The sequence below is a fragment of the Nelumbo lutea genome, chromosome 5, assembly GCF_056320005.1.
Source record: "Nelumbo lutea isolate HS-2025 chromosome 5, American lotus-T2T, whole genome shotgun sequence".
NCBI lineage: Eukaryota > Viridiplantae > Streptophyta > Magnoliopsida > Proteales > Nelumbonaceae > Nelumbo > Nelumbo lutea.
This window is the reverse complement of record NC_142688.1, coordinates 39142554-39430911: the sequence shown is the minus strand read 5'-3', so window position 1 is coordinate 39430911 and position 288358 is coordinate 39142554. Positions and strand designations below refer to the sequence as shown.

The 288358-nt window shown below is 37.7% G+C and overlaps 7 protein-coding genes, 1 long non-coding RNA gene and 1 pseudogene across 16 annotated transcripts; 6 read left to right on the top strand and 3 right to left on the bottom strand.

The window, feature by feature from the left end:
• The first annotated feature begins 14502 nt into the window (after nucleotides 1–14502).
• On the top strand, nucleotides 14503–31456 carry LOC148851856 (vacuolar protein sorting-associated protein 20 homolog 1-like). Of its 2 annotated transcripts, XM_088944573.1 has the most exons (7): nucleotides 14503–14853; nucleotides 14943–15071; nucleotides 24306–24458; nucleotides 24888–25040; nucleotides 25945–26028; nucleotides 30793–31003; nucleotides 31124–31456. In XM_088944573.1, exons 2-7 carry the CDS (start codon nucleotides 14970–14972, stop codon nucleotides 31147–31149), a joined length of 729 nt encoding a protein of 242 aa, XP_088800699.1. In that variant the 5' UTR covers nucleotides 14503–14853; nucleotides 14943–14969; the 3' UTR covers nucleotides 31150–31456. The 2 variants fall into 2 exon arrangements, with proteins under 2 accessions (XP_088800699.1, XP_088800700.1); XM_088944574.1 differs by having other exon boundaries at nucleotides 14664–15071.
• Nucleotides 31457–33145: 1689 nt separating this feature from the next.
• On the bottom strand, nucleotides 33146–38019 carry FCLY (farnesylcysteine lyase). Its single transcript, XM_088942473.1, has 5 exons — nucleotides 37244–38019; nucleotides 37000–37173; nucleotides 34739–35098; nucleotides 34489–34664; nucleotides 33146–33889 (listed from the first exon to the last, which is right to left on the bottom strand). Exons 1-5 carry the CDS (start codon nucleotides 37766–37768, stop codon nucleotides 33607–33609), a joined length of 1518 nt encoding a protein of 505 aa, XP_088798599.1. The 5' UTR covers nucleotides 37769–38019; the 3' UTR covers nucleotides 33146–33606.
• An 11318-nt stretch (nucleotides 38020–49337) lies between these two features.
• LOC148851854 (protein transport protein SEC23 E-like) lies at nucleotides 49338–74747 on the top strand. The gene is made up of 12 exons (XM_088944348.1): nucleotides 49338–50468; nucleotides 50646–50819; nucleotides 56614–56775; nucleotides 63518–63660; nucleotides 69689–69764; nucleotides 69918–70090; nucleotides 70191–70272; nucleotides 71255–71332; nucleotides 71517–71678; nucleotides 71757–72020; nucleotides 72937–73041; nucleotides 74044–74747. The coding sequence occupies exons 1-12, from the start codon at nucleotides 49725–49727 to the stop codon at nucleotides 74188–74190; spliced, it is 2310 nt and encodes a 769-aa protein (XP_088800474.1). The 5' UTR covers nucleotides 49338–49724; the 3' UTR covers nucleotides 74191–74747.
• Nucleotides 74748–84231: 9484 nt separating this feature from the next.
• On the bottom strand, nucleotides 84232–84717 carry LOC148851853 (basic form of pathogenesis-related protein 1-like). Its single transcript, XM_088945714.1, has one exon. The coding sequence runs from the start codon at nucleotides 84715–84717 to the stop codon at nucleotides 84232–84234; it is 486 nt and encodes a 161-aa protein (XP_088801840.1).
• A 1691-nt stretch (nucleotides 84718–86408) lies between these two features.
• On the top strand, nucleotides 86409–87831 carry LOC148851852 (uncharacterized). Its single transcript, XR_016099055.1, has 3 exons — nucleotides 86409–86502; nucleotides 86783–86849; nucleotides 87603–87831. It is a non-coding gene; the product is annotated as an uncharacterized LOC148851852 (long non-coding RNA).
• Nucleotides 87832–96014: 8183 nt separating this feature from the next.
• Nucleotides 96015–157195, top strand: LOC148851851 (uncharacterized). Of its 6 annotated transcripts, none has more exons than XM_088942399.1 (19): nucleotides 96015–96242; nucleotides 96345–96419; nucleotides 97171–99433; nucleotides 99525–99741; nucleotides 105931–106097; nucleotides 106367–106446; nucleotides 112831–112962; nucleotides 113119–113235; nucleotides 117026–117118; nucleotides 120811–120888; nucleotides 127535–127591; nucleotides 131512–132316; nucleotides 132397–132452; nucleotides 133285–133364; nucleotides 133509–133591; nucleotides 133705–133784; nucleotides 134247–134326; nucleotides 143837–143882; nucleotides 155413–157195. In XM_088942399.1, exons 2-19 carry the CDS (start codon nucleotides 96399–96401, stop codon nucleotides 156688–156690), a joined length of 5733 nt encoding a protein of 1910 aa, XP_088798525.1. In that variant the 5' UTR covers nucleotides 96015–96242; nucleotides 96345–96398; the 3' UTR covers nucleotides 156691–157195. The 6 variants fall into 6 exon arrangements, with proteins under 6 accessions (XP_088798525.1, XP_088798527.1, XP_088798528.1 ...); XM_088942401.1 differs by having other exon boundaries at nucleotides 96040–96242; nucleotides 97223–99433; nucleotides 155413–157023; XM_088942402.1 differs by having other exon boundaries at nucleotides 96060–96242; nucleotides 96329–96419; nucleotides 97223–99433; nucleotides 155413–157023.
• Nucleotides 157196–163974: 6779 nt separating this feature from the next.
• On the top strand, nucleotides 163975–249863 carry TOP3A (topoisomerase 3alpha). 2 transcript variants are annotated; one of them, XM_088945146.1, is made up of 25 exons: nucleotides 164090–164497; nucleotides 165673–165851; nucleotides 166015–166087; nucleotides 166282–166404; nucleotides 166532–166653; nucleotides 166747–166819; nucleotides 166924–167040; nucleotides 194091–194174; nucleotides 197142–197321; nucleotides 197486–197614; nucleotides 199980–200054; nucleotides 203179–203268; nucleotides 203413–203517; nucleotides 203710–203744; nucleotides 211462–211591; nucleotides 212264–212316; nucleotides 212400–212499; nucleotides 220718–220807; nucleotides 228873–228911; nucleotides 245569–245647; nucleotides 245815–245886; nucleotides 247303–247386; nucleotides 247938–248102; nucleotides 248419–248533; nucleotides 249432–249863. In XM_088945146.1, exons 1-25 carry the CDS (start codon nucleotides 164204–164206, stop codon nucleotides 249679–249681), a joined length of 2856 nt encoding a protein of 951 aa, XP_088801272.1. In that variant the 5' UTR covers nucleotides 164090–164203; the 3' UTR covers nucleotides 249682–249863. The 2 variants fall into 2 exon arrangements, with proteins under 2 accessions (XP_088801273.1, XP_088801272.1); XM_088945147.1 differs by lacking the exon at nucleotides 220718–220807 and having other exon boundaries at nucleotides 163975–164497.
• A 2421-nt stretch (nucleotides 249864–252284) lies between these two features.
• LOC148851849 (glutathione S-transferase TCHQD-like) lies at nucleotides 252285–257206 on the bottom strand. Its single transcript, XM_088942869.1, has 4 exons — nucleotides 256966–257206; nucleotides 253640–253972; nucleotides 252679–253567; nucleotides 252285–252575 (listed from the first exon to the last, which is right to left on the bottom strand). Exons 2-3 carry the CDS (start codon nucleotides 253846–253848, stop codon nucleotides 252973–252975), a joined length of 804 nt encoding a protein of 267 aa, XP_088798995.1. The 5' UTR covers nucleotides 253849–253972; nucleotides 256966–257206; the 3' UTR covers nucleotides 252285–252575; nucleotides 252679–252972.
• Nucleotides 257207–280305: 23099 nt separating this feature from the next.
• Nucleotides 280306–283931, top strand: LOC148851848 (protein kinase STUNTED-like; annotated as a pseudogene). The gene is made up of 10 exons (XR_016099323.1): nucleotides 280306–280745; nucleotides 280858–280955; nucleotides 281068–281305; nucleotides 281414–282151; nucleotides 282244–282492; nucleotides 282590–282753; nucleotides 282849–282928; nucleotides 283002–283149; nucleotides 283244–283393; nucleotides 283481–283931. The product of XR_016099323.1 is annotated as a protein kinase STUNTED-like (transcript).
• The last annotated feature ends 4427 nt before the right edge of the window (nucleotides 283932–288358 follow it).

The following is a 288358-nucleotide window of genomic DNA, read 5'->3' as shown; positions in this document are numbered from 1 at the left end:
ACCGCAGGGTCTAATCGCGGTATCTGCAAGCATGCTTCGTTAAACCGCTTGATGTAGCTCCGGATGGATTCTCCTTCCCTCTGGATTACCCTGAAGATACTTTCCTCGGTTATGGGGCACCGCTTGCTGGTAACAAAGTGTGCGGTGAATATCTGCACGAACTGGGCCCAACTTCTTATTGACCCGGGCGCTAAGTTCCGGTACCAGGTGCTGGCCACCCCCCTGAAGGTGGTGGTGAAGGCCACGAACATGCATGACTCACTGGCCCTAACGAGGTGCATTTGTGACTGGAATGCGTCGACGTGGTCGTTGGGGTCAAAGGACCCATCATACTTGTCCAGAGATGGAAGTTTGAATTCTCTGGGCATATGGACTGCCAGAAGTTCGGTTGAAAGGGGGGAAAGAACTGAGAGAATTGGGACAGTTATTACCTCATTCAAGCTCATCTCTTCCTTGCCTCTAAGCTCGGGTAGGACATGGGTAGCAGTTCGGCAACTTTTCTAGCGCCTTCTTTGAGCGGGCTTGGTGTTGGCGCTACTGGCCTCCGTGTTGCCGAGCTCGATGGGCCCGGAATGTTGGTCTGCTGCTAGGGCACTGAACCGGTTCTCCGTGAGTGGGAACTCGGGCTTGGAGCGTCGATGTGACTTTGTGGGCGAGGTTCCCGACCCACCTGCGAGCTGTGAGGCGGGGGTAATTTTTCCTTGCTTTTGGCCTAGGGATGAGGCCTGGCTATTAGGGGGTTCTGGAGTTGGGAAGCTTCTCCTCGGTGAGGGTGTCCACCTTGAGGGGAGGCCTTAATCGGCTTCGAAATAGGGTGCTGAGGGGGAGCAATGACTGGTTTAGGGGTAGCTGAGGGTACTACTGCTGATAATGGTGTTGGGAGGGTGGTGTAGTACCTGGTGTTGCTAGAGTTGGTGTTGCTGGAAGTGTTGCATTTGGGTTTGCATTACCCGCATGCATTGCATTAGGTCGTCCAGCTGGTTTTGGCGGGTCGCCGGTGGGACAGCAGTTGGTTCAACGAAGTTTGTTTCAGTAGGGAGTGGAAGAGGGGTGTTCAACGAAGGAAGGTTCAGGGGCGCCACTACTTGTGGCACATTCAAACTGGGGAACCCATCCACTGAAAGAGGGATGGTGAACTGCCCAATGCACACCACGGGAACTTGGAGTTGCTCTCCGGTGGTGGTTGTTTCTGTGCCACGTCCGGCATTGTTGGAGGAAGCCATGGGTGTTGAAGTTTTTTGGAAAAGTAGGTAAGAGAGATTTAGAGGGAGGCTTTTAGAAGCGTTCCCACAGACAGTGCCAATTGATGGAGCGCAATCCGGCCGGTCTTAGCTATCAATGATTTTGCCTCTGACTAGAGCAACGGGGAGCCTGAAACGGAGAAGATGTGGGAATTTCGGGGGGAATCCGGTGAGATAACTCCGAAGCTCAAGTTAGTATTCTCTCAAAGGCAAAGTAAATACTAGATGGCGCAAAGTTCACATACCTTGTTATTGGGGGTAGGGGGCCTTTTATAACCACTTCGTGCACTCACTCCGAGGCCTCTGTCAGGTCGAGTATGATTATCTCTGTTTTTGCCAGTTCGGGTGTCATCCTTTCTGCTGGGACAGAACCGCCACTGCTCCTTGTCGGAGCTGTCTCTGTAACTGGAGATGATGGTGTCAGGTGGCACTGGCAGGTGGCCATTTGAAGTGCGGTCGTCAAGCGTCAAATCCCAAGTCAGTCAGGTGCGCCGCCCTTGGCTACGAACTTCCTAGATGTCAGGCATGGTACGGTTTGTTCAGTTTGGCGTCTTTTAGGCGAAGTGTTGGAGTGGTGAGCAAGGAGTTCAGAGGTATGTTCGGTGAGGTGAGTCCCGAACTGCTATAAGGCAGGCCAGTTCGGTGGTGTCCCTACTATTACAAGGCAGGCCAGGTCAATGAGGTGTGTCCCGAACTGCTATAGGGCAGGCCAATTCGGTGGTGTGTCCCGAACTGCTATAAGGCAGGCCAGTTTGGTGATGTGTGTCCCGAACTGCTATAAGGCATGCCAGTTCGGTGATGTGTGTCCCGAACTGCGATAAGGCAGGCCAGTTCGGGTTACTGTCCTTTGAGTGGCTTGGGGCCTAAGGGAGAGTTCGGGCTCCTAGTAGAGAGTTCGGACTGCTGGTAGGGAGTTCGGACCGCTGGTTCCTCCCCTTGATGCTCGCGCCTTAGGCATGCTTTTGTGCCGAGCTGTTGCCTTTGCCACGTGTTGCATAACTACGAGGTCGGGCCAAATCTTCCTTCATCAATTATAATTCTAAGTTCAAAGCTTTGCTCTAAAGTTTAACAAATGATGGTTAAACAATAGCACATTTCATAAACTTCTTTAAAACCAATTAAGCAGATTAGCCCTATTCTAACCCCACACAAACTGTATTAGGTGTAGCTTTGGTTGTCCCTACTTTGGTAAAATTAGGCTCAATGTCAAGTTGGATCAGGCATGAGCCTAAAGTTTACACCTTTTGATCTGATTTGGTCGCCCTAAATCCAATTCAATCCATCCAAGTTGCAACCCTAGTCAGGCGTAGGGGTGTTCATTGGTTGGTTTTGGTTTGATTGCAAGTTGTTTGATCAATCAAACCAACATGATCAAGTTGGGGAATTAACTACTCAAAACTGATCAACTACTAGTGAAAAGCATCAACTTAGGTTGTATCAGTTTGGATCGATTTATCAATCTGATTATTTTATAAAGAACACACCCCCAAAACTAATTTGTTAAACCAACATGCTTTGATTGGATACAAATTTTAAAACAATAAAGTTAATTAATATTAATACAAATGATTTTAAAATTTTAATTATTTAAGGCTATGAATTATGGGATTTTCCCACTTTTCTATATTAAAAAATGAAATTTAAAACATAAAATATTAATACATATAGTTAGATTGAATCGATTTGGTCGATTTATACAAACCAAACCAAAACCAATCCAACATCTTACATTAGCATAATGCATGAACTGAAGCTGACCGGGGAAAAAATGAAAATCAACCAATTTGGGTTGAATTGGGTTAGGTTGGTCAGTTTAATTGGTCTCATGAACAATCATAGTCAAGCCAATCCAAACCTAACCTACTACATCGGTCTGGGTTTTGGACTTTTTTTGGCTGGGGGGTAGTCCAACAATTTTACTTAATTTTACCATACTTGAACTTATTCCATACAGGCTCAAGATCATCAATCAAATTTTACTAAGGAGATATTTGATAATGGGTGAGATGGTTAAACTAACCAGTTTATTAATTTGTCATTTGTTTAGATAAATTGAGTAAATAATGCAATGCGTAGGAGCCTGAATTTGCTATCCAAAACTCTTCACACATCATATTTGGTCGCCACCTATGTATTCACCAACACGAGAGTGCATGCCACATGTTCAAAACTAAGAGGACTAAATTATAGAAGGTACATTGTACTTTGGGGGTAGTGACGCTTATGATCTAAACTTTCAATTGGGACATTTTAGTACCCTGAATCTTTAGAAATATACATTTGAGTCCAGCTATGTTAAAACTAACATTACAATGAAGGTAAAACTACAAAAATGTCCATATCTTAGTTTTTTTTTCATTGTTTCTCATTGTTCTATCGAAATGGGTTTATTCTTTGTTGAAAAAAAAGTATATGGATGTTTCAAATGAAATAAAGTGATTAGAAAGGATGGTAAAATGAATAAGAATATTTAAGTTTTACTTTCAAATTCAACATATATGTTTCAAATTAGATATAGACCATTTGAAGGTGAAATTTTGAAAGCATACTTAAACATCAGTTTAGGGTGTGTAGCCTCACAAAAAAGGGTAAATTTTTGTAATTCAACATATATGTTTTACTTGAAAGTTCATGCCCTTTAGTGTCACTACCCTAAAGTACAGAGTTACTTATTTGTAATTTATCCTTTTTTGTGAGGTTACAAACCCCATAGCCGGCCCATTTCCAAACTCATCAAGTTAGCTCTAACCTCAAAACCCAAAACCTCGTTCACCTCTTATTTCCTTTTTTTTTTTTCTCATTTAAATTTATAAGAGGTGCAACATCGGGTCAGGTTGAAGGTCCCAGGCCCAACCCCAAAGGTGCAAACATTGGGCTCAGGCCTAGCCCAATCCAAGGTTAACTTCAAGTTTATCAACCCAGGACCAATCTGAGTTTAACCCAATACAATTTGGGTCGGGTTGGGTTAAATTAATTGGGCTTATGTGGGGCTGGTTGGGTTTGAGAAATTTTATGTATATATTTCTATATAACCAGTTTTTGGTTGGGTTTAATGGTCCAATTTAATAGTGGAATTGATTAAAAATATTACAAATACGCAAATATATATTTTGTACATATACACATGTATATATAATTAGAAAAAAATACATTCTTATGTAAGTATGCTACATGCATGCATGTATTTGTTTCGGTGACATTGGGCTGGGTTAGGCCAGGCTCGGGTCAAACTTGCACTATACCAGACCCAACCTACACGAATTCTCCGGTTGGTCCCCCCAAGTTGCACCCCTACTAGTTACCCATGTTGTTTACCATAAACATTTCCTACCTTCTATTCGGTTAATATATATGATATTATTCCTAACTATTTCATTTATCCATCTATTGTGTTCATTGCTAGCAATGATTAGTTTGATGTTTTTTTATAAGATCGAAACTAGTGAATGACCCCGTATTAAGTATGGGGAAGTTAATTATATATGTATATATATAATAAATATTAATAATTTTTATTATTGTTTATAAACTGCCATTTTTTAAGACACTTGTAAAGTCTACGGAGCTTGACTCTTATATGTCAAACACGTTAAATTATACGGGTCACTAAATTCAATTTGAACCATTTATTACTTTAATTCAACCATTATTATTATTACTACTACTATTACTAATTTATTTTAGTATTTAATTTAATTTTTTTGTTATACAATAATAATATTAACTAAATTTGTAAATATTTAAATATTTACTTAAAATATTTTTTCAACCGACTATAATTATTATATAATAGATTTGTTAATCCATATTTTGCATTTAAGAATAAACATTTATGATTTGGCTTAACAATTTTAATGACTATTAATAAATATTGATTCTTATTTGAGATTTAATTACTGTACTTGGTAATTATTATGGGGCATGCTTTGAATAAACATTAATGATAATTGGTGATTGTTATTTCATTTTTATTATTTACTTAATTAAGTACTTGATTATTATTATTATTATTATTAATTATTTCTATAGATAATTGATTGTTATTATTGTTTAATTCAATAATTTTTAATTATTTGATTTAATTTGAATTATTTAATTATTTATAATAGATATTTAAGATAGTCTATTTATTTGATTTAAGACACCATGTTTTATCTAAACAATGACCCCATACTAAGTAAGGGGTAACAATAAAAATCAATGTCTTGTTGAGCAACCCACCCCCAAAAAAGTATCAATAACTTTGAAATCATTAATCTATTTATAAAATAGAAAAAATAGATGGATATTTATAGCAATATCACCAATACTACTTAATATTTATGGACATATGAATGGATAAAACACATTTCAATGATATCCATTCAAATAAGCAAATAAGGAAGAAAATAATTCAAAGTGCTACTAAGAAAAACAATTGATGCCAAACAATATTTGTAGACGCATCCATCCTCTGAAGTAAGAGAATAAAACTATATCATGTATGGTTACAATCAATTGATAATTTAATTATGACTCCAAAGCCAAGGAAACATGAAAAGAAAAGGAGAATAATGGAATCATCCTAAGTATGGAAGTCACCTCCAAGTTAGGTGGCAACACTTCTTTTGGTTGATTATGGTTACGAATTTTAAGTCTAAGCTCCCCACAATGCACCTAGATTGGCTATATTTATCTATAGGAAAAAGGTAGGGAAACATGCACATAACATAATGGTATATTGGATTATGGGAATTGGGAAATAGAAATAGGAAATGAATGTTGAAATTATAATTTTGGGCATATGATGATGTGTGAAATTCAAGTCAATTAGAATACTAATAGATTTGTAGTTCATTCATTTAGTAGAATTTTGAATATTTTTTTATTCCATGTCTTTATTGAGTAATATAGATTAATAATATATAAATAATTATGAAATCAGTAATATTAAATAATAATAATAATAATTATTATTATTATTAAATAATTCATTTGTTATAATTATGATTTTTAGTTAATTCTATAAATAATAATTTATTTTATATTTCTTTTAGTTTAACAATAATGGATAATTGAAAGTCTATAATTTAACTCTAACCAAATAAAATATTTATTGGAGAATAATAATAGCATTATTGTAAATAATAATAATAATAACAATAATGTAAATAAGTAAAACTGATTATATATTTATAAAATAATTAATATGAATTGATATAAATATAAAATGATTTCACACCGATTAATAATTATCATTGTTATAAATAAGGAATTAATTATAATTAGTAATTAAATTTTATCAGAAATCATTGCTATTAGTAATAATTAATTATAACTATCGATAGTAATAATATAAATATATAATTATATTTATCAAATAATAATTAATTATAATTACTGATAATAATAATATAATTAATTATTCCATATAAATGTATGAATTGTAACTTCTGATAATAATTCTGATGTAAATAATTAACATTAAATATTTATTTTCAAATAATTAATATGAGTTAATATAAGTATAAAATGATTATTTCCGAATTATTAATTACCATTATGAAAATCATTATTAATTATCACTCGAATTAATAATGAGAAATATTATTAGTAATTATTTAATATCAGTAATTAAGAATTATAAATAATTATTATAAGAAATTATTACCAATGAGTTATTATTATTAGTAATTAATAAGTGAAATTAATTAATTAGAAGTCATTAATTATTATTAGTACTCCTCTCTTTCAAAAAGTTGACTCATCATCAATGACAACAACTTCATAAATACATAATTTGATAAAAATAGATAAATATCATTAATTTATTTTTTATCTTTTGAAAAACTGAATAAGAGAAAAAGTAAAATGGTTAGCATTGGAAATGAAAAATTGTCTCAATTTTTGTAAAACAACTTATTGAACATAAAAAACCAGTTAATCAAAAATAAGGTAGTTAATCAAAGAGTATATAAAATTATTTAGTAAATAATAATTTTAAGAAATTAATTTTGCTATTAATATTTTTTAACAATAATCAGTATTATTAATAGAATAATAATTATGAATTCAGTAATAATAATACGCATATTATTATTATTATTAACTAATAATATATTCTTGTTATGTGTGTATTGATTTTGAAATCAGTAATGTTAAAGTATTACTATTATTATTATTTTATTTTCTTTTATTAAGTAATCAATTTGTTATAAATACAAGTTTTAGTTAATACATAAAATAATGTTTGTTGTTATAATTATATTCTTTAAGTTTAACAATATTGAATAATAGAAAGTTTTATAATTTAACTTTCACTAAATGAAGTATTTATTGCAGGATAATAATGGAATTAATTATAATAATAGTATTAATTATAATTACTTGTAATAATAATGTAAATAAGTAACACTAATTATATATTTATAAAATAATTAATATGAATTAATATTAATATAAAATGATTATAGCCTAATTAATAATTAACATTATTAAATACATATTAATTAATTAACATACTGAAGTAAGAATTATCATCATTAGTATTAGTAATAATTAATTGTAATTATTGATAATAATAATAATATATAATTATATTAACTAATATAGTATTAATAATTATAGTTACTTATAATAATATAATTAATTATTTCATATAAATGAATGAATTATAATTTTTTATAACAATTATAATATAAATTATTAACATTAAATATTTATTTTCAAAGTAATTAATATGAGTTAATGTAAATATAAAATGATTATTTCCAAATTATTAGTTACCATTATGAAAATATTTATTAATTATCACTAATTAATCATCATTTCGAATTAACAATGAGCAATATCGTGAGTAATCAATTTTCAGTAATTAAGTATTAGTTGTAATTATTATAAGAATTAATTCTCAGTAATTAATTATTATTAGTGAATAATTGTTATTAGTAATTCATAACTGGAATTAATTAATTAGTAATTAACAACAATTATTATTAGTAATTAATTAATTAGAAGTAGTTAACAATAATTATTTATAATAATCAATAGCTGGAATTAACTAATTAGTTTAGTAGTTAAAATTAATTAATAACACAATTTCCTTTTTTAAGAAAATGGTTAAAAGTGGGAGTTTCCCACTTCTCACAACTTGCATGGTGGTAGGCTCCACTCTCCATGTTAGTGGGCTCTTTTCTTGAACTAGCATTAATTAGAAACTGACACGTGTCCATTTTGTTTAAATATTTAGAATGACATGATGAACTACATGTATGGTTGTAGGGGTCTTTGGCCTTAAATTATATATATAATCTACATGTCTGAAATTATTACTATATATATATTAGATGTGTTGCTCAAGACGGGGGTAGCACAACCCCACAAGTCACCCTTATAAAGACACTTGTAGATTACAAATATCAACCTTAAAAAAATCAATGCTATAATGAACTTGATTTACAATCCAGACAGCCGCTTGATTCATCTCTCTAAACACGTGTCTATAGCTCACTTCCCCATCTAGCAGGTCCTTGGATCTTGAGCAATCCTATAAGATAGTATTGAGATTCCATTGGGAGATACTTGTGTTGTTGAGGCACTAGATGACTAGCTTAAAATATCCTTCAATGATAACCTTCATTCCTCTAAAATTTGCCACCAGTCTGTGAGCCTCCCGAGTTGCCCAAGCTTTTGCATCGTTGATAGAGGAGATGCCCAAAGAATATCATTAGAAGTCTAAAACTTAACCAATATTATTCCTCGCCACAACCGCGATTTTACGCATACCATTGCTCAGTCGGGATGCATCAAAATTAATATTAATTCACCCTTCCTCGGGTGGAGTCCAACAAAATTTTTGCCATGTTTTAATCTTAGGATTTGATTTTGAATCATCAAACATGTCCTGAATTCTGAGACGTCTCTTGAGGCTTTATCTATACTTAATTGGGGTTCCGAGGTATTAGAGAAGTTCTTGTTATTATATTCTTCCATATGTTCCAAAGCAAATAGGCACATCTCTCTTTCATTTTTAAGTGAACTTTACAATCTTTTTCATGGACTTTAACCCACCACTCTTTCAAATTATTTGAGAACTAGTGGGGCTTACTTTAGTACTACCCACCTTTGCCCATATTTGTCTCATGAGCACACAACTTGAGAAAAATATGATCAATATCCTTTCCTTGACTAATAGTTTGAAGAAACTATGAAGAACATGAGTTTGTAAACTTGACTAGTGGATGAGAGAGGAGCTTCTTGCATTCCAATAAATAGCAAAAGGTGGAGAGTGGATATGAGTCAATGCCTTAGAGATTTGGATGTCATTCGAAATCCTACACATGTGGTGATGTGGGAAAGCCACATCATGTTAGAGTATACGTGTTTTGCTCTCATAATGTAGGGAGAGTTGTGGGTAGCATCTTGTGAGTAGCAGGTCTGGACTTTGTAGAAAGTATACCAATCAATGTAGCTTCAGCTTCAACCACTATAAACCAATGCAATGAATCAATTCAATTCAGCCACTCTACTTGTTGTCATATGGCCCTAATGCACTTGTGCTACTGAATTATCTAACGGATTCGAAAGATTTCATGAAGCAACATTATATGCAAAGCTAAGGCTGCGTTTGGTTGGACTGCAAATTTGCACCGTTGCAAATTTGCATCCTGGTTCATATTTGCTTTTATTTGGTTAGGATTAAAAACTTAATTGATTTTCGAAGCAAAAATGTTTATAGACCAAGGTTTGCATCGAAAATTATATGAAATTTTGTTTCCAAAAAAACAAAGTGAAATTTGCAATCCTGATCGATCGAACTAAACTGATAAATCTATTGCATTGATGTAGACTATTTTCTCTAAGCCATATTTGATAATTCGAGAGAGAATAGACCGTTCTGATCCCTCTTTGATAGTTAAGAGTTCAAAAGATAAGAGACTAGTTTTGAGCCCTCTTCAAGAGTTCCAGGGAAAATATACTGGTTCTGAGCCCTCTTCGAAAGTTTGAGAGTTTGATAGAGGCCTGCCTTTGATTTTAATTTTGATTTTTTTTTCATTTCTAGGTTGCTTCCCTCGTCCGAATAGATATTGTTCTTATTCTTATTTCGATCTCAACCTTTTTCATCACAAACAAACTCAAATATGAGCCTATAACTTCACTATCATGGCTCCATTATCAATGATAAGTTTGTTAGATTTGATTCATTATTTTTTGTTGATGGTTCATTATTTTTCATGTAAACAACGATGACAATCATCCAGCAAAACTGATTTTGCATGAGAATTTATTCAGCAATAATTTAGGGAGTTAAGGCGTTAGGTTTAGGTTACAACATAATAAATCCAACCACTCCATGAGATCTATTATGGGTTTTGGAAGTCCAGGCACTTATTTATGTTGTGAACTATCATTTTCTATTTTACTTTAGTTTTTTTTTTTTGTTCTATTTGTTTCTTTAGAAATGAATATAAGGGATTGATTAGGTTTGCTGATCTCCACAAATTTGTTCCCATTTTGATGTTTTCTTTCTCATTTCTTTTTTTTTTGTTTGTTTCCAAGTCATCTACCTCACTAAAAGATAGATCTTCTTCAAATCCATTATTTGCCTTCGTTTTTTGAGAGGTAATCTGATCTACGTTAATTTCTTGGTTGCATATTTGGATTGATATCTGGATGTCTTGGCGAGAATGTGCTTGTTCATATTATATGTTTTGATATATATATTAATGTGTGTGTGTGTTGGACCAGAGGTTTATAACTGTCTTTGTCGCTCATAGAGATCGCTATAGGTTTATACTTCCCATAGAAATTAGGTTTAGTGAATTTTGGTTGTAAACAGGCTTTTAATAAATATATTTTAATTTTCTTCTCTTCCTATTTCATTAGTTTGTTGTCTAGTTAATACATCAATTGCTCATTTACTTATTGAGTTGTTGAAGGCAATTGCTCATCGATTTGTCCTATCGATTGATCATTTACTTAGCCACAAATCCAATCCGGTCCCTAGTTTTGTGTCATCACAATTAAATATGGTCTGGATTTAGAAATAGGATAATATGATTCAATGAATGCTAATGGGAATCAATATTTTAAAATACAAGACTCAATGAGAGGGATTTGAATGAAGAAAACAATGTGATTGATCAACTTATATTTCTATCATTACAATTAGACATGAATCAGATTCAATAATTAGGGCATTTTTCCATACTCTCATTTACACCTTTAAGACTTATAAAATAATAACAATGTGAGGGAATTGAACAAGGAAAAAATGTGTTGGTTCAAATTATATTTTGTACCATCACAATTAAAGAGATACCAAATTCAAAAATATATATTTTAACAAGACTTAATGGATGTTAATGGGAACTAATACCTTGAACACAATATATAATTATGAAAGTTTGAAATAGGAGAAAAGTGGTTGTTTGATTTATGTTTCTATCTTTACAATGAAAAAGAAACTAATTTAAAAATCTCGAATATATTAGTCAAACAAAAGTTTCACACCTTTAATAGTAGTATGCTTATAGATTGTAATATATAATAGGTTTCGGTGACAAACCAGGGAATCCAATAAACAACCCCAATACCTAAACCTTAATGAGCCTCTTCCTTCTCTGTTCTCTCAAAAGTCTTGTTGCCATTAAGGTTGAAAGTTGAAACCATTTCAATCTTCAACTTTTGCGGCCATAAAATAATTTCAATCTTCACTCAATGGACCACCATTTAACTATAACTACACCTTACTACTCCAACACTTTGTTGTGAACGTATTGTTATGTTGTTGACTCATGGCTCCTAATACATTGTTTGATTGCGTTCATACTTTCAATATATATTTAAAACACAAAGAAAAATAACAAAATCAAGAAGATGATGTCTATCACATGTTGGTGGATGAGAAAAGGGTCAAAAGTATCCACTACAACCAAAGATTTAAATATTGACATGATACAAGCCAATGGGAAATGGGAAACACAACAACTATGTCCCATGCCCCTAGAGTCGTGTGTATCGGGGTGATATGCACTCATATTGACCCGCATCGTATTGTATTGGCTGATATGAACCAATACAAATCGATACTAACCACATTTTCACTATTGCCTATATGTTTAAAAAATGCAATTGTGATTCAAACCCAAATCATCCATGTACAAACATTAAAAATGACTTTAAACCACTAGGCAAACCTTAATTTTATGATAATTAATGAAAAAAAAAACTTATTTATCAATTATAATGTCTACATGTATTTCAAACAAATTATATAAATCTATGTTCAACAATTCCAACTAAAGATGAAAACTAATATTTAAAATTATTATTTTCTAAACTAATGGAATAAATAATTTTTCAAATCCACATTTATATCAAAAAGTGGTTTTTAATGTTAATAATTTTATACAAATAGACATATTAATAATAGAATAATTATTTTAGTACATAATGTTTATAAATTTAAACATGATATGTATCTTATTTTTTTATATATTATTAATTAATATTTTAATTTTAAATTAAATGATAACTATTTAAAAAATAAAAATATTGTTTACAAAATACCTGGTAATGCAATATAAATTGAATTTTTCAAATCAATAATTATGCTTTCATAAAAATGAAATTTTTATCTCATAAATTTTATATAAATAAAAATATTGATAGTGGAATAATTATTTTTAGTAATTAAAAACTATGAATTTTCATATGATATATATCTTAGAAATCTTAATATATTTGGTATATTTTAAGTTAAGATTATATACTTTTATAAAGTATTAATTAATATTTTTGTTACATTTTACAATAAGATGCCTATTGTTTACAAAAATAAAAATATTGCTTACCAAATAATTGAAAATTAATTATACTCGAATATTTTGTTCATGTTAAAAATTAAAAAGAAGTAAATTAAGAAATAATTGACATAATAATTCACATATAATAGTTGCTTATATCTAGTGCCTTGAACATCATCAATAGAAAATAATATAATAGTAGCTTTACGCATGTATTATTTTTTAAAATATAAATAATATGTTATAGCACTCTTTATTGCTACGTATCAATAAAATTGTATGATTTCTATGTATTTCATTGTATCAATTGTAACATATTTTCTTTGTATATATATACCATTAGAAAACACATTTCCCATGTATCTATACTCTATTTATGGATATTTTGACCTTAAATGTAATGTTATATTTATGGAATCTATATGCATTTCCCTATGTATGAAAGCGTTTTTATATTTTTTAGTTTGGATTAATGCGTTTCTAAAATGTTTCTTTATCTGAGTTGTCCAAAATACTATACTTGATATTGATACTTTAATCATTGAATACAATCATTTATTCTTCATACTTTAGGTCTTTCTTTCTCTCTCTCTCTCTCTTTCTCTCTCTTTTGGTTTATGTTCATTGTCTTCAATTTCTACCATCCACATCTCTTGCTTAAGGCCAAGTTTGGGAGTTTATTCAAAAAGCCCAATAAGCATTTATTAGTGCTTAAGAAATAAGCCCGAAATAAGTGTTTATTCAAGAAACCAAAAATTCTGGCTTATATTTAAGTGCTAATACAATAAGCACTTATTTGAAATTTTCTTTTCCAAATGCTCCCTGGTTATATTTCAAAATGCCAATAATGCCCTTTGCTAAAAAACCATAGGGTTTTCTATATTCCATGAAACTTTGTTCTCTACTTGTCTTGGCACGGACTGCATAGCAGTGGCAGCACTAAAGCTCAAACCAGAAGGTCATGCATCTAGGTTGGTGAACTTTTTTTCCCCAATTTCCTCATTTCAACCGAACAATCACTACAACCGTCAAGCTCTGTTATTATTGTTATTATTTTTTTTCAGGAGAATGAGTGATCAATCCAGGCCAAAATTTTTTAGCTCCACCTAGAGGGCATTGTTTTCAAAATCGGACCAGACTGAAAAAATCGGGAATTGGTTGGGTGACCGGTTCCATTTCCCCCAAAACCAAATTTTCTAAAAAAAAAACGTTGATTTTGGTCAGCATATCATTGAACCGAGCGGTAACCGTTGAAACCATTTGAATAATTTTAACCATTTTTTATTTTTTAAATTTTTGTCAGGCCAACCGTTGGGATCGAAAGTGATTATTAGAGAAAAAATCACCAAATGCCTAATATAAAATAAATACTTATTTTTTAGAATAAACGATTGAAAGAACTGGTGCCAAACATAGATAATTGCTGGTTACAATAATCACTTATTTTTAATCAAATAAGCATTCTCAAACTTGGCGGTAAAATCCGAAATCCGATGCATCCTATCAAATTCGAATTCGAATTGACCTCCTAGAGTCGTAGGCACCCGATTGAACTTCGGATCGGATTCGGAGCAGTTATTTCGCTATCGAGTCGAACACGGATTTATATGCATCCCATGGGTGGCCTAATATTTACAGGTTCATAGCCTATATATATTGGATAGTTTTGATCGCTGCTAGCTGAACCGGGGCGTTTGTTTCGGAATCTTGCCGGTGGACGGTCAAAAAAACTATGAAAATGCACCAACTCAGCAGCCAGAGAGAGAATCAAATCGAATTGAGTCGTAAGCATCCACTACCGAGTAACTACTTGCGGAACTGGGAAGGTCGTGAATGAATTTTCGTATTTTAGGGTTTACTGAACTGCAGATTCCAGGTCCTAAATTTGTAGTCACCTAGCCCCTGTTTGTCTCAGATAAGAGAAAGCGGGCGGTTTTGAGAGATGGGTAACTTGTTAGTCAAGAAACCAAAGGTCACGGAGGTTGACCGAGCAATTCTCTCGCTCAAAACACAACGCCGGAAGCTTGCGCTGTACCAACAACAGGTTTGATAGATCGTCCGTTTTCTTATTTGTAGTTGTCTTGAATTTTATCCTTATTGCTCCGTTTAAAAAATTAGTAGCTGTGATTAATCCTTTTCATCATGATTTGAATGGGGAATGGTATTTTTTTCATGTCTCTGTTAATGGCTAAATGAGAGAGTACATGGAATTTGAGTATACTATCGAAATCAAAATCTTATTTTTTTTTATACCATCCTTTTGGCTGTAATCGGATTTGATTGGCGCTGATTTTGAACTCCTTTTTGGATTGCGAGGTTGTAAATATAAATGCCACTCATTTTCGGAAGTGTTGGAATCAATTTGGACATATATATAACTCATAAAAAATTATTACTTATTGACTGGCAAGTAACAACTGACTTTGCCAAAAAGGAAAGAACCGAGATACATTGCTTGAGATAAGAGTTGTTAAGTTCATCATTATTGATTAATATGAAGTCTGCACCTATTAGAATAAACCCGAACCTGCTATAGTTAGGTATACTGGAAGCCTTGAATAGCAAAGTTTTATGATTGTTACCTGAGGATCCGCCTAAATTGAGGTAGGCTTTTATTTAATGGTGAATATGTTTTGCACTTGGAACTTCTAGTTCTGGAAAGGGTAGTTTTAATTTTTCAATCATTTATGGTAACCACTATGGAGGAAGAGATCTGCAAGAATTCAACCAAAAACCAGCAGAAAAAAAGATTGTGTTAACATAGCAATCTGATTTGCATAACTAGTCTGCAATAGTTAGCAGTATTGAAGGCAATGGACAGTTGATCACTTTTAACTGCTATGATGGATTGGCTCTTTATATATATACATACATACTGAGGAATAGGTAAGGGGCAACTCAAATTTAATTATGTTTGACCTTGGTGGTTGTGAGTGGTAGGCAGTCCCAGCCACGTGAACTGGAGGGGGAACGTTGATCCAGATCCGAAGATCCGATCGGATCCCACAAGCATCATTTTGAACCCAAATCCGTTAAGGATGCTGGATATCTGAATCTGATATGATCCGATTTAATTTCTAACAAAATTAATAAATTATTAAAAGAAAAACATAGTAGTTTATAATTATATAAAGGGAAACAAAAAATACAACTATATTCTCAACTATTTTCACCATATATGTGCCTTTTTTATAAAAATAAATAATTATAAACTTTCAAAAAATGCAAAATAAAATATTTATAAATAAATAACATATATATATATTGGATCAGATAGGGGTGATATGAATTCTATCCATTTTTAATCAGATTCTATTATCCAATCCAATCTGGTTTGGAAGTCTGATAGGGGATATCCAAATTGGACAAAATAGGATTGGATCAGATCATGAACTGATCCATTTGTGCAGTGGGTACTGATGGGCTTATGAACCAAATGGCAATGGGTTGAGGGTGCAGTTTTGGGCTGAACAAGATGGAGTTGGGGAAAGATGGGAGAAGCCATGGGTGGTTGGTGGAGATTTCAACACCATCAGGTCTGCATATGAGAATAAAGGGGGTGGCAGGGTGACAAAAGGCTTGAGAGGGTTTGCAGATTTATGAGAAAATGGGATCTTGTGGGTATCCCATTGTTGGCAGCAAAATATACTTGGACTAATAACCAAGAGGAGGCAACCTTGGTGAAACTAGACAGATTTGTGGTGTTAATTAAATGGGAGGAGAGATTGGCCCCTATTGGGTCACTCTCCAATATACTTTGAAGGTGGGGGAAATTCTCCTAAATCCTCCCCTTTCAGGTTTGAAAACCTATGGCTCAAAGAGGAAGGATTTGTGGGGTTGCTAGAGGGGCGATTGTCTTAGATGCACTTTGAAGGGTTGGCAAGCCATGTCCTTAGTAAAAAGTTGAAGGGTATGGAAGAAACAATCAAAGTGTGGTGCAAAGAAGCCTTTAGAAGGGTGGAGGCAATGAAGAAAGAATGTCTTGATATTATTGCTGAAGTGTGGTCTCTTTGGTGCCGTGTAGAGGAGAACATAACCTATCATTCAATTTCAACTTCCATAGATCCCTCACTGATTCTGAATGCCAGGATGTTTCTTCCCTCTTGACTTCTCTTAATGATGTTTTTCTCCGAAGTTTGTGAAAACCCAAAAATCTAAATAATGGGCAACTAGTTCATGTCACTAAAGTTTTTCATTGTTTGGAGGAAGGTCTTGCTGAGGGTGGGCTGTGCAATAAATTCAGGAGAACATATAACAGAAGGGGGCTGAAAGCCAGGAACAAAAGAAAGGCTTCAGAGGGAAGAAGCAACTCTCTAGCTGAGTCAAAGCCTGAGATTGGAAAAAAAGGATGTGGGATCTTTTCCTGAGATTCAGTCAGAAGATTCTATGCAAACAGAAGAGGAGAGTTTGGAGCAGGAGGAGGATTTAGGGGAGGAGAAGTTGGAAAAAGATAAAGAAGATAAGGGAAAGGAGGAGCTATTAGAGGAAGACAGTTCTGAAGAAGAGCATGAAGTAGAAGGAGATGAAGGAGATTTGTTGGGTGGGGTTGGGGAGGTAGAAAAGAAAGTAGATTTGAAAAAGCTAGTGGAAACCGGAGTCCAAGTAAGCAAGGTTCTAGGGATTTTGGTGTTAGGAGGGGAAGTAATTACGAGGAAACTGTTCTTGAAATTGGAGAAAAGATACTCATTAAATGAAGAAAAGTCTAAAAAGGAAGACTGATAGGTGTCTGTGTACTAGGGTGGTAAGGTGCTTTTTTTTACAGGGTTGCTGGGTATTGTTGTGGTCTTGAATATGGGAGTTGCACTTTGTTGTTTTTTATCTGTATTTTGCTAGATTGAATTCAGTATTTAAAAGGGGTGAATAACTGAATGGCTATATTTGTATGGATCTTGGTGCTAAATTAGGGGGTGATATCTTTTCGCCCTTTCTGACCAATATATCTTATCACCTGTCTGTACTCTCTTTTTTCTATTAATAATTTTTTATTTATTACCAAAAAATGATGTTTTTCTCTCCCAACCTCCCAACAAATGCATTTGGTCCCTCACATTCCATCCTTCTTTCTCCACTAAATCTTATTTCCCTGTGTACAGCTTGTTGGAAAGCTTGTAAGTGCCCTGTGTACAGCCTCTGGTTGTACATATTTTTTTTTTGGTTTTTAGAAAAATTGACTTTCATTAAAGAACAAAAAAAGAAGGGAGGAGGGGAGAGTACAGTGGGGGATGACAAACTCAAAAAAAAATCCATAAAAAATAAGCCATCCAGAATTTACATTGGCGAAGTATTCCTGCTAATAAATATAATCCCTTCCCATCCTAGATTTAGCTAAGCAATCGGCTATACAATTAAGCTATCTAGGAATCCATCTTATAGAATACGAGGTCTATCTGGTTTCATAAAGGAAAATGCTGAATCTCCATGGCCTTCTCTCTAAAAAAGCAACTCAAATTTAATTAAGAACCCATAAGAGTGATATATTTTCCACGAGGGAATGATTTTTCTTGATGGTCAATGTATATTCTTCAAGATTCATATTAGTGAATGGATGGTCCTTCATCCAAGTTTTGGGTGTGATCTGAGAAGAGAAAGAAAGCTAGCAACGAAGGTTTAATGAAAAATCCATCACAAAAAAAAAAAAACAGAAAGGTTTAATGAAAGTGGTGCAGGATATATGAAGGGTAGTCCTCCTACTAGAAGCTGGAGATTGGACCTGTAAATTTCTTAAAAAACCAGTAACAGTTATTGCAAATAGTTCTAATCAAAGTATCGGAATTATGAAAGAAACAATAACCAGATCTATTTATGGGCCTATGGGGTATGACCTTATTTAATTCTTGAAGGATAGAAGTTTCTTCAGTAACATTCTGAAGTCTGAACTGCGTTTGGAGGAACTAGTACTAAATGCAGGTTCTTCTTCTTGGAATTGACATTATGTAAGATGGAATGATCGTAAGAGGAAAGCCCCAAATGGTTGAATGCAGGAATAGGAGTTCAAAATGTATTTCAGTGGCTTCCCCAAGAACTAGTACTAAGTTCACCATCTTTGGGAGTGGACCAGTGGGATAGGGTGAATGCAGGATTTGATTCACAGAATTTACCAGCTGAGCTAGTTGGCACCTTCAAATTTCCTATGGGGTCGGCTACATGAATCTTGCTTCGCCAATCCATTCTATTTAAAGCCATATCAACCATTAAATTTATTAGGTGCTTGAATCACTTCTTACTACTTCTACCCAAGTCCGTTTTGGTCTACCCTGAGGTCTTCTAGCCCTTTCAATGTGTAATAAATCACTTTTTCTAACTGGCGCAGTTGAGCCAGATCCTTAGGAGTTGGAAGGGCAAAAAATCTGTTTGCAGTGAAGGAAGTCTGGGGGGATTGTGGAGTTCTTTGAACAAATACAGTTGGTCAATCCAGATTATGGGATTACTTCAGATTCTGATACCCTTGCAAATAGACAAGGAAGGAACTAGCTAGTTTCTCCTCCTAAGACTCTTCACAACCCTCAGCCCTCTTCAAGGATTTCCCCCTCTCCTTCTGTTTTTGTCAATTCTCAGGTTTCTACTTCCTCTCCTGTCTCTCACTACAACCTTTCTTCCTTTTTCTTTTCACGTTTGAATGGAGTATCTTCCCAACCAAAGCAAAGTGGCAAACAGTACCCAAAAGTCCAGACTAGAGTGAAGGCAGTTGCACAAAATTGCATTGGTAGGGAGGAGCCTTTGGATGAAGGAACTTTAGAGTTTAGAGATAGCTAGATTTTTGGGGATTGAATGAAGAGAGCAAAGTGGCAAAAAAATAGGAATCAAATAAGAAAGGAATTATCAAAAATGGGAAAAATCAGGAGAGAAGTGAAAAAAGGCCCTAAAAGGGAATTAAAAAGGCTTCAATGGGATATGTTGAATTGCAGATCAGTTGGCAATAGTATGAACAAGGGAAATTTTGTGAGTGAGGCTCGGTGAAGGTTTTTAGTTGGAACATCATGGGTTTGGGAGATCAGCTCAAAAGGAGTCTAGTGACTGGGACTCTTAAAAGAGAAAACCCTGATATCATCATTTTACAAGAATTAAAAAAAGTAGTAGATAGAAAGCTTATAAAAGCAATCTAGGGAGTAAAGGGAAAAATGAGCTACTGTTCCTGCGGTTGGCTTTATGGGTGGAATTGTTCTAGCTTGGAATGAAGATGAGATTTCTGGCTTGGAGGTTGATAAGGGAGATTTTTCACTGTCTGCCTTATTTACCAATAAAAAAGATGGGTTTAGTTGGATTTTGACTGGGGTCTATGGCCCTAACTTACCCTCAGAAAGAGAAAGGTTATGGGATGAACTTGACTCTTTGCATGAGTCTGAAGACCTTCATTGATGCATAGGAGGGGACTTCAATGTCATAGGATTCGGCCAAGAGCACTCTAATGGCAGAGCTTTGACCAGAAGCACGAGGATTTTTTTAGATTCATGGTTAGACACAATTTGTGCAATTTCCCCCTTAACAATGGTTTGTTTGCTTGGTCCAATATGCAAGAAAATGCTACCCGATCTGATCCAAGAATCCGTCCTCGTTTAGCCTCTTTAGAAAACATCTTAAATACAAAAAGGCTATTCAACTACTTTGAATTGGTAATTGGATTGGGAGTCAACTTCTTCAAAAGTAGTATTGTATCCATAAATTTAGTTGAGGAGTATCTTCCAAAAAACTTTAAAACTATTTTGGAATGTAAAGTGGAGACTTCTTATTTTCTATCTAGGGATGTTTCTTGGTGGGAATCCAAAAACCTTAAGCTTTTGGGGGCCAGTGGTGGAGAAATGCGAGAAGTTAGCAACTTGGAAAAGGTGCTACCTTTCTAGAGGAAGGATCACTCTTTTAAAGGCCTCCTTGGCAAACCTGTCGGTTTTTTTTCCCGGTCTTTTAGGTACCAACCAAAGTCAGAAATTTGATTGAGAAACTTCAAAGAAACTTTCTTTGGGAAGGTGGCGGGGAGAAAAGAAGCCACTTAGTAAGTTGGGAACAAGTATGCAAGCCTAAGGATGAAGGTTGGTTGGGAATTGGACATCTAAAAGAGAAGAATATCTCTCTCTTGGGAAAAAGGCTTTGGAGATTTCCCATTGGGTCCAATGCTCTCTGGGTCAGTTGTCATCACCAGCAAGTATGGTTCCAGCACAAATGGTTGGGATAGCAATCTCCATTTGAATAGGATAAAGTCAACAAATCCTTGGATAGGTATTGTCTCTACCCACAACAACTTCTTTCATTTTATTAGGTACAAAGTGGATAATAGGATCAGGATTAAATTTGGAAGGACCTTTGGTGGGGTAATTCTACTCTAGGTGCCTCCTTCCCTAGAGTAGACTTTTTAACCCCTAGACCAAGAAGCAACTGTTTCTTCTTCCTACCTAATCTCCCTTCTGAAAACACTTTGAATTTAAGCCTTAGAAGACCCTTAAGGGACCTAGAGATAAATGATTTAGTTGCTCTTCTCCAAACCCTTAAAGAAGTTTACATCTCCCCTCATTCTCCTAACACTAGAGTTTGGACTCTCCACCCAAATGGCGAGTTTTCTTTCAAGTCATTGTTCAAGGCTTTGATTGCAGGTGAGCAGATTTCCTTATTCCCTTTAGAAGATTTGGTGCGATCATATCCCCTCAAGATTTTGCTTCTTTGTCTGGGAAGCCTGTTTACAAAGAATAAACACTTGTGACCTCCTTCAAATGAAGAGCTTGGCTAGACTCTTCATCTCTCCCTACACTTGCATTTTGTGCCTTAGTGAAGGTGAATCAGCTGATCACTTACTTCTCCACTGTCAACTAACACAAAACATTTGGCACCACTTCCTGAGTTTGGCTGGTTATAGTCGGGTTGTTCCAGAGCATATTCTGGACTTCATACAAATAGTGGAAAGGAAGAGGCTTAATTAGAAGAGGCAAGGTTTACTGGGAAACTGTTTTTCATGCAGTGATACGGAGAGTTTGGGAGGAAAGAAATAAGCACCCTTTTGACTACAAGACCAATTCCCTTGAAGGCCTCTTCATTTTCCATGAAGCGGGGGTGGTTAAGGTAGTGGGTCCCACAGAAAAAAAATAAACCCATGCTCGTATTTTGGTATTAGTGGGTCCCATGGAAAAGAACGGTTCTGAGCGGCTCATTTACTTGGGCAAGTAATACCCTCCTGAGACTTGGGTAAATCACTTATCCGTCCGTGCCAAAATTTCTAATACATGTTGTGACAACATTGTCCCTTCAATAATGTCACTTTTTTGGATAAAATGGTCATTGTACAACTTTACTTGGGGAATAAAATAACATTGGTAAATGCAATTATCTGGGTAAATGACTTACCGAGATGCAAACGAGGTCGAATATTGAACTTCTTATATTACTTACCTTTGCAATCTGCGGACTGTTATTTCTGATTTGTTGAAAGGTTTCTCGGTTTATGACCTTAACAGAAGTGTTCATACTTTTCTGTTCCTTCCATGCTGTTCTCAAACTGTCTCGAGAGAGCCGGTATTTAGTTGGAAGGAGTGGCGGCTTTAAACTTTGATGGAAGCGATTCAGGCAATCCTGGTTTAGCTGGCATTGAAGGTATTATATGGATAAAAGGGGTGATGTCTGCTGGGTTTACAGTGGTCCAATAGGTTTTACTGACTCTACTAAGGCCGAAGTGTTGGCTTCTCTCACAGGAATTAGAATAGTGAGAAACTTGGGTTTTCAGAGCTTAACTATAGCAGGCAATTCAGCAAATACCATAAAATTGCTAAGGGACAAGGAGGGTGGACCTTGGAGATTGAGTCATTTTTTTGGCAGAAGCTAGGGACCATCTGGAATGTTCAAATGCAAGCCTGATCTGGATTCCGAGGGAGCATCTGGAATGTTTAAAGAAGTAACTGTATTTACCTTAAACTTGTAGTCTAGGATCAGCAAGTGTTTCTGATGAACCATCAATCATGTTTCCCAAATACCAATACTTGGGTGCTGTGTCATGTCAAGTGCTTAAATTATTATTCAAGTTCTGTATTTGGCACCCTATCAATCTGTGCTTTTGTGAAGTAGAAGAGATTATAAATTATATATTATGGGGTTTTGCTTATGAATCATAGAAAGTTGATATTATTGGTATTTCTGTGTGCACTTTTATGTATTTATTTAATTTGTTTTTTTGTTCCATAAATGCATACCTTGCCTTCTTATATTTTAACCTAGTTTTTTTATATGCCAAGCGATATATATCCACAACCTGCAGAATCCCTGCTCATGCATAGGTGATAGTGGATATTTAAACATTTTCAACCTTCACATCACTATTGTACTGTATAGTGGATCTGTTTTCATTGTTGTTGTTGTTTTGAGAAAAAGGTAACTTGCAGACAAGGGGAAAGGGGAATGTACATGAGAGGATGTACAGCCGAAAAACAAATATCCTCTATTACATCAAGAATTACAAAAGGGAAAGAATTTGCATTATATAAAAATCACTGTCCACCTCATATTTAGCAAGACATCAGCCATTGAATTTATTTCCCTTGCAAGAGTTCTAGCCGAGATAGACTTGGCAATGCTCAAACCAACCAGCAGGGCTCTAACTTCAGCTTCAGAAGCATCAAAGACCCCAATAGGCCTGCTAAAAATCCTGACCAGGATGCCATCATAATTGATAATAAGACCACCAATTCCACTAATAATGTTATTATTATTATTGTTATTAATATATACTTTCATTCAGTTAGGGATTTTACGAAACTAACTTAATGTGATTTGTGATGAAAGGACCCCATATGGCCTTTCCAGTTCTATCCACACTGCAATGGCTTTGAATACCTTGCACCAGCATGATTCCTGACTGTGAGGTCTCTAAACAGGTGAAAAATGATTGTATAAGAATCTTCTTTTGCAAATCATCCAACTGTAGAGAAACACAGTGTCACCAATGTATAGATATCAACAGTTAATATCTGTGCTTGTTGTTTATAGGATTGCAGGCACTGCTACACTGATAAATTTACTTGCAGTTTACTTCTTGTTATGCCTTAATTACTAGGTTGAATAATGAAATACTTTATGTTTTGGGTTAAGGAGTAATGAAGTCTTGAAGAATGCATTTTGCACACACAAGTGTTAAGGATCTAATTCGGTGAAGAACATTCAACAGACATATAATTGCATTATATCGAAAATTTATTGTATTGTTACTGTCATGAGAAACTGAGGAAGTCTGCTAGAGAACACTGATTTAGGAGGCTTAATTGTGTTATATTTTTAATAATTATTATTCACTATGTGAACTTTTCAGCTTGACACTGTGATTGAAGCAGAGAAGCAAGCTGCAAGAGATTTGATTCGTGAGAAAAAGAAAGATAGAGCCTTGCTTGCACTGAAAAAGAAGAAGGCCCAGGAAGAATTACTGAAGCAAGTTGATGCATGGATCATTAATGTAGAGCAACAAGTAAGTTGTTCCTGACGTATACCTTTTATGTGAGTTATACAGTTAAGCTCTGAACTCTCTGTAAAGAGACTGGGCCAAATGGGCCCTAGTATATTCTCTTGTAATATCATTTCTTTTATTGTTGGCTAATGGGCCTCTCTTAATGGGCCTGTTATTTCTTTTTTGTTTAATCTCTTTATGTTACTGCCTAGTTGGCCGCCCACTTAAGGGCATACTTGTCATTACTTTAACTTTAATTCTTAATAAAAAAAAGGTTAGAGGAGAAAGGAGAGATGATTCGATTTCTTCTTCTTCTTCTTTCTCTTTTCGCCATCTTCTTCTCTTGCATTGTTGCTCTTACTTCTCTTCTTCCTTTCCTTCTAATATTCAAATTTACACCTAATTTTTGAGGACTGATTTGCATCTCTCTCCTATCTATTATTTTTTCAGTTAGCAGATATTGAACTAGCAAGCAAGCAGAAGGCTGTTTTTGAAAGTATGAAGGCTAGTACTAGTGCTATTAAGTCTTTGCAAAGTGAGATTAATTTGGATGATGTTCAAAAATTGATGGATGACACAGCCGAAGCAAAGGCTTATCAAGATGTAAGTTTCAATACTTATGTTGATATTGCTCCTTTCTTTTTATTGTCTGTTTTTTCCCCCTAACATTATTGCAGGAGTTGATAACTCTTCTTGATTGTTTATGGTCCAAGCCTCAAAAGTTTATTTGTTTAAGAAGGACATGCTCAGGAGAAACCCCTGTTCTCTACATTTTCCCTTTTTTTGTGCTGGATTCTGTTGCATGTTGGTTTCATATTCTTCTGCCACTAACATGCTTGCACCATTCTGCAAGTTTTTATTGCTGTTGTCAGTAATACTCTTCTTCCTTGCTTCAGTTTTCAGTAGATTCAATTCAGTGCTGAATTAGTTGCCTCAGGATGAGGCCCACCATCTGAAAATGTGCATTTCCACTTTCTCATCTTTATTGTTTTTTTTGAGAGAAGTTTAACCAGACAAGAACATATTTCCACAGTTCTCCCTGTTTATCATGTTGGGATCTTGATGGTTTTTAATTAACATCAAGCTCATACACTTCTCTAGTTTTTCCAACTGAGAGAGAGAATACCTCCTTATGGTGATCATCATACCTTTTGCAACTTATAAATATATTTGCTAGCTTGTCAACTTACTGAATATCTGCCTATTATGAAGGGTTTTAACCAGTGGTCCAAAATATGCTCCATTCAGTTTCTAAGTAAATCCTTCTTAGGCATGCATATCTATTTGACTTAAACTTGCTTGATCCAAGAAGTCAATTGTTAAAATTCATGATTATCATATCTCAGTTTCTTGTTTTTGATTATTCTTGGTGGTGTTGATCTTTTAATGACTATATTACAACTTTTTGATCTACATCATCTGTTTTGTTGCCTTCTAATAGTCTCAATTTGCTAGTAGGCCCATTTCTAATTTCTGAACTTAGACTGACATTTATTTTGTGATGAAGGAAATCAATGCAATACTGGGGGAGAAACTATCAGCAGAAGATGAAGAAGAAGTTTTAGCTGAATTTGAGAACTTGGAAACTGAGGTATGTTGGCTAATAAATAAATTAAGCGAACCTACATATAGTCATGTTTTTCTTCTCTTTTATTTATTTTTCCTTTGGAACGAATGTCCTGGTTTAGCCTCATCACCTGTAGCTGATTTAAAGCAATGTTATGTGAACCAAACTGGAAAGGCATAGTATTGCAATATCTAAGCAACAATCCTCCTCAAGTTCAAAACGAAGACTGGATGTGCCTTTTGGTTGTTATTGGAGAAGAAGAATAAAAATTCAAGTGGATTTTCTTCACTGTTGAAGGGATAGGAAACCATCATATGGACGCCCAAGATTGCGGAATAAAGGGGGGCAAATTTAAAAAATTTTTCTTTCCCTTCAACTGGGAATCGAATTCCCTATTTAGAAAATCATATTTTCAATGATCATTCTTGAACCATAAACTGAACCAGATCTGAACCAAAAGGAGGAGAGAGAGATAATGCCTGATACAGAGAAATAATCTCTCAACGAAGGTGTTCACGCTCAAGGTAGAAACCAAAATCTGCTTCCACTGAAGATGGCGCAATGTAGGGTGGAGCAGAATCAGCAGTGTCCTTCCTAAGAACTTGATTCTTCCCAAGAATCACTTGGGCGGTTAGTGAATACAACTCCTATCAATTTTTTCTCCAAAAGATTGGAATCAAGATCTGATCTTGATTTCTCCCAAGCAATGGAGATCGAACTGCTATAAGCGGCGGCTGCAGGAAGGAGGCGGCTAGAGAGAGTTTGCAGGGTGCAGATTTCTCTCCTCTGTGATCTCAACTCTAAAGACAAGACTGTTGCTGGTGATTGTGTCTAAAGGCTGTCGCCCCTTTTTTCTTTTATAGACTTAAAGAGATCAGCTCCTAATCTCATTAGGAGTTGCTAACCCAAATCATATCTGGATTAGAAATCCCTTTAAGATAAGGGATAAACCTTATCTTATCTGCAGATTAAATCAACCAGTTCCTAATCTAATTAGGAAGTTTCTAAATCTAAATCTCATTTAGATCTTGGACTCTCTGAGTGGATAGGGTGTGAGCCCAATCCTATCAGCTGATCTTATCTCAGAATTCGCCCCTTAAAGACTAATCAAATTAGCCTAGTTCGAAATGGGCTTAAGGCCCATTTAGGGTTATGTATTCATTAAACCTTCCAAACTGCTGCCCAGTTGGGCTTCCTTGTATGGTGTGGGACCCAAACATTGATCTACACATCAACCACATGGGTTCAGCTCAGTCTTTGTTACAAGGCCCGGTGGAATACACTGTTATGGACAGTGCACCCCCTGAAACCCATCAGATGGGCTCTATAGGCCTAACACTTACCATAAGTGGTCCCTGGGCCAAGCCACCTTGTAACACCCAGGGACTGTGGGTAGATGCAAGATTAGCCCATCAGGTATTATCCTCAATGGCCTTACACTTAACCTCTCAGTTCATAATGATCATACACTGCCCGATAAGAGATGATCTCTCCCTCGGCTGCAAGGAACAGTGTTGCACTCTCTCAAGTATGGATCCCGGGAATTAAAACATTTTGCAAACATTTCGAAACCATAATATATATACTTTTATATCTTATATAAAATATATTTTGCAAAACAAATCTCAACGATTGAAATCGGCTGCCGGCAGTTTTGGTTTCCATCAGGGAGAGTGCATCCCCGATTATTACCTTTGTCCGACAAAGGGGGTGATCCTGTCACTATGATCACCTACTTAGATGAATTCTTAGACTGTCCCAACATACCCAGGTTTTGACCCCCGCTAAGGATCTCACTGATTGGTATATCAAAGACAACCCAATCCGACACCTAGTGCAGTATCATAATCGAGTCTAGGGGTCGGGTGTAACTTTTCAGTTTTGCCCATCAATCTCCATGGTCCAGGGCAATACTGGAAATCTGGTGCAGTTCAAAGATTCAATTAATCCCACACTGTATATGCCTAGGGTCTCACCTTGGTAGCTGAGTTAAGCCACCCCAACCGACTTGGTGGCACCACAGTGTCAGCCTTGTCAGACAAGCCACTCAAAAAGGGTACAAGTGTTACAATCCCATTACTCGAAAGTGCTATATCTATCATGATGTCTCCTTTTTTGAGTCTATCCCCTTCTCGGGACTTGGAATCATCGGTGTCTCCACCTTTTCTTCCTCTTCCTCTTCTAGTTAATGATCCCATTCCGAGTGTTCCAGTTGGGGTTGACCCTTCACTTCATAGTGTAGATCCCTACTGAACGACCACTGATCCGACACGTGTATACTCATCGACAGACACCGGCTCCTCCTCCAGCTTCTACCTCGTCTGCGGATCCTATTGTTGCTTCTGCCCCAAAACCTTCAGGACTTGATATTCCCATTGCTTTACGGAAAGGTGAACGTAGTTGTACCCTCATCCCATTTCCAATTTTGTTTCAATCTCTCGCCTTTCCGCTTCACATCGTCAGTTTGTTTCACTGTTGTCATCTATTTCTATGCCTAAGAATGTCCAAGAGGCTCTTAGCTCACCTGGATGGAGGAGGAACTCTCTGTCCTTCAGCATACTCAAACGTGGGAGCTCACTACTCTTCCTCCTGGTAAACATGTTGTGGGTTGTAAATGGGTGTATACTGTTAAATACTTGCCGGATGGTAGTGTGAAGCGTCTGAATGCCATATTTGTTGCTAAAGGTTATTCACAGTTGTATGGGGTGGATTATATGGAGACCTTTTCTCCAGTGGCTAAGATTGGCTATTTTTGTGTCTTAATTTCCTTGGCAGTTATGTATGATTTGCCATTGTTTCAACTTGAGTTTAAAAATGCCTTCCTTCATGGTGACCTTATGGAGGAGGTATATATGGAGCAACCACCTGGGTTTGTTGCTCAGGGAGAGGATGGTAAGGTGTGTAGATTAAAAAGGCAATTTATGGGTTGAAACAATCGCTTCGTGCTTGGTTTTGGAAGTTTAGTGAAGTGGTTAAGAATTTTGGAATGAAATAATGCCAGGTTGACCACTTGGTGTTCAGCTATGATTCAGAAGCTGGAAAGATTTTATTAGTGGTCTATGTGGATGATATTGGCATAACTGGTAGTGGCAAATTGGGGATCAATAAACTAAAAGTCTTTCTGCAAAATCATTTTCAAACAAAAGACCTTGGGACATTGAAGTATTTCCTGGGTATAGAAGTTGCTAGGTCAAGACAATGTGTAAACTTGTGCCAAAAAAAATATGTTCTTGATCTGCTGGATGAAACAAGGCTGTTAGGTGCAAAACTGGCTGAAACTCCCATGGAGCCAAATGCTAAGTTGAACAGTGATACAGGGGAAATATTTGATGATCATGGAAAGTATAGATGATTAGTGGGGAAGTTGAACTATTTGACTATCACGAGACCATACATCTCCTTTGCAGTCAGTGTGGTGAGCCAATTTATGCAGAACCCTCAGATACCTCTCTGGGAAGCAGTTCTTAGAGTTGTAAGGTACCTGAAGGGAGATCCAGACTGTGGATTACTGTACAAACCAGGAGGAAGACTTGAAGTAATTGGGATACAGATGCAGATTGGACAGGCTCTGTGTCTGATAGAAGATTTACTACAGGTTACTGCACATTTCTTGGAGGAAATCTTGTGAGTAAGAAGCAGACGGTTGTGGCAAGGAGCAGTGCTGAAGCCGAATACAGAGCCATGGCACACACTGCATGTGAATTACTATGACTGAGGAATCTCCTACAAGAAATCGGGTTTTCCATGGATAGACATATGAAACTGTACTGTGACAATCAAGCTGCACTCCACATCTCATCTAACTCTGTTTTTCATGAGAGAACAAAGCACATAGAGATTGATTGCCACTTTGTGAGGGAGAAGGTCCTTACTGGAGAGATAAGCACAGAATATGTGGGCTCAGGTGATCAATGGCCAGATTTGTTTACAAAAGGCTTAAGCTTAGGGAGAGTGAACTATATATGTAACAAACTGGGATTATATGACATATATTCTCCAGCTTGAAGGGGAGTGTTAGAGCTAGCCGAATATGAGTAGATTAGTCATTTTATTTCTGTTAAGTTATGTGCTTATGTGGCAGTTTTAATAGAGACTTCCTGTCCCATACTTAAGTGGGGGCAGTTTAGTCTTTGTACTACTAATTAGAGGCTAATCCATATTAGGGTCGACTGATAGGGTTTAGGCTATCAGATTCGACTATTCTTCTTCTTCTTCTCTTGGTTCGAACTATTGTAGCTACAGAATACCAGATCGTTTTATGGATGGCAACCTTTTTTAAATTACTTTCTGATTGAAAAGACATTCGAGTAATCTTTCACTTCTTTCTTCTCCACTTCATTTTATATATTTTTACCTCTACCTCAACATAGAGCTGTTTTTTTTTCTCTTTTTTCAATTGCATCATGCAATATCAATTGCATTTATTATATGCGAGCATATGATTGCATTGGCAAGACTTTCTAATGCATTTGGAACAAACCACTATAATCAAGAGTATAAATGAATAAATGCATATTTGTCTTCAGTGGACTTGATAGCATGCTTATTTTTCCTTTTAGTTGCAATATTTGATATTTCTAGAAGCTGACATTAGCTTGTTGTAGAAAATGTTCTCACCCTGCTTAACCCAAATTTTGTTATTCTTATGTAGTAGCTAAAGGGGTATATGCTTCTTTTTAACACTCGCAGTTTCTAGATTAAAATGTTGATGCATTTTTGTAGCTCACAATACCTATATGTGTTGCTTATTTGAAGATGCAATTTCTTTGTTTTTCCCCAATTGTCCAGCTCACTGTTCAGGATCTTCCAAAAGTTCCTGCTTCTGAAGAAACAATTCAGGCAAAGAAACCAGAAATAGCTAAACCTAAGACAGTTGAGGACAATGACATTGATGAGGAATTGGTGCTTCCAGATGTGCCAACAAAGGCCCCTATTGTTCCTGAGGTGGCTGAGGATGGTAGTGAGAGTGCTTCAGTAGGGATATCCACAAGAAGAAAAGGTTTTCTCTCTCTCTCTGTGTGTGTGTGTGTGTGTATATATATATATATATATATATATATATATATATATATACTTTTGCAGAGCTTAATTAAATTGACTTCGATTCTTTTGCCTACAGTCTTGGATGAACCTTTACCTGCTTGATGGACGAACAAATTTAGAATTGGTTATTGCTGCATGTTGACTGAAAGATTTGCCCTCCGGCGCAGTTTGATCATGGATGTACCATACTATTGCAAAACTTTTAGTTGTATTGATTCATATCCCTTCCTTACTCAGGAATCAATTCTTAGTCTGTATATTTTGTTTTATAATTTATAAAGTCCTCGCTTCATTTATGCAGTATGTCATGTGCCTTCCGTTTGGTCTGGTTTTGGTTCAGTTTCACTCCCATTTCACATTTGTAAAAGCATATTTTTTTCACCATTAATGGTCATAATGCTTCATCCAATCAAATGAGCAAAAGCAATTGGTTCCATATTATGTTTTTCTTAATAATTTTTAGATGGTTGTCAAGCTTCAAGGTCCTGTGCTGTTACCTTATACATGTCTGGTTAGGATCTCAACTAAAATGGAATCATTTCACTTAAATTTGTCTGAAAATTGAATCCACATACTTTCATTTGAAATCTAGTCATTTCTGGTTGACAAAAATTGCGGGGTTTGTTCATTTGCGAGAAAATCTTTTATGATGCCACTCTTTTATCATCGACTGGAATGGCTGCATTTTAGACGATGAACTAGTGCTCTAAAGTATTTATTGGATTGGACTTGATCGCTATAATGGATTTATGTTAGATTGGGTTGAATTGAACCAATGTTTGGTTCATTAACATAAGATAAAGAGTACGGATGTTGATGGAACAGGTTTGGATTGGACCCAATTTAAACTAAAGCCAATTTGAATAGTTTGGACAGTCATTGAATTGGGCCAATCCAGAATGGTCCAGAGTATTCATCACTCATATTGGACCAGATCGAATTGGACCATTAGCCAGTCCATTGACAACTATAGGGGTGCGTTGACTATCATTTTTCCCCAAAAGGATTTATGGAAAATGAATGCATCCGTTGCAGGAGTCTCCCATGGTCCAACGTAGCCATGAGGAATGACCATGGGAGATTGAACTGTTGGCCTGAGAGTTGAAGTCAAATATTCCATCTGTTGAAATGTTGCAAAGTTAACAAGTTTTCGATGATGTATTGATGTAATTGGGTCCCAATTTTATATGGTCTATTCAGGGAATGGGATTTAATATGAGCAGTTATTATCTATCATATGTCAATGAATTTGGTAGCTGTTATGGTGCTAATCATATGTAGGGATGGCAATGGGAAGGGTATGGAGAGGATTTTGTAAATTTTAGACCCTACCTGCCTCCCTAAACTTTCCAACATGTACCCACCCCAAAACCTGTAGTAGGTTGAATCTCGAGAATCCAAACCTAGGTTTTAAAAATCGATTCAGAAATAGAACTGATTTGACCATCAGTTTTTGGATTAGCGGTTCAACTGTCTAGGTTGAACAGATACCCTTTTTATGAGAAAAGAGAGAAGTAGGTGGCTGTTGGTTGGGAAAAGAAAGAAAGGAAAGGAGAACAATGAGGACGAGAAGGTGGTTTACTGGTGATGATGACAGTGGTGGTAACAAAGAACAGCGGCAACTGCAGATCTCGTCTCACATCTCACAGATCTCCTCTCTCTCTCTCTCTCTCTCTCTCCCTCTCTATTAACACTCCCTTAAAAAATTAAATAATTTTTTATTAAATGGTAAAGCACTGCCTGAATTGAACAGTTTAGCAGTTCAACCACCTGGATCAGTGGTTTTCTAACTAATTCAATGTATTTTTTTCCAAAAAAAGTGGTCCACTTGAAAATTGAACCCAGAGATATGACCATTTTTCGGGTCAAATGGTCCACTCATCTGGTCCAGTCCGGTTTACAAAACAATGATCCCAACCCTCTTTGCATATGAAAATGCAAAACCCTCCCTAACCCTATCCTCCCCACATTCAAGGGTAGGTGGGATAGGTTTAGAATCCACATCTAATTTCCTATTATTTGTTGTTATATATAAGCATTAAGCAAGTAAAATAACACAAACAACAAAATTTCCAATTATTTGATTAATGCAAGTAAATAACACTAACTATCAATGGTCCTTCTTTCCTTCACATAAAATTCAAAATATTATTAAATTCAACACCTATACATAAAGCTTATATGCTTTCCAACAATATGTGGGTCGGATTTAGCCTAATACCATACCGTATGTGTTGTAGAATCCAAAAACCCCTCCCCACCACAAAACCTGTCCTTTAAGCAAAAAATAAAAAATAAAAAGGAAATAAACCACCCTGTCGGGGGTGGGTTCCCACTGGGTACCGTGGAAATTGGCATTCCTAGTCGTCTCTCCCACCTAAGTGTGACCCAATAGCTGCCCCTCCCTAATTTGGTGGCTTTAAGCTTTTTATCTAGTTGATCTGGAGTCCGGATCAGCTGACCTACCCTACTGCCACTCGAAGAGATGATGTAGCTAATCTGTAACTATTTATACAGGAAAAGTTTCTGTACCTAACACACAATTAAGTAAACAGAGGTTCACAATTCAAAATGTCTACCCTCTTCATCAGAGGCAGAAGCCACAGAAGTAGAACCCTTGAGATCTGATGAACTTGATGGTGGCTGCCCAGAAAACTTTGACAAGATAAGTCGAGCAATGTTTTCAGCTGCAACAGCACTGGTCTCCATGGTGCTAGCTGCATTCTCGAAGGCATTAATGTAGTACAGATGAAACCCATCCAAGACAAATGGTGCGAAAACCTCTGGAGATGTATAATGAGGGTATGCACCCCAATCTATCCGGAGAGTTTCTTTCCTCACACTGCAATGGGATCATAAACAATAGTCAGCATCTAACCATGGTTTGAATTCTAACTTCCAAGGGACCGTTTGGTTATTCTGATTCCAACTGTTTGGTTAGACGGAATTGGAATTCCATTTCCATTCCTGGCGGAATGGCATTCTCCCATTTGAGGGAATGGCCATTCCCTCCCCCTCCCATTCCGATTCCTGTCCGAACCAAACAGACTATGGGAATAGACCATTCTGATTCCAATTCCAAGAGATTTTGATTCCGTTTCTGGTTTCGATTCTTTCTATAAACTAAATGGACCCTAAGTTGTAAAGATCAGTTTGTATGTAGATGGCACTCTAGTGCATGTGTTGCATGGCTATTCCAATATAGAATGCTTTTCCTAGATTAAAAAGAAAAAAAAAATCTGCAGGCATTCTAACCATCTCTGGGGTACGTGCAATGCTCCTCTAAATTGTTAATAAAAGAAAAGTTTGGTAAGGATCAGACATGCCATTTATAAACTACCTTAAGATACACAAAAGATAAATAGTATCTTGAGCATATGACAACCCACCCATTTCTCTGCTTTTTAAAACATAGCATTGGATAACAGTAGGAAATATTACCTAAACAGAAGATCAAGTAATTCATCTGTCATTGGCTCACGAGAGAATAACTTGTAAGCCATATCCACTTCAGTATATTTCTTCAGAACAGCAATGCAAGAGAATGGAAGGTTGGGAGTCTCAGTCGTTCCCACTAGTTCAGGAATCTCTGATGCAGACTGTAGGCCGAAATATGCCTTCACAAAAGAACACAAAGAAATGAGTTAAGAAAAAAAATATATTGAAGTAAGAAACGAGACAGAATACTCACAGGATTTAAGAGTCCCCTCACAAAAGTTGTATATGTATGCTGTAATTTCCTCTCAGGAATTGAAACCGGAGGATAAAACCAAATATTTAACTCATCAAGTGGTGTAGCAACTACAGTAACTTGACAAGTATAACTGTTTCCTTTAGTAGAGTTGAGCTTATAATAATCTCCTAAATAGGATATGGAGTCTATCTCTTCGTCAAGATGCAATGTGACATCTGAATGATTTATTAGTCCAGCTGGAATTTGCCAGTTGCCTCCTTCGACTGACCATAATCCTCCACCAGATCCTGCCAAAGCTACTGCCCCAGCAAGTCCACTCATGCTAACGCTTTGGCCGTAGTTGATTCTTGTAATTACCTGCAAATAGAAGTCCACAAGAAAAGTAGGACATTATTAGCATGAATATGTAATGACTACTAAAAAATCTTGTCAAAAACATACGAGAGATCCATTTTGGGTTTTGTCCATCTATCTTGTTCTTTATATAGCTTTGTTCAACCTTTCTATTAGGACTAACTCCTGTTTCTTCCTTTTTTCTAACAAATTCTTTATAATCAATAGAAATAACTCAGATTTTTGGATACTCCTAGAGGGAAAATCATGAGGTGGGGGTTACAGGATACTCATATCTGGTCTTGTCTCTCATGTATAAAGGTTTGTTACCTATCACCACATGGGTCTCATCTATGAGATTACCCTGGCCAAAGCTCTTAAAATCAGATGAGAGCCATTTAAAATGATGCCTTAACAATGAGTAAAGAAAAATAATTATTACAACTCCAAATATAATGCCAAGTCAGGTATCAATGAAAAACAATAATGTGTGGGGTGGTTAAAAGCTGATTCTTTTTATCAGTATGAGGATACTGTTTTCTGGTGCATGAAATATCATAGATGGGAATCAATCAGTAGCTGGTCCCAATCCTCTAGCCACAAGACATTTTGAGATATGTCCACCCTAGGTGGTTCTACAAACTCCTAATTCCTGATGTGTTCAAATTCAGAATTGAATTCTACTCAATAATACAGTATGCACATTAATTGGCTTCTCCTGAATTCACAAACATATACAAACTTTGATCAACTCAGTTTCCTAATAACACAGTGATAGGCTTGCCACTTAGTTCCTGCACAAAGTTGGGCTCTACTCAATACAAATCTAGGGCTGCTTAATTCTCAAATAAACATTAGTGCACTTTCAGTAAGTTCATCCAACATGTTAACCATGGTAATCAAATCAATGATGCATGGAGGATTAAATCCTAAATGATAGCAGTAGCCATCTGGTAAACCCACTTCTTGTTTGGTTAATTAACCTAGGAAAATCACCCTAGATCATCAAAGTAATTGTTTACAACTGTATCAAATGCCAGGAATATTCAAATGAGCATGACAGAATATGCAACCTAAGACAGTGCCACAGGCCCAAGGTAAACTAAAGCTTGAAGGAAGCACCAAAGTCTACCATCGCCTATGTTCTGAGTTAACCATTGGAGCAACAACAATGCACCTTCAGCTGCCTGCTGCTCCAATTTTTGAACCGTGTTTTAAGCCTTTAACTGATTCAAGCACTCTTTTATATATATTCACATTGTCTCAACATGTTTATGCAATTCTGTCAAGTAATCAATGCGTCTTCCAAAATTTATGAATAGACTGAATAGTCCCCAAATTCTTGAAATTGTCAATGTGAAGTACTTAATTGGTTCAGATAGCTGGATTGAAATCAGCATGATTCTTGTCTCAGAATTTTGTATGAGCAAGCCTGACTATTTGAAACCTGCACATTTCAGTTAAGGGATTTCCAGCACTTTTAAGTTGTAACTACATGCACTATGAACATACACAAGATAATAATCAATTAACATTCCCATCTTCAATGGATCATTATCAACCAGCATTCGTATCTTCAATGGAATAACTCAAACTTTCATTTGCAGAAAATCGTTGGAGAGACAGCCATTAGATTTTCAATATCAGTGGCTCAACTGTCTTTTATGAAAACAGCAAGCTACATAACTGAACATGACGCGTTGTAGGAGGGTAAAGTATTTACTCATACGTAGCCCAGGCCCCAGGATGATAAAGAAGGCCAAAGCTCCCATGAAGTTCGATATGCTTGATTTCTTAAACTACTAGTATGATGACTAGCACAAAATTTCCTCTTCCAAAAGCTAAGACTAGTCATGTATACGAGTTGAGACACCTTAGAGCAATAAACTAATCCTGAAAACAATAATTACAGTTCGAGAATTTACAGTGACAAGTTCCGATATTAGCAAGGGCGATAGTCCGGCATCAACCAATTCCTCTTGCAAAGTTCGACAAGTGAGCTCGTACAAACCCGCCCATTTAAGCATCTTCTCCACAGACTCGAAAACCGGTCGAGAGCCAAAATCCGAGTAATACTTTAAGAAATTATCTACTGTACTCTGCATTAAATAAGAATGCTTTATATAAATAAGAGAGAGAGAGAGAGAGAGAGAGAGAGAGAGAGAGGACCTTGACGAAATTATCCATCTTGAAAAGCGAAAAGCCATATCGGTAGATAATGCGGAAAGAATTGACAAGTGACACAAGCTTCTGGAAGAGAGGAAACTCTGAACTGGTATCAAGGGTTTTAAAGTTGAACCGCGTACCATCCCAAATGCCCAGAGAGAGCGAGGAGGAGGACGGTTCATTGATGCGCAGGTTAAGGAGTTTAGTGAAGTTTAAGGTGTGAAAGTTCTTGGGATGCAGAATGGAGGCTCCGGCCTCGAAGCTATCTCCGGCGATGGAGACCATCGCCATTCTCCCTCCGACGACTCTATTCCGTTCAAACATTCGGATGTCTCCGACAGTTGGAGACGAAGGATCAGCGGAATATTGACGGAGGAAGTAGGCGAGGGATGAACCTCCGATTCCGCTCCCGATTATACAGACGCTCTTGACATCATTTGCGTTGGCAGTCTGAAGAACCTCGGTAGCTAAAGTAGATGTAGCCGAGATTATGAAGAGTAGGAGTGAGACAAAAGGAGCTGATAACATCTCTTCTTCTTCTTCTCTTTCTTGCACTACTGACGGCGAATTGGGGACAGAGGGGAGAAACCGAAGAAGCAAGCTTTAACTTGTTGACTTTTTGCACTGTTACTGTCACAGAGTTGAGGCCGGATTTGCTGCAGCTGCACTATTTTTTTACTTCAACCTCCATTCAGCCTGCGACAGATGTCGCATCACGTTTGTGGTTTAATTCGCAACTTTATATGATACCGGAAAAACTAACCACAAGTCAGAAAACCACGAAAATTTGATTGAATGCTTATCCTTATTTAGGTACGATTTACGACTCGGATGGGAGGAGAAAAATATCGCAAATATTGTTTCGTTTTGCATGTAACAACAGAAACCCACCAATTTGGTGTGCGACATCGGGAGATATTACCAATACAAGGCGGAGATGTGCTGTAGTACGTTGTGGGGGCTGATTTGATCTAGAAGTAAAAAAAGTAAAAAAAGAGAGGGAATTTGTATAATAGAAAAAATACTTTTATGAGTTAACATTTGACTCATGGCTTATTGATAAATTATTAATTACATAATAACATATTAGTAAAATAATTCAATTCAAATTGTCTAATAAATAAATTAAAATAAATGGTTGCACATTAATTTATTAATTAATTCATAAGTATTAATAAAATAAAACTGATAGTAAAATATAAACTAACACAAATTGAAATATTGACTAATGTTTATAATTAATTAAGAATGAATAAGTAAAGAAATATTTTATTACCAGTTTACTTAATAACTAAATAAAAATACTAATTAATTAAAAATAGTTAATAATGCAAAATAAAATTATTAATTAATTCATAATAGCTATTATGTGTTTGTTTTGTGAGACAATTTATGTAAGAAAATCCATAAACCATATTGTAACATGCCACTTCTTTTTGGAGAATAACATGCCAATGGGAAATTTCATTTAGTTCAAACCACCTTTTTTTTTTTGTTTTTGAGAATACTATTGGCAACATACCAAAGGAGTAGATGACCAAGTGTACACATTGGAAATAGATAGAGCATGCTTAGCATTAAGATGTGCAACCTTATTCCCCAATCTAAATGTCCATTGAATTGAGCGGTGAGGGAATTGATGGATGATATCTTTGCAATTGACAATCAAAGTTATGAGTTGCCAAGGAGGGTCTGTATTGTCCTCCAACAGATAGAGGTCTCAATTGGACTCGATTTGGTCCAATCCAATCCAACCCGGTGTGAGCCCATTACAAATGGACCAGGTCTAATCCAATCTAATGAATATTTTGGACGATTTTGGGCCAATCCAATTCAATGTTTGGACCATCCAATATGTTCAAATTCATTTTAATTTAAATTGGTTTCAACACAAACTTGGTCTATTGACACCCATATTCTTGTCTTATATCAAAGGACCAGGTTTTAGCTTAATCTAACCAAATCCAATATAAATTTATTATGGATGGACTAGGTCCAGTCCATCTAATAAATATTTTGGACCAGATTGGTCTAATCCAATATGTTTTGTTGCTCCATTCAATCCGTCCAAATTGATTTTGGACTGGATAGGGTCCAATCCAAAACCGGTCTATTGACACACCCTTACCAACAGACAATTGATGACAATAAGTGAATCTCCCTCAAAGATAAGAGAAGTTGCACCAACAGCTTTGGCTAATCGTAGACTTTCAAGTGATGCTTTAGCCTCTATATCTGAGCGCATGGCTACCAACTAGAACCTTCAAAGCACAACCATAACAAAAATAGCCATTATGATATCAAATTACAATGCCCACGTGTAGAGGACAAAGATAAGACACCATGAAAATTGACTTAACCAACAGAGGTGGAGGTTTAGACCATGATCTGATGTTGACATTATGCACCTCAGTAATGAGAGGGATATATGCAGTTCAGTTTTGGCCATTTGAGCTTGAGCAATAGAGGCCATAAAAGGGGTTGAAAAGGCCTCTTCTCAATGAAGGCTTTACATCTTGTCTTCAAAGGTGCCATAAAATAGAGCAACCAACAAAAATGATAAGGAAAACAAATAAAGAGCATTACCGGATCTAGTAGGCACAACAAAGTAAGCATGCTGAATAAGCACCTGATAAATATTTTGACAACTGTCAAAAGTGGGTATTAATCTTTTTCAAGGGTAGGCTGGGGGTATTTTAAGGGACAGTTGTCAAAAAACTTTCTAAGTGCTCGTTTAAGCTGTCTTGCTTGAAACAACTTTCCAACCGATTAGACAAGGTCTATTGTAAACGATAGTCAACTCTCATAGTCAAGGATGAGGCAACTTTCAATGCCCGACCACTAAAACCACAATTTAGTGGTCGGGCATTGAAAGAACAAGTGGTGGACTTTCAAGGGCAGTACTACTTTATGCATACTTGTATTTTCTATCATATTATATTGGGTCATTTATTAAAACCCCCCTATAGATTTGCTTAAAACTACCTTGTGGTTTTCATTTTACTAAAACATTCCCTAAAGTTTGCAACCTATTTACTTAACAGACCTTTCACTAAGAAGTGTTTTATTTTTTTCATTTATCACCTAAACTTAGTGGAAAATATTCAAGGGAATAGTTCCATTATCATTTTTTTTCTAAAATTAGACTACCCCTAACACACATTTGTATAGGGAATAAAATTGACCAAATAGAGCCAAATAGAGTGTTTGCTCCCGTCTTACTAAGGGTAAAAATTATATTTTTATTTTATTTATTTTGATTAAAATTATTCAAATAGAAATTAGGGTCAAAATTGTTATTTTCTACTATCATCTAATGAAAGATTGATTAAGTAAATTAATTGCAAACTATAGGGGGTGTTTTAGTAAAACACAAACTATAGAGTAGATTCTAATAAATCCAGGAATTATAAGAGGGCATTTCACTAAAGACCGGTTATATTCATGTTTTACTTTTTATATTCAAATATAAATGATGTAACTTGAACTTATACAAGTACAAAGTTAAAATAGAACATCCATCAATCTATTATTTTATATGTAATTATATTATATAACATAATATAATATAATAAATTTAAACTATTACTATAAAAATAAAGACCACCCCCACCCCTAGAAAAAAAACATGATGTTATGGGTAGTCAACTTAGACTCCTTAAATGGTAACTAAACTGGTTTTTTCTAGTCCAATTTGGTAAGATACGATATGCCAATCCAACATCTTGGGGACTTCACATAGGATTAGTGGTGCAAGACAAGTTGCTTTATTTGAAGGAAGGGTTTAACTTGGTTGTAGGAGTGCTTAATCGAACCATGGGCATATTTTTTAAATCAAATTTGTCCCACTTGATTTTTGCAATACATTGAACCAAATCAATCAGTTTGTTTTTTTTTCACATTTATAATTTATACTACAAATAAGTATATAAATATATTATAAATATGTATATTATATCATTCATTACATAACACATATTAAAAATATGTATAGTATACATAATATATGTAAGGTTTGGAATTGGAATTGGAATGATCTATTTCAATTCCAACTAGAATGGAACTTCATTCCCGGGGGGGGGATGACCATTCCCTCAAATGGGGGCCATTCCACTAGGAATGGGAATGGGGTTCGCATTCCGCCCAACCAAACAATTGAAATCATAATGGCCCAATCCAATTTTGAGTCCAGACCGCTATTCTGGTGAACCAAATGGACCCATGTATATTCGGTTCAATTTTTTGGCTTTTTAGTTTTTTATTAGGCTATGTTTGGTGATATAAGTGGTTTGAGAAATAAGCACTTGTTGTACAAGTGTTTATTTTAAGTACGTATTTAAACAACCACTTAATGTTGTTTGGTGATTTATTTGTCAAACCATTTATTATGTATTTTAAGTACTTATTAGGGTGGGATATTTGGTGAACTACTTTTCCCACAAATGCTAATTTTTGCCCTTGTTTCACACACACATTTTTAACCACATGGGCCCACACATTAAGTGGACAATATTCTCTCTAGAGATACAGACAACGACATTATTGTTTATTTCTTCTACCGCTTTTGCAAAGTGGAGCCTTTCACTCCAATTGCAAAGAACAAGCCCCTTAGTCTCAACGATTTCCACAGTCGCATTCTCGAGAGATGTTAAGAGAATATGATTCTATTAAAGAAAGTTTGAATATTCTGGAAAGATAGGCTCACAACCCAAAGGCATTCACCGCGTGATCATTTTTAAGAGTTCATTGCAATTGTATTGACCTCATCGCGTATGTATTTATAGGCGTCATCATTCGATGAGTAAAAGTATGAATGAGACCGAGTTTTTCTTCAGAAAGTTTGTTTCTTCAATGCAAGTTGTGCTCTATTTTTTGTGAGTTTTGTATAATTTTATATGGTATCAGAGCCATTATGGGTTTCTATATTTCATCTAACTTTCTTGTGATGGAATTGGATCACGATTCACCCGCTTGCATACCTCAGATACTCCAAGGACTCTATTGGTATCTTGTCCACTCAATGGAGATAACTACTTGACCTGGCAATATATGATGATAAATGCCTTAAAGAGCCAAAAACAAGTATTGCTTTGTTGATGGCTCATTGCTAAGGCCCGATGTAGGATCACCGCAATAATCACTTTGGATCAAATGCAATTCAGTGTTGATTTCTTGGATTTTTTATTGGTGTGTGAAATCCATGGCAGTGTTGTCTACACAGACACGACAAGTAAAATCTAGAAATATCTTGAAGAGGTTCTCGTAGAAGATTGTGCCAAGAACCTACTAGCTCAAGAAAAACCTTACAACATTACAACAAGGAAATCTTTTGGTAGCAGCATAGTTCACCAAATTGAAGGCCCTATGGGACGAGCTATAAGCATTGGTTCTTGTGCTTGAGTGCACTTGCAAAGCAGCTAAACAATTTGTGACCATGCGAGAAGATTGGAAGTTGCATCGGTTTCTCATAGGACTCAGTGATATCTTCAACAATGTTAGAAAAACACCTTGTTGTTGTCAATACACCGTTCAATACAGATCTTGATGCCAAAACAACACTCTTTGCAAATTTTTCCAAGAATCATTGGATGTCTAATACCTAGACCAAGCCTAAGGTGAAATGTGAGCATTGCAAGAAACCTGGGTATACACGAGATCGTTGCTTTGAACTTGTTGGATACCCACCACATTGGGACAAAGGAAAAACACAATGACAAGGCAAGGGAACAAAAGCCACATTTGCTTTAGTCAACACACAGAATAATGAAGCACTCTCATACAAGGATCAAACCTGGAACAATACAATCAACTTATGGCTCTCATAATGCCAGATAATGTCACAGCCAATGCCTTTGGTAAGGCTCTTGTTACCTTTCCCAACCAACCTTCTTGGATCTTGGATAGCAGAGCTTCAGATCATATGGTTTCTGATATGAAATTCCTTATTATTCACATAGTATTGCCCCAACCTCAACCAATTCATTTGCCCAATGTAGTTGTTTTGCAAGCTACACATCAAGGGTCGAATATGCTAACCGGATTTTATTTTTCATGAGGTTATCCCTATACTTGGTTTCCATTGCTATTTGTTCTCAATCAACAAATTAACTGATCAATTTTGATGCATTGCCATTTTTTTGCCAACTACTTGTGTGATTCAGGACCTAGTGTCGAGGAAAGCTATTGGAATGGGTGAGGCACTGAACAAAATCTACCACTTCACTGTTGACACTCCATGTTCCTCTACTTTGACTGTTCACAATGAAGTTACTACTGATACATGGTACAAGCGCTAGGGTCATACTTCTCAACATTCTCTTTCATTAGTTCATGGCGTTTCCACTCTCTTGCAAGATTACCATGTGACACTTGTCATCATGCAAAGCAATTGTGTATGCCATTTCCCATAAGCAGCTCTCGAGCAACGGAACTATTTCATTTAGTTCATGTTGACATTTGGATGGTTATTATAATCATTATCACTGTGATAATGTATCATCAACATTATTGCATTGGCACACCACAACAAATGGCATGGTCGAACACAAATACGGACACTTGCTTGAGAAAGCTCGAGCACTTTGCTTCCAGGCAGGGTTTCTTCTTTTCTTTTGGGGAGAGTGTGTGTGCACAATGGTATATTTGATCAATTATCTCCCAACTCAAGTACTCGGCAGCAAGCCACTTTTCAAATTGTTGTTTAATTGACCACCTACATACAATCATGTTCGCGTATTCGACTACTTGGTCTATGTTAGAAACCACAATTGTACTCGCAACAAGTTTACTGTTGTACAATTAGAGGAGTGTTTGTTGGATATCCATTTGGACAAAAGGCTTACAAAATCTTTGATATGGATACCTGGCAAATGTTCACCTCGTGCAATGTTGTCTTCTATGAAAATCATTTTATTATTCATGTTAAATAAATTAACACATTTTACCAATTCAGGCTGGTTATACTATTACCCACTTCTGACAACATTTATTGCCCTCTACCTGATGAGCAAACGCCCAGCCCAATCTGGTTTATCCTAACCATGGCATAGCTAACATAACTCACCCTCATTGACAACAAAAAACTCTGGCATGCTTGAGGGATTATGAATGCCAATTCTCTGGGTACTCAACCAGCTTCCTTCATCATGTTGACACTCCAATTGAGCCATACACATATAATCAAGCAGTTCATGATCCATGTTGCAGCAAGATATGGAATATTAACTTCCAGCATTGAATCAAACTAACACATGGACTTTTGTTGAACTTTCATTAAGAAAATGAACCATCGGTGCATGATGGGTGTACAAAATCAAGTATCAAGTTGAATGAACAATTGAATGTTATAAGGCAAGACTTGTGGCTAAGGGGTACACTCAGGTCGAGGGTCAAGACTTCCATGACACATACACACCAGTGGCCAAACTAGTCAAAGTACGGTGCCTTTTGTCAATTGCTACCAGTGAGGGATGGACCCTTCACCAACATGAAGTTAGTAATCCTTTTTTTTAATGGTGATCTACTTGATGAAGTCTCTGATAGGACTTTCTAATTTAGGAGACAAGCGAGTGTGTAAACTAAAAAAATCCCTTTATGGTTTATGGTAAGCTTCCCGACAGTGGTTTGAAAATTTTGTAGATGCCCTCAAGCAGAATGTGCTCACTTACTCATTAAATGACTACTCACTCTTCTTCTCCTATAATTCAGGTTCATACATTGTTGTCCTTGTTTACGTCGATGATTTGATCATCACTAGCATTAATTTTGTTTCTGTCTTAAATATTTGGGACCACTCAATTATTTCTTGGGGATTTAGGTTCAATGCTCTTCATTTGGAATTTTTTTAAATCAACAAAAGTACCTACTTTACATATTACAATAAGTAGACATGATTGGTTGTCACCCAACATCATTTCCAATGAACGACAACTACAGTTTGATGAGAAGAGTCCCTTAGTTTCAGACACTAGTCATTTCCGTTGTCTCATTGGCTGATTAATATATTTAACCATCACACAATTAGAACTGTGCTACTCTGTTCATGCCCTTAGTCAACATATGCAACACCCAATTGAAGCTCACATGACTGCAGCCTTATGCATCATCATGTATCTTCATGCCTCTCTAGACAAAGGCCTTTTCTTACCTTCATCAAATGGCTTTGTTTTTCAAGCTTATTGTGATGTTGACTGGGGCAATTGTCCAATATCCTGATGATCCACAAACGGGTATGTGATCTTTGTTGGTAATTCTCCTGTATCTTGGAAGACAAAGAAACATAACATTATAGCCCACTCATCAGCCAAAGTGAAATATCGTGCAATGGCTTCCACCACTACAGAGTTGCTTTGGCTCAAACGCCTCCTTGTTGATCTCAACATTTCCGTCACTCAGCATTTATTGTTTCGTTGTGACAATCAAGCAGCTCTTCATATAGTAGATATTCCAATTTTTTCATGAACGAACGAAGCATATAGAAATTGGTTGTCACTTCCTGCGTGAACATATTCAAACCAAGACCATCAAAACCTCTCACCTTTCAATAGATGAACAACCAACTGACTTGTTCACCAAAGCCTTAGGGGCAAATATATTCCATTATCTACTTGGCAATTTAAGCATTCGTTCCCTTCATACCCAACTCGATCGGGGGGTGTTAACAAAACATGATTTTGTTAAAGAAAGTTCCAATATTCCGGAAAGCCAAGTGGACAACCCAAAGGCATTCACCGTGTGATATTTTCTAAGAGCTCATCACAATTGTATTGGCCTCATCACATATGTATTTATATATATTGTCATTCGACAAGTAAAAGTATGAGTGAGACATACTTTTTCTTCAGCATGTTTGTTTCTTCTGTGCAAACTGTGCTCTGTTTTTTTGTGAGTTTTGTATCATTTTACGAATGATGATGATGAAGCTGTGTTTGATGCACCTAGTTTCATAGGAATCACATATTTTGATTCCCTGCCTGCAAAGAACATCACCGAGAGTGTTCCCCAACCACACACGTGTGGTTACGAATTCAGGGATGTCGATTCTCCATTCGATAAAAACCGTTTCCAATGACGTTGCTAGTAGTTGAAACAATGTTAGAGATATACTCAACGAGAGCTTACAAAGGTGATGATTACAACATGGGTACCATTGCATTCGCATTAGATTTCAAAATTGAACTCGTTTTTTTTTTTCTAGAAGATAGGGAGATTTCGATGAATTGAGTTGTAGAGGCGATGGATACAACAAGGCTACCATTGCGTTCACATTAGATTTCAAATTCGAAATCTCTTTTTTTTTTTTAACGATGGAGATTTCAATGAGTTGAGTTGCATAGGCGATGGATACGACAAGGGCACCATTGGGTTCACACTAGATTTCAAATTCGAAATCTTTTTTTTTTTTTTGAAAGAGAGGAATGTTTTGATGAGTTGAGTTGCAAAGGTGATGGATACATCAAGGGTACCATTGCATTCACATTCGATTTCAAATTTGAAATTGATTTTTTTTTGAAAGAGAGGGAGGTTCTAATGAGTTTAGTTGCAGAGGCGATGGTTATGATAAGGGTATCATTGATGAAGGTATTCCCTCTTTGGTTCGCATAACCATGGTTTCAAAACTAGACCGAACCAGAAAACTAGGAACCCGCCAGGTGATTGGTTCCGTTTTACCCTAGAACAGTTGTTTCGCCATAAACTGTTGACTTGGTCAGCAAACCGCTGATCCAGGCAGTCGAATCATTCAAACCTTTCAACGGTTTGGTCGCTCTTTTTTTTTTTTTTAATTTGTCTGTTATAATGGATCATCCATTTGGTTTGAACGGTTGCATCGTTTGACCCAGGAAGACCCTTGACTGGTTCGTTGTCCGTTCAATTTTAAAAACCTTGTGCATAGCTAACGAGAGGAAAAAAAACAACAAAAAAGGCATTTGAAATGGCCTTGCGCCTATTGAGAGGGTTTCAGTGGTTGCCTTAAAGTCGTTACTGGTCACTCCTCTTGTCTCTTGCCACCGCTACCCTATCTAGACTGTGCGAATGGAGAAGACAAGGGTTTCTCCATTAGTGGGGTAGTTTGGGTATTACCAAAATATTTTAGGGACTAGATCATCCCAAAATTTTTGAATAAGCACATGTTGAATAAATGCTGAAAAAATGTCACCTTGAACCTACTTTTTTTTAAGTGATTCTTTTTTAAATAAGCACTTATTCTTGATTTATTTGCCAAATAAGCATAAGTGCTTTATTTTCCACTTTAATATGTGGTCCAAATACTTATTTTAAGTGCTTATTCCAAAAAGCACTTAAAATAAATAAAACCAAACAGAGCTTAATCAAGGTTTAAAATATCGCAACGTATTGGGCCGTATCGGCCAATATGTACCGTTCTGGTAAGAAACCGATACACGAGACATATATAAATCATTTGTTCCATTTCTTTTCGTATGTATTGGCCCTATATTAGGTCGTTTCAGATATGTATCGATCAATATGAGCCCAAAAACAAGTCGATACAAACTAAATTGTTTCGCTTCTCCTTCTTCCATTAATTTGGTTAATTTATATTTAATATCGATTCTCTCTCATTAATGTTGTATGTCAATCCTACATTTATGTATGACTTCTCCTTGATTAATTTGTTAATTAGTCCTATATTTAAGGCAAATTAAAATTCAAATTTGAAATTTAGCGCCTAATTCCAATTCTCTCATTAATTAATGATCATCTCTCTCATTAATTTCACTTTGTTTGTATAAAAACTACAAATGTTAATCAAGACTTGAACCTTGGTCATTAGATTTTAATGCAAATAACTTCATAACTAAGCCACTCCAATTGTTTGTTATAATTATATACATCTTTAGTTTTATGTAAATTTTATATTTTCTTAGCGGTGCTTATTAATAAATGCTGAAATTAATTATTAAAATTTATATACTAATAAATATTAAAATAAATTATATTGGTTATTTGAAAATTGATGTATATATGTTCACATTTTAATTTTTTTTGCTTTTTTCACATTTTAGTTTTTCAACAGTTACTAATTATATCTTAATATGTCACATTTTATATAAACATTAAATTATGGTTTTTTACATTTAAACGACTTATTTACAATCAGATAAAACTTGTAAGTATTGTTACTAATATATTTTTTATGATTTATTTGAATTTTGTATCATATTTATATGTATCTTAAATTTTCGTCCGTATCCATGCATATTTAAAATGTATTTCGATTCATTTCTTAAAATTGTCTTTATGATACACCTTGATACACCTTGCATTTCCAATACTTTGAGCCTTAGCCTTAATACCTCTACTTGAGCAGGTTGGGTCTGATTGAGTGTCAGCTAAGCAAAGCCCAATCCAAGCAAACTTAGCTTACTGTACTAGTCCACCTACGGGCCTCTAGTGGATAATGGGCTTGGGCCTTGTTAACTATTAAGCTGCTCGTGTTAATAAATGTTGCCAAATTCCAACCTAACCACTAGGCTCTATGCTCAGAAAAATAACTGCGTGCCCAGTAGTAAAGGTTACGTTGCGCAACCGGTCCAACAGAGGTCCTAAAACCATAGGTCCATGAGAACATGGGAAAATCAATGCTGCCGGTAGCTGAAGGGTTTCGAGTCTTTTGACCAATCAAAACCCTATAAATTTTCAAAAATAATTAAATTAAATACCACCTAATTTTTCCAGTGATCTGCCTGGCTACCACCACCTGATTGGTTACCTTCACACTTATGATACCGGTTCATTGGTTAAATGTTTGGTATCGTATCTTTTCGGTATCATAGTCGAACAGAGCAACCGAGCAATGCTCCTCGTATGCATCTGAGCCAATGTGATTGCCTCTTGTCTGTAGGGCGAAGCTTCGAAGAGTTGCATGAGGACGTTCTACTCTAATGGTAGCGGAGAACACGCATGCCGAACCAACTACACCCACATCAAATCCCAGATGTTAATGTAAATCAAACACCATTTTATCTTTCAATAAGAACCGTAGATTATCGTGACGAACCCAAGGTCAAAGCTGTGGTTTAAACCGTTAAAAAATAAACAAGAAATTAAAGATGGAAACTGCTACTCTCGTCTCTCCTGAAAACAGAAAACAGAAGATTAATTATTAATTATTAACCGAGAAAAAGAAAAGAAGCACGGAGCCATACAATGATCCAATGCAATCGATGCCGATACGTACAGGAGACAATCATATATAGCCAAAGCATGCAAAAATCTCCATTTCATTCTCTCTTACCTCCTTGATTTTCCTAGGCTTAACCGGTGGTGGTGACCCCTTCCCCGTCTCCGTCAAGGGGTCGCCCCTCGCTCCCCCGTCTCTGTCTGAAACCCGGGAAAAAACCGAAAAAGAGAAAGAAATTAAGAAAATCAAAAAAAAAAAAAAACGAAAAGGAAAACCCTAAATCCCCAATTTGTTCTGATTACAACGTTTGGGAAAAGCAGAGAAGAAGGGAAGAAGAGAGAGATGTCGGAGATGGCAGCGTCAGACCCGGAGGGAATCGATGGAGTACGGATGACATGGAACGCGTGGCCGAGAACGAAGGTGGAAGCCAGCAAGTGCGTGATCCCGCTCGCCGCTGCGATCTCTCCGATCCGACCCCACCCCGACATCCCCACCCTCCCGTACCTCCCCCTCCGATGCAAGACCTGCGCTTGCGTCCTCAACCCGTACTGCCGCGTCGATTTTACCGCCAAAATATGGATCTGCCCCTTCTGCTTCCAGCGCAACCATTTCCCGCCCCATTACTCCATGATCTCTGAGACCAATGTCCCCGCCGAGCTGTATCCGCAGTACACCACCGTCGAGTACGTTGTCCCTGAGAACCCTGCTGTCCCGGCTCCGCCGCCTCTCTCTCATGTATTCCTCTTCGTTCTCGACACCTGTGTCATTGAGGAGGAGCTAGGGTTTGTCAAATCCGCGCTCAAGCAGGCAATTGGATTGTTGCCCGAGAACGCTCTCGTTGGGTTCATTTCGTTTGGAACGCAGGTTCAGGTTCACGAGCTTGGGTTCTCGGATCTCACCAAGGTTTACGTCTTTCGTGGTAGCAAGGAGATCTCTAAAGAGCAGGTATTGGATCAATTGGGCCTTAGTGCTGCGCCGCAGAGGGCCGCCCCTGGGTATCCGAAGGCCGTCCAAAATGTAATGCCCAATTCCGGAGTTAATCGATTTCTGCTTCCCGCTTCAGAATGCGAATATACTCTTGATACGGTTAGTTTTGTTGTCACTTAGTTTTCTTTTGTTTCTTATTGATCTACTCGTTGTTCTAGATCTATTATTTTATTTTTGAGATCTGGGGGACTGAGAATTTCTTCAGGGAAAGTTGATCCATCTATTGAAAAATATGAAAATTGACATTTCTTTTTCTAATCTCTCATGAAACTTCAGCTACTAGATGAGTTGCAAACGGATCAATGGTCGGTTCAACCTGGTAATAGGGCGTTACGCTGCACAGGTGTAGCTCTAAGCGTTGCTGCAGGCCTACTGGCGGCTTGCTCGCCTGGCACTGGTGCTCGTATTGTAGCTATGGTGGGTGGTCCATGCACGGAAGGCCCAGGAACGGTAAGATTGCTTACCCATCTTTTTACTAATAAATTCTTTTGACGGATTAAGTGATGTTCCCCATGGATCTGAAAATGCCTCGCTGTTGGGTTTCGCTCATTATGTTGGTACCCACCTTTAGCGACAGTAAGCTTGTGTTCGAACAGGGATCAAATGAAAGATAACAACGTTTTTGTTCTCTTTTTATTCTCAGCTAAGAATTTGTATCCATGAATTTGCATTTTAATGCAATCTTCCAATGTTTGTGTACAATGCTAACTCCGGTTTGGGGACTTCCTTTGTAAGTTTGATGCCTTAATTTGTAAGTTTGGTGCCATATGCCCCCGCCTCCATATTTGGGGCCTTCCTTTGATGTTAGTCACAGGTCTGAGGCTATATGGGACCTGGTAGTTGAGTGCTTTGGGAGAAAGCTGGCAATTTTGAGGAAGGCTTACCTTTCTAATGACGACAAGTTGATATTAATAAAATCTTTCTGATCTAATCTTCCACTTTTTGCCTTTATTTTCCTTCCCAGCCTCCATGGGTAAGATGTTGGAGAAGAGGGAATGGGCTTTCTTGTAGGATGGGATTGAAGAGAAAAAGCAATACCATCTGGTGAATTGGGAGCATATATGCATGGTAAAGGAGAAAGGGGGGCTTGGGATATAATCCTTTTGGTTAGTGACCAAGGAACTTCTTGCTAAATTGCAAATTTGCGATTTGAGGGTTCTAGCCCTTTATGCTATTGTAGCTTTAAGCAAGTATGGATGTGATCAGCTTCGGTATCACTATTGGCAGTCCTTTCAAGCATCTGATCCATCTGATATTGCATTCTTTGGCTAGGCATAATTGCTCATTGGATTTCTCCAAGGATGTGTCATTTGATGTTTGGGGAAATCAGGTGTGATTTTGGGAAGATAGATGGTGTGTGTGTGTGGTGGTTGTGGGGTTGCATCTAATCAGACAATGGAGAAGAATGTTACCATTGCTAATTGGTATGAGTTGGTTGCTAAGATGGTAGTGTTGTGTTATGTGCTCAGCCAATACACCAAAAGCATTAAGACTGATGGAACGCTTCATGCCAAGCACTTCAAACATTTAGGACCGTAACACACTACCGCGCTTCTCACTCTAGCGGAAGGTAAGCCCTTTTCATGACGGCTCTCACTTTGGCGGTAGGTAGCCCTTTCTACGACGGCTTACACTCTGGTGGTAGTAGGGGTGCAACTCGGGCAGGTTGGATTGCAACCCTAAAGGTGCAAACCTTGGCTTGGGCCTGGCTCTGGCCCAGCCTCAGGTTAACCCCAAGTTTAACAACCCACACCCAACTTGAGCTTAACTCCACACAAATCGGGTTGGGCTGGGCCAGGTCAGGTTAGTTGGGTTTGAAAGAATTTGTATATATATATATTTATGTAGTCATCTTTTATTTGACTTTATGGCCCAATTTAAGAGTTTAATTAATTTAAAATATGTGCAAATTTCATTTACAAATGTACATATACATACTTTATACAATATACATATACACATATGTGCATAATTAGAAAAAAAGATACTTTTATATGAATACTACACATATGTATGTATTTTTTCAGGCGAGCTTGGGTTGGGTTGGGCTACCCGAGGCTTCAACCCAAGTGTAACCCAAGTTTAGGTTGGGTTTGAGTTTACTGGTTCAGGCCCAGTTCACAGCTCAAAAATTCAGGCCCAACCAGTGCAAAATTTCAGGTCTGGTCGGGCTCGGGTTGGACCCACCCAAGTTGCACCCCTAGGTAGCAGGTAGCCCTTTCCCTTTGGTGGCTTTCACTCTTTTTTCCAGGTAGTCCTTTCTGTGATGGCTTTCACTCTACTCCAGGTAGCCCTTTTTGCTTGTTACATGCTTGAGCAATATGCCAAAAAGCCTTAAGACTGATGGAACATGTCAAGCCAAACACTTTATCATTTAGGGTTATAAAATGTTGGTACCTCAATTGTGTACGGAAATTAATGGTTGGGAGGCTGATATGCTTGTAGAACTATCTGCCCAAATCCAAGGGATTTTTGTCAAGTCAGATTGTGAAGACAAATGTGGGTTCTTGTGCTTGTAGAACTATTAGTCCAAATGCAAGGGATTTATTTTATTTTATTTTTTATTTTTTCAGGCTAGTATATGAGAGAAGAAGAATTTGAGATCTTGACCTGAATGGTTTGTTATCCATTGAATCCTTTTTCCTCTCGTTAATGGACCATACCCTCCATTCCCTTGGCTCTAGTTGTGGGAATCCTAATACCCCCCAAGGGTCAGTTTCTTTATGGGATTTGGGGTTGCATGTTTAGGTAAAATCCTGGCCATGGTTTAGTTGATATTTCAGAAGTTGGTATCTTCACAATTTCTGTACTCCATGTGGCATGTTTGATGAATCCGTTGATCACCTTCTTATTAGTTGCCCCTTCTTCCACGATATATGTTATTGGTATTTCCTTATTAAATTATTTGGCTGGTGGTGGGTAGGTCTTATCATTTGCCAATGCATGGCCTGTTGGAGTTTCAGAAAGAAAGGAAACATCTTGTGGAACCTCACACCCTTTCCCAAAAGTTGATTTAAAAGGAAAGAAACAACTGGAATTTTGAGCAGAAGCAATAAATGGTTAATGTTGTTATGGGCAAGATTTAATGCTGCATTTACTTTTGGAAGCTGACATGTAAATTATATATATGTTATTAAAAATAAAAAGAGAGTACATTCTGATTGGGTGTCAAGGTGACACACCAGATCACTTAATCCAAATGAAAACGATTCACATTACAGGCTTGAATCTCAAGAATATCCGAAAAATTTTCCACCAAACCTGAACTGTTGATGTGCTCAAATTCTGAAAGAGTCAGGACCCAGCTTGTGACGAGCTTTCCAACCAAAGCCACTACCATTTCAATGCCCTTTTCCTTACCTCAAAGCGGATTCTATTCCTTTCGCACCATAATGTCCAACAAGCTACAAATGGGATGCAGCTCCAGATGACTTTGGCTTTCTTACTTCCTCTGAACCTTGGCCAGGAAAAGAGGATCTCTGCTATTGAGGAACGCTGGAAGACAGGAACCCCAAAGAGGAAAGAGTAAAACTTCTAGATGAAGTTTACCACTTTGCATGAGAAGAACAAGTGATGAGCAGTTTCCTCATTTGTCTTGTATATAAGTAACAGTAGTTAGATGCTGAAACTGAAATCTCTGCACTTCAAATGATCTGTTGTGAGAATACTGTCCAACGCAACTAGCCAAGCAAATGCTTCAACTCTTGGTGGAACCAGATTCCCCAAACTCTGATCAGATCAGAGCCTGGTAGAAGGGCTTCACCGAGAATTTTTTTTTTGATAATTGGCTTCACCGAGAATTTTCCATCTCTACACTCCACCACAAACCATTGCCGGATGATGTAGAAATTCTTGTCTGCTCTAATTTGTCAAGCAGTAAGATACACTCCACCTCTCAATCAAGCAGAGGCCTTCTGAATTTGGGACTCCATACCACCTGATCACCTCTAACTTCATAGCAGTGGGCAATTGACACCTGCTGTTCAGCCAACCTATACAGTCTTAGGCATAGGTCACACAGCTTCCCAACCCCACTCCAATTGTCTTTCTAAATTCTCACTCTAGCCCCATCTCCCACATAGCTCAGTTTATTTTGTATAACAGGCTTTCTCAGCCCCACTTTTTTAAACATAACAGATAAACTTTTGTTGAGTTCAATTTGTTATGTTCACAGCATAACAATAGTATCTTTAACTATGGGGGGATGTTCACAGCATCCTCTTCTATTTGTTATGTTGTAATGTTGTAATGTTATTTCATTACGGCAGCTAGTTGGAAGAAGCGGGCCAGAAAGTAAGCTATCAAAAGTGAAGTGATTCATGCATTATTCACGTTGACCAGAAAAGACTGGTATTTCATGTACATGTTTACTGAATATATTGCTTAATTAAAAAAAAACTGAAAAAGTAAAGGAAAATAAAACAAATAGTTCCTTTGTTCACTTGCCTATCTCAATATGGTAAGCTGAGATTACTTTGGTAAACTTAGATTTGGTGTCTTTATTGGAAGGTTAAGAAATGTATGGTAACCTCAAATTTTTGAAATATATTGAAGAGCTTTGCTATCATGAGAATACCCAACATGAAAGCTACTTGGAGTAGTGGTTTAAAAGGTGTGCCTAGGCACTCAGGCGAGGCACATTTTAAGGTACCTCAGGCGTAGCACTTTTAAAAGGCGAGTGCTTGGTGTGCCTTGTGCTTCAGCCCAAGCGTGAACCTTTTTTTTTTTTAAATTTTGCACTTTTGTTCTTCTTTGAACCTAACAGCTGGGTCAGGGGCTCTGTTCCCGGACCCCCGACCAAGCCCCTTGAAGCAAGCCCAAAGAAATCCTTCCACCACAAGTCCCTTGAGGCAAGCCCAAAGAAATCCTTCCACCACAAGCCCAAGTAAAATTATAAAATCATCATTTTTTTTGTGTAAGGATTAAGAATTTAAGACTGTAATATAGATTTCTTTGGGCTTGCCTTGAGGGGCTTGGTACAAAGGTGGCTCGCAGAAATTAGAATTAGGAATTCAAGATATTTTACATCACAATAGCTATTTGAAGTAATGCAATTGGGGGTGGTGACTGGAAAGTATTTGCTCGAGACGCTGTAGGGTGAAGGCAACCTAGTTGTGGACTTGTTAGCTAACTATTCACACTCAAACGATATATCTGGTTAGGGTGAGCATTATTCGGTTAAACTGAAATACTGAACCGAAAATTTCGGTTTTTGGGTAATTCGGTTTTTAGGAATTTTGGTTTTCAGTTTTCAGATTTAGAAATTCGGTTAACCGAAAAAACCGAATTAACCAAAGTTTATTATATAATATGTAATATATAATATACAATATATAACATTTAATATATAATATGCTATATACTTATATATTAATATATTATATATAATGTATTATAATGGATTTCATTTTCATAATATATATTATAGGTTATAATATATAATATTATATATATTAATTAAATTCGGTTTTTAACCGAAAACCGACCCGGAAATTTTGGTTTTATTGTAATTCGGTTTCAGTTTTCATTTTTTTATTTCGATTTATGTGGTTCAGTTTGCAATCGATTAAACCAAATGCTCACCTCTATATCTGGTTCTTTCATTCCTAGAACTTCAAGTGTTATCAGTTGTAGTAATGCAATTGAAGAAAAAGAGATTGTTGATTTTACATGCTTGAAAATGTTTTATATGTTTGCAATTGGAGTTTATTTTTAAATTTTAATTCGAATATGCTTTACATGTTATGTGTATGCATTTTTATTTTAGATAATAGGTTTTTGGAATTTTAACTTTATATTTTTTATTAAATTTTTTGATTATTTTGGCATTGTTTTGAGAAATTTGCCTTTTTTTTTGTATTTTTGTCCCATGTTTCGAAAAGGTGCGTGCCTTGGGTGCAAATTGCCCCTTGCGCTTTTAAAAATACTAACTTGGTGCATTCCATCCACTGCATATATATAGAATCAAGAGCCAGTGTCAAGTAAGTCCCATCTAACAGCTTGCCTAGCTAAAGAAATCAATAAGATTAGATAGCATTTAATTATCAAGTTATTGAATTATTTTGTATCATCATAGATTCTTTCTATTGTCGAATAAACTTGATTTTTAATATAACATGCAGTTGTACGCATCATGTTGTTGAATTACTTCATCACTAAGGTTCTTTGCTGCTGTATTTTCTGGAGACTTTTTTTTTTTGTACTTATGGAAAGTATTTAGGTATCAATAATGTGTTATTTGCAGATTGTGTCAAAAGATCTGTCGGAACCAGTACGTTCTCATAAAGATCTTGATAAGGATGCAGCAGCTCATTTCCATAAAGCTGTAAAATTTTATGATGGTCTTGCCAAGCAGCTTGTTAGCCAGGGCCATGTTTTAGATCTTTTTGCTTCTGCACTTGATCAGGTTTGGGCTTAGTCCTTTTCCTCTCCAGGGTGACTTCCTACAATGTTTTTGCTTAAGCTTCCATATAGACATAGACATGAATATGAGTTATCTCTATCTCTTTTGATATTTAGTTGTAATTAATCTGCTATACTCCTCTCCAAGACTTGCACCAACATTCATGATCAAGGCCATATCTAACTTTAACAATTCCTCAAGACTCTTTGAATTAATAGACATATATAGTAGCCTAAAGCATCTTAGGTTCAAAATGACATTATCAGGTTAGATTTGTCAACTTAAAATTTCCATCCAAATTCCTGTCACCCCTAGGTTCTTAAAATTTCATTTAAAAGTTTTTTTTTTTTTTTTTGAGAAGGTAACTTTTATTCAAAAAGGAAGGGATGGGGAGATGTCCATGAGAAAACAGGGCTAACAAAAAAACCAAGGCCCTCTCAAGAAATAGGAAACATATTTCCACTATACTTCAAATTCTTTCCCAGCCCACTTTTAGCTACAGCATCAGCCACAACATTGAAGTTCCTAGGGATCCATCTGAAACTGCAATGGAGGTAAACAGAGAAATAAAAAATTTCTTGCAAGAAATGGGCGATCCTCCAAGGGCCTTCACTTTTCCTTATGGCTCACCCAATGGTGATTCTAGAATCTCCTTCCATCAGTAAAGACTCCGCCTGTAGAGCTTTAGCTGACCGTAGAACCAACAAAAGAGCTTGAATCTCAGCCTCAGAAGCATCTTGGGCTGAAACAGGGCCACTGAACATCCAATAAATAACCCCCTCTGGCTTGTAAATAAGTCCCCCAATTCCTGCCATCAGAGGAGATTCAGAGGCTCTTCTTAATCTGCCATTGAATCTCAGAGTGTAAGTGCAGTCAGGCCTTGGGGAAATGGGAAGCTGAGGGCCAAAAGGAGAAGACTGTGGGATCTCTAACGAATTCCTGATTAAGTCTCCATATCAAGATAAACTCACCAACTGTATTAGGAGGGGCCCAAGAGAGGTTGCCTTCATTAATCAAGTCCCAAAGAAATTCCCATACACCACAGGAAATTTACCAAGAGGTGTCTAATAGTTAATTTATTTTTGAAGCACATAATGCAGATATAAGGAGAGGTGCACCACTGCCTAGTCTTTTCTTCTGCAAGATATCACAAGTATTTATCCTGCCACAAGCTGCCTCTCACAAGGAAAAAAGGTTGTTCTCAAAGGAACTGAAGAAATCCAGATCCTACATGATGGGAAAGAGGAAGGAGGGGCTCATTTAAAAGATTTTTAATGCTTAAAACTGATAGAACATCAATCTTACTAGAAAACTTAATGGAAATTAAAACTTAACATTAGAAAAACGGTTATATTATCATTTCTTCTCAATTCATGTGACACTTGGTAAGTTATCCAAATCTCCAACCTCATTGTATTCTAGTGCGAAATGTTTCTAGAGGCTATCAAGGTAAAATTTTGACAAGATTTTCACTTTAGATGCTAAACATATTTTTTTCTTTCACTTATATGATTGCAAAATCACATAGTGTTTTAAAAGGTATGCCTAGGCTCAAAGACGAGGCTCATTTTTTTTTTTTGTGTGTGTGTATGCGTGCGCACCTTACCTTGCTTGCTCCTATAGTGAATTAACCTTGAATTTGATGTTGAATGGGGAATTTATTATATTGCAGGTTTTATACATGAGGTTTAGAGTTTTAAAGAGTTTAGCCTGTTGGACATGAACATGTATGACTACAACCTTAGTTTAATAACATAATGCTCTAACCAATTGAGCTAATAAGGTTTTTAAAAACACCTCAGCTTCGGTTGATTCCACATTGCATATTTGACCTCTAAATGCCCGAGAAAATCTCAGCACTGTTTGAGAATACCCCTATAATCCTATATGTCTTGGGCTTCCTGTTGGATCTACCATTAAATTGAATGTTTTAAGGAGGGCAGTGTTGGAATTAGCGAGAATCAATGCTATGCCAGAAGGATTTTATGAAGGACTACTACTGCAGTAAGATGTTTCAAAAACGGGAAGTTTCATCAAACTGTTAGGTCTTGAAATTGTTTGCTAGACAGAAAGGGGGTTTATTTGGGGTCAGTCCTGTCAGGAAGTTAGAAAGTAAAGAAAACTAACAGGAGAAGCAAAGGTGATCGTCTTTAACCTGTTGACAGTGTGAGGTAAGCTAGGGTCATCTTTGAGTGGTGATCTGTTGGAGTCTTGTGTTTTTGCTCTGTTTGTTTTGATTGTTTGCTGGGGGCTGGATGTCTGTTTGTCTTTGGGTTTTTTGGTTGTTGGTTTGTAGTTGTTGAGGATTGGTATTGGGTTGATTCTTGGGTTAGGGCTTCTTTTTGCTCTTTCGGGTGACAATTGGTTCCCTTTCTTGTATATTCTTTTTTTTTTCCTTTATAAGTTTTATTTTATTTCCAAAAAATTAAATGAAACTTAACCTTCCCAAACAAATTATTCAAAGTGAACGATTGGTTATTAATGGGAGGACAGGGGATGGCCAGCGAATCTGCACTACATTCTTCTTTTTGTCATTATCAATGATGCTAGTATCCATGAACTCGGGGTGAATAAAGTGATGATTTTCAGTTGTCAAGGATGTCCCTGTTCCTTCCCTCTCTTGATCCCCATATGGTTATATGGATAATAGCTTTCTAGTATAGGAGGCACCTTGCACTAAGCCCACAAAACTTTCATTGCAAAATCTTGTAAAATAATTCCTCGAGGAGTGAAAACTTCAAGCCTTTTAATCCTGAAGATGGCTCCTTAGTCTATTATGGAACATAAATTCGGTTTTTGGTTTTATGAAAACCAAAAATAGACAAAATAGAGAACTAATTCTTAATTGAATTATTTTTTTATAATAAATAAAAAAGAAATTTTATTAAAAACAAAATGGCAACAGAAATCGCCAAGTGATGACAACTCACCCAAAACCTCCTAAAGGAATATCGCCCCCAAAAAATCCCCAATTGACCCTTAAACCATCTAAAACCTTTTTATCTCTCATCATCCCCTTTTCAGTGCCTGCTATAGCTAAAATTTTTTTCGTTTTCGTTTTTTTTTTGAGAAGAGGTAAATATAATATTCACTGATAAAAAATCCAATCTTTTCCGTTCACCTCTTTTTCTTGTTTCTATCTCAACTAACCTTATTATTTTATTGAAGGATGAAGGGAATTTCATTAAAACAGAAAAAGAAATACAGCTGGCAGGTGATAAGATATCACCCGAGAGAAAAACACAATCATAAGAATAAGACCCAACAGACAGACCTCAAAAGCCCCATAACAGAATCAGGCACCCCACAACTTACAGACAAAAGGCACATCAAAAGCTCAAACGATGACCAAAGGCATAAAAAGCCAAACAAAAGTTCAATCACTGTTTTTAGAGAACTGAAGCCTCAGTCTTCATCCACAATCTCATCCTCCTGGTTTGAAACATCCTCGTCTCAAGCCTCACCTCCCACCCCATGAACTTTTTTATTCAACTTCTCTTCCTGTCTTCTTCTTTCAAACTCCTCAAATGCTTTTATAGCAAATTCATCTCCCCAAAAAATAAACCCAGACTTTTACCAATCGTGACTTCTCTATCCTGGATGGACACACATCCTGAAACACTGAACTTATTATCGTTACTTTGCTTCAACATGCTCGGACTAGAATCAAGACCATTGGCACTTACTTAGTTACTTTGTTGTCTCGTTGCTTCTTTCCCAATGGATGAGCCTGCAGCATTCCCCCCACCCCCGCCCTTTCTCCTATAAACCCATTTATAGTTTTTTGTAGGTCCTGCTCCAGCCAGACCAAGCTTCAGTTTAGAAAAATCTTCGTCACATGCACAATTTTAGGGTTTTTTTAGCAACACGATTTCTTACTAGTTGCTCCAATATCTAACTCCCCCTCTTCAGCCTTGCTCCTACCCAAGTCGACTCCCAATCTTCCAGCCTTCACCTCTCAAAAACAAAAATGATCATCTTCATGTCTCTCGTCTTGATCACCATTGTTGCCGCCAACAACTAAGGCCCCTTTCCCTCTAGTCTCAGCTTCTCCCTTAATCTTAGCATCGGCATCAACAAACTCTTCTCCAACTTTCTTCTCCCCCTCTACCAGCCTCTCAATCTCAGCAGAGAGGACTGCCTCAGAAGCCAGTGGAGCTGCTAATCCAGAGTCACCATTGATTTCTTGAGAAACCGCAGTGTCCACCTCAGGCACAGAAGATATGCAAACCACCACAAATTCTTTAACCACTTGAGAGCAAGAGCTTGTATCACTATCCACTGAAGAACACTGATGATCACCAAGTTTCATCACTGTTCCTCCCAATGATCCCTTTTCTTATCCTATCAAACTCGACTATCACCCAAACCCAACTTTCCCCTCTTCTTTTTCTAACTCCATGCTTGGCTCTCCTATCCAACGTTCCACACCTTTTAAAGTTTGATCTCTTAAAGCCTAAAACCTTTCTCTTATCCTCTTTATCCTTCCTAAGTTGAGTAAACTTCCAGCTATCATTAAAGACAGTAATCAAACAGGGCCTACTCAATTCTCCATTGGACCTAAAACAAGTTTATGTGGCTCTTCAAAATCTGCTGAAATTTTGTTCTTAAGGCCGTCCATGTGCCCCGTTTCCCCATTCTTCTCTCCAGGTCCACCAGCCATTAAGATAATTGAGCCCTCCCTTTGATTTAAATTGACCGACTTCAGCTGGACGCACCCTCCTCCAATCTCTTCGAGATCTGACTGCCTCCGCCTTCATTATGATCCCTCAAGCTAACTTCCTTAAAAATTCCTAAATTACCAGAAATACCCTCTTCATCTACCTCTGCCTTTCTATTTCCTGTCTGTTTGTCTACTCAGTCAATTCACCAGGCGACTAAAAATTCTTCTGACTAGGCTTCTTTCGCTCTTCGAGATTGTTCATCCATCTTAGAGTGTAAGAACCTGCAACTACAAGTCTTAGCTCATATCTCTGCCTAGAGAAATAAAGTGATAACACTGTTGGCACCAGCTGAATCTCTGCAAATTTGACCAGAATTTGTGCAGCGCACTAATTTCGCCATGAGTTCGTTTTTGCATCAGCAAATCTGACTCTACCACACACATCCCCTACCGCCTTGAAAGTAGGCAGACTCCAGAAATGTAGTGGAATTCTGAAAACAACGATCTAGACCAAACTTGACGGACCCACGCCTCTTGTAGTACCAACCAAGGGAGACCACCTCCTGATTCTAAGACCCGGAGATCGCAACTCATTTTGTTCTCTCTCCAGCGTGAGATTTGCCTCCTCCACGCTATCAAATGTAAATGGGAAGAAGCTGGCATTTAGTTTCCCTAACTCCAGTTCCTTTTTTGGGTGCCAAACAGTTGCTGCCCAATCTCTAACGTCTTCCACATCTGGATCAGAATTAACAAAACGACCAACTAGACTCCTCACCAAGTCCCTGAGATTAACATGAACTTCAGAAGTAATTTTCACAAATACGTACTTCATCTTCGCATGTATTAGATAAATCGATTATTTTCATGTCAAACTACTGGCTTCTATTTGATTCTAGTGCTTATATGACAATGTGAGTATGCTAACCTTCTTATCCTTGTCCTTCTCCAACTCCAGAATAATTTTCCTTGCAAATTCTGATCTCATTTGGTCAAGGCTCTGATCATCATTACTCTCTTGTGCCTCTAATCTTTCTTCCTCCTTATCTGAAGCTTACTTTCATGATCTATAACTGATTTCTCTAACGATCTCACTCATTCAAGGTTTTGATCACCCTCATGCTCTTGCAACATCCATCCTCCTTGTTCCTGTATAGGACCCTTTCCCTACAGGCATGGTTTCAAATACTGGTACAGGCCAATATGCCGGTAGGGGCGTATCGGCCTGTATCAGAGCTCGCTCTCCTTTTTTTTTCCTTTGAAATTGGTTCAGAGGGGTCAGTTTAAGGCTGGTCTACCCCCTGAACCAGGTCAGACCCTGATACGACCCCTGTAGGGTTGTATCGTTAAGCCACCGATATGATACAGTACGCCCGATACAGGTTCTGTGTTTGATTCCTCTGTGAAATGTATCAGACAATGATTAAAATTTTGATACAATACACCTTGTATCGGGCATATTGTATCTCATATTTGCATGTCTTTGAAAGACCAAATAAGGGATCCCTTGAAGCAAGTTTGAAAAAAACTAAAAAAAAGTTATTGAGTGTTGAAACACCTGATATGCTGTTTGTGTGTATCGGTGTATCAATACTTTGAACCATGGTATCAGAGACAGAATCTATCACCATATCCCTCCTCTTCCTTGATCAAATTGTAGGATTAAAAAATTGTAAGGTTTTTGTAGAAAGGGATTTCAGACATAAGATTTAAAGCCAAACCCTTGGGATCCATGATTCAAATCATGGTTGCATTTGTATCATAAATTGTACCGTAAATTGCAAGATTTTGACAACGTTGTCATGTGTATGACAAGGACATTTTTATCTATGTAAGGGAGCCCATGGAACACTGCTGGGAAGTGCTGTTAAGTTTTGTAGTTTTAGGAGCCTATAAGAAGCATTAAGCTGCATATGGTTTTCGTTTTAACTATTTTCTAAATGTTTAATTTTACTTTATGCGTTTAGTAGTAAAAAAATTCCTTCAGTGGAGTGAGATTGCTAATTTTATTTAATAAATATAAATATTACTTTATGAATGTGGTATGGAATCACATTTTTCCTTTATAATACAATGAGATTTCAGGTTGGGGTTGCAGAGATGAAAGTTGTCATTGAAAGGACAGGTGGGCTTGTTGTTCTAGCTGAAAGTTTTGGGCACCCTGTATTTAAAGACTCGTTCAAACGCATTTTTGACAATGGTGAAGAGGCCCTTGGTCTTTCATTCAAGTAAGTTTCTGCACATACTTCAGTGCTGTTTTTTTATCTCAATTATACTTGAACCCTTGAATTTCTGTAATGAGCTTGGTTACAAAGTCTTATTCATATTAGAGACAAGGTTTCAATGAGTTACTATTTTGATGTTGTTGCACTGATAAACTATAGTACTATACATTTAAGATATTGATGAAATGATAAAGGAATTTCTTGTGAAGGAATTGGTAAATATTAAATCAAGTACAGGTATCCTTTCCATTTTTAGTAGACCTCCTTACATAATTTCATTGCCTGACCATTTATGCTTGCTTTTTTTTTCATATTTTACTGCTTCTGTTATATTTTGTCCGAGTACAAATCTTTTTTCATTTAATTGGTAAATAAGAAGAAGACTTGTAGATAAAGAATAGTAGATTATTTAATGGACTTTTCACTTGCTCCTCGTTTTTCAAATCCTTAACTTTGCCTGTTTCACAAGGGGTGGACTTCCAAGTGAAAGAAGTGTGGCCTAAGCCTATCCCACCTAAGGTTCAAGCTTTCTGCTCTGAATCTTTCCTTGGAAAGGTTCACACTTGTGACATGCTGCAGAAAAGAAGGCTTTTTTGTTGCCTCTCTCCCATATTTGCTTGTTGTCTAGGAAAAGTGGAGAAACCCTACCCCACTTATTTATTTCCTGTCCCTTTATCTCTCTTATCTGGGAGTTTTTCTGTGATCTTTTCAGCTGCAAGTGGATCCCTCCCCAGGAGGTGGCGGACATTTTCAGGCCTTACTTCCTAAGGCAATCAAGGAAAAGAGGAAGACTGATTTATCAAAAAAAAAAAAAAAGAGGAAGATTGATGTGGAGAGTTACTAAGACTGCAACTGTGTGGGTGGTCTGGGTCTCTGGGAGGAAAGGAACAACAGAATTTTCAATGGAAAAAGTAGATCTGTGGAGGAGGTTATCGAGACAATAAAAGTGAAGGTTGCATTCTGGATTAAAATATAAAATGCTTTCAACATTTCACAGTGATTGATATTCTAAGAGCTTGTAAGGAGATAGCACAATCCTCTAGAAATAATGACAGCATAATAATGGATTTGATACCCCCACAAGGTAGTAAAGTTAAACTGAATTTTGATGGAATCTCATTGGGCAATTCTGGTATCGCAGGAATTGGTTGGGTAATTAGAAATTTGGGGGGCAGATTGCTGGCCTTTTACTCTGGTCAATTGGTGTGGCTAACTGTGTTAAAGCTGAATTATTGGATTTACTACATTGTCTCAGGATAGCTAAGCAATTGGGCCTCGGACAAGTGGAGGTGGAAGGGGATTCCAAAATTATCATCAGTTGGGCAAGAAATAACAGACATATTCCATGGACTCTCAAGAATGCTTTCAAGAAATAGAAAGGGCTGCAAGAGAGCTGAATGCTGAATTTAAGTGGGTTAGAAGAAGTGCAAGTGGGCTAGCTGACTCCCTTGCTAAACAAGGGGTAGATAGGCGGCAATTGTTTTGGGCATCTTTGTATTATAATGCTGGTTGTTGGGCTGATGTTATGGTCATTAAATTAAACTTGTAATGGTTTTTCACTTATTTTAAATTTTAATTTAATACAATATAAGTTTCATCGGTAAAAAAAAAATATTAGATTGAAGATATACAAAGTGAATGAGGACCATGGACCTCCCTAAAGTAACAGAAAAGTGATCTAGGCCGACTGCTACTCTCCCCCAAATACAAACTTATTCCAAAAAGCCAAATACATATACACTACTAGCTCTAGGAGTTAGGTCCCGAATATAAAATCAGGAGAGTTTGGGAAATTGCTTATCTGACAGTCCAACTCTGAGGCATTCAAGCTGCCGGTCATATGGTTCTATTTAATAAACTTCATCTGTCAGGAAAAAAACTCGATATCAAGAGCTTTATGTTTGATAACAGGCCGAAAAAAACTTGGGTGGATGTAATAAGAAATGATTTTTTTATATAAATGAGAGTAATTTTATTGAAATAAATATCAGAATTACAAGCAGCCTAGGAAGAGGCACGAGATGTTACCTCCCCCAAGGACTGAATCATAAACACTAAACATGCCCAAACCTTAGATACAAATTACAAAGTAGCCCAAAACAGATCACCCCTTGATTCCCCTTGCTTGGCCAGAGAATTGGCCATTACATTTGCTGATCTGCTAACCCACTTGAACCTAACAGTCGTATTTCTTGTCATCCATTTAACTTTCTTTAACAGATCCCTGTAGCCCCAACAAACTGTGTCTGGGCTATTCAACCAGCCCCACTACTACCTTGGAATCTCCTTCTACTAACAAATTGTTCACTCCTATTTGACTAGCCATTGTATACCTTGTACCGCTGCTAGTAGCTCTGCCCTTACAGAATTACCTTTACCCACTGGTCCTGAGAAAAGAGACAGCATATTGCTGTCTTGATCTCTCAGAATTCCTCCAATTCTGGATGGCCCTGGGTTACCTTGGCAGTTGCCATCAAAGTTCAATTTTACCACTCCATCCGGTGGGGTTTTCCATTCAACTTGTAATTTGTTCTTAGTGGAGACTGTAGAAGCCACTGTTTCCCAATTTCTCCTTAAATCATCAAAGGAGAAATCTGCCAACAATTGTGAAGATTTCAGCAATGAGATTGTCTTTGTTATACATTCGCTGACTTCAGCAAGACTTCTTTCATTTTTAAACCATTCTGGCATTTCTCTCCTCCCATAAAATCCACAAGATGGTGGCTCTGATACATTTCCACATTATCTTCCCCCTTTTTGTCGATCTCCCAAGAGCATCTGGAGTGAACAGCAGCTTTACTTCAGAGGGCAAGTTCCACCTGCACCCAAATAAAGAAACAACCCAGTTCCAAATAAAGAAACAACCCAGCTTTTCTTCTTTTGCAAGTTTTCCACAGTATTGATCTTACCATAACAGGCTTCCCAACAGAACACTGCTACTTTGGGGGGTATTGGCCTTGACCAAACCTCTTTAACAGGGAAGATCTGAGGGGAAGGGTTAGAGCAAAGGGCTTTAAAGAAAGATGTGCAAGTGAAAGAGCCAACTGGGTTTAGAGCCCAGACTCTTTTGTCCAGGTTAGTGGTGTCCTGGCACACCGAATCTAGAAGTAACAACAGCTCTGAGACACAATGAAAATTTTCATCCCTTAACCCTTTCCAAAACCCAAAATCCCAATTTAAAGCCAAAGGGCAAACCGGAGGGGGGGGGGAGGAACCAAGAAATGGGTTTCTTTTAAAGAGGGAGATGGAATAGAGAGAAGGGAAACAGTCTTTTAGGGGTTGAGTGCTCACCCAAGTATCTTCCCAAAAAAGAATAGAGTTTCCAGAACAATCATCGTACCTTACAAACCTGAGGAATTTTGGGAGAATGCCAGAGATAGCCTTCCAAGGTGTTGTGAGCAAAGCCCTTTGGGATACCCCCGCATCCCAATAAGAAATGAATTTTGGCGGGAGCTCCTTTGGAAATCCAGGCATCTCTAGAATAGGAGGAGTATTAAGAAATTCTGAAAGGAGGATATTGGGTATGTTCTCAGGACCGATTGGCACCAGAAACTCACTCAAGGCTGAACTATTGGCATTACTACAAGGGTTAAAGCTAGCCAAACAGCTAGGATATAGACATGTTGAAATGGAAGGGGATTCAAAAGTAGTAATTTCATGGGCAGCAAACAGCAGCCATACCCCATGGACGTTTAAACATGTGATTAGGGAAGCAGAGAAGATTGCAAAGGAGGGTGAGGCTGAATTTAAATGGGTCCGAAGAAGTGCAAATGGGCTAGCTGACGGTTTAGCAAAACAGGGGCACTGAGACAGCAATTATTTTGGGCTGCACTTGAATGAGGGATAGAATAGAGTGATTAAGGGGGATCAATAGTCCCATCACCAAGTTGTATAAACTGTTTACAATCTAAATTTTAATAAAATACATGTTTACTGATAAAAACAATTGACATTGGATATGGCAGAATGGTGAAACAGGATTCATGTAGCCAACCCCATACAGTTTAGATAATCCTTAGATAATGATGATGATGAACTTTGTGTTTGGTAAGTGAAGTTCAAGATTTTGCTTCTTTTCGATGTAAAATGAGCATAAGGTTTACAGGGTGAACATTTCTGGTTTTGGATAGGAAGTAGAGATTCAAAATGGTGTGGTAAAATAATTTGATGTGGTCCATTATTTTACTCCCAACGATGGTAATAAAATATATCCAAATTCAGATATCAGTGGATCAATTTTTGTCCTTCCTCAAGTCCCTTTTACTGTAATTATATACTGATCTCTCTCAATACCTAAAGGAGATGTCTGTATCCTAGAAGGCCAGTAAAAATGATGAGGACCCTTGTGGATGTCAAATAATTTGTCTCTGTGCTCATTGCTGCATTCTTGGTTGTTATATACGTGTGGATTCATGGAATTGGCTTTTAGTGGTCTATTATTATGGGTTTGATGGACTATTTAGATGCTGATTTTATTTTAATCATTTCCCTTTTCTTTTCTCCAAACATGCCTTTTTTGTATAATTCTCCTAACATTTCCTGTTTATTGACAGATAATCTGGTGCAGATGAGGGTGAAGAAATGTACTTTAGATTGGGGAAATCCGGGACTGGGAATGAATTGATACTAGAACCACAGAGGGTTTTTTTTTTTTTTTGTATATATTACCCAGTGTTTTAAAAGGTGTGGGAGGCGTGTGCCTGGAGGCACACCTCTAGGTGAGGTGCTCCCAAAACGCCCCGAGGTCTATGCCAGAGGCACTGACACCTTTGAGGTGTATGCCTCATGCGCTTTTTTCAGAGGCGTGCTAGAGGTGTACGCCCCATGCACACCTCACATAAAAAGACTGAAAAAAAAAGAAAAAAGAAAAAATGGAAAGGAAAGGAAAGGGAAAAAAAGGGAAGGGAAAGAAAGGGAAGGGAAAGAAAAAGAAAGAAAGAGAAGAAAAGTTGAGATCCCCCTTTCCTCTTCTTCTTCCTGACCCCCTACTCTTAAGGAGGGTTATGCCTCCTTGTGTTCGGGAGGCTTACACCTCTTATGTTCTGAACTATGCCTCATGCCTCTAGGTAGTTTAAGGCCTTGAGTCACACCTCTGCGTTTTAAAACATCAGTACTAACTTTGTCAGCTTACATTGCTTCTACCATGTTCATCTTTACCTTTCTGATATTCTTAGAGGGTAGAGTTTTACTAAAAAAGTTCACCTCAATATCAATAAAGTTACATCTATTAACAATTAAAAAAATCTTGTTTATTGGTCTTCTAAAGTGATTCTGATAGGGTTACCATTAGACAGTATCTTGAACTGCTTCTTGAAGATGGCCCAAATTAGCTTAGATGAAACAAACATCAGAGACTTTCCATGTGGAAGAGTGTGCCAGTACATTTTACCCCTGCATAATTATAATGATGGAGCCTAAGCTGCAAGGAAAATATTACAATGATATGGTGCAACTACAAGTTGCTTTTATATATGAGAGAAGATATAGTTGGTGATATTTGTTATCAGATCCAATTATGGAACTTAATTTGGATATGGCATTATATGGAATCACCACAAACCAGTCACTTATGCCAGTCCAAAAATGTTCCATTGTTGTTTACCTGGTCTGCCCCAACCTTAGGTTGGTTCTTTTTTGTTTATCTTTTATTCCCTTTCCACCTATATACATCCCTTTTCTTCATCCAAAAGGATGTTCTAGCATCAGTAGTAATGTGTGCCATATTTTGCTAAAGTTTTCCACTAACCTGCTATTAATGCTCCCAAACACTTCCAAGGTATTGTGATTTGTGCCAATATCTTAGTAAGCTTACACATTCATTGTGCATGATATGAAAGAGCTAAAACAAGATTTTTTGCTTTTTTAGTTGCTTACCATCTAATATCCGGCTGACTATATATGGTTCATATGAGCCTTTTTTAATTGACTGTGTTCTTTTAATATCCATGCTAATAGGATGGAAAATATTTGGCTTTAATATGGTTGTTCATCTGTATGTACTCATTTAATGCCTGTTAATATTACTTTGCAGTGGGAGTCTTGAGATCAACTGTTCAAAAGATATTAAGATACAGGGAATTATTGGGCCATGCACATCTTTGGAGAAGGTTGTCTCATAAACTTTACCAAATGATCTTCTGTTATTTATAAACAACAAATGTGGCATGGCGTTTAACCACTTTTTTTCTCCTATAAACTGTATTTGTTACCTTTTCTTTGGGCATTTTTATACTAATTTTTTTGCAAGTCAAGTCTTGCAGAAAGGACCTTCTTGTGCCGACACTGTCATTGGTCAGGGGAATACAACATCCTGGAAAATGTGTGGCCTTGATAAGAGGACTTGCTTGACTGTCTTCTTTGACATTTCACCAAGTGAGCGCACAAACCCTCCAGGGGTTTCAAATCCACAGTTATATTTACAGTTTCTAACAAAGTAAGTAGCTAGATTCCATCAAGGGGTTTCTCTCCTTATAATTTTCTCTAATTAATTTTGTTTTCAGTTTATTGACTTGATTGTAATTGTTTCTTTGCAGTTACCAAAACCCTGAAGGACAAGCACGGTTCCGAGTTACAACTGTTACAAGGAGATGGGTGGAAAGTGCTGCTAATGCAGAGGTTCGGTCCAAGACAATCCTTAATTTTTTTTTTCTGGATTAATGTACCACCTTGATATTCACACAAATTGATTTTATTGAGTCATTGCCTTGTTTAATGCACTCCAAACTTGGAATCTTTATGGCATTACATTTGTGTTGGCTCACTGCTGCTATGTTCCGTATCAAGTTAGCAAAGCAGCAAGTTTAAATACTATGTTTATGTGCAATTACATGTATTAAGTATAAGTAAGTTTAAAACTAGGTTTTTTAGCTAATATGCTCCTTGAAATTCACTTTTCTTGATCTGGTTTGTTCTTTCCCTTGTGGAGTTTATGAAAAATCTTGGCATCCTTATTACATTATATTTCTGTTTGCTTATTGCTGCAATTATCTATTATTTATTTTTAGGTTAGCAGAGGAGTAATTAATAATTGTTGACAAAGTAAAATACTTACATTGAACTCTGATGATGAGAACTCTTTTATATGGCTGTTTGATAACAGCCGTTAGTGGCTGAACTGAACCATTTATTGCTTTGTATTTTGGTGAATAAGTTATTAAGGACGTTTGTGGCTCCTTAATGGTTGAAGTTTAAATTGGATTACTAACCATATCCTTTATTATTTTATTATTTAATTAATTTATCCACTAAAAGACAAAGTAACAAGTTATTCAGTTCATCTACTAAAGCCTTCATCAAATGGACCATAAGTTCTGAGTGCATTGAAAAGCTCCTGATTTAGACTACAAAGCCATTTCACTAAATTTTATGTGTTTAACTATTTATAACAATTTTCTGGTTAATTGGCTTCTTTCTACTCTTAAAACATTTAACTTGCCTGTGGGGAAGTCTTAATTTCAATCTCTTGGTCTATTGGCAACTGGTATTCAGATCTTGTTTGCTCCTCAACTCCATCATTGGCTCTCGTTTTCATAATTGAGTTTTACTGGAGACACATTGCAAACCTAATGCCTGACGTGTAATTTAATCACTTGTGTAGGAATTAGTTGATGGATTTGATCAAGAGACTGCTGCAGTTGTAATAGCTAGATTGACATCTTTGAAAATGGAGATGGAGGTACTTCCCAATTTTCACAGATTTTGTTATTGGAATTTGGAAGTGGGGTTTTGTAATCTGTTGTCATAAATACCCCTATTTGATTTCTGCAATAGTGGCATGGTTTATCTGATTATGTAAATTATTTTGTTGTGTCCGATGATTTATTTTGGTCCTTTGTTTCTTATACTGTTTTATTCCTCAGGAAGAGTTTGATGCAACACGATGGTTGGATCGTTCCCTCATCCGTCTATGTTCAAGATTTGGTGATTATCGGAAGGATGATCCTGCTTCATTCACATTGAACCCTAGTTTCTCACTGTTTCCACAGTTTATGTTTAATCTGCGGCGGTCACAATTTGTACAGGTAATCAATTATGATATTCAGGACTAGAAGCTTAATTTTTCCTTCTTTTATTTATTGATTTAGCTTACTACATTGCAGGTTTTTAACAATAGTCCAGATGAGACTGCTTATTTCCGTATGCTGTTAAATCGGGAGAATATCCTGAACTCTGTGGTCATGATTCAACCATCATTGATTGCGTATTCATTTCATTCACTTCCTAAGCCTGCATTGTTGGATGTATCTTCTATATCATCCGAACAAATACTATTACTGGATGCTTATTTCAGTATAGTCATTTTCCATGGAATGACAATAGCTCAGTGGCGAAATGCAGGCTACCAGAATCAGCCAGAACACCAGGTTTGCTTTTTTCGTTGTCATAGAGCTCTTTATTTGGGCCTCATCTGCAAACCTCATACGTGAAAGACATTATGTCTAAGCAAAATCACCTAGCATGCAACATGTGAATTGGTTGGTTGGTTTGTATGAATTTGATTAAAAAACTCTTTCATACCTCAATGACTGGAAAGAGAATATCAAATTGAAATATAGCTTTATTTGATATGTGACATTTCAAAGGAAGAAAAGAAATACAAAATAAAAAAGCACTAAAAAATCTAAGAAACAAAATACCTAAAAGGTAGGGAGAAGATGTCTGTCCTTGAATTTCTCATATAATCTTGATCCAAGCAATTAAATAAGAACCGAATATAATTGTAGAAAATGAAAAAACTACCCATTTTGTGCAAGACATCTGCTTGCATGCATTTCATTACTATGTAATGTCAAATTAGATCTCTTACAAAAAAAAAAAAGTCATATCCCATAATTTCCCTACTCTACCATTTGTTGCACCCCACAAAATATTGAACTTCAGATGAGAGAAATCAAAATACTAGTTCATAGCTATTCCGCCTATGTATTAACTATGAATTACAAAGTGCAAATTTGAGTTCAAACGAAGTGAATCTGTAACCAGTTAAGAATCAAATGGCTAAGAATCATTGGTTATCCTGGCTGTAAGTACATTACCAGCGCATGGGTAAAAAAAGCTCACCCATTTTTTATGATATACCCTTCTAACACCAAGCTTGAATTGTTTGGTGGGTAGGTGTGGAAACTGGTGTAAGAATATGGCCACTTTGAACTTTGCTTTCTCTTGACACGTCTATAGAGAGATACCTTCCTTTGCATCCCAGATGGAACTTTCTTTTTTGCATATTTTTTCCCATTTTGAGTCGATAGTTTCTTAAATTTGTTTCTTTCTTTTCTTCAGGCCTTTGCCCAGCTATTGCAGGCTCCTCATGACGATGCCCAAATGATAATCCGGGACCGGTTCCCTGTCCCAAGATTGGTGGTTTGTGATCAGCATGGCTCCCAGGTGAGTTTTATATTGAAGGCATCCTTCAAGACAAGTGCTCTCCCTGCCAGGAATTTAGGGTTGCGACTGCAAATTGGGTACCTGATTTAAAGAATTTGCGCTCCAGGCCTTTGTTCCAGGCCTCTTCAAGATTAACAAATGCTTAACTCAGGTTCACCCAAGTTGCACCTTTAACAGTAATTAATCAAAATCTGGACTAGAACCTTTTTCCAGACATAAAAGAAAACCTGTGATAGAATCCTTTTCCATTGTCTTTTTTGTCCCTGAGATTCGTGAGACAGCTTTTTTGATCTGAGGTGCTTAAGGCAAGTTGCCAAGGTAAATTTTTATTGGGACTGAAGAACATCGGCTAGGTAGGATAACTCACTGGCTTGGTGCAAAATAATCATTAGATTTCAATTACGCCTCCATTGTTCCAGTAGGGGGGGTTGGTCAATGGGAAAGTGGTTCCTGTTGACCAACAATTCCATGTTTGCTTTTTGGTAAACTGTGGGTCCCATAGTTAATTGCTTTTCTCGGATGGGTAACTTGCCTCCTTGGGAAAGTTGCCAAAACATTATAGGACTAAATTGCCTTGGAAACACTTTTGATCAAAAGATCACGGGTAAATGCGGGTAAATGCACTAACCCAAGTAAGCGCATTTACCCAGGTAAATGGCTTCCTGAAAAATGAGCGGGGCCTTAGAAAAAAGTGCGGTTCTTATGTGGGGCATGGTTTAACCACAATCCTTTAATTTATGATATTGTCTGCTACTTGGTATAGACCAGTAGCAATTGAGATGGTTCTGTGTATGGTTGCATGTGCATGTACCTGCATTAAATTCTTTATTATTTTTTCTCCTGGTATTAAACTGTTCTACACTATTTTTTTTCTATCTTAATTGTAGAGAGGGAATAATCATTTTCATTGGTGCATAGTAGTTACATACCACTGACCATGATTTTGGCTGGTTTTAACGAAATGTATTCCTTGTTATTGCTATCCATGCATCTTTGTTGCAGGCGAGATTTTTACTTGCCAAGTTGAACCCCTCGGCAACATACAACTCTGCACACGATGTAGCCCCTGGATCAGATGTGATCTTCACAGATGATGTGAGCCTGCAAGTGTTCATTGAGCATCTTCAAAGGCTAGCAGTGCAGTCTTGAGAGTACAAAGAATTTTAACAAGTTGTTACTTGGTTTCAAGATGTGGTTGCATTCTCAGGGTGTGAGTTCTTTATCATTTTCATAAACAGTCCCCCCTTCTTTTCATTTTTCCTTTCTTATCTTGTTCTTCAGATCAGAGGCCAACCTAAATTATTTGAGAATAAGGATTCTGCATATCATTCTTTTTGTGTTGAGAGGTCTTGGCTTCCTTGCAAGAATAAGACCAACAGAAAGCAAGCTGATCTTAGGAAAGGAAGGAGAATCTGGTTTTAAGGCTGAAGGGGTTTGCTGTCTCAGAGTCAGGGCCAATCAGATAGGTGCATATAAAATTGGTTTTCTTTTTTGTCTTTTTGTAATACAGCAAAAGTAAAATGTGTTTTGGTGTATCTGAATTAAGCTCTTGTATATGGGGCTTTTAAGCTCTTAGGTCGACAAGTCCAAAATCCTCTGTTTTTTTGCCACCCCCCCTCCCCCGGTCCCATTTCCAATACAGCTAATTTTGTCACTGTTTGTGCTTCAATTAACCTATTCAATTAGGCATGCTTACATTTGATTCCTTTCCTGCTTCTTTTTGAGAATATTTGAGAACATTTTTCCATTCCAAAAATACTTTGGGGTGTTCTTTTTTTGGATTTTGAGAGGGGGGAAAGTTGGTCAATGGGATTTTGATTCCCATTGACTAAGAATCTCATGTTCTTTTTTCAGATTTATGTGGATAGGAAAAGTTTATTTTCCTGGGCAAGTGATACCTATTTCCTGGGCGAATAAACTTCTCACAGGGAAAAATTGTCAACACTTGAATGGGACAAAAATGCCACTTTTAATAATGGGTTTTTATGGTTAAAATGGCCATTGTCTTATTTACATGGGAAATAAAAGAACATGGATAAATGCATTTACTTGGGTAAGTCTTTCGTGGGAGACATTTGCCCGGATAAGTACATTTACCAAAAAGCGAACGGGGTCTTTGTGGTATTTTACTTTGTCTTTGACTTGCAGAACAAATCATCTTTTGTGATTATTTGTGGTTCAGTTCAATTGAGGTTTCTTTGTCATGAAACGTTTTTTAGAATTCAAACTCGAAATGTCTGTCTGGTTCTCTTGTGGATCAGCTAAACTCAATCTGCGACAAGGTGCCCCATTACATTAGTGGTCTCATAAAAAAATTGAGGGGGACGTAATACCTTACCTATCTCATACAAGGGTCACAAGACAAAGGCTGATATTATTAAAGAAAAAACAATCATTTACAACGTAGTTAGGGAATTCCGGTTCTATCCTTGTTGATCAATTGGAGAACGGATCTGCTTCTCAATCCTCACACAGGGCGGCTCACACTGATCTCACATGCGCATCCTACCATGCATTGGGAACATCTCCCATATTTACAAGTTATTATTCACGGGAGATGTTTCCAATACACGGTGGATATGCCTGAGGCGTTCATATGTGAGGAGCAGATCCCATTCTGATCAGTTGGGGGATCAGATAGATAGTGGCCGACTGGCCGTGGTAGTTATCTCATAGTGGAAAGGAAGCCCATGGCTCTATTACCCTCTCTAAAAGCGTAGGTAAATTTCTACTTTAAGGTTCTGTTCGTTTTTCAGTAAGTTATTTATCTAGGTGAATACACTTATTGGGCAAGTGTGTCCTAGGAAATGTGTACTAGTTTAGTATACTTATCTATGTTCTTTTATTTTTCAAGTAAATAAGACAATTACTATTTTAGTCATAGAAATCCATTATTAGAAGGGACATTTTTGTCCCATCTAAGTGTTGGTAATTTTCTCCCAAGTGTTACTCACCTGGGAGATGGGTATCACTTTCCCCAGGTGGGTATGGAAAGTGTATGGAAAGTGATACCCGGGAAACTAAAATTTTCCTGGTCTCCACATAAATATGAAAAAAAGAACATGGGTATCTTGGTCAATGGGAACCAAAATCCCATTGGCCAACTTACCCCCTTCTGAAAATCTAGAAAACAAATACACCCTAAGGCCCTATTCATTTTTCGGATGGTGGGTAAGTGCAGTTACCTGGGTAAATTTTTCCTATGAAACTCTTACCTAAGTAAGTACATTTACCCATGTTCTTTAATTTCTCAAGTAGATAAGGTAATAGCCATTTTATCCATAAAAATCCATTATTAAAAGGGGCATTTTTGTCCCATTCAAGTATTGGCAATTCTCCCCTATGTGGGAAAGTTATTTATCCACTTAGGAGATGGGTATCACTTACTTGGGAAATAAACTTTCTTTGTTCCCCACATAAATCTGAAAAAAAGAACATAGAATTCTTGGTCAATGGAAACCAAAATCCTCCAATTGACCAACTTTCCACCCTCTCAAAGTCCAAAAAAAAAAGAACATCCCCTAAAAGTTAATATTGCATCCTCAAAACTCAGGGCCCATTTGGTTCACAAGAATAGGGGTCTGGAATCAGAATTGGAATTGGCCATTCTGATTCCAACTGTTCTGTTGAACAGAATTGAAATCCCATTTTCATTCTTGGTGGAATGACATTATCCCATTTGAGGGAATAGTCATTCCTTCCCCCTCCATTAGAAATGAAATCTCATTTCAGTTAATTCCAATTCCTGTTTCAATCGAACAGATTATAGAATTCTAATTCCAATTCTGGTTTCAATTTCAATTCTGACTGAGAACCAAACGGACCCTCAATATTCAAGGTTCAATACCATAGCACAGGAGCGGCAGATTTATTTGAATATACAATTAAATATGTATGCTCTTCTCATATGTATACACGTATGATGAGATAACAAGTCAGCTGTCACAAACTGAACGGAAGTCCAGAGTCCAGAGGGAGGATCCCTGCTCATTGGGAGTAGGATTTCAGGCATTTTGGAGTCGTACAATCTCCAACTCCAATGAATTGAGACTTCTTTAGAGCTGAGTCATTTCAAACAATTTCAACCATCAAAATAGGGGATAGTTCTTAACAAGAGAAGTTTTTACTTTTTAGCATGCTGGGCCCTCTCAGGGCAGCAGGCCCACAGAACTGTAATTCCTATTGACAACTTAAGAGAGTACCTGATCTACCTTACTGCAATGAAACTTAATTTTGTTCCCAATGCGACAAGTCCAGGACTTTCAATTACTAGACCCTTTCAGAACAGAAACAGATATGGGAAACATTTGGACCAGTTTTGGGCGGACCAATAAGATTATTGAATTGGACCAGTCAAGACTTAATGGTTCAAATTATTTATTAAATTGGATTAGACCTGGTCTATTTGTAATGGACTTATATTGGACTGGGTCAGATTGAACCAATATCCGGTCCATTGACATAAGATAAAGAGTACGGGTGTCAATGGACCAGGTTTAAATTGGACCTAATCAGATAAAAACCAACTTTATGATGGTCCATTTCAACCAAACAGTCGGACCGTTTGACCGGAAAACAATCCCATAATGGTTCTCTGTCGGTTCCGGTTTTAAAAACCGTGGTTTAGACAGATGCGCTGAATCAGTGACAATAATGGGCCAATTTGTCTGTCTGTCATATGCAATGTTCAAAATTTGAATACATCGGAGAGCCTCTATGACGAGAAAAAAAAGGTTTTGGGGTTTGAGTTTTTTTTTTTTTCAGATGTAAGCAGTACGAATGGCAAATTGGCAATGGGACGGGTTTGGGGCAAGGACCCTTCATCCCCATTTCCGACCTTAATCCCTGTTAGGGTTAAAAGTGATTTCCATCCCGATTCCCAATAGAAACGGGTTCCCATTGGGGATCCGAAACCCCATTGGGTTCAGGAAGTTCAGATACTGGTGGTGTTGGGAAACACTGTCAACCCTATTACAAAAGTTGTAGCCTATCAGAACAACTCGCACATGCAAAGTGAATAAAAAAACGGTTTAAATGTTTATTTTAAGCTCATCAGTTAGGCAAAAGAAATATGGCATTTTGTGTCAAGTACATTTTCCCCACTGATAACATGGTTTGTTTATTTTTTTGGTCGGTACAAAAATTTGTGCTAATTAAAAAAAAAAAAAGATTAAAGCCACTATTTTTATAATATCGTCTATCAAGAGACAGGTTTCGATCCTGGGACATGTGAGTTATGGGTAGGCCTGTCAATTATATCCAAAAATCCAAGGCTCAATCCAACATGAGAATTGATTATCTTAAATTCGGATTATGTATATATTTATGTAATTGGATCGGATTCAGATGTTACATTCTATAATTGGATCGGGTTCTGATTTGACCCCATTCGATCCAATTAAAATCTAAATCCGATTATATTATAATATTTATTAATTTTATACAATTATATTTAAATTATAAAAATATATTCTATATGTTGTATTTATATATAATAAATTTAATATGTATATTTATATTAATTTATTATATATAAGAGTTGAAAAATAAATAATTTTTAAATTTTACTGATATTTTAGAAAATTTATAGTGGAGTCAGATTAAATCTAAATCCGATCTAAGTCTGTTTGGATCTAAGATTTGAATCTGAATCTGAATCTTTAAATCCGATCAGAGTTTGGATCGTATTTAGATTTAAATTTAAATCCAATCAGAATTTGGATCGGATTTGGATGTATTGTTCTCAGTAATCGGATTGGATGTGGCTTTTGCTCCATCTGATCTGAGTTCGATCCCATTACCACGCTTCCAATGCACCACTCTGATTTGATAAATAATATGTTTCTCAAAATAAGATAATTTTAATATCATGGGATCTTTTATTCCGTTAGAGCACTACCCATCAACCGATCCTTTTGCTATCTTTTACGATTTAAAATATTTTGGACACAAAAATAGGGAGAATGACTGATAAGTCCAGCTCAATTTTTTAGCCCCACTGTATAGGGGGATGAATCCTAACCGTGGGTAGATGCCAAATTCACGGGCAGGATGTGATTTATAGAGGGGTGTAATTCTTAATTCTGCATTGGGCTACAGTGTACTTAACCCCAAAAAAATATTGGCTTGCAAAAAAAAAAGATTCTTAAAATGTTATAAAAATAACCATGAACCACATGAAATCAGTTTCAATCCTCACAAAACCATAAGAATGGCAATGGGGGTTAGAAATCCTAACCCCATTAGGCCATTCCCCTCCCCAAACTTAAATGGCCACTCCAACCCCAGCAAGGCTAGAAATCCTAACCCCATCCCAATTCCCACATGAAATGGGGATCCCTGAATTTGCCCCGTCCTTGTCATTCCTACTTGTATACTTACAATTTTTTATATATTTTTGAAACCTACCTACAACTATTTTACATTATGTAATCTAATATTATATAATATAATAATAATAACATTATTATAAGGGAAATTGTTTAAAACTCACCATGAGTTTTCAGCATTTCTCTTAAACAACTTTTCAAAACGTCTAAAACTCACTGTGTCAGTAAGTTTTTATTTTCCAAAACTCACATTTAGTAAGTCCACCATTAATGTTTCTTAACAGAGGTGTCCACATCAGCATAAATAACATTTTTTATGACCAAATCACCCTTGAATGGAGAGTTAGAGGAAAAGGGTCTTTTTCATTTTTTTTTATTTTCTTTTTTTTAACATTTTAGTGTTTTGTTATAGTTTCTGTTTTTTTTACATTTTTCTATTTTTTGAAATCTATAAAATTTCCTGTATCTTTTTGTTATTTATTTGCAATTTCTGTGTTTTTCTATAATTTTTGGTGTTTGCTCTACAATTTTTATTTTCTGATTTTGTTTTTCAATTTCTGTAGTTTATATAATTTGAAAATAATTTTTTATTTTGTGTGCAATTTCTATAATTTTTTATATTTTTTGTAATTTCTTTTTTATGTATTTTATATTTGAAAATATTTTTTGAAGTTTTTCCTTTTTCCATATCTAAATATTAAAACGTATGTATATATTTTATAATTTTCTATGAAGGTTGAAATAGTAATATTTTAATAGTCATTAGTCTCTTTAACGTCAAGTTAGTGACATGGTGAGTTATAGACATTTTGAAAAGTTGTGGTGAGTTTAAAATAAATGTTGAAAACTCATGGCGAGTTTTTTGCAATTTTCCTTATTATAATATAGTATACCATCCCAATCCCCAGAATTTCGGGTTTTCCCAAATCTGCTATGACTGGGAGGCCCCATGAGGAGGGGTCAAATTGCCATCTCTACAAAACCATCTTCATAACATGCTCACAGCCACTTGTAGCTGTGCATTGGAAATATCTCCCCACGAAGAAAACTATATAAATATGAAGATGTTCCATACATAGCTACAAAACGATGTAAATATCATGGTTTTCAAAACTGGGCCGGATCGGGCGGTCAGATCAGAAAAACCAAAAACCAATCACCTAACAGATTCCGTTTTTCCCCAAAACCATTGATTTTGGTCAGCAAACTGCTGAACCGACCGTTTAACCGTACTAACCACTCAAACGGTTCAAACGATTTTGACTGTTTTTCAATTTTTTTTTATTTTTTAGTTAAAATAGGCCAATCATTTGGGTTGAATGGACCATTCAACCCGGTAACCTGACCCCTGACCGATTTGATTATCGAATGAGTTTTAAAAACCATGGTGAATACAATGTGAGGATGATTTTGTGAGTGCTGAAACCATACTCGAACCACACACCCTTCTCATAATTGACAAACTTTCCACTTTATGATCTCAACTCCCATCAAGTGTGTCAGTGGAGAGGCAGAGCTTTTCCTTTATATTATTACATTTTTACACCTTAGTAGAATATAAAAACATTTTAATATTTTTGCATTTTATTTAAAAAAAAAAAATCTTAGATAGTACATAGAAAGATACCACTGCCACACTAATAGCTCCCTATCCAAATGAAGAGATCAGGTTCTTACTATGTGACAAATTTCCTTTTAATGTTCTGGCATTTTGTGGCTCGTCACCTTATCCTCAAACAGAAGCACAGTGCATGTTTTGAAGGAACCTTTATTCTATACTATTATTATAAGTGGGAATGAGGTTTAGATTTTAAAAATTTTCTTGATTAAAATACCTCAATGTTGAATTTGGTCTTTATTATGAAGGTAAAAATGTAAATTGAGCTATTATTTACATTAAATTTATTCCATTACCTCTTGTTTTCTGAGATATTAATTCTCAATTATTCTCATTAAATCTTATATTTACTATATATTAAATAAATGAGCTTTGTAGATCTTTTCTTGACCAAAACACCCCTATTATTGAATTTGGTCCTCTAATTGTGGGGGTAAAATATGTAATTTAAATTATTACTTTCACTTCATTCAATTTCTTCTCATTAAGGTGTTAATTTTTGTCCTTAGGCTGGGCCTGGACTGGGCCCAAAAGTTTGTGTTTTTTTCTAATTTCTGAGTTATGTCTAAGTCTAGTCTTAGGTAGTTTGAGCCTGGCCTGAATATATACATACATACATATACATATAAAACACATATGTGCATACATTTATACATATACACATACATTTATATCAAATTTTAGCATGGGAATGACTGACCAATCCAAACCCAAGCCCAAGCCTAACTCCAAATGCATCAAATTTCAATGTTGATTGGACCCAAGTTAGATGGATCTAGATTAACCTTGGGCTCGTGTCTTAGGCCCATTGCATAAGGTTGGGCCTAGGTTGAGCACAAATTTAGCCCAATTTACAGAACTCGTATCCTAATGACCCTATCTTTTGGGTAAAATGGTTTGACCTGTGTTGCACGTATACATTTACTAGTAATAAAATCAGTCATTATCATTCGCTATTCAGTGCCGAAGAAATGCTGTTCAACTGTCAGAATCACTAACAATCTCAAACATTAGACCTCGTAGAAGGAGGGTTTTCCACAGTACCCCGAGGGTCATGCTTTTGTGGGATCAGTTCGGAAAAAATTAAGACTTTAGGGTCAGTTGGTTCCTGGAAACAGGGATCCGGAATCGAATTTGGAATGGGTCATTTCAAATCCAATTCTTTGGTTGGGCTGAATTGGAATTTCATTTCTATTCCTGGTGGAATGACATTCCCCCAGTTGAGGGAACGGCCATTCTTTCCCCTTCCAACTGATTTCAATTTTCATTTTGATTCATGTTTGAGCCAAACATATTATTGGAATACACCATTTCGATTTCGATTCCAAAGAATTTCGGTTCTAACCCGACACTGATTCTGACTGTGAATCAGGATTCTTTTTTTTATAAGAGAGGGAACGAAGGAGAAGCAAGCTTGTTTGGGTAAAGAGAGAAAGGAGAAGCCATCAGACATGGCCATCTTTGTTTAATATATACTTATAAATATACAAGATATCTACTATATCTATACAATTTCTGGGATAGGCATGCTGGCCAAGCCTAGGTCTTGCTTGGCCTGGATCCTGTGCAAGCTTGATGTGGGGTTGGGTTAGGTCAGGTCAAGCTGGGCTAGAGTGAAGGCCCAGAAACTTGTGTATGAAAGGACAGATGTGGTCATAAATAATCATCCCCAGTTCTAATAATGCACCCAAAGTCCAAGTAAGTGTTGAACGCCAACAAGGAATCAACACGGCTCCACGTGACATCCTTTTGCCCAGTGGGAAAATCCCAAACATCAAATCCCTAGGGTTTGGCATTGTATGAACAAATTCACATTCTAAGGGCCCTTCAATCCAACTTTTACATGAACCCTCTAATTAATTTGTGCCACACCACTTGGTTCTATTTATTCAAAATAACCGTTAATGGATTACTCATTCTATATTAAAAGATTTAGGTTGCATTTGACATTCTTTATTTTAAGGATTTATCTTTTTTTTTTTTTTGCAGTTAAAGATTTAGTGCTTATTGAGGCATTTTAACTGTAAAAAAAAAAAGGATAAATCCTTAAAATAAGAAATGCTAAATGCTGCCTCAAGCTATCTCATGGTTAACAGATTCTTCGTTCTAGGTACATATTTAAAAGATACAAACATTTTTATAACCAAAAATAAAATACGGTCCACCAAATGCCAAAGCTCTTAAGAAACACCCTCTAAATCACGGTTTTTGACTCGTCATTGATCTAGATGATCGGACCATTCGGCCTGGGAACCATTTAGGCAACCGGTTCCATTTTACACCAAATTCGGTCTTTGACAAAAAATCATTGAAAAAGTCAATAACTCGTTGACTGGGTGGTTGAATCGTCGATCCATTCAATAGTTTTTGACATTTATTTTATTTTTTATCAGAACGGGCCATCCATTCAAATTGGGCGGTCAGACCATCGACCCATAAACAGGTGGCCAGAACAGTTCCATCCGAGTCGTTTTTTAAACGTTGCTCTAAACCAAGATAACTTTTAACTCCATCTTCAGTGTAGAATGATTCACCTGGCATCTCCTAGAAGCAAAAGAAACCAACATTAAAAGACAAACAAAAGCATAAGAACCTAAAGAGTTCCCACTCATCCCACCATCACAAAAAAGACATGGCCTATATGTAAAGGAAAATCCACATTCTAGAATTTGGTTTTGCAATTAACCATTAATTATTGTTCACTTTGAATTAAAACCCATTTAAGGCATTAAGCTTCCTTTCTTTCTTTATGTTGATAGTTTGAAGCTAATCATAGTTGGAAAATTTTCTCCAATGGGATTTTTGTACGTTTTAAAAAAAAAAAAAAAAATTGGATAACCCAAAGCCAATCATAAAAATTGTTTGGCAAAAAAGAACTGCTCAAATTGGTTTATTGCACAAGAAAAATAGCTGTTTGGTCAAGCACAAAAAAATAATAAAAAACAATTTTAGCTTAGACAATTATGTATAGAACAAATACAAGGTCTAGAAATAAAATATACAAGGGTCTTGCACCATAAACACAAGTATTAGAAATACAATATGTGAACCCATTTAAAAAAAATGGCTTTTTCATATGCCTATTTAGAACAAAAAGCACCCCCAAACATGGCTTGGAAATTACTAACAACATAATTCAAAGCAATGAGATGGATGACCACAAAAAATGAATAGAATCTTTTTTTTTGTGGTAAGTAGTTTAACAATGGAAAATTCTCATATGAAAAGTAGAGAAGTCTCTCTCTAGTATGGACATTGGGTAATGACGTTTCCTGGGGGATCATAAAGGCAAATTGCAAAGGATCCTCCAGCCTTACAATTCGATATAGCACACCCCAAATGAACAGAATCTCGCCAAACCACCTGAGTGTAGTGCAGGCAATCTCCGCCTTTGCAGGTGTTGGATGCATGGTCGTAGAACGGTCTCTCATCAATCCACATGTCCACAGCTTCTTTCGCAGACATGGACCAACTGGCTGTGGCTATATTCTCACCATAGTCCATAGTTGAATGTAGAAGCTCACAGTCTTTGATTCTCTTGTTAGCATAGTCCTGAGCATGGGAGGCCAACTTGTTGTCCCATGACAAAGGAGGAATCCCTAACTTCGCACGAGCTTCGTTGTGGGCCTTGAGGTAGTCCTTTGGAGAGTTTTGGGCAAGGGAGACAAGGAACAGGGCAAAAACTAGGGAAGCCAAAAGAGTAAGCTTAAGCTTATACAAGCCCACCATCCTCTTTTTGTTTATTTCCTACAATAATGTATTTGAGGAAGAGAATGGTTTGTTGAAGAATGAAAGAGATGGGATTAGGTATTTATAAGGGTCTTTCATCCCCCCAAAAAAAGTTAACAAAACATTCATCTTCTTTCATGGATGGAGAAAAAGTCTTCCCTCAATTTGGCCCACTAATCTCTATTGCCAAATTCCTTTCTATACCAGGGTTGTCAATGGTTGGGAAATGGCCTTTATTTAATTTTGTAGTCATGTTGTACTAGTCTTTGGTGAAGGTGTTGCTTAGAGGTAATGAAAAAAAAAATGCTACTTTAAACTTCCTATAGATTAGGGATATAAGTTAGGCATGCTGGGGTGGGTTTGGTCCAATCCTGAGATTTGAGATAGTCAGAATTGTCCAGTTGAAGTCTAGTCCATAGTGAAATTTGATTCATCCAATAGGGGTGCTCATGGTTTGGTTAGCTAAACCGTGGGGCTTTTTTTTTTGAACCGTACTAGTACTACAATTTTTTGGAAAACCAGTAACCGAAATCGAACCGAAGCCAATTGGTTAACCGGTTCATTGATTCAGTTCGTCAATTTTTTGGTTTTTTAATTTTTACAATATATATTATAAAAATTATAAACATTTATATATAATATTATATTTTAAGTAATAAATAAGATATCATATATTATAAATATATATTTATATATAATGCATATTTATTAATTTATAATATATAAAATCTATATAATATACATAAATATATATAAAATATATAGAAATATGTATACCAGTCAGTTCGATTAACCGTTGGTTTTCTATATTGGTTAACCGAATCGATCGGTTCAGTTTCAGTCAATTCAGTTTTTCGGTTTTTTGCTCACCCCTAGCATCCAGGTTGGACTCAAGCCTAGGCTAATGTCAATTGGTCAATCACCCCAAACTAAAATTTAATATATAATTAAGTGGTTTGGCTTGGTTCTATTTAAAGCTCTTAAACCAAACTAGTAAAATAAATTAATATGCTTTATGGTTTGGTCTGATTTCTAAAATTTTAAAAACCAAATCAAACCATTTTTAGGCCAAATCAGACCAAATCTCCAATTTCAATTTGGTTTGGTGCAATTTGGAGGTCTAGACCATATAATGAGCAACATTATAAAAGTCTACAATATTTTATTGAAAATTATGCATATATACATGTATGCATGTAAATATGTATTTATATATGGACACATGTACTCACATACTGGAGTTGATCTATTCTTGAATTGGTAGGAGAGTTGCTAATTGCTTCCAATTTGGATGGTGTTTGTTATTCATTTGAATGTGATTAGGCCTGAGTATAAATAAAAGTAAAATAGGTGAATTGCTATCTATTCTATCAGAAATTTTAGTTTATAAATAGAAAATCAAACCAGAAAATGGTCATGTATTAGGAACAGAAATTCAAGAATAGATCATTCTTTAATTTACCTTTTCATCTTGATCCAATTATTCAGGGTAATCCTTGATCTGATTTGATGGCTAAGATCTTGATCCAACTGCTAGTTTTAAACTTCCATGGCCGAAACCCTAGATAAGACTTGCACGAACTCTGATGCTTGTTGCATGACACATGTCCTATACAACATGGAAAAGACCATTTTACGTAGCAAAACTCCGCCCAAGGTCAGATCCATGTAATCAATTGATTTGATTAACTAAAAAATGATAAATCAATTGCTTTACAGTAGAGGGACCAAAGGTTAAGGAGATGGGGTGTAGATTCAAGCCAAAGCCAGTTTAGTGAAAACCAAGTAAGTTGGCTTTGTCAGGAGTGTGTACTGAGCATGTTTGACTGTTGAGAGGAGAAATGGGATAATGAAGAAAGCTAGGGAGGCAAATGTTCTCTGTGATGCAGAAGTCTCACTTATTATGTTCTCTAGTATTGGCAAGATGCATGAATATTGTAGCCCTAACACCAATCTTTTCTTAATTTTCTTGTTATTTTACTTCTTACCAATCTTTTCACTTTACTTCATTAATTTTTCATTTTACTTCATTAATGGTGGTCTCTCTCTTCCTTTACTGGTGAAGGTTAATAAAGATTTTGGATAGATGCTAGAAGTGCTCAAGCAAGAGATTATGGGATGCAAGGCATGAGGTAATAAATCTCTATCTTAATTTCTTTTTTTTTTCTCAAGATACTTTGAGTTATCCTTGCTTCCTTAAATATTGAAAAAAAAAGGGATGGGTATAATTGAAATACCTAGTTTTGTTTCAAGATCCAAGTGAAAAAGAGAGAGACTCATGTGGTCAATTGCTTGACAAACAGACCTAGAATTAAATATGAAATCTATTTTGATGAGCAGACCTGTCATCTCTCTGGTTTTCTTTCTACTCTATAACTAACTAAAAAAGTTTGTCTCTAAATGACTTTTGTAGTTACTCAACAATGAAATAGACAGAATCAAGAAAGAGAACAACACCATGTAGGTCGAGTTCAAGCAAAGTGACTTTGTACCTTGATTGTTTTTTGTTTAACTCTTGTTCAGGCACAAAGACCTTATTCCTATTGAGAAATCCCTCGAAAATGGTATGGTCTAGCTAATGCTTGCACCAAATAGACAATTCTTCTTTTGTTGATGAAATAGAAGATTATCTTATTAGGGTAAGCCAAAGATTATATTTGATATACTTTCTCTCGTTAAAGATTAAACAAATCCCTCCATAGTCTTTGTTGATTGATTTATGATATGAATTTCTCTTTAAGGTTACTACACCTATTCTTTACATGTTGGGTTTTTGCTTCTGTTTATGGTTATTAGAATGAAAACCCACTTGATGATGATTTTCCCATATAAAGAAGAAATCTTTGCATTTGCCTAACTTTGTGTCTTTTGGTCAAACACTACAGGAGAGCATGCTAGAAAAGGATAATGAGTGCTTTAATTCCACCTTGGCATGCATATCATCTAGAAAAGGAAGCGTCATCATAACTCTACCTAGGGACATTTCTTTTTTAAAGCATATAAATTGTGGATTTCTTTCTCCCTATTTCAACTATGAAAGAATTACTTTCAGTTGATTTTTGCCACCAATACAATGTTTTATAAATATTTTTAAACATAAAGGGGTAAAATTTGTCCTCAGAAAATTCTAGAATATTCTTAAGATTATTCGTACTCTCTCTAAAGTAGTATAAATATAAATATTTTGTAAATATAAAAACCAAACCAATGGTTTTAGTTAATGAAAATTTTAAAAACCAATATAGCACTAGTTCGGTTTCAAAAAAGATCCTATGGTTCCATTAATCAAATCGTGAGCACCCCTAGCATTAAGGGGGGTAGGTGGGTGGGTGAATGGGTGAGTGGGAATTGGATCATTATCCATACTTATAACCATTCCCCTCGGGTTAACTTTGCCTATTGGGGGCCAATAACCTTTCTTGTTGAGAGAGTTTCTAGGTTGAGCATGTTTACAGCAGTTCACCAATTTATGGGCATGTTTTTATTTGTATTCAAAATAAATCAATGGACAATGACTAATTTGCCCACTCTCATGGTAACGTGCCCAACCCATAAACTCTCTCAACATGAAAGGTTGTCGGCCCCCAATAGCCAAAATTTTTCCTTTCCCCCCACCCCCCATCCCGAGTGAAAGTGGGAGTTGATTCCAACTTTCTGCTACAATCAACTAAAGATCTTATCAAAGAAGGATAAAACAACTATTCCACTTGGAGTAGCGCTGGGGACACATCAATACATTGAGGACCATGGTTCACAGTTTTAGCCAATGGCATTCCATCGGGAGTAGCTGATTTTTTGAGCTTCACCCAACTAAATTACTTAGCCACCTTCCATACAGAGGTTGCAATAATGTAACCCCCAAAGGCATAGGGTGGCTTGTAACAAATAAATCATTATTGGCAATCTTGAGTTATCTGATGCATTTAGATTACCTTATTGTGGTCTTTCTTTTCTTTTCTTTTCTTTTCTTTTTTTTTTTTTTAGGCTAAGGCCAATCCTTATCGGAACATCTTTCAGCTATTTCTTCTTTATACCTCAAAAGGTCAAAATGCTCAAATGATGTATTATTGAATTTAAATCAGGGGGGCAAAGGGCATACCTTCACGCTACAACCCACTAATTTGATAATAGATGAATTGGTCTAATGGAATTGCCAGATTTTAGGCTCAGATTGGAAAGAATACAAATACAAATATGTATGGTGTAAATACAAGGTTTGGAAATATAATTTATAAGGTTTCTCATTTGTATCCTTTCCAAATTTAGGCTCATCTTGGGAAGAGTACAAATAAAAACCAGTGCAAATACAAGGTTTTGAAATATAGTATTAAAGACTTTGCACTTTACATATTTGTATGTGTTCTCTTCATTCCCATAATAAGCCTTAGGGGAAAAAATCTATGATACTAAAAAGGCTTTAACCAATCAAAACCCACTGTGAATTTTGATGAAAAATCCACTGGATTAGTTACCACTTTTATGATGTTGGTTGGTTGGTTATATGTTTTTGCAATATTTTGCAAGGTTTTTAAAATTGGATGAGACAAGGAACCATTCTTGGTCCGGTTCCTACGTTGAATGATCCGACTTTTCGGACCAAATGGACATCCCATTCTAACAAGAAAAACAAAAAAACAAAAAATAGCAAAAAGTCATTGTCCAGGTCAACGGTTCAATCGCCCGAGTCAGTGGTTTGCTTACCAAATCAACAGTTTTTGGCCAAAAAGAGATTCTAGGGTGAAACGAAATCAATCAGGTAACTGGTTTCCAATTTTTCTAGTCCGGTCTAATTTTGAACACTGATATTTTGTATGTCTTTCCGACATCATGGTTGAATCCTTATTTGGGTCATGTTTGGTTTGGTTTGGTTTGGTAGAAAATAAGAGGAAAACAGCAAATTGAGAGAAAATTGTTAACGAATTTTGTGAAATTCCTTAATAACTTTTCCCCAACTTTCTTATTGTATATTTTTTTAATCAAATTTGATACAACCTTTAATAATAATAACAACAACGGTTCAATTAATTTAACTATTATTTAGCACTTAAATTATACTTTAATTTAACTATTATTCACTAAAACAGTTCAATTAATTTGACTATTATTTAGCACTTAAATTATACTTTTTTATCTTTTCTTTCAAACACCAACATAAGAAACATCCCATTCAACATTAGGGAAGGCTGCGACCCACTTCACTCTTTTGGATCTTACTCTTTTGCAAAAAGGAATCTGAATGTTCTGGCACATAAATTTGCGATTAATATATGTAGGATGTATTTGGTTGCATATAATTTTATTTGCATTAATACAAATGAAAAGAATGCAAATTATGATTTAATTTTCTTTTAGGTTTTACTTTATTTTACTTCATTTGTATTACAATCAAATAAAATAAGATAAATTTTGAAATAAAAAATAAAACACTTGTGCCGAAATCATTTATACTACCTGGTTTTACATCAGTGCAATTAAATCGGAATATCAAATACAAGTTCTAGTATAGACGTACAGCTATTTACTTGCACTATATATCAATGGACTTTGATTTTCTTGAGTAAAAAAATAATAATTATAAAAAGAAAAATTAACAAAGGCTGACATGAGGCCCATACCGGCCCACTTGAAATGAAAAAAAAAACAACAAAGAAAAAAAACACACCCAGGCCCCCAAAAGCACCAACTTGGTGGAGTCCCTGCAGACCAGCAATAAAAAACACAAATTTGCGACTCCAATGCAATGATAGGTTAGACTTAGTCATGCTCATTACTAAAGTGTCTTTGTCTCTCTAACCCCATTCAATTTTGCGAAGAATAATACATGCTCAAATTTACAACCTTGACTTCTATGCTTACAATTGGGTTAGGCTTGGGCTATGTTTGACAGTATTTGAAGAATAAGCGTTTATTCTAATACATGTTTATTTTAAATAAGGACAGTATAGATATTTTCAAAACAGTGCAGCATGTCAAAATAAATCAGAAATGAAATAAGCACTTGTTAAATAAATACAAAAAAAAAAAATCATATTCTTAATTTTTTCAAATAAGTGTTTATTCCCAAAGTACCAACCAGCTGATTGATAAGGTCTCCTATTGGTCGTAGGGGAGACTTGGGATGGAATCCTCCCTGCACTTGGGATGAGGGATAGGCTACTCCCAATTTCTTGAATAAGTGTTTATTCTCAAAGTGCTAATCAGTTGGTTGGTAAAGTCTTCTACTGATTGTAGGGAGACTTGAGATGGAATCTTGCCTGTACTTGGGTTGGGAGATGTACTATCCCTCTCATCCGTTGTATAGCCTTCCGAAGTTATTCAAAAAATAAATAAGTACTTATTCTCAAAATAAGTACTTAATTTTGGATTTATTTCAAAAACTCCAATAGATGTGGTTTCACTCGAAATAAGTTATTATTTGAATAACTAATTTTTTAAGCATTTCTAAATTTGAGCTTGGATCAGTTCAAACCCCCAAAAGGAGTGGCTTGGACCAGTCAAAATTAGTGTGAACGCGTGCCAAAAATCAGAATACCGGTGGCGATCGTGGTGGTTTTTGAGGCACGGCAATGAACCAAATGTCAGCTTCTCATCTGCTTACGCCAGTGATGGGAATGGATTTGTTGAGACCAAGTCCAATGGATTATGTATCAAATTCTCGCAGGTCAATGATTCATTCACTGACTTTGAAAACAAGTTTGTGCGGCTAGAATATGGATTTGGCCATATCCAATCCCACTTGTTCAGAGGGGCTGTTTCACTAGGGATGGAATTGAGATCTGCACATCACATAGCGTGTCTCATACTAATTTAAGGACAGGAGATGTTCTCGATGATATGCTGTGAGATCGGTTTGAAATGCACAATGTGAGGAGCAGATCTTAACTCCAAAGGATGATCATTTATGACCTGATCTGACCTGCTTGACTCGCAAATTTTTGGACCCACGTCAAGTAAATCTTGGGCCTGGACAGCTGGCCCAGAAAATGTCATATAGTCTAATAGAAATTGGATTTAGTGCTTACAAAATTGTATTCACACCTTTCTTAGAGTACTTTTCTCTACATCATGAGAAAATGTTCTCAATGCACAACTGAAAAGGGCTGTGAGAATGGAATGAACACAATTTTGTGAGGACTGAATCCACCCTCGTTGTAATGTGGATTTTTATCATATCTATTGATACCGCAGTTTGGAGATCAAACCCATCTTAACAAGCTAATTTGAACCTGAGGGGTGGTCAAACTCTTATAGGTCAACTCAAGTCTTTTGTATGTATGTGTGTTAGGTTACATAATAGGCATGACAGGGGATCAAGGATTCAAAGGGTAGGGACATAGCACTGTAGGGTGCACATGAGTTTTTCATACCTTACCATGGAGAGTTTTGAGTTAAACGGGTTTGATCGTGTATCCATACTCAGGGTCGAGTGACCATCTTAGCCATTGAGTCATTAGCACCCAATCTTTTTTTTTTTTTTTGGCATTTTAGTGATAAACCCGATTCCCTCATAGGGGCCATTTGAATAGCACATCACACACTAATACCCCCTCCCTAAAATCGGTGGTTGTGGGAATCGAATCTGTGACTCGGTTGGGAACAAACCAGTTAATGTACTAATAACTGAGCCACCCCTCAGTTTTAGCAAATTCAAGTCTGAAACAAACTATCAAAATGGATATTTACCTTAGGTCCCATGTAAGTCATAAAATCAAAATCTAAATATCATATACGGTTAATATATAATTACCAAGGGTCTATTTGGTTTGTAGTTGGGATCTTAATTGTAATGGTCTATTTTTATAGTTTAGTTCATTCTCTCGTATGGGGAATGCCATTCTATAAAAATGGGAATAGGATTCTGATTCCTTCCAATTAAATGATTGGACCATTCTAATTCTGATTTTAGACCCCTATTCCTGCAAATCAAACAGGTCCTAATAATAGACTTATTTATGCGCTGACTGGGACTGAACTTTTGCCAAATTTTGCCAAATTTTCCTAGACTGAAGATCAAGACCGAAAACAATATAAAATGAGCCTAGCCCAAAGCCCCACCCATGAACAGATCTAACACCCTATCTAAGAATAGGATGTTCTGATAAGCCACCACCTAAAGTTCATGTTGAATATTAGTTGCGGCTACAATTAATAGTGTAAATAACTATAATGATTAACCCCTACCTTTCCCTTCCTTTTCATATCTTCTCATTCAAACTAAATATAGCCTAAGTAAAATTTGTAATTTATCAATAATAGTTATAAGGACCAATTAACAGTTCAATTATTCATAAAACCTTTAATAATAAATATTATTGATTATGCATAATCAGTTCTTGTCATACCCATAATAAGGTCAAACGGGTCAGACGCCCCATGTGTATTTAAGGTGTGCATACACATACATACATACATATATATAGTGGGGCAAGGTGTCTATGGCTCATTGGGGTGCATAAATCTCAAGAAGGCACCGGAAATAAAATAAAAAAAAGCAAAATCGAACATCGGATTGCAAAGTTATGGCCTCTGAAAGTTTACATGCATTGGGTGTGCAAACCGCAACCCAATGACTAGGTCGAATGAGTCAACTACTAAATCGGCTGGGTCGAACGGTTTTTGACCATCTGACAGGTCTTGACTAAATCGGACCTGGAATCTTGGTTAAGTGACAATTTTGATAGTTCGACAGACCAGGTCAACAATGGGTTGGAAACCCTAACCAATATGATGGTCGCAATATTGCTCCCCACATGATTTATAGCTGCACATAGCTTGTTTGGTTCACAATCATAATCAAAATTGAAATCCTTTGGAATCATAATTGGAATGGTTCATTCCCATAGTCTATTTGGTTCAAAAGGAATGGGAATGGAAATGGGAGACAGGATGAATGGGATTTCGTTTTGGAGAGGGGGATGGCCATTTCCCTCAAATGGGGGAATGCCATTCTAGTAGGAATGAGAATGAGATTATGATTCTGCCCAACCAAACAATTAGAATAAAAATAGTCCATTTCGATTATAGACTCCTATTCCCACGAATTAGTCGTAGCTCGCATACTTTATGTTTTCATTCATGGGAAGATGTTCCTACGAATGCAAGTATTATGAGGCAGGTGAAATGACTATTGACTAGTTTTTGTGAGGAGGAAATTCAGATTTGCTCGTCCTTGAAAATTTAACAAATTCCTAGCCCAGCCCAAGTTCCCCGTAAATAGTAATTCATATATTCATGGCTATTTCTAATTTTCTAGATCATCATCATTTCTTGAAAAATTGGATTTTTTAAATATTTTTGGTAGTTAATATTCCTTATTTTTCATTACTTAATTGAAATGCTTATCTTATACTAGTAAACTATTTAAAAATGATTGAAATACGTCTAATATTAGTTACAATTATAATTATTAGAACAAAAATAATTATAATGCCATTCTCCTATTCATTATAATTGTTATCTATCTTATATATTTTTTCATATTTTATGAACAATTTGAAATAACATTAATTATTTATTATTTCTTTTTTTTCGTTCTCTCATAACCCAAAAGTGCATACCTATTGTAGGTGGGACAACAAACATGGTATAGAATTAAGCATACAAGTCAGGCAAGTTGGGTTGGATTGAAGGTCAACTCAATCCCAACCATAGAGGTGCAAATCTAGGGCTCGAGCCTGGCCCAACTCGAGATCAACTGAAGTTTATCGACTCAGGCCTAACCCAAGTTTAACCCAATACAAAACTGGTTGGATGGTGCATAATTTAGTTGGGTTTGAAAGAATTTATAAAATATATTTTTTTATATTGTTATTTTTTATTAGGGTTCATGGATAAGTATAGGATATGAATAATTGGAAATATGTACAAATTTCATTTACAAATGCATATATACATGTATGCATTATTAGAAAAAAAAGAAAGTTTTATATAAATACAATGCATGTACGCATGTATTTATTCAAATAGGTTTATGGTGGGTTGGGTTTGAGTCGCATTGGGTTTGGCTAAGGTTGGACTCAAGCTACTTGAGGCCTCAACCCAAACCCAAAGTTTAGGTTAGGCTCGAGTTATTATTATTATTTTGCCTAGGCTCAACCCATAGCCCAAAAAATACAAGAAAAACTCAACATGGGTTGGGTCAGATTGGGGTTAGGCCCACCCAAATTGCACTCCTATATAAAATAAAAGGTAAATTTATAAAACCCTTCCTAAAGTTTTTGGTTGTTGCTAAAACCTCCCTTGAAGTTTGTTTATTACAACCATATTGTTTGAACTTTCAGACACATGTAAAAGTAGGTCCCACTTGTTAGAAATCCTCTAATAAGAGGCACGAAAAATGTCCAAAATACCTATGCAAATACTATTGAAGCTTGTTTCTACGTAAAACAATATAGACTTTATAAACCAAAAAAAAAAAAGACAAAAGAATTCAAAGTTTCAACTTTACCTCTTGAGTAGTTGATATGAAGGAAAAAATTGTAAAACAAATCAATTACAGAAAAAGAGAGGAAGGGTTTGAGCTAGTGGTTCATATGTAGAAAAATTTTGGAAAATAAATATTCTTATCATATTTTAGACATTTTCATTCCTCTTAATAGAGGATTCTACCGAAGGGGACTTACTTGCAAGTTGCAACTATATCAAAAAATAAGTTTCAAAGTATCAATATATATCAGTTGATACGTATTGTGCCGATAACTTCCTGATATATCTATCTAGGCGTTATATCGGGTCAATCATTGATTCAGAGAGTAAATGGGCCTTAAACCAGCTCTTCTAAACCGGTTAAAAAAAAAAAAAGGTAAAACCTAAAAAAAGCATATTGGCATATCGATATTTTAAACCTTGAAACGAAGTTTAGGAGATTCCAATTATTAAACTTCAGAGGAGGTTTCGACAATCCCTGGTTCGGGATTCGATTCCAAGTTGCCCTTAGAACCCGCCAAATACCTTACAAACCGAGCCAGCATGTACTTACCAAAAAGTGCACACCTGCCACCACCGGATAAAACCCTTATTTACTGCAACCCCCTTGCTTCCTTTCACAACGTGTATGGGGTAACGATGTAGTACTTCGTGCTGGTAGGTTACTATCATAACGCGTTTCATTTATAGCGGTGGATAAAGTAAAAGCGACAACAAAGAATAAAAAGCAATTTGCTTTTCAAATCTAAGGGACGAACTTAATGCACTGTTGTGGTAAACTTATAACGGGGCCTACATCATCATGTGCTGATGCGACGGGACGACACATGGAAGGGGCTCCAACAGTGAGGCTTGGTCGTTCGTTGCAAGTTGAATAGAGTCCTGTTTTGGTCCGGAGAGACCTTCACACCCTCTTCGTCCCTCAAACCGTCAAATACAAGGTAGAGAGAGACTAGAGAGGTTTTTGTTGTCTACGAACACAAGCGACTCTCTCTCTCTCTGAAATAGAAACAGAGAACCAGAGGCTCTTTGATGATTAAAATAGGAAGTAAAAGGAATCGTCTATCCACGGATTCGTTTCCTCTATCTGCGTTTTTCAGGTACCTTGCTCCGTCGTTTCTATGGATTCTATGTTTTTCGTTTCCTTTTTTATCTGCATTCTTTGAAATCAGGTTTCTTATGTTAGGGCTTCGGTTTTGCAGAGGTAGAGGAGGTAGAGAGGGGTGATTTTAGGGTTCTGTAGGCTGGTTTGGTTCATGGGGGAAGCTTATACAGTGGTATGGTTCTCTGTTTCTTCTTTTTGTTTTTGTTTTGTTTTTTTTTGTTTTTTCCATTTATTTCAAGGATAAGCTGATAAAAAGGCAAATACGCTTCCTTTTTTTTTTTTTTTTTTTTTCTGGGGATGACTAGAGGACGCATTGTCTTGGTATGTGGTGTTGAGTGCCATATTGATTCGGTTCCATTTTTTTTTTTTGTTTTGTTTTAATAATTGAGAATGGTTTAGATTATATGGAATAGAAGATGGGTTCTTACGAACCTCAGATCCTGGTTGACGAACCTTTGTGCGGGTTGCCGCCAGGTTCTGGTTGCTTGCTACCGTTAGGAATAGAGGGGAAGGAATTTGGAGATTCTTTGGGTGACATTGGTAGTGTTAGTATGGGGTTGGTTGATCAATGTAGAAATTGTGAGGGGTATGACAATGTCGTATTTGATGAGCATTCTCGCCTGGAAATGGCGTGTCAGTTGGTTAGTTGTAATGGGAATGAAACAGGTTCATCTGTTATTGAAGGAAACTCATGTTCAGAAATAGCTTGCCCCATATCTAATTGTAATGGAGACACCATGAGTCCAGTGGATGGGATTTATGCTTCTTCTCCACAAACTTACAGTGTTAATATTGTGAATTTAAGTATTGACCAAGAAGCATCTATTATTAGAAAAGGTGGGTTAGAGGATGCGCACAAGGATTTTTCAGTATCAGAGAAAGCACCATGGGATGAACTAAATGTTGATGAGCTCTCTATGCAGATTGGTAAAGATTGTCAATCATCCAGCTTGGGGACTGAAAAATGTTTTGCAGGGGAAGAATCCAAATGTGATGATGCCCCAGGAAACATGGCAGAAAACGAAGAAATTTCATTGGCTTCATCATCCTGGACTGTTTTGTTAAATAAACACGCCCAACATGGGGAAGACAAGGACACAGTGGATGTCAATGGCTCTATAGACGAAGAGGTTACTGATGCACAGAAGGTTGTGGAGGACAACTGTGATGTTTTACCCAGGGCATTGGGTGGCCTGAACACTCATGTATCAGTGGTAGAAGTGAATACATGCAATTTGAAGGAGGGGTCACTTGACATGGTTTCTGATTGTCCTGTAAAACATTTAGCTTCTCTGCATTCATGTAAACCAGCCATAGATAATGTTTCTTCTCAAGGCTTGACATTGCCAGATCTTCAGGGAAGTGATGCTATTAACAGAGCTCTAACATGTAGTAGTGTAACAGATTGTACTAAGCATGTGGACAATGGAGGAGAGCAGAATAATAAACCTGATTCTATTGTTTCTAGTCCCCAAAAGGGGGACGCACTTAGCAGTTCTCTAGCACATTTTAGCATGACTGGTTATAATGTCCATGAAGATAATGCTAGACCTGATTCTGTTTCTGTATCCAACTGTTCTGATACTAAGGGCCCGGTTCTTCGGAGGAGCACCCGTGTAAGCAAACTGAATAAGATTTATGAGACAAGAAAGGCTGCACAACAATGCAGGAATACAGTCAATGGCATATCCCGTTCATGTGGAACCATAGGGATTTTCTTGAAGATAGCAAGAGGGAAAAGAAGCTGTCCCTGTAAACCAGCACGTTCTTCTGTTTGGGGTGCATTGGGAAATATTATACAAGTTTTCAAGCAGAATGATTTGACTTTGAAGCATGATTTTGATTTAATTCAACTTCCAAATCATGGTTCACAAAAAACAAGAGGTTGGCAAAGGAGTAAGAGGCAGAAGAAGGCTAGGGCAGGTAGAAATTCATGTGTTTCCAGAGGAAAATGCCGTACTTCAACTAGCCATGTTCATTTAAAGGTTAAAATGGGGGAAGAGGTTGGCCAAAGAAATCTACAGGCTATGCTACCCGAGATGGTAGTTCCTCCAGCATCAGTTCAAATTATTGTCTCTGAATGTCTGCCAGATTTTGACCCAAGAGTTGATCTAGATGGATCCAAAGCTGCTAATATGGTCCAAATGGAACATAAACTGAGGCAAAATGTGCCTAGTCTTAGACAGTTCCAATGTCCCAGTGAAAGCCTGGAAAAGTCAATTGGTCCTGTTGATATTTGTGTACTGGATGCTCACTTTGCAGATAAGGATCTGGAGAGCACTGTAACACAAGATATATCTGTTGGGAATAATGTTGGCACTGGTCATGGGGTTTCTTCTCAAATGGTGGGTGAAACAATTAAGAATGGGTACTTGGATGTGGGGACATCTCCTGATTCAGAAGTGACCGACCGGATTCATGATGCCCATGTTAGCTCAGGAGTTCAAGAAGACGTACATGCTGTAGTTTCAACTTCTTCCCAAGATGTTGCCGTCCCAACAGATGTTACCGTTTCCAATATTCTTGTCATAAACACAAAAAGAGGCAAAAAAAATATAAAGATTAAAGGAGACTTACATTCACAATCAGGATATTGTGCAGAGGAAGGGACATTGCTTGGCCGAGCAAAAAAGAACAAGAACAGAAAACCATTAAAACGTCAACCCAGGCAGACAATGGGACAGAACCTTGACTCTGGTGGGATCTCTGCCTTGGAAACTGGAGAAAATGCTTCCAGTAACAGTTCAAGCATTGGGGAGTGTGCTACAGAATCATTGCTTTTGGTGGGAGGGGTTGAACCAGGGATTTACCAAGAAACTTTCTCAGTGGAAACTGGTATAGAGATTTGTCCATCTTCAGGGCAAGATGTTGGTAATAAACCATCTGAATCATTGACTTCTGAGGGATCTCTATCTGCTGCTAAAACTAAAGGGCGTAAGCTTTCTAAAATGTTCAAGCCCAATGTTGGAGCGAGCAAAAGTAGGTCACATGTCCCTGCTTCATCAAGGCGTAGGAAAGTAAATAATCATGAACAGAAAGGTGCACCCAAATGTAGCAAGCGCAAGGCAAAGGAAAATGGTTCTTTGGTTGACAAAAGTGAAATTCAGCGACAATCTGGTACAGTCATGGACCTTTCTTCAGCAACGAGAAAAGATTCAGCATGTAGTGGAGCAGCTGACTTAAGCAGTTAGTTCTTTTCTGGCACAACTATTTAATCTAATGCCTGTTTTAGTGCGTTTCTATTGTGAAAGAAACCAAGGGTTGTCTGATTTTGCAGAAATTAATGAAGGAAATGACAGAAGTGATTTAGGAAGAATCAAAATAGACAACTATATGGCACCAGAGGACATATCTAGTTCTTCCATGGTGTCCATTGGGCTCGAGGAGCAGAAAGTACCACCACGGAGTGCATGGGTGCGATGTGATGATTGCTACAAATGGCGGTGTATACCAGCTGCACTTGCAGATGAAATAGAACAAACAAATTGTAGATGGTAAATATTATATTCTTGTAAATTGCCTAACATGTGTGATGGATCACTAATTAGACAATCCTAACTTACATGACTATATTGTTAGCGCTATAATTATTATTTATTGTTGTCATCAGCATATATAAGGTTAACATATTATTATTTCCAATAAAAAATATATTGTTGTTCTTGTTGTTGTTACTACTACTGAAGTTGTCAATTTTCTTGCTTGGATATAAGATGCAGCCATTTTCTGTATCTTCTGATTATGGTTATTGTTGTTGTTGTTAATATTTTTTGAGGAGCTGATATAATTGGTGTATAATCTACTATATTCAAGTAAGGCCCATGCACAACGAGTTTTATAATATGGGAAACTTGTAGAGCCAATGAAAAATGGTACAGTTTGCATGTTAAGCATAGAAGGATCTCTATTCCAAAAAAAGGAGTCCTTGAACTCCTTTGAGGGTTCAATACAGCATTTAGCAATGTCTATGTTGTTAAACCCTAACAAATAGGAAAATAATATAAGAAATTAGCATATAAACACAAAATGAATATTTTAGTTTAATAATGCTATTTTGTAATTATAATCTAAAAAAAATCAAGAATAAAAGTATTTTCTAACACAATGTACAAAACTGCTTGGCAATTAGGCAAGGCAAGCCTCCAAGGACGCCTTGTCGCCTAGGTACCTCCTTGACAACTATGCTTGAAAGGTAAGGAAGTGCTGCTGCAAGAATTAGAAGCAATTGAATGGTTTAAGGACTTTATGACTGAAGTAAGTCTTAAAGGTAAGGAAGTAAACTGTCAGGAGTATGGTTCTGATGAAAGTAGGAGGTATTTGGTTGAGTGCAAGAAGAATGCCAAGAGGTCCTATGTTGCATTACATTAACTTTTTGTTAGGGGAAGGAAGCAGCTTGTCTGCTTCCCAGAAGGAGGAATGGGCCAAGGCTGGAGTGAAGTTCTTGAGGTGCTAAAGGAGTTCCTGCTCTGTAGGGTAAAAACAGAAACGGAAAAATCAACAGGGCAGGAAAAGAATGCTCAGAGTAGCAGCAAAGATCCATTGCAGGAGGAGGAGCAAGAGCTTGTGTTTGCAGTGAAAAACAATGGATACTGCAAGTTGGTAGGCTATTCAAGGAGGAAAGAATGGGAGAGCAAATACATAATCCAAGCAGGTTAGCGATTGGAGGGAGGTAGCAGACCTGCTGATACTGAAGCTGAAGCTAAGAGGATTGCTCATTGTTACCCCCTTTGGTAGTTGCAAAGCATTACTCTATTTTGGTGATAATAAAGTAGACATCTCAGCCGTTAGTGTTCACTCGGATCTTGGAATTTTTACAGTCTCCAAATGGAGCCCGTTATCCAATACTAAAGATTTTCCAGTGAATTGTCACACAAAAGGAAGGATGAGGTAGTGGAATTAGTGGAGCAATTGATAGGTAGATTCTCTGTATCCATCAATTAGGAAGGTGGAGGATGGTTTCATCTGGGTCTTAACCAATGTTTATGGCCCGAATTACTATAAGGAAAGGAATGAATTCTAGGAGGTTGTATGCAATTCAAGGGTTGTGGGATGGCCCTTGGTGCCTAGGAGGGGAATTCAATGTGATAAGGTTTTCCGAGGAAACTAGTAACCAACACCAGTCTATTACGACTAGCTTGGGGAAGTTCAATGGATTTATAGAGATAAAGGAAATCCGATTCCTTCAAGCTAGCTTTACCTGGTCTAATCTTCAAGAAAATCCTCTGTGTTCGAAACTGGACAAATTTCTTTCAACCTACTAGCCTAGGAGAATCACTGTGGAGATTTGGTTTCTAGGGCTTTGCCTAGGGTCACATCCAATCACTGTCCTATTAAAATAGGATTGGGGTTGTTTTCTAATTGCTAGTGGACCTAGACCCTTTAGGTTTGGAAAATGTGACTTGGTCATCCGGATTTTGTGAGTAAAGTGAAGGTTTGGTGGAATAAAGAATGGGGGGGGGGGGTAAAATGGAAGGGGGTAAGATTTCATAAGAAACTATAGAGGCTAAGGTCCCAAAATAAAGGTATAGAACAAGGAGCATTTGGGAGAATTGAGGGGCAAAAAATGAGGTTGATAGCTTGGATTGAGGAGATGGATAAGAGGGAACCCCAAAGAATTATTAATGTGGATGATAGATAACTGAGGAGGCAGTTGAAGAAGGATCTAGAAGATGTTTTATTTTGAAAGGAGATTTGTTGGAGGTATAGATAAAGGCATAAATGGATTAAGGAGGGTTGGGAATACATGATTTTTCCACGAGTTGGCAAATGGAAGAAGAAAACAACATTGTGACCAATATAGAAGTAGAAGGGGAGGTTGTTAATACTTAGGATGGAATAGCTAGAAAGTTCGTGGAACAATTTAAGTCCATCTTTAGAAGGCCTTTGAATGAGAGATTAGTGGTGGAAGGGGTGGACTGCCCAAGGCTGGATGGTTCTATTTCTAAGGTTAACTGGTTGGAAAGGGACTTTGAAGAAGAGGAGATTAAATGGGCAGTCTTTTCAATGGACAAATACAAGGCTCAAAGATTGGATGGCTTTACAATGGCCTTCTATCAAGATTGTTGGGAAGTGCTAAAAGATGATCTATGTGATGTCTTTAAAGAATTTGTAGATCACATAGTAAAGCCTGGTATAGATGCTACTTTCTAGGCTGATTAACTTGGTGACGAGTATTTACAAAATATTGGCAAAGGTTATTTCTTTGAGGATTAAGGAAGTTCTCCCCTCCATCATTAGCTAAACCCAAAGGGCTTTCATATAGGGGAGACAAAGTACTGATTAGATTTTGATTGCCAATGAGTGTGTGGAGGAAATGAGGAGGTCAAGACAAAAAGGATTTGTGTGTAAATTGTATTTGGAAAAGGCCTATGACCTGGTAGATTGTCACTTTTTATTAGAGGTAATGAGAAACTACGGTTTTGGGGACAAGTGGTGCAGTTGGGTGTTTGATTGTATTAGTTCTTGTCATTACGTTATATTGGTTAATGGAGTGGTGAAGGACTTATTTTTAACTGGTAGGGGTGTCAAGCAAGGGGACCCCCTATCACCTTTCTTGTTCACTCTAATAGTTGATGTATTCGATCACCTCATCTCTAAGGCTTATATGGAAAACGTTCTAGCAGATTGGAGAATAGGTAGAAACCAAATTCCTGTTTCTCGTCTTCAGTTTGCAGATGATTTGATATATATATTTTTTTGTGATGAGGGTGACATTGGGTAGGTAGAAAATCTAAAGGACTCGATTAGAAGCTTTGAAAGAATTTCAAAATTGGGATTTAACCTTGAAAAGAGCTGCACAATTGTCCTTAATATGGAGGGGGAGGTTGAGGCAGTTGCAGAGTGCTTAGAGTGTTCCATTTCCTCTTGGCTGTTGTCTTATCTAGGCCTTCCGTTAGTGGCAAACCCAGGGAGAGTAGATTTTGGAACCCAGTCATAGAAAAATTTGAGAAGAGGCTAGCCTCATGGAAGAAGAATTACATTTTTTTGGGTGGTAGGATAACTTTGATTAGAGCTACTCTAGCTAATTTGCCTACTTATTTCTTGTCTGTCTTTAGGATTCCTCCTAGGGAAGCAAAGAAGCTGGAGAAGTTAATGAGGGGTTCTCTGAGGGAACCGGGGAAAGCAAGAAGAATCACTTTATTAAATGGGAGATTGTGTGTAGGAGTAAATAGGAAGGGGGAGGGGCTTGCTGTTAGGTATGTCCAGAAGAATTCAACATGTTTGGGGAAATGTCTGTGGCGTTGGCCTCTGGAGAGTGAGACTGTGGCACGAAGTAGTGGGAAGTATTTATGGTTGTTTTGAGAATGGATGGGATGCTGGTGTCTCATGGTGGGCTACTTTGGTGACACTATGGAAGGCAATTCTCAATAACCTTCTTCAGTTCCTCAGGTTTGCTAGGTATAAAGTTTTCTTGGAAACTCTGGTAGGTTTTGGGAGGATCTTTGGGTTGGAGATACCCCCTAAAGGACCTTTTTCTGTCCTTATTGTCTCTCTTTGTAAAAATGAGGTTGTTTCAAAATTTCTTACTCCTATGACATCCCTTGAGGCACCAAATTGGGACTTTGGATTCTGTAGAGGCGTAGGGGATGAGGAAATTGCTTGTTTACCTAACTTGTTTTGCATTGTAAGTTGAGTTTTTTTGGACTTGTCAGAGCCAGATAAACGGGTTTGGATTTCTTGGCATAAAGGGACTTTCTCTTGTGCTTCTTTCTTTAAGTCCCTTTATCATTCTTCTCATTTCTAGTTCCTCCCTTTTAAGGAAGTTTGGTGCAAGCCTGTTTCTCTTAGGATTATGGTGTGTTGTTGGGAAGTGTTTTGTGGGAAAATAAACACCTTGGATACCCTATAGAAGTAAAGACCCTTCCTTTGCATCTCACCTAACTAGTGTATCCTTTGCAGGTCTCATGGTGGGGATTGCTATCACTTGCTAATCTCCTGCTCCTTTACCTTAGAGTTATGGGTTTGTCTCTTCTCGTTGTTTGGGTTCAGGTGGAATATGCCAGCAGAAGTAAGCATGCTCTTTAACCTTTTTTTTCTTCTATTTGCTTAAAAAAAGAGGAAGGGTTATGTGGGGATTGCCATGGCAACTTTGATTTGGCCAGTCTGGGAAAAAGGAATGCTAGAATCTTCAGAGTAAAGGAGAGAAGCAGTCAAGAGTTAAAGGAGTGTGTGCTGAGTAGGGTAATACACTGGTTAAAGACATGGGAGTTGTTTCACAATTTCTCTGTTAATGATATTTGGAGGAATTGGCTAGCTGTAGCTAGATGTTCATTTATTTATTTATTTTTGATAGGAAACTGTTCTAGAAGTTAATTTATAAAGAATAGGTTATTGGTAAGTTGGGTACCCCCTCCTGGAGGGTCTCTGAAGCTGAATTTTGATGGAGCAGTCATGGCAACGGTCTCTCTGGAATGGAAGGTGCCTTGAGAAATGAATGGGGAGAGGTCATATTCTTTTACTCGGGTCCTTTAGGGATTGGGGACTCTACCAGGGGAGAAATATTAGCTGCCTTACAAGGGGTGTAATTTGCAAATCAGTTAGGACTGGAGCAACTTTGGATTGAAGGGGACAACAAGGTGGTGGTAGGGTGGTTTGAAGACAGCAAGCCGTGTGGTGGTATAAGAATGAAATCAAGAAATTTAAATGACTGACACAAAATATGCAAGTGAGAATATAGTGGGTGGGGAGATCAACAAATACTCCAGCTGGTTGATTAGCCAAGCAAGGGGTAAGAAGGGAACAATTGTTTTGGGCTCAGCTGTAACTTGTTAGTTACTTTGTTTGTAATGTAATCCATTTGGGGGAGGCTGCAGCTCATGCCTCTCCAAGGGATGCCTGTATCAGTTTTGAAACTCTAATTTAATAAAATTCTTCATTACTTATCAAAAATATTTATACATCTAGGCCTGCCAAGCGTTAGAGTGCTGGTTTGATTCTGAGAGTGGCCACTGTGTGCAAAAAAATGCCAAAGATTTGGTTTATATCTAGTCTTCCCGTCTCAAGACCTCCAATGGCTAGGACCAACATTGGGTGATGGCCTTTTAAATATTTTTTTACATACAAATATGAAGCTAGGTCTGGTTTGGGTTGGCCCAAGGATGAAAATATCAGTATGCACTGATACCCAAAATTGGGTATCAATGCATATCAATAGACTGATACTCTTTATTTTTGGTTTATTTTATCAGTCTCAGAGGAATGCCGTCTGTCATCTCAAACTTTCAAAACCCCTAAATCTGTTGTATATCAGTGTATCAATGACCTTGGATACGTATATGTTATGGCCAATACTTTGATCTTTGGGCGTATTGTATTGGTATTTTGATTCTTGGGTTGGTCAAGGCCTCAACCCTAAGCCAACCTGAAATTGATTCGGGTTCACACTTTTCAACCCTAACCTGAACTTCAATCTGACCCGATCCAACCTTTTTGGTTTGGTTCAGGCAATGGGCTAACCCGGCCCAAGTTGCAGCCCTACCATGCATGGGAGATTGCTCTTTATTTTGGTTTCATGTATATATATATATATATATATATATATATATATATATATATATATATATATATATATATACATTTTTCTCTCTGTTTGCCCATTGTGAGATGAAGGATTCGTATCAGTGTTTTCATTTACCTGTTGCTTATTATTTGAATTTTTAATCATGATTTATTTGACTGCATAGGACTTGCAAAGACAATGCAGACAAGTCATTTGCAGATTGCTCAGTTCCTCAAGAAAAGTCAAATGCGGAGATTAATGCAGAGCTGGAAATATCAGATGCCTCCTGTGAGGAAGATGCTTATGATGCACACTCAAATCCCAAGGGTTTTGAATGCAGGCAATTAATAGGTATGTGTTTTTGTTCATGGAAGCTCAGGATATTTAGTTGAGAATTGAGAGCTTCAAACAATCAAACCTAGACTTGGCTTACTCTGCAAAAAAGGCCAAAGGTTAGGAGTTATGTCTGAATCTAATCTACCCCTCCCAAGACCCCAGATAGCTGGGACCAATATTGGGTAATGGCCTTTTTTAAACATAAACTGGCTTCCTAATAATTTATTGATGTTTTCTTTTTTTTCACTTGTTTTTTCCTCATTTTTTCTTTGGTACTGTTGCAGCTCCTCAACAGGCATCGTGGGCGCTTATCAAGTCAAATTTGTTTCTGCACCGCAGCCGTAAATCCCAGACCATTGATGAGGTCTAGACCAGTTGCATCTATTACTCTGACTTAGAAATAATTTATACCTTAATGTTTTTTTGGTAGATGTAGGTGGCACTGGTATATTCATTTCAATTGAAAATGCTGTACTGATATTAAGTTGTTTAACTTCCATTTCATCCAAATGAACGCAAATCCTTGAAAAATTTGCTTCCATAGCCTAATATATGGTTTCAAGTTTTGTTCAAACATCCATTTTTTGGATATAGTTCTATTTCATGGGTACTCAGAATAAAAAGTAAAAGCATGCAAATTTTGACTAAATCTAATTGGATTCATCCAATTAAAATGGTTTTCATAAGCTTAGTAGTTTTAAGAGGAAGCCCACAATTAATTATCCACATTAGAAAATATTGAGATAATTGTTAGATTGAGGGCAAATATGAGAGAAAGTATGTGGTAGAAATACTGATCAGAGAAGAAAGATATGTAAAAGCTATGTAACTTGGATACATACATAGCTGGACAAGGTGTCAGATATTGAATTTACACTAAAATTGATTATCTGAAATGATATGGTTTCCTTGTACAAGTATCCAGGTATCATAGTGTAGAATTGGATATGAATTACATTTCACAAGGGGATCCCCAAAGGGGATTGGAACCAAGGAAGAGAGAGAACTGACCTGGTGAAAAACTTGAAAATGGAATAGATGGGAAAGATTATTTGTTAGCTGGATAAACTACTGAAGTTTGGTGGCATTTTTTTTGGTTAACCTTGAAGCTTGGTGGCATTTCTCGAGTAATTATCAAATTCATAATTGAAGGAAACCTTTTAGCTGTTTTATAACATCTCCTTGCTCGTCTCTTTATGGATTCACTTGATAAACCCATTAATATTTCTTCTCCTTCTGTTATACCTAAATACAAGAGCTTGGGTGTAATACAGCTGGCGACACACTGATGGATCCCTATACAACCTAATAGGGGGGCTTCGGAAAGAGAAGAAACAAAGCAGGAAACATCCAATGCAAACAAAATGGGTGAACTGACTGATCTGATGGACCCTTTTTGAGTAGAGAAATGATGGAACACTGCCTTCTTTTTTCAGAAGCTTGGGATGTTCTTATCTAGTCAGGCCAGAGTGATGAGATCTCTTGGAAAGAGGGTCCAAAATGGAAGTTCTTTGTAAGATGTTCTGAAAGGCCTTCGATGGAGTCCTGACGGTTGTTTGAGTCAGGATTTATTTGGGTAAATGTTTTCCTCCCAGGGTGGAAGCATTTAGCGTAGCTGGCATACCTTGATAAGGTGCTAACAGTTGACCACCTTAACAGAAGGCGGATGCAAAACTGTGAAATGTGCGAAGCAGCTTATGAGTTTGTTAAATCTTTTCCTCTTCTATCCAGGCGCTTGTTCCTAGAGTTCTTTCATTCTCTGGCTTGCCCTTTTTCTGATAACGATTTCTTGCTCTTGCCCTTCTACAAGGGATGTGATTTGGTTCTGGCCAACTATCCCGGTTGTTAATTTGGGGCTATTCTTTGATCCATGGTTCCATATGTGATTTACTTGGCTCCAGTACAACAGATGGTATCATTCTTTTGGTAAACAACAGAAAGTTATATTGCTTTAAAAAATTTGGACCTACTCCATACATCTCAAGTAAAACTAGAAATGCAGGAGATCATAGCAACCAGCAACATGCTGATTACATCCTTAAGGATCCAGAAGAACAATTCTAAATACAAAAACCTTGACAAAGAACACCAGAAACTAAGGGTTTTCCTTAGTGACTCAGTTGCTGGCTAAAGCATTTTCATAACTTTTTGCAGCTCTAGGGGTCCACCTGAATGAGCATTCTGAATAAGCAAAGCATCTCTCCTGCAGTCCTTCCTTGATAATATGTGGCTGAGACATCCTTCTTTGAAGGCAATGTGGAGTCTTGGTGGAATGATTGGATGACACGTGATGAAAGGGATTTAAATTCTGGAAGAAATTGAGTAATTTCAAAAGGAAATTGAAGAGTGGAATAAAGAGATATTTGGACCTATCAATTGAGGAAAGAAACATTTGGGTGAAAAAGAGGCATCAGGATGTGTGATGGAGGAAAGGAGTCAAAGATGGGAGTTAAAAAGGAATTTGAGTTGTTGGCGAAAAAGGAGGAAAATAGTTGGAGGCAAAAGTCAACATGTAAGTGGAAAGGATTTTATGCCTTTTAACCCCTGGAGCAATCTGTTGGTCTTTATAGCGGGGGTGAAACAGCAGGATCTTTGAAGGGAAGAAATTGTAGTTTAATGCATTAACTGGGAAGGTGGAAAGGCTTGTTATTATGTGGGCTTGTATCAACAAAGAGTTTTTTGGAGTTTCATTTCAGGTGTGAAGTGATTATTGGAATAGCATTCTGTGGGATAATGAATTTGTAGTATAATACTTTTTTGTAAACATCATACACATATAAAGGGAGTTCATCATGTAATTATTTCGGGGAAAACTCTCCGTCTTTTAATATAATACAAAATATTACCTTTCAAAAAACAAAACAATCAAGATGTAAGTGGACCAAAGAAGGAGTTGGGAACATAAAATACTTTCACTCATTGGCCAATGGTAGGAATAAGAAGAATTTTGTATTAAGGTTGATGGTGGATGAGGTGGATATTACTCAACAAGTGGAGGTTGCTATGGCATATGCTTTTGTTTTTTGAGTGTTAATTACTAGTTCATTTGTTGTGCACTTTAAAGCATTATATGGAAGCCTTCCCTTGCAATGTATTGAAGTGAATGGTCTTGAATGACCTAGATTGAATAGTAAAATGATTGAGAATTTAGAGAAGCCCTTAGAGTTGGAAGAAATAAAAATTGCAATTTTCTCAATGCCAAGGGTTAAAGCTCTTGGTCCAGATGTTTTTTCAATGGCAATCTACTAGGATTGTTAGATTGGGGGGCTATAGCTGTTGCAATCTATCTTCTAGAAGATGAGGCAGCTATCGCCCCCCAAGCTCGAAAAAATCATCAATCTTAAAACGGCTGAGAACAATATGAAGGTCTTAATTTTTTTTTTTTGTTGAATAACAGAGAATTTTCATTAGAGATGACAGAGAGTAGTACGAAATAGAAGGGGGGAGGTAAGCCATCTTAACCCTCCCATAGGGAAAAGGACAAACAAATTAGAATATTGCCCAAAATATTTGATCCCTTCCCTCCCCTTGCTTAGCAAGAGTATCTGCATATGAGTTGTCTCTCTTTACCCACTTTATCTGAATTTCCAAATCTTGTGCTAACTGATTAAACAGTCTTTTTTCATTAGCAAACTTCCATAGACCACTATCTTCTTTTTGCAGCCAGCCAATAACTAGCTTTGAATCCCCTTCAACAATAAGTTTGCGACAGTTCAATTCCTTAGCCTTCTTCATACCTTCCATCACAGCCAAGATCTCAGCCTGGAGTGAGTCACCAATACCAATAGGACCAGAATATAGAGCAATGACTTTTCCTTCTGCATCTCTAAAGGCTCCACCTATGCCCGCTGGCCCCAGATTACCTTCACTACTACCATCAACGTTCAGTTTGACAAACCCAGGGGCTGGTGGAGACAAAAGGGGAGTAATCTTGGTCTTTGCAGGGGCTGAATCTGCCACCTCGTTCCAATTTCTTCTGATCATATTGGTGGAGATACCTTCAAACGATTCTAGAGACTGCGCCCACTGTGCCATTCTAGTAGTGACTGCCTCAATGGCTTCCTTAATCCTTTCCTTATCAGAGAATGTTCTTGAGTTCCTTTCTTCCCAAACAGTCCAGCAAATAGCATCCTAACACACTTCCGTAGAGTCTTTGTAAACTCGGGGGGGGGGGTTCCACCTGCAATCAAGCAAAGAGAGAAACCAAGTCCAAATATCTGGAACAAAAGGGCAGGATATTAATAAGTGATAGCAGTTTTCACCATTAGCCTTACAAACCAGTTAGGAGACAAGCACCAATTGGGTCTTTTTCTTTGGAGCAAGTCACAAGTGTTACACCTTCCCAAGGCTTCCCAGCAAAAAGCCCAATCCTAGGAGGAATCAGTTTACCCCATACTTCGAGGACTGGAAAATTATTCCCCAGGCTAAGGCTGCACTAAGGCTTCGAAAAATGAGGCACAAGAGAACATGCCAGAGGAAGTTAGAGTCCAAATCTTGCTATCCCCTCGCCCTGGTTCCAAAACCACCCCACCCAAGATCTGAATTAGAGTCAAAACAGAAAGGACTTCAGAATCCCTGAAGCCCTTTCTAAAATCCATGTCCCAATCAAAGCCAGAATCTGATTCTGAGGGAGCCAGAAAAGGGGACATCGACTCATCTTTAAAGGAAGAAAGGAAGTACAAAGAGGGGAATTGCTCCTTCAAGCATACATCCCCACCCATTCGTGTTCCCAAAATTTCACTCAATTGCCAGAATAAAGGTCATACCTGATATAAGCCAAAAAGGAAGGAAGAATAGCATGGATAGACCTCCAAGGAGAAGCTCGTGTAGCCCTAGCCAGGATTCCAGCATCAATCAGTTTAATGATTTCCTTTTCTTGAGCTACTGATAAAAAAAATCTACTAGGATTGTTTGGAGGTCATAAAGGATGTTATGATGGAGGTCTTTATAGTTTTTTCTTGTTCTTTTTTTTGGTATTATTCGTCATTTGTGTGGGTGCAAATGTGGCTTTTGTGGCATTGACACTAGAGAATAGCAAAGCAGTGCACCCTAAAGAATTTAGACCCATTAGCTTGGTAGGCAGCATTATAAAATAATATCTAAAGTCTTCTCACTTAGGCTTGGAGATGTCTTGCCATCCATCATTTCTCAGTTTTAAGGGACTTTTGTTGAAGGCAAATTATGGAAGAAATTGTGATAGACAATTGGTGTGTAGAGGACTTCATGAGGAGGGAGAAAAAGGATAGTTATGCAAATTAGACTTAGAAAAGGCCTACAGTATGGTGGATTGTCCATTTTTAGAGATGGTTATGAAGATGATTGGGTTTTAAGACAAGATGGAGAAAATGGGTCATGCAATGTTTGAAGTCTTGTCATCATTCGATTCTAATTAATGGAGTAGCAGGAGATTTCTTTCTTAACAAGAGAAGAATTAGATAAGGTGTCCCATTATCACTAAAGTGGACAGTGTGGACCTTTTAAGGGGTTGGAGGGTTCGGAGGGGAAATGTTTGTGCCATTATTATCATTTTCTATTTAAATAGTTGGGTTGGAGGAGTAGAAAAGTTACAATCTTTTCTATTTTTTTTTGAGTAAAAGGTAAAGGTATTATATCCATTTCTTCAAACATTAAAGGATGTACAAGTATAGGCATGTACAGTGGGCCACTATGCATAAATAAAAGTGATGCAGGTTTCCTGCTAACTATTACAAAAACAAAATAGCAGGAAGAAAATAGTTCTGATGGGGAACATCTCTAAAGAGATCTGTTGCAGCCAACCAAGAATGAATGGTACCAAGGATCTTTTTAAGGAGTTCTTCTATTGAACCACATTGTGCCTTGAATATTTCTTATTTTTTCCTTACTATCTTTAGTAAATTTTTTTTGAAAGGCTCACAAATTTGAAGGTCAACTGAGGAGAGTAGCTTTTAGGTGAAGTGTTTGCTTGATAAAGGTGAGGAGGAGGGGGATAATATTTCAAGAAATTGGTTCATCATCATCATCATCATCTAAGGCTTGTTCCAACTATATGGGGTTGGCTACATGAATCCTGTTTTGCCAATTTAGGGGTGGATCTGGGTTGTTGACTAAAGAACATGGTAAACTTAATATGAAAGAACTCTAATGTAAGTGTTGTGTGAGAATGGTGCAATTGCCAAAATGGGTATGTGAATTAATGCATAGAAAACCCAAATACTGAGTCATTTCTTGGATGCTTTCTCTTGACTTGGGGGTGGCTTGCCTGGGGATGCCCCTTGCAAGAAGTTTCAGAAAGGTGAACAAAAGGAAAGCATAGAAAGACTTTTGTCGACAGGTGAAATTGCTTGAGAAAATGATTAGTAACTATGACAGTTCTTCAGTTGCGTCCCCTTCTCTAGGTAACATTAAGAGGGAATGTTTGGATTTGAGGAGTTAACTCCTACTGTTAGCCTGGAAGTGAAACCTCAGGAGCCATCATCTGACAATGCCCTATCATCTTCTATGCTCTTCTTTTTTCTTCTGAATGCTTTTTTTAATCTACTATTCAAAAAGGTAGAAAAGAGTGGTCAGCCCGAGTTGATCTCATCCTGTCTTTTTTTTTTTTTTTTAAATTTCCTTTTGGACCTTGCTGCTTTTTTTCCTCTCTATGTGTGTACTTTCTATTTTGATCTAGTTACCTTTAAGCAAAAGCTACATCATACCCATTAATCATATATTATTAATTTTCACCTTACATTCTAATATCTTAGCTTTATTTATTTTCAATTAGATAATGGTTTGCCACTGCAAGCCACCTCCAGATGGTAATTTGGGTTGTGGAGATGAATGTTTGAACCGGATGCTCAACATTGAATGTGTTCAAGGGACCTGCCCATGTGGAGACCAGTGTTCAAATCAACAGGTCCTTTAGCTGTTATTACTCCATTATCAGTGATGTTATTACTATTACTATTGTTTATATCATCATCATCATCATCATCATCATTACTATTACTTTTTCTTTCTTAATTCCTTATTTTTTTGCCTAAATGGTTAACGTTACATTTGATGTTTGCAGTTCCAGAAACAAAAGTATGCGAAATTTAAGTGGTTTCGCTGTGGCAAAAAAGGATATGGGCTTCAGTTGCTGGAAAATGTTTATCAGGGGCAATTTCTTATAGAATATGTAGGAGAGGTAATTGCACAGTTGTTAAGGTGCTCACTTTTATCTTTAGTGTTTATGTAATACTTAAAACCAGAAAGCTAAAAAAAAGAATGCTAAAACGGGAAGAACAGAGCAAATGGTAGTGTAAGAACTTTAAGACAACTGAGTTAGTGAACTCTAATACAGTTGAATTAGTTATTTTATGTTGATTTGTGTAAGATTTATGTTATTTGTGTTTAAACTATCCTCTTAAGTAAGTCAGTTAAACCAAGCCGTTATGGAGATTCTTTCTTCATCCTTTAGTTTCTGGTTTATAATTGCTATTAAACAATGAACTGGAAAAAGGAAACTCTTTGCTGAATGAAGTCTTCTCTATGGAATACATGAAAATCAATTTATATTGCTAGCTCTTACCCGTCTGGGACTTGCAAGGCTTATTGGTATTGGTCCATTACTATTGATGACTGAGACCTCACAATATTTTAAATTTGTCTATGTGCATTAGTTGTTGTTTTCGGGACCAATTGGAGAGGGAGATTCATTGAGAGCGGAGGTGATGGGTTACTTCAAGGTGTAGGATACGCCAAACAGTTGGGGTTGCATCAAATTAAGATTAAAGGGGACTCTAGTTGCTAATTGGTTTGATGTAGTCAGGTTGCTTGGGATCATGGAAACACCGACAGTGTAACGAAGGGGATTGGTATCTGTTTCAAGTGGACAAGGTCAACTAACGGGCTAGCGGTTACTTTAGCAAAACAAGGGCTGTAAGGGAGAACATATTTTGGGAAGTGTTATAATTAGCATGGTTTTGAAAACTGGACCAGACCAGATGGTCGGACCATCTGGTCCAGTTGACCTGGGAACTAGTCAGGAAACTGGTTCCATTTCTCCCCAAAACCGCTCTTGGGCCAAAAACTGTTGATTTGGCCAACAACCCACTTAATGCTGGAGCTGAAGAATCAAATTTGGAATTTTCAGAAATTTTCTGTATTTCTATATATTTAGACAGTATGGGTGTTATTGTCATTTTAACTAGTCCTCTGTAGGCCTGGGCTATAACATCTTGTTCCTCTAGTTTAGTAGGGATTGTCTTTCAATTTTCAATTTATTTGCATTAGTAGATAAAACGCTATTGTGTACCACAAGACAAGGAGTGGCATTTTGGTGAACAGTATTCCGGGCCACACAAGTCACTCTATAAGTAGATGCATTCTCTTCCTTTTGAAACTAATGAATGAATGAATGAAGATTTCTTTAGAGCTCTTTTTCTGTATGGGGTGATTCCTACAAACCCTAGAGTGATTCTTGGACCCCTTGGAGTTGGAGTGATTCCTTGGGATTTCTCTCTCTTTTCTCTTTCTCTACCCTTTCTACTCTCTCTCTTTCTCTCTCTCTCTCTCTCTCTCTCTCATTTGTCTTCTGATATTTTGTTCCAGCCCTACTTCATTACCGCTGACCCGGCAGTCAAACTGTCGACTCAGATGATGGTTTTGTCCATATTTTGTTTTTAATTTTTAAATCAGAACGGGCCGCCTGTTCGAACTGGATGGCCAGACCGTTTGGCCCAGGAATCGGTCCCCAAAATGGTTGTGTCCGGTCTTAAACCTTGATAATTAGTATAACTTGGGTCAACACCTTATTCTTGGGGTGGACAGTTGTACTTTGAAATATATTTAATGAAGTTACTGTTTCCAATAAAAAAGATGTTTTAACTAGCACTGATATATCTTAAGGGAAATCGAATCATTAGCAAAGAAACTGAATGTTTCTCTGCTAGTATGGCTGATGGCTTAGCATGAAAGGGGTAAATTGAATTGAAATATTTAGGGTGAGGTTCCAACTTCCAAGGGGAACCTGATGTAGGAAATTTGGGGTAGACTGTATCTACCGGTCTACATTCTTTCCTCTGTTCACATACTAATAAATTTTAAAAAAGTTATAACTATGTCTGTAGTCGTGTAAGATTTGGCTAAATATAATTATAGAAGGTTAGTCCAAGGTTGTAACTGGGTTAAACCAATCAATTGGTTGTTAAGGAACATGAATTATAAGCTACATGTGTTTAATGTTCTGCAAATGGGGTGGCTGATAACTTAGCAAAGCAAGTGGCTTTTAGAATTCAACTATATTGAGCTTGCTCATAATTTGTATATCTACTTAGAGACAGGGTAATAATCACTACAACACCCTAGGGTGTTTGTATTGTACTATAATATTTTCTGATATCTCCTAATAAAAAATTCAGTTATTTATCCAAAAAGGGTCAGATTTGGACCGATTGGATTTAGGGGTTTTGGATTCTATCAGCTTTTGGATTTAATCCGAGTCCTTGTCACCTTTTTTGAAATAAAGAATGGTGGAAAATGCAGATAAAGTAATCAGTCTTCAACTTACACATATAGAATAAATTTATATAAATATGAAATAACTAATTCATCAATTGTAAACGTTAAATGATTATATTGTTTATGCATGTGTTTATATATTTTAATTAGAGTATGATCTTAATCGGATGAAATGAGGTTGGGTCCACATCTTATCTGGCTATTAAACAGATGCAAATTTCAAAATTTGAATCTAATCCATTAATTATCAAAAAAAAAAAAAGAATCCAATCCATTTATGTAAGTAGGTTTTCCAAATCTAAAATAATTGGTTTGAATCTCAGGTCAGGTATCAGACTTTTTTTTTAATAACAAAAGGAAATTCAATGAGAAAAAAGAAGAAAAAAATACAAGGCGATAATAAATCACCTAGAGTAAAAAATAAAACAAAAAACAAAGACAATCGGAGACCCCCACTTAGCCCTCGTTTGGGAGTGCTTATTATTGAAATAAGTTCTTAATGCACGAGTCCTTATTCCCAATAAGCACTTGTAAATGTTTGGTTAGGTGCTCTTTCAAGTGCTTATTTTGTCAATAAGCACTTTTTTAATATTGTGCATTTGGTGAGCTTCTTTTCCCATAGGTGTTATTCATTAAAAATGAAGAGTTTAACCCTCATTTGAGAGTGACACACTTGAAAAAAAAAGAGGAAGAACGGAGAAATTAACATGGATCAAGCTTCTTGTTAGTTTTGGATTGGAAGGTTGTTCCTCTACTGCCACTGTGCTTCAGGAGATGGTGAAGTGAGGAGAGAAATCATGGAATGAAGAGAAAAATCTATTCTTTTCGCCCAGGGATACTGTGGGTATATTGAAAAACCCTTTTATTTTCTGGAATAATCACTTATTTGGCTTTTTTTACCAAACACACATTAGTGCTTATTGGTGTGGTTCCGGTCTAAAATAAGTGCTGCTAAAAGCCATCCACCTAACCCCCTTCATCTCCAACAACAATTAAATGAGCACCCACTCACTTCAACAACTTGCCTTAGCAGACCACAATACTGTTGCTCCAACGATCAAATGGACCATGAAAATCCATAGCTAACATCCATTCACTCCTCTTCATACTCTACTCCCTCTTCAATTTCTTTGAAAGCATCTTCCTCCTTTCTAGGCTCCAGCTCTGAGAAAGCTTTTCTTGCAAACTCCTCCCTACCTAGTAAAAAAAAAAATCCCAGCACTTGCTTACTTTGGACCTCCACATCAATCACTTTCTCCAAATTAACGATTTTCTCAAACGGTCTTATTGATCAAATATAATTTCTATTTTGTCCTCTTGCTCCATTGAACCTTCTAAACTAATATCCTCTGGTATCAGACTTTCAAATTCCATTGACAGCCCTAGTTATAATCATATTTTTCTTCTTATCAGTTTAGGTATCCATTTCTAATATAAAATTTATCCTAATATTTTCTAATTTGTTGTCCAACTAGGTGCTTGATTTGCATGCTTTTGAAGCAAGACAGAGAGAGTATGCTTCTATGGGTCAAAAACATTTTTACTTCATGACATTGAATGGCAGTGAGGTTTGGCCTTCTCTACTTTTATTTAGTTTGAGTTTTCTCTTCTTGCATTTTTGGATTAATCTTTTTTGTTTGCTACTCTAATTTAGTTTATTCCCTTGCAAAAAGAAATTTGAATGCTTATGTATCCTTTTTGATTGATATGCTTGTGGTTATCTTTAAGATAAAGGTGGTTAAGCTGAAATATTTTGATTTTTAGAGCAAAATAAAATTCAGTGGATATTGATAAAAAATGCAGTGAAGATAAGAAAGGGAGTAGAGAAGATGCAGCATTGTCATAGTCAAATTGGATTGGACAGTTAAACCAGTAAATTGGTGACCCAGTGAGCCTTCTGTGTCCCGGTTTTAGCAATTAAAATGCTGATTGAACCAGTAAACTAGTGCTTTGGTGAGTTTGGACTGGGTTCAAGAATGGTTTAGAAGTATATCAGTCCAGAATCTAGGCAGGACCAAACATAGAGAAAGGATCAGCTAGGCAAAGAAACTACCCTGTTAAGCCAATCCAGGAAGCACCCAGGTTTAGCAGACCATTATCCTGCCTGATACTCCATTCGCCGAACTACAGCATAAATAAAAAACAACCCTACAATGCCTTAGCAGCAAGCAACACCATAAAACCCTCTGCCACTAGATCCTCCCTGCTTATCATTCTTTAGGACCCTTCCCTCGGAGGGATTAGGGTCCATCATTTCCCAGTCAAGAAGCTGCTGTATTTCCTTGGATACTCATGCAGAAGTACCTCAGTTAGATTTTGTTTTCTCACAGTTTGACTCTGCCACATATGTGCCCTATAACTAAGTTCTCTGTCTTCTAAGTCCCTAATGCAGAAATTATAAATTCATCACCTTTGAGAAATAAAAACACCCTTTTGCTGTCTTTTGGGATATGGAAGGAAGAAATAGAAGAATTTTCAAACCCAAGTCAAAACTGCTTCCCAGAAAATGTAGGGGATATTTGTTCTCTCATCATGAACTAGACCTGGATGTCAAGAGTTTAGGGACATGCATACCATCTACCTTCGAGAGTTATTAATGTCTTGTGTAAAATACCAAATAGATGTGCACAGAATATGATGTGAAATTAACCGCATTTTTACTGATAAAAAAGTTTAGGGACATGCATAAGATGGATATAATGGTTCAATCTTCAATGGCACATGATGGTAAGATTTTTTTTGATAAATGATTAAACATTTTATTAACCCAGTAAATAAGAGTTACAGGCAACCCAAGGAGAGGCACGAAATGCGACCTTTTCTTTAAGATTGATCACAGCATTACAAAATCAGAAGAACATAATTACAAGGTAGCCCAAAGTAAAGAATCCCGAGAGACCCCCTGTTTAGCAAGTGAGTCGGCCATCAAGTTTGCTGATCTGCGTACCCACTGGACTCTAACTGTCATATTTCTTGTTAGCCATTTGATTTTGTTGAGGAGATCTCTATAGCCCCAAATCACAGAGTCCGGATTCAGAGGTCAATGTTTTTGATATTTTTCGATGATTAGGATCACATTTACTTTTGCATGTATCCTTTATTGGATTGACATTTCATTAGGTGGATTTCTTCTGATCCTTATTTTGCAACTTCTTATTTTACACAAATGAGATTTATATTATCTACCAAAAATGATGAAATTCTTGTAAGGGGTGTATTCTTTACTATCTTGAAAAGTTGAGATTAGTTTTACCTGTTGGAAATGAAAAGAGAGAAATGGGACCATCCAGCCCTGAGTCACGAGACAGTTCCTTATCATCATGAACTGGCTCCTCAGGAGTCTCTTGGCAAACCATTCCCACCAATCATATCAATTTATGATCAAATTGATTTTTGACCATACTATAGAAGTTTTTAATAATACTTGGAACTTCATTTTTGGTTCTGATCATAAAATGAAATAATAATAGCCACCAATAGAACAAATAAAATCTGGTCCCTGAACATCAGTGTGAACAATATGAAAAGAAAAGAGAGTAGTCTTATTTTATTATTTTTTGAAAGATGAAGATATATTTCATTAGAGATAAGAAAAAGGGGAAGCAGTAATGGGAGAGGTTCCCTCCATCAACCAGATTACATCCAAAACCCAAGCTTTGATAGAAAAGAAGAAAACAAATTACATTGGAGATGTTCTTAGGTGGATGACTGGTTGTCCCCATTCCCAGTAATGCTCTTAGGGAGCATTGGAATCCAAATGTTAATGATGCATGTTTTAGGGAAAGACAGTCTTCTATTTAAATTAAAATTTTATGAATGTAAGGGGCCATTTGATAATGACTGAAGTGGCTGAACTGTACGACTCGGTGTTGTGTTTTTGGTGAGCAAGCCATTAAGTAGGTCATGTGTTCCTTATTGGCTTAATAGCATGCTAATTGATTGCTATTACCACTAAATATTTTATTGCATTATTATTTTATCCACTAAAAGACAAAGCAATAAGTCATTAAATTCAGATACTTCAGTTGTTATTAAATGGCCATTAAATAAGATGAATTGGCCTTGGAAGAAAGAGCAGTTCTTACCTCTATCTTGGTAGAAGTTTTCTGGCAATCATTCCCTAAATAGCTGCCTTGAAACATCTGAAACCTATATTTTTATAGAGACATGTCCATCTGTACCAGAGATATTTTCCATCATCAGTTTCACATTCACTGGATTTCACAGCATCTTCAAACTTTTAGGTTCCTTCTGTTTAGTTAGAATTCATTTCCATCCTAAGTATATCAGTCTCTGCAAATATCTGAAGAGAGTATGAAGCACATTGACTGGGACAAATAATGTTGGGAGTTGGGACTCATTTACGTTTTCTTTTTTCATTGTTTTTATTTTTAATTATTTTGACAAAGATAATTAAATAATGGATAATTTCTGTCTAACAGGACAAGCATTTGGATGAAAGGCACATTAACTGGGACATGTGTCACACAGCTATTATGTGCTCACTCATTGTGCTTACCTAATGTGCCTACTACATCCTGACCCTTTTCCCGATTGGGGTTCACATATTAAATTTGCCTACTCTATTGAACGAGATCACTTGTGATCCATATTTTAAAACTTGTTGCATTAAGATGGGATGCAAAAATAGCAGATGTTGCTGTCTCTTTTTTGGAAGATGTGCTGTTCAATATGTGGCCTATCCTACTTTTATTCTCATTTTGTTTTGTTTATTTTTTTTGTAAGATTTTTTTTTCAATGTTTTGGTGTAAGAACTAAGATTTTTTTTTTTGTTCAAACCTTGAACATGTTTCCCTTCATTTTCTTTCAAACCAAACATAGCCTAAAGGATTAAAAAGTGAATTACAAATTATACAAATTGAAATTGAAGATAAAACAACTTATCTTCAATACTAAAATGCTTTTGCTTTACATCTGAGCCCAAAACATTTGATTCCTCCCAACCCCCTGTTTTTTCGAAGAGTCAGCCTTGCTGTTGGACATTCTTTGCACCCATTAAATTGTAATATCCATGCCCCTGGTTATTCATTTAAACCTCTTCAGTTCATTTTTGTACATCCACAAATCATTCCCTTACAATGGAAAATACCCCAAAATGCAAATCTTGTCCATTATGATGGTACAATCTGATTGTTTCCTTGTTTTGTTGTTACTATTTTTGTTATTGTTGTTATTATTTTGCTAATTATGATCAAAGATGTTTTCTAAACCTTCATTTTTTTATTTCTATTACGTTCAGGTCATAGATGCATGTGCTAAGGGAAATTTGGGGCGTTTCATCAACCACAGTTGTGATCCTAACTGCCGCACAGAAAAGGTTATATATATTTATTCTTTTTTGTTTACTTTTTATTCTGGTTTTTTATCTGTAATGAATAAATTTGCATTTGTACTAGGAAATGAGTCTGTGAATAAGAATAAGTAAATAACCCTGGAACTCAATACAGAAATGGATTCCACTGAGTTACAAAGGCCGGAATTGGAACCCTGTCAGCAGAAAAAGCTCACTCCTTACTGTTCTTTTTCTGTTAAGAGTTATCAGCAAACCTGTTTATTTCTATATATATTCAGATAACTTCGTCTATTCCTTCTTCTTTTTAAACTTAGAAACCTATTTGTTTTTGTTTACATAAGCCTATGTTTTCATCTCCCTTTCTCTTTTTGTGAATGTGTGTTTGCATGTTTGAGAGAGATTGAGAGTGACAAGGCATTTATTTTAAAAAATAAATAATAATGGGATGACATGTTTATTTGCTCTAAGAACATAAATTTCAATTTAAATATGATTTGTAGCAAGTGGTAAATCTGCAGCTGATTCTAAAGATACTGCTTTTAATATTGAAAATGTAAAATATCTTTCTTATTTTCGATAAAGGGAACATCTAATCAGAGATCTCTTCTTTCCATTTCTTCTTCCTCGAACCCCCTTATTCTTCCCTGGTCTTCTTGAAATGGTGGTTAATTATTTATTGAAGTGACAATAAATTAGTTGAAGAGGTAGCATCTCTATGTCTTTCTTTTCCTTCCTAAATCCTTACAATATATATTGCTGGAGGTGAATGGACATCACTGATGACTCCAATTTCAATCGACTAGTCTTCATCCAGTTACTGCACCTCGGCATTCCAAAGCTTGCCCACAACTGTTGATCATCTTGTGCAAAACAAAATAAAAAAATTTTCAATTCCATCAGCCTGTGCAGGTAATACAAGATTAGGGTAATGATACTGAGTTAGTTATGGATACCCATGAATGATTTCAGAGCAAACTTGACACCGGTCCCTGAAAAGACATAACAAAAAAAAAAAAGAAAGAAGGAAAACTACATTACAATGCACCATAATCTTTTTCTTAGATTAGAGGAGAAAAGATGGATAGGTAATTAGATACCAAAATAATCACGTTTCCTTTTCTGTTCTCTTATTCCCTTGATGATATTTGTCTTCTTATTATTACCTTTTTAATTAGAAAAGCACTCAAGTAATAGGTATGTCTACGTAGAAAAGTTTTGCCTTGTCACATGGTACCGTGCTTTGTCAGTAGAGGAGGGAAAACCTCCCTGTCACCCTATCACTGCTCTTAAAAAATAAAGTAGAGAAGGGAAAGCATGTTTTCTTACAAGTGATCATCTATATTGAAATGATTTTTGCAAGGTCTTTCATTGCCAAAACTGGGATTTTTTTGTTGTGATGCAGTTTAGGTTGTACACAACCTGACCCAATTCAAAATTGGGTTAGGTTTAGGATTAGGGTTGGAAAAGCCAACAGGTTACCTGAGGGTAACCTGATGCAATCCAATCTGATTTGTTATTCTTATTTATTTTTTCTGTTTATGATTGCGGCTATATTATTTTGATATGTATATGTTTGTGTATGGTGAAAAGATGTGCATGTAATATTTGCTTATACAACATATGCATTTGCATGTTTCTAGGTGTGCACAAAAAATAAAAAGGGTAAATCGCTAAAGTCTTCCCTGAAGTTTCTAGTTGTTGTTGAAACCCCCCTTGAACTTTCTGACATAGTTCCATGTATACCCCTTTTGTTAGAATCCTCTAAAAAGAGGCATGAAAATGTCCAAAATATCCATGGGGTTACTTTTGATCAAAATGTTTATTTTCCAAATTTTCTCTTGATATAAATCACTAGCCCAAACCCTTCCAATCTCTTTTCTGAAATTGATTTGTTTTTCAAAATTTCCCTTTATATTAATCAGTCAAAGGTAAAGCTGCAACTTTAAGTTCTCTCTTTTTCTGTTCTTTATAAAATTTGTATTATTTTTTCTGTAGAAACCAGCCTTAATAGTTGGGAGGTGATTACAATTACTAAAACTTCAGGGGAGGTTTCAGCAACAGTCAAAAACTAAAAGGGAGGTTTCAGAAATTTACCCAAATAAAAATAACGTTTCTATATGTGTGTGTGTGTGTGTGTGTTTAGAATTTGGAACCTTAGGTTGATGTGTTAGTTGGGTTAGGATTAATGCTGAAAGTTGTCTAAAGGACAAGATCTTACTAGGTAATCAGATTATTCCGCCCAAGGTTCTATTGATATGTTTTGGTGCTCTTTTAGTCTTAGGTATGAGACTAGATTATCAATCCTGACATATTGATGATGTCCGACCATATCACTAATATATTGCTTTTTATCACCTTCTTTAAGCCAATACAAGGCAATAAAGTCAAAATATTTATATGATGCAAACCATATCAACAACTCTAAATAAGAAGAGAAGGGGGTGGGGAAGAATAAGGGAAGAAAGGGTAGAAAGATACCTAATTTGGTTGTGCATTGTCGCAGTAGGCTTTTGCTTTCTTCCTTCTTCATGGTTCCTTTATGAAAAATGTTGAGCCTTAACTGTTTTGGATTTTGGGCTTCCTAAAAGTTGATAATCATTATAAGAAGCATACTTGGTGTAGCGTAACAGTACGTATTTGTGGTTCTGCAAACGTATGGCTTGCTATCTATTACATGTTGATACCATTTTTAAATACTATTATTATGGGTCCAACTTGAATGCCTATTTGGTCAAAACTTCAGCATGATGAGACAAGTTTAAGCCATCGTCAACTTATTGTTTCTAAAATTTATTTTTTGATCAATCATTTCCTAAATTTATATCCAACTAAAAATATGTGTTCTGATGATGTATAAAATTGATTTTGGCATGTTATCAAATGTTAGACAACCACATGACCAATAGTGTGACCACACCACAATCATGTCTTAAGTACAAAGGCTACTGGTAAGGATGCAGATAATGATAAACAAAGAAATTTAATATTGTTATTTGGCAACTACTAATGTATTAATTGACAACGATAATAGGTACTTATAGGAAAATAATTATATTCCCATCAAGGTTACATTTATGCTCTGTACAGAAATTCTTGGGAAGTGCCTATCGCTCGCTACACAGCACGCTGGAAGGTCATGCTTTTATCTGTTCTATCCTTTAGGCATATATTTTGGACATTTTTGGAGTATGGTGAATCTTCTCATCCTTTATTTTATTAGTTTTTTCTCACTCGTAGATCAGGGGTTTTAGCAAGAGAGGAAGGCACCTTGGGGAGAATTTCCTTTTGCTGTTATGCGATTGATTTGAGAAAAAAAAACTGAATGTATTGGCTTTGAGAACTAAAGCTATACCCAGAAACACCTCTTAGGAAAGCAGTAGGAACATCTTGATCATGGCTAGCTGTATGCAAAGGATTCAGGGAAATCGCTTACTCTGATTTCTTTAATTTAAAAAAGTTGAACAATATAGATAGCTCTGACATAATGCTTTTTGGTCCGTTTTTGAGTTCCCAGTTTGAGCTCCTTGTTTTATGTGGGCTAATGTACACAGCCTTACACTTTTCAATGAAATACATTATACTTCTTCAAGATAAATTATAAGAAAACAAATTAATCTGTCTTATATCTATAAAAAATCAAATTACTCATAAAAGCATTGTAACTCCTTTGACTTGAAAAAATAGAATATTTTTCTATATTTGTTATACCTTATTTATCATCAGCGTCATCATCATTCAAGCCTTATCTGAATTGTATGGGGTTGGCTGCATAAATCCTGCTTTGCCATTTCATTCCGTTTAATGTCATATCCTTTGTTAAATTAGGAAGTGCATAAATCATTTATTTCTACTTCGATCCATGACCTTTCTGGTCTACGCCTTGCCCTTCTAGCCCCTTCAACTTGCAACAAATCACTTCTTATGGGTGTGGCCAATGGTGTTCTATGCATATGACAAAACCATCTTAGTCTACTCTCATTTTATCACCTATTGGAGCTACTCCTAGGTTCCTTCAGATGTCTTCGCTTATAGCCCTATCATTTCTTGTTTTTCCAGTTATCCATCTGAACATATGCATTTCTCCCACACTTTGTTTTTTGGAATGTTGTTTCTTCACTGCCCAACACTCTTCTCCATACAGCATAGCTGGCCTGGCCTTACAACTGTTTGTGTTATTTGCCTATCACATAAGACTCCGATGCAGCCCTCCGTTTAGCCCATTCTGCTCTAATTCTATCGGCAACATCCTTATCAATCTATCCCTTGTTGTGATACTTTTCTCATATTGTAAAAAGAAAACTTTATAATTAGATTATGTGCTTATAACATTTACAACTATTTCCTAATTTTGTTCATGTGTTTCAATTTTTTCTCGTTCCCAACTGTATCCCATATGCATCCTGATATGCCTCTTAAATTTGGCTTTCCTATAGATTTTTTTTTTTAATATGCTGATTTGCATTTGGATACCAATATTTTGAACCTTCATTGCACCCATGACCTGGTCTCTTTTATGGGTATGGGAGCCCCTAGATATGTAAAATTCCAAAAAAATCCAGTATAACTTTCATAACCCAGATGGCCATTTTAACAGCCAGGTAAGTTTATAAAATCCTGACAGGTTTTTTATCAAACAGATTGTTACCTAATTAAATTGTTTCTTACCAAGTAAACTGTTGCTTGACTAAGCTCTCTTTTTGTTACATTATTACCCAAAAAGTGTATTTAACAGAACAGAATGGTGGAAAAGGTTTCATGTATCCAGCCCCATATAGATGGGACAAGGGTTAGATGATGATGATAGATCTTGTCTTTCCTTGAGCCTGGAAATAATCTTTAAGTTTGAATTGTGGCTGTATATGGGAATTTAATATATAGACCTGCTTGTTTTAAATCTGCCGTAAATATTATTAGGTGTGAAACCTGCCTAATTTTTTCATACATGTCTATATTGCAGCATATCGGGATCCGTTACTTTTGGCTGCATATCTTGTTTAAACTATGTCTACTTTCATTTTATTATTTTTATTTTGCAATGAAAATAGGAAAAGAAAAGATGTGAACCCACAACAGATTTGTTCCTGCAAAGGCCATGTCTATGTGCAGCATAACAGGATCCATAACTTTTGGCTGCATGTCTTGTTTAATCCTTGTCTACTTTTGTTTTTTTATTTTTTATTTTATTTTTTTATTTTGCAATGAAAATAGAGAAAAGTTGTGAACCCATAACAGATTTGTCCCTGCAAAGGCCATGTCTATGTGCAGCATATAAGGACCCATAACTTTTGGCTGCTTGTCTTGTTGAATCCTTGCCTACTTTATTTTATTTTTTGATTTTTCTATGAATATAGAAGAAAAAATATGTGAGCTCATAACAAATTTATTCCTGCCGAGGTTTGGTGAGATAACCAGTTCACTGATTATCAGATTACTTAATCTCTATTTTGATTTTGAAATGTTTTATTTATTTGTTTATTTTTTGCAGCTGTTTTATGAATGACAAAAACTGTAAATTCATATCCGTTTAGCTTTTCCTTGCATGCCTTTTCTTTTGTTCAGTAATAAGGCCAATAAAATTTAAAATAATTGGCTACACAGAAAGTACACAAGATATAAAATATGCAAACAGGGCAGAACTTCCAAGACTGTTTAAGAAATTGCTCCTTCATACACCCTTAAGCAGTTCTGCGAGGAGGTAGCATGCGAGTTGGAAGCTGGAATCCAATGCTTGTCCAAGAATCTGATTTAATTAAAAAATTGGACTTGAGGATATGTTTACAGACAAGTACATACTATATTAAGATGTTTTTTTATTTTTTTATTTTTTATTTTATTTTGATGTTGTTTACTTATAAAAGAGGAAATGTTAATAGAAGCTTGGAGGAAAAAGGAAAATTTTACATGGTGCCTCAATAGTGCATGGTGTCAGAATCTGAAGCATGTCTGATATGGCATTTCCTCTATGTAGAAGAGAAGAGTGCTATAAGAAGCTAAGCAAAGCTTAGCTTTAAAATAGTATCACTCCCCTTGTTAATTATTCAGTTAAGTCATTAGCTGATCTCTCAAACCAATAGAATGAATCTGATAGAAATGTGAAAAGGTATTTTTTGTCTTTATCCTTGTTCTTGAAACCTTTTTATTATAACAGGAAAATGCTTACTGTTTTTCACCATAGTTTTACTTGTACATTTTATTTATTTAGTAGATCTGTTTGGTAGGGGCCATTACTTGGTGTAATGGCAAAATCTCAGTCTGGAAAGTGTGAGAATGTGGGTTTGAGTCTGAGGGGGCGGCCACTTTGTGTGGACAAAAATGCAAAAGTTTAGGACCATGCCCAGTCTACCCTTCCCAAGACCCCAGATAGTTAGGAACAGCATTGGTAATGCCCTTTTATGCATTTGGGACATTTTAGTCTGCCTTGATATTGTTAACACATGTTATAGTTTTTTTTATGCAATTCTTTGTTGCATATGTTTTATCTATGTTTGAATTTGTGTTATTTTGACACTTTTTGTTTTCTTTGTAAGACATTTCTTCTATCAATTAAATTTTACTTTTTTATATCATAGAAAATCTAAAATTGAAGCACTTCCTGTTACATGTTTTATTCACTTATTCAATGGTGGCTATTTTACATCAGTTATTTAACTCGGAGTTCTTGTATAAGCAGTGGATGGTGAATGGAGAAGTTTGTATTGGACTCTTCGCATTGAGGGATATTAAGAAGGTAATGTTTCAACTTCACATTGTTATCTCTATATCTTTTATTCAAATTGGTATCTGCTTGACTACGTTTATTTTTTATGTAGTTAGATTTTCTATGATTTTAAATTGCTTGAAGTGGAAGGCCTGCAATAGCTGATAAATTGTCTTTTAAGCATTATCCTGTGTGAGCATGATCACCAAAAGGTATTGCATCTCTAGTGTTTACCTCAATTCAGGGATGGGGGAATTCTCTTGAAAATGATTCTATTGACCCGCAATTAGATTTGATCAAATCTGGCATATATACTAGGGCACTTTCAGTGCAACTTGGGCTGGGTGGGGTTGGTTGGTTGGGGCTGTTGGGCTAAGGTCATCCTTCTCCCAAGTGAAAGGCGGAGGTCGTTACTCCTAAATCAAGGTAAAACTGAAGAACCAGTCTTAACCCAAGTCAATTTACAAATATGTAACCTTAGTTTGGACCAACCAACTTGATTCAAAATAAGAGTTTGGCAAAATTTTTAATGCTGGCTGTCAACCTGACCTGACACAACCTCCTTTATCCGAGCTAATATCTGGTGGTGTAAGACAAGATCACATTGGTGGAGTTAACTTGATTTAACTTAATAAACATGTGAAATTGGTTTCTTGGTTTTTTGAATTTGTTTACCGAAGAACCTAGGTTATTGAGGTTCATGTTCTTTGGGCTGAAGAAAGATGCAGAGGAGATGGCTTTTTAAAGTGAAATGGGCAATCTAAGAGCACTGTGGGGAGGGGTGCAGGCTGAAGAGGAAAAGCTAAAGCATGATGTGTTGTTTTCGAGCAGAGGAAAATCTCTCTAGTTGTCTTCCAACTGTGTTTAGTGGTGTCTGGGGCTTTTGTTTTATGATCTTCAAGTTCTTTTGTCCAGCAGTGGCAGTATAGTTTTGGGCGGCAGGGTTGGTTTCTTTTTGGTTGCCATTTCCTGCCTCTTTGTATGTTCTTTATTTATTTAGTAACTTATGTTTTTTCCTTTTTTGAGAAAGATAAGGTATTGGTATTATATTGAAAAACTATAAAGATCAAAACAACATCAGCCCATGTAAAAAGAGGACCCGTACAACGGGAATAAACAGAACCAAGAAATCAACCAAAAGAAGGTCCAGCATGCAAAAAAAGAAATGGGCTGGACACCCTGAAATATATTTCGTACACCCAGCCAAGAACAAAGTAAACCTATAAGAAAATTTCTGACTTCCTCCAAAAACTTATGCTTTACCATCCAAAAAGCCTAGGAAAAAGAAAATCTCCCATTTTCATTCAAGTCAAAATCTAATTCATCACTGTTTATAGCAATCTACAGATCCTAATGATAACATGCTGTCCTACCTAAAAAATGAGTTTGGATCTTCCACTACATCACGAATGTTCTCCTGAGACACAGCCACATGAGTGGATACAGTGCTTCTGTGATTTCATCCAATATTAACGTATACTTGCAAATGATAGAGGAATTGGATGTGGTCAGTCTTTTGGAGATATAACCAGACCTGTTGCACTTCAGGCAGCAATTAAGAGTTTATACACTCTTTCATCTTCCTTCCCCATCCAAGTCAAACTTATTTGGTCCCTTATGTGTCACATATTGGTTATAGACTTTTCATGTCAAGGAAGAGGAACTTCATTAGTTGGAGCAATGAGGTCCCAAATCTGAATCTGTGCTTGGTGAAGTTCTTCATAGGAGAAGACCATTTTGGTTTTTGTCTCCTCATTTTTTTATGTAAAGCAAGGTTGAACACTTTTTTCTCTGACAAAAAAGCGAGGGAAGATCATCTGTAGGTGTACTAGAGTGGTAGTTTTGTGGACAGTTTCTAAAGAAAGAAATGCTAGAATATTCAAGGAAGAATCCCTTACCAAAGAAGCTTTGGTTGAGAATATCTTGGTAAAGGTGGTTCATAAGTTCATTTGGTAAAATCCTTAAGCCTCTTAAGCTCTTTCTCAATGAATGATATCCTTGTGTGGAAATGGATAACATCTTCTTCATTGTCAAGAAGTACTGTGCCAATTAACTGGTTTCCTCCAACACAAAACTACGTGAAATTAAATTTTGATGGTTGTAGTATGGGTAATCCAGGTAGCTGATGTATTGGAGTATTTACAAATAATCATGGAGTTACCTTGGCTAGTTTCTTTGGACCTATTGGCCAAGGTGTCTCAAAAGTTGTCAAATAGTATAGCTGATGCATTGGCAAAGTTAGGGGTAAATAGGAATTAACGCTTTTGGGTTGAAATGTAATGGTTTATTAAAAGAGGGATAGGTGGAGTAATTCCAACCTATATTCAGGGATTCATAACACTTTGTACACTCTTGATTCTTAACAAAAAGTAATAAAAAGTTCAGTTACCTATCAAAAAGTTACAGAAACATTTTGGTAGTAGGGTCCCTTGGGTAATAATTAGATGGCTCAAGAACAATAAGTTAATACCTTGGGAGCATAACTGCAGTCTAGGTAATCCATAGTTGTCAGGTGTTGGAGGAGTGCTAAGGAGCAGTGATGTGAACATAATTGCTAGTTTTCAGGTCCAATAGGCATAGGAGACTCAACAAGGGCAGAACTACTGGTCGCATTAACAATGATCCAAAAAATAAAATCTGTAAACTACATCAGTGTCATTATTGAAGGAGATTCGAAGGTAGTCACCAGTTGGTTGGGAATAATCAGGAAGGTCTGTGGAAACATAGACACATCACCAGGGAAATCAGAAAGCTCATGCAGCAAATGTGTATAAATGCTAAGTGGGTGCCTAGGCAGCAAACATTTTAGCAAATGGGCTGGCTAAACAAGGGGCAACAATAAACAATCTGTTTTGGGGTTTGGTATGTGAGGGATTCTGTTTGTTGTACTTTATATGTATTCTGAAGTTGATAGCTGGGGCTATCTACCTTTTCATGACACTGCTGTACTCATCTTTGACTTTAATAAATATATTGTTTGTTACTGATTAAAAAAACTTGGGAGCATGGATCTGCATTCAGAGAAGAAGTATTCCTGGCTAGGGAATTGGGAATTGGGCATCTTTTATATTGGACCTATCACCTATGGTAGCAGTCAAGGCAATCTGGGTCCATCTGGCATAGGAGGAGATTTTAGCAAGGAGGAGGAAAGCATCATTTCCCTCTACTCAGGTCTAATTGGAGTTGGGGACTCATTCAGAACTGAAACTATGGTTGTTATGGAAGGGATTCAAAAGGCTAAAGAGCTAAATATCAGGAAGTTGTTAACTGAAGGTGACTCTGAGCCTGTAATTAGCTGGCTCCAGCAAGAGGAGGAAGATGGATCGTGATGCTACATTTTGTGAAGAGGAAAGCTGTTAAATTGCTACAAGGGGTAGAGGCGACTTGTAATTGGGTGGGAAGGAATAATTTGTTTTGGGCCATATTGTAATTTTTCTGTTGGGGAGGGCTAAGAGTGTTTATCCCTCCCGTTTCTTATTGTACTAAAATTCCTCTTTTTTAGTGAAATTGATTCTGTTATTGATAAAAAAAGATCTTTTATATTGGAAAAGATATGGATTGACTAGAGATAAGTTGTATTGGGGGTTGCCAGTTGGGGGTTATGTAACAAGAGCTGGCCTAAACTTCCAAAAGAGGGTTCTTGGCACATCTCTGACTTTGTATACTCCCATTCTTTTCTCTTAATGTAATAAATTTTAGGGTTGACAATAAATATTCTGTCACTTGGTTCTTGATTTCAATCTATCATAGTTTGGGATGTGTATATGCATTTTAGAGATTGGTTGGAGTGAACTTGATTACTAGTAGCATTAGGACTTCTGTGTTTGTTGAAATATTTTATATAGCCTTTTGTCCATTCTGATAAGCTACAAATTTCACTTGTTTTTTTTTTTAATTTTATTAATGTTGAATTACTGATATGCTAAGGCTTGGGGATTTTATTTGTTCAGGGTGAAGAAATAACATTCGACTACAATTATGTACGTGTATTTGGGGCTGCTGCGAAAAAATGTTATTGTGGTGCTTCTGACTGCCAGGGTTATATTGGTGGTGATCCATCAAATACAGATCTAATTGTTCAGGGTGATTCAGATGAAGAATATCCAGAACCTATAATGATTGATGAACATGGTTATAACACTGACGACAATGCTGAGATAGGTTCTTCTACTATTAACATAGATAGTGAAGCAGTACAAAATGCAGAGGTTTCTCTGAAAACTAGAGATACACTTAATCGAGCTGCATCTCCCATTGGACAGTTGGAGCTTTCTTTAGATAACAAGAACACTACTGGCAAATCTTCCTCTGCTGTTCAATCTTCAAAAGTTTCTTTGGCAATGGAAGACAATACAGGGAAGTTCTTATCTACTGTCAGACCATTAGAAGTCTCCTTACAAACAAAGAGCACCATGGACAAATCTTCATCTCCTGTTCAATTCTTAGAAGTTTCTTTAGAAAAAGGAGAGGCAATGAACAAATCAGCATGTTCTCAAACATTAGACACATATTATTCAGCTGCAAGCACAGAAAAGAAATTTATTCCTGATTCTATTGATGCTAACAAGTCCAGATGTGATGCAGTTGAATATAAGAGAAACTTGTCAAAGTTACATCTCATGAAATCATCTCGACCATCTAGTTCAATCAAGAACAAGAATAATGCTTCTCCTATGATCACTACCAAACCTCAAGTGGTGGGCAACAAACCTAAAAAGTTGCTGGGAACTGCTACAAGTGGTCGTTTCGAAGGGGGTAAGTATTCTCTAATGTAATTGGACTGGCTTGTTTCATACCTTTACTATATTACTGAGATATTCCTTGGATTCTTGCAGTTGAAGAGAAACTTAATGAGTTGCTTGATGCTGAAGGTGGAATAAGTAAACGCAAAGTAAGTATTATTGTGTCTCATTTTCTTTAAATTGGAGGTCCTTTGCTTTAAGCAGTTGGTAGTCTATTTCTTGTAGGCAATGATGCAATTGTTTCTTTTTAACATTTGGAGACTTTTTAGTAGGGGTGATCGTGGGCCTGGGCGGGGCTTTGGGTTTATGAGTCTATGACTAATTATAAAATGTTATATGTAAAATATTTTGTCACATATATAATATTAGTATTAAATTTCTATTATACTTTACATAATATAAAATATTATATGTAATATATAAAATATACAATATATATCAAGGGCTGGGCTGGAAATGATCACCTCTACGTTTTGTTATAAGAATACATTTCTTTTCAGATTTCTTGTCTTTGTTTATCTTTACCTTTCAGATTGATTTTTTTCCCTTTCTAATGGAGGTGAGCATTATATTCATCTGTCATTGAATTTACATGAGAAATCTGAATGTATCGGAATTTTTGCTATTCTTACATAAATGAAGAATATACCATACATAAGATGATAGGGGGTGATGTTTCCTGAGGGAGTGGAGAAAAGATATAAGAATTAAATAAATTAATACTCAGAAAGAATGCATACCTCATTCACATTTACCGCAGTTCTCTTATTGAGTATAACTTCACTGTGGGTGTTATTTGTAATAATGTTCTTTTAATCAGCAACTTTTAATAATTTTTCTGGGCATTCAGTCAATTGAAGTGCTCAGGTAAAGCATTTTCTCGAAAATAGCCAATGATGCAATATTTTCTGTCTTTGACTCTTCTATCTGTGTTCCATATATATGATTAACGTTGTCTCTACGGCATTTACTCATCAACAGGATGCCACTAAAGGCTACTTGAAGCTTTTATTCGTAACTGCAGCTGCTGGAGATAGCAGTAATGGTGAAGCATTTCAGAGGTTGTTACAATCTTGAAGCTCTCAAAGAAATCCTTTACAGTAAATTCTCCTTTTTTAGATGTGCATGTATTGATTATTTGTCTTTAATTGTCCCTACTGTCTAAAAATTTTGTTGCCCCCCCCCCTCTCCCTTTTCTCTTGCAGTACTCGAGATCTTTCAATGATTCTTGATGCTCTCTTGAAAACAAAATCAAGGACAGTTTTGACTGATATAATCAACAAAAATGGTACTGCTACCTATTTTATTGCATAGCATGTTTCCCTGTTTCCAAGGAAGAAGTTACTTTAGTGTGATTGCATGTGTATTGATGGAGATATTGTTACATTTTGGCTCTTCCAGGTTTGCAGATGTTACACAACATAATGAAGCAGAACCGAAAGGACTTCAGCAAAATTCCTATTCTCCGAAAGCTTCTCAAGGTAGCAAACTACTACCTTATAATTCTTATTTGGAAGAGTGCAATTTTATGCTGCTAATTCATACTGATATAATTTGTGCATCCTAGAATTGAACCTCACTCTTCTAGGAAGGGCAAAGAAGTATACCCACATGATTCTGCTGAATATGTGCAATACTTTGTACCTTTTGCACATGAAACCTAAACTTGTTAAGTTAAAACCTCTAGACTACAGGTGTTCCCTAATTTTTGGATCAGTAACTAACTAAAAGAGTTGGGATGAAGAAAAGGGCCTCCAAGTATAGTGGCAGGAAAAAGGTGCAATCAATTTTCCAAATCACCTTGCAAATGTTGTTCACCCAAAACTATCTCTCTCAATCCACTATTATATACTGATGCATAAATATATACATATATGTCTACATATGTATGCATATATGTGTGGATGTTTGTAAATATTTTTTTTTTGTTTTTGTTTTTGCAGGTGTTGGAATATCTTGCACTAAGGGAAATTCTTTCCTTGGAACACATCAATAGGGATCCTCCCCATCCTGGAATGGAAAGGTCAGACGAACTGTACAGTTGTCACCTATTTCTCTTTCCATTGCCATTTGCTTATAATTAGCATAAATCACCCAGAAATAATACTGTTCAATGTTATCAATACTGGCTGGATGCCGACCCTTTTGAGAGGATGGTTGAGTCCAACTTGGTTTTATAACACTGTGATCTGGTTGGTGTGATGACTTAAGCAATGTTTATGGTTATATATATATATATATATATATATATATATATATATATACAGCTCATCCTTCCTCCCTAGGTAAATCATATCATAGGACCCTTTCTACTCTGCTTATATGATATAATGTCTTTTTCATTCAAAACACTTACCCACCACCTGAAAGACCCAAACCCTAATCGATCTTCATATGCTGCCTTGATTTTTTTCTGTTTGTGTCTGTATGAATGGAGTGTTCTTGTATATATGAGAAGAAGATGTAGAAAAGAAAAGCATAACTGATTTTTCTAATTCCTCTTTGTAAACAAACAAGAAAATTGAAAAATCATTTTCTGTCTTTTAAAAATCCTTTCCACATTTACAAAAAATTCACATTTTTTTCTTTAATGTGATTCAACCATTTGCATTTGATTGGCTGTTCTAAAAAGGATAAGTGGTTTTGTATTGAAAAACAAAAGATGGTTTAAACTGTTGCTTCCAGTTTTTATAAGACTTCAGTTTAATTAATGAATCAAAGCAATGGTATATCCATTTATAATGTAACCATTCAGTTGGGTCCGGCTTTTAAAATGCTGATAACGTTTTCTTGTTGCTAGCTTCTGATTAGTGGGATATTTCAATGTCCATCTTCCTACAATGTGCAATATGATGATGATATTGGCGCATCTCATGAGAGACAGAATGGTTTTGAGAAAAAAAAAGTATATAGTTCTAAAGAATAATATCATAATTGGTATATAAAAGAAGTAGATGACAGGTAAAGGGGTGCTAGTCAATACATACCGAGTGGGATAGCTCGAGGTTGGATAGTTGAAAAAGAAAAAAGAAAGGAAGTCAGTATCAATATATGACTTAGGATTTAGAAGAGGATTGAGAAATTTTGAGTCCATTGAAGCTATTAACTTAATTGACATTCTTGATGGGGCATTCCTTGATTCCTCTAAATCTGATTGCAGAATTTGGATTCTTAACTCTTTTGGATTGTTATTTGTGCTTCATTTTTAATGCGCCATCTTCCTACCCAACTCCTCATAGGCTTTTCTGGCTAGGGAAATTTGGTGTAGGCCAATACCACCTAAAATTAGGGGTTCTGTGGGGTGGTAATGCTTTTGAAAATCAATAAATTTGAAACCCTTTAGAAGAGGAAACCTTTTTAGTGCTTCTCTCTACATGTTTGTTTTCTTTGCAATGCAAGCTGGGAAAATACCTACCATCTATTAATCTCCTGCCCATTTGTCTCCACCATTTGGGATTGGTTCTTAATTGTTTGGTTGCAGGTAGACTCTCCTTTGAGGTGGAGAGCTTATTTTAGATCCTCCTTCATTGTGCATATGAAGATAGGCAAGATTCTGTTGAGATGCACAATGATAGAGGTTTTATGGTCAATATAGGAAGTGAGGAATTCAAGAATTTTTTATGGAAAGCTATGGAGAAGCCAAGAAGGAAGACATCCTGGAAGCATATCACTTAAAGTGGTGAATTGGGTAAAAAGACAGATGAGTTTGATCTTCTCAACAAATGACATCCTTAGGGGATGGCAGCACATGGCATTGTTTGGGCTCATCTCAATTCTCAAGCCATATAAGAGTGGCACCCAGCAACAAACAGTCACATCAAACTAAATTTCGATGGTTGTAGTTTTGGCCATCCTGGATTATTAGGCATTGGAGTATTCAGAGACAGCCTTAGAACTATTTTAGCTTTACAGTCAGGTTCCATAGGGGCTGGGGACTCCACTGAAGCTTAAGTTTTAACAATCTTACAAGGGCTGAGATTGGCTTGGATATGTGGTTTTAGTAACATATTGGTGGAAGGTGACTCCAGGGTAGTGGTGAACTGGCTTAGGAATGGAAGCCAGGCTTCATGGAAATATAAAAATATATAGCGAGAACTAAGGTACCTGGGTAGGGACCTTGTCACCAACTACTCATTGGTGCAGTGATCAGCAAATGGGTTTGACTGTAACAATAGTCAAACAAGGGGTAAACAGGGCTCAATTTTTATTGGGAACAATTGTAAGATAAGGCTTGAGTAGAAATTGGTAAGGGTTAGGCAGCTGATGCTATCCTATTTTAGAAGTTTTTAGCGGCTGCTGTCGTATATAAATCATTCTTTTATAGCAATTAATAAAAGTTCTAACTGTTACCAATAAAAATACAAGTTATTTAGGTGTTGTGTGCCTTTATTGAATGGTGGGTGCATTGATAGGTGACTGGTGATGCAACCATTTGTTTTTTTTTGATAGATAAATTTCATTCGTTACAAGCATCCCAAAATGAGGCGCGTGGTGCACCCTCACTCATTGATACAGAAACATCATAAATTTACAATTGGGCCCAGTACAACTGTTCCCTAGTTACCCCTTGTTTAGCTAGAGAATCAGCAAAAGCATTTGCCTCCCTCCCCACCCACTGTATATTTACCTCCATGGCTGAGTTAACCATTTGAGTTTCTTCAATTCATGTCTGTAAGCCCAGATCACTGAATCTGGGTTTTTTAGCCAACCCACCACCACCTTGGAGTCCCCTTCTATCACCAAATTTTCCAATCCCAACTCTCTTGCAATCTGTACACCTTGTAGGTCTGCGTACAATTCTGCCTTTAAGGAGTCTCCATTCCCCACTGGTCCTGAGAAGAGTTTTCTTAAATTTCTTCCTTGTCTCTGAAGACTCCTATTCCAGCTGGGCCTGGGTTGCCTTGACTACTCCCATCAAAGTTTAATTTCAGAAATACTTCAATGGGAGGAGCCCAAACCAACCATATGTTCCTCCCCCTGTTCATTTATTTTGCAGTCTGATGTCCATATTTGTGCATGAATTTGACAATGACATTGCAATTGTAACTGATGTCTCAATTTCATATGGTTGTTGAAGAATGTTAGTTCGTGAGAAAATGAAGAGACAAGAGGAAAGCCAATAGTCCAGATCTGTTAGGGTTGATCAATCTGATTGAACCAACCCAAAAAGAGTATTTATGTTAAAGAAATATGAATGGACAAGTTTTTCCTTACAAGAGAATTAATGAAGCTGTACACTAATGTACATGCCTACTAAAATACAAGAAAGAAAAATAAAATTACATAATTACCCTGCATCTTCTCTACAGTCCCCCTAAAACTGATGTTGGGGGATAAGCATCAGTTTGTCTATAAGAAAATTATGTCGGGCTTTGGTTATAGCCAGTGTTTTAAAAGGCGTGGGAGGCGTACGCCTGGAGGCGCGCCTCCAGGAAAGGTGCTCCCAAAACACTCTGAGGAGGCTTACACCTCTTGCATTCTGAACTACGCCTCACACCTCTAGGTAGTGGAATGCCTCGTGTCATGCCTCCACGTTTTAAATCATTGGTTATAACTTTGGTGAAGAGGTTTGCAAGCTGTAGGCCTAAGGAGACATGTGGGAGAGGGATGTGACCCGTAAGGAGAAGATCACAAATGAAGTGGATCCATCTCAATATGTTTAGTGCACTCATGAAATACTGGGTTGGGTGCAATCTTGGTCGCACTATGTTGTTAGCAAACAGGGGGATGGCAGATGAGTGATCAATGTCCAAGTCATGAAGTAGAGCCTTGAGCCAGGCTATTTCACTGCATACTAAGGACATTGCTCTATACTCTACTTCTGTAGATGTCTTGGAAATAGTTTGTTGTTTCTTACATTTCCAAGAAATCAGAGAATCACCAAGAAATATACACCAGCTAGTAGTGGAACGACGAGTGTCAAGACAACCTGCTGAATCTGTATCTGCATAAGCTCGAAGCTGGGTGGAGGATGAAGATGCGAAAAACAAGCCATGAGATAGAGTGCCCTTGACATAATGGATGATTTGGAGAACTACAGAGAAGTGGGGCTGACGTGGAGCGGATAAAAATTGATTCACAAGCTGGACCGCATAGGAAATGTCTGGTCTAGTCATACTTGGGTAGATAAGACAACCTACAAGTTGCGAAAATAAAGTAGCATCGGGGAGAAGCGCACCCTCATCCTTGCTTAGCTTACAATTAAGCTCCAAAGGTGTATCCATTTGTTTAGAATCAGTCAGGCGAGCAAGTGTCACCAAATCAGAGGCATATTTCTGTTGGTTGACAAAATAACCTTGTGGACATCACTAAATTTCAAGCCCAAGAAAATGGGTAACATGCCCAAGATCCTTCATTTTGAAGGAGTTGCTGAGAAGGAGCTTCAAGTTGTTAATGCCATCTACATCATCTCCGGTGATAGGTATATCATCAACATATACCAAGAGAAGAGTCAACCCTTGTGCTCGCTTGAGAGTGAAAAGAGAGTAATAATCTGAAGCACTTTGCTGAAAGCCAACCTCCAATACCATTGTACGGAAGTGGTCAAACCAAGCTCGTGGAGCTTGTTTAAGACCATATAAAGATTTCTTCAATTTACACACCATAAGAGGATCATCACAGTAGTTGGGAGGTGGTTTCATGTAAACTGCTTCTTGTAAATGCCCATGGAGAAAGGCATTCTTGACATCCATCTATGAACTGCCCATTGTATAATAGAAGTAATGCCCAAGAGTAAATGGACCGTTGTCATTTTAGCCACTAGAGCAAAGGTCTCATCATAGTCAATTCCATATTCTTGCTTGTAGCCTTGAGCAACCAAGCGAGCCTTATATTTGTCTAGAGTGCTATCTGATTTAAGTTTCGCTGTGTAAACCCATCGTCGACAAATGATTGAGGCATCTTGGGGAGGAGTTACAAGCTCCCAGGTGTCGTTCTCTAATAAAGCTTGAACTTCTAAGTCCATAGCATCTTTCCAATGCTTAACTGCTACAGCCTGGTTGTAAGACTTGGGAATATTTGTGGATGACAAAACAACTGGGAAGGAGCTATGGCTAGAAAAGAAGCCATAGCGACCAAGTGGATGAGAAACACGAGATGATGCAAAAAGGAACAAATGAAGGCAAATCAACAAGATGGGAAGAGGAACTTACAGTAGTGATGGATGGAGAGGAATGACCAGTCACTGGTGTTGGAGGTGGAGGAGGCATAGTCCATGGGTGAGCTGGATACTTCCTGAAATATACTTGAAGTGGCTGAGATGTGGGAGGAGGATCACTTGTAGAGTCAAAATGTTATAGAACAAAAAAGGATGGTGCAGGCAATTTACTAGTATGTTCAAAGAATGAAAGGTTCTCAAGAAAAATGACATTATGAGAAATGTGCAATCTTCGGACTTTGGGATCATAACAGAGAAATCCCTTGTGTTTCATACTATATCCCATGAATGCGCACATAGCTAATTGAGTTGTTAGCTTAGTACGTTCATGAGGAGGAAGATGGATAAAACAAACACAGCCGAAGACACGAAGCATGGATAGATTAGGTGGACAATGAAACAATGATTGATGGGGAGAAGAATTTTCTAGGATAGTAGTAGGGAGAATGTTGATGAGATGAATAGCAGCGCGGGTTGCCTCCACCCAGATGGTAATGGGAACGTGGGAGTCTTGTTACAATGATCTCACCATACTAGCAATGTGGCAATTCTTGCGCTTGGATACCCCATTCCGTTGCGGTTTACTTATCTGGGCAAGATGTCGGGGACTGAATGCCATATTTAAGGTAGGTTTGAAACTCACCATTCTCACCGTCAAAGTACTCCCCCCTTGAATCTGACCTCAAATTGTTTATAATGCTTTTAAATTGGGTCATAATCATAGCATGAAAGTTCTTAAAAACAGGAAAGACCTGTGATTTCTTTCAGAGGAAGTAAATCCATGTATATCGAGTACAATCTGTAGAGATAGTTGTTAGTTGTTTGTGTGTGTGGTCCCATTACAAGTAATTGGTTCCATCGAACCTAACAGTAGTAATTCACTTCCAGCCTTCTCCATTTTATATGAGATACTAACAGTCACTATTTCAAGAAGAAAAGCCCTTGAACTCATCCTTTTATGCAGAAAGAACTTAGCTGATTGAAATCAGTCACCCGGAAACCATTTACAGGTTACTATAATTGTCCAGGAGTCAACCGCAGTCAAAGAACAAATCTGGGAGCAAGAATTGATCGTGGGGTTTTGAAAAATCCTAGAGGAACAGGGAAAACAGAGATCTGTCAAAAACCCTAAAGAAACAAGCAAGGGAGACTGAAATTTGTTAACCACTGCTTCCAGAGTGGTTTAAACTGCTCTTATTTAAGATGGGTATTAATAAAGAGAGGTTATTTTCTCAAAAGAAATTGATCGCCACCTTCAATCTTCAGTTTAAACCCTGAACTTGGACTTACATAATTTTTCTTATCCTTCCTGGTCACCGAGCACTCTCCAAAGGCCATGCAATCCCTTGGGCAGCAAGTCAAGACTTTAGTAATCCTCCAAGAATCAGGCGATGATGCAGAACTTCCAGTCTTAGAAAATTCTCATGCAGCCGACTAGGTTCTTGAGAACCCTAATCTGTCCTAGTTTGGCTCTGATACCAACTTGGATAAATTATACCAGAAATTGATTGTTTTCTGGTATAGATTCAGTAGAAAAAGAAAACAAAGGAAGGTCACGAACAGAAGAAAAGAGAGAAGGGAAGAAGAGAAGAAGAAAGAGAGAAAGAAAGGGTGTGGTTCAATTGATTCTGCCGCCCCACCTGATTAGTATTTATATATTGCATTGTTACTGTATTGGAGTTACATAAATACCCTTGTTGAAACAGAAATAAATATAAAACAATATATGTAGCCTAACTACCATAACTACAATTCAATAAATATATAAAAAGTATTAGTGGGACCACACACACACTAACAACTAACAACTATCTCTACACAATCATCAATAAACAATACAAAATATTTATAAACCAAACGTGAAATAACTGGAGACATCTACACGTTACTGTGAATAAGGTAAAAGGCGTAGAAGCATGTTCTGTAGAAGATGGAAAAGGCAAAACATGGCTTTTACTATAGCAGCAAGTTAAACATGATTTATCAACATTCTTAAAAAAGTAACAGTCATAGGCAAACAACCAGAAGAAAATAAATTATTCAAGTCTTTAGCATGAGTGTGACCCAAACATCTATGCCATAAGTGCCACACATTATTACAAGAGATAGGAGAAAAACTAGAAGTAGTAGATAGCAAACAAGAGTCTGGTGAAGTTTTCTTATTCTTAAATTCCAAAGAAAACAATCTTCCAAGCCTATGCCCCTTCCCCTTCAATTTCTAGTGTGTTGGTCCTGGATAAAACAACCATCATGAGTAAACAAAACATTATTACCATCATCAAGTTGTCCAACAGAAATAAGGCTAGTAATCAACTTAGACACATAATGTTTTGAGAAGATGTAAGGCTGTAGACTTAGAAGTGGATAGAAATAAATCATCACACCCACATATAGGAAGAGAGTCACCATTAGCAGTAATAATGTGGTTAACAGAGATGTAAGGTTTAGAAAATTGACCAAAGGAGGCCCTAGTCATATGGTTTGAGGCCCTAGAGTCAATGATCCACATGTGTATTGAAGGAGAAGAACACAAATAAGCAGACTTACCAGCCAGTCCAATAGCAGTAAAATTAGAGAAAATAGCCAAGGACATGAGCTCACGAATCTTATCTTCAGTCAAATTTCCCAGTGCATCATTTTTGTGAGCTAATAAGGAGGCAGTATCAGTTGGAGTCGGTTCAGCTGAGGCTTGATAAGCCTTATGTTGTCCTTTTTTGGGGGGCCTGACTGGGCATTCCACAATAATATGTCCCTACTGTTTGCAGTAGGTGCAGAAATTTTTCTTTTTGTAGTGGGATGCCACGTGTCCGTATTCCCTGCTTTTATAACATTGCATTTTCGAGAAATCCTTCTTCCCCTTCTGTTTTGTAGCCAAGAAGACGGTATCTATTCCATTTTCCTTCTTCTGATCAAGTGCAAATTGAGTGAGGAGACGAGATTCCTCTCTTAATAACTCACCAAGTATTATATCAAGACCAGGTACATGCTCTCTACTGAGTATACTAGAGCATAGATTCTCATAATCAGATCTGAGATGCATCAAAAAATGCATAGTCTTTCTCTTACTGAGATGTTTCTTCATAATTTTCACACAACAGTCCATAGAAAGATCCCCAAAGTGAGCCAATTTATATTCAATCCAAAGGTTCATAAACCCAACATAGTATTCCTGATCCGTTTCTCCCCAAGACATATTCAATTGCTGATACACCTTTTCAAGGTATTCAACATGTCATGGGCAGATTTGAGTCCTCTCATTGGAATACTGGCATTCATAGTTACAGAACCAAGAATCCACGAAACAATGTCTGCATTCTCAATTTTCCACTGTTTCAGCCCTTTGATATCATCGGCATCGGGTATGGATGTGGAACCATCAATATAACCCCACATACCCTTCCCTTCAATAAAATACTGAAAGTGAAATTTAGAGAGCATAGTTGCTTCCATCGAACTTAACAGAAATAATTTCATTCTTTTCCAGACCCATGTCGAGTAAGAACACAAAGCAAAAACTAGTCGAAACAAGCAATATAAGCAGAGAACAAATCCAAGAGAGTCAAAAAACTAAGATAAGAAACCTCTTACAATCGGAAGAGAGTGGCCAAGATACAACAATAGTTGAAATCTGAGAAGACAGTCCAAAAAAGGAAAGACTGGTTGCTGCTGCCCAAAAGATATGTATAGATCTCTCTCAATATTTCTCTAATCTCGATGAAACTTTCAGAGGATGGTGAGGAGGGCCAAGCAGCACTTCCTTTCAATTTTCATTGCAAACGGATGTCTTCCGAGAGATATCCAATGAAATCTCTCTTGCTGGATGCGCAAAACACAGAAAACTGGTAGTGTTATTGATCAAAAAAAAAAAAACACAGAACTGGTTCCTGGAATGATCAGAACAGTCCAGAACCAATCGATGATGAGGATAGTTCTCAAACAGATTAGAAAAGGAGTAATGGATCAAAGAACAGCCTGCTCTGATACCATGTTAGTTCGTGAGAAAGTGGAGAAAAGAGGAAATCCAATAGTCCAGATCTGTTATGGTTGATCAATCCGATTGAACCAACCCAAAAAGAAAGTATTAAAATTAAAGAAATATGAATGGACAAGTTTGTCTTTACAAAAGAATTAAAGTTGTACACTAATGTACACACCTACTAAAATACAAGAAAGAAAGATAAAATTACATAACTACCCTCCATCTTCTCTACAAAGAATTCTCAAGGATAGTGGAAAGAATTTATATTCTTGTCATGGAATGTCAACTATAAAATCTGTACGCAAGTTGATCTTGTAGGGCTGATTCCTTTCTTTTCTGAGAAAACAAAATATGAAATCTTTTCTACTTTGTTCTCATCTACTGTATTCATTGTGCAGCTTCAAGGATTCCATGCTTGACCTGACAAAGCACAATGATGTTCAGGTACTTATGCTCTGTTTACCTATGTACTTATTGAGAACTTTTGTGCAGATAAGATTGTACCTTTTGGATTCTTTTATTTCAGAATCTCTTTTATTTTTGTCTTATTGTGATGATGTTTTCTCTATATTTAGCAATGCTGCAATGAACCATGTTATTTATGATGTACATGTATTATCTTCTTTGTGAGACTACAGAAATTGCATCGTTGTTTGCTTCTACTTTCTGGATTTTTTTTATAAATTACAACTTTCTGGATTTCATGAAATGGAAATCAGAGTATTAGCAGCAGATTATTTGTTACAGGTAGAAGAGAAAAGTCTTTGTGAAGAATGAAGAGATTCCAGGGGAAAATGGAATATTCCTTTCTCTTTTATTCAATATCAAGAACAACAAAATAATAACTAAAATGACAGTGTTAGTGGAAATATCTGTAATCAAAATATAGGAAGCGTGTTGGAAACATAGTTGTCAAGGCGACACCTAGGCGACAAGGCATCCTAGGAGGCTCGCCTCACCTAATCACCAAGCAGTTTTGTATAGCATGTTATAAAAAACTTTTATATTCTTAATTTGTTGAGGTTATAATTATAAAATAGACATTTTTAAACTAAAATATTCATTTTGTGTGTTTATACACTAATTTCTCTTTATTATTTTCTTATTTGTTAGGTTTATTCAACACAAACATATAAAGAACATAAAGTGTTATTTATAAAAAAAAAACATAAAATGTTGTCCAATTAGTACATTTTCTTCTTTTTCTTTACTAATTTTGTGTGTTCATGTACTAATTTCTTCTTCTTTTCTTTCTTCTTTTTCTTCTCATTAATTTGTTGGAATATGTTGATTTTCTATAATTTAACATGAAACGTACTAATTTCTTTTTCTTTACTAATTTTGTGTTTATGTACTAATTTCATCATTACATAAAATGTACTAATTTTATGTAATGATGAAAGAAGCATATATACACCCTTTTAAATTATTATTTTGTTTAAAACCATCAAACAGAGCTAAGTAACTAAAGTTAATAGACAAATAGACAAATAGACAAATAATTCACTACAAAGTTGTCTTGTAAACTTTAAGAATCAAAACTACATAATAGAGCGATATAAGCTTCCCAATTCATGAGAAAAATTTTGTGCTCTGCCTTAACACTTGAATTGGCCACTTAAGACGGCTTCTTCTCCAAGTAACAAGGTTACCCTCAATCCAAAACAATCTGCATCTATCTATGCCTTAACTCATATGCCCATTTATCTTGAATATTAAGCATTTGCCTGGCATGTTTTAAGTTTGCAAAATAAACTGATTGTGAAAAACGCATGAATTGACTTACAATCCCTATTGTGGGCCATATTCTGGTAAGAGAGATATAAGCTTCCCAACTAGCATCTGAAACCTACCCACGTTAGAGGTTGGTCTACCACTCTAACTATCCATCCTCAAGTTATGTTACATAGGTGTATTGATAAATTTAGAAGTTCCTGTTTTACCCACTGGAGAAGCTGGTAATCGGCCATGTTGTGAGGATTATTTAATTGTTATTTTATAGTTGCTGTTAGTGGGTTGTTAGCTTAAGATGCTGTCAGTCAGTTAGTTTCTCTCTTTCTTATTAGTTTGTTTCTAGGGAGTGCCACTAGGGGCATACTTGTAATCTCCCATTCCTTTTATGTTAAGTTAATATAAATAACTAAACTGGCGGCTGCTAGAAGTAGTTGGTTTTTTTGTCTTTCAATCATATCTTCCTCTTCTTCTCTTTCTCTCTCTCGTCTCTCTCTCTCCATGAATGATTACATAGTATCAGAACCAGGTTTTGGGCTATAAAAAAATTGCTTTCTCCCATTTGAACCTGTTGCATCCTCTTTTCTTTTTTGATTCCTTGGACGTGGAAGACAGAGAAACCCTAGCAGACTACTTGCGGCTCTTCCTTTGGGTTCTTCCTTGGTCGTAATATCAAGGAGACCCTAGTAGAAGAAGGGCGATGCAGAAAACTCCCTTTCTTATCTGTTTGATGTTGTGAAGTTAGTTTTTGTTGGCACCTTCGTACAGGTGTTGGACAAGGTATGTGTTCTTGTTTTTTTTTTGGCCAATGGTGTGAAGGCCTTATTTCTTGGTGTTATACCTTCGTTTGAATGCTGGATTGTTAGATTGCATGGGCTGTAGTCGGACTGCTAGTATACTATTCTAATGGCTGGTGTTGGATTGATTACTGGGCTGTTTTAATGATTGAACCATCACCGAGTTGATTTCAGCAGTAAATTCCTTGAGGGTTGGTATTCTGATTGTGGCTGTTGTGTAGTTGTGTGGGATTTGGTCTGATTCAGCAGTACTCTGTGGCAAACTATGATTCAACTTCATCGGGGGTTACACCGACCCGCAGCACAACTGGTATGGGAAGTGAAAACATGATGTTTCCCATGCCCATGCCCATTACTCCTTTAAATGGTCTAAACTACCTGGAGTGGGCTAAAAGTGTAAAACTTTATGTAACGACAAGGGGAAAAGCTGGTTACATAAATGGAAGGGTGAAAGAACCCAAGAGTGAGACAGCTGAACATGATAGGTGGGACCAAAAAAACAGTATGGTGATGTTTTGGCTCTTTGCAGCCATGGAACCTGATGTGAAGAAGAACTTTATGTGGGCAGACACTGCTAGTGAGATTTGGGAACATGCCAAAACTACCTATTCTGAGCAAAGGCATTATGCCAAGGTTTACCAATTACAAGCTGAATCCTCAACCTGTAAACAGGGAAATCGTAGTTTGTCTTCCTATTATTCAGCCCTTACTTCTGTATGGAAAGAATTGGATCATTATCAGGCTATAGAGTGGAATCATGATGACGATGCTAAGGCCTACAGGAAGCTAGTTTCTCAGTAGCGTGTGTTTGCCTTCTTGTTGGGATTGAACCCTGCATATGAACCCTTGAGAATTCAGATCTTAGGAAGCAAAGACTTGCTGTCGGTTCACGAGGTATATGCCCTTATTCAATCGGAAGAAAGTAGGCGGAGTGTGATGGTTACAACTGAGGGGGAGCAAAAAGTTGCTTTGGCTGCAATGAGTAATAACATGGGGAAGAAAGTGACACCAAAAAGGCTGATGATAAAGACAAGTTGTTTTGTACCCACTATTGGCGCTCACGGCATACACGTGACACATGTTGGGATATTCACGGGAAACCCAAGTGGGCAGTGAAGAACAAAGAATAGGGTAAAGGGCAAGGTCAGAAGAAGATGAACACAACACATAATGCAGCACATGTGGCAACCCAAGATACTCAGGTTGTCGGTACTACCCAGGACCACCTTACTAATTCTCTTCAGAGTCCACTTGGAGTCATATGGTAGGGCTTTGCGACAGATGGATAGTTTAGTCACTGGTACTCCTACTTCATTTGCATCTACATCAGGTAATGCAGCTTTTGCATTCCATGTCACTACTACCACTGGTTCCCCTTGGATCATTGACTCAGGGGCCTCTAACCACATGATCGGTAAGCCGAACTTGTTTCAGACTTATAACCTTTTGTTCGGAAGGGATAAAATGAGGCTTGCAGATTTATCATTCTCCTCCATTGCAAGCCAAGGATCAATATCTCTTCACCATGGCCTTAACCTGAATTGTGTATTGCATGTCCCTTGACTTCCTATAAATTTGCTTTCAATTAGTAGTATCACAAGCTCTTTAAACTGTAGTGTAACCTTTTTTCCTGGTTCATGTGTTTTTCAGGATCTAACTTATAGGAGGATGATTGGTAGAGGGAGCCTAGTGGATGGTCTCTACATTCTCGACAACAAAGCTGGTCTCTCGGTATCATCCTCAGAGTCACATAGTCAATCAAATAATAGTCAAAATTTTTTGTGGCATAATCGGTTCATGTGGAAGAGGAGAAGTAGGTTCAGGTCCGCCAAGTCTCTCTTCCTTCTATTCTGGACCTTGCTCCATTTCGTGTCTTCCAATGTACACATCGTAGAGATCAGCAATGTGATAGAGGTGTGGAGCAGCCAAACATTGAGCATCTGACACTGTTACTCCCAGGAGGTAAGTCCAATCCCTGTTGCACCTACTAATTCCCCTACACCTATTGTGGATGACCTTGACATTCCTATTGTTCAAAAAAAGGGAGTTAGGTCATGCACTACCAAACACCCCATTACCCAGTATGTCTCCTATGATCACATTTCCCCCTCATACCGAGCCTTTCTATCTGCAGTTGATTGCATCATTGTTCCTAAAAATGTTGCAGAAGCCTTAAAATGCCCCGAATGGATAGATGCCATGAAGGAGGAGATTAATGCTCTTCATAAAAATCAAACTTGGGAATTGATGGATCTTCCAAGGGGGAACGACCCCGTGGGGTGTAAGTGGGTGTTTATAGTTAAACAAGGCAGACGGGACAAAGCAAGATTAGTAGCCAAAGGGTACACTCAAGTGCACGGGGTTGACTATGATGAGGCTTTTGCTCCAGTAGCTAAGATGAACTCAATTAGGGTTCTCCTGTCATTAGCTGCTAACCTTGACTAGGAATTGCATCAACTGGACATAAAGAATGCTTTTTTAAATGGTGACCTAGAGGAGGAAGTAGTATACATGGTTCAACCCCCTGGATTTTGTGCCAAGGGAAGTGAAAATAAGGTGTGCAAGTTGAAAAAGTCTCTTTATGGTTTAAAACAATATCCTAGAGCTTGGTTCAGTAAATTTCACATGGCAGTTCAACAGGTAGGATTCAAACAATGTCAGTTTGATCATACACTCTTTATGAAGAGATGTCAGGAATAGGTTGTTGTATTGATAGTGTATGTGGATGATATCATCATTATAGGAAATTGGAGTTCAGAAATACAAAAATTGAAACAATTCCTTGCATCTAAAATTGAAGTGAAAGATTTAGGTCCCCTGAAGTATTTCCTTGGAATTGAAGTCGCCCGCTCAGAAAGGGGTATCTTCATTTCTCAAAGGAAATACACCCTTGATCTATTACCAGACACAGGCAAATTAGGTGCAAGACCAGCATATACTCCCATGGATGTTGATCACAAGTTGGGTGACTGTGATGGTGAACCTTTGAAAGATGTGAAACAATTCCAAAGGTTAGTGGGAAAGCTGATTTATTTGTCCATGACCCGTTCAAACATTGCCTATTCAATTGGGATTCTAAGCTAATTCATGCACTCTCCTAAGAAACCACACATGGAGGCAACAGAGAGTTCTTAAATACTTAAAAAAGTATCTCGGAACAGGTCTACTATTCAGTAAACATAATCACCTAAAGGTGGAAGTCTTTATAAATGCTGATTGGGCAGGTGTTGTGGATGATAGAAAGTCCATGAGTGGGTATTGCACATTTGTGGGAGGAAACCTAGTGACTTGGAAAAGCAAGAAACAAAGTGTGGTAGCAAGGTCAAGTGCTGAAGCTGAATATAAAGCTATGGCACATGGAGTGGCTGAAGTCCTTTGGCTAAAAAATCTTTTAGGGAGCTTGGAGTTGTTCATAATCCTATGTCTCTTTACTATGACAACAAGGCAGCCATAAACATCGCCGGCAACCCTGTCCTACATGAGAGGACCAAGCACATTGAGGTGGACAAACACTTCATAAGGGAAAAATTGGAAAAAAGGGAAATTTCCATCCCTTATGTCAACTCCAAGGAACAACTTGCTGACAAAAGGGCTTCCATACTTGCGGCACAATGAGTCATGTGACAAGCTGGGCATGATAGACATATTCAACCCAACTTGAGGGGGAGCATTGTGAGGATTATTTAATTGTTATTTTATAGTTGCTGATAGTGGGTTGTCAGCTTAAGATGCTGTCAGTCAGTTAGTTTCTTTCTTTCTTATTAATTTGTTTCTAGAGAGTGCCACCAGGGGCATACTTGTAATCTCCCATTCCTTTTATATTAAGTTAATATAAATAACTAAACTGGCGGCAGCCAGAAGTAGTTGGTTGTTTTGTCTCTCAATCATATCTTCCTCTTCTTCTCTTTCTCTCTCTCGTCTCTCTCTCTCCATGAATGATTACAGGGCAAGTTTATTTGTGTAGTGCTTTTTGGTGAAGTGAAGTGATTATTTGGGGTAGGGCAGTGTCATGTTTTGGAGGGTATGTAGAAGATGTTCGGATGGATTTGTAATTTGTTGAATTGAGCTACAATATGTTGCAATTTAAGGTCTTCTGTCTAAGAAGGGTGGAACTTTTGTTTCCTTTTTCTGAAGATATTTATAGAAGATTAGAGGAGGGTATTTGATTTTGTTTTTCCTTACTTATTTTGGGTGATTTCTTATCTCCTAGCATTATCTCCTCTCCTTTATTAAATATATTTTCTTTTTTTATTATCTTTAGAAAAAAGGGGTTTAGAACTAAACATTCTTGTTTCCTTGAGTAAAGCAAGCACATATTTCAATAAGGTGTCTGTCTCGCTTTGTGCCTTGATTTTTTTTCTTGTGTGTGTGACTTGCACTTTCAAAACATTTTTGGGGCTATGTGTATGAGGCAGTGCACTTTCAAAACATTTTTGTGCCAAGAGTATGAGGCAACAAGAGAAAGGAGTATCCGAACAGAGGTCATCTTTGCAACTGGTGCAAAGGTCTCTAGATAATCAATGCCATAGGTCTGTGTGTATCCTTTTGCAACAAGTCTTGCCTTGTACCTCTCTATGCTTCCATCTGCCTTATATTTTACTATGTAAACCCATCTGCATTCAACCGTCTCCTTGCCTTCTGGTAGGTCCACAATCTCTCATGTCTGATTCTTAATCAAAGCCTCCATCTCTTATTGCATAGCTGCCTTCCACTCAGGTTTGGAGAGAGCCTCACTAACACCCTTGGGTATAGACACGGAATCAAGAGAAGAGAGAAAAGCACGGTAGGAAGGAGAAAGTCCACTGTAGGATAAGTATTGTGATATGCAATGAGCAGTGCACTACTCTTCCCTTTTCTAAGAGCAATAGGGAGATCAAGGTTATCTGTAACAGTGCTAGTGGGACCAATGGGAACTGAAATAGTAGAGGGATCAAGAGGAATACCTAGATCTGTATCAGCCGAATATGGAGTCTCCAAGGGATCGACAGGAAGTGGTGTGAGTTCTGCTGTAGTGGAATCAACCTCCTTATGAAGTCTTTTCCGTGAGTAATACTGTGAGACGGAACGCAAAGGGGGTGGCAAGGTAGGTGACATCGGATGGTTGTCAAGCACAGTAGTAGACACAGGAACTGGAACTGGCAGAGGGATAGACTGCTAACTTACTTCCCCAAAACACTCCCCCTAAGAAGGATTCCTTGAGAAGAAATATGTAGATTCGAAAAAGGTGATGTCCATAGTAACAAACCGGTTCCCAGAGACTGGATCATAGCAGCGACACCCTTTCTGATTCCCTACATATCCAAGGAAGACACATTTCTTTGCCTTGGGATCAAGCTTCGAACGGTAAGGACCAAGAATATGCGCAAAGCAGACACACCCAAACAGCCTTAGAGGAATATGAAACATCTCCCCCTGAGGAAAAAGAAGGCTGAATGGAGTGCTGAATCCAAGTATATGAGAAGGCATCCTGTTATTCAGATATATTGCCGTGAGAACAACATCACCCCAAAAACGAACTGGAACTTTCGCTGTGATCTTCATGCTTCTTGCTGTCTCAACAATGTGTCTATTCTTTCTCTCCGCAACACCATTCTGCTGTGGACTGTAGGAGCTGCTACTCTGATGGACAACACCATACTCCAACAGATATGAGGCAAGATGTCTCTCAAAATATTCCCTAGCATTGTCAGATCTGAACATCTTGATTCTAGTTCCAAACTGTGTTAATACCATCTGATGGAATTGCCTCACCAAGGATGGTACCTCATCACGTGATTTCATCAAGTAAATCTAGGAATATCGAGAGAAATCATCCACAAACAGGAGAAAATAGCGATAGCCGCCCATAGAGGAAACATGATAAGGGCCCCACACATCCGAATGAATAACATCAAAAGGAGAACATCTTTTATTACTCTGTTTAAAAGAGTGTCTACAATGCTTTCCAAGTTCACAACCTTCACACTTCAACCTTGACAGACTCACAGACTCAAACAGTTTTGGAAACAAAGAACTTAAAGAAGAAAAAGACAAATGACGCAGATGATTATGCCAAAGTATAATCTGATCAACAAGTTTTGACTCACTGTCCTTGCAAACATGATGACTTTGGTGAATTGGAAGAGTATCCAGGAGGTAGATTCCATTCACTTCACGACCACTCCCAATTGTCCTCTTTGAATCCAGATCCTGCAAAATACAATGTCTAGGAGAAAAAATTATTGAGCAGTTCAAATTCTTAGTCACTACTAACAGATAACAAGTTGGTGCTCATTCTAGGAACATGGAGGAAAGAGGGTAAACAAATGGAATCATTAATCTTGATAGATCCCTTCCCAGCAATAGGAACATGGGATCCATCAGCTGTGGAGACCCTATCTCTGCCAGAACTGAGCTGGTAAGAGGAGAAAACGGTGGAGCAATGGGTCCTGTGCTCTGAGGCTCCACAGTCCATAATCCAAGGAGATCTCTCCTTACCTGAAGCAGAAACATAGTTTGCAGTGACATGTGGACTACCTGTGTGGGCAAGGGAGGTAGAGTGAGTTCCACCTGTGCTACCTGTACCTTGTTGTCCGGTTGCGGCTGAATTGGAACTAGCTGTATCCCTCTGATTCAGAAGTAACCCAAACCTCTCAAGCTCAGCCCTTACTGTAGCAGTTGCAACAGACTCCAAGGCAGCTGTAGTAGGGGGGGACGGAGTGTCACCAGTAACTGCCATATGTGCATTTCCTTTCTTATTCTTCGATCTGGTCGGCACAAGATGTGGGTGAAGCTTCCAGCAAGTATCTCTTGTATACTTAGGTTTCTTACAGTAGTCACAGACTAAGTCCCTTTTGTCTTCCTTCTTGTTCTCATTGCCATTCTGTTTAGGTTTCACAGCACTTACCATAGCAGACTGATCAAACATGAGATTCTTTATCATTACATCCCTCCTGCACTCTTCTCCTGACACGAATGCATATGCTTGGGAGAGAGTGACACTGTCCCTGGAAAGAAGATACTATCGTGCAATGTCATACTCAGGGTTAAGGCCAACAAGGAATTCGAACACCCTATACTTCTCTAAGTGTCTTTGATAGGTAGCTGCATCCTTGGTGGTTTCCCAAGCAAAGGTCTCTAGATGGTCAATCTCCTGCCACATGGTCTTAAGGACTGAAAAATAAGTTACAACAGATCTATCTCCCTGCCTAGTAGCAATAATCTAATTTCTTAGTTGATAAGCCCTAGCAATATTCTCCTTTTGTGAATAGGTCTCTGCAACCCCATCCCATATCTCCTTAGCAGTGTTTGCCCATAAAAAGTTTTTACTTATATGTGGCAACATAGAATTACACAACCATGTCATTACCATATAATTTTCTTGCACCCACTGGGAGTTGCCAGTTTCGACTTTTACCTCTTTACTAGTAATATACCCCAATTTTCCACGTGCCCCAATGGCGATCTTTGCAGATTGGGACCATTCCAAGTAATTTGTACCATCCAACCTAACTTTAGTAATGGTTCCGGCTCCAAAGGGGTCTCCAGCACCTCCTTCCACTGGTCTCATTTCATTCCCGGGCTTATATTCAACTCTGTGTCCCTCCATGTGTCTCAAAGAGGTACAAAAAACAGCTAAAAAATGCAACAAGAATAAACGGAATACCTTCTGGGACCAACGGCACTCTTTTGTTGTCCTGGACTTTCTTCCCACGAAAGATTCCTTTTCGGTGGGATGAGGAGAAGAGAGAGAAGAAGCAACCGCCCTCTCTAGAGGCCTCCAAACCACATGGAACTTGAATTGCCCCTTACAAAAAACCCAGAGGAACCCTAAAAAAATAGGGCACCACTACCTAGGTCAAAATTGAAGAGTCCAACAAAATCAGGACTCTTCCCCTTTCTCCAGTTTTTCTTGATTCTGTTGAGAAACCCTAGACCAGATACAGGGCATACATATCCGTCAAGAAAATCCAAAAACTGGGCTTACCTGAAAGCTTCGATCAACCTCTTAAATCTCCATGCAGTCGGCCGATCTAGGGCTGCAGGAACGAATCTCTTCAAGAACCCTCAACCTGCTCTGATTCCAAGTAGAAAGCCTTATGTGCTGATTTCGGCCGAGCTTCTTGTGAAAGGAAGAGTAGAAAGTTGGGGATTTCAGCAAGAGACAGAGGAAAGGGAAGAAAAGAGAAGAAGGTCGACTAGGATAGATTAACATAACCCTAGCCGCCAGCCCCTCATTCTATTTATAATTAAGTATGAGATATTACAAGGATGCCCTTAGTAGGGTGGCAACTCAAACTAAGTAATTACAACTCTTTAAAAAATAAAAACTAATGGGCCCGAGGCCCAACATCTTAATTTAAAAGGAAATAAACTAAACACAAGTCGGCCCACTCAACACATTCTCATGTACATCTCTATGTTTTTGGTTGAATGAAATTGTTACCTTCTTTCAAAAGAAAAAAAAAGGTAGATGAATTGTTATGTCATGATAAATTACTTCTAATATCGGAATTGCCTTAATAAAAAAATTCAGTGTCCTGTATCCCCTTTGCCATGTGGTGATTCCTAATAGCATGTTAATTTTTTATTTGTTAGCTGTCCTATCACCCCCCTCATTTCCTAATTGAAAGATTCTCATTGCATAACCTAACATAGTGGTCATTAACTTTTTTGGTAGGTAGGTACATAACGGTTGCTAATTGGGAATGAGTATTTTTCTGGTTTGTTTAAGTATATTGAATTGTTGATGAGTTGGTATGCCCATGAATAATATCTTTCAGAGTTTGCAGATCTGACAATCTATATCTGTATCAGCTTTGACCCTGTGCATGCCATATAGGTGTGTCTGTTAAATTTTTTAAAATGGAAAAACTAGAAGGATAGGATCAGAAATGATAAAATGAGAATCTAGGAGTACAATAGGTGATAAAATGAGATAAGTAGGCTAAGAATAAGATGGTTTAGTCACATGCATAGAATATCATCATCAGCACCTGTACGAAGAAGTGATTTATTGCAAGTTGACGAGGCTAGATGAGCTATGGGTAGACCAAAGAGGATATGGGTAGAACTAGTGAGAGATGATTTTGGTGCAACTAATTTAATAATGGATATGACATTAAACATGACAGATTGGTGAAACAGGTTTCATGTAGCCAACCTTGTATGGTTGGGATTGGGCTTCGAGCCTTGGATGATGATGATGGTGATCATAACCATTTGCACCCATATAGCTACATCAATCCTGGTTTTCCTTCATACAGTGTATTGCTTGACTATACATCTGGATTAAAGTTCATGGCATGGTTCCTTTCTATGCAACTGTACAATGATCAGAACTACCATTTATGGATTGTGCAGTTTTGTAACGGAAGGATTTTTGTTTTTGTTGTTCAATTTGAATTTGGAAATAAACATCTATCTACATGTTGTGGTTAAGTTTAAACTAGTTGCATCCAATGCAGGTACATCAAATTGCACGAAACTTCCGAGATAGATGGATTCCTCGTTCCTTGAGGAGAGTTAGCTATACAGACAGGGATGACAGCAAATTAGAATTACAAAGTGGCTCAAATTCCATTTGGCTTTCTTCATCACATAAATGCTGGAATGATCAAGGTGTACGACCCACAGAAGCAATCAATTGTGTCGCTCAAACAATGCTTTCTACAACTTCATTTGATGCTGATGGCCAAGTGGACAGATTTGTTTCATATGTCAGCAATGCTTGCCCACCAAATGGGCGAACAACACGTAAGCGTAAAAGTCGCTGGGATCAGCCTACAGAGACAAGCCTGGATCTGAAGCCACCTCATTCAATTGAAGAACAAAAAGTAGAACTGAATTTAAAACAGAAACTTGAACCTAGTTCACTGAAGGCTCAGAGTTGTGAGGTTGTGCAAGATCAACCAATGGATGTTGACAAAGATGAGGGGAATCTGCAAGGTTGTGATCTTTTTGGGCAAGAGGAAGCTTCTACAATTGCTGATACCAGTCACATCCAAGAAGATGCACCTCCTGGATTTGCTTCTGTTCAGAGCCCTCCAGTTCGATCCAATGCTTTTGCAGCCACTACTGCTAACCTTTTGTCAGATGTTGATCATTCGGGTTTTTCTTGTGAAGTGATTATGGGGACTGCACAGAGAAGGTATCTTTCTCATTTGCCTGTGTCGTATGGAATTCCGTTGTCCTTTGTGAAGCAGTTGGGGACACTACAGGCGGAATCTGTGGACTGTTGGAAAATAGCACCAGGCATTCCTTTTCATCCTTTTCCACCATTACCTCCATTTCCACGGGCCAGAGGCAACTCTTTGTCCCCTGCATCTATTGCCAACCCAATGACAAGGAACGCACATGAAGAAGAATTCAAACTGAGCAGTCATCATGGTCACCACTTAGATCCAAGCATTCCAAGCACATCAGGGGAAAGACCACCTGATGTGGCAGTTAGTGGGGCAAACAACCAGGAGATGATTAAGCAAATAAGATGTTCATCAAATGGTTTGGGAAGGAGGTATTTCAGGCAGCAAAAGTTGAATAAACATGGCCCTCCAAGGCTCTGGAAAAAGATTCCTTGGGGAGTTAAGGGCAACAACTCAAGAAATGGGGTACACAGTGTAGGTGTAGGACATGTAGCACATGAGTTCAGGGGTGTGGGTTCAGATGGTGTAAATGATGGTGGTGATAATTATGGCTCTACTTTTTCTCAACATTCACAACGTCCATATCAGCATTTGATTTAAACAACTGGTGTGAGGAGCCACCGGTTTTTCCCTTATTTCTTATCCATGTATTTCTAATTCTTTTGTTATACAGGTTTCATGATTGATGAAGATTTATTATTTGATTCCAGTCCATGATGATTCAACTTCCATCTAACAGCTGATTCCTAAAGTTACTGAGTTGATCCTACCATGGTATTTGATCCATCCACCAACCACCTCAAAGAGGCGGGTATTCTTTTGATGTATGTTACTTTAAGAAAACAAAAGATACCTCAGGTGATAGAAGTTGTTTGAAGTGAAACGTTATCTTCATTCATCAAAAAAAGTAAAGCGTTATCCTCATTTTCCAAACTTTTTTCGGGATTATTTTCTTTCTCCTTTTGTTTAATTAGTGGCACAAAATAGTCTTCGTCATCCTCACCTTTGAATTGTTCAATGCCTGATGCAGTATAACAGTGAGCTAGCTAATTTGACTTGTTGCTGTACATAATCTGTATAAATCAAGAAGTTTTCTTTTATTCCATTTTTCTTTTTAAATTCCAAGATTTGCCTGATGAGGGATGTATGGAAATTTGTGTGACAATGTATATTCAATTTTTTTTGTTTTCTTTACCATTTTAGGTTGGACAAATGCAAAGTTCTTCAACCATGTCAACCTGGTTCAGGCACATGCAATATCTATTGTTCTGGAACTTGGGTGCTATTTAATGAACTTGGAAGTCCCAAAAAAATTCATGAGCTTTTCACATTTGAAATCTGAACCTCTATCAGATATCATAGTGATTTCAATATAGTTGGAGTTGAGGTTATTTGGGGTTCAAGGAAGTGAAGTTGTTTCGTAATTTTTATTTTTATCAAAGCGATGAAATAAAAGGTTAAAATGAGTTTATTATGGTATGCATGCCTCGTAAGTGGCCATATCTTAGAGTAATGAGAAACCTTAAGCTGATAAGTGTTAGAACATGGGATTTGAGTCTGAGGGTGGTGGAAAATGCTAGGGTTTGGTCTGTATTTTGATCACCCATCCCAAGAACATGGATAAGCCAGGACCAACATTGATCAGGTAATGGCCCTTTATGGTTGTGCGGTCGTGCCTCATAATTTAGAAGTATTATATAAGTATGGTAAGCTGTTCTCTTATTCTCATAGCTAATCGTATTAGAAAATTTTGAATGATGTTTGGCATTGATGAGAAAACGGTGCCACATAGGTGAGAAAGCGATGCTTCAAACAACGCCCTCTTGTTTGGTACTATTTTTCTAGAAAAAAATGTTGTTTTAGACCATATTTTGGAAATCGGGAAAGTGTGGTTTGGAGCAATGCAAAATTCAGTGTTTTTTGAAAAAAAGTGTATTGCTTCTAGCAGTGCAATGACGTGGCATTATCTTGGATGGTGGATAATATAGATCAATGTTGAAAATGTTGCTGTCAGCACTATTACCAAATAAAAAGTGTTATTTTCTCAGAAAATGCCTATGTGGCAGCATCGGTTTCAAATAAAATGGTGCTTGTAATTCCACTTGCGCAACACCTTTTTTTTATGAGAAAACGGTGCAATGTTCCCAGCACCAATGCCAAACATGAAACACCTACCTGAATTCTAAGGTCGCTTGAATTAATTTTTGTCGTTACTAGAGAAACTGTTTTAGAATGTGATCAGCTAAACATTGTTTTAGCTTATCATCATTATCTAAATTTTTAGCGTTCCCAATAGATCATTAGTATCCAACCTTTGTCCTATCCATATGGTATCAGCTACATTAATGTTCAGTGCCATTATCCATTTAGGTGCTTAAATCATTTGTTATTACTTCCATAGAGGTTACTTTTCTGCCATGTCTCTAGTTCTTCTATCCCCTTCAACTTGTAACAAGTCACATTTTCCAACCAGTACTTTAGATGGTCTTCTATGTATTTGATTATATCATTTCAATCTATTTTTTCTCATTTTATCACCTATTGGAGTTATTCTTAGGTTTTTTCATGTCATTTCATGTCTAAATGTGCCCTTCCTATTGTTACCATTTCATGACTAAAATATGAAATTTCAGATGTTTTGTCACAACAAATGTTCTGGGGGTTAAATGTTACTACTAAGTTCATATCTGCTATCCACGAGACACTACAACTGCATGGGAAAATCTATGATAGGGAAAAGATATGATATAGAAAGAGTTTTGGTCAATCAAAACCCACCCATGAATTTTGATAAATAACATCTGATTCGCTATCACATTTATGATTCCCGTTTATTGGTTAGTTGTTTTTCTGATATCATATCTTTTCATATCATAGTCGAACCCCAACTGCATATTGAGAATATATAAGTTTTCATTCATGAGAAGATGTTCCCGATGCATAGGTGTAGTATGTTGTAGGTACATGCAGGTATGGGTAGCATCTTTGGGGGTGTTTGGTATAGTTGTGATTACATTGCGGAATGTTTTGAAAACATTTTGAGTTGATCAATAAAAATTGTTTTTTTTTTTGTCAAATTTAACCTTTCAACCATAAATGGCAACATCAATTGCATATATGCATCTTTTTTAATTGAAATGACACTCATATGATGTATGATGTAACCGGAATTTTTTTTCATAAAATTGTATTGATCAATTCAAAATTCAATTCCATTGGACCAAACACCCCTTTGTGGGTAGCAAATTGCTCATATTTGTTACCCAAGAAACGGTTGTTGAGTCATGTGAGTGAATGGTGCTATTGTGGTTAAATTGTAGGTAGTTTGGATTTGTTGTTGGCAAAAAGCGGCTTAAGGCCAAGTTTGGGAGTGCTTATTGAATAGGTACTTTAAAACAAGCGTTTATTCAAATAATTATTTATTTGTGTTTGGCATATAACTTTTTTAAGTGTTTATTTCATATTGGGGTTTGGTGGTCTTTTTCTCTAATAAGCACTTATTTTTTCAAAATGACTTTAGTTGGGTAATGCTGAGATGACAATGAAAATAGAGGAAAAAGTGAAAAAGAGGATAGTATATACTTGGTAATGCTGCCTTTGATAGAATTCTAAAGACAACATTACTAAAAAAGGTAATCCAAAAGCTAGAAGTCGTGATAGATGCACCCATTTCTAGTCAAGAATAAAAGGACAATGATGTTGGGTGTGGGTCCAACCCATATGAAGGGCCCACCCCACATTTTCATGCTATCAAAATGAGCTATATTGTGGAAGCCAATAGGGTTCTCACCTTTTTTGATTTGATATGCTCTCATTTGTAACCACTAGCAAGATGTGAAGAAGGAAAACAGAAAGAGAAGAATTGAGGGTTTTTTGAGTTTTGTGTTTTGTGAATAAGAGAAGAAAGAATTGGTTTTTATTCCATTGAAGGCCAAGTTTGGATGTGTTTTCAAACCCGTTTTTGATGAGATTAAGTGTGTTAGAATTAAGAATCCCACTTCAATTTAGATTTGTTGATTCTTCATTCTACTTCTCAGTTCATATTTACAGCAACTTGGTGAGACTTAAACCTCTATTTCTGTTGTATCTACCTTACATTGGGTGCTGTTAATGCTGTACGTGTGAACTAAGGATTATTTCCTTGATGTTTGTAAGCCTCTAATTGTAATTATAGAAGATTGATGTACCCATTAATTTTTAAATTAGTGGAAGACTTTTACGGAACATAGGTCCCGTGGTTTTTCCCCGATTTTGGGATTTTCTATGTAAAAAATTCTGTGTTCTATTGTGTGGTGGCTGCTATTTGCATTTTTCTTTTACCTAGCTGAATTGTTTATTTGTTATCATTGTTGTTGACAAACCCATTTTGACACATAAACTTAGGGGAAAGTTTCTTGCTATCTTAGGATTGTTTTTCACATTCATTTCTACTATTGTAATGTATCTTCCCCAACAATTATAGAAAAATTCTGGCTATATAGGGATCTTTGGAGAGTGGATTGACATGGCCATTGTATAGCATTTTTGACAAAACCCAAACTCATTAAGCTTAAAAGGAACAATTTAAACAAAAACAAGACAATCTATGTATATCCTATTGGATTCGATTATTTGATCTATTTGAAGCTTTAATTTATCAATGTGCTTGTTACATGCAAGGATTTAAAAATATTGATAGAATATGCGTTCATATAAGGCATTCATATTAATTTATCAATGTGCATGTTACATGCAAGGATTAAATAATATTGATAGAATATGCCTTGATATAAGGCATATCATATTAGTATCAATGAACATGTGTATGGGATATAATACCACTAAGAATGTATCCTTTAAGTTGTGCATACTGGTACAATATGCCTTGGTATTAGGCTATATCACATTATATTGGTGGATACACTCTAACACGCAGTGATACAAATGCATATTGTTCCCTTCTTTGATGACTCAACTAGGAATGACCCCGTACTAAATACAAACCATTAATTTGAATTATTTCAAATTTTAAATTATTTATATTATATATTTAGGTTAGGCTTTTTATTTGATTTAAGAGATTTACCATGTTTATCTAGAGAATGACCCTATACTAAGGGACAACTATAGTATCATTTAATTTGAAATTTACTATTTAACTATAAAAATTAAATTAGAAAAATTAACATGGGTCTTACATCTTTGTAATTGACAAACTATTATGACTTATTTTGTTTGAAAACCACTATTAATTTATGTTGTTTTTAATATGACTTAAGAGATTAAATGAGGTCTTATTTGTAAGCAGTAATCCACTTAAGCTAAATTAGGTTATGCTTCCAAAAAAAGTTAAATCTAGTTTGCAATTAATAAACTATTTCATCTAAAATAATGAAACTCACACCATCTGTATTAATTGTTTAGTCATTTTTATGAATTTCATTTATTTTTATTTTTATTCATTTAATAGTTTGAATATTAAGTTAAATTATTTGCTTAATTGTTACTTTTGAAATAGCTATGTTTGAATAAAATTTAGTTACTACCATAACATTTGAAGTGGCCACTTTTTAGGGACTAGGATGCTACGCTTTTAAATTTTAAGATAGTGGAGTTATCACTTTTCTCTAAGTGGATAGACTTTTTTAAGAGGGAGAGTTTAACCTCTTCTAATATTCTATCTATTGAAATTTTACAATGCCACATATATGAAGGATGGGGATGGTTGCCTGAACACCTTCATTTAATAAATATAATAAATATGCATGCAATCCCAGTTTTGAGTATTTTGACCCATTTTAGGCTTTCTATATGCACATGTGACCATTCTTAAAGCTTTTGTTCACTGGGAATCATCCCCACTTGCAAGAAAAATCCAAATGGAAGAAAAACAAATGAGAAAAGAAGAGGAATTCCTAGAAAAGACACATTTTCTTATTTACTATTTTAGATTTTTTTTTTAATTTTATAGATAGATTTGTAGTTAAATGCTACTTTAAAATGCCAAATAACTACTATATGTTAAAAATGAAAATATATCGTGAGGTATAGAGTTATTATTTATATACAAATACTAAAAAAATAAAATTTCCCAAAAAAGTAATAAACTGTGAAAATTTTATGCCCAAGGAGATCAACCATGGAAGTTATATATATTTTTAGATGATTAATAGAAAATTTCAAAGTGAATAAAAAAGATCTTCATGTAGTGTTCATTGATCTAGAAAAGGCTTATGAGAGAGTTCCTTGAGAGATAATATGGTAGGTATTGAAAAAAAAATATTTTCAAAATTAGTATTTAGACCTAATTAAAGATATGCACGAGGGTGCAATAACCAAATGTTAGAACACCAATGGGAGAGACTTCATATTTTGCTGTTATGATGGGTTTTTACCAAGGATCAGTTAGCTCTTATCTATTTGCTCTAATTAAAGATGATTTGACTAAATATATTCAGGAAGAAATTCCATGGTGCATATTATTTGCAGATGACATTATTTTAAAGGATTTTTAGCTATGACAATGCCCGAACTTTGCAGAAATGCCAATTTTGACTCCAGACTTCAGAGAAAAGACTAATGTTTGGCAGAAACAGATAGTGCTTTTTTTTTCTTTTAAAAAGGGGCTTGTGGGCGTCAATTATATGGTAAATCTGCATTGAATGCATGCAGTAAGAAATCTGGTAGACTAAACCAGGTAACTGGTCTATTCTCCTGGAATCGACTATAGTTGAGTAAATTGACCAAGGAACCTCAAAATGAGAGTTCAACATGTGAGAACAACCTTCTGTGCGTCTCCTTCAATATAAAATGAATCTATCTTTAGATCCCTTGCCACTAGAAAACTTTCTCTGAAGGCTCTTGCTTCAGTTACTTCTGGGTTAGATCTTTTAAAACTAATCGTCCATCCAAAAAGGAATTCTCCAGGATGATTTCTGATCATCACAATACCAATACTAGAACGTTCCACGTTCAAAGCTCCATCCACATTAACTTTCAAGGATTGGGCGGGAGGAGGAACCCACCCGATTGAAAAGCCACTTTTACTTTCAAGAGGGTAATTGATCAATTTGTGTGTGGACAAGCAAGATAACCGAAGAGGGATCGGCATTCTGGTTTTCCAATGCTTTTTTGCAACATTCCTTGAAAAATTTTAGGGCAAAACTGCACAGTTACTGAAAATACTCAAATCATCCTCTAGTCATTTATCTCGGTAAATGCATTTATATATGAGCAAATGTTTCTAGGAAAATATTATATTATGATAAGTGTATTTATTAATCTTCTTTTACTTAAGTATATAATAATCATTTTATCCATAAAAATATCATTTTCGAAGTGATAATATTATCCAATCATGTATTAACAATTTTTTATATAAACAGTGATTATTTAAATATCTTTTGTTCTTTTCTATACTAATACCAAAACATGAATGCAGATTTCTTTTCTTTTAATTCAGTAGCACCCCCTATTTACCTACCTCACCTCGTTGGAATGGGATCTGTCCCCTCATCTCAGGGGAATTCACATCTATGCTCCACAGAGGGCACCTCACAACATATCCCAATTTCCTACTGATAGAGATATTCTCAATGCATGCTGAGATGTGCATATGGGTGCAGATGTGATCTCATCCCATGGGAGATATTTTTGATGTATGGCTGATAGATGTTATGAAATTAGTGTGAAGAGAAGATCTAAACCATTTACAAAACAAACAGGCCCATGTGAATTGAGATCTACTCTTCAAGCAATTATTTTTTAATAATTGAGATCCAAACCATTTACAAAACAAACAGCCACATCTCACCGTGTATTAGAAACATCTCCCAATCTCGCATTAATAATAAATACAAGTATGGTAAGTATGGTAGATGTTACCCATGTGCGGTGGTTGGTATCAAGCAATTGTTTTTTAATTACTTGTCTCTGCAACAAAAGCTGGTTGGATCGAACGAACCGGGAACCAGGAACAGCGAACCGGGAGTTATGATTAATTCCCCGATCGAAAAATGGCGGGAAAAAAGTGAGAACCGCACCCCTGCTAATCGCTTCTGCTTTTCAACTTTCAAGCGACGAAGAATGCATCTGATGAAGAGAATCAAAGCCACTGTCCGACCTTTCGTCTAGGATGGCCGCTGGTCGAACGGTGAGAGTCTTGAACGTGGCCGAGAAGCCTTCGGTGGCTAAAGCCGTGGCGGGGATCCTATCGAGGAACCAAGGTCTCCGAGTTCGAAATGGTCGGTCACGCTTTAACAGGATATTTGAATTTGACTACTCAATCCGCGGACAGCACTGCCACATGCTTTTCACCTCCGTCACCGGACACCTCATGGAACTGGAATTCGAAGAGTGTTACCGCAAATGGCATTCCTGTGATCCCGCTGATCTCTACCACGCCCCCGTTCGAAAGTTCGTTCCTCAGGTTAGTGTCCCCAACGCAATGCATCATGATACTAAATTGAAACTGCCAGATTGAGTTCTTATTATCTGAATAACAATGCGACTGGGGAACATTTCTGCTGTTAGTTTAAGCAATTGGAGATTTCCCACATCGAAATGGTAATAGCCCAGCTTTGGGCAGAGACATTTCTTCGAACAGTTGGTAGAAAAAAATGGAAAAAGAATGTTCTTTTGTTACTTAGGTGCTGGGAACATTATTATACTTAAATACGGGGGAAATTATCGATTTAGCACTCGGTGAATCGGACGATAGGAGTGCACCTGTGCACCTGTTCTGTTCTGCTTTTTCCTTATAGCTAATATGAGTTATTAGTTATTACTTATTAGAAAGAGAAGAAAGAAAAAGAACATGTAAACATTATGTGAATTTGGGGGAAGTTCTGAAAATGATAAATATGGGTGTTTGGTTGATTGGGTTACGTTGTAGAAGTTATGTATTTGCAAATTGAATACAGAAATCCAAGTGAGATTTCTTAGGCAAAACGGAGATATCCTATGCAGGATTTCTAGTCTTAGATGAGTGGCTTGACTACATAGAAACTTCACATAGATGTAATATTGTTATTGATTGTGTTGATATTCACAGGTGACTAATAGAGAGTTAGAGACTCAGGAATCTAATTTGCACTTATAAAGGGTGTATATGGGATTGTAGCTGGGGCTACCAGGTCTCAATGGGGTTCTTGGCACTTTACTTTGCACAGCATACACATTGCTTTCCATAATTCAATAAAATGAACAGTAACGAAAAATATAGTCAGCTTATCAAAAAAGAAGTGTTGATATTGATCGTTAGGGTTTCAGTGTTTTCTTGTTGGTTATAGCACCATGGTAGGTTGACTCAAGCAGGATATTTATTGTTCCAATGTTTACATTATGGTACTTATTGTTTTAATACTTACATTATTGTATGCTTTATTAACACTTAAATTTTGGTGAAATGTTGCTTCTTTGTTTATTTTTATTTCTTGTTTATCCTTTTCTGTTTCATTTGGTTATGTATGTCTCAAGCCACAAAGAGATTTTATGGAATGTGATGATTAGTTTACTGTCCAATTTCAATACAGCATTTTTTTCTTCTCTTATATAATTTATTCGGTTGTAAACTATTTATCTGTGGATTCCTGGAAAATATAGGACAAGTTGGATATCAAGAGAACATTGGAAGAGGAAGCTAGGAAGTGCCAGTGGCTTGTCTTGTGGCTTGACTGTGACAGAGAAGGGGAGAATATTGCATTTGAAGTGGTAGAGATTTGCTCTGCTGCAAATAATCATCTTAACATATGGAGGGCTCGTTTTTCTGCTTTGATTGATAGGTATTAAATTCTAAATTGTTGTTTTTTTCATGTCTTTTATGATCACCATTGATCCAACTTCATGATTCCTTCCACCCCCTTTTTTTGTTTTTTCCTAGTATGTTGTTTTAATTCCTCATGAATTTTAAATCGACCTTTCTTTCTTTCTACTAAAAAATGTCAGGGAGATTCATGAATCAGTCCAAAATCTTGTTCGGCCCAATCAGCTCTTTGCAGATGCAGTGGATGCTAGGCAGGTACTTTGTCCTTTTCTCTAGACTTGCACCACCAACGTTGTGGTCTAATAAAAATATATTTAGAATATTCAACCATTCTGTACATTCTAGTAAAAGGAAGGACTCTTTATGCATAGATTCTCTTTTTCTGCATAATATTTTTTTATCAATAATTATGTATATAAGATATTAAACTGATAATGAATTTCCTGCAGGAAATTGATCTCAGAATTGGTGCTTCTTTCACTAGGTTTCAGACCATGTTGTTGAAAGATGCATTTGTTATAGATTTTGCTACAGATGATAGGAACCTTGTTCTAAGTTATGGCCCATGTCAGGTTTGTCACATTAGAAAAGCCAAGCTCAATTGCCTGACATACTTTCCTTGTCATATTCCAGTGTCTCTGATGTATACTTGTTCAATTTAGAACTGATGTACTGATCGGTTGATCATTGACTCTGCAGTTTCCAACGCTAGGTTTTGTTGTTGAAAGATATTGGGAGATACAAGCACATGAACCTGAAGAGTTCTGGACAATAAACTGTTCGCACACCTTAGATGAAGGCATTGCTACTTTCAATTGGATGTAATTTGGGGACTTGGAATGAAATCTTTTTTTTTTTTTTCAGTTTAATTGTCTGTTGTAGCTGTTATGCCAAGGAACTTGTTTGTTTTGTAGGCGGGGACATATTTTTGATTACACCTGTGCTGTTATTATATATGAGATGTGCACTCTGGAACCCACTGCAACTGTAAATCTCAGATCATATACTTGGCAATGCTAAATTTTGATGACTGTCTCCTAGTAAAACTTTGAGGAAATTTTTAATGTTTTAATGGTTAGTTGGTGTTTCAGGTCACAAAAGTAAAAAATCAGGAGAAATTGAAGTATCCTCCACATCCTTTGAATACCATTGAGCTTGAAAAACGTGCATCCAGATACTTCCGGATGAGTTCTGAACATACTATGAAGGTGAGGAGGCTATGCTGTAATTAATTCTTATGAGCTTGTGAGTTCTGAAAATACTTGAAATGTCTCAACCACTTAGTTGCATCAATCTCTCATAGATGTTAACTAGAAGGAGATTTTTATTTTGAATGTTTAGTTGGACATAGAAATAGTAGAGTAGTATGATAGTTTCCCTCTGTTATTAAAATATAGAAATGACATCATTCTTCTTTAGAAAATAGATTTTTGAAACTTTCACTTCTTTATAAAATTACATGTCCTCAACCCTCCTCTCATCAAGTTCGTGCATGAATGCCTCATATGCTCAATGTCCATTTTCTTTTTGCATGGGTGAAGTGTTGATCCACCTTAATTTTCTTGGTTCTATCATGCTTAACTAAATTGTGTGCAATATTGATGGTTGCTTTATTATCAAGGTAAATCTCAAGGATCTTAAGCAAGTACTTTAATCTCAATTAGCAACAACTTCGACCTAGTATTTTAAAAAGTTTAAGGCATGCCTAGGAACATAGGTGAGGTGCATTTTAAGGCATGCACCTTGCTTGAACCCAGGTACCATTACCACCTTCAAAAGGTGTACACCTGGACCGAGGTGCAAGGCAATCTGGCAATCCAGGCGCATGCCTTTTGTATGTTTCCCTTTTTTGTTGCATTTTTATATTCTAGTCTTATGTTTTTTACAACTTTATTATGGTATATTAACTTCTAGATAAATCTAAAACAGGTCAAATTTTAACCAAAATTACAAAATAGACCCCCTTGTAAATACAGGCCAAAAATTCAAGTTGGGGGCAGCTAATGGCCTCTGCTTCTGTAAAGGTGCCAACCTCCTAGGGTTAGGAATACAAGACATCTAACATCATATTAGCTACCTGGAGCAATGCAACTAGGACACAAGTGCCAACCTCCTTCATTCTTCTCCTTTGTGCCCCCATCCTAGTTACCTCTCCCCTAGACCAGAAAGCAACTTTATTCTCCAGTTTGGTGGTCGCTTTAGAGGCTCGGTTGATCCTTTCCTGAAGGCTGGGGTTGAAGGAGTTATTCTGAATTCTGATGGGAGTCAGCAGTGGCCTTTCAGTGGCTCTATTTCAGCTTCAGATGCTGATTCTGAGGTCTAAGCCCTCCTTACTGGATGGTCCAAGAACAAAGGGACTGGTCCTTGGAGGCTTGCCCACTTCCTTTATGAACTTTATGAGCTATCTGCTTCTCTTAATTGCAGATGTGATTCAAACCAATAAAATTAGCAGAATATTTTAGATTAAAGCAAAAGAAAGTAAGGAAGAAGAAGGAGACAAGAAGAAGAAGGAAGATTGGAGAAGAAAGGAGAAAGAAAGGAGGGGTTCGATAATCTCCTCTTTTCCCCACTAAACTTTTAATAAACTTACTTAAGTTACATAATTTACAAGATTGCCCTTAAGTAGATGTCCACATCAGCACTATACTTAGAAAACATAAACAAGAGCTAAAGGCCCATAAAGAAAAGGCCCAATAAGAAAACATAACAAGAAAGAACTAATAAGAAAGACACTAATGGGCTAGGGCCCATTTGGCCCAGCCTCTCTACACTCCCCCTCAAGCTAGGCATAGATATCCATCATGCCCAGCTTGCTTATATAGTGATCCAACTTTCCTTTAGGAACACCTTTTGTCAAAACATCAGCCAACTATTCTTCAGAAGCAGCAAATGGTAGACAGATTTCTCCTGAGGCAGCTCTCTTTCTTATAAAATGCTTGTCAACTTCATTGTGCTTAGTTCTGTCATGTTGAACAGGATTATGTGCAACGTTGATAGCAGCCTAGTTGTCACAATATAATATCATTGGCTTCTCACAGTCTATACCCAATTCATCTAAAAGTGATCTCAACCACAAAAGCTTAGAAACTCCACGTGCCATTGCCCTGTACTCCGCTTCAACTGAGGATCTTGCCACTACAGACTGTTTCTTACTCCTCCATGATACATGTTCCCTACTACCGTAGAACAGTAACATGAAGTGGACCTCTTATTATCAATACATCCGGCCCAGTCAGCATCAGTGTATGCTTCCAGCTTCATGTGTCAATGCTTAGCAAACAAGATACCTTTCCCTGGAGTCCCTTTTATAGCACAGAACTCTCTCAGCAACTGCTAAATGTGTGTCTCTGGGAGAATGCATAAACTGACTGATTACATTAACTGCATAGGAAGTATCTGGCTAAGTCACCTTCAGTATCTGGCTAAGTCATGCAAAGGTATAATAATAACTTCCCGACCAGTCTCTAGAACACTCCCTTATCAGGCAACAGTTCACCTTCAGTGGCTGACAACTTATGTGTAGAGGAGATGGGCCGAATGGCCCATAGGCTGTCATTCTATGTTATGTTTATGTTTTTTCTCTATAATGGGCCTTATTCTGGGCCCATACTCTTATATACTCTGTTTTGTAATTTCTTGCCCATCCAAGGGCCCCTCTGTAATATTTCAAAGATTAAGTTAATAAAATGATTTAGAGTGTTAGAGGGAGGTTAAGTTTGAACCTCTCTTCTCTAACTCTCTCATTGCCGCGAGCTCCTTTCCTCTCTCAACTTCTTAAGCTTCTCTTGTTCTTTTTCTGGTTTTGTATCTAATCTCAAGCTGTTTTAGACTACAAGAGGGCTGTTTTCAACTTGGTATCAGAGCAGGCCAGAGCTTGGCGTGACCCTCATGCGGTTCTAGTTCAGCCAACTGCATGAGGAGGTTCTAGGGTTGAAAGCTTAAAGTCATTCGCCTGGTTCTTGGAGGTCATTGGAGGGTGCCCAATTCTCTACACACTTGGAGAATGGTTCGGTGACCAGGAAGAATCAGAGAGCAAGGTGTTCAGCCTGATTTGAAATCAGAGAAAAGGGTGTCGAAGTTACCTCAGAAAGCAAGGTGTTCGGCTTGGTTTGAAGTTCAAATAAGAGATTCTCTTACTGTAAGTTTTCTCAGTTTTTTGCTGGGTTATTTTCGTTGCTTGGGAGGGCTGTTAAAGCATTCAAAACCCTCATCCATTCTGCCTTACTGTTGTTGGACTGATTCAACTCAGAAATTTCTGGGTTATTTTCGAGAGCAGTTCGGCTGTTATTGGACTGCCAAGCTACTGAAACTGATTTAGACTACGTGGTGCTAGTCTCAATTTCAGCCCAGCCTTTTTCTTGGACCTATACGGAACACTATTGAAGTGGTTTCTACTAGTTAACAGTAGGCTGTTAACTACTGCACATAGAGTAGTAGTGGAGGCATATCCCAAATCGACACACTTATGTGCTTTAGGCTCAAACTTATGTCTTTTTTTTTGATAATTGAAATAATTTTATTAAACAACAATAGACAATAGTACAAAGTCCCCAAGGAAAGGCACGAGTTGCAACCTCTCTGGGCTAGTTAAGTACAAATTTCCAAATTAATAACAACTTACATAGAAGCACAAAAAAGATCTTCCCTAGAAACCCCCTGTTTGGCTAAAGCATCAGCCAAAGAATTAGTAGACCTAGTAAACCATTTTACCTCAACTCTCATATTGCTGGTTAACCACTTTACTTTTTTGATGAGATCTTTGTAGCCCCAAATGGTGGTATCCATGTTTAGGAGCCACCTTGTTACCACCTGAGAGTCCCCTTCAACTAGGAGATGCTCCACCCCAAGCTGTCCTTATTTCTCAGGATACCCCCTATACCTGAAGGCTCGGGGTTGCCTTGGCTGCTTCCATCAGAGTTCAGCTTGATGACACCTTCCAAAGGCGGAATCCATTCTGACAGAATTCTATCATTCTTTGTTGAATTGTTAGCTATTACTAGCCAATTCCTCCACAAGTCATCAAAGATATCCACAGTTTTCAGCCAATGGATTGCTCTTTTTAGGATACAATCCTTCATTTCATCTAATCCTCTTTCCTTCTCTAAGAAAATTCTTGCATTCCTTTCCTCCCAAAGAGTCCATAGAGTGGCTGCCCCGACACATTTCCACATGACCTTACCTCTTCTAGTTTGCCAAACAAAGACAAGGAACAAGAGATCAGAAAATGGAAATAGTCCTCATTTTCGGCCTTACACAAGGAACACCAATTTGGGGAAAGACAAAGCGAGGGTCTCTTTTTCTGTAAGTTTTCCAAAGTATTGATTTTCCCATAGAAGACTTCTTAGCAGAATACAACAATTTTTGGGTGAATAGGTCGTGCCCAGACTTCTTTGACAGGGAATCCTTGGGAAATGGGGTTAGAACTGAGGGATTTTAGAAAAGAAGAGCAAGTAAAAGTACCTTTTGGAAGAGGAGTCCAAACCCTTTGATCAGAAGAAGTGGGGTCCAAGCAAATGGATTCTAGTAAATGAATTAGCTCAATAACACAACTCGACTCACCATCCCTTAACCCTCTACGAAACCCAAAGTTCCAGTTTAAAGATAAGGGGTTTAACGGGCTCGGGAGAAAAGTTGTAATTAGCTCATGTTTGTGAAAGGAAATGGAATAGAGTGAGGGGAAACAATCTTTGAGGGGTTGAGTACCCACCCAAATATCCTTCCAAAACAGAATAGCATTACCAGAACAAGCATCATACCTGATGAATCTGAGGAAGTGAGGGAGAATACCATGTATAGCCTTCCAAGGTGTAGTAAGGGTAGCTCGGCGAGATATCCCGGAATCCCAACCGTTTCCTGCACAACCATGAATGCTTGCCACCACCTCATGCCATAATCTCTCTCTCTCTCGGGACCATCTCCATAGCCACTTCCCTAGAAGGGCTACATTCTTCAGCACTTTGTTCCCTATCCCTAAACCCCCTTCTTCCTTTGGTTTGTTAACTATCTCCCATCTGATCAAGTGATCCTTTTTCACCTCTTCTGGTTCCATAGAAAGTCCCTCATTTTCTTCTCCAGTTTCTTAGCCTCCCTTGGAGGAATCTTGAACATTGAAAGGAAGTAGGCTGGAAGGTTGGCAAGTGTAGCCTTAATTAAAGTCGGCCTACCCTATTGAAATGTAATTCTTTTTCCAAGCCGCCAAGCACTTATCAAATTTCTCCACAATAGGGGCCCAGAAACTACTTCCTTTAGGGTTGGCTCCTAAGGGTAGCCCTAATTATGTCAAAGGCCAAGGAGAAATATTGCAACCTAAGCATTCTGCAATGGATTCAATCTCCCTATTCTCCAAGTTTACTCCAGCCACACAACTTTTATCAAAATTTACCTTCAAGTTGGAGACCCTCTCAAAAGTACTTATTAAAATCTTAAGGTTCTCCACTTTGCTCAACTCATTCCCTTCACAGAAAATTACAATATCATCAGCAAACTGTAGGTGAGTTACAGGAATGCCTCTGCTCCCTATTCTCCATCCCTTTATTTGACCCTCCTCATTTGCTTTGGAGTTAACAGAATGTTTTGCAAGTTCACATGACTCACAATGAAGATTCAATATGGATATTCCCTTAAACATTTCTGGAAACAAATGACTCAAAGCTGAAAAAGACAAATGACCAAATCTGAAATGACATATCATGACTCTATTAATTGACTCTGATAAAACAAACTCCAAAGCTACTCCACTAGGTAATCTAGGACTTTGATCAGAGACATCCAACAAGTATATCCCATTCGCCTCATGAGCACTCCCAATTGTCCTTTGAGACTCAGGTCCTGAAAAACACAATAGGTAGGAAAGAAGGTTATGCTGCAGTTCATTGATTTTGTTAAACTACTAACAGATAAAAGGTTAGTGCTAAGTTTGGGAACATGAAGGACAAAGGATAATACAAGTGAGTCAGAGGCTTTAATGTTCCCCTTGCCAGAGATGAGAGCAAGAGACTCATCGGCAAGAAAAATCTTCTCTCTACCCGAGAGGAGCTGGTATGAACAAAAAAGGTTGGGTATGCTAGTCATATGGTATGATGCACCAAAATCTATGGTCCAAGGAATTCTACGATTACTTGATGCTGTAGCATGATTTGTAGAAGCATGAATACCTAAACGAGCAAAAGCGGATGTAGAGGGGGTGCTTGAGGAGGAAGATGCAACAGTAGAATCCAAGTGGTTTATCAACTTCTCATATCTCTCAAATTCTGCCTTCACTACTACCAGTTGTTCCACAATAGATTTTTCTTCACATTCAGATACTGTAGCAACATTTGCATCATAGTTGTCAAGGCGACTAGGCAAGGCTAGGCCACCATGAGGCGCCCAGGCGCCTAGGTGATGGAATCTATAAATATATTAATCTATGGATTTCTATAATCAGCCATATAATCAACCATATAATCAGCCATTTCAGACTTTCAAAATAAAGCATTTCAAATTCAAACATATCTCAAATTTTCAATTCAGCAATCAGCATACAATCAAATTCAAAATAAAACATTTCAAAAAAAAAAAAAAAGAATGGACTCAAGGACTCAAAGGGGCGGACGACTGTTGGAACACTTGGACAGTTGGACTCATGACCTCATGGGGCGGAATGGAAGAAGAAGAAGAAGAGTGGAGAGAGGACTGAGTCGACTGGCTACTGAGAGGACAAAAGAGGTTTTGCGGCAGAAGAAGAAGAAGAAGACTGCGGCTGTGGACTGTTTATACTTAAGAGTTAAGATGATACCATGTAGCAAATATATTTTAAAACAATACAACCATCAATAAAATTTCAAAACAATAAATTAAATAAAAAGATAATTTTATTATATGTAAATAGGCACCCGCCTAAGTCTTTGGGCGGGTGCCTAGTATGTAAAACTTGGAGCGTCTGGGTGAGGCGACCATGAAAAACCACCTAGTCGCCTAGGTGCCCGCCTAGGCGTTGCCTTGACAACTATGATTTGCATTCTTGGGCTTTCTAGACTGACCACCCTTCTTAAAGTTGTTGTTGTTCCGAAACCTCTCAGAAGAAGATCTGTGATGTGGATGCTTTATTGGGAAGACATATCACTGCCGACAGCAGCAGTAAAGGGAGCAAGATTTGCTGATTCTCATCTTATCTAATTCTAGCTAGATATAGTTCTTATCTTATCAGTTTAGTAGGATAGATTAAGGGAGTCTTATCTTATCTTATCAGTTTAGTAGGAAAGATTAGTAGGGAGTCTTCCTAATTAGCAAGGAATCTTCCTAAAAGTAGGACTCTTATTTCTTGTAATCTCCTATTTAAGGAGCTGATATTATTCAATAAAGGCATTGAAAATTTCAGTCAAGAAAAGAGTGAGGAGAGTTGGTGATCTCTTGAACAAATCACCATTAAGGCGCCAAAATAGGCTCCTCAAGAAAAAGGAGGAACAAGGGAAAACAAGAGGTTTTCCCTGTGGACCAACCCGTGACGAGATCCTATTCTCGGGCCCATAACAATTTGGTATCAGAGCCAAACGTCATGGGCGATCTGGACCAGCTGACGTCCAGGGTCCACGAATTGGAGCACCGGCTCGTGGAGAACAACACGGAGGTACGCGAAATCAAGGACGATGTCTGAGAGTTTCGGCGCTTGATGGAGTTGTATTTCTCTAACAAGGAAAGGAATCCAGAATGGGCTGCAACCACAAACAGTCGCCGACCAGACTGGACGGAATCGTTCGGCGAACAGCAAACCGTCGCCCCGATAGCTGCGGTCGTTCCCAAGTACAGTAGGCTAGAGTTCCCTTCTTACAACGGCACCGGAGATCCTTTGGGATGGTTGTACAGATGTGAGCAGTTCTTCTGCAACCAACGGATAGGGGACAACGACAAGGTAAGCTTAGCCGCATTCCACATGATGGAGGAGGCGCAACTCTGGTTTTATAAATTGGAGCAGGAGGAACCCAGACTCAGTTGGACCCAATTCAAATCCTACCTTCTCAAATTTGGGCCCCTTATTAACAAGCAACCCATTAGGCAAATTAATCAACCTCAAACAGACGGGAACGGTGGCTGAATATCAGCGTCATTTTCAGACCCTCCTTGCAAGAGCATCATCGGTACGACCAGACCAGCAGGTTGACATGTTCACCGCGGGGTTAGCAGAAACCATGAGGGTGGATGTGGAGATGCAAAATCCCCCCAATCTGGTTACTGCTATGAATTTGGCTCGCGCCTTTGAATGCAAGCTACAACTCAACTGCGGAAGTATCAATATAGGGCGGCCTCCAGCAGCATGGGCATCCCTGGAACCACTCGGAATGTCTCCATCTCCAGCAGCCAACCAAGAACGGAAACCACTGACGAGTAACAATTCCAGATCAGCACCCAGTGTGGGGAGCAACGTTGTTGCACCCCCTACAGGGCAAGGGGACAGTGTTTTAATTGTGATGAACTTTACTCAGCAGGGCACAAGTGCAAGAGACTTTTCTGCCTCCTGGTGGAACTAGAGGGAGATGAGGATGAACCCTCTTCATTGGAACCTGATCCAGGAGGGAAAAATCATTCCACCTATCCTGGATTCTTTTGACTGTGTTTCAAGACACCCATCCTGAATTCTAGCTTGAGGACAAGCTCTTAGTCCAGGAGGGGAGTAATGATGTGGACGCTTTATTGGGAAGACATATCACCGCCAGCAGCAACAATAAAGGGAGCAAGATTTGCTGATTCTCATCTTATCTAATTCTAGCTAGATACAGTTCTTATCTTATCATTTCAGTAGGATAGATTAAGGGAGTCTTATCTTATCTTATTAGTTCAGGCTTATCTTATCTTAATAGTTCAGTAGGATAGATTAAGGGAGTCTTATCTTATCTTGTCAGTTCAGTAGGATAGATTAGTAGGGAGTTCCTAATTAGCAAGGAGTCTTCCTAAAAGTAGGACTCTTATCTCTTGTAATCTCCTATTTAAGGAGCTGATATTATTCAATAAAGGCATCGAAAATTTCAGTCAAGAAAAGAGTGAGGAGAGCTGGTGATCTCTTGAACAAATCACCATTAAGGCGCCAAAATAGGTTCCTCAAGAAAAGGGAGGAACAAGGGAAAACAGGAGGTTTTCCCCGTGGACCGACCCGTGACGAGATCCTATTCTCGGGCCCATAACAATCTGGATGAAGCTTCCAACAAGAATCCTTAGTATGTTTCGGCTTCTTGCAGTATTCACATATCACCTCATTTTTCTCATCTAACCCCTTTGGCTTTATTCCAGCATGTACAAAATGTTTTGGAGGAGGTGGGGTTTATAGCTGTACCTGTTGCATGCTCTCTTCACTGCTCACCATTGAGTATGCTTGAGCAAGTGACACTTCATCCTTGGCCAGCATATTCTGCCTTGTAATATCAAATTCAGGATTGAGTCCTCCTGTAAGGAATTCAAACACCCTATTTCTTCCCACAAATTTCCTGAAAGTTTCTGCATCTTTGGTGCTTTCCCATACAAATGCTTCCATAACATCTATCTCCTACCATAGTGACTTCAACATCAAATAGTAGACAACCACACTCTTCTCCCCCTGTTTTAAAATTTTCACATCATTCTTTAATTTGTAGGCCCATGCAACGTTTAATTTCTGAGAGTATGTCTCTGTCACACTATCTCAAATCTCCTTGGCTAAAGTCATCCACAGATAATGTTGACTTATGTGGGGTTGCATAGAATTTACCAACTACCCAATAACTATGTAGTTATCCTACATCCATTTCTCATATGTAGGATTAGTCTCATCCGGCATCACCTTACTACCCGTTAGAAACCCTAGTTTACCTCTACTACAGACATGGATCTTAATAGATTGTGCCCAAGCAAGGTAATTTGTTCTGTCAAGTTTAATTGTAGTCACTCCTGTCAGAATGGAATCTATTGGACCAACCCCCGACACCGGGATCTGCTTCGCCTCACTTCCAGATTGCTATATCAATCAAACGAAAATCGAAAAACAATGTTTTCAACCTTTATAGACCTAACTAAGGTCAATCAAGCACTCAAAAGTCCCAAAACTAGGGTTTTATCGTACCTGGCTTCCGAGGATTAAGAGAGAAGAGGTAGCCGCTCAAACCAGAGCTATCCAAACCACTTCCAACTGCAGCCGCCCACTTTTGGAGATAAACAGGAACCCTCCAAGCCTAGAGTGCCACACCCAAATAGCCTCTTCAACCCGTAATTGAAAATTCTCTAGTCGGCTAGGGTTTTGGGAAAAAATCTGCAGTCCCACTTTCTTGGCAATCTTCGGCCAGATTCTAACTCTCCAAACACTCTACCAACTAGGCAAAGAAGATTTTTGAATAATCAGCAATTTATCTCTCCATACACCTTTCGATTAGAAGAAAAGTGTATGGGAAAACAAGAAAAACAGGGAAAAAGTGGAAAGGAGACCTGCTCTGATACCAAGATGTGATTCAAACCAATAAAATTAGCAGAATATTTTAGATTAAAGCAAAAGAAAGGAAGAAGAGGGAGACAAGAAGAAGAAGAAGGAAGATTGGAGAAAAAAGGAGGAAGAAAGGAGGAGTTCGATAATCTCCTCTTTCTCCCACTAATCTTTTAATAAAATTAAGTTACATAATTTACAAGATTGCCCTTAAGTAGGTGTCCACATCAGCACTATACTTAGAAAACATAAACAAGAGCTAAAGGCCCATAAAGAAAAGGCCCAATAAGAAAACATAACAAGAAAGAACTAATAAGAAAGACACTAATGGGCTAGGACCCATTTGGCCCAATCTCTCTAAAATTGCAACTTCAGATGGATTCTTGGAGAATTAAACCAAATTGCTGATTCCTTGGAAAAATTTGGGTCGAGCAGGAATTGGTTATATAGGGCAAATTGTATAGTGCAAATATCTTACCATTTCTTGATAGGGCTGCTGCTTTTTGTTTTTTCCCTACCCTTTTATACATCATATCATGTATGTCCCTTCTCTTTTTGAATGAAAGTGTCCTTTTTCTCAAAAAAAAGGACACAAACAAACAAGTTGATAGTTTCGTAGACTTGAACTGTTGAATGCTTGAAGTACTTTGATATGATCTATATATATATAACAAGTATATATAATTTTCCTTCTTTCTTCATTGAAGGAGTCTATTAAAATGTGGGCTCTACCTTCTTATACTTCTTATTCCTTTCTTCTTTTCCTATTGATAATAGGGGTTCCACTCCTATTCCTCCTTTGTGGTTTACTTATTCTTTTGTTACTGTGAAACTTTAAACTTTGGTTTTACCTTCTTAATGCCTTCATGGATTTGTACATCTCTTTTGTATATTTGAATTATGGTGTTTTATGGATACTGAAATGTCTATGTTTTTGACCAAATATGGTTATGGCTTATCACATTATGCCATTATGATGGTTTATGTGTTTTTTATTTGATATAGAATAAGAATATGCAATTTTTATTCTTTATGTCAATTTTTTTTTTTGAAAAGTGGTGCCTTGCTTTGTTTGGGTTTGTACCTCACATTTTTTTTTTTTTTTTTTTTTTATGAATGAATGGTATTTTATTAAATAGAGATAGAAATAATACAAGCATGAAGCACCCTAAGAGGAGGCACGAGGTGTTACCTCCCCTTAAAGGTGGTTCCAAACCCAACTCTTTTCAGATTGCAGTTACAAATTAGCCAAAAACAGAGAATCCCTTGAAGCCCCTTGTTTATCTAAAGAATCTACCAAAGCATTTGCCAATCCACTAATCCATTGAAAGCTAACTAACATGGTTCTCGTAAGCCATTTGACTTTTTTGATGATGTCCCTATATCCCTAAACAACAGTTTCTGGGTTCGACATCCATCCCACTATCACCTTAGAGCCTCCTTCAACTATCAAATTAGTCACTCCAAGTTGGTTGGAAATCTGTAGTCCTTGTACCACAGCTAATATCTCAGCCCTTGTAGAGTCTCCATAACCCATTGGACCTGAGAATAAGGACAGAATGCTGCCATCCTTATTCCTCAAGATCCCTCCTATACCCAAAGGTCCTGGATTGCCTTGATTGCTCCCATCAAAGCTCAACTTTACGACTCCTTCCAGAGGGGGTAGCCAACTTGCTCGTGTTCTATTTTTCTTGGATGATGTGGAGGCCACTACTGCCCAACTCCTTCGAAGGTCATCACTAGGGTAATCTGCAAAGAGATCGGTAGTTTTTAGCCAAAGGATTGCCCTTGTTAGTATACAATCCTTTATTTCAGCAATACTTCTCTCCTCTTGGAAAATTCTGGCATTTCTTTCCTCCCAAATGGTCCATAAGAGGGCTGCCCTAATACATTTCCACATTACTTTCCCTCTCTTTGTTGGCCAACTAAAAAAAGACAGATTAAAAAAAGCAGATTTACTTTAGGAGGCAGGTTTCACTTGTATCCAAACAACATAAAAACCCAATTCCAAATATTTATTGTAAAGGAACAAGAAATCATTAGGTGATAACAATCCTCATTCTGCACTTTACATAAAATGCACCAATTGGGGGACAAGCATGAATAAGGTCTCTTTTTTTGTACATTGTCTACAGTATTAATTTTACTATAATACAATTCCCAACAAAAGCCAACAATTTTAGGTGGAATTGGCCTTGACTAGACTTCTTTAATTGGGAATAACAAAGGGGAAGGAGTAGAGCAAAGGGACTTAAAGAAGGAAGAACAAGAGAAGGAGCCACTCGAGGTCAAAGACCAAATTCTTCTATCTAGTTTAGGAGGGTCCAAACAAACAAAATCAAGTAAAAGTAAGAGCTCAGAGGCAGAAACTGATTCCTCATCCTTTAACCCTCTACGGAACCCAAAATCCCAATTAAGAGACAATGGGAGAATGGGGGCAGAAAGAAACCTCGAAACTGGCTCCTTTTTATAGAGGGAAATAGAAAAAAAAGTGAGGGATAGAGGTCTTTTAATGGTTGGTTGCCCACCCAAACATTTTCCCAAGAAAACACAAAATTACCATTGCAGACATCATACCTTACGAACTTGAGAAATTTCGGGAGGATGCCAAAAATCACTTTCCAAGGTGTAGTGAGTGTGGTCCGTTGAGATACCTCGACATCTCAACCAGATTCAGAACAACCATGGATACTAGCGACCACCTCATGCCACAATCTCTCTCTTTCCAGAGGCCACCTCCATAACCACTTGCCAAAAGAGCTTCATTCTTATTTACTAGGTTCCCTAACCCTAAGCCCCCTTGTTCCTTGCTTCGACTCACCACCTCCCATCTAATCAAATGATTCTTTTTCTCTGCACCTGGTTCCCACAAAATATCCCTCATCAACTTTTCTATCTTCTTGGCTTCCCTAACAGGTATCCTAAAAGCAGACAAAAAGTAGATGGGTAAATTTGCGAGTGTGGCCCTAATCAAAGTTATTCTACCCCCAAAGAGATATAGTTTTTTTTCCAAGTCACTAGCCTTTTTTCAAACTTCTCTACCACTGGGATCCAAAACCTACTTTCCTTTGGAATTGCACCTAGGGGAAGTCCTAGATAGGTCAAGGGCCATGCAGAAATAGGGCATTCTAAGCAAGCAGCAATAGACTCCAACTCCCTTCCCTCCACGTTTAGCCCCACCACATAGCTCTTCTCAAGATTTATTTTTAGGTTTTAGACATTCTCAAAGAGGGTTATTATATTTCTCAGATTCCTTGCCCTCAACAAATCACATCCCTCACAAAAGATTATGATATCATCTGCAAACTGAAGGTGAGTATTCCTAATCTCCATCCTCTTATCAATCCAACCCGGTTTTCTATTGACAAAAGTCTACTAAAAACATCAACAACCAATGTGAAAAGGAAAGGGGACAATGGATCACCTTGTCTCAAGCCCTTACATGTAGGGAAAAAATCCTTTACTACTCCATTTACTAAAACTGAGTAATGACAAGACATCAGACAACCACCTATCCACTTGCACCATCTATCCCCAAAACCACACTTTTTGAGTACTTCTAGCAGAAAACTCCAATCCACTAAATCATAGGCCTTTTCAAGATCCATTTTGCAAACAAACCTTGCCTACCTAATCTTCTCATCTCTTCCACACTTTCATTTGCTATTAAAATTTGGTCAACTTTTTGTTTACCATGAACAAAAGCACCTTGAGCTTGACTTATGATGGGGGGAAGAGCCTACCTTTGCTAGTATCTTATAGATGCTTGTTACCATGCTGATTGGCCTAAGGTCTTTGGGATGTTTGGCCTCTTTCTTCTTAGGGACCAGGGCTAGGAAAGTGGCATTTACTCCACGTTTAATGACAAACTGTTCCTTAAATTCTTTGAAAACTTCTAACAAGTCTCCTTCAATTATGTTCCAATGGTCTTGAAAGAAAGCCAGAGTAAATCCATCTGGCCCTGGTGCCTTAGATCTATCCATTGAAAAAATTGCTTGTTAGATTTCCTCCTCCTCAAAACTCCTTTCCACCCACAATTTCATCTCTTCAAACAGTGTAGGCCAATCCAACCCAGCCAACTCCACTCGACTGGCTAGAGGTTTCCTTAATATAGATTTGAAGTGCATTATAAAACAATTGGCTATTTCCTCTTAAGAGTCCAACTCCACACCATCCACTTCAAGTTTAGTCACCAAGTTTTTCCTTCTTCCATTTGCCATCTCATGAAAAAATTTGGTATTCCTGTCACCTTTCTTTATCCATTCATGCTTAGATTTCTGCCTCCAAGATATTTCTTCTCGCAAAATAACCTCTAATTCCTTTTTCAACCTCCACCTTAATTCTCTTTCCTGAGTATTCATGGTTCGTTGAGATTCCTTCTCATCCAGGTCCTCTATTTCGGTCATCAGATTGGATTTTTGTTCCTTTATTCTCCCAAAAAGGTCCCTATCCCATTCTCTTAAGTTCCCCCCTCAAGATTTTCAACTTCTTATGAAACCTTACCCCTTTCTTCTTTACCCCCTCATATCTTGATTCCACCATTCCTCAATCTTTTTTACAAAATCTGGGTGTGTCAGCCACATATTTTCGAATCTAAAGGGTTTGGGTCCACTCCTGAAAGGTTCTTGTTCTAGCTCAATGGGACAATGGTTAGAGGTAACTCTAGGTAGAGCTTTGGATAGCAAGTCTCTCCAATGATTTTCCCATCTTTCGTTAAAAAGGAATCTATCAAGCTTCGAGCAAGTTGGGCTTTCTTGGAAGTTGGACCAAGTACAAAGGCACTGCACAAGAGGAAGCTCCTTAAGCTCACTACAATTAATAAAATCATTAGATTTTCTCATACTAGTTGTAATGAGCTGTTGGGGGTTATTTGTCTCATTAACGTAGCGTAATACATTAAAATTGCCACCCAAACACTAAGGACCCTCCTATAGCCCTTGGATTCCATATAACTCTTCCCAAAATTCATTCCTCTCTCTATAGATATTAGGGCCATACACATTGGTCAACACCCAAATGAAACCATCGTTCATCGACTTGAACTTTACAGACACCGAAAAGCTTCCTATTAACTCCTCTTCTGCCTCTACAACATTCTCTCTCCACAATGTGACAATATCCCTTGAAGCCCCCCAAGAGGGTGCAAAGGCCCAACTTATTCCTCTTGACTTCCACACACTTCTAGCCCATCTTTTGTCAAATTCAACTAATTTGGTCTCCTGTAGCATCACTATATCAGGCCTATTCCTTCTGAGCAGGTCTTTAATTAACCTCCTTTTCCTTGCGCTCCCTAAGCCCCTCACATTCCAACTGATGATTTTCATGGGAAACAAAATTTTAGAGCCCAACTAAGGTTAAAGGTTCCTACTTGGGAGTCTTTTTTCTTCCCCTTCTGCCACTAAACTCAATGTCCCCTTCTATATTTGAAATCAGCCTCTCTACCTCGGTTCTTTTCTTTTTCTTTCTATTATTTCCCACTCCCCGGGTGCTTGGACAGTTTATTGGGTTCCCATTCTCATATGTGTTTCCTCCAAATAATCCTCTGTGGTCTTATACTCCTCCAATAGTTCACAGATTTGCCCCCATATCCCTTCTAATTCTTCCTCCTGCAATTTTTTCAAGAGTAGCTCTCCCCCCTCATTTTCACAGTTTTTGTCAACATTCTCAGAAACCACACCCAACCCCTCCCTTTGCTTGTACTCCTCAAGGAGAGCACATATTATATTCCAGATTCTCTTTAACTCCTATTGCTTTTTTCTCAGCTGAAGCTCTCTCTCCTTTTCAACACAACCATTAGCTATGCCCACACCTTCCCCTCTAAAAGCTGTTCTTTCCAGTTGAGAAGCTGAGATACTTGTTTCAAGCATAGAACCCACACCAATACCAAAAACCAAATGAATAGACATACCTATACCAGTATGGGGCAAGGACGAAGGTTCTGAAGTCCCAAAAAGGTAATCAGGGGCTGCCGCCAAACCTTGTGTCTGAGGAGAAAGTGGAAGTGTATTTGGTTCTATTAAAGCTGTGTTAACTGTAACATCCAAATCCACCTTAGCATTTTGTCCTCCAACCGCTGAATCTATGTTCTGTGAACAGAAAGATTCATGTTCCTCTGATTCGATGAAGAGAGTGTGTTGCTCTGTTGAAAAGGGAATAGGCTCTGGGTTAAGTGTCCCCTGTGTTTCCTTTGTAGGCTCTACTGGATTTACCGCAAATTTTGGTGACCTAAGAGTTTGTAAAACTTCCTCCTGGACGTCTTCTGATGGGCCCAAGGCATCATCTTCTAAAAAAAGTAAGTCTTGTGAAAGCTTTCGTCCTCTAAGATCGGCCTCGACAGCCGCAGATCCACACTACCAAGGCTGATTGTGTCGTTTGTGTTAGACTCTGAAGAAAAATCCTCCTCTTTGAAGCTGTCTTCCTCCTCCATTTCTAACTGACTGCATCTGACACTTCGGGGATTGCGACGGTCATATGAGAGATTCTGTAGCTTCTTGGACGGAATCCACTGTAAAGAGCTCCCATTCTGCATTCCAATATGTACCTTCTTCCTGTTGCTGTAACTCTTTCTTTCCAACTTGGGTTCTTTCCTTTGTTTGCAGTCTCAACCAGAAAATCTTTGAGCCATTCCATTGTCTCTTTTCCTTCTACCAATACAGTTGCCTTCTGCTTCTCCCTTATCTTCAAGCTAAGTTGTCCCTTGATTTTTAACTCGAACAGAAAATTCTTTGCCTCCACTTTCAGGAAGTTTCTCCACCTTGAAGTCGCCATGAAACCTTCAGACCCACAGTCTGCCATCCCTTAGGTTTTCCTTTAGCAATAGTTCCAAGAGTTGGCAAGCTTTTATTGATGTATGATCCTTCTTTTCGTCTCAAACCATTGGTTTCAGCTCTGGAGCTCTCAGAACCTGCCAGATCAATGAGGTTCAACTGTGACAATCTTACTGCTTCTCCTTCGCTGTTTTCACCATATGGACTGCTCTCTATTGTCTGAATCATCATATGCTCAAGTATGAACCCACATTACTTATTAACTTTAGGAATCTCATCTTCAGTAGATAACGTTATAGTTAAGAGAAGGCTTAGTGAGTTGAGTTGAGCAGGTAATGTTATACCATGATCAACTTCCAGACAGCCTCAAGTTTATAATATGGCTTAACATATTTAGAAAAACCAAGAACTATAGATGAAAATGCCCTATATTTGATCTGCAATTGTCATCCTTGGCTTTCCTTTTCTTTTCTTGTGTACATGGTGATGGGGATCGGTCCAGGCATTATAAGACCTATTTTTGTAAGAAGACCAAGAAACAGGTTCTGGCATGTACCTCACTTTGTGCCTTACGCCAAAGGAGTTTGGAAGCCCTTGAACTTTTGTTCTGTTAGTACCCTGAGTAATATCTCTACTCTGCCATGAGTTGAAACTTGTAACCATTAGATGCTTCTTACTGCTCCGTTTATAAAGTGGACCATCTATGAGTTAACCGACATCAGTATAAGCCTTAACCTTTATATGGCAATGCTTGCCAAAATAGTAGCCTCTTCTCTAGCCAGGAAATCTGCTAGTGAATTGGCAGACATTTGGATCCATCTAAAAGAAGAGATGGTTATGGCATGTAGATACAGCCATGAACTATCAATATCCTTCTTTATCCATTGAATAACCAATTGGGGATCTCCTTCAATCTCCATTCTTCTATATCCCATCAAAATTGCCAGCCTCAGTCCATGAAGTAGGGATACCACACAAACTAAAATTCCAATTCCAATTGGACCTAGTGGAAATTTGGCAGGATTGGGTTGTGGGTTGAGCTTCAACCCAATCCATCTGACCTGCCAACCCATTAATGACCCATTTAAATTAAATGGATTGGGTTCAACCCAACCAAAACCACTTTGACCCAACCCATTAACCTTGTAATAACTTCACATGAAAGATGCTTAAACTAAAAAGCAACTCACTTTTGACAACATTGTTAAGCATGGCCTAATGGTAAAAGTGTTGTCTTACACATGAGTGTTCTAGGTTCAAATCACATCACAAGCACATAATTTTTACATGGAAAATTTAAGAGCAATTAATATGGCTTGTATACGGTCAAACTATGTGGATCTAGACCGGATCAGATCAGACCAAACCACCTGATTGGGTTTGTGGTTGGTTGAATGTTTAGGGCAGAACTAGACTGGACCGATCAAATGGAATGGTTGAGTTTGGTTTAATTTGAGTCAAGGCACAGTTGGACTGTTTGGGCATGAATCAGACCAGGCTGTTTGACTTTGGACTGGACTAACCCAACCCAAACTGGACTGAACCGAACCAAGTGACTAGGTTTGGGGTTGCTTTGAGTCAGGCACAGTTGGACTGTTTGGGCATGAATCAGACCAGGCTGAGCCAAACCAAATTGGACCATTTGGGGTAGGTCGGACCGGGCCGTCTAAAACCGAATAGACCATCAAGCAAACCATGGTGACCTGATTTGGGCTTGGGTTCAAGTTAATATGGGTAAATTGTGTTGGCCCGAACTAGAATAGTCCATATAAATTGATTGGTTGAACTAGTTCAAACCTAATAAGGCCATGACTGGATTTGAATGAATTTGAGTTGGGTATGGCTGAATCTCTCAATTCTACTTGGATCTAAATCAGATTAGATCAATTGGGCCACCGAACCATCTAATCAGATTTGAATTAATTTGGACTATGGGTGCACCGCATTGACCCAAACCGGATCACACCACCATTTGACTAAGCTTGAGTTTAGGTTAATTCAGGTTAGGTATGGTTGCACCGTATTTGTGCCAACCCAACCCAACCTGAATGAGAAACTAGCTAGGAAAATCATATTTGTATTATTAGTGGTTAACTCGTTGGGTACCCCCAACCCAACCCATTTAAATTGACCTAACGGTTGATTCAACCCATTTGCAACCCGCTAAGTAAATAGACAGTTTGGGCAAGTTATAAAGTGGGTGGGTTGGGTGGGTTCAACGGGTTGGGAATGAAATTGCCACCGCTAATTGGACCCAAATACACTACACTAGTAGGATACCACGTTGGTTTTGAATTCTTTAGTTTTTTTAATAGTAAAAATTTATTAAACATAAAAAGAGAATATGGATGGAAACCTCTTAGATATCCTTTAGAAATTTTGGTTTGCGTTTGATTTTGTAATGTGATTTGACAGTAGAAGAAAAACAACCTTTTGAAAAGAATGGATTGTTTAAAAAGTTGCAGAAAATCAAAAGAAAGTAGTAGAAATCAGGTTTCAAGAAGAGAGAGAAGAAGAAGAAGGTGGCGGCAACTAGGGTTCTGAGAGAGATTTTCGAACATAACCTTGTCTCTTACACCCTTAATTCCATTTAATAATTTACAAAGAGGCCCCTAGTTGGGCAGAAAATTAAAAAACATAACACAAGAAAGAATAAAGCCTGGATTAAGGCCCATTACAACAAAGAACATAAAAAAATAAATAAGGATAAACAGCCTATGGGCCATTTGGCCCATCTTCTCTACACTCCCCCTCAAGCTAAGAATAGATGTCAATCATGCCAAGCTTGCTAGTATCATACTGAAGTTTAGCCTTGGGAATGCCCTTGGTGAGGAAATCAGCTAACTGTCCTTTAGAAGTGATGAAAGGTAGACACACTTCTCCAGAAGCCACTCTTTCTCGAATGGTGTCTGTCAACTTCAATATGTTTAATTCTGTCATGTTGCACTGGATTGTGAGCAATGCTGATGACAGCCTGATTATCACAGTATAACATAATTGGCTTATCATGCTCAATTCTAAGTGCCTCCATCAAGGATCTAAGCCACAGTAGTTCAGAAAATCCATGAGCCATGGTTCTGTATTCAGCTTCGGCTGAAGATCGGGCAACAACTGATTGTTTCTTGCTTTTCCAAGAGACAATATTACCTACCATCAAGTTATAGTACCCAGAGGTAGATCTTCTGTCATCAATGTTTCCAGCCCAATGAACATCTATGTAGGCTTCAAGTTTCATATGGCCATGCTTAGCAAATAGAATTCCCTTTCTAGGGGAACCCTTCAAATAACATAGAATCTGCTATGTTGTTGCCGTGTGAGTATCCCTAGGAGCATGCATGAACTGACTAATGCAACTGACAACATATGCAATGTCTAGCCAAGTCATGCATAGATAGACAAGTTTTCCAAGTAGTCTCTGGAAGACTCCCTTGTCTTTCAACAATATTCCATCTGAAGCAGAGAATTTATGACTCATATCAATAGGAGTCGCAATTGGTCTAGCACCCATCTTCCCTGTTTCAGAGAGCAAATCAAGTACATACTTTCTCTGAGAGATATGTATCCCATCATTGGATCTAGCAACTTCTATGCCAAGAAAGTATCTAAATTCCCCTAGATCTTTGATCTCAAACTCTGTATGAAGGAAGATTTGAGATCATTAATCCCTAATACATTATTACCAGTCACAACAATATCATCAACATAATCAGGTAAACGACCAAGGATCCTCTCCTCTTCACAAAGAGGGTATAATCAGACTGTGTCTGTACATAGCCAAAGCTAACAAGGGCAGCCCTAAACCTTTCAAACCATGCTCTAGGGGACTGTTTAAGTTCATAAAGAGATTTCTTCAGCCTGCAGACCTTCCCTTTCATATTTGTTTCATACATCCCTAGAGGAAGAGACATATAGACCTCCTCATGTAACTCTCCATTCAGAAATGCATTCTTTACATCCAATTGATAAAGTGGCCAGTCTGAGTGTGTAGACAGAGATAGCAAAACTCTCACAGAAGTCATCTTGGCAATAGGAGCAAAGGTCTCCAAATGATCAATCCCATATGCCTGTGTATAACCTTTTGCAACAAGCCTAGCCTTGTACCTTTCAATGGTGCCATCAACATGATATTTGATAGTAAAAACCCACTTACAGCCTACTGGATCCTTCTCTTCAAGCAAATCAACCACTTCCCAAGTGTCATTCTTGTGTTGGGCATCAATTTCTGTTCTCATAGCATCCCTCCATTCTGGAATAGTAAGAGCTTCTGACACAGACCTGGAAATTGGGTTAGAAGCAATAGAGAAAGGTAAGCAAAATATGAACGAGAGAGCAAACTATAAGAAAGGTGTTTGGAAATTCAATGTGTAGTACACTTCTTTTTTCCTTTCCTAATAGCAATAGGGATATCAAGGTCTGGGAAGGATGACTCCAAAGGGGTCCTAACACAGTAATTGTTGTCTCTTTTGTGATTGGAAGTGAAGGAGGCTAATGTGCTGTAGGGGAAACAATCTGCTCATTTTTGGTTCTCCGCCGTTGGTACTACCTGGGATTAAAAAGAGGGCGAGGAGGTAAAGGAGGAGGGATAGGAACACTGGAATGAGAATAAAATGACTAATCCTCCCTTGACTCATTTGAAGGAGGAAGAGTCTCAACAGAAGACTCAACTGGGACAGAAAGGGGAAGAGAAAACAGCTATGGCAAATTCTCCCCCTTTGGACAATGCCTCTCTTGAGAAGAATCATAAAAGGAAGAGAGCTCATCAAAGGTGACATCTATGGAGACGTACTGAGTGCCAGTCTTCCTATCAAAACAATAGTAGCCCTTTTGTGTCAGGGAATAACCAAGGAAGATACACTTGTGGGCTTTTGGTTCAAATTTATGTCTCTGGACACTTGGGATATGTACATAACAAGTGCAGCCAAAGACACGAAGAGGAATAGGAAAAAGATCCTTGCTCAGATGAAGAAGACTGAAGGGAGACTTAAACCCTAAAACCTTGGATGACATACGGTTGATTAGATTGGTTGCAGTGAGAACAACATCAACCCAAAATTTTGTAGGGACATGTGAGGAAAATAGAATACTTCTTGCAACTTCAACAATATGCCTATTTTTTCTTTCAACAACTCCATTTTGTTCAGTGGTCCTAACACAGGAGCCTTGGTGAATAACCGATCAATGAGATAGCAGGTCAGGTTTTTCTCAAAATATTCTTTTGCATTGTCGGATTTGAAAATTTTAATTCTGGTATCAAACTGGGTTAGGACAAATTCATGGAATTGCCTCACAAGTTTGGAGCTTCATCAAATATATCCAAGTGAATTGAGAAAAGTCATCAATGAACATGATAAAATATTTGTAGCCACCTATAAAAGGTTAGTGGTAAGGCCCTCACACATCAGAGTGCACAATATGAAAAGGAGAAGATCTTTTATTACTCAAAGGATAATTGCTTCTACAATGTTTTGACAATTCACATGACTCACAATGAAGACTGGATAGACTAATTCCCTTAAACAATTCTAGGAATAAATGACTTAATGCAAAAAAAGAAAGATGACCCAAACGAAAATGACATAACATGACTCGACTAGTGGACTCTGTAGATGTAGACCCAAAGCCAACTTTTCCAGGTTGTTCATGGCTCTGTCCAGGAGTGTCCAACAGATATATTCCATTACCCTCATGGCCACTCCCAATCACTTTCTGAGACTCCAAATCCTGAAAAACATAATAGGAAGGAAAGAAGGTTACACAACAGTTCAATGACTTAGTTAGGCTACTTACAGATAACAAATTTGTATTTAGCTTGGGTACATGAAGAGCAAAAGGAAGTACCAAGGAATCTGTAGCCTTGATGGTTCCCTTGCCGGAGATTGGGGCAAGAGAGCCATCGACTAGGGTGATTTTGTCACAGCTAGGAAGTAAATCATAAGAAACAAACAAATTGGAAAGGCTGGTCATATGATCAGAAGCACTAGAATCAATAATCCAAGGGTTTCTACAATTACCTGAAATAGTTGCATGATTGGCAGAAGCCCATATACCTGAATGAGCAAATGCAGAAGAGGTTGAATTTCCTTGAGGGTTGGAAGAAGAGGCCACATCCTCCCAAACTTCTCATATTCTGCCTTCATAGCTGCTAACTGCTCATTACCAGTCATCTCTTCAATTTGGTATTTGCCACTATCTGGACCAACAACAATATTATCAGACTTCTTTTGAAACCGAAGAGGAAGAAGCTTAGGATGCAATTTCCAACACTTGTCTTTAGTGTGTTTTGGCTTTTTACGTTTCTCACAAATAATTTCTTTCTTCCCTGAGCTACTTGGAGTCCCTGCAACCCCCTTGGGTTTCACTCTCATATTAGCAAAGTGATCATTTAGACTAGTCCCTTGGACCTGGACAAGTCTCCTACTTTCTTCACTACTTACCAAGGCATAGGCTTGAGACAGTGCAACACTATCATTGGATAAAATATTTTGCTTTGTGATGTAATACTCTGGATTCAGCCCTATCAAAAACTCAAACACCTTGTTTCTCTCAACAAGTTTCCTGTAGGTCTCAGCATCATTAGTGGTGTCCCAAGCTACAACTTCTATCAAATCAATTTCTTGCCATGAAGACTTCAGTATTGAGAAATACACAACTAATGGTTTCTCTCCCTATCTCAAATTCTTCACATCACTTCTCAGCTTGTAAACTCTGACCACATTTAATTTCTGGGAATAGGTTTCAGCAACACTATCCCAAATTTCCTTTTCTGAATTCATCCAAATAGTGTTGACTAATCTGTGGTTGCATTAAGTTCACAAGCCATCCAATAATAGTATAATTTTCTTGCATCCATTTTTCATATGATGGATCATCTTCCAAAGGAGCCTTCTTGCTTTCGGAGATAAAACCCCATTCGCCTCTATTGTAGATATAAATTTTTATTGATTGTGACCAAGCCAGATAATTAGTTCCATCCAACTTGACTATGGTCACAGCCAGTAGAGAGTCTACAGAGGCTCCCGGAACCTGTAACAACATGCTTGTTTTCAACTTCTGAAGGGTTCATCTTCTTAAATACTTCGAAAATAACTTCTAACAACTTTGAATAACAACAAATGAAGACAGAACAAAAATTGTGCTATGAAGCAACCTCTATGTAGCTGTACCAGCTACTTGCGTCACACCTGAAAGCCGGGAGAAACAGAAAATCTCAACCGCTCCTTGTAGATTTCACAAAACACCAGTCCACTTGATTCGATCTTCAAGATGAAGGATGAGAAGTGAAGGGATTAAAGATCCATCGTATGGACGCCCAAATCTTGCGGAATAAAGGGGCGAATTTCAAAAATTTTTCTCTCCCTTTTAACTAGGAATCTCATTCCCTATTTAGAAAATCATATTTTCAAGGATGAGTCTTGAACCATAAACTGAATCAGATCTGAACCAAAAGGAGTAGGAGAGGATTATACCTAATACGGAGAAATAGTATCTCCCAACGAAGGTGTTCACGCCCAAGGAAGGATCCAAAGACTGCTCCCACTGAAGATGGCGTAGTGTAGGATGGAGCAAAATCAACAGTATTCTTCTCCAAGAATTCTGTCCTTCACAAGAAACAACAGGATGGCACATGAGCACAGCTTCCTATCAATTCTTTCTCAAAAAACTGATGTCAAGATCGAATCTTGACTTCTCCCACAACCGGAGATCGAACTGGATGTCTGGTGGCTGCAGGAAGGAGGCGGCAAGAAAGATCTTTGCAGGGATTGCAGAAATCTTTCTTCTGTGATTTCAGGTCTGAAGAGGATCTGATTATGTGTTTTCTCTAAAGGCTGCCGCCCCCTCCTTCTTTGTAACTCCAAAGGATCAACTCGTAATCCTATTAGGAGTTGCTGCTCCAAATCTTATTTGGATCAAAACATCTCTTTAGGTGATAAGGATAAACCCTTATCTTATCTACAGATTGGATCAACCTTCTCCTAATCTAATTAGGAGGTTTCCAAATCCAAATCTTATTTAGATCTGGACTCTCTGAGTGGATGGGGTTAAGGCCCTATCCTATCAGCTGATCCATCTCAGAATTCGCCCATATTTAACTTATTAAATAAGTCCAGTTCGAAATGGGCTTTAGGCCCATTAAGCTTATGTGCTCACTTAACCTTCCTAACTGCTGCCCAGTTGGGCTTCCTTGTATGGCGTGAGACCCAAGCATTGATCTACACATTAGCCACATGGGTTCGGCCCAGCCTTTGTTACAAGGCCTGGCCGAATACACTGCTGTGGACAGTGCACCCCCTGAAACCCATCAAATGGGCTCTATGGGCCCAACACTTATCCTAAGTGGTCCTTGGGCCAAGCCACCTTGTAACACCCAGGGACTGTGGGCAGATGCAAGATTAGCCCATCAGGTATTATCCTCAATGGTCTTACACTCAACCTCTCAGCCCATAATGATCAAACACTGCCCAACAAGAGAGGACCTCTCCCTCAGCTGCAAAGAACAGTGTTGCACTCTCTACTTATATGGATCCCAGGAATTAAAACCTTTTTGCAAACCTTTTAGAAACCATAATATATATACTTTTATATCTCATATAAAATATACTTTGCAAAACAAATCTCAACGATTGAAATCGGCTGCCGGCAGTCTTGGTTTCCATCAGTGAGAGTGCATCCCTGATCATTACCTTTGTCTGACAAAGGGCTGATCCTGTCACTATGATCACCCACTCAGATGAATTCTCAAACTGTCCCAACATACACAGGTTTTGACCCCCGCTAAGGATCTCACTGATTGGTACATCAAAGACAGCCCAATCCGACACCTAGTGCAGTATCATAATCGAGTCTAGGGGTCGGGTGTAACTTTCCAGTTTTGCCCATTAATCTCCAAGGTCCAGGGCAATACTGGAAATCTGGTCAAGTTCAAAGATTTAATTAATCCTACACTGCATGTGCCTAGGGTCTCACCCTGGCAGCTGAGACAGTTCACCCCAACCGACTTGGTGGCACTACAGTGTCAGCCTTATCAGGATAGGTCTGCCCAGACCGACCCACTGGCTGTGAACATTCTAAACTAACACGAGTCTCATTAAGTGTCAAGTTTAAGGGTATTACACAGAAACATACCAAGGGAACATGAACCAAATATGCACTTTTATTCATTTACAATAAATTCATAAAGTACATCATTCTGATTGAAGATGAAGATTTCACAAAACACCAGTCCACTTGATTCAATCTTCAAGATGAAGGATGAGAAGACCTTCAGTCGCTGAGCGCCCAGGTCAAACTCCTTGTGGGCAATCAGATTTCTCCAGAAAATTAGGGTTTCAGGCAACGCACTTGAATCTGTCTGGAGGACAACAAAACCAGTCCCCTTCTCTCCAGAAACCACTAACAGCTGGGCTGAAATAGGTTTCTCTAACTATTCATACGATTCAGTTCTCCATACACTTGTATGGGAAAAAAGAGGTAAAAAGAGGGAAAAGTTGAGCCTGCTCTGATACCAAGAAGAAAAGCAACCTTTTGAAAAGAAAGGACTGTTTAAAAAGTTGCAGAAATTCAAAAGAAAGTAGCAGAAATCAGGTTTCAAGAAGAGAGAAGAAGAAGAAGAAAGTGACGGCAACTAGGGTTTTGAGAGAGAGATTTTCGAACATAACCTTCTCTCTTACACCCCTAATTCCATTTCATTAAGTTAAACTTTAATAATTTACAGAGTAGCCCCTAGTTGGGCAGAAAATTAAAAAACATAACACAAGAAAGAATAAAGCCCAGATTAAGGCCCATTACTGCAAAGAACATAAAAAAATAAAGAAGGATAAACGGCCTATGGGCCATTCGGCCCATCTTCTCTACAACAGTCCCACAGGAAAAAAAACTTTCTGCCTTGTCGTGTGTTCTCAGATTCTTGAATTCTCATCCATTGTACAAATAATCATATTGGTGTATTATGCTTGTTATTATCTATTTTTTTTTAATATTAGTTTTTTATTCATATAATTATGTGGGTAGATTTTACTTTTGTTCTTTTACTGCATGCTTCAAGGTAACCCCCTTCTTCGTATTGGCTCAGGTGGCAGAGGAGCTCTATCAGTCCGGTTTCATCAGTTATCCCCGTACAGAGACCGACTGCTTTTCAGCAAGGACAGACTTGCATGTCAGTAATCTTATTTAGACATTAATATTCTAAATTGTGAGAAAAATGTCAATTCAAGTTGTTATTTCTATAAATATTAGTTGGTTTCACTTAATAAAACCAGTAAAACTATGATTGCATTCTGCCAAACCCCAGCCATAATGATATTGTTGCTTAATGCTTCTTTGGGAAGTGATGCTAGCCATTATATATAAAATCAAAGAGCAATTTGGGAGTCTATGCTGGAAGTGACCTTATTCTGCCATTTCTTACATTTTCTTATAACCAACTATGATCCTTTTGTTTTATTTTACTTTTAGTGTCAAGTCCATGTCTGCTTTGTCAGGTCCTTTTGTCCAGGCAATGACAGGCCTGGGATGGTTATATACCCATTATACCCTTTGCTAAGACTGGGCCGATCAAGGCCCAAGATGACCCTTTTCCTGGAGGTGTACTTTTTATGGAAATCCTTGGAGTTTGTGTTACAGGTCATTATGGTTTATTGTTGAGGGGTGGGCCCCTGTTTGGGGTTTGGTCCGTTTTCTCATGGGCTCTGTTGTAGTATGTTCCTGTGTTTGATTAAAAAAATACAGGTCGTTATTGTTTGGGAAGTAATGGTCTAAGAGCACACGTGGTCTAAGGTTTATAAGATCTATATTGGTGAAGACCCTGATTTTTTTATCAGTGGGCCTTCATTGTCTGCCAGTGCAAAGTGGGAAGATGGTGTGGTTCAGGAGCTGTTCGAGTTCAGAAGTTAGAGGAAGTGATTTTATCTGGTTATATGAGTTGTCTAGAAACATCAGTTGCAGTAATTGGTAATATTGCTATGGCAGAATGTTGTGATGGTAGTGCCCCATTATAGTTTGAGGAAAGTTCCATATGATCCCAAATGCTTCAAAGAAATATAACAAAAAAAAAAAAAAACCGTACTATCTTCACTATGGAGGAACAGATGATTTATTGTTTCAGCTTCTTTCTGACTAAGAATGCATGTACTGAATACCCCATACCCTTATTAAACAGATTGCGCACCATCATCTTTTACCCTACGATGTTATCCACACCATGAAAGCTATTTCTTATGGGCCAAGAGATATCCACACCAAATTGGATGGACCATTATAATAAATGTGTTAGATACAGACTTATCAAAAAAAAGTGTTCGATACGGTATATTGGTGTATCAAATTGAAGTCTGGGTGGGTCAGTATTAGTCTCATGAGGATTAGGATATGATTAATTTGGATATTTATATTTTTCTCGTTAGTTTGTATATAAGTCTCTTGTCATCACTGGATTAATAAGTAATGTAATCATTTATCTTCTAAGCCTTTATGATATCTGAGCCACCAATCTGGCTCTAGTGATGCTTCCTCTGCTGCTGCTGTCCTGTTGTAGCTAGCATCACTTGCTGCCCATTGGTCTCAAATGTGTATTCTTATGTCTAGTTTTCCTTTTTTTCCCAAAAGAGATCTGGTCCTGTTGCTAAGGCTGTATCTTGGGTCAGGCCAATCTGAACCCAGCCCCAAAAAGGTCAGGTTCAGTTGGTTGAATATTGGGTTAAGGTTGAGACATCAGGCAACCCGATCCAACCTGAGCCTGGTGTTTTTAATACATATGCACCTGCATATTCTACTGTTTGTACATACTGTAATAATTTTCCTTTGATTTTAGTTTTAAAGATCATGATTTTATGTGTCATTTAACTAGGATATAATTGGAACATGTAGTAATTGAAACACTCGTAAAAAACATGTAATAATTCAAAATTCATAAAATGTAATAATTCAGACTCTTAACTCTCATTTTCATGGATTGGCATCACTATCAATCCCTCTGTTCTCTTTTTCCTATCAACAACCCTAACCCATTTCAATATCATCCCCATCCTCTTTGTACTTCTAGTTCTAGAAACCCTTAACTCTCAATAGACATGATTGAAAGTTCAAACTTTGTCAAGGCATGATTCAAGTTTAAATGTTCAATTGAAGTTCTTTTGGAGCACAACTGCATAAGGCCAGACCTTAAACCATAGTTTGAATGCAAGCATAAGTTTTCTTTCTTTGTTCTTTTAGGTGTTATGTCTCTTGGATCTTGGTAGCAGTTGGGTGTTCTGATTTTTGTGTTTATGCAGTGGTCCCCTCAGGTTTTATTTGATGTTTATAATGTTCTTTACTTCTTTTTATCTCCTTAAAATATTTCTTGTGTTTGTTTTGTTTGAGGCATTTTTTGTTTATGGAATTGGAGATGAAAATCAGATTTTTGTGTTTATGCAGTGGTCCCCTCAGGTTTTGTTTGATGTTTATAATGTTCTTTACTTCTTTTTATCTCCTTAAAATATTTCTTGTGCTTGTTTTGTTTGAGGCATTTTTTGTTTGTGGAATTGGAGATGAAAATCATAGGTTTATGCAAAACCTGAGTTGCACAAAATTCTGATCTTTGTATCTTTTCCTTGAAAGTTGGTGAGTTAGTGGCTCATTTATCTTTTATTTTTTTTTTCCTAAAGCCAACTCAACCCCAATCAAACTGACCCAATCCAACCCAAAGTTAGAAATTAGTTTGCTTTTACTGCCCATGGATTGAGTTCTTGGGATTGAAGGTTAGGTTGGGCTAGGGTTGACCTCAACCTGAAGCAACCAGATCTGAGTTGCACCCTACCTGTTGTTTCAACAAGTAGCAATGGTGTCACCTACCCAATCATTTAGATTGCACAAAAATCTAGAATTCGATACTACTCTCTGACTGCTAACCTTATAACATTCCTGAATCAGGTCTCATCCTCAACCACTTCAAGGGGCTGGCCAAAATTCTCACTTTGCATTTCAAAGAGATCAAATTTTTCCAGCTCCAATCCCTGAGCCAAAAATTGTGATAAAAAAAAAAACAAAATAATGACACTGCATAGCTGATTTACACAGCCTAGCAAAGGTTGCAAAGCAGTGAGAGAGCAGATGGTATTGAATTTCCACTGAATTCTATTTGATGTAGGCAATTGTTCAAGAACAACAAGGACATCCTTTGTGGGGCTCATATGCACAAAGGCTACTGGATCCTGAAGCAAGGCTTTGGAGAAGTCCTAGCAATGGTGGTCATGATGACAAAGCACATCCACCCATTCATCCAACAAAGTACTCTGCTGGGGAATCTGGTTGGAGTCAAGACCACCATGTAAGTTGAGTCTTACCATAACCGTTAGAGAAGGAAATCATACTGAAAACTCTGTGAATCGTCTTCTAAATTGTATTTTATCTTGATTAAGGTGAATGGATGTCAATTTTTTAGAAGTAGACATTCCTTTCTGTCCATTGAGTTGCTTCTACAATTGACTGCAGAGACTGTATGAGCTTGTTGTTCGCCATTTCCTGGCCTGTGTCTCACAACCAGCAATTGGCGCTGAGACCATTGTTGAGATTGATATTGCTGGTGAACAGTTTTCTGTATCAGGACGTGTGATATTACAAGTAAGTATTTTATAACATTTTATATTTCTTCTGACCTAATGGAAGTATATGCTTCTTTGGTTGGGCTTTTCATTCTTCAACTTTGTAAGCCATGGCATTTTTTTCTTTTATCAATAACAAATAGCTTTTCATTAACAGAAATAAGGATTCAGTATATGAAAGGGGAGATGAGCTTTCTTGACTCACCTTACCAAGAAGTCCACCCAATAGGTGGGAAAAACAATTACAATTACAATTGAGCCGAGAGAATAGAAACCCTATTAACTCCTTGTTTAGCTAACCCATCCGCAGAAGAATTATCAGATCTTTTAATCCATGAGAATTTTACACCAATATCCTTTGTTAGCCACTTGAACTTCTTCTTTTCATTGCTGTAGTTCCACAGTACATTCATTTCTTCCTTCAACCTGCCCACTACCACCTTTGAATCTCCTTCTATAATCAACATCCTGATGCTCAATTCTTTAGCTCTTTGTACTCCTTCCAAAGTTTCTAGTATCTCAGCCCGAAGAGAGTCGCCTGTTTCAATTGGTCCTGAAAAAGGTGCAATTGCATTTCCTTCCTCATTCCTGAAAACTCCCCCAATGTCTGAAGGCCCAGGATTTCCAGCCCTGCTACCAACAAAATTCAGTTTGGAAAATCCACTAGGAGGAGACCGAATAGGACATTTAACCTCCTTTGCCGGTGTAGAAGTTGCTATCTCAATCCATTTCCTCTGTAACTCATCCACTGTAAATTCTTCAAACAAGTTCGAAGGCTTCAGCTAATGTACCACCCTTATTTGGATCACTTAAGTAAAGTTTCTAGGCTTTTCTCCTTATCTGAGAAGATCCTTGAGTTTGTCTTCCCATATTGTCCAGCATACAGCAGCCCTTGCGCACCTCCACATCACCCTTAGTTGTAGAAGCAAACAAGCTTTGCATATTAAGTGTGTGTGTGTGTGGGGGGGGTGGTCTACCTGCATCCAAAGAAAGAAATAAACCATTCCCAAATGCTTTTAGAAAAAAAAGGAAATTAATAAGTGATAACCAGTCTCGCCTTCGACCTTAAGTGTAAGCCATGGTATTTGTTTTGCCTATTATTGTCATTTGATTAGTGATGTATTCTATACTGCCTTGTATATTTTGTCCATGAAATCAGTTGTGAATTGCTTAAAAGCTGCAAATGGTGTGAAGAAGTTGGTTGTCTCTGAGACCATTAGTCTCCACAAAACCCTCCTAAGGTCCACTTACATTTTTTCAGTAACTGAAACTTTATTGATTGAATTAAAGAATGGTAATATTACATTGCAGTGCCTAAACATCATAAATTTGGCCTTGCCCCTGCTAGCCAGTGGGAGTCCCTTTCCACCATCAACCAACTGAGAGTCAAATCTTTGGCAAGTTTTCTTGTGAGACTGCTAATAATTCTGCCCTTGTTGAGTCACCAGACTCCCCACTACCCATGATTGTCTTACTATTCTGATATGATTCGCTTACTAAATTGTTATAAAACAAACGAAAAAGAACAAAGGCATACAACTACCAAAAAACAATTCTCTATCTAATCAAAACATATAGTAATAAAGGAGAGAAAAGTCAAGATGGGCAGGTTAATAACATAAGTAAAGAAGAGGAGATGGCTAAAAGACTAGAAGGGAAACAAAGAGAATACTATTTAAGTCTCTTAACATTCTATTGTCTTAGTGAAATTAATGAAATATCCCTGAAATTTCCCCATTTCTACATGCCTAAATGTTTATCAATATTTAAATTGCAAACCGTGCTTCGAAGTAGAGATTTATAATGAAAGAGATTGCACTACTGGCTGAAAATTCTGAGAACAGGTTATATCTGGGTTCCAAGTTCAGCTAATAGTGTTGTAGATAAAGTATATATCTGAGGGGAGGCTATAGTGAGGGTTAGGTCAATTGTGGATGTGCTTTGGCACAACTTAGTTGTATATATCAGTCTTATATAGTTAATAAAGTACTCACCTTTATGGATAAAAGAATTACCTCATAGAGGAATTTAACCCAGTAGTTTAAAGTGCCATGTAATATTTGGAAGCCAACCCACCTATATGTAAAGAGGAAGTTCCAGATTTTGAGCTATGGATGCATTAATTTCCCTGTACAGCTGTACTCTCTTCATTTGCGGGAGTGCATTTCTATTCCGCATTTGTGAGATGTCCTGCTGCAACTTCCCTCCAGATGCCAAGTTATCCCTGGTTCTTATGAATTATACATCTAAAGGATGATTATTGAATTATACATCTGTTGGATAAGAAACTAACAACTATTTCCAAATTTTGATTTGCAATATATTTAATGCTAAAGTATGATAATTAATCTTCCATTTGAATTATGCTGATTGTGTTTGCCCAGAAAAATTACCTTGATGTTTACCGATTTGAATCTTGGGGTGGCTCAATGATACCGACATACAGTGTTGGACAACAGGTTTGTTGCTGATCTCCATTTTTTTTGCATTTATAATTTCTGAATTGTAAATTGGCGAGTGTTCTTTTATTTTGTTGTCTTCTCATCTTATGTTATTATATATTATTTAATACTGAAGAATACTTTTTTTTATTATTTTATCAACATTCTTTTTGTTATTATTCTGGTTTCATGAGTTTTTCAATGTTACTCAACTTTTCGTTACAAAGATGAAGCAACACATGGCTATTCATTATTATTCCTTCTAAGAAATTTAAGGTTTACAAGAGAAAGGCTAACACGGATATTCTTGATTCAATTCATGGTTGTCAAGGAATTGCCTAGGGGCCCATGGGGGGTCGCCTTGCTTAAGTACCTAGCTATTTTGTACATGGCACTATAAAATATTTTTTATATTCTTTATTTTTTGATATTATAATAATAAAATAGACATTATAAGGCCAAATGGTTCATTTTGTGTGTTTATATACTAGTTTCTTTTTACTATTTTCTTATTTGTTAGGGTTCAACCGTTCAATCAACACACATGTTGGTCTATGCTATTTTGAACCCTTGAAGACTTAAAATCTGAACCAATAAGCAAGGGAGAACTTAAAATTTTGCCTAATCAACACATTGTTCTTCTTCCAACCTTCCTTTTCTTCTCTTGGGACAAAGACAAGGGCTGTTTCTTTTCTCTTTTTTACTGCTTGTGAATATTGTTGATTTTTTATGTTTTAAAATGGAGTTTATACTTTATTTTTATAGATTATTGATAATTATTAGTGAAGGATGATTGCTGTTTGCTATGGACCAAGGGAATTGTTGAAAGCTTGTATTTTCCTAAGTATAGTACTGCAGGGGTACTATTGTACTTTTACCCCTTTTTATTTTTTAGTTGCTGTTGCCCTAGTATATATAACAAAATAGCTGGCGCTGCCAGCATGCTTTTGACTCTCAATCTCTTCTCCTCTTCTCTTCCATCACTGCACTGATAACATGGCTTTAGAGCGGGACTGTTAGATCCAAAAGAAGAGATTGAGCACAGCTTCCCTGTCTTCTCCATTTGCCGGATCCAGATCCAGATTCATTGAAGACCCAGATCCAGATTGGACTGAAGTACCCTCTCTCCCTTCTCCTTTTTTATTTTTTCTGGTCGTGTGCCAGAACAGAACCTGTAATAGGTTCAGACTGTTAATGTGAGGTTAGCAGTCCCTTTTCTTTCCTTTTTTATGGGGTCAGCTGATCCCTGTAAAACTGTTGGTCGTGAGAACCTTTTGTGGGCTGCCACAGCAGCTTTTATGGTGAACTGGAGGTCAGAAAGTAATCTGTACTTGCTGTAATTGCCTTCCTGTTGATACGTAGGTCAAAGGATGACCTGTTAGTGCTGTTACAGCACCTGTGTTTTACAGAAAAGAGGTGCGTTTTCTGAAGAAAAAAAGGGATTCTCCTTGGTACCCTATGTTAGGATTTTTTTAAGGATGTGTACCCCTCTAAGAGTGGTTTATTGAATCTGGAATCATGAGTGGTGAAGATTCTGCTACATCCAGTGTTTCCTCAATGCCGAATGGAATGAGTGGGGATGCAGACCTATCCTTTCCCATGGCTGTTATTCCTCTCGACGGTTTAAATTATTTGGAATGGTGAAGAGGGATCAAGTTATACATTACTGCAAGGGGGAAGATAGGTTATATAAATGGGAGAATCAAAGAACCGAATTCTGGGAGTGCTGAATATGACAGATGGAACCAGGAGAACAGCATGGTTATGTCCTGGCTTTTAGTGTCTATGCAACCCCAAATAAGAAGGAACTTTATGTGGGCTGAAACGGCAAATGAAATCTGGGAACAGGCAAAATCAACCTATTATGAGCTGCGCCAGTCTTCATACTCGTGAGAGCCAGTGGATGGTTTCTCCTCTCTTATATGTTTTACCTTCTTCTTTGCCTTCAGAAAGATTTCGACGGATTTAGCCCAAGGCACATAATTCTCTCCATTTAGTTTAATGGAGGTCATCTGAACATTCAGGTAGTCTGTAGGCACCATCACATTAGGTTTACAATCACTGTTATCTCCCATTCTGTTATCACCAATTCTGCACACTTGCTGAGTTCTATTACCACTGAATTCTACACTGCACATGACTAGATCACACTCGTCACACTGATTTCAGCACTTGTTGCTGAAAAGTGTACTCTTTACACCCCAAACCCAACTCCTTCAGCTATCTGAAATTTCACCACTATATGATCACAACTCTTCCTTCGAAATACACAAAAACATCATAAACCCTAGCACGCTACTGTCTGAAACCCCAACATATGATCTGAAACATACTTCCTATTTGATCCACAACAGAAACCATGCACAGAAATCTCTTACCTTATCACTGAAGGAACAACCACACGAGCAGAAAATCAGTCCACACAAGACAGCCACTGCACCACACAGATCGGCCCTCTTCTCTTCATCGATTAGGGGAGGGTGATCTTAGAAACCACAGCAACTGACCACACAAGACACGACTAGAGGCATAGAAACCTCCAAGGGGAGAGGGCGATCACTCCTTTTCAGCCCTTTCCCTTATCTCCAGTTGAATGAAGGAAAATCAAGAGAAACCCTAGATAGGGTGCGCAGAGAATAGAAATATAGGCAGATTCGAGTAGCTCTAATACCATGTTATGATTCAGCCTACCTTGGAGTTCTGTTTGTCTGAGATCAGTCACGTAGAGAGAGGTAGAAAGGTGGAAGAAAGAGAGAGAGAGAGAGAAAAGAAGAAAATTTGGTTCGAACTGGAAGTCAACGAACATAACTCCCATTCGGGCAGACATGTGCTTTTATTATTAAAATTAATGGAAAAGACATATGTGCCCTTATTTAAGTAAGGAGCACTGGTTCTAACACAATATTGTAGATCAGCAACCTTAATCTAAGTATAAAGACAGAAATACCCCTGCGCTAACAATAACATTTTTATTATTTATAGACAATGATATCAACATGGTGCAATCATATGGAACATCTTGTTGTCCAAAACATCTTGGTCATCTTTTCACACATGTTCGTACTCCCATCCTTGTCATAAAGAAGTAATTTCAAGTATATATCCTGAAAATGATATTCCTAAATTTGTCGATGGCGTGCAGTTTATCCCAACGGCATTGACTCTTGATTCAGGGGTTACAAGGCCGCCTCCTCTTTTAAGTGAAGCTGATTTGCTAAATTGTATGGACAAGGTGAGGATGACCCATTACCCTATGTGGCTTAAGGTTTCTGCCTTGAATTGACTCTGATGTTATGCATTTTCTAATAACAATTCTTCAGTAAATTAGCTTGTACAAGTTATTATTGATAATTCTCTCCCTTTGTTTGTTTCCTAGGCTGGCATTGGTACAGATGCAACTATGCATGATCACATAAAAAAGCTACTTGATCGGTGCTATGCAACTAAAGACTCAAACACTCGTTTCTCACCAACAAATCTTGTAATTATTATTTTTTGTGGCATTCATACACATTTATTGTTTCTTTTCTAAAAATTGTTCCGATTTTTCCTTTTGATTTGTACCCACTATATGACTGATTTGGTAAAATCAAATAGCAATATCCTTTTTGATTTTTTCCCTTTTCAAAATTAAACAATGATTTAGTTTATTATGTGCTTTATTTAATTGCAGGGTGAGGCACTAGTAATGGGATATGATGACATGGGGTATGTTGTTGTTGTTGTTGTTTACTTTTCCATTTAATATTCAAGAAACATCTAAAATTTGATATCAACTTGTTGGCTCTGAAGATGTATTCGTTTGATAAAAGTGAATTTGCAATTAGGTGATTTTGCATTGGTATTCTCTTTTTTTAGCTCTTTAATTTAATAGAATTAGTTTTGCTTTTCTTCTCTACTTCTTTGTCCTGCTTTAATCATTTGGATATTCTAGATTCTTGAGTGACATAGAAGCTGCAACACTTAATTATGAAGAAGCACAAGACAAATCTAGAAGGAACAAGAAAGTGAAGATTTCTTCTGCTTGAATTTAGCTATTTTCTTGTTTGATGATTTCCTAGGTTGTTTCTCAATCAATTAATGATTTCTAGTGGATTATTATTGTTAGGAAGAGTCTCACAGGGTATATAGCTATTAGATAAGGTTATTTTGGGTTTTCCTTGCTATTTTTTGTCTGAGGTATTTTTTTGTAATTTCAGGGTTTTATTGGCTGCTGACCTAAATAGAACCCCTAATTAAGAACATTATTAGCTGCTGTTCAAAGGAGAAAAAAGGAGGATATTCAATTATTTCAAGCTTAAGAAAGTTGTTTCTTTCTTTCTTCACTCTATTTTCTTCATTCTCTTGAATTTCTCAAGCCGTTTGGGTGACTTTTGGTGTAAAAATCACTAGAACAGTGCTTCCCATTATGGATCTGAGATTTTCTCAGCCATCAAACAATTACAACAGCATCAAGTTGCGCCCTTTCAAGGTTTAGAAGCTGCTATTAGGCAGTTGACTGAAGCAATCGCTAGGACTAATCTTCATCCGCCTAGTACAGCCCCAACCCAAGAAGAAAGTAGGGGTTTGCCTGCTGTACCAGCAAGGAGAGTTGATCTAGGGAACCAGTTTCAGCCACAAGTGGTGGCCCAGCCCCAAGAACAACCACGTTTCCAAGCCCCACCAACAGCCCTTGATTTTAGTGATGAAGAGCCTATTATTGATGAAGAAGAGGTTTTGGGAGATGATGTTCATTGGGATTTTCTAGAAGAAGAGAGGTGCTTTGGTGTTGTCAAGCGTATTCTACATGCATCTAAGCAACCAATACGTGACACACAAAGAGAAGAAGATCTTCAAGACACGGTGTAGAATAAAGGATATGGTGTGACTTAATTATTGATAGTGGGGAAAAAGTGAATGTCATTGCCAAATCAATTGTAGAGCTGTTGGGCTTGCCAACAACACCTAGCACTGATCTCTTCATTGCTAGTTAGGTGAAGAAGTTCAGCCAAAAATGGTTTCATAACACTGCAAAGTGGCTTTCTCTATTGGTAATTGTAGAGAGGATGGGCCGAATGGCCCATAGGCTGTTTATTCTTTCTTACCTTTTATATTCCTTTCTGTAATGGGCCTTATTCTGGGTCCATCCTTTCTATGTTATGTTCTTTTAATTTCTTGCCCAACTAAGGGCCTCCTTGTAATTATTCAAGTTTAATTTAATAAAATAGCATTAAGGTGTAGGAGAAGAGAGTAAGGTTCGAAACTCTCATTCTCTGAACCCTTATTGTCGCCATCTTCTTCTTCACCTTCTACTCCATAGAAGAAGAATTTTCTGCTGTTCCTTTTTTATTTCTGCATCTATTCTAAACAGTCCCCCATTCCTAAGGACTGTTTTTCTTTTGTAATGTATATTTTGATGAATTACCATTTGATGTTATGGATATTGATGTTACCCTCCTTATTTTGGGAAGACTTCAGCAATTCCGTTATGATGTCACTCATAGGGTGAAGGATAACCTTTATATTTTCACTAAAGATAAATAGTTGATTGTTCTTGCACCTTTGGGAATGAGGGATGACCCAAAGCTTCTTAAGTGGAGAGTCATATCCTTCTTACTCAAAGATTCTTAGAGGAATATAAAGAGACTGGGCAGATATATGCTATCGTTGCCAAGGGTGAAGGTTCGCCACCTACTGGTGTACCCGATGCCATGGAACCATTATATGAAGAATATAAAAGTGTTTTCCCTGAGGAATTATTTGATAGATTGCATCCTATGAGGAAAATACAGCATGCTATTGACTTGATTCCAGGAGCTAGTTTGCCAAATTTGCCACACTATAGAATGAGTCCTAAGGAGCATGAAATACTCCAAGGGCAAGTGGATGAACTTCTAAGGAATGGGTCAAACTAGTACTAGCCCATACGCTGTTCCAGCCTTACTTACACCAAAGAAGGAAGGGAGTTGGAGGATGTGTGTGGACAGTAAGGCCATCAATAAAGTAACAGTTTGATATCGTTTTCTGATTCCTAGGCTAGATGATATGTTAGATATGCTTTATGGGACAGAAATGTTTTCTAAGATTGATTTGAAGAGTAGTTATCATCAAATTGGAACCTGCCCTGGTAATGAACGGAAAATGGCTTTCAAGACAAAAGAAGGGTTGTATGAGTGGAAAGTAATGCCTTTTGGACTTTCCAATGCCCCTAGAACATTCATGAGGTTGATGGACCATGTTTTGAAGCCATTGACTGGCAAGTGTGTGGTAGTATATTTTGATGATATCCTAGTGTGTAGCAAGGACTAGGAAGAAAACCTACAACATTTGCAAGATGTATTTGAGATTCTCCACCAAAATCAGCTTTATGCCAACCTTAAGAAGTACAATTTTATGGCCAAGCAGCTTGTGTTTCTTGAGTATGTGGTCAGTGATTCAGGCATTATGGTTGATGAGGAAAAAGGTAAAGACTGGTCTTCACCTAAAAATGTACATGAGGTGCACTCTTTCCATGGCTTGGCTGCTTTCTACATGTGATTTGTATGGCATTTCAGTAGCATTGTTAGTCCTATTACTGAATGCTTAAAAAAAAGGCAGTTTCAATGGACACCTGAGGCAGAAAAGGCATTCCAATTGATAAAGGAGAAGCTAACCAAAGTTCCTGTACTTGGTTTGCCCAACTTTGATAAGTTATTTGAAGTGGAATGTGATGCTTCAATGACGGGTATAGGTGCTGTACTGTCTCAGGAGAATCGACCTGTGGCTTTCTATAGTGAAAAGTTAACTAAAATAAGAAGGAAATGGTCTACTAATGAGCAACAGCTATATGCTGTAGTGCAGGCTTTGAAGCATTGGAAGCATTATTTGATCCAAAGGGAGTTTGTTTCTTATACCGATCATCATGCTTTGAAGTATATTAATAACACAAACACTACTAACCATATGCATGCTAGATGGATAGCCTTCTTACAAGAGTTTAGTTTTACTCTCAAGCATAAATCACGGTAACAGAACAAAGTAGCAGATGCTTTGAGTAGGAGGGTTCTTTTGATGAAAACATTGCAGGAAAAAAAGTCGTAGGGTTTGAATGCATAAAAGAGCTCTATGCTATAGATGAAGATTTCCAGGTTGAATGGGAAAAACTCCAAATGGGACATCATAGTGAGTTTGTCTTGCATGATGGTTTTCTCTTTCTAGGAACTCAATTATGCATTCCTAGAGGATCCTTGAGGGAGAAAATCATTAAAGAATTGCATAATGGTGGTCATTTGGGCAGAGACAAGACCATTGAAATGGTGGAGAAGCGTTATTATTGGCCACATCTCAATAGGGATGTTGGGGGGTTTGTAAGGTTGCCATGTTTGCAGTCTCCCAGACATCTAAGGGGCATACCGAAAACATAGGGTACATGTCATTGCCTACTCCAGGGGTCCTTGGGAGGATCTTTCCATGGACTTTGTGCTTGGGTTGCTTAGAACTCAAGAGACAACATGATACAATGTTTGTAGTAGTGGATCGCTTCTCGAAGATGGCTCATTTTATTCCTTGCAAGAAGACAACTGATGCATCACATGTAGCCAACCTATTCTTTAGGGAAGTGGTTAGACTACATGGCATTCCAAAGTCTATTACCTCATATTGTAACACACATTTCCTTAGCCACTTTTGGAGGATTTTATGGTGACGGTTTGACTTTGAGATACAATTTAGCAGCACTTGTCATCCTCAAACTAATGGGCAGACAGAGGTGGTAAATAAGACTTTTGGTAATATGATACACAGTTTATCTAGTGGGAAACCTAAACAATGGGATTTAGCTCTTGCACAAGCAGAATTTTCCTATAATAACATGGTAAACAGATCTACTGGCAAATCTCCATTTGAGATTGTATTTGGATGCATTCCTAGACATACTTTAGACTTGGTGCCACTTCCAAAATTGCCAAGATATATTGTTGCAGTGGAGCACTTTGCTGACAAAATCATATCTATTCATGAGGAAGTAAAGAAACACCTAGAAGAGGCCAATGCCAAGTATAAGGAAGCAACTGATCAGCATAGGCTACCAAAGTTTCAAAGAAGGAAATGAAGTAGTGGTGTTTCTAAGGGCCAATTCCCTACAGGGAAATACAACAAGTTGCACCCCAAGAAGATTGGACCCTACAAGATTATGAAAAAGATTAATAACAATGCTTATGTTGTAGATCCTCCTACTTCCATGAGTATATCTACAACTTTCAATGTTGCTGATCCCTTTGAGTACCATCCACCCATCTCCAAACAAGACTCGAGGGTGAGTCCTCTTCAAGTGGAGGGGACTGATGTAGAGGCTGCAGCACTTAATTATGAAGAAGCACAAGACAAATCTAGAAGGAACAAGAAAGTGAAGAATTCTTGTGCTTGAATTTAGCTATTTTCTTGTTTTGATGATTTCCTAGGTTGTTTCTTAGTCAATTAATATTTTTCAGTGGATTATTGTTAGGAAGAGTCTCACAGGGTATATAGCTATTAGATAAGGTTATTTTGGGTTTTCCTTACTATTTTGGGATACAGGTATTTTTGTAATTTCAGTGTTTTATTGGCTGCTGACCTAAATAGAACTCCTATATTAAGAACATTATTATCTGTTGTTCAAAGGAGAAAAAAAGGAGGATATTCAATTACTTCAAGCTTAAGAAAGTTTTATCTTTCTTTCTTCACTCTATTTTCTTCATTCTCTTGAATTTCTCAAGTCGTTTGGGTGATTTTTGCTGTAAAAATCACTAGGACAGATATGTTAGACCTGTTTGACCCACCTGCTACCTCCCCAAACCTTGACCTTCCTATTGCCCTTCGCAAAGGCAAGAGGAAGTGTACAACACATTGTATCTCTAAACATTTGTCCTACAACCTTCTATCCCCTACCTATTATTCTTTTTTGCCTCTGTTTCTACCCATGCGATTCCCATGTCTGTACTAGAAGCCTTGTCCAAACCTGAATAGAGGGATGCTATGATGACTGAACTAGATGCTTTGCATAAGAACCATACCTGGGATATTGTGGACTTGCTTAAAGGGAAGGAACTAGTGGGTTGTAAATGGGTATTCACTATCAAATGTCATTCTGGTGGCACTATTGAGAGGTTTAAGGCTCGATTGGTTGCTAAGGGTTACACTCAGATGTATGGTATTGATTACCTTGAGACTTTTCTCCTACGGCTAAAATGAATTTAGTTTGAGTTTTGTTGTCTCTAGCTGCTACGTTTGGTTGACCCCTTCACCAGTTTGATGTTAAAAATGCCTTCTTGAATGGAGACCTACATGAAGAGGTCTATATGTCTTTACCTCCAGGGGTGTATGGAAAAGAAATGCAAGGGAAGGTGTGTAGATTGAAGAAGCCTCTTTATGGTCTTAAACAATTCCCTAGAGCTTGGTTTGAGAGATTCAGAGCTGCCCTTGTTTCTTTTGGTTATACACAGATTTAATCTAACCATACTTTGTTTTTGAAGAGAAGAAACTCTTTGGTGACTTTTCTGATAGTTTATGTTGATGACATTGTGGTTACGGGTAATGCCACTTGGGAAGTGATTGAGCTCAGAAGATTTCTTAACATTGAATTTGAGATAAAGGATTTGGGGGATCTTAGATACTTCTTGGGAATTGAAGTTGCTAGATCTAAGGATGGTATCTTCATTTCTCAACACAAGTATGTTCTTGATCTCCTTGCAAAGACTGGTAAACTTGGTGGTAAACCAGCTTCTACCCCTATAGACCTAAACCATAAGACTTTTGCTACTGATGGTGAACTGTTGATTGATAAGGGAGTGTTCCAGAGACTGCTTGGGAAGTTGTAATATTTCTGCATGACTCGGCTAGATATTTCCTATGCAATAAGTGTTATTAGTTAGTTTATACATTCTCCCAGAGATACACATTTAGCAGCTGCAGAAAGAGTTTTGTGCTACTTGAAAGGTACTCCAGGGAAAGGTATTCCGTTTATCAAGCATGGACACATGAAGCTAGAGGCATACATTGATGCTAACTAGGCCGGATGTATTAATGATAGGAGATCCACCTCAGGATATTGTGCCTTGCTGGCAAGGAACATTGTTTCCTGCAATGGCACATGGAGTGTCAGAACTATTGTGGTTGAGATCACTTTTGGGAGCGTTGGGTATTGACTATGAAAAGGCAATGATACTCCACTTTGACAACTAGGCATCTATTAACATTGCACATAATCCTGTTCAACATGACAAAACTAAGCACATAAAGGTTGATAGACATTTTATATGCTGCAGGGGAGGTTTGCTTGCCATTTATTGCTTTAGAAGTGCAATTAGCTTATGTTTTGACCAAAGGTGTTCCAAAAGGAAAGCTGACACACTATATAAGCAAGCTGGGCATGATTGACATCTATGCTCAGCTTGGGGGGGAGTGTAGAGACTGGGCTGAATGGGCCCTAATGTATTTTTTATGTTTAAGTAATGTTATATCTGTTTTATGTGTTAATGGGCCTGTTCACCTCTTTTTAAGTTACTACTTTGCTGGCCGCTCACTTAAAGAGCAGACTTGTAATTAGCATGATTAATTAAGTGTAATAAAAGATTACTGAATGGAGAGAGAGATCCATCGAAGTCTCTTCTTTTTTCTCTTCTTCTTCTTCATCTTCTTCTATTCTTCTGTAACCTTTCTTTCTCTCTCACTTTTTTTTATTTCTTTTATCAGTTTTATAACAGATTTGAAGGACAGACTCACGTCTATATGCATTATAATCTTAAATCTTCAGCATTTGATTTAGCCTTTATGACATTTTTGTTATATCTATTTTTGGCCTTTATCGTATTTTGGCAGGCTTATCATATTGATCTGAGTGGGGCCTTCTTGGTCTTTCCTTGACTTCATTTTATTTTTTCTTATTGTCTTTATTAATAAAGCACTTTTGAATTAACAAAAGTTGTTGTTTGAAGGAAACAAACAGTCTAAGGAATTCTTTTATCAATTAGAAGAAAGAAACTGTTGGAAGTGTCATGGAACTTTGGAGAAGTGAAATGGTGAGTTTGGTTGGGGAATGATTCGGAAATGAGAATTCCTTATGGTTGCTAATAATGCCCTTAAAGAGGGTAAGCAACTTAGAAATGAGATTAAAAGAGAAGGGTTGTTGAACCTTTTTTTCTTTCTTTATGATTGGGACTTGAAGGAGGGTTGTTGAATTGTTGATCAGTGATTTATCACATTATCCACCTAGTGTAAATTTTGGGGATTAAAAAACTTAAAGATTGTCTTCTCTTCTACTTTGTGTTGAGGTCCAATTAATTCAAGATAGTTTCTTGTGCTATTTTCCTATGACTTCCTCTATATTTGTTGATAGAGGCGTCGATGAATTATGATTCTAGATCCAAAAGTATACTGCATATTCTTTGATTTTTTTTTTATGATATGATGATTTTAGGAATCATTTTTTCAGGTATGAGCTCTGGAAACCATACCTTAGATCTATGATGGAATGTGACATGAAAGCAGTGAGCATTGGCACCAAGAGAAAAGCTGAAGTCTTGGAGACTTGCTTGCAGCAGATGAAAGCTTGTTTCTTAGATGTAAGCTGGTTCTAGACTTTTCTTCATCTTTTCATCAAGTATATGATTATTCGGCAGTTTGCAGCTTCTATGTTCTGAATGGTGTTCCTAAACTTACTTTAGCTAACTTGGAGGATATGTGGGAGTGTCTTTTAGACAAAAATGTTGGTTGTTACATGTCACACTTATGCTGGCATGGATTCCAGCACCAAATCACTCTCTAGGAGATGTCTAGAACATCAAAAGGTTCTTATGGTTTGAACAAAATGGTCTATTGTTTTCATCCATTATTTTCACTGGAATATTTATATGAAGTTTTGCATCACCCAAAAGAAATGGAGTAAAATTAGAATCAGGTGGTTGAGGTCATTTAATTGTACTGATTTTTAGCCTCATAAATCCATGTTTGACAGAAAAAAATATCTACTTACAGGAAACCAGGCGCATGTTTATGCTTAAGGACAGTCTGAGTGTTAATACTCTAGATGTTATGGGTGTATGATTACACATACTTGTGTGGGTATGTGAAGAAAGGCTCTAGATGTTATGTGTATAATTTTGAACCTAGAATTGCTTATATATTTTAACTATTATGTTCATTTTGCATATTTGAATTTTGATAATGGTTATATATTTTAGATAAGAATACTTGGCTGCAGATGGATTTCCTAGTAATGTTGGATATCTTTGTAGGCAAGGTTGAATAAAGTGAAACTCTTGGAAGCCATGGCAATTTTCTTTGAGAGGTACTGGCTTATCATGTTGTGTTGTGGTTTTCAGAACTTGTATTATTCACCTTTATTAAGCATCTTGTTTATCGTTTATGCAGGTGTAACCGACCTGGTACCAATGAGCAGCAGGGTGCTGTTGACATTGTTCGACCATGTAGTGCCTGCCAAGAATCCAATATGGTGTTAAAGCGAAAACCGGTAATTATTTAATTTATGAGCTTTGAGTACTTGGAATTCTCACATGCTAGTGCTGAATCCTAGTGGCTAGGCTGGCTGGGATTTTAAAGGTCTCTTATTCTTTGGTCCCCTAGAAGAACTTGTAAGAACACTTAGATTCATTACAAAGGATTTGCTAACATCATTCAAGAATGGTCCTATATAGGGAAGGATGTAATCCTCAAGGGAATTCACTATGTCTCACTTTCTAGAGGAAAGTGGTAAATCAAAGTATTGCATGGTTCAAAATTGATCATACTACTTTAGATTCTTGATAACTTTCCACAATTGTAGACAATAATGTAGATGTGCTAAATAGGAAAATACAATTTTTATTATCTTCTTGCACAATCTAGAAGCTCGGCATCCCAAATGAGCCTTTTCTTCAGATGGATCATGAGATCACTCAAGTCCTTTGTCTTATCTTGGGCTCCCTCTAGGTTCTAACCCAAAGGAAAGCAGTTTTTGGACTCTAATCCTGGAGAAGATTGAAAAAAGATTAGCAACTTGGATAAAGAGCTATATCTCTCTAGGGGGTAGAGTAACTTTGTTAAGAGCCACTCTAGCTAACTTTTCGGTTTATTATCTCTGTATTTAGGATCCTCTCTAGGGAGACAAAGAAATTGGAGAAGCTAATTAGGAATTTCCTGTGGGAGCCTGGGGAAGAGAAAAAAGATCGCTTAATAAGGTGGGAAATAGTGTGTAGGACCAAGGAAGGTGGGTTGGGGATAGGAAATTTGGATTTAAAGAATATAGCTTTGTTAGGTAAATGGTTGTGGAGATGGCCCTTGGAAAGAGGGAGGTTGTGGCATGAGGTGATAGCTAGTATTCATAGTCGCTTGGAGAATGGTTGGGATGTTGGTGTTTGCCGTCAAGCTACTTTGACCACTCTTTGGAAAGTGATTCACAATATCCTTCCCCAATTTCTTAACTTTGTCAAGTATGATGTTTGCTCGTGGGATTTTGTTCTCTTTTAGGAAGATGCCTGGGTGGGAAATTCGGCCCTGAAAGACCTTTTCCCTTCTCTCTACTCTATTTCCTTGTTTAAGTATAAGGCTATTTCCAATTATAAAAAGTGTTGAAGATTAATTAGTTTTATGATGTTTGTCTAAGTAGATGTTTTATGTTAGTTGTTAGATAGGAGGTTGTTATGGACGCATTCCTTAGGAAGAAATATCATCGCCGCCGACAACAGCACTAGTGATTCAATGTCCTCATCCTACCCAGTTCGGCAACAACAGTCTTATCCAGATTAGATTAGACTATCTTACTTGTTCTTATCTTATCTTATTAGTTGATTAGATTATCTTATCTTATCAGATTAGGATTAAGAGAGACTTATCTTATCCTAATCAAGATAGAGCAGGAGATCTCCCTATTCAGCAAGGAATCTCCCTAGGATTAGGATTCTTGTAATCTCCTATTTAAGGAGACACCATTATTGAATGAAGATATCGAATATTCAGTCAAGAAGTGAGTTAGGAGAGTTGGTGATCTCTTGAACAAATCACCAAGGTGCCAAGATAGGTTCATCAAGAGCAAGAAGGAACAAGGGAAAACAGGTGGTTTTCCCCGTGGACCGACCCGTGACGAGATCATTCGCGGCCACTAGCGGCCGCCGACCAAATCTGCTAGTCTTCCTGCGAACAGCAGTTCGCCAACCAGGGGGCCGTAGTCATCCCCAAGTACAGCAGGTTAGAATTCCCGTCGTACAACGGCAACGAAGACCCCTTGGGCTGGCTGTACTGGTGCGAGCAGTTTTTTTGAAATCAATGGACAGACAACCGGGATAAGGTAAGCCTAGCTGCCTTTCACTTAACAGAGGAAGCACAACTTTGGTTCTATCGGTTAGAACAGGAAGAACCCAGGCTCAGTTGGCCCCAGTTCAAGTCCTACTACCTTCTTAGGTTCGGACCCCCACTGACAAGCAACCCCTTAGGCGAGATGATTAACCTTAAACAGACCGGCACGGTGGCAGAATACCAGCACCAGTTCCAAACCCTCCTCGCAAGGGCATCCTCAGTGCGACTGGACCAACAGGTGGACATGTTCACGGCAGGGTTGACAGAACCCCTGCGGGTGGACGTAGAAATGCAGAATCCCCCAAACCTGGTTACAGCCATGAACTTGGCCTGCGCGTTCGAGCGCAAGCTGCAACTCAGCCGTAGGACCTACAATATGGGACATCCACCGAACTCTTGGGCACCCCCAAAATCAACGACAATGACCCCTTCTTCTGCACCCAGCCGGGAACCGAGATCTCACACAACCAACACCTCTAGATCGGCGACAAGTGCAGGAAGCAACATGGTAGCTCCACCCATTAAACGTTTGAACAGGGCAGAAATGGCGGAACGCCGAGCAATGGGCCAATGTTTCAACTGTGACGACCTCTACTCGGCAGGACATAGGTGCAAGAGGCTTTTCTGCCTCCTAGTAGATGAGCAAGAGGAGGATGAAGAAGAACCCGTCGTATTCGAGCCAGAGATCTCTCTCCACGCGATCACCGGAATAAAAACCTCTCAGACCATACAGTTACAGGCACGGATAGCAGGTAATCTAGTGTGCATACTCGTCGATTCAGGGAGCACACACAACTTCATAAGTGAACATGTCGCCCTTCAGTTAAAACTACCAAAGGAACTCCGGCCACGACTACAGGTAGCCGTCGCAAACGGTGAAAGAGTTCACAATCCGGGAATCTGTAAGGACATTCAGATACAGGTCAACTTTGAACTATTCTCTGCTGATTTATTCGTACTCTCCTTGGATGGGTTCGATATTGTTCTTGGGGTCAAATCATTGATTACCCTAGGTCCAATTTTATGGGACTTCAACACACTCACAATGACATTCCACTTAAATGGGAAGCAAGTCTCTTAGCACGGTTGCAGGGTTAAGGAGAGGATACCATAGGTCCATGCACTTCAGACAGAACTGGCAGCCATGGAAAGACTCCTCGCCGAGTTTTCAGACGTATTCCAGGAACCCAAGGGACTCCCTCCTCTCCGAGCGTGGGACCATCAAATCCCTCTAGTGGCGGGTTCAGAACCAGTCGTTGTCCGGCCTTATTGCTACTCTCACCTACAGAAGGACAAAATAGAAAAACAATGTGCAAAGATGTTGAAACAAGGGATCATACACAAGAGCCGCTCCCTCTTCTCTTTGCCTGTTCTGTTGGTGGCGAAACAGGATGGAAATTGGAGGTTCTGTGTTGACTATAGAGAGCTCAATGGCCGGACGGTCAAGGATAAGTTCCCTATTCCCATTGTGGACTAACTATTGGACGAGCTGCATGGTGCTCAATACTTTTCCAAGTTGGACCTTAGGTCCGGGTATTTCCAAGTTCGCATGGCTCCCGGTGGCATGAAGAAGACTGCCTTTCGAACCCACCACGGTCACTTTGAATTTTTAGTCATGCCATTCGGTCTCACCAACGCCTCATCCACATTCCAGTCATCGATGAACGAGGTATTTCAGCCCCATCTGCGCAAATTTGTTTTGGTATTCTTTGATGACATCCTCGTTTATAGCAAATCATGGGTAGAGCATGTGCACCATTTGCGGACTGTTTTCGAGCTCCTGTGCCAACACAAACTCTTCTCAAAACGGTCCAAGTGCTCCTTCAGGGAGCGGCAGGTTCTTTATCTAGGCCATGTCATCCACGGGCAAGGTGTGACGGTTGACAATTCCAAAATGCAGGCTATCAAGGAATGGCCCAAGCCTCAATCCGCCAAGGCCTTACGCGGGTTCCTAGGATTAACAGGTTACTATCGCAAATTTGTACAGAATTATGGACTGTTGGCTGCCTCGTTAACCAACCTATTAAAGAAAAATTCCTTCCGATGGGACGACGCGGCCGATGCAGCTTTTCTGACATTGAGGGATGCCCTGTCTTCCACCCCAGTCCTACAATTATCAAATTTCGCTCTCGAATTTACAGTCGAGTGTGACGCCTCTAGAATGGGTATCAGGGTCGTGTTACAGCAGCAAGGGCACCCGATTGCTTTCTTCAGCCGCAGGCTGGCCGACCGACATCTGAAACTTCCAGCCTATGAGCGCGAACTAATTGGCCTAGCTAGAGTCGTCCAGCACTGGAGGCCGTACTTGTGGGGGCAGTCGTTCGTCGTCAAAACTGATCATTACAGCCTCAAATACATGTTGGAGCAATGCCTCACCACTTCCCCTCAGCAGCATTGGGTTAGCAAACTCCTCGGGTTCTATTTCCGGGTGGAATACAAGGCGGGAACCTCAAATCGCACAGCTGATGCCTTGTCTAGGTGCGATGAAGACACGATGTCTCTGTGTGGAATTTCCCAACCCTAGATCTCTCTGTTAGACGACATCAAGAAGGCAATGCCACAGTCTTCGGAATGGTCGCTTCTGGTCCAGAAGATCCAGTCCAGCGTTGTCGACTCCAATTGGTCCCTTTAGGACGGGTTGGTACTGTATATAGGTCGGATACATCTTCCGCCAGACTCCCCGTTTCTTCCCACCATCATCGCCAACATCCATAACTCCACCCATGAGGGCGTTCAAAAAACGTTGCACAGCGTCCAGGCTGATTCCCATTGGCAAGGTATGAATACTGATATTCGGGATTTTGTCCAAAATTGCCCCACGTGCCAACAACATAAATGGGAAAACCTGCACCCGGCAGGCCTTCTTCAGCCCCTTTCGATCCCGACACAGATCTGGGCCGACATCTCCATGGACTTCATCGAGGGGCTACCCAAGGTAGGTGGCAAATCTGTCCTCTTCATGGTGGTAGATTGCTTCTCTAAATATGCCCACTTCATTCCTCTATCACATCCGTACACTGCCACTTCAGTTGCCCTCGCCTTCTTCTCGCATGTTTTCCGCTTACATGGGTTACCAGAATCCATCGTCAGCGATAGGGACCCGATTTTCACTAGTGCCTTCTGGAAGGAGTTATTTCGGCTACACGACACCACCCTAGCCTTCTCCTCAGCATATCATCCACAGACCGACGGTCAGACGGAGGTGGTAAACCGCATGATCGAGATGTATCTCCGTTGCTTCATAGGGGATCATCCGCGAAGGTGGGTGGATTGGCTTCCTTGGGCCGAGTACTGTTACAACACGGCCTACCATTCTTCCCTCGGCACGACCCCTTTTCGTGTCGTTTATGGCCAGGACCCTCCTCACTTGCTGTCCTATGAACCTGGTTCTACTCGTTTGGAGGAAATTGATCATTCCTTACAAGAACGCGATGCCCTCCTAGCCGACGTACACCTTCGCTTACAACAGGCCCAGCTCTGCATGAAGCTCACCTATGACAAGCACCATCGGGAATTGTCGTTTGAACCAGGACAATTTGTTTGGTTAAAACTCCAGCCCTATCGGCAACGCTCCTTGCGCCACAGGGCTGCCCTGAAACTGGCCCCTAAGTTCTATGGCCCCTTCAAGGTTCTACGGCGGATTAGCAGTGTGGCCTACCAATTGGAATTACCGGAGAACAGCCGGATTCATGATGTTTTCCACGTCTCCTTGCTGAAACCATTTACGGGTGTTCCTTCAGACCAAGTCCCCTCCCTACCACCCTTGAAAGAAGGCAAACCTGCTCCACAGCCTAGGGCTCTCATCCGCTCTCGTATCAATCGAGGTATTCTTGAAGTTTTGGTGGAATGGGACAGCTTACCATCGGTCGAAGCCACCTGGATTCCCTTGGCAGAGTTCCAAGCCACGTATCTGGAGTTTGAGCTTGAGGACAAGCTTTTAGTCCAGGAGGGGAGTAATGTTATCTCGGGAAGAAGTATCACCGCCGCTGACAGCATCAGGGACCTGACCATCGCCAGCAGCAGCAGTGATTCAATGTCCTCATCCTACCCAGTTTGGCAACAACAATCTTATCCAGATTAGATTAGACTATCTTACTTTTTCTTATCTTATCTTATCAGATTAGGATTAAGAGAGACTTATCTTATCCTTATCAAGATAGAGCAGGAGATCTCCCTATTTAGCAAGGAGTCTCCCTAGGATTAGGACTCTTGTAATCTCCTATTTAAGGAGACACTATTATTGAATGAAGATATCGAATATTCAGTCAAGAAGTGAGTTAGGAGAGTTGGTGGTCTCTTGAACAAATCACCAAGGCGCCAAGATAGGTTCATCAAGAGCAGGAAGGAACTAGGGAAAACAAGTGGTTTTCCCTGTGGACCGACCTGTGACGAGATCCTATTCGCGGGCCCTCAATAGAGGTGGGGACCACAGTAGTTATGTGAGTCCAAATTTTATTATGTTTTTGAGTGTTATATATGTTGTTTTATGTTTTGCCACCCTATAAGGGCATAGTTGTCTTTGTACTATTCTATTATTTTAGTATAAATAATAAGTGAAGGGGGCGGCCAGATCATTGCTCTCTTTTCTTTCCAACTTCTCTTCTTCACCTTCTCTCTTCAAGAAACTACTTTTCTTTTATATTTTTTAATTCAATAGATTTCTACTTGGTATCAGAGCATCGACTAGGATTTCTTGAAGCATTCTCATGCAGCCCTAGATTAGCCAACTATATGAAGTAGTAAAGGGCTGATCAATCTGCTATAGATTGCCTAGTTCGAGTTTTTGGTGGGATCTAGTCATCAGGAAGGTGATCTACTATTGACATCAAAATCAGGAAGAACTGGAGTACGGGGAAGAGTCCCAGAAAAGTTGGACTCTTTGTTTTTGATCTGATCTTGAGCGCCCAGGTATTGTTAGTTTTCTTTTGATTTTCTAAAGAGGGCGGTTTGGTTTCTGGAATTTTTTGGGCCTCCCGGAGTGATCGATTCACTTTTCTCTCTGTTGGGAGGCATGGAGAGGAGAGAGATTTCCCTCTAGCTAGGGTTTTCTTCTTCCGGAAGGGTTGGTTTCTGTGTATGATATTAAATTATTTTTTGAAGGCCTTCAATCTATTTTTTTCTTATTGTTGAACTATTTGAAGTAAGATGGAGAGTTGGAATACCGAGATGAAATCTACCGATACTATGGGACTGGGTGTTGGAGGTAGTAGTGATATTTTTGGGTCTGGGATCATTACAACAGTAAAACTTGATGGTACAAATTATTTGGAGTGGGCACAATCAGCGAAGATGGCTATTGGTGCCTGTGGAAAATTATTTGGGATGGAGTGACTAAAACCTACTCTCATAAGCAAAATGAAGCCAGAGCCTATCAATTAAGAAATCAGCTGATAAGTATGAAATAGGGAGAAAAACCTCTTGTTATGTATTTCTCCATGCTGAAAACCCTATGGCAGGAAATAGATCACTTAGAAACTGTGGTATGGGAAAGTGTAAATGATGTAGCAACTTATCACAGACTGGTAGAGAGGAATAAGGTTTTTTGAGTTCTTAGCAGGGTTGAACCCTGAATTTGACATTGCTAGGTAGCATATTCTTTCTAGGGAGGGTGTGACACTCTCTCAGGCCTATGCCTTTGTCTCTAGAGAGGAGAGTAGGAGGAATGTAATGCTGAGACAGCTTGGGATTGACTAGTCGACTATGGTTGGTACAACAAAACCTGAGCTGAATGGAGACAAGGGGAGTAGTGAGACTAGAAGGGAAGATAAGGACTTGGTGTGTGATTATTGCAAAAAGCCTAAGCATACCAGGGACACTTGTTGGAAGCTTCATCCAAATCTTATGCCTTTTCGGATAAGAAACAAGAAGGGAAATGCAAATGTAGCCACTACAGGAACTCTTCAACCCCTCTCTCCCAAACTGATTGGGAATCCATTGCAGTAGCAGCAATGAGAACAGAATTGGAAAGGTTTGGACAACTTATGAGTAAGAAATATTCACCTAGCTCTAGCCTTCCAGATGGATTGCATAATGTAGGAGCCAACTACACCACTTTCTTTGCACATACAGGTAGTTCATATGCAACTGCAAGTCTTGCATCCACTTTAGGTAAGAAGGGACCTCCCTGGATTATAGACTCAGGAGCATCTGAGCATATGACTAATGCCCCTACCATTTTCAGTTCCTATAAGTTGTGCTCTGGTAGAGATAGAGTCTCTACAGCAGATGGTTCACATATGCCCATTGCTAGGAAGGGAATAGTTAGAGTGACCAATGATATAACTCTGTCTTCTGTTTTACATGTCTCTAGACTTCATACCAACATATTGTTTGTTAGTTCTTTGACAAAAAACTTGAATTGTTCCATAACCTTTCTTCCTGGTAATTGTGTTTTGCAGGATCTGGAGCCAAAGAAGATGATTGGGAGTGGTCGTGAGGTGAATGGAGTCTACCTTCTGGATGAGATTCCGAGACATCAGGACCATCATGTTAGTAGCAACAGTAGTAGTGGGTTAGAGTCAGTGAACCAGATTATGCTTTGGCACAATCGCTTGGGGCATCTTTCCTTTAGACAGTCTTTTCAACCAAGTAATAAAAGAAGTACTTCTGCTTTTAATATTATTCACACTGATGTATGGGGGCCATATCATATCCCTTCCATGGGAGGATTCCATTACTCTCTTGTTTGTGGATGATTATACACGATATTCTTAGATATATTTGATGAGATCACATGATGAGGTTGCTAACTTGGTACGATAGTTTCACTAGATGGTTCTCACACAATTTGGAGTGAGAACTAAGGCTTTTAGATCAGATAATGCCAGAGAGTACTTTGAGAAGGACCTAACCACGTATCTTTTAGAACATGGTGTAGTTCATCAAAGCAGTTGTGCATATACACCGCAACAGAATAGAGTTGCTGAGAGGAAAAACAGACACATTATGGAGGTGGCAAGGAGTCTTATGGTGTGTGCTTTAGTTCCTGTGCAGTTCTGGGGAGATGTAGTTCTTACAGTCATGCATTTGATTAATCGTGTTCCTTCACGGACTTTGGGGTTTAAGGTGCCATTTAGCCTTCTTTTTCCAGATGAAGAGATATTTCATATACCTCTGAGGGTTTTTGATTGTGTCTCTTTTGTTCACATTCTTTGCCCTCATCGCAAGAAATTGGATCCTATGGCCAAGAAATGTGTTTTTCTCGGGTATGCTCAGAACCAAAAGGGGTATTGCTGTTATATCCCAGTGTTGAGGAGCATATTTGTCGCTATGGATGTTACCTTTTTTGAATCCACATTCTTCTTCTCGAGTGGTTCTCCTCATGGGGAGAGTTTTGGGGAGGAGAACTCACAATCTATTCCTCTTCTTGTTTATGTGGTGCCTTCATCAGTTGAGCCAGCATCTACATCAGTTCAGCCAGCACCTGCACCTCTAGTTTCATTACATAAGCCACTACTGGCAGTCTCACAGAAATATCAGCGCCAGCAGATGATGGTTGACTCCACACATCCTCAACCCACACCACTCTCTGTCAGTCCTTTTGAAACTCTAGATTCGGCAAATACAGTTCCAGGTATTCTTCTTGAGCCTAAGCCTGTTATGTTTTCTGATGATAATGTTTTTGTCCCTAATACCATTGTTGCAGCTGATCCCACTGACCTTGATCTTCTCATTGCACTTTGTAAGGGGAAGAGAAAGTGTACATCCCACTGCATTTCACAACATCTCTCTTACAATGCCTTATCACCCTCCTACCGTGCTTTTCTTTCTTCTTTGGATTCTGTGTCTATACCAAGAATGTTACCGAGGCTCTCTCCAAACCTGAGTGGAAAATAGCCATGCAAGATGAGATGGATGCTTTGGTCAAAAACCAAACTTGGGAAATAGTTGATCTCCCCCCAGACAAGGAGACAATCGGATGTAGATGGCAAGATAGAGAGGTCCAAGGCAAGGCTGGTAGCAAAAGGGTATACTCAGACCTATGGTGTTGATTATCTGGAAACCTTTGCACCAGTAGCTAAGATGAGTTCAGTTCGTATCCTTTTATCTCTAGCAGCCACCTATTCATGGCCCTTGTTCCAGCCTGATGTCAAAAATGCTTTCCTCAATGGTGATTTACAGGAGGAGGTATATATGGACATTCCAGTAGGCTTTTATGAAAATGTTGGTAAAGGAAAGGTGTGCAGACTTAGAAAATCTCTGTATGGACTGAAACAGTCACCTAGGGCTTGGTTTGACTGGTTCAGAGGGGCACTCATCCGTTTTGGATACACACAGACACAGTCTAATCACACCCTCTTTGTGAAGAGGAAAGATGCTCTGGTGTCAATTCTGATTGTGTATGTGGATGATATAGTGGTGACAGGAAATGATCTGGAGGAGATTGATGATCTCAAAAAATCATTGTGGCAAGAATTTGATATCAAAGACCTTGGTGAGCTCAAATACTTCTTAGGGATTGAAGTTGCAAGATCCAAGCATGGGATCTTCATTTCATAGAGAAAGTATGTACTTGACCTACTACGGGAGATTGGGAAGCTGGGGACCAAACCAGCAGACACTCCTATTGATCCAAATCACAAAATTAATGGTGTGGATGGTGAGTTGGTAAAGGATGCGGGGAGATATCAAATAATGGTGGGTCGACTGTTGTATTTGTGTATGACATGACCAAATATTTCTTATGCTATCAGTGTTGTGAGTCAGTACATGCATGCACCTCGGGTTCAGCACTGGGAAGCTATTGAGAGAATACTTGCATATCTGAAAAAGCACCCTGGTAGAGGCATTATTTTCTCAAATCATGAGAATCTAAAACTAGAATCCTATACAGATGCAGACTGGGCAGAATGCTTAGATGACAGGAGGTCTACATCAGGAGTGTGTACTTTGTAGGTGGAAACTTGATCTCCTGGAAGAGTAAGAAGCAAGCGATTGTGGCAAGGTCAAGTGCAGAGGCTGAGTATAGATCCATGGCTCATGGTGTATCAGAACTACTTTGGGTTAGATCTCTTTTGAGTGAGATTGGGGTAAAAGCAGAGGAACCTATGATGTTATACTGTGACAATCAGGCTGCAATCAATATTGCCCACATTCCAATTCAGCATGATAGGACAAAACACTTTGAAGTTGATAGACACTTTATAAGAGAAAGGGTAACAACTGGAGAAGTTTGTTTGCCTTATGTCTCTTCAGAGTTGTAGCTGGCTGATGTTCTCACTAAAGGGGTGGCAAAGAATAGGCTTGAACATGATCTACGCAAGTTGGGAATGTGTGACATTTACTCTCTACTTGACGGGGAGTGTTGAAGATTAATTAGTTTTATTATGTTTTTCTAAGTAGATGTTTTATGTTAGTTGTTAGATAGGAGGTGGGGACCACAATAGTTATGTGAGCCCAAATTTTATTATGTTTTTGAGTGTTATATATGCTGTTTTATGTTTTGCTGCCCTATAAGGGCATAGTTGTCTTTGTACTGTTCTATTATTTTAGTAAAAATATCAAGTGAAGGGGGCGGCCAGATCATTGCCGTCTTTTCTTTCCAACTTCTCTTCTTCACCTTCTCTCTTCAAGAAACTACTTTTCTTTTATATTTTTTAATTCAGCAGATTTCTACTAAAAGGATGCTAAAACATATAGAGAATTTGTGGAAAGAAATAGGATGTTTGAATTTCATATAGGGCTGAATCCAAAATATGACATTACTAGACAGAACATATTGGAAAATGATGATGTAATCCTCTCTTAGGCTTATTCTATGATGAGTCACCTCATTAGAACCCTCTCTTAGGCTTATTATTATTAACATTCTTGATTTTTATCCTCCTATTAAGTCACCTCCTTGTGTGTCTACTCCTATTGAGTCATCTCCTAGTTCCCCTATTTCAGTTCCTCCACCACTGCCTCTACGTCCTCTTTCATTTGTGCCTCCTCCTATCCTTTAGAGGTGGTAGCAACGACAAAGGTTTAGGAATGAGCAAGTTGTTTCCACTTCTATAGTTGAACTTCCTACACTTCAAGTTGCTGAAGAGACAATAGGTGTTCAGCCTATATCTTAGCAGCCCCCTTTCCTTGACCTTGATATATCCATTGCCATAAGAAAGGGAAGAGAAAATGCATTGCACATTGTATTTGAAAGTATCTTTCTTATGGTTTGCTCTCCCCATCATATTATTCCTTCTTAGCCTATCCCTAAGTTTGTATCAAAAGCACTATCAAAACTAGAATGGAGGGATGCTATGAAAACAGGGATAGAGGCATTGCATAAGAATGATACTTGGGATGTGGTTGATTTACTTGAGGGCAAGGAACTTGCTAGGTGGAAATGGGTTTCCACTATAAAGGACACAAACATATGGGTTAGACTACTTGGAGACATTTCCCCTGTTGCTAAGATGACATTTGTAAGAGCTTGTTGTCTTTGGTAGCTAATTTTGATTGGCCACTCTATCAATTTGATGTAAATAATGCTTTTTTGAATGGGGAGTTTCATGAAGAAGTGTATATTCTCTTCCTCCTAGGATGTATGAGAAAGAAATGTAGGGTAAGGTATGTAAATTGAGCAAGTCTCTCTATGGCCTTAAGCAATCATATAGATCTTGGTTTGAGAGGTTCAAGGTTTCCCTTGTTCATTTTGGATACACATAGACATAGTCAGACCATACCCTCTTTGTGAAGAGGAGAGGTTCTCTAGTTACTTTCTTAATTGTCTATGTGGATGACATTGTAGTTACTGGTGATGATATGCAAGAAATTGATAGCCTCAAATACTTTTCTTAATGCTGATTTTGAAATTAAAGATTTTAGGAGAATTGAGATACTTCTTGGGGATTGAAGTTGCTAGGTCCAAATATGGCATCTTCATCTCCCAACGTAAGTATGTGCTTGACTTATTGGAACAAACAAACTTGGGGTCAAACCTACTGCCACACCTATTGGTTTGAATCATAAGCTCTTTTCTTCCGACAAAGAGTTGCTTGTGGATAGGGCAGTATTCCAGAGGTTGCTTGGGAAGTTGTTGTACCTATGCATGACTCCCCTTGGTATTTCTTATGTTGTTAGTGTCATTAGCTAGTTTATGCATGCCCCTGAAGAAACAGACATGGCTGTAGTAGAGAGAGTTTTATGTTACTCGAAGGGTACACCAGGAAGAGGTATCCTCTTTGGAAAGCATGGTCAGAGGAAACTAGAAGCATATACAGATGCTAACTAGGCAGGATGTATTGATGATAAGAAGTCTACATCTGGGTGTTGTACCATAGGTGATGGAAATCTAATTTCCTGGAGGAGCAAAATATAGTCAATGGTAGCTATATCTTCAAATAAGATAGATTATTAGGGGTGGATTCGAGCCGAGCCGAGCCGAATAGTACCAGGATTGGGCTTGGCTTGAGACTTTTCTACAAGGCTCGAGCTCGGTTCGAGCCAGAACCTTGAGCTCGAGCTTGATTTTGAGAAAAAATAATATTTTATAAAAATAAAAATTATATATAAAAAAGTTTTTATTTTAAATTTAAAAAATTAAGAATTATAATATTTTTATTTATTTTCTATAAATTTTATTATATATATTATATATATTAAATATCAAATATATATTTATTATATATGTTATATATATTATATATATTAAATATCAAATATATATATATATATATATATATATATATATATATATATATATTCGAGCCGGCTCGCGAGCTTCATGAGCCGAGCCCTAATATGCTTGAGCTTGGCTCGTTTAATAATCGAGCCACTAAATTGGGCTTGAGCTCGGTTGAAACCGAGCTGAGCCAAGCTCAAGCAGCTCGTGAAAAGCTCGGCTCGTTGCCACCCCTATAGATTATAGAGCCATGGCACATGGTGTGTCTAAGCTGTTGTGGTTACGTTCTATAATGGAGGAGATGGGTGTTGAATATGACAAGCCTCTAATGCTGTCTTGTGACAATCAGGTGGCCATTAACATAGCACATAATTATATCCAACATGACCAGACCAAGCATATTGAGATGGATAGGCACTTCATTAGAGAGAGAGTGGCATCTAGAGAACTTTGTCTACCCTCATTGCATCTAAAGAGCAACTGGTTGATGTACTTACCAAGGGAGTTCCTAAAGCTAAATTGCAGCAGTATGTAAGCAAGTTGGGCATGATTGACATCTATGCTCAGCTTGAGGGGGAGTGTAGAAATATTTGGTTGGATGGGCCATAATTTAGTTCAGCCTTATGTTTGTTATTTTTTTATGTTAATGGGCCTTTAATTTCATGGACCTGTTGACCTTTTTTCTTTAAGTATTAGAAGCAGCTGACCATCAAGGGTGTTTTATGTAATTACAACTATTTTATTTGGAATAAAAGATTCAAGGTCTGGAGAGAGAGTATGGTTGATTCTTCTTCTTCTTCTTCTTCTTCTTCTTCTTCTTCTCTTGCTCTATCTTTCTTTCACACTCTTTCTTTCTATTTTTCTTGATTAAAGAAAAGAATTAATTGTTGATTAGTTTTCTTCTTTCTCTTCACTTTTGAAATCATCTCTTTCTTAGTCAATTACCATAGCTAATGGTACCTCCTCTTTTGTTCATAGTGTTGATGATGTTTCTCTTCATCTTTCATCCTTATTTTTTGTACTCTTTGTCCCTAAATCCCCTTTCAATTTGATGGTGTCAGGGATTTTTGTACTCTTTAAATTGCTCTGTGACATTCTTCCCTTCCTATTGTGTTTTTCAAGATCTAAAGATGGGGAAGAAGATTGTATTATCTTGATGGTGGTAGATTACAAGCAATCTTCTCATTGTCTCTTACTTCATTCTAGTGGCACCATTGTCTCAATCATCCTACTCTTCAGAAGTTTAAGTCCTTGGTGCCACCCACTCTCAGTCATAATTTCTCTTTAGAATGTGAGTCATTGTCAGTTGAGTAAGCATTATAGTCTCATTTAGTCCTAAAGTTGAGAGTTATTTGTTCCTAGTCCTTTTTTTGCTTGTTCATTCTGACACTTGAGGTCCAATAAAAATCAAATCGTATAATGGGTACAAATATTTTGTAATCTTTGTGGATGATTATTCTCGCAAGATTTGACTATATTTAATGAAAACCTATTCAGAGTTGTTTTCCATATGTTAGTTGTTTTATGTAAAAATTAAGATTCAATTTGGCATTTCTATTAAAATTTGGATATTTGACAATGGTTGTGAATTTTTATATACACCATTTCAAAAGTTTATTGGAAAATGGTATTTTTCACTAGACCTCGTGCTCATACACCCCTCAACAAAATAATGTTCCTGAAAGAAAAAATTTCCATCTTTTGGATACTATCTATTCCTTGTTGATACATGTGAATGCTCCAAAGAAATGTTGGAGTGATGCTATTCTTTCTGCCTATATTTTAATTAATAGAATACCATCATCTTTTTTTGCATAATATTCTCCCTTTTCTGTTTTGTTTCCTTCTGAATCTCCTTTTTGTTGACTCCACATATCTTTGGTTGTCTATTTTGTTCATCTTCTTGGTCTGGGTCTTGGTATATTGGATGCTAGGACTGTAAAATGTGTTTTTCTAGGATACTCTTGTATCCAAAAGGAACATAAGTCTTACAGTTTTACTTTAAGAAAGTACTTTGTTTGCTTTGATATTACTTTCTTTAAATCTATGCCCTATTATGTTCTTGGTGTTGCTCCTATTAATGTTTCTAAGGTGCCTTTGCCTATTCCTGTCTCTTTTGTTTCTATTTCCAATACTTTGCTTGCTGAGAAACCATCAATTGAGCGAGTGTATACATGACACAAAATGCCATCTACTTATTCATTAAATCCACATTTACCCTGTCTTGATCTTCCTATTACTCTCTAAAAAGGTAAATGTAAAACACAAAGGCATGAGATATAATTGAGAATGTAAGAGGCATAAGCCTCCTAAAGAGGAGGGGGATGAGGAGGGAGGGGGAGGCGGAAGAAGAAGGAGGATATCATTTTTTTTTTTTGTTTCTTTCATTTTTATGAAAGATGTCTTGTGATGCATAGCACTAGCTCAAGGAGGGGGGGTGGAGCCCCCCTTCCCAAACTTTCTTTCCCTTTTCTTTTCTACCTTTTCTCTTTTTTCTTCCCTTCTCTTTCTTTCTTTGGCTTGAAACAGTGTAGAGTGGATCATTCGGCTACAAGAATGCTTCTCTAGCATTCCACCCTGCTCAGAGATTATCTATAAAACAGAACATACAATGTCAAACCCCATATATTCTCATAGATGGTCTTATTTTTATGTTGGAGGAACTAATGAGTTATCAACTTTTAACTTGTTGAAAGAAAAAACTTGTGCAGCAGCCTTTACATTGTATTGTGAAACTTTAGGTATTGTCCTTGTTTTATTGTTTTAATTTCAGAAAATATATCTATATATTCAATTTTTGTAGTTTCCATGTGCTCTTGTTTATCTACATGCAGCTGGTCATTATTGCCATTGTGGGAAATTTGTGACTAAGTTCTTTTAATTCATGTATATTTACAAGTATTTGGTTTTTTTTTTTTTGTTGAATATGTCTTTGTTTTCTTTTTATGCAGGATGGAAATTTTATGGTAGGATGCTTGGGTTTTCCACAGGTGAGTGTCTGGCCTATTATACCCCCAGCTTCCAAGGGAAAAGTCTAGATAAAATAGTGCTTCAGCTCTTGCAAATGAAATAAAACGTTCATTGTTTCGTTGTTTTAATAAATTTAGATATATTCTAATGGTATGGATACTTATCTTTCTAGAAACTTATTCCTTTTATAGAGTTCATTTGGGATCATGTTAGCGAAAAAAAAAAAAAAACAAGAGAGATCAAGAGGGGAGATGGAGGAAAAGGCTTCACTCATGCAAGGAAAAGGAAATGGAGAGTGGAGAAGAAAGTGTTGCTGTTGTCAGATATGTATTATCAGAGGGAGCTTACAGTGAAGTTACTGGAAGGAAAGGTACAACCTTGATAGTGGGTGATGCACCTTTCTGGTTTCAATGTTTTCTTGATGGAGCTTTCTCGTTAGTTGGCAGGAGATCTGGAAAGTTAATATCAAATATTTAGAGTATGTAAGAGAACTCCAAAGGTTGGTTTGTAACACTAGAAGAAAGATTCGAAAGGGGTAAGAAACATTTGATATTTATTCCTGAAGGAAAAATGCTAGAAGGATGGGTGAAGGTAGAAAACAACCTGCACTAGTTCCTAGTGACTAGGTGAGATAGAAAGAGGAAGAAGACGTGAGAGAAAAAGCTGGTGGAAAGAGGACTGAACAAGGAGGAAATAAAGGAGATTAGAAAGAGATTAGAGAGATTGGGGATGGACACTACTGATGAAGACCAAAGCTTTGTAACAATTGCCCTCCCCGCACCAAACCCAAGTTGTGGTTAAATGGGGAAAAGGGGATTGGGAACAAAGACTAGTGCTATCCTCAAAGGTTGAGGTGAAAGACTGGAAAATGGTTTTGGAGGAGGTGATGTTGAAGTTAGGGATTACTCAGACAGCTATCCTAATTCTGTTTGATGAAAAGAAAGCAATATTGGATGTGGGAAGAAAGATGGTTGATTTTACTTTGTAGAGAGACTGGGTCGAATGGGCCCTAGTATCTTTTCTTGTAGTGTGTTATTTATTTATTTGTTTGTTAATGGACCTATCTTTATGGGCTTGTTATTTCTTTTTGTAAGTTCTCTTTATGTTACTGCCTAGCTGGCCGCCCACTTAAGGGCATACTTGTAATTAGCCTAAAGAATGAAGTTTAACAAAAGGATTAGAGAAGGGAGAGAAGAGATAATTTGAACTCTTCTTCTTCCTCTTATTTTCTCCATCTTCTTCCTTTGTGTTGCTGTTCTCTACTTTTCTTCTTCTCTTCTCTCTAATTTTAACCAAGTTTATATCAGTTTGAGGACTAATTCACATCTTGGTATCAAAGCAAGTTCCTTTCTTCCTTATTTCTTTTTTTCTCTTTTCCCATACACCCTTCAATTAGGAGAGTGTATGCAGAGATAGATTCTCTATAGTTCAGAGGATCGTTTGCCTAGTTGGTAGAGGGTTTGGAGAGTGGAAATCTGGTCGAAAACTGCCAAGAAGTGATGCTGTATTATTTCTGCCCAAAACCCTAGCTGATTAGAGAGTTTAGAAGTTACAGGTAAAGGAGAAGCTTTGGGTGTGGAGCTCTATGCTTGGGAGGTGTCTTTTGACTTCTAAAAGAGGGTGGTTCAGTTTTGGAAGAGATTGGGAAGCTCTAGTAGGAGCCACTGCATCTTTTCTCTTTCTCCCCGATAGTCAGGCACAGTGAAACCCTAGTTTTCAAGCATCTAGGTACTGTTTTACCTCAAGTAAGTTTATAAAGACCAAATTTCTGGTTTTTTGATTACCATTTGATCAATGGAGCAATATGGAAGTGAGTTCAAGCAGGTGCTAGTTTTCGGGCTTGGCTCGGTAGGTTCCGTTTTGGCTAGTGTGACCACAATTAAGTTAGATGGAACCAATTATCTTGCTTGGGCACAGTCTATAAGGATTTATGTCTGTAGTAGAGGAAAATTAGGATATCTCACAGGAAGTAAGGTGAAACCGGAAGAGACAGGCCCTGAATTTGAGAAATGGATCCAGGAGAACTATACAGTCATATGATGGTTGGTCAGAACTATCTTTGGATGTCTTCAACCAAGGAGATCTGGGACAGTGTTACTGAAACCTATTCACAGAAGTTGAATGTGGCAAGAGCCTACAAGCTGAAAAGTGATGTGAAAAACCTAAGACAGGGGGAGAAGAGTGGCAATCTACTATTCTATGTTGAAATCCCTATGGCAAGAAATTGATGTTATGGAGACAGTTGTATGGGAGAGTACGAAGGATGCAAAAACTTTTAGGAAGTTGGTGGAATGAAACAAGGTTTTTGAGTTTCTTATAGGACTCAACCCTGAGTTTGACATCATTAGGCAGAATATTTTGGCCAAGGATGAGGTAACTCTTGCCCAGGCATATGCTATGGTAAGCAGTGAAGAGAGTAAACGGAAGGTTCAGTTACAAAGTCCACCAACAGAACACTTTGCACATGTTGGAATAAAGCCGAAGGGTCCAACTGAGAAGAAAGAGTTGGTATGTGAATATTGCAAAAACCGAGGCATACTAAGGACACTTGCTAGAAGCTTCATCCTAATCTTCTACCTAACAGGTTTAAGAATAACAATAGTTTTAAGAAGACCAGTCAAACAGGAAAGCCTAAGATAGCTAATGTTGCCACAATACCTGAAGGAGGAAGTAAGGAGAGTGAAGAGAAGTCAACCATGGAACAGTTGGTAGCAATGAAGGCAGATTTTGAAAAGTATGGAAGGTTGTTAAATCGCTTGGAAGCCACTGTCTCTACATCTCACTCTTTAGGCAACACGTCATCATCATCCGCATTTGCTCACTCAGGTATTCGTGCTTCTACAAACCATGCTTCACCTTTAGGTAATAATAAAATCCCTTGGGTCATTGATTTTGGTGCATCAGACCATATGACCAGCTTGTCTAATCTATTTTGTTCATACCACCTCTCTAGTAAAGAGAAAATATCCCTTACTAATGGGTTTCTTGCTCTAATTTCTACCAAGGGGGATATCAAGACCTCTAACACCCTTTTTTATCCTTTGTCCTTCATGTCCCTAAACTTGATACAAATCTTTTGTCTATTAGCAACTTAACTAAATCCATGAACTATAGTATAACCTTCTTTCCCACTCGTTATGTTTTTCAAGACCTGCAATCTTAGAGGATGATTGGGAGTGGCCATGAAGCGAATGAAATATACTTGCTGGACACACCTAATAGGATTCTTAGACCACCTCATGGGGTTGCCTTGGAGTCAGTTTTGTTAGAGTTTGTTAACAAAGTCATGTTATGTCATTTTCGGTTTGGTCATTTGTCTTTTTTTGCTTTGAGTCATTTGTTTCCAAATATGTTTAAGGGAGTGTCTTCATCAAGTCTTCATTGTGAGTCGTGTGAACTGGCAAAGCATTGTAGGCAATCTTATTCTGTAAGCAATAAAAGATCCATTTCTCCTTTTCATATTGTTCACTCTGATGTGTGGGGGCCATATCATTTGCCTATTATGGGGGGTTACAGGTACTTTATCCTTTTTATTGATGATTATTCTTGTTACACTTGGATTTATCTCATGAAATCTCGGGATGAAGTACCAACTTTTGTGCAAAAATTTCATGAACTTATTCTTACCCAATTTAACACCTAGATCAAAATATTCCGTTCCGATAATGCTAAGTAGTATTTTGAGAATACCCTCTCATCCTATCTTGAAGCTTTTGGGGTTATTCATCAAAGTTCTAGTTCCTACACTCCACAACAGAATGGAGTGGCAGAAAGAAAGAACTGACATGTGGTTGAGATTTCCCGATCCCTCCTTTTTGCATCCCATGCTCCTATAAAATTTTGGGGAGATGATGTCCTTACTGCTACCTTTTTGATTAACCGTATGCCTTCCTGGATGAGGATCTCTTCTCTCTTCCTCTCTGTGTTTTTTGGGTGCACCTTCTATGTACATGTTCACAGCCATCAAAGGCACAAATTTGAACCTAAGGCTCGTAAATGTGTTTTTGTAGGATATGCCTCCACACAAAAGGGATATTGTTGTTTTGATCCGGTTAGTGGTACCCGCTTTGTATCTTGAGATGTCACATTTGCTGAGTCTACTCCTTTCTTTAGTATTCCTCCTAAGGGGGTGCAATTTGAGGAACCCTTTGTTATGTCTTCAACAGTTCCTCTTCCTGTTCCTTTTGAGTCATCTGATGAGGTGTCCACTTCTCCCACTGGGCCTACCTTCAGTATTCCTGCTCCTCCTCCTCCACCTCATCCTCCTATAATTCCTCCCCATCCTGTTTCCAAAGGTGGTACCAAAGACACAGATTCAGACATGGGCAAGTTGTTTCCACTTCTACAAAAGAGCCTCTTGCTCCTCCCATCATTATTGAGGTAATAGGTCAGCCTTCCTCTGACCCATCTACTTCTTTCCCAAACCTTGATCTTCCTATTGCTCTTCGCAAGGGCAAGAGGAAGTGTACAACCCATTATATCTCTAAACACCTGTCCTATAGCCTTTTATCCCCTACCTACTATTCTTTTCTTACTTCTGTTTCTTCCCACGTGATACCCAAGTTTGTACCAGAAGCCCTATCTAAACCTAAATGGAGGGATGCTATGATGGCTGAACTGGATGCTTTGCAAAGGAAACATACCTTGGATATTGTGGATTTGCCAAGAGGGAACCAATGGGTTGTAAATGGGTATTTGCTATTAAATATCATTCTAATGGCTCTATTCAGAGGTTTAAGGCCAGGCTGGTTGCTAAAGGCTACATTTAGATGTATGGTATTGACTTATCTTGAGACCTTTGCTCCTGTGGCTAAGATGACCTCAGTTCGGGTTTTGTTGTCCTTAGTTGCTACTTTTGAATGGCCTCTCTACCAGTTTGATGTTAAAAATGCTTTATTGAATGGAGATCTACATGAAGAGGTCTATATGTCTTTGCCTCTGGGAGTGTATGGAAAGGAAATGCAATGGAAGGTGTGTAAGCTGTAGAAATCCATTTATGGTCTCAAACGGTCTCCTCGAGCCTGATTTGAGAGATTCAGGGCATCTCTTATCTCATTTGGTTACACACAAACTCAATCTGACCATACCTTGTTCTTAAAAGGAAGTGACTCTCTAGTGACATTTTTGATAGTTTATGTTGATGATATTGTGGTCACGGGTAATGACACCCAGGAGGTCAGTAAACTCAAAAAGTTTCTTAACTCTGAAATTGAGATCAAGGATTTAGGAGATCTCAGGTATTTCTTGGGCATTGAAGTTGCTAGATCTAAGGATGTATCTTCATTTCTCAACGCATGTATGTCTTTGACCTCCTTGCAGAGACTGGTAAACTTGGTGCTAAACCAGCCTCCACTCTTATTGATCCCAATCATAAGCTTTCGACTACAGATGGTGAACGTTTATCTAATAGGGGAGTGTTTCAAAGACTGCTTGGGAAGTTGTCATATCTCTGCATGATTTGACCAGATATTTCCTATGCAGTGAGTGTTGATAGTCAGTTTATGCATTCTCCTAGAGATACACATTTAGCTATTGTAGAAAGAGTTCAGTGTTACTTGAAAGGAGATGTGATTCAAACCAATAAAATTAGCAGAATGTCTTAGATTAAAGCAAAAGAAAGTAAGGAAGAAGGAGACAAGAAGAAGAAGAAGGAAGATTGGAGAAGAAAGGAGAAAGAAAGGAGGAGTTCGATAATCTCCTCTTTTCCCCCACTAATCTTTTAATAAACTTACTTAAGTTACATAATTTACAAGATTGCCCTTAAGTAGGCGTCCACATCAGCACTATACTTAGAAAAAATAAACAAGAGCTAAAGGCCCATAAAGAAAAGGCCCAATAAGAAAACATAACAAGAAAGAACTAATAAGAAAGACACTAATGGGCTAGGGCCCATTTGGTCCAGTCTCTCTACACTCCCCCTCAAGTTGGGCATAGATATCCATCATGCCCAGCTTGCTTATATAGTGAACCAGCTTTCCTTTAGGAACACCTTTTGTCAAAACATCAACCAACTATTCTTCAGAAGCAACAAATGGTAGACAAACTTCTCCTGAGGCAACTCTCTTTCTTATAAAATGCCTGTCAACTTCAATGTGCTTAGTTTTGTCATGTTGAACAGGATTATGTGCAATGTTGATAGCAGCCTAGTTGTCACAATATAACATCATTGGCTTCTCACAGTCCATACCCAATTCATCTAAAAGTGATCTCAACCACAAAAGTTCAGAAACTCCATGCGCCATTGCCCTGTACTCCGCTTCAGCTAAGGATCTTGCCACTACAGACTGCTTCTTACTCCTCCATGATACAATGTTCCCTACTACCATAGTACAATAACCTAAAGTGGACCTCTTATTATCAATACATCTGGCCTAGTCAGCATTAATGTCCTAGTCAGCATTAATGTATGCTTCCATCTTCATGTGTCCATGCTTAGCAAACAAGATACCTTTCCCCGGAGTCCCTTTTAGATAGCACAGAACTCTCTCAGCAGCTGCTAAATGTGTATCTCTGGGAGAATGCATAAATTGGATGATTACACTAACTACATAGGAAATATCTGGTTGAGTCATGCAAAGGTATAATAATAACTTCCCAACTAGTCTCTAGAACACTCCCTTATCAGGCAACAGTTCACCTTCACTAGCTGACAACTTATGATTTAGGTCTATAGGAGTAGAAGCAGGTCGAGCCCCCAGTTTGCCAGTCTCTGCAAGGAGATCAAGAACATACTTCCGTTGAGAAATGAAGATATCATCCTTAGATCTGGCAACTTCAATTCCCAAGAAATATCTGAGTTCTCCCAAGTCTTTAATTTCAAACTCAATGTTAAGAAAGCTTTTGGGATGAACAACTTCCTAATTATCATTACCAGTAACCACAATATCATCAACATAGACAATTAGAAGGGTCACTAAGGAATCTCTCCTCTTAACAAACAAAGTATGATCCGACTGAGTTTATGTGTACCCAAAAGCAACAAGAGCAGCCTGAAATCTGTCAAACTAGGCTCTAGGAGATTGCTTAAGGCCATAAAGAGACTTCTTTAGTTTACAAACCTTTCCTTGCATCTCCTTTCCATACACCCCTGGAGGTAAAGACATATAGACCTCTTCATGTAGGTCCCCATTCAAAAAAGCATTATTTACATCAAACTAATGAAGAGACCAATCAAAAGCAGTAGCTAAAGATAACAAAACTCGAACTGAAGTCATCTTAGCTACTGGGGCAAAAGTTTCTAAGTAGTCAATACCATACATCTGGGTGTATCCTTTAGCAACCAAACGGGCCTTATATCTCTCAACAGTACCATCAGAGTGATACTTAATAATGAACACCCACTTACAGCCAACCAATTCCTTTCCCTCAGGCAAATCCACAATTTCCCAGGTATTGCTCTTATGCAAAGCATCTAGTTCAGTCATCATAGCTTCCCTCCATTCTGGTTTGGACAAGGCATCTAGGACAGATCTGAGAGTCACATGTGTGGAAACAGAGGCAAGGAATGAATAGTAGGAAGGGGAAAGAAGGCAGTAGGACAGGTGTTTGGAAATGCAATAAGTTGTACATATTTGTTTGCCTTTGCGAAGGGCAATAGGGAGATCACGATCAGGGAAGGTATAAGAAGTGGTAGAAGAGGGCTGACATGTTACCTCAGTAGTGATGGGAGGAGCAAGAGGCACATCTGAAGGCATGGAAACAACTTGCATGTCTCTGAGTCTTTGTCTCTGGTACCACCTCTGGGTAATAGGATGGAAAGGAAAAGTAGGAGGACGACTAGGAGGAGGGGGAGCAGGGATAGATGACTTGACTGAAGGAGACTTCAATGGGAATTGAAAAAGGAATAGATGGTGACAATGCAAACAACTCCTTTGAATGCTCCCCCTCAAGAGAAGTACCAAAGAAAGGAACAAATTCTACAAATGTGACATCTCTAGAAACAAAACGAGTGCCACGAATCGGATCAAAACAGCAGTACCCTTCTGTGTGGAGGCATATCCCAAAAAGACACACTTGTGTGCTTTAGGCTCAAACTTATGTCTTTGATGATTGTGAACATGAACATAGCTGTTAGGTTGAAGGTTTTGTATGTATTGATGGTTCGGCTGATAAGAGTTCTTATTTGCCTGTATTTGAGTTTAAGTTGTTATGTATTGGGTCTGTGTTAATGGGCCTAAGTCTGTTTAGTGTTTTAGGTTGTCTGGTGTCCCATCATTAATCAGGGCCATCCCAGTCATTTCATGTAACATTGTACTGTACTTTAATATAAATAATAGTATTGTCGACTGGGTTAGTTCAGTTCGACATTCACAACATTTCTTGGTCTTCTCCTCTCTTCTACTGCTTCAACTACAGCACTTCAGCTTTCATGGTATCAGAGCATTAAGCACCTTCCTGGTTACCGCCGACGCCATCTCTTCTCTCTTGTTGTCTTTCTTTTCTTTTTTTTATGGGTTGCTGCCGTGAAACCCTAGGGTTGTAGGAGAACAAAACAAGGTTCGAACCTAGGGTTTCCCTTGGTTGTAGGGTGCAAGGGAAGTAAGACCCAGACGCTGATGTCCTACTAGACTGTTTCTAGTAGATAGTAGCTATTCGGCTACTAAGAGAGGTCTGTATAGGACAGACCTAGTTGAGGACTGATTTCAGTAGTCCTAGCGGTAGCCGTAAGGGGGAGAACTCTCTCTACAGTTGCAGTACTCGAAGCTCAAGTGAAGTCTGCATAGCACAGTTGGGAGAACTCTCTTTACAGTTGCAGTACTCGAAGCTCAAGTGAAGTCTGCATAGCACAGTGGTGGAGAGCCCTTAGTTTCAGGCCGGTTACCAGCCCAGAACACCTCATTTGCTGCTGTAGCTGAACTGCTTTAGAACTGTGACAGTCTCGGCAAGTCTGAAACAGTGTTGCGAGCTATCAGAACCTTCTTCAACTCTGCAACTAGTCTCTCTTTCAGCGCTGTGATCACTTTGGCTAGTCTTAAACAGTGCCATCTACACAGAGACTGCAGTCAAGATGTCTTCAGTATCCGGAGAGATTTCTTCTAGGGACAACAGACCTGCTACAAGTCTTCAAATCTGGAAAACCCTAATCTGCACAGCTTGCAGATTACAAGTGTGTTGTTGGATGAGTACAACTTCAGGGAATGGTCCGTTTCTGCAATGCTTTTTATTACTTCCCGTGATCTCACAGGCTACTTAGATGGGAACAAGAAGGAACCTGAGGTTGGCAGTGCAGAGTATGCTGTGTGGCGCAAGGAGAATGCCACAGTTATGTCCTGGTTGCTTGCCTCTATAACTCCTCGGGTTGCTAGGACTGTTCATCACTTTCCTACAGCAGCCAAGATTTGGGAAAAGGTATCTAAGACCTATGGACAGAAGAAAAACAATGCTAGAATCTACAGATTGGATCAAGACATTGCGGCCTTAAGGCAAGGGGATATGACAGTTGCAACATACTTTGCAACTCTAGAAGGCCTTTGGGAAGAACTTGGCCATCACTTGATATTGGATTGGGAAAATGCCAGGGACAAGGAGAGACATGATAAGCAGATTGAAGAGAGCAGAGCCTTTAAGTTCTTGGCTGGCCTGGACCCAGTGTATGAGGGTATAAGGTCACAAATTCTAGGGAGAGATGAATTGTCCGAGTTACACCATGTTTATTATCTGGTGAGGAATGAAGAAATCAGGAGAAAGGAGATGCAAGTTGACTCTCAAACTCAACCAACTGAACAATTTGGTGAACATTCAGCCCTGGTCTCCACTAAGAGAAATAGACATCCAGACAAGAAGCACCTTAAGTGCACTCATTGTGGTGATGAGAGACATGTAAAAGAAAAGAGTTGGGTCCTGTATCCTCACCTGAAGCCAACTGCATTGAGAAAGGACAAGAAATAACATAAGGGTCATGCGGCAAGTGGGAATCTTGTCACCAACAACAATGGTGACAACTCACAGAATATACCAACAATGTCTTCTTCTCCTATGGGGCAAGTTGTTGATTCCTCTGGAGCTGGTGCTTTGGGCTTCACTGCTAGTGAGGTAGAGGTCCTTAGCCGGGCATTAGCCTGTCTAAGGAATAATTATTTTGCTTCCACCTCTCTTGCCAGATCAGGTACAGTCTTTGCCCTTAGTGCAACTAGCTCTATTGATTCTACTTCTTGGGTTATTGATTCCGGTGCAACTAACCACATGACACATATGTCCTCCTTATTCTCTTCATATCATTTGTTGTCTAGTCAGGATAAGATGAGATTTGTTGACGGGTCTTTCTCCACCATCTCTGGAAATGGGGTGGTTGACCTAAGCAAGGACCTCTCTTAAATCAGTTCTACATGTTCCCAGTCTTACCTCAAATCTTTTGTCAGTTTCAAAACTTACCAAAAACTTGAACTGTAGTATAACATTTTTTCCTACTCATTGTGTCTTTCAGGACAGATTGGCAAGGAGAACAATTGGGAGCGGTCATGAGTATGGAGGCCTCTACTATTTTGATGCAGACATCGGTTCAGCCTTACAAGCATCTACTGCTAGTAGTCCGGAGAGTGTGGAGTCATTAGCTAGGTTGCATTTGTGGCATGCTAGGCTAGGTCATTTGTCTTTCTCTTCATTAGAAATGTTGTTTCCCGAATTGTTTAAGGGCATTTCAAGTCAGAGTTTAATTTGTGAAGTATGTCAAATGTCAAAACAATGTAGAATTGTTTATCTAATTTCCAGTAATGAAATTCGAACTCCTTTTGATTTGGTTCATTCTGATGTTTGGGGCCCTTCACCCATTGTTTCCATTGATGGCTTCCGTTACTTTATCAGTTTTATTGACCACTATTCTCAATGCACATGGATCTATCTGTTAAAAGGACGGGATGAAGTACCATGGATAACTATGGCTTTTTGCAAGGTGATTGAAAAACAGTTTGATAAGAAGATTAAGCAATTTCGGTCAGATAATGCTGCTGAATATTTTGAAAAATCCTTGAACTTATTCATGGAAGATGCTGGCATGTTACATCAATCATCCTGTGCTAATACCCCTTAGCAGAATGGGGTTGTTGAGCGCAAGAATAGACATCTATTGGAGATAGCTCGAGCCTTACTATTCCAGCACAAAGTTCCCAATCAATACTGGTCTCAAGGTGTACTTACTGCATCATATCTAATAAATCGGATGCCATCTAAGGTATTGGGTATGAAAACCCCTTTCTTTGTTTTGTGTCCCACTCTTCCAGACTTTCCTCTCCCTCCACGGGTCTTTGGTTGTATATGTTTCATACATGTGAAGGATCCAAAGAAGACCAAGCTGGACCCTAAGGCTACGAAGGGAATGTTTTTAGGGTACTCTCCTACACAGAAGGGGTACTAGTGTTATGATCCTGTCTCAAAGAGAAAGTATGTCACCAGAGATGTGGTCTTTTTTGAGTCTCAACACCATTTTCAGTCTTCTCAGAATCCTCTTCAGGGGGAGACTAGTGGGATGGAATAGGATTCTCATTCTCCCTCCTTTTTTGTTCCTTGATCACATTTATCTCCTGCCTATCACTCCTTTGTGTCTGCTCTTTCCTCTGTACGTGTTCCTTCTGGTACTCATAGGCAGTGTCTGATCCAAGGTGGAAAAAAGCTATGAATGAAGAGATGAAAGCCCTAATGAAAGCAAGAACTTGGGAATTAGTGGATCTGCCAGAGGGGAAGGGCACTGTTGGGTGCAAGTGGGTGTTTACTGTAAAGCACAGGGAGGACGGGTCCATTGAAAGGTACAAGGCCAGACTTGTGGCAAAGGAGTTTACTCAAAAAGAAGGAATTGACTACAAGGAAACCTTTGCCTTAGTAGCAAAGCTCAACACAATTCGGGTTCTATTGTCACTAGCAACAAATTTTTCATGGGAACTTCATCAGTTGGATGTGACGAATGCCTTCCTAAATGGTGATCTTCATGAAGAGGTATTTATGGAACCCCCATTAGGCTATGACTTTGGTAGAAAGGTGTGTAAACTGAGGAAAGCATTATATGGTTTGAAGCAGTCTCCTCGTGCATGGTTTGAGAGGTTGTGTGGGGCCATGAAGAAAGTGGGGTACACTTAGAGCAGTGCAGATCATACCTTGTTCATAAGGAGACAGGATAGCAAACTTACGGCACTCATTGTTTATGTGGATGATATGGTGATTACCGGGAATGACTTGGAAGAGATAAAAAGATTGAATGAGTTTTTAGCTTCAGAATTTGAGATCAAAGATTTTGGCCATTTGAGATATTTTCTTGGAATTGAAGTTGCTAGGTCAAGAGAAGGAATCTACATATGTCAGTGGAAGTATGTTCTTGACCTCCTAGAGGAAACAGGCATGATGGGGTGTAGGCCAGCGGATACTCTAATAGAACAGAATCATGGCCTACAAGAATCAATAGGGGAGGACTACTGTGATAGAGAGAGATACCAAAAATTGGTGGGGAAGCTGATATACTTATCTCTTACTCGGCCAAATATTGCTTATGTTGTACATGTTGTCAGTCAATTCATGCACTCTCCAAAGGTCCCTCATATGAAAGCGGTTGAAAGGATTCTCAAGTACTTGAAGACTTGCCCAGGGAAAGGAATTCTATTCAGGAAAAACAATAGAATTGAAATTAAAGCTTATACTGATGCAGATTGGGCTGGTTCTGTTGGAGACAGAAAATCAACTTCAAGATATTGCACATTTGTAGGAGGGAACCTGGTCACATGGCGCAGTAAGAAGCAGAATGTAGTTGCTAGATCAAGTGCGGAAGCAAAATATCGAGCTATGGCTCACAGGGTTGCTGAACTCCTATGGCTCAGGACCCTTCTTAATGAGCTTGGCATTAAAGCTAAGGGTCCTCTCAGACTGTATTGTGACAACAAGGCTGCCATCAACATTGCAAATAACCCTGTGCAACACAACAAGACAAAACATACTGAGATTGATCGACATTTTGTTAGAGAGAGAATAGTCTTAGGAGAACTCTGCATTCCTTATACTCCATCTGAGATGCAAATTGTAGATGTATTGACTAAAGAGTTGGCTGCAGCAAAGTTCATGGACCTTCTTGGCAAGCTAAACATGATTGACATCCATGCTTAGCTTGAGGGGGAGTGTTAGGTTGGAGGTTTTGTATGTATTGATGGTTCGGCTGATAAGAGTTCTTATTAGCCTGTATTTGAGTTTAAGTTATGTACTGGGCTTGTGTTAATGGGCCTAAGTCTGTTTAGTGTTTTAATTTGTCTGGGTGTCCCATCACTAATCAGGGGCATCCCAGTCATTTCATGTAACATTGTATTGTACTTTAATATAAATAATAGTATTGTCGACTGGGTTAGTTCAATTCGACATTCACAGCATTTATTGGTCTTCTCCTCTCTTCTACTGCTTCAGCTATAACACTTCAGCTTTCAATAGCAAGTGCACCCAAACACCTTGAGAGAAAGAGAGAAGAGATCCTCATTTGGGAAAAGCAAGCTAAAGGAAGTTTTAAACCCCAAAACCCTAGAAGACATTTGGTTTTTCAAGTATGTAGTTGTAATGATAGCATCACCCCAAAACTTAATAGGAACATGGGAAGCAAAAAGGAGGCTCCTCGCAACCTCAACCACATGTTTGTTCTTCCTTTCTGCCACTCCATTTTGTTGAGTGTAGGAATAGGAACTCTGATGAATAACTCCAAAGGTATCAAAGTAGGAGGAAAGACTCTTCTCAAAATATTCCTTTGCATTATCAGATCGGAATATTTTGATTCGAGTGTTAAATTGGGTAAGTATAAGTTCATGAAATTTTTGTACAATATTTGGTACTTCATCCCGAGATTTTATAAGGTAAATCTAGGTGTAACGAGAGAAATCATCAATGAAAAGAATGAAATATTTGTAACCCCTCATAGCAGGTAAATGATATTGCCCCCACACATCAGATTGCACAATATGGAAAGGAGAAACAAATCTTTTATTACTCACTGAAAAAGATTGTCTATAATGTTTTGCAAGTTCACATGACTCACAATGAACATTTCTGGAAACAAATGACTCAAAGCTGAAAAAGACAAATGGCCAAATCCGAAATGACATATCATGACTCTATTAACTAACTCTGATAAAACAGACTCCAAAGCTACACCACTAGGTAATCCAAGACTTTGATCTGAGACATCCAGCAAGTATATCCCATTCGCCTCATGGCCACTCCCAATCGTCCTCTGAGACTTCAGGTCCTGAAAAACACAATAAGTAGGAAAGAAGGTTATGTTGTAGTTCATTGATTTTGTTAAGCTACTAACAGATAAAAGGTTAGTGCTAAGTTTGGGAACATGAAGGACAAAGGATAACACAAGTGAGTCAGAGGCTTTGATATTCTTTTTGCTAGAGATGGGAGCAAGAGACCCATCGGCAAGAGAAATCTTCTCTCTACCCAAGAGGATTTGGTATGAACAAAAAAGGTTGGGTATGCTAGTCATATGGTCTGATGCACCAGAATATATGATTCAAAGAATTCTATGATTACCTATAGCTGTAGCATGATTTGCATAAGCACGAATACCTGAATGAGCAAAAGCAGATGTAGAGGGGGTGCCCGAGGAGGAAGATGCAACAATAGACTCCAAGTGGTCTATCAACTCCCCATACTCTCAAATTTTGCCTTCACTGCTGCCAACTGTTCCACGGCAAATTTTTCTTCACATTCAAATACTGTAGCAACATTTGCATTCTTGTGCTTTCCAGACTGACCACCCTTCTTAAAGTTGTTCTGAAACCTCTTAGGAAGAAAATCTGGATGAAGCTTCCAACAAGAATCCTTAGTATGTTTCGGCTTCTTGCTGTATTCACACATCACCTCCTTTTTTTCATTTAGCCCCTTTGGTTTTATTCCAGCATGTGCAAAATGTTTTAGAGGAGGTGGGATCTGTACCTGTACCTGTCACCTACTCTCTTCACTGCTCACCCTAGAGTATGCCTAAGCAAGAGACATATCATCCTTGGCCAGGATATTCTACCTTGTAATATCAAATTCAGGATTGAGTCCTATAAGGAACTCAAACACCCTGTTTCTTTCCACAAATTTCCTTAAAGTTTTTGCATCTTTGGTGCTTTCCCATATAAATGCTTCCATAACACCTATCTCCTGCCATAGTGACTTCAACATCGAATAGTAGACAACCACACCCTTGTCCCCCTGTTTTAAATTTTTCACATCATTCTTCAATTTGTAGGCCCTTGTAACATTTAATTTCTGAGAGTATGTCTTTGCCACACTATCCCAAATCTCCTTGGCTGAAGTCTTCCACAGATAGTGTTGACTTATGTGGGGCTGCATAGAATTTACCAACCACCCAATAACTGTGTAGTTATCCTGCATCCATTTTTTATATGTAGGATCAGTCTCATCTGACATCACCTTACTATCCGTTAGAAACCCTAGTTTACCTCTACTACAGACATGGATCTTAATAGATTGTTCCCAAGCAACGTAATTTGTTCCATCAAGTTTAATTGTAGTCACTCCTATCAGAATGGAATCAAACAAAAAAAAAAAAAAAAAACAATGTTTTCAACCTTTATAGACCTAACTAAGGTCAATCAAGCACTCAAAAGTCCCAAAACTAGGGTTTCACCGTACCTAGCTTCCAGGGAGAAAGAAGAGATAGCTGCTCAAACCAAAGCTATCCAAACCACTTCCAACTTCAGCCGCCCACTTGTGGAAAATATTTGTAGTCATTCTCAATTGGAATGTTAACAGGGCCCCATACATCAAAAGACACAAGACAAAAGGGAAAATCCGATCTTTTATTACGTAAGGGAAATGAAGTTCTACAATGCTTACTCAACTAACATACTTGACATTGAAAATCACTGACAGACACAAACTAAAAAATTCTAGAAACAAGTATTTAAAGGACTCAAAAGACATGACCCAAACGATAGTGCCACAAAATAACTTGACTCTTACTTGACTGGCTCAAAGACTTTGAGACCGCAAGACCAACTATATTCTCTAGCACATAGAGACCATCAACCATGTTTCCTCTACCAATTGTCCTTCCCGAATACCCATAAAAAGTGTTATTCCACCCAATAACAAAACTAGCATCTGTTTATTTATTCTTTATTGAACTTCTTTTTTGATACTCAATTCACTTAACAAAGACTCACCCCAACTATATGTAGTTTTCTATACCAGTCAGGTTTCACCTTTCCACTCTATCGATGACCATATCATTGTTAAATTATGAGTTTTTAAATAATTTATCAGTACCTCATACCCTTGCCTTTTGGTCTTCTCTAGTTTTGCAATGTCCTTCAAATTTGACGAGATCACTTCTTTGTATTGATACAGTAGGTGATCTTCTATTTACATGCCCAAACCATATTAGTTTGCTCTCTCATTTTATCACCTATTATGGCTACTCCTAATTTCCCATGAATATTCTTATTTTTAACTCTATCCTTTAGTTTTGCTACTCATTAATCTTAAAATATCTGATAATCTTTTTTTTTTTGCCTTCACTGATAATTAAACAAAAAAAGTGGAATAAGGAGGTTGACTTGACATGAACTTAATCTTGTGCACTGTCTGCTTAACTGGATCTTTTATTTTCATGAGGCCAGTGTATTTATTTGCTTCTGGTTCTCAGTGACTTCTTTGTTTATAGTCTTATAATAATCATAACAGTTGTTTGCTGCACCTTTCCAGTGTCGGAATGTTGTTTGGCTTCCAGGATCCATTTCAACAGCAACTGTTACAAATCATATTTGTGATTCCTGTTCTCCAGGTTACTGAACTTCAGCTTTTATTATCATACTTATAGTGATTTCATACATGTAGTCATTTGACTAGTTCAAACTTTTCCATGGTTCTCGCTATGCAGATTAATTTCTACACACTTGGTTTCTGATTGTAATCTTATTTATGTATATGATTATATGGATTCTTTCATAGGTCCTGTTTTTAAGATTCAATTCAAGTTTCGCCGACTAGAAATACCTTCAGACTACGATGTTGATCATTTAGGTATGTGGAACAACATATATACTAATTTATTTCTTGTATGCAATCTGTCTTCTATATCTGGAAGATATATAACTGTTTACTTCAGTTGAAATGTTTATGACTTGCATTTTGAAACTCATAGCAGGTTACCTTTACATAGAGTTGAAGATAAATTTGAATGAATTTCCAATATGAGTACTCATCTCATTCCTTGTAGAGTCCTTGTACTGTACATTCCTGTTATGCTTGTATGGTAGATTTATATGCATTTACTATGTCAAAAAGTTGAAAGAATGCTGGTCATCTGGGTAATGATTTTGAAGGATTTCAAGTATCTACATGTATATGAATGCATATGCTTCTCTCTCGTTAACTATGTAAAGATATTTTACTTGGGGATTTTCCCCCTTTCGATATATTAATATAATTCAATGTTAGTCCTTATTAAAAGAATGTTTCAAGCATTCTCTAGAGATACATGAAGAGAGCAATTAAGATGATGCCTAGAATTGTGAGTTGGGTGGGGTTATATGAACTAGATGCAATGCTGGTTCTGTTTCAAGCAACAAAACTTCATTCTAGTTTTATTTTTATTGTTGTATTGGAGAGAAATGAAGAACGTTGTAGGAGTACAAGTTTAAGAGGGCATGCTTGTTATTTGTTTGTTTACAATGTGTTGGTGGTTAAGAGCATTGATTTGCAATCGGAGATCAAGTCGTATTCTTTTTTTACCTTTGTAATTGATAAGAAAAGTTTAAAATTACCAAAGGATGACTTTTATAGCAGGTGGATTTTGGAAGGCTGTGAGATCATTTTAGTCAATTGGATGAAGGTCTGCATCTAGTTGCTTTAGTTGGAAATAATATTATGTTTTTTAAGCGAAATAGTTAAATTAGTTAAAAACCAAATGAATAAAAATCTGGATGAATTATAATATTGGCTAGTAATAAAATATAGGAATTTGGGGGATTAATTTGGTAGGAAAAACATGTTGCATCTTAATAATTTAAAATACTTATGATAAAATTGTAAGGAAACACAGAATTCAGTGATTCCCCAAACCTCTCACTCAATCACTGATTCTTGAGGAAATAATTTTGACAAATCAATTCCCCCAGTTGTATACCAACATTATTACTTAATAAGTAAAAAATTATATGATTTTATAGCATTTTAATTTGGTAGGGAAAGCATGTTGCATCTTAATAACTTAGTTTACTTATTTATGATAAAATTGCCAAGGAAGTGAAGAAATCAGTGATTCCCAAACCCCTCACTCAATCACTGATTCTTGAGGAAATAGTTTTGACAAATCAATTCCCTCAGCTGAATACCCACATTATTTCTTAACAAGTCAAAAAATGGTATGATTTTGTAGCATTATAAGTTTCAATACAAATTAACACTTAATTACTTGTACATGTGTTCTTCTCTCAGGATGCATTGGTGGATGTGATGAGACACTTAAGCAATTGACTGAAATTTGCGGAACAGGTTCCCGCAATCCTCCAAGCACTTCAGGTTTGCCTAGACTCCATCATGACTATTTTTTGGGACACCACTGTAAGAAGCCTGCAGAATGGATAAAAAAAATACGTATATTTAATAGATGATTCTGTAATTTCAGATGTGGAATGAACATTTCACAGATGAAATAATCATCCACTTCAACATGCAGTCTTTGTGAAGCACAAAATAGAGTGCAATATGGAATATCCTTTTCTTTTTCGCTGAAGTCTCTTGATTATCTCAACATTATCCTCCTTGGCTCCTGTATCTTGAATTCCATTTTAGGCCAAAGTTCAATCCAATTAACTCACATGTTTGTGAACCATAGCCAGTATTTGGCTTCTAAACCGGATTTTACCACCATACTCTGCTTATTGCTTTTCAAAAAGGGAAAGAAAAGGCTTACTAAACACCCATGGAAAATGTGGTGCCAGGACTTCTGTTTTGGCTTGCAGAAGTTAGATTTGCATCATTTTAATACTGTTTATATTATGTTTAGGGGACTAATAATATACATTCTTGTGGAATTAACAATTGTGTTTAATTTAATTTTTATCCTCCAGCAAGAGGGCGGGGAACCACAGCATCTTCTATAAATGCCCAAAGAGTTAGCACGATGCAAGGTGTGTGTGAACACTGCAGGCAAACAGGGCACTCTTCAAATGATTGTCCTACTCAGGTTTCACGTCGCCAAAGTGTCCGGCCTCGTGGAAGAAACTCACAGAGAGGTTTGACTTATGAACTACCTTTTCTCTTTATGATCCATAAAAAGACCTGTATCTGCATGATCAACTGGAACATGAACGCAGACATGCTATAGGGTGTGATGCGTAGTTGCCCAAACACACATCCATGTGTGATGGAAGAAATGCATAAGTGAGGGCAGAAAATTAAGATAGTACATGCATTGACAGTTATATCAATAGCTCTTATGAACACAAGGGCAATCTTCTAGGCCCTGAATGTTCATGATTATGTTTTGCATTAGCAACTCATAAATCAGCACCAAATAAGCTTAATCGATAGTTTTATTTGATACTGCAGGAGGATCCTCAGTCTCATGCAACTCATGTGGAACACCATGCGCCTTGCGAACTGCCAATACAGCAAATAACAGGGGAAGGAAGTTCTATTCTTGCCAAGAGTGCAATTTCTTTGTGTATGTAAACGTGAACTTAAACGCTAATGTCATATTGTTGGTATGGCCATCCTTTGTCATGATAAAGAGGACGGGTTTACCATTTCATTAGTAATTAACACCCTTGATTTCCTGTTTTGTTGGATAAGAGACTTTCTCCAGATCATTGGGACCACTTTATCTTGATGCTTTTTCTTGTTTTTAACCCCCAGCCTTGTTTCCTTTCCTGGGTTTACTTCTGAAGATACTCTATAAAAGTTATCTTAGAACGGAAAATATTGAGGTAGTGATCTACTTCCAATTAGGGATGCAACTTGGGCAGACCACAGCCTGGTTCAACATAAGTTATTTTGTTGCTTTGTAGTTTGTACATTCTTGGAATAAGAAACATGTTACTCGTCAAGTTGATATTAGCAAATATTTTGTTACCAAAAAGCATGTTCATTTTGCTCCTACATATTTATATCCCCACTGAATGGTTTTATTGTTATACAAAGGAACCCGGGAGTAGCTTCAGTGGGTGATAAAAATAAGAGAAAGTAGATTGAGGTGGTTTGTTCACATGCATAGAAGACCTACAGCACCCATTAGAAGTGATCTGCTAAAAATTGAAGGGGCTAGAAGAGCTAGGGGTAGACTGAAAAGGACTTGGGTGGTGGTAAGAAATGATTTAAGCATCCATAATGTGATGATAGATATGGCAGTGAACAGAACAGAATAGCAAAACGGGATTCATGTAGGTGAGCCCACAGTTGAGACAAGGCTTAGATGATAATGATGATGATGACCGAATGATTTTCTTCTTTACTGAAACTTTCGTGTTGTCAGCCAATTTGTATCCCCCTTCCTCTTTTTTGGTCCTGTATCAACAGATTTGATCATGTAAAGTCATGACATGCTTGACATATCTGTAATGCAGATGGGAGGATAGTGTCAACGGAAACAACACTCAAGGACAAAGTGTACCACATGCAAGTAACAGGCGAGCAGCAAATTCTGGCTCTAATTCAAGCAGAAGGGGCAGGCAAGGGAGGGGTGGACGCAGTGGGGCCCGCACCACAAACACAAGGTTCGTGTCAGCTACAGGTGAACCAGTATCTGGTATGAGCTGTTACATTTGTGGTGATCCATCACACTTTGCAAATGTTTGCCCTGATAGAGATATATGACGGAGCTGCCCAAGTGGAACCTCTTCTTCACAGACCATTAATTAGCTTGCCCAAAATCCTGATTCCATATGTAACATAAAAAGAAAAAGGATGCTTAGCCATCCTGTGGCCTAGTCCATCAAAATACTAACCATGTATATATCACTCAATTCATGCAGAAGACAGTTATTGCTTTTCACTTCCATCCATCTTTCAATGCAAATATATGCACCCACTATGTTTTTGCACCAAAATGACATAATGCTGGCCCTTTTAAATTCTTCTGTAGGACTGCATATTCATAACGACGTAATAGCTGAGCTCATTTCCTCTCCAGTAAAATCAAGAGAGTTGTCCTGCCATTGCACTGCAGAAAAGGGTGTTTTGGAAATGCGTATGCATTATCCAACAATGAAGGTCTTTTAGCATAAGAAAGATGATTGGCGTCAAAACAATCTCATCTACAGTACAATGGCAGATTTGTAATGGGACCCACTCAAACTATTCCAATGACCCATGTCCCAACCTGTAATTGGGCACTATTAGTATATGAGGACAACTCAGGACAGGATCTTACTACTAAAAGACTTGAGAATTCGCCATGGAGGGTCAAAATGTGTCAACTAATTTGATTATTTCCTTCTAAATCCTGGATTTTGGATTGTAAGAGGATTGATGATGAAAAGGATCTTTGTATGATAGGATCAACAAATTCTAAGGATAAAAGTATCAGTATCGGGTATTGTATCGAATAAGTCGGATACGGATACGCTTTGGAAATGCATGAATACAAATGAAAGATATAGAAACACTTGGACACGCTAATGAAATGCATACAAATCACATAAATACACTAATCATACTAAACCCAAAATTGAATTATCTATGAATAAGATATAAACACATGAGAAATGCATACTTCAATAGGTTATATGAAGAGAAATATTACAATAGACAATGTCAGGACTCTAGAACATTCAAACATTGTACAATAATTATCACTCTTTCAATTTTATAATTATAATTTTCAATTTTTATTAATTTTTGGGAATATTTATTAATTTAGTATTTTATTTAAATAACAACTATTTTTAAATAATAAATATGTTTTTATTTTACACATAATTGTAAAATAAAACAAACAAATCATTTAAGGTAGATAAAATAAATTATATTTAATTTTCACTTTTTATTAATTTTTTTGGAAAATTAATTTATTTAGTATTTTTATATAATAACTCTATTTTTTCAAATAATAACTATGTTTTCATTTTTAACATATAATTATGTGTAAAATAAAATATATAAATCATCTAAGGTAGATGAAATATATATTTTTTATAATTTTTTGTTTTTATTAAATTTTTAAAAATTAAATCTTAAATTATTTATTTTAGTTTTCATAATACTATTTTTTAACTTGTATTATAGATGAAAAACAATCCAAAAGTACTCAATATATAATTTTGTCAAACTAGACATGAATACACCTCCATATCGGTGTGTATCAGACTATATCCACCGATATGGTATGATACGGCCCAATACGGAGGCGTATTGTACTGATACACATGGCTCATAATACGTATTCAGTCATAATGTATCATGCATCCATGATCATGAATACGGATATGATATGCCCTGTATCGAGAGTATTGTATTGATACCTTAATCCTTGATTGTAAGAATGGCGTATGACCTTTTTTTGGTTTAGTGTTTTTATGCATCCTCTATTTAGGGAAATGGTGTTTTTAAATTGGGGGAGAAAGCGGGACTGTAATTGGACTCCAAAATTTTGAAACCCGATTTGAGATTGGATCCGATTCTATTGGATTTGAATTTAAAATATGCATTCTATTAATAATGAAATCAAATGCAGATTTAATCCCATCGGAGTCCGGTAATACACACAATTATATAAAGTTTATAATTAACTATTTTTATATTTCGTGTATATATATATATATATATATTAATTTTTAAAACTTTTTATTTTTTAATTTTATTTACAATAAGTCGGACTTGGACTAGACCCGATCCGGATCCCACCTGATTATAGCCCCACTGAACAGTGGAACACAAAGAAGTAGCAGATTTCAGAAACCCTTTCTGTCCCACTTTTCCGTAAAGTAACAAATTTATTTTCCTTTGTTATGCCAATCCAAACCCAACCTTCAGGATTTTCCTGAAGAGGAAAAAGAGTTTCTTCCTCACCCTTATTCAAATTCATGGATTTGTTCTTATATTTTTGGGATAGTTTTGTTGGTCGATAAGAGCAAGTATACATAGCTTTTAAATTTAAAATGTTGTGCTACTGTGTGAAACTGGAAGTGTTTTAAAATCAGAAATTCAAGGAAGAAAAGGTAATTGGAAGCTCAGTATCTAAAGCATGATACTAGAGTGTATTTGGTTTTAGTCTTCATGCTTTATTTATACTTGAAAATGCATTTTCTGCACTTGTTAAAATCAAGTTGCTATCAGCATATCAGAGGCCATCAATGCAAAACTTTACTAGGACAGTTTCAACTAAATCCCTGAAGGACTGAAGTTCCTTGAGAGCATCTCCTGATAAAATCCGTTGAGTCAATATATATAGGAGGAGCAAAAATAGAACACGCCAACAATGAAATCTTAATATTTTACCTAATACATGCATGGAAAAGGAAAGTTACGGTTACATGGCAACACTTCCGTGTCATGATTCTTGAGGTGGGGATATTGACACTACCCAATTATGGGCAAAGTTAATGACCAGAAGCTTGAATCATTAAAAAGTGAATTTGTTGTTGGGAAAACAAACAACAGAAACAATATTACATCTAGAAGGTATAATTTTATGAACCATATGAAAGGTGCCTCGACCATGAAGAAGCATCAGTTAATCTCACAAGGGATGACCGCATTGCTTGTTCCACCTACAAGAAAAGGAGCAAGATAGTTGGAAAAGAAAACACACACACACACTAAAATAAAATAGAATTTGATGAAAAAAAAAAAGAAATTATGGGATATACTAACCTGATTGAATCCAATATCCATCCAAAGTTATGGAAGAACCACCCCTAACATAATATACATCAATGAATAAAAATTATTTCTACATGCTCTTGTCCTTCTTTTATATCATGTCCACAAATACTCTAGTCGTTGCTATATCTCCTGACACCCCTCTGTTGCAAACAAAGAAGGTTTTTGACAGTGTTATGTTTCTTCTCCAACTCATTAAATTCTTCCTAGTTTCCTTTATACTAGACCTCTGCTTCACTCTGTTCCAATACTTTGTAATCATATTCTACAGTACTCTAGTCTTTGTCAATATTTCTTAAGTACACTTCTGATGCAAAGAAAGAAGATTGTTTTGGACAGTATTTTGTATTTTCTCCAACCTGTGAAATACCTCCCAATTACTTTTCTATAACTAGGCCTCTGTTTCATTGTTTTCCAATATTCTGCAACCTTTGGCCTGATAAAAATGTACTCATGTTCCAAATTTAAAAGCATTATGCGAGCCAGAACAGGAATAAGTGTGGCATCTGCCATTGTAAAATGTTCCCCTGCCAGACATGCCGAGTTGCTCAGCTGCATCTCCACTTCATCAAGGAGTCTGATTAGGCATTCCTCGTTTTGTTTTAAAACATCTGGGTCCTTCAATTTATCTTCTGTCTCATATGCATCTCTTAGCTTCAGGTGGTATATACTTGCTAGATTTGGGGACTCAGCCATCCGAGCAATCACAACCCGTCTGATGAATTTTGAAACAAAGAGACGGTATCTTTCGGGTATGTGGGAGAGTGTGAAGATTTTAGGGTTCCAATCTTGTATCTTATGCATCCATTCATCAACTTCTCTGTTATTAGTGGTAGTATTATCAATGCTTGAAGACACTAGTGCAATCCTTTCTATATACCTGTGTATACAATACCATTTAGCTTCTACAAGAGAAAGGAAAGTACAAAGGCTAAATGTTGATTAGACTTACTGGATTATCTCTATCGTATTGAAGATGATGTGAGATCCATTCTGGAAAACAGGCAGTCTTGCACTTGGATTCATGCGGAAGAACGAGGGTTCCATGTTCTTTCCTGTGAGAGGATTGACATGGTATGATGTGTAATCAATGTTATACTCTTCCAAAGCCAGCCTAACCTTCTGGCTGTCCAAGGAGTAAGGGTGATGATACAGCTGCATGGTTTCTTTAGCATCAGCTCTTGTAGTTGTGTACAAAGTTGAGAGTTTTCATATCAACTTTTGCACCTCCGATACACAAAAACATGCTTCAATAAGGAAGCAGTAGGCCTCTGAAGGTGTTTACCTGAATAAATGTGAAAGGTTAGAAGAATACAATTAGAATATTTCAATGCCATTCAACTTGATAAACCACATTAATGGATCTTTGAGGGCATAAATTTAGAGACATGAGGTTGTCACCCCTTCTGTCTCTAGATGGTTGTAAGTTAATTAATGTTGTTTATTTCGTGGGGAATATCACTATTGAAGGCCACTTCTAGCTCTTAGTATATTATCCTCCCCTAGTTTCAAAAAATAGTAGTATATAATGTGTCTCAAAGTCTTTCTGAAAAAAGGTTGTCAATAATTTTGTAATGAGAGCACACGCAGCTCTTGAAGAAGAGAATTTAGTTCCCAAACAGTATCAACCATGACCTGACCAATGTTTTAAAACGCGGAGGCGTGACGCAAGGTGTCCCACTACCTAGAGGCATGAGGCATAGTTCAGAATGCAAGAGGCGTAAGCCTCCTTAAGAGGAGGGTGGTTAGGAGGAGGATGAAGAGGAAGGGGGGATCTCATTTTTTCTTTATTTTTAATAAAAATCTTTTATATTAAGAAGAATAAAGATGCATAACATTAGTTCAAAGGGGGGGTCTTGTCGAAGTGAAGGTGAGCGAGCGAAGCAAGCTCGCTGAAGGGGCAGGGGGCAAACCACTTTCTTTCCCCTTATCTTTTTTTTCCCCTCCCTTCCCTTTCCTTTCTTTTTCTTTCCTTTTCTCTTTTTTTCTTCTCTTTCTTTTTCTTTCCCTTCCCCTCTTTTCCTTTCCTTCCTTTTTTTTGTCTTTTTATATCGGATGTGCATGAGGCATACGCCTCTAGCATGCCTCATGAAAAAAGTGTACGCCTCTTGCACCTGAGGCGTACGCCTCAGAGGTGTCAACGTTTCTGGCATACACCTCGGGGCGTTTTGGGAGCGCCTCACCTGGAGGCGTACACCTCCCACGCCTTTTAAAACACTGGACCTGACAAGAAAATGCATTATAATTTCTGCTTTTCCAGAAAAATGGCCCAAAAGCAAAAAATTCAGTGCCCTAAAGTTATTTGTTCACATTGGCTCAACCACTAAAATTAACATCAGGAGCATACAGCTTCTAGCCTAGTGCAGGCTAAGATAAGGTTTTAGGCATAGCATACTGCATTTAACTCAACTACACCCAGTAGATCAGGCTGCTGGTAGAATCTTCAATACATTGATCCGCTTCATGGTCATTAACATTTTTCCCAAACATTTTCTATATCCTTTCACTTTTCTATATGTATTTATAGTTTTAGTGTATCTATTTTAATTTTTTGACAAGTTTGTGAAAAGCGGAAATAATCTCTTTCTTGTTGAAAAGGAATAACAGAAATAATCTTATGATTTACAGAATGATTCACAATTAACCTTGATTCAACTTTATCCACGATTCACAATACGATTATGATTTTCAGAACATTGCCTGCAACAAACATAATTTCATCTAGGTTCCTATGAAGAAACAACTTTTTTACATTTCCATATCTAAAGGATCTTGTACCAACATTTTCCTGTAAAAGTCAAAAGTAAGCAGTTCCATAGTATTATTTGATAGCCGGTTCCAATGTTTCTTTTTGCCAGTCCAAAGTTGATTGGGTAGACTCTACCAAGAAGTCAAATTTCACAGAACTCCATTTGCTTATAATTCGGGGATTTGATTATGAATTTCCATATGACCAAAAGATTGATTATGAATTATAACATTTGTGTGAGAAATTCCCTCCCCATCTCAGAAAGGAGATAGGTCCTATTTTAAGTAGACAATTACTTTGCCTTTAGCACAATCACTTTGAAAAGAATTCCAAGCAAAGATGCTGATGCTTGAGAGGTACAAACATTGCAAGTAAAGGGAGAACAATTTGGAGAGAGGATCACCATACACAGGAAGCTAACCTCAACATAAATATCTACTTTATTCTGAATTGAAATAGCATAACATCAGTGAGGTTCATTGTGCAAACAAGTTAGCAACACACTGTTGAAGAACAAGATGATAGGCAAGGCAGTTGATATTCTCAACAAAGAGCATTTCTGTATTGTTAACGGGTTGTTTGAGGGCTCTATCAAGAAAAACCAATTGAAGTGGAAAACTAAGAGAGAATGTTAGCTGCAGATTGCCGACTCCAATAACGAATTAATTTTGTAAAAGTTGTGTCTTGAGGTGATGAAAATATCGCCTCAAGAAGAATAAAATAGTGTTTTCTTGTGAATGAATTAACCATATATGCAAATTTCTGACAAATTTATTACATATCATTGTCATGAATGCCATAAACAAGATCACACAAGAAAGACAATGAGAATGCCAAATCTGTGGAAAAGGTGTGTGAAATGCATTTGGAAAATAGATTAAGTTGATATTTATTAAATGAAGTTGTAATTTTCAACATTCAATTATTGAATGGCTATAGAATGAGGTGGTCAGTTTTTTAATGCTATCAAAGTGGAGCCTTCTCTTTAGCTCAAACCCCATGAGATTAGCATGCTAACAAATCAAAACCAAGATCTTATATTCCATTTCTGCCAAGTAGAATGGGCAAGTTCTGGGCAGGAGAATGCAAGAAGCAGGAAGACCTAATGCAGAGACAAGCACAAATAACACCTTCTAATGCAGTGTGGAGACTCTGATTATGTTGAAGTTCCCTTATGCATCAATAGGGTGCTTAGGATCCTATTTTGCCGTTACATAAGAAAGCCCAGGAGGTGATTGTGATTATAAAACCAGAAGCTGCCATGAACACGATAGCTGCCTTGTATTCTGTTGAAGACCGATAACCAGGGCTGGACTGTAGACTCAATTATGGGTCAAAAACAATAACAACAAAAAGACCCAGTATCGCAAGTGGCAAGATTTAAAACTGGGTTCAACGGATCAAACAGAATTCAACTCAGGTTGCAGAAATCCAAAACAGAAAAGACAGTCACAACAATCAAAACCACCAAATCATCAACAGCGCCATTGAAAATGAGATTCAAGTGGAAATGAATTGTAGAAGCATACCAGAAAGAAAGCTTGAACGGATCATAACGAATTTCTCTGCGTTATGAGGAGACTATGCGTGTGTCTGCTGTTCATGGCCGCACGAAAAGCTACGAAAAGAATAGAAGAATATAGAAGAAGGTATAAAGGAGAACTTTTTGAAGAAACGCTCAAATCACAAAAGGCCAGAGGCGTTTTTCAGAGTGGACAAGGTGACAGTTAAGACTTGAGAGTTGAGGCTCTGTGCACTGACACTTGGAACGCTTAGAAGCAACGTCTACAGAGATTAATTTGATGTCACGACTGAATCATTTTGACCATCAATTGAACTCTGACTATCAATTTCAGCCGTCTGATCTATGAATACTCCTTGGTTCAGACGTGCACCAGACGATGCCCAAAAAATGGGCTGAAATCTGGAATCTCAAGATTAAGATTCCAATCACATGGCTATATGGGCCCTCATGCTAGGTGAATCTGGGTCGTCAAAAAGGAAGAAACACATCTTGTACTTGGTTGACTAGATTAAAGTAAACATAGGAGTTGTGTGATTAAGATTAAGCTTTCCCCCGTGTTAACCGTGGAAATCGTGGTTAGTGTTAGGGTTTAAGTTGGGTTGAGAATAGGGTAACGAGGCCCACAAGGCAAAGTGGGTCGCACGTGTACCAAGCCCATTGGATGTCCTAGTGAAATCTGCCTGCTAAAGATAGTTGGCAGTTGGCACGAAACTCTAGGAAACGGGACCCTCTCTAAAGTGGCTGAACTTAAAAGCTTATTGTTGTTTGGAAGGAGTACAAAGTAAAGTGTAAAACCTTGTATTTTTTTTTTTTTTTGTATTTGCATCTGTACATATAATTTCTCCAAACGGAGCCTTAACATCGATCTTTTGTTGGGAATATATTTATTTGGATAAATGCATTTATCCATCTTATCTTATATAAAATGTTTTTTCTCTTATATCACTTTTGTCCCTGAATTTTGTGTATTGGTAGGGCTAGTTTAGTCCCACAACACGTTGATTCAAGGTTTTAAAAACCAACCCAGAATCGAAACCATTCTAGCCAGTGGTTTTCAGGTTGATAGTTTGATTATCCGGTTCAAATGGACGGCTTGATTCAACTAAAAATTAAAAATAAAAAATATAATTAAAATAAAAAATGGCCAAAACACATTAATGGGTCGATGGTTCAACCATCTAGATCAGTGGGTCACTGACCAATTCAACGATTTTTTACCAAGGACCAGGTTTGGGATAAAATGAAACCGATTGCCTGGACAATCCCCCGGGCTGAATGATCTAACCATCTGGGTCAACCACAATTCAAAAACACTACTTTGAGTAGCTTTTCAGCCTTCCCACTCTCGTGAAAAAGTGATTTGTCCACATAGGAGGGTAACATTTACCTAGAGAAGCGATCAAGAAACTTGTCAAGAAAAAATGAATTGTCCATGGGACCAGGATCTAACCAACTCATCCCTCCCTCTGTTTGTGTGCGTGTGTGTGAATATGTTTGGAGGTTGTAGGCTTCTTAATGATTAAAGTTGAATAAAACTGGAAAAAAAAGTAGAAACTGAAAGATTTAGGAATATGAGAGAAGAAGATACATTTGTCATTTTTAGTGATAATAAAAAAATAAAAATAAAAGTGTCTAATTTTTTTATTTTTTGTATTTCAAATTATACATGAGGGGTCATTATTTGGTGTAATGAGGAGCCATAATTTGGTGTAATGATAAAATCTTGGACTGTCAAGCATGAAAAGGTGGGTTTGAGTAAGAGAGTGGCCACTTTGTGTAAATAAATTAAAAACAAAAAACAAGGGTTAGTATCATATCCAATCCATCACTCCCAATAACTTAGATAAATTAGACCAAAATTGAATAATGGCCTTTTTATAACATATTACACGTTCTAGGGGGATTAAGTGAAGAGGATAGAGAAGGATGCACATGAACCTTTAGGAAATATGCCAAATGACTATCTCAGCTACATCATTAGTGTATCATTTAGAATTTGTATTTTATAAAAGAAAATTGTGTTTGTGACAATTAAACCAAAGTTGATTGAAAGATTTCGGAATGAGAGTAGTGGGGTTGGCAGAGATAGGAAGCAAAAGGATGCTTCTTTTCTTCTTTTTGTTCTTTTCAAATGGGAAGAGTTAAGACAGAATAAGATAGTAGAGCTGCTCTCCTTCAACTTTCAAATTAAAGATTAAAGAATCCCTTACTGATTTGGGCACGTCAGTTTTTGTCAGCCACGCTCATCTCTGGTGTAAAAGACAAAGCAACCTTGTCAATATGTATTTTGACTAATAGCTCTGGAGCCCTTTATGAAAAAAGAAAGAATGCTAGAAAACAAGAATTTGTACAACCCTTGTATTCTTTCTTCTATGGTGGATATATGAAAAAACACTGCAAAACAAAGTTGGATATGTCCTTTCATGGGTCTCACCTTTTGGGCCAAGAAAACTTAAGAGTTCCATAAACTAAGTTGCTTAGAAGCATCTCTCGTGTTTTATGTTTACATGCAATATTCTTAATTACTTGTGCAAAAAGCAGCATCAAGCAATCAGTTGCATAATGATTTCTCAAAAATTAGGGCTGCAAATAATTAACCCTTTTTTTTTTTAATTCGACTCGTTTATAATTGAATTAAGTATGGTTTCAATCCTATCACATCCAATATGATATGATTCAAATTCAATTCGATTTAATATATGTGATGCATACTTAAGCACACTTAAATTTTATATTGTATGTATTGATAAAATTCATCTAAATGTTGTGTGCTTTTCTTAGAGTCACATTTTATACAAATTCTTTTCAATTCATTTTATTCATGATAAACAATATCAAAATCATATTTAGCTCATTTTGTTAGCAATATATAATATTTTGATCATTGTTAATTTAGTTTATTAGTCCAATTTGTAATTAAAAAATATCTAATGGAAATTCGAATTTGATTAGAGTCCAAATTGTAATTCAATATCTAATTGAAATTCAAATTGTAATTCCAACTTGATTATTTTTAGTTTAATTCTATGTATAAGTTGGATAAAATTCAATTAAAGTCCAAATATATCATTTCATATGATAGAGGAAGTAATGATAACAAACTTAAGCTTTATTCTCATTATAGTTTTGACATTAGCATTAAATAATTGGAAAATAATCTTATTATTTCACTTATATGATTTGAAATATACATATCTTCCTACATTCATATAGCATACACACACTACTTAGGATACAACTAATTTGTCAACTTTTTTTCCAAAGTTCATTTGCATTGTTAATGTTGACAAGATTATCTTGGTTTTGTTTCATTTGCAACATACAATGAAGTTGCTCTTGTTATTTTAAATTGTTATCCTTTTAGTTTTATTCCTTTATTTTAGTTCTTGCTTCTTCATTGATGCCTTGTACAGGCCGTGCTGAATTCGATGCCTTGAAAGCTAGCGAGCCTAGCTCAATTAACACATATATACATATATATTATATAATGTAAAAAAAAATATTTCTGGAATATATATTATGAAAATATATTCATGCAAAACTGAATTTTATATTCTATATATAATATGAGAACATTCTATATATATAATATGAAAATATATTCATTTTCGAGCTTTCGTGCCAAACTTGAGCTCAATGAATATTTAATTGAACCAAGATCAAATCAAAAAATATAGTTTGACTCAAATTCAAACTTAAACTTAAACCTATTAGTATTTTAGTCGAGTCAAGCCAAGGCATGCCAAAGTTCAGCTCGATTGCACCCCAATCCATGAATTGTCATGAACATCACCTGATTGGGCACCTCTTTTATGATACAGGTTGATTGGTTGTAAGATTTTCTGGTATCATTGCAAAGACTTGAACAATTTCTCACCTTATCTCTTACATGTTAAAATCTATAGATAGGGATATCAAATATGTTAGCAAAATAATTCCAGCATTTAAGAGAAAGTAGACATTTAGATGGCATTGATAAGATCCTTTACTTTTAGAGGAGTCTCATCCACATGTAACATCGTATTAAGAAACTATCATATAAAAGCTGAATTTTGTAGGTGATGTTTGGTACCATTGCCAAATCCTCAAATGAGATTTATAATAAATCACTGATTTTTGGGATCATATCATAAATCAAAGAAATTATTTGTTTGGTACCATTTCTGCTATGAAAATTGATTTCTCAATGAGTTTGTTGGGTAATGATTATTACCAGTGATTTTTTATGTGTCTCCCTCATTCACATTGAGTGCGACATCATCCAAAAAAAATCAGAATCAGCCTGAAAAGAAGAATCATAAAAAATGGTGATTCCTTCTTTAAGCCTGATTTTAATAATTGATTTCTGGGCTATTTGCTGATTTCTCAAAAAAATCAGCCAATCAAACAGTAAAATAATCCATGATTTTTGAATCGCTGGTGCGGCTCTGACATGGTGTCAATTTTTAAGAAATCAGTATTAATCCCAAACACCTCCTTAATAGGCAATCCAGATTTTCAAATAAATTTATAAGCTAAACTCCAAAACCATAAAATGATATTACTTATCAAATATACCTAGTTCCCTACATTCGCTTGTTGGGGCTATTATGAGCGATCCCATGGCACATCTCCATCGTGTATTGAGAACACCTCCCGATAATGATATCATCATTTTTGGTATACCATCGGGAGATGTTCTCAATACATGACCAAAATGTGTTGTGTGTGGGGGGGAATCTTGTGGGGGTTGATTTGATCTCATTATGAGCTACGGAATCCAATTAAAGATGAAAACATCATCAAATCCATACAATGTTGGGATGTACTAGCAACTAATGTATTTACTCCTAATTGAGATACGTAACAGTATTTGACGTAGCTGATAAGATCTAGTCTATGAGAGCCCATGGAAAAAGGCATTAAGCGCAACATTGCAGAGCAGAGCTCTATTTGGTTTATCTTCTAGTATTCTCATATCAACATCACCTTCAAAAATTGGTTAAACTCATAGAGTATATTGAATTTCTTCTTATCTCAGTTACTAGTATTGTAGAATCTTTATACTTGTTTGTGTATTTCTACTTTTAACTTCTTTAGTTGTTCTTTATTTCTTCAAATAGTATATTAGAACCTTTATATTTTTCTGCGACTATCTACATTCAAGTTCATTAATTCCTTTTAAATTTCTTTAGTTTTTAGTCTTTCAACTAATTATTTCTTTCTCCTTGTTAGTTTCAAGATCTCGTTACGTTTCAATAGAAATCTCCTCCTAAGTCCCTCCTTTTAAATTTCAACTCTCCTTGTTTCTCTTGTTAACCGTTCTCTTTTAGTCTTTTCACTGCTTCCTTTCAAATCTTTATTACTTCTGATGATTTGACTTTCTACTCCCCCTTCTACAACCAGTTGGCTTCGTAAATCTTTACTTGTCAACTTAAAAATCTTTTTTGAAAATCTTACAAGAGTCTTTACTGTTTTTCTCCCTCTCAATTACCCTAAGTCACCCTTTCTCCACCTCTCTATTTTCCTCCTATTCTCTTCTCCAAAGTTAATCATGGAAGATTTGGATGCTCTAAATGTTGGGTTTCAAGATATGCTCCAAAATAACAATATTCCTGGTATTGATCTTGTTGACCTTCGCCCTCATATATCTGAAAATCTTCATCAATGTTGGGCATTCTCCTTTATACGTCGCCTTTTTCCACGTCTCACAAATTAATTTGATGATTTAGAACAAGGCCTTTATTCCCTGTGGAATCTAAACCAAGACCGCCTCTTAATGTCTCCTTTCCAATGAGGTCACTTTCATCTTTGTTTTCATTATGAGGAAGATTATATTCAAGTTTGGGATAATGGTCCTTGGTTATTAAATGGTCAATGGATCATTCTAAAGCCTTGGAGACCTGGTCGTTCTCAACATGAATGGCAACTGAACTAGATTGATGGTCACTTTTCATTATGAAGATCTTCCTTCAACATGTTTTGTTTGTGGTCAAGTTGGTCACTACTTTAGACGTTGCTCTCAACCTCTTCCCCGAGTATTTGGTCAATCCTATGAACAATTTTTCAACCAACGTTCTATGCATCATTCCGATCCCTGGTTAAGAGTAGAAATTCCAATGAGACGTAGCTGGAAACGTCCCTTATTTAGTAAATTTGTTAATCTGCATGCACCAGAATTTATCCCTCTTTCAACCACTTCCACCCTGACCACTCCTATACAACCCTAACCTTCCACTCACCCAACTGATACTACCCTTGCTAGAGTCATTTCGACCGGTTCGACTTCAGATCCATCTACTAGCAATCCTTCCACCTTAAGAGTCTCCCCTGAAACCTTCCATCTTTCACAGCATGCCTAGAATATCCTTTCTCATGTCTTTTCTCATGGACCTTCTGACCCTTCTTCCTCCAGAGGTAAACGTCCCTGCATTGACCTTCTACATCATTTAGAACTTGAGGAGTCCACTGACCTTCTTGTTTACGACCGACCTAAGTCCTCCTCTCGAAGTGACCAAACAAAGAGAATTTTGTCTATTGTTCCTGCTAACCTCAATGATGAGACAACTCCAAGCCAGAATCTATGAACACGGGAACATGCAGCTAATCTGGTTAGTTTCTTTTGTTACTTTTTCCATTATCTGAATAGGGCACTGGTGGATGGCCCCAAACAGCCACAATGTCTCCAATGTTGATTCAGAACTGGAACTGTCGTGGGGCAGAACGCCCTAAGGCAATTCAAGGTCTAGGGATTTTGGTTAAAAATCATAACCATATTTTATTTTTCTTTGTGAAACCAAAATCCCCTCTAACAAAATGTCTTTATTGACCCATCATTTTCATTATCCTAATGTGTTTCTTTTGCTGCCTGAAGGACGAGCTGGAGGGTTAGCAATATTTTGGAAAATTGGTTTAAATGCTTCTGACTTTTTCAGCCAACCAATGTATGTGTTTCTGAAAATATCTTCCACTCCATTGAGTAATGATTGGTTGTTAGGATTTATCTATGGACTTTCAATTAAAGCCCGTCAGAATGATTTTTGGTTTCAATTAAATCAAAGACTCCACCACTTGAATCCACCCTTCCTTTTAATTGGAGACTTTAATGAAGTAGATAATATTTCTATCCAAGATCCTTCTACGTCCAACAATCCTTACTGTCTCTCTTCTACTCAATATCGAAATCTAATATTCAATCATAATCTTATAGAGATTTACATTCAAGGTGGTACAAATAGGTGGTCTAATAAACGCTCTATTGGCCTTATCAGCAGAACGTTAGACAGAGTTATAGTCTCCCTTGATTGGATCTCCTTTTCCCCCATGCCACTCTTTCAACACCTGCAAAATGGGGATCTGATCATCATCCCCTTTTACTTGACTTGTCTCCTCTTAAAACCCAATATCCCAAACCTTTTAAATTTTTTGAAATGTGGATTTCAAATGAATCTTGTAAATTAGATATTTTAAATGGCTAGAACTCCCAAGTTAATGAATATGCAGGTTTTAAAATTTCCTCAAAACTGGATAAAATAAAGCACAATCTTATCAATTAGAGGAAATATAAATTTCTAGATCCCTATCATAAATTGAAGGATATTTAATCCCAATTATCTAGATGGAACAATCTAATCCTTCGGATCATCAGAATATTATGATTCTCTATAAGAGTTTTGATGAAAATCAAGACTCAACTACAAATTGAGAGTTTTTTGAGACAGATCAAGATAACCCTGGCTGAACCTAGGAGATAAAAACACTAACTACTTCCATAAGACTACAATTTGTCGCCAGAGAAGAAATGAAATGCAGGGAGTAAAAGATCATCAAGGAACTTGGATAACTGATCATAAAGATATTGGAGCCACTTTTATTGAGTATTTCTCTGAACTTTTTACTCAAAACCCACCTCGTGATCTGTCATTTGTTAATACTCTTTTTTCTCCTATTATTACTGAAGAGGAAAATCAAAGAATAACTACTATTCCATATGAAGAAGAAATTAAATCAACACTCTTTAGTATAAGTAGTCTCAAATCCCTAGGACCTGATGGTATTCCCGCTTTAGTCTACAAAGAATTTTGGGGTCTCATTGAACCTGAAATCATTGAATTTACTAGGGAATTTTTCCAAAATAAGAGACTATTAAAATGTCTGAATCATACATTTATTTGTCTTATTCCTAAAAAGGAAAATAGTACTACAGTCACTTACTTTCATCCTATCAGTCTCTATAATGTCTTGTATAAAATTCTTTCTAAGATTTCAGCAAATTGACTTAATATTGTCTTGGACAAGTGTATTTCCCCTCACCAATCTGCCTTTATTCCAGGAAGACAAATGACAAACAACACTATAGTTGCCCATGAAATGTTTCACTTTTTGAAGCACCATAAATGAGGCACAAATTTTGTGGCCATAAAACTTGACATGGCCAAAGCATATGACCACCTAGAATGGTCATTCCTTCTTGAAATCCTCAATTGCTAGGTTTCAATCAAGATTTTTATCAAATCATCTTTGAGTGCATTTCTACTGTTTCCTACTCTGTTTTGATCAATGCTACCCTAGAAGGAAAAATCTTACCCACTAGAGGGGTTAGACAAGGAGATCATTTATCTCCGTACTTATTCACTATAGCTATGGAATGCCTAACCAAAATGATTTCAATGGATGAAACGGATAACCAACTTAAAGGTATACAATTGTCCATACAAACCCCTATCATTTTCCATCTACATTTCACAGATGATATATTTTTATTTCTCAGAAGTCACAGAGATGAATTAGATAATCTAAAAACTCTTCTTCAACAATTTCAAGAAGCTTTAGGACAGTTTATAAACTTAGAAAAATCATGAATCTATTTCAGCAAAAAATACTCATCATAGGCATCAAAGAATGATTAAAAGACAACTCCAAATTAAAAACATTCCTAAAAATTCTAAATACCTTGGTCTACCTCTAATCTGAGGTAGGAATAAACACTCATAGCTTTCCTTTATTCTTGATAATTTAAAAAGCAAACTCAATAATTGGAAAGCCTCTTCTATTAGTCAAGCAGGGAAAATAGTCATTATCCAATCATTTCTTCAATCTATTCCTTCTCATGCTATGACAGTAGCCCAATTACCCAAAAAAACAATTAACAATATTGATCAAATTATTAAAAATTTTTGGTGGGGTAAATTTGAAACAAATCATCATTCGTACCACTGGGGACCTTGGCACAAGTTAACTCTTCCCAAATCTTACGATGGAATAGGCTTTCGACAAACAAAACTAGTAAATATAACTTTCCTAAAACACCTTGCTTGTCGATTCCTTAATGAACCTCAAAAATGGTGGGCTCAAATTTGGAAGTCCAAATACTTACCCCACAATACCTACTTTCCTTACTCCATTCCTAACACCAGTTCCTTCTTTTGGAAATCAATTGCACCTAAACTTCAAGACCTTTCTCATGAGGTTGGCCATGTAGTAATAAATAATTCCAATTAAAGTATTACTTCTTTCCCTTCAATACAAAATGAAGACAACTTTGCTATGGTAAGTCAGCCCATACCTTCTCATCTAATAAACATAACATTTGTTGACCTAATTATTGATGGACATTGGCATACATGTTTGATTCAAAACATTTTTCATACTAATCAAGTTTCTAAGATTCTCGATACTCTTATTCTTCCCAATAATACAACAATCCAATGGATTTGGACAAAACAATTCTTGAGTAAGTTCAAAACTTCCCTAACTTACATTGGTCTTATTCAAGGTTGTATCCCTCAATTATCAGGCCAATTAATTTGTTGTAACAAATAGATTTGATACCTGAGTTGTCCTCCCTGTAATAAACTTCTTTTTTGGAGAATTATTCATAATTTCATTTCAGTCAAAGAAAATTTTTTTTCTACTCAACAAGATAGATCTTGTATCTTTTGCCAAATGGAGGTTGAGTCTATTATCATTTATTCCTTGAATGCTCGTTTTCAAAATCAATTCTATTTGCTGCTCCTTAGAATATTCTATCTCCTGACATTCCTTATGACTCTTGGTTTAATTGTATCCTTGATCTTGTCCATAAAATTCCAAATAAAACTTTTCTAAGGAAAATCCTTTCTTGCTATGAATTTTCTTTATATTATATTTGGGTCATTTGGAAAACTAATATTATTTCTCAAAGTATTGCTCCATCTCAGTTGAATATAAACATAACACCAGAACCTCCTCCACAATTATGCTTACAGATTAAGGAAAATATTGATTGCATTATCTTCATTGATGCAGGAAAAATCAACCAACTTTCATATTCTTATGGTGTTATACTGGTCAATACTCAATTGAATTGTCTTCAAATTGCAAGAGGTAGACAAAGATTGAAATCAGTTGAGGAAGCAGAACTTTTTGCTATTTACCAAGAGCTATTGTTTGCTATAGCATTGGGAAAATCTCATCTTTTGCTATGTTCAGATTCTCAATTTGTCATCCAAGCACTTCAAGATCTTTCTTCTTTGCATTGGTCATTACTAAGTCTGTTAATAGAACCAAAAACTTGTTATCTTTTAGATCTTTTAAGTTACTTTATATAAAAAGGAGGTACAATATTCCGGCACATCAAATAGCTAAACTAAGTAAGCAATATATGCAAGAATCCTTTGTATTATCTAAGTGTACTCTCCTTTTTATCCCACTGTACAAAACTTTGTTTTTTGCTCCTTTTGTTAATATAATCTTTTACTTGTCAAAAAAAATTGGCATAGTTGATGTTTCACTAGTAATATGTGGGCCCATTTGGGAGGAGTAAACTGAAAATGCAACTTAACTGATTCACGTTCTTTGCTTTGGGCTCTCAATTTTTTACAAGCATAGCATAAAGAGCAGACCTTTTCATAGCTAGACTCAGGCTTAGTTTTTGCTAAAAACTTGAATGAATTCAGCCTAAATCTTGACCTAAACAGCCTGAAGCCCAACCCATGAATAGGTCTATTAATGCCTCATTCATTTTTGGAAAGCTATTTATTTAGGTAAATTCACTTATCTGAGTTAGTGTATTAGGTTTGTTCATTTTTCACATGGCTAAATTATACAACGATTATTTTATCTATGAAAAGTCATTATTAAAATAGACAAAATTGTTTCAATACATCTTATCAACTTTTTTCTCGTGTGTAGAAATTACCCATTTAGGAGATAGGTATTACTTACTCAGGTAAGTGATATAGATTTTGCCATAAATCCTACATGAATATAAAAATAAACATGGGAAAAGCGATCAATGAAAACCACAACCCCATTAACTAACTCCCCCACCCCACCCCCTAAAATCTGAAAAACGAACGGGGCCTAAAGAGTATCCATGTAGGGCCCTTGAAAGACATGAGAGGCCGGAAACATTTAAGAATATTTAGTTTGACAGAAAAAGAAAATGAAAAATGAGAAAAGAAAGTGTTTTGCTTATGTCTTATTTTTCTATCTAATATGCATAACCTAAACCTAAAATTCGATTTCCAAAGGAGAAACCACTCCCACCAAAACATTAAGGTGGTGTTTGGTTCCGTGGGCATTTATTGAAAAAATGCTGTCACTTTAGTACCACATAGGCATTTATGTTTAATGCATATGAAACAATATGAAACAATTGTTTGGTTTATCGTTTATCAAATAAATGGTAGAAAACTAAAACGCTTTGATTTTTGTGCATGGGGAATTTGGAGAAACATCAAATTCTTGTTTCCCCCAATGCCCTATCATTTCTTGAAACCAAATGCTGATGTGGTACACTTCAATCTATGGTGAAAACTAAAAAATGTTTAAAATGATGTCCAACCAAACAACAAAAACAGAAAATGTTTAAAGTGAAAATGTATAAATAAACGTTCAAAGTGAAAAGGTAGAAATAAACAGCCCAACCATAAACATACACGGAACCAAACACATACTAAATGTTAAAAAGGCAATAATGGATGTGATTTGGAATGGCCAAGTATTATGAGTGTAAACGGATCGAATTCGAATTGGATTAGGCAATATCCGAATTCGAATCTGATTAAAAAATTCAATATCCAACAGATATTGAAAATTAATATTCAAATTCAAATTTGATTAAATATTCGAATATTCGATTCGATTTGACTAATTAATTATTTAGATAGTTAATAAATATATAAAATAAATATTTTATTTATATAAAGTATGTAAATATATAAATTATTTATATAATTTAAATAATTGATCGAATTTATATATTTATCGAATTGAATCAGGTCATATCCAAATTAGAATCTGATTAACTATTCAATATGAATAGGATATTCGAATTTGACCGATTAAATATTCAAATTATTTAAATTATAATCGAATCACAAATTCAAAATCAGATTTTAGAATATCGTTGACACCCTACCAAGGATAACATAAATTCGCTGGCCATGTTTTGAAGTAGGATTCGACCAAAATAAGAAATAAAGTTATTTTGGAGGGCGGTGGTCAAAAGTTCAATAAAAAGCTAAAGTGATAGGTATGCATAAATAATAGGAGACCCCAACCCATTAACCCAACCTAACAGCATCTTTTTGGGTCGGGTCATGCCGTCTTCTGGTTCGGGTTGCTTGATAGGGGACCTAACCCAACTTTCGAGTCAGATCGGGTCCGTAGGTTGAATCGATTTTTTTGTTAGGTCAAAGGCTCAAAGCCTACCATGATGTTTATGGCCTTCTAGATATCAACCACGTGCTCAATTATTAAGGCCATAGATCGTAACTAACCCTATTCGCTATTTGTGGTTGGAAACTCGATTTTTTTAAAAAAGTTCCCCTTCGTATTAGTTCAAAAAAGCATTGATAAGCAACAATATCTCAATGCTTTTTTGAACTAATACGATTGGCTTTCAGTCTATGTGATGAATTAATTACCATATTTTCAAAATTCTTCCTATATCATATCTTTTTCCATCATAGATTTTTTTCTTGCGAATAGTTTGATTCATGTTCACTTCTGCTTGAAGATAAAGAGACAAAAACTACAATTGCCAAAATTATAAAAAAAAAATACATAGAAAATAGCCAAACAATTTTTTTTTTAATTTCTTTAAATTTATTAAGGGCTACACAACAAGGGGTAAACCATCACTGAACCCCTAAACCCCCCAGTCCTGGTGGCAACAATATTTAATCCTAAGTTTTTGCTACAATGAAACCAAGATCCTATCAACTGAGCCACCAACTAGATAGTAGAAAATAACCAAGCAATCAATCAACATTAATTATGGAAATGCATAAAATTACAATGATATGGTAAAAAAAGATATGTTATAAATATATCCCAACAACCAAATCAAATACAACCACTCTTACCAAAAAAAAAAAAAAATCAAATACAGCCACCACCACACCACTTTAAACGAGGTTATATCCTTAAAATTGAAGCCCCAAGTTGTTATGTCGTTAATGGTGGATGTCAAGTACTATTATTATATATTTCTAATTTACAGAAAAACTACCATATCAAATCTATTTTTATCACCATTATACTATCTTGTTGTTGGTACAAAAATTATTTTTATATATATCATAAAAAATTAAATCAAAATATCATATATGATTAATGTTATTGAGACAAAAATTCAAACTATAATTATAAACAAACAGATGCAAAACTGAGCTGAATCTGGTTCAAATTTGCATTGCGAACAAACACAGCCTTCAGCCTTCGTACATGTCCCCATTTTGCCAAGTGATCAAAAATATCAGAAAGTATGGACATACCCAATGCAGATTTCTGAATTCTAATGCAGACCTATAAACATTCAAAATGTCAAAAACCCCCCACTCTATACATCACTCCCCGCTGGTGAATTGGCATCAATTCCAAACTGGCACCCACCCCAACAATACTTTGGGCCTATGAATTCTGACACTGGACTGAACAGTCATTTTCCCTCAAAAACATTGATTTTCTTCCCCTAATAATGTGAGAGTACTTAGCTTGCATTCTTGCTTCTATTGTTAATAGATGACATAGCTAGGCAGGTGGAGTGGTCCATGATGGCTATCTTAATTTTTTGTTAAAGAAATATAGAGTGCACCTAACAGGGAAGGATTGGGCTTCACCCTCTAACCCAAGAAAGAATAAAATTTCCTTTTCTACAATAAAATCTACCTTCTTAAAGCCCTAGCTGTCCATGAAGGGCTTAAGGCTCCTGTTTGGTTCATAGGAATAGGGGTCCGGAATCGGAATTGGAATGGGCTATCCGATTCCATTTATTTGATTGGATGGAATCGCAATCCCATTCTCATTTTTGCTGGAATGGCATTCCCCCATTTAAGAGAATGGTCATTCCCTGCCCCTCCCTTGAAAATAAAATACCATTCTTTGCTGATTTTAATTCCTATTTTCATTCCTTTCTGAATCAAACAAAGTATGGGAATGGACCATTTCAATTCCGATTTAGGAGGATTTCAATTCCAATTCCAACTGTAAGCTAAACAGACCCCAAGTTTGCTGGGGAGCTCGGCCTCTCAACTTTCTTGCTTGGAGGAGATGTTCTAAATGTCATTTCTCTCTTGTTCGACCACTCATCTGTGGTTCCTCAGCTGCTTGGCACTTGACTTTTAGTCATAGTGGATTTCAGGAGACTTTTGAACTGATTTTCTAATCCTACGCTCCCTTTGACTCGTACAGAAATTCGCATGGCCTGGCATGAAATTTAGGGTCCATTTAGTTCGTATCAAAATTGCAACAAAGAAAGGCTATAAATCTCACTTTTCTTTTCTTTTGTTTAACCCTTAGACTAATATCATTCATCATCAAAACATTATATTTCTCCTCAATATTAGAGATAATAAAGCCAGAAATGTTGGACCAATACATCATAAGGTTTGCCTGGTTTAATAGAAAATAAAGGAGAAATAGAAAGAAAGTTATAAAAGAATCTCAAAGATTTTGTTAAGGAACTTTACCTCAACTTTAGTTTCAACCCAAAAATATGAAAGCAATAACTTTCTGCAGAGTCAATAAATGAGCAACGAAGTAGATAATCCACTTTTCCTAGCTACGACGAAACGGACACACAAGCATAGCAGCATGGTCTCTGATAACAACCCCTAACCCCCGAATTACCCTTAGATGGTGGATCCGTCGACGTTAGTTCTGATGTTCTGATCAGCATGAGATTGTTACTCTCCAAAACTTGCATCAGAGGAATAGAAATTAACATGTTTTCACTTAATCCAGTATATTATTTGTAGTCTGTTGATGGGGTTTGTCGCTTCTTTGGAGTATTCCACTTGATTTTTCTTTGTCACTTGATGTCTTTCCGGCAGAATAGCTTTTGCTTAAAAGCTATTCTTATCATTCAAAACACCTTTTTTGGCTTATTATAGTTTTTCTATAGCCCAAAACTTAAAAGCAAAAGCTTATCCAAATGCGACATTAGATTACTTCTCCTAAAATCATCAAGTCCTACTGATAGAGAGGGTTTGCCTTTCTGTGCACCTTTCTTAAAACCGACATGCATCAGATTCGGTCAGCAACGCTCATTCAAACAGTTTTATAGTCTTCTATTGGGAATATCTCAATATTTATGTGTTTTATTTCATGGAAGATATTTCCAGTGTAAGATTGCAAGAGACTGTCCGGATTGTATGAACATAGACTTGGACTGACCGAACTCCTCAAAACATAGGTTATACAGTCATTGGCTTTTTAAGAGATTTCTTGAACTTTAGTAGGATCTTTGGTCTTTACCATTTTTTTTTTAATTCGGATTGGCTGAACATAATGCCTGTATAGCAAGCTATGAAACCAATGATAACGCCACACACCATTGAATGGTTGAATGGTTGTATAGTTATGACTGGTGTGGAGTGTTATCATTGGTTCCATAAACTGCTATTTTTTATTTTTTCATCAAATAGATTTGTATTTACAATCTGGTGTGGGGCGTTATGATTAGTTCCATAGGCTGTTGAACAATTATTGTGTTCAATTAATCCTATCTGGAATTTTTTTTATTTGCATTAAATAGATTTGTATGTACAATCTTTCCGAACAGAGACTGTCAACCAATTTGATCCATCCCCGTATCCATACCATATATAACCCCCCAACCCTAGTGACAATAAAAACTGACCTTTAGTCTCTGCTACAATGAATCAGAAATCCTACCAACTGAGCCCTTCTTCCAAGATTTGCTAAGTTATGAGATTCATCATGTCTATAAGGAGGCCAATTCAGTCTCATGATCTGGCACATCATGCTCTTTCTACTCAAGCACCGTTGGCTTGATTCCTATTTTTTATTGAATGGAATTGGCTACGAGCTCAAAAAATACGGAAATCCCGTGATAAGATGATTTAGCATTTTTTTTACGTATTTTTACTTTATATTTATGGTGGAGATATTTGGAATGATCAATATAAATTTGTGAAAGAAAAAATTTTCTACTCAAAATGTTTTGAAAAGTCTTTGAGTTCATGAATATAAATAGCTAATTTTACCTAAAACATCAAATTTGATATTTCTGCATTTTTCTAACTAAACGAGACTTGTGTATACTGTAACAACACATATTTATCCTAAAATTTTATTAATCAACTTAAAATGCAACCACAAAACATCAAAATTGGGTTCAACCAACCATTTTGACATGGCTAAAATTAGGCTATGCGACACTCTTGATTCTTCCAACCTAATCAAATAATCATTGCTGCTCGATCTGTGACAGTCAACTATGTGGTGTGGTGTGGACAGAAGAACTAGAAAAAGTAGAGCAACAAAGAACAAACTGGGCAAAATTGCATCATTTGCGAGTACAAAATCTTGTTGACCTGGAAGGGGCCAATAACCCCATTGCATTATCCTCTCTTTTCTTTCTTTTCATGCCTAATTTGTTTGTTGGTATTTAACAGAGAGGTAACCATGATATGGTGTTAGTTTGCCACTGTATTGGGCCATACAATAATCAAGGATATCAGAGATTATCAATTATGCAATACGGATAAATAACTTACCCTACGTTCATAAACACTCTCTCCCTATTTAATTTATGCTTTTAAATTTTGGTTTTAACTTTTTTATATATAAAAATATTAAAATTTGAAATTTGAGATTAAAAAAGGGATTTTTTTTGCGAAAAATAGTGGGGCAGGCACTTTAGGACACAGAGATCTCAAAATTTTATTCAAAATAAAAATATATATATATATATATATATATATATCTTAATCGAATATCAGAATACAAAATTATGACCTCTTGAAGTTTACATATATAATTAATATGTAATTCACAACCCGGTGATCAGGTCACTGATTCAATGGTTCAACCATCCTAATCAATAGAATGGTCATGCTGAATTTTATAAGCATCGGACCCGGAAAGTCGACCTGGTGACGATTTGAACGATTTGACCATCTAGATCAACAATGGGTTAAAAACATTGGATAAGAAACCGAATTTGTTGGGGCCAGAATAGGAGTGGCAAATTCACATATAAGCCCCATGTACACATGTCAGCATACGGTGAAAACATTTCTCATTCTAGTCATTAGAAGACACGGATGGGATATGCCGTTGGGCGCGTTCCGCCAACGTGATCTCCTTGGGTAGGAATTCAATCACAATTTAATAGGAACTGTACCATATCCATTAGCTTTACCAGCTGGCAGCTTCCTACCCTTACAAAACCAATTTGACCCATCAGTGTTATCAACCCTCCATCTTATCGAATCTCCTCTCATCAGGAGATGACTTTGGTGGGACCCCCACGTCACCCACCAACGTACGAGACCCTAAAACACTGTTTGTGTCATAAGGGATCTCTACCAGTCTATCCGGTTACTGTACCAAGCCATAACTCGCCATCCATACTCTGAAGGGAATGTCGGTGGACTCCGGAGAGACAATCAGTAAGATACTTTCCCTAAATCCAAAGGACGAATTACAATACATCAATCCCTCTCATGGGGACCCACAGGGTCAATCCTATGGGTCCACGAGGACAGAAGACCACATGTGGCTGATTTAGATTTGCCAGTGGCTACGAGGCAATGCCCCCAGCTACTCCATATGGGGAAAACCCTCCAACCGTGACGTGATCCACACCCACAGGATCAATCCTATGGGTCCACGAGGACAGAAGACCACATGTGGCTGATTTAGATTTGCCGGTGGCTACGAGGCAATGCCCCCAGCTACTCCATATGGGGAAAACCCTCCAACCGTGACGTGATCCACGAGATGAACGGTTCGATATGCTTAACCGATTGGATTGATTACACATTCATGAGAGTAAGTGCTCACTAAAGACAAGAGATGGGCCTCTGAGTAATGGAGTCCATCAGTCCAAGGTCCAAGCCAACCTACCCACGGGCCACGGTTGCTTTTCCTTGTGAGATTTTGGCCTGTTGCAAAAACCTTTAAGAATTCGAGCGAGGGAAGGGCTAAAAAGCCTAAAATTAGGTGCGAATTGGGGTGAGTGTTGAATCCATGGATCAATTAATCGGTCGCATCAAGTATCTAAATACTCTTAGCCCCATTTTTTTAGGGTATTTTATTTGCCGGTTAAATGAGATAATTATCATTTTAGTCATAAAAAATTATTATTAAAATGAGCAATTTTATCACATTTAAATATTGACAATTTTTTCTCTTAGTGAAAATTTTAAGAGATAGGTATCATTTATTCACGCAATTGATGTCTTGAAACTATGAACTTTTTGTAAATCTTACATAAATCTGAAAGAAAAAAAAAATGATATCTCTACCAATGAGAATCAAAACCTTATTGACCAAATTTCTCCCTCCAAAAATCCAAAAAAGAAAATAAAGGAACCCTTAAAAATTGAGAGGAACCCAACATTTTACAACAAAACTCAATTCAATTCGATCTAAATTAAGTTTTAAATCAAATTCCAATCTAATATATAGGCTTGCTTTCTAATATATTACAACTTCAACTAGTATTTTTAATTCAAACCAAGTTCTAAACCCAGCTCAAGTCACATACTTTTATATTGAGCCGAACCAATAAAAAATTCCAACCTTATCCCCTCAAATACCTTTACAAGTAACCACTGAAATAAAAAACATTTTTCTTCCATCCCGCCTTTTGGCGCGACTATTTAACTAATCACCCTTCTAATTTTAATGAATTAACTTATTCATAATTAATTAAATATAAAATGTATTTACATTTTCTTCCGGCTCAAGATACTCTTACCACGCTCCATGCATCATACACGCCTTGGGCCCTCCATTGTGAATTTGTGATCTATCAATCGTTGTGAGTTGTGATCATAGATATGGAAGAATTCGATTGTTGTTATGAAGTTATCTCCTGGTGGGCCCAGTTGAGTGGTCCTATCAAGACTCATAAATTGTATGCCACGTGTAAAGTTAAACATCTGTTGAGTCCATCATGTACAGGATACACACAATAAGATGTGCAACCACTACTGCATCGTGGTTGTGCATGATGGGCCCACCAACGTTGAAAAATAAATTGGGTAAATCTAAGAACTAAGATAAGAGAAGCAAATCTCAGATGGGGAGACGGAGAGGAGATCCCATTTCCACCTGGTCCCTTGATTTCCTAGATTTAAGGTGATGGGTAATGGGCCCACAAAAAATATTTAACTATTTGAGTCAGACACATAATTAATACTTATCAAGTCCGTTTAAGCAAATTCTGAGATTAAATTGATTAATTAATCCGCCGACCAGTGCATCGTGGGGGAGGCGAGAGCACGTGAGGTGATGATGGTAGTGGAGCCCGCGTTATTTGGGGTGGCCCAGTGGACCATGAATTAGACGGGGATGGGGCCCACCTCACCACTTCGCTGTTCCTCTCTTGAAATTTTGGACTCATGCTAGTAGTATGGTACCTTCTCTGAGATGATTAACCATTCGACCGAGCGTTCAGTTTGAATAGTCGGACCATTTGATTCGGCAATCAGACCCCTAACCGGTTCGATCACCGGGTCGGTTTTAAAAACCTTAATTTCTATTATCAGGCTGCATTCATGCTTGAACTAGACTTATTTGGAAAAACTCAAACCTGACCTGAGAAATAATCGAGCTCAATTTTTAGAACCTGAACCCATGGACTTAAGATAGGTCGGGGCAGGCCACCCATCATGCTACCTAGCATTGAACGGCTCTAGATCTAACTATGATAATATTAAGGGGATGTTTTGGAACCGTAGTTGTTTTTCAAAAAACAGTGTCACATCGGATCCACATAGGCATTTCAACAAATGCCCATGTATCTCATTGTTTGGTTCAGCCGATTATTAAAAAATTAGGCATGCCTCAAAAATCGAGACATCACCAATGCATTAAACACCGGTGAGCCGTTTTCCACAATGGTTGATTGATGTGTATCTTATGCGGTGCTTACCTGTTAGTACATACACAAAAAACGGTGATAAAAATCACCTTACCAAATACCATAATATTGCTCACTGCCTACGTGGCATAAGCATTTTTTTTTTTGAAAAACGGGTCTTGGAAGCATGAGCATTTTTTCTTAAAATTCGGTCCCAAAAAGCGCCCATGCTTCCAAACACCTTGTAAGCATGTCAGTTAACCATCAAATTAGAACCCATATGTGTATTTTTCTCATTTTGGGGTTTAATATCAATAAAAGTAATATATTTAAAAAAATCAAAAATATGTTAACTTTTTAAAAATAATATCAATAAAGTGCAAAAACACTGTTCATCATCTTCTTCTTGCTATTTGTTCACCAGAGCCGCCATCCACCGCCGTCTGCCACCACCTCCGCCTCCACCTTCGACAATGTTGCTAGAGGTGGTGGCGGTGGCGCTAGTGATTTCTCTGTCCAACGCCATCACCTACGCGCACCTCCGCCTCCGACAACGTTGCCAAAGATGGTGGAGACAGAGGTGGCGGCGACGGGCAGAGGAATGAGCACTAGCGCCGCCGCCGCCACCTCTACCTTCGGCCACCTCCAACAACATTGCTGGAGGCGGAAGCGGAGGCGGACGACAACAAACAGTGGTGGCGGGCAGTGATAGATGGCGGCGGACAATGGTTCTGGTGAACAAATGACAAGAAGAAGAAGATAAACAGTGCTTTTGCACTTTTTTGATATTATTTTAAAAAGTTAACCTATTTTTTATTTTTTAAAATATATTATTTTTATTGATATTAAACCCCAAAAATTGCCCTTATATGCTAAAAATCCTATTTAAAATCTATAAGCAATCAATCCATACCAAATTGATGTTGGTTTATAATTGGTTAATGTTTGTCACGTATAGAGGTTGGTCAAAAAGTAACCAGACAAAGTGACTTATTTGTTTTTCTTTTTTTTTTTCATTTTAACACATAAGCTCAGCGTGAATTATTTTGTTAATTAACATGACAATAGAAATACTACTATCAATGCTGAAGTTTGACCAAGAACATATTTTCCTGAGGAGATGTCATTCGGTTAGCATTTTCTAATGAAAGCATTTATTTATGTTTAGAAAGTATTTTTCCTTTGTTATCATTTTTATCTTTGGGTTTTGTGCGCTGATAGAGGCATTTTAATCTCACAACAGTTTGAGTAGTTACCTTCTTTAATGCAAAGTGATTTGTTCAGCTAGGAAAATGAAAATGATAATACTTAAAGTCGCATTTGGCATTCTTTATTTTAAGTATTTATCTAGTTTTTACAGTTAAAATGCTCTTGTGAAAAATGAGTTTTTGAAAGATAAATCTTTAAAGTAAAGAATGCCAAATGCAGCCTTAGAGAGAATTGGCCTAAAATTTATTCGAGGGATGCAAAAGAAGGTGAGAAAGTTGGTCAACTCTCCTTATTCCCATCAAAAGAACGAGACCTTACTAGGGCATGAATAAGAGATAAAATTTTGGATCTATAACTTGCCACCTGTCCCATTTTAATTAAAATTAATAAAAATAAAATCATGCTGTCAATATTTGAACGAGTGATGAGTAAGGCTATGTAATAATGTCAGAAATGTTAGAAAATTATGTAATCATCCTATCCTTTGAATACCCTACACGTGGCAAATTACGTGAGTCCTATGTTTTAATAATGGTTTTAGTGGCATATTTTAAGCACATTTCATAGATAGCGATCCATCTTGAATCAGGCTGAGTTCATACTAAACCCTCCCCCCTTTATTTACCAACAAAAGTTAGAAAAATATTCTAGTCCAAACCATTTTTTATTTTTTATTCACGATTCTGGTCTCACCAGCGTCCCATTGAACAATCAACATCAGATAAGCATGCAGCATTATATAATATATACCGCCAATCAAACCTAGCAAAGCCTTGTTTCATCAGTAAAAGCAATTTAATACTAACCAGGCCTCATGATTCATACACTACCCAATGAACCAGAAAACGTATGGAGCAGGTGTTCACTTAAATATCCACAAATTCATAGAAACAAGTAGGCATCGTCCCTCGACTCTCTGATTAGTGCTCTGCTAAAAGCACAGAGCAAAACGACCTGCGATAAAGTTAAAATCCAGAATACCAACAAGGAGCAGTGGCGAATGCTATGGCGGTATGGCCCTCGTGATTCTTGTACCCAGTCTCGGTACTCATACGAACAAACCATTAAAATGCGTTTTCTCAGATAAATCCAAACAAGGCGCCTAACTTGTGCCAAAGCCCAGAATGTAAATCAAAATCCGTGAGCCCCGTAGAGAGATTGGTCAAATGGTTCAGTCCTTTGCTTCCTCAGACGTGATTGAACGGATTCAGCTGTAAACCTCATCCATTGGATTGGAATATTTTGGGTTGATGAAGATGGTACTCCTGTTAAAGTCAAATTTCGCGAAAAGGGTAAGGGAGGGGCATTAGACTGGTTCAAAATGTGCTTTAAAGAGAGGGACCCTTTCGGTATATCAATAAATAGTAAGGGTACTTTTGTCATTAGAAAACTGACTTTTCTTTACTCTCTACAGTTGTTCGCCGGTGGAACTAATAAAGAGTAATGATAACCTACGGTACAACAAAGCCACTTACGTTGCTAAAGGCAAGCAAAGCATGAGGGATATGATTCCATATTCTCCTTTTAGGCATTAATGGCCTCATCACCGCCCATAAGAATCCAAGATTAGACGCGAATAGATAGGGCCCACAAGTTTAATCCATCCAAAAACTCAAACTGTGGGGCTAATGATGTAAAAACATGGTCATATCTATTCGCTTCTAATCTTGGATTCTTATGGGCGGTGATGATCCAACGGCTTCAGGTATTACATCATCGTTGTTTTTTAACCCAGCAGCCCAGCTTTTTCACCGCTTGGCTTGTGGGTCCTACAGAATTGTGGAACGAACGGTCGAGATTGATTAAAAAGATGTATTAGATATGATTTATGATTTATTGTCGGGACTCATACTGCGGGCTTAACAACACTTTCTCTTTCCCTGAGAAAGGTGGACGGAAGCAAGCAACAGCGGTTAACGGGTTAAAAGGCATCCCATCCTCAACGAAGATATAAAATCAGTTATTCTCAGGCAGAAAATGTGTTTGACGAATTGATGGACCGGAGAGTAACGACGGGAGAGAGAAGAGGGCGATTGGGATCTAAGGGATCAGAAGAAGCGCAATGACTATTATGAGAACTCTCCCCGTCGGGGAAGGTCGCGGCGAGGGTTGTGGTGGTGGTGGTGGTGGTGGCGGGGGCGGTGAGGGCCGCACGGTTGTGGTGGGAGTGAAGTTGGATCAGCAAAGTAGAGAGTTGCTAACGTGGTCTCTCGTCAAAGTCGCCCAGCCTGGAGATCGTGTTATTGCTCTTCATGTTCTCGGCAATACGGGTAAGAGAAGAAACTGAGAATAGTCAATAAATAGTTGGTTAAATAACCAACAAATTATCCGTTGGTTTTTCATATTGTTGATTTAAATTTGTGGGTTTTTGATTTTTCGCAGAAATTCTTGATCGAGAGGGCAAATCGTCTCTGCTGTCGCTGGTTAAGGCTTTTGATTCTGTACTTGCTGTTTATGAAGGTTTCTGCAACCTGAAACAGGTTAAATTTCATCGCTCCCTCCCTCCCTCTCTCTCTCTCTCTCTCCCTCCCTCCCTCCCTCCTTATTTTCTTAATTTTTGTTGTGGAGTCTGATTTGGTGGAAGTGTTGAAGGTGGATCTTAAACTTAAGATCTGTAGAGGTTCATCCATCCGAAAGGTTCTGGTGAGGGAAGCGAAATCCTATGTGGCTAGCAAGGTCATTGTTGGGACTGCTACTCAGCATCACACAATTGGGTCGTCGGTTTCGATTGCGAAGTACTGCGCGAGAAAACTCTCCAAAGATTGTTGGGTTCTTGCGGTTAATAATGGGAAGGTCGTATTGGAAAGAGAGGCAACTTCGGCATCCACTGGTGGCTCATTATTATTATTTTTTTTTCTGTATTTTTTTCTAGTTTTTAGATTCACTTTCATGTTGATTCAGAGTGGATTTCTCTCTTAATTTTTACTTCTTGTGGCAGGAGTGGAAGAACGCCCGCGCAAGAATTTTCTTACTTCAATTCATCGGTCACTGAGTAAAAATTCTAAAGTACTAAGTGATGCAACTGCCACGGCAACGGCAGAAGTTGACACGGTATATAATGAGGAAGCTGCTCGAAATTCTGAGGCGGACTTCTTGAAATCCGTGGCGGAGAGTTTGCCAGTTGCACTGAAACGGAATTGTTCAATTTGTGCGCCGGACTCTATTTCACGGGATACCCATTGTTCTAGAACTGCAGAAGAGCCTAATGGTTGCGATAGTGAAGGCAATTCTTTGGCATTGGTACCAGTACAGACCATAGAGGTTGCATCAAGTTCAATTTCTCTGCTGATTCGAGAAGTTCCAGAGTTGAGACCCGGTTGGCCACTTCTTCGCCGTGCAATTTTACCTGACCGGAAGGCTAAAGGTTCAGCAAAATCTTCTGTAAAGCAGATCTCTGTAGTTCAGTGGGCAATGCGGATACCCGGTAGGAATTCTTCGGCAGCAGTGCATCCTGATTGTAAACAAGCTTCTTGTGATAAGGACGAAGATTGTTCTTCCAATTTGGATGGACAGAACGGTGCAATTGTTCCAGTGGATACTGATGCTATCGTGCCTCCAGCTTCGCCTAACAATAACCTTCCAAAAGAATTAGAAAGTCTACACGAGAAATACTCGGCCACGTGCAGATTATTCAATTACCAGGAGCTTGTCTCTGCCACTTCTAACTTCACGACAGGTTTGTTTTCAGTTTCATGATTATATGATATAATTTTGAATTATAATATGTTAAATGGGGCTTCTTTATAATGTTCTCATCTCTAATTCCAGAGAATTTGATCGGAAAAGGAGGTAGTAGCCGGGTTTACAGAGGGCATCTTCCTGATGGCAAGGAACTTGCTGTGAAAATTTTGAAGCCATCCGAAGATGTACTGAATGAGTTTGTTTTGGAAATTGAGATAATTACTGCTTTACATCACAAGAACATCACATCCCTCTTTGGGTTCTGTTTTGAGGAGAACAATCTTCTCTTGGTCTATGATTTCCTACCCAGAGGAAGCCTAGAAGAGAACCTCCATGGTACATAACCTTCTTGTTTATCTATCGACTAAATTTGCTGGTTCCTGTTGTCTTATTGTATGATTTACTATGTATTCTATTATCTGGTGTTTATTAGGTAATAAAAGGGACGATTCAGTATTTGGTTGGAGTGAGAGATATAAGGTGGCACTGGGTGTTGCCGAGGCATTGGATTACTTGCACAGTCGAAGTGATCAAGCTGTGATCCATAGGGATGTGAAATCATCTAATATCCTTCTTTCCGATGATTTTGAGCCCCAGGTGCTATTCTTTTAAAATTTTCTAACCTCCCATCTGGAGTAACTGCAGTTGTAAATGTCACCCATTACTCATGTCATCCTTGTTTGTTTCATCAGCTGTCGGATTTTGGACTTGCTAAGTGGGCTTCTTCCTCATCATCCCATATAACTTGCACCGATGTTGCGGGAACTTTTGGGTTTGTATCCACTCATCCTCTAGCTTCCTCATGACTTTTTCCTGGGAATTAAATTAAAATTTTTCTTTGGCAGATATTTGGCTCCAGAATACTTCATGTATGGCAAAGTAAATGACAAAATTGATGTCTACGCATTTGGTGTTGTGCTTCTTGAACTGCTTTCTGGGAGGAAGCCTATCAGCAGTGATTGTCCAAAGGGCCAGGAGAGCTTGGTTATGTGGGTAGGTCTTTCTGCATATTCTTGGTGTGGTTTCTTTGGTTTGAAACTTACCTTTTACTTTTCAGCTTATAATGTTAATTTGATGGCATAATCAGGCAAAGCCAATTCTAAATGGAGGGAAGACAACCCAATTGTTGGATCCATGTTTAGGTGATAATTATGACCCTGATCAGATGGAGAAGATGGTTTTAGCTGCTACCCTCTGCATCAGACGTTCACCTCAGTCTCGGCCTCGAATTGGCCTTGTAAGCATCTTCTCTACTTTTTTTTAGCATTTCTGATAGGATTGATGTTCTAATTATTACAATTCTGTTTTTCTTTATTGATGATAGGTGTTGAAGCTCCTTCAAGGTGATGCTGAGATAACCAAGTGGGCAAGGATGCAGGTGGATGCTTCAGAGCAGTTTGATACTCTGGATGATGAAGCAGTCCCTCCTCCTAACATCCAGTCCCATCTTAACGTTGCATTGCTTGATGTTGAGGATGACTCACTCTCCATTAGCAGCAGTGAGCAGAGTGTCTCACTGGAGGACTACCTGCAGGGGAGGTGGAGCCGCTCATCAAGCTTTGACTAACTTCGGTTCAGCAAGGAAAGATGAACACCATCTTTTACTTGTGTAATTCTTTTTTGTAAATTCTTTTGGGTTTTGTTGTCTTTTGCACTTACAGTTTTCTATGCTTTTTTCTAAGTAGGTCTTGGATGAGAGGTTGTTGCAGAAGTTGTGCCCTCCTCCTTGACTTACTAGTAGTAATGTCTCAGTCCCTATTTGTTTGGGCTGATTTTAGGAACCTTTATGCCAGTTCTCTTAAGTTGTTCTTAATCAGAAAGATTAAGAGCTGAATGTAGTTGAAATTCTCAGTTGATGTGAGCACAAGTAACCAATTCTCAACATATTATACCTGAAGAAGAGAACAGAGCAAGCTTTCCTGATAGTTAATGAATTTGGCTCTGCTGTAGTTTCTTTACGTGAACGTAGTTTCTTGTTCAGCAAATGTTTCACCATGACTCTTACTATGAAGTTTCTTCTTTAATCGTTCCAAAAGCTCGGTTACTTGGTTTCTAAGTTCTAACCCCATTTGTTAATGACATACATGAGTTCACTTATTGCCCTTCAGTGGGCTACAATTTTTTTCTGGTTTTTTTAATGGGTAGCTGATGGGGGTTAATAAAGATATCAAACTAGAAAGAGATGGATAAGAACAAACTTCCAACTGTTATCGAATTCAGTGTTGTTTGATTGTTTCCATTGTCTCCCCTCAATATCCAACCCCACCACCACCAGAGCACAAGCCACAGCGAAAGCTAGATGTAAAGTAGAACTAGAAATTCCAACTCACCAGAGCAAAAACCACCATGAGGTGGAGTACTTTCTTTTTGAAATCTCTATCGTATCCCTTGTGCATCTAAAATACTGCATACTAACACCCGTTTTTCATCTCTATCTTCATTTCCATCTACATGCGGTTGGATACATGAATCCCGTTTCGTTTCCGTTTGGTTTAGTGCAATATCTGTTAAATTGTGAGTGTTTAAATCATTTATTAAATCTTATTACTTCAACTCATGGCCTTTTTATGAGGAATTAGCAGTCATTTATGAGTACTGTTGAATCAGGATTCATGTATATAGTAAGGAATTGGGACAAGGCTTTGATGGTATTGTTGTAGAGCTTCGGCGGAATTTTACATTGGAATAGATCTCAATTTTGAAAAACAAAAGTAAAGTTTCTTGTTTTACAGAACACACTAGAACTTAGTGAAGCCCCTTTCCCTTTTTCTAAGTCCTAACCAAGTCTAGCTCTGGCCAAGTTGGAGAAATCGGAATAGCATCTAGAATGGGAATTAGAAGTCCTGTTTGGCAATGTTCCCACCTATTTTTATTCTTTTAGAAATTCCTGTTCCAGAACAAGAATTTTATTTCTTGTTCTTCAGGAGTAACACATACGTTTGACAAATTGTTTTTTGAGAAGGAATTTTCGTTTTATAGGAATAGAAATAGCGTTTGGATAATGAAACTATTTTTTAACATCAGTTTTGTAAATTTACCGTGTGCTTAAGTAACTTTTCAAATTCCCTATAAACCAAACTCAGTTTGTTAAATTTATCTCTAAACTCCACGCCAGAAATATCGTCGGTGTTTTCTATCGTTCGCTCATTGTCCGACTGAAGTTAAAGGAGTTCCTCCTTCTGAAATTTGCAGCGGCAAGTTGGAGGAATTCACTTCTGAATGGAAATGTTTGGTAGGGTTTCTTTCTATCATTTAGTGTGAAATACCCAAAATACCCTTCTCTTACGTGGGAACCGTTAATAAGTATTCGTTAATAGGGGTTAACGTCATGGGAACCACACGTTCTTTGGGAGCGCCGATTTTTCACTCCCAAAGAATGTGTTCTTTGGGTGTTGTTCACACGTGAGAACACCTTTTCTTTTTCTTTTTTTTTTTTATAGAACACGTTTCTGCTCCATGAGAACATCGGGAATGCGCAAAATGTTCTCGGGGAACGTTGACAAACAGGGCCAGAATGGCCCATTTCAATTTTGAATGTTCAGTTAGGCAAAATTGGAATCTCATTTTCATTCCTGATGGAACCGGAATCTCCCTCTCCCATAGAAATGAAGTCCCATTCTAGTAGATTTCAATTTCTATTTGAACCAAACAGACAATGGGAACAGACCATTCCGATTCCAACTTGGAGGGATTGTAATTCCAATTACAACTAAGAACTATATGCAAAATTCAAAGTATCTCGGTACTAAAAACCTTGCACTTTTATATTTTTTCAAAATTTTTCAGAAATTGATTATTGTTATTTGTTAAGGTTTTTATATATATTTTTCATTAAAAATAGAGGATTATCGGGTGTTTCGAAATCCAAAAATACGATATGAGTCGTATCAAAATTTTGATCTTTTCACTCTATGGACCAAAAAAAATATCTAAAAACAAAGCACATTGACCTTTTCAGCCAATCCTCAAATTAGAGTAGAGGCTGTTCCAATTCTGTATCGTAAGAAAGGGGCCAACTGCGAATCAGATTCATCGAATAGAAGTTTGAAGCGGGAAACAGACGTTCAAAGCACGATCCCACTACGTGAGGATCGAACATGTCCCCTAAAAATAGGGGCCAATACCCAATTCTCACATATCACACCGCAAAAGGACAAACTGAGAATGTTAAGACCCAGATGCATCGAATGGAACAGAGAACAAGTAAAACTACTAAACAGGCCACTGGGGTGTCGGAGCACCCTCACTCTGCACATGTGCTGCCGAATTGTCACGGGGGTAATTCTACAGCGGAAGAAATCCGTGCGGCGTCCTGGCCAAGGCAGGCCAGGACAAGCCTTTGTGCGCTTAGAGGCTAGGAGTTGCCCGCTGGGATGGCTCCACCAAAGTCAGTAGCACTGGATCATGACCTCAAGTCCAATGGCCGGGGCACTCTTCTGGCTCAGACCGGTCCATGGGAGGCGCCGCTTACGTGCTAAAGGGGGACAACCATCATGGAAGGCGACTATGCGCCGATGAGGTGACTTGGCACCGATGTGTAGGGTCTCCTGTATGCCGATGATGACAGGCACCTGTGTGCCATGATGATAGGCAACCGCTTGGGCCGGAACCCACCCGTGCGCTAGGGGCAACGGGATAGCTCAATCAGCTTGGGCAAGGGGCTGGCGAGGTGTAGGGACATGCTTGAGCCAGGCCCGCGTGCCAAGCCTCCCTTGAGTGTCGGCAGCGCAGTGCCGGTCCAACACTGTCCCCATGAGCTAGTGTGCGCCCATGAGGAACCCTGGTAGCCATGCTAGCCATTAACCAGGGCCGCCCCGCAAGGGGATGATGGTCTAAGAGTGCCAAGGTTAGGCACCCAAGGAGGTCGACCACCCCTCCTCAAGGAGTACGTTAAGCTTTCGGTGGTCTGCCTGAAGATGACATCAATTCTCCCAAAAGTCTTACAGGCGAAAATGACGGGCATGTCCCCAACGTAAGCCTGCCAAGCGTAGGCAAGGCTAAGCCTGCTTTGAACCGTAACAGGCTCCCCCACTCAATCCATTGTCGTCCTCGACAATGGGTCTTCCTCGTGAATGGGCGTCTGTGTCCCGCGCCATCCACTTCCTTGCCAGTTCCAGGGCTCGTCTGGCTAGCCCGGGTCTTGCCTATATTGGTGTCCATTTATGGGGACGGAACCATTTCACCATGCCGGCCTGCCTGGACTTCACCCCAGTGTCGAGGTTACTCAAACCGCGCAATGGCTATGCCGTTGAATTGTGAAAGAAAGGCCCTCGAAGAAATGTGTGTGGTGCTTCGCGGAGGTCCGCCCCATGTATCATCTTACCTCAAGGCTCAACCGTCTTCTTGGTAGCTTTTCGGTGATGCTACCGAACACGTTGATAGGTCTACTCCTCATGTTGGCGATGACCTGGGTACCCTTTCACCATGCTGGCCTGCAGACTTCACCTCGCCCTGTGCGGGTTACTCAAACCTAGCCATGGCTTATGCTCTCCTGGGCCCTCGAAACTACGCTTCGCCTCGCCGATTCGGGCTACATCTTCACTCCGAGGGGGCCCCACCGCTGCTGCCTCAAGGAGACTTGACCGCTTCGAACGCGAGTGTGGCAACTTTTACCCATGAGTTGCCGAACATGCACTCGCCTTGTGATAAGCTTCTGCTGCTGCAAGTGTTCAACCTGAAAACTGAGCATGTCCACCTGATACTTTGCCGGTGTAGGGCCGCCATGCTCCAACGGCTAGCGTAACCACATTCCTAACAAGGCCCACGCGTCTGCCCCCGCATGAGGACAACCACCAATGCGTCTGCCCCCGCAAAGGAAGCTGTTTTAGGGTCATTGGAATGGGAACGCGAACATTGAATGGCCTCTTGATAGGCCTGATTAACAATCTGCTCGGGCAGTGTACCCACATTCCTATCAAGGCTCACGCGTCTGCCACCGCATGAGGACAACAACCAAAGCGTCTGCAACCGCAAGGGAAGTTGTTTTAGTGTCATTGGAATGGGGCCACAAGCTATGAAATGGCCTCTTACCAGGCCTGATCTGAATTATGCGCGATCCTGGGTGGAGGTGACTAGAGACCGCACCCCACCAAATGCTGCTTGTCGAAATGACCGCTTCAACTGGCTCTGGGCTAATCTGTTGAAAACCAACTGCGGCTGCAACTGGCCAACTTGCTCTGATACCAACTGTCACGGGGGTAAT

Bases quoted from the DNA above. Each gene is read 5' to 3' on its own strand.
- LOC148851856 (XM_088944573.1), top strand. From the start codon at position 14,970: ATGGGTAACTTGTTAGTCAAGAAACCAAAGGTCACGGAGGTTGACCGA. The intron at 15,072-24,305 runs GTTTGATAGATC...TGAACTTTTCAG, and splicing joins TTGCGCTGTACCAACAACAG to CTTGACACTGTGATTGAAGC. The intron at 31,004-31,123 runs GTTTTCTCTCTC...TTTTGCCTACAG, and splicing joins GATATCCACAAGAAGAAAAG to TCTTGGATGAACCTTTACCT.
- FCLY (XM_088942473.1), bottom strand. From the start codon at position 37,768: ATGTTATCAGCTCCTTTTGTCTCACTCCTACTCTTCATAATCTCGGCT. The intron at 37,174-37,243 runs GTCCTCTCTCTC...TATTTAATGCAG, and splicing joins AGATGGATAATTTCGTCAAG to AGTACAGTAGATAATTTCTT. The intron at 35,099-36,999 runs GTAAATTCTCGA...TTCTATTTGCAG, and splicing joins TAATATCGGAACTTGTCACT to GTAATTACAAGAATCAACTA.
- LOC148851854 (XM_088944348.1), top strand. From the start codon at position 49,725: ATGTCGGAGATGGCAGCGTCAGACCCGGAGGGAATCGATGGAGTACGG. The intron at 63,661-69,688 runs GTAAGTTTCTGC...ATTACTTTGCAG, and splicing joins GCCCTTGGTCTTTCATTCAA to TGGGAGTCTTGAGATCAACT. The intron at 72,021-72,936 runs GTTTGCTTTTTT...TCTTTTCTTCAG, and splicing joins AGAATCAGCCAGAACACCAG to GCCTTTGCCCAGCTATTGCA.
- LOC148851853 (XM_088945714.1), bottom strand. From the start codon at position 84,717: ATGGTGGGCTTGTATAAGCTTAAGCTTACTCTTTTGGCTTCCCTAGTT.
- LOC148851851 (XM_088942398.1), top strand. From the start codon at position 96,664: ATGGGTTCTTACGAACCTCAGATCCTGGTTGACGAACCTTTGTGCGGG. The intron at 99,434-99,524 runs GTTAGTTCTTTT...CTGATTTTGCAG, and splicing joins TGGAGCAGCTGACTTAAGCA to AAATTAATGAAGGAAATGAC. The intron at 99,742-105,930 runs GTAAATATTATA...TTGACTGCATAG, and splicing joins GAACAAACAAATTGTAGATG to GACTTGCAAAGACAATGCAG.
- TOP3A (XM_088945146.1), top strand. From the start codon at position 164,204: ATGGCCGCTGGTCGAACGGTGAGAGTCTTGAACGTGGCCGAGAAGCCT. The intron at 200,055-203,178 runs GTTTGTTGCTGA...GATGGCGTGCAG, and splicing joins CATACAGTGTTGGACAACAG to TTTATCCCAACGGCATTGAC. The intron at 212,317-212,399 runs GTACTGGCTTAT...TCGTTTATGCAG, and splicing joins ATGGCAATTTTCTTTGAGAG to GTGTAACCGACCTGGTACCA.
- LOC148851849 (XM_088942869.1), bottom strand. From the start codon at position 253,848: ATGCAGCTGTATCATCACCCTTACTCCTTGGACAGCCAGAAGGTTAGG. The intron at 253,568-253,639 runs GTAAGTCTAATC...TTGTATACACAG, and splicing joins AATACGATAGAGATAATCCA to GTATATAGAAAGGATTGCAC.